The 288,358-nt window shown below is 43.6% G+C and overlaps 2 protein-coding genes and 1 long non-coding RNA gene across 4 annotated transcripts; 2 read left to right on the forward strand and 1 right to left on the reverse strand.

The window, feature by feature from the left end:
- Positions 1-55,630: 55,630 nt before the first annotated feature.
- On the reverse strand, positions 55,631-97,467 carry SLC16A1 (solute carrier family 16 member 1). Of its 2 annotated transcripts, none has more exons than XM_028734514.2 (5): positions 97,337-97,467; positions 72,593-72,850; positions 62,247-62,390; positions 60,305-61,171; positions 55,631-59,663 (listed from the first exon to the last, which is right to left on the reverse strand). In XM_028734514.2, the coding sequence occupies exons 2-5, from the start codon at positions 72,807-72,809 to the stop codon at positions 59,386-59,388; spliced, it is 1,506 nt and encodes a 501-aa protein (XP_028590347.1). In that variant the 5' UTR covers positions 72,810-72,850; positions 97,337-97,467; the 3' UTR covers positions 55,631-59,385. The 2 variants fall into 2 exon arrangements, with proteins under 2 accessions (XP_028590347.1, XP_028590348.1); XM_028734515.2 differs by having other exon boundaries at positions 97,314-97,446.
- Positions 97,468-97,649: 182 nt separating this feature from the next.
- LOC114599379 (uncharacterized) lies at positions 97,650-135,722 on the forward strand. Its single transcript, XR_003707296.2, has 3 exons — positions 97,650-98,027; positions 100,453-100,555; positions 135,660-135,722. It is a non-coding gene; the product is annotated as an uncharacterized LOC114599379 (long non-coding RNA).
- Positions 135,723-158,080: 22,358 nt separating this feature from the next.
- LRIG2 (leucine rich repeats and immunoglobulin like domains 2) lies at positions 158,081-205,926 on the forward strand. The gene is made up of 18 exons (XM_028734516.2): positions 158,081-158,366; positions 177,488-177,553; positions 178,946-179,020; positions 179,648-179,782; positions 181,149-181,292; positions 182,004-182,147; positions 182,975-183,118; positions 183,331-183,474; positions 186,027-186,107; positions 187,468-187,539; positions 187,658-187,726; positions 190,207-190,370; positions 195,506-195,826; positions 197,137-197,418; positions 198,923-199,375; positions 200,037-200,186; positions 200,944-201,228; positions 201,698-205,926. Exons 1-18 carry the CDS (start codon positions 158,119-158,121, stop codon positions 201,925-201,927), a joined length of 3,207 nt encoding a protein of 1,068 aa, XP_028590349.2. The 5' UTR covers positions 158,081-158,118; the 3' UTR covers positions 201,928-205,926.
- The last annotated feature ends 82,432 nt before the right edge of the window (positions 205,927-288,358 follow it).

Here is a 288,358-nt window from a genome sequence, read left to right on the forward strand (position 1 = left end):
GAAGATCAATATAATAGTTAATGGACACTGAAGGGCAATTAAATGGGTGTTGTTTGATAAATTATTAGTGGGGTTAAGCTCACACTGAAAGCATCACAGGCCTGCCTGCTCTGCAGCTAAATGAGTTAGCCAACACAAATTGAGCCCCCAATGATTAATGTTTATGGGCTTCATTGTTTACTCAGTTGATGAGTTGTAGGGAGGAAAGACCCAAATTGGAACTTCTTCTTTTTTTAATTGGGTTATATATGTTTTGACATCAAAGTTGGTTAGAAGAGGAGCTTCTATTGTATAGGGCTGACTACAGGACAATTACAGAAAGCCATTGCAACATGGAGGATCCCACTCCTCCTGGCTACTGCAGCACCAGCGTGGAGCTGCCATCACCAGCAGAAGTTGGCAAGGAGACCGCAAGAAGCTGATCAACAAGGAATGGGACAGAGGGTAAAGCCAGAGTTGCCTGGGCAAATCAAAAGGGAGGTAGGAAGTCAACAGCGTTGGAAGTACAACAGCAGAAAGCATTCCATTATGTTAATATTAAAGTCAACTAACCAAGAGGGGGATGTGTGGAGGTCTTGCTTACCAACCAGGGAGAATAGCATGATGTTTGCCGAGGTAGCACACCCTCTTATTGGCTGTGTAGTTTTGCAGGAACTCTGTATGTTTGGTTGAATATCTCCCTGCTACATTCAAGGAATGAACTCTGTTCCTTTATCCTCAAATTATACACTTCTCTTCTGGGTTGCATATGGGTGCTTCCAGTGTGATTTCCCAAGGCTGGCATGCTCTGGACATTGTGGGGCTAAGATGTCAACCCCTCTCCCCAGGAATGGCCCATGCCTCACTGAAATAACCAGTCCTCTGCAGTCCTATTATATGTATAGAAAGCTCAGTTGCCTTTCAGCTGGTGAGATGTGAGGTGAGGGACAGAAAGATACAATCCAAGCATCACCAGAAATCTGGCTGAGAGGCCATTGGAAGTGGTGTAAGTGCCCCACCAGAAGGACAGCACATACACTGAACAGAAGTACTTGTGCACAGCAGGAAAAAGCTCCAGCAGGGTGGGAGGGAAACAGAGTGAGGTCAAGGCATATTTCTCAAGTATGCCCACAGAACTGGTGCAACCCAGTGCCTGCTTGGGGGCTGCCACAGTTCATTCCCTTCTATGAAAGAGAAGCAGAAAAGGTTCCCTTGCTTGCCCCAATGACTGAAGTGGCAGGGCAGTGCATGTGGCAATTGTTCGGCAAGCGCATTTGCCACCACCACCCTGCCACAAATATATGCTGAGATTGCTCTGCCTATTAACTAGAAGCAACCTTATCCCTTTGGCCCTGCAAAGCAATTGACCATTAAACACCTACGTTGTGTTTTTCTAGAGCTTCTAGATGTTGTAAAAGATGGATCAAAGTAACCCTAGTCCTCTTCAGGCACCAAATACTCACATTAATAGAACACATGGGAAGGTACAATAAAGACAAGAGCACTAAGTTCTGCCCCCTTCCCCACCTTCCCTTCCAATAGCCCTCCACAAGTTGGAGGGTGATTTTCTGAAGTGAGAAAACTCCTGGCCTCATAGAGGTTCCCCAGGGCAGAAACCCAAAAATGTGCAGGGAGCCTCCAGAAATTCAGAAGAACCTCTGCATCAGACAACCACTCTCCAACTTCAGAACAGCAACAAGCATGGGGACAGGGGACTGAGTTACCATGCTCATCCCCACTGCTCCCTCATACATATACTTAAGACAATACATGAAGCTCCTGTCTTTACTACTGGGATAGACGACTTTTCGTGATGTGTGAAAGGCGTGTCGTTGCAATATGGTCCTATTGTAGGTGTGATGGATGTGTTGGATGCCCTGGGGAATGAGATATAATAGGGAAGGATGGTTCTGGCTTTGAGCATCTCTTCTGTCCATTCATGTCCCTGCCAGCCAGCTCATACAATGAGTAATTCTGCAAATAATTTGTTTACCTGTTATTACATTTATCATACACTTGCAGTTTTATTATGTAGGCAATTAATTCATTACATTCAGTTTCCTTTTATTTACTACGGTAAATTATACAATCGGGAAAGTCACTGCATGTTGAGGGTGAGCACTCCACTGGTTGCAGTTCTATTAGTGCATAACTTATAAAAACATCGATTTACACTCCGAATTAGCTTTGAGAAAATACAACAGGCAATTGATTGCTTGGAAGAAAGTAGCAGCGCTTTGGTCTCACATTTAAGCCTGTAAAAATGTTGCAATATATTACTCAGCGTACAGCCACCATGGGAATTGAAGCCAAACGTAAGCCAATTAAAATTTTACACTCTCCCCTTTTCCTTCTAGTTTCCCCTATCATTAAAAATGACACCTCTTCTTTTCAACCCTTGACTGGCGTTGAGAATGTTGCTACAGAGGCAGAAGCTGGTTTATGGAACCAATTACGAAGGTCAGACTCACACTCTACGGTGGAGGGAGGGCTACGTAGCTTTTTTGGAGAGGGTTGCATTTGGCCTCTGGTCTCCTGTGCTGTTAAAATTCCCACTCTCTATTTCTGAAGAATGAAGAGGCAGAAATGGGTTCTCATATACCATGTCATAGGAGAAGAGAGCTAGATATCAGGACAGAGTAAAACCAGGGGTTTGGACTGAGGGCTGAGGGCACTTATTACAGGATAGAATATGTGGGTAAGAGGGGATGTTCAACCTTTCTCCCATCCACCAAGTCTCCATGTTACCCATCTGTCTTTAAATTGATTACTACTCAAACAGGCTCCAAACTGCAAGTGAGTCCAACTGGGAAGGCAGTATATTGGCAGGAAGGGACCTTGGTAGGACAGAATTGGCAAGTATGTGTCTCCTTGCTGCCTCTTGACCCACATCTGCAAATTTAGCCACGAATTTGCAGGTGCAAAGTGCCACAGCTACTCTGCTCATAGCACTCATTCTCACAACTCTGCTACCACTACCTACTGCAGTGGTGGCTGGTGCCCATTGGGACTGGACAGGCAGAGTCACCTGCTTGCTTGTTGTAAATAAGGAGACAAACAGATGGGTGGTGGCTGACAGCAGATGGAGGCTGGAGGGCCACTGCTCCATTTGCCCCAGTGGACCACCATCTACTGAGGGATGGACACAAGAAACATGGGAGGAGGGACAGAGCGTTAAAGCAGTAGATATATATTTAAGAAGGAAACAACCATCAGAACAAGTACAGAAGAGTAAATAAGAGTTATAATATAACCTAACCTCACTGCATCTTCTTTACAGCTATCCTAATGTTTTCACATGTGTTTTTGTTCTCTCTCATGTCATGGGCTCCTAGCCCCTTCTTCTGGCCTGCTGCTAGAATAGTTATCTGCATCCACTCCTTTATCTTCTAAATCTCAATGCAGTCAGAATGCATTCCTGCTTCTTTGCCAGCTCCCTTTGACTTGGGTGCTTTCTTGCAAGGCATGATCTAATCTACCACCTCTCTCTTCAAACCAAAATAAACAACACAACAAATATTTGACTGTACTTCTTCTGTATCCTTTTCCTTTTAAGGTCTGTTCACCAAATTTCTGGGAGATTCAAGGCTTCACTAATTTTATTCCACTATTTCTAATTCCTACCAATTTGTATCTAGCAAGTTCAAATCCCATAAATGAACTTCCCACAACTTTGTATTCCACCATGCTACTAGCACATTGTGATGTTCTAGGGCCTATGCAGTAGGGCTACCAGCCAAAGTTGGTAGAAGACATTACATGCAACAAAGGCTACTTGTGCCTCTGAGACCGGTGTTGGATCTATGAATACCCCCAGACTACCAACTTGCTCCTTCAAGGGTAGCTGGCTTGAGCTTCAATTTGTTGACTCTCATCCAGTCCTTTCCCATGACCAGGCACTGTTTCAGCATATCTACCACCATCTCTGTTGGGGATGTAAAGGAGAAGTAAAGACGCATGTCATCAGCATACTGGTGACAATGTGCTCCAAAGCTCAGGATAACTCAGAAGTTTCATGTAGATTTTGAACTGCATGGGGATAAAGTCAAACTCTGCAGAACCCCACACTGGAGTCTCCAGAGGCCCATACAGCATCTCCCATGCACGACCTTCTGGAGCCAACCATCCAAGTAGGAGAGGAACCACAACAAGACAGTGTTCTTTACTCCCAACTCATAGTATCCTCCAAAGGATCACTTGCTGGATGATATCAAAAGCTGCCAGCAGATCAAGGAGAATCAAAAGAGGCACACTTCCCATCTCTTTCTGGATATTGGTTATCATACAAGGTGACCTTAGAAGTGCCTAAGAACCCTGATTGAAATGGATCTAGAAAATCAGTCTCATCCAAAAAGTGCCTTAGCATTCTGGCTGCACCCCAGTTTTGGAAACCCCTTCCAAAAGTCCATTTCACACATGCAGAGAGCCATGTGATTCCCAGAGATGACATTTTCATGTGTCTATGTTCATTATGAGACACATATAAGAAGGGGGAAATATATCCATGAGGCTCCCAAATGGTTATATTAATGTCAATCCTTTCTGCAAACTTCCCATGGAGCTCCAGTCATCTTTACTCATACACTCCAATAGTGTATTTGTTCTGAAGGTTTTTTTTAATACACTCCAATTGTATAATTGCTGTTTATTAAGATGATATTTTTCCTCCTGCAGACCAAACAATATATTCCTTTCATTATGTGGCAAATGCTATTGAACTGCTACATAAAGAGGGCTGTAAATGCTTTTCAAGAATTCATACTGTAAAATTATTCCAAATGGTGTGCAAAATGTCATTCTAGCCAACAGACCCATCACATGCCATAAAGCAATATCCATCTGGAATATTAAGCAGTGCAACCTCCTAGGCCATTTTCACAAGCGAGGCTTAAGTCAGTTCTAATAGTTTGCAAATGTGAAGCCTATGTTGACTAAAATGTACATTTGATTTAAAATTGGCCATCTTCCACTTTCTATCCCATATTGCCAATGTTTGCAAGTGTCACATTCCAGATTCAGCAACAGTCCTAAAGGCACATAGGAAAGTGACCTAAGGAAGCTGATGAAAAGTCACTTACACTGCAAAGAACCTTCATCTTCTGAGCTGTCTGAGTGCCATGCACAATACAGATATATGGTGTTGCAGGGTCCAGCCTTGCACTTGGGGAAAGACAGCATAAGCTACCTACGACATTTTCTTCTATCAAGCATAACTGTAATGAAAGTCTTACCATTCCTGTTTTAATAGTGTATAACATATATTTTTTAAGCACTCTACAGTGTCCGTGTGTGAAAGTGAAGTTGGAAGAAGATGAAGATGGAAGAGACAGGTAGCTACCCATCTCACAAGAAAATATCAAAATATTCACATCTTTTCCACCTTACAGGGACTGCCAAGAATAAAATACAAACAGATGCCTCAATTGTAGCTTTCTGGTGTGCTGTGAGTGACCTTGGGGCAGGGAGCAGGGATGTGCACTAAGTTTGTCACCATCCTCCTCTACAAGCTGGAGGGCAAACATCTAAGATGACATTGTGAAGACTCTCCACACATGCAGTCAGAAGTGCTCCTCACTGCAGAAGTTCACCAACTCATAGAGGGCAAGGGGTTTGGGGACAGGGTTTCAGCCTATTCTAGGGGTGACTGAAGCCAGCACATGACATGCAGTGTTGACAAACCTACCGAATGGGCTTGGAGAGAATAGTGTCAAGGGTGCCTAGAATGAGGATGCCTAGAACTTAAGTGGCCTGTGGCCAGACACCACAACAAGTCTCACACAAGATTAAGGATGCAATCCTTCCATAATTGTTGAGCCTCAGAATGCAATGGATGAATCACATATATGAATGATTTCTGTCCAAAACTGGAAACCAGGAGCTGATGTGGAAACTCTATGTCAGAATAATTTACTCTGGCATGCAGGATTGTTGCCTACTTAGCAACTGGCCTTTGTAGCTGTGCCTTGAATTTCAGCTTGGTGCTTAGTCATGAGCAACATCTGCTGGTAATCGCCTTTCTGATTATCAGCCTGCTGTTAAAAGGCACAAGCGCAGATTCAGCCACTTTTTTTTCAGTCAGTTGGCAAGACTACTGACATGTTAGCAGTCAGTGGCAGGGAGGTTTTGACAATCCAATATGTGATCTCTCACCTGTGTCCTCTTTTGCCCTCTTTTTCGGAAAAAGCATAAAAGACCACCCTAGTGTCATCACACAGGTGTCCTGGGGGGCAGTTCAAGCCATCAGACACAGCAAGGGAGAAAAAGTAGGCTCTTTTGATGGAACAGGAGACCTTCAAAAATGTATTTTCAGTATATCTAAAAGCCAGGCCATGTTTAGAGGTGCCTGTGTACATCAGAAACCTCCTGCCTTTAGGCTTCCTACCTTTGAAAATATCATCTCCAGAACAATGGTGAGCTGGAACAGTGATTTGTGCTGCTGAACTCTCTGCCTGTTCATTGACATTTGAATTCATTTCATTCTGTTTAGCGCATCTCCGGCTCCTAATTCATTTACAAAATATTACTCTTGTGCCTGGACATTTTTTAATCTGATTGACCTTTATGTGCTGATCACAAATATCCTTTTCATATTGGGTTGATATCTGAATGATGAAACATTTGTAAATGTTATTCTCACCCCCACCCCCAATGATTTTGGACAATAATAACGTTAGGGCTGGTTTCAGTCATAGATTTAAAAATTACAGCAGGTGCTTTCAAACAAAAGGACTAGATAATAGAATAAAGGTGATGGCGTCCTCTGTTGGAATTACTGGAGCCCCCAGGGCAGAACACAATATCGGAATGAGCTTGCAGACAACAATGGTGTCAAAAGCTTTTGCAGAGTTCTTCTGGCTCCTAATTTATATTTTTAATTGGCAAATGTCAGTGGTACTGTATGTTCAAGGAGTACAAGCCATTTATATGTCTCAAATGAATGTAAACTGTATTAACCTAGCACTTGAGTATCCTTATAATGTTTTAGGACTGCAAGAACATGCAGAGTAGCATTCTTTCCACTGTGAAATACCTTTGACTCAGATGTTTTAAATATATACCGGTAGATGTTGTATAATGTCCTACTTATATAATGATATCAGAGGAAGTGCAGACACAACTGCATCAGGCACACACAACTCTGCTATGGAAGTGTTCTATCAGCATGGACAGAACAGCTGGTCCTCCTGATGTGAGGTGGGGCTTTTTTTAACATCTTCCCAAGGCCAGGCTGAAACGCTAATCTCTTGCTCAAAAGCAGGTCACTGTTAACAGAACACCTGCAGAGAACACCACGGAAAGTATTAATTCTCACAGAGCACTTGAGTGAATGTGAACTACTTTCTCTGGCTGAAGCTTAACATAATCCCATGGGACACATTTATCTACCACCAGCCTTTTTGTCATTATCAGGACAGCACTTTTGTTTGTTTGCGTGCTTGCTTGCTTGCTTGGTTCGGTGTTCCTTTGCAATAGACGTTGCTGCTCCCATGTTCTGACATTGCTCTGCACCAACCTGCACTTTGTGATGGAGGGTGTGAGCCAGGTTCGAGTGAGTGATATTTGTGTCAGGCTGGTGTCAACTCTTTGACTAATAGGACATGGACAGTTCACTGGTGCTGTGCTGAGCCAAACCTGGCGAGGGCCCATTCATTTCAAGAAATACTTATAGGGAATTCACAGCCAAGGATTGAGCTTTAATTGAGTCCTCTCCAGCCCACAGACATTTATATGGCCAGTGTTCTTATGCCATCATCAGAAAAGTTACCAGTCTGAAGATGCTTTCCCCCAGAAAAATAAGTTGTGGAACTATCCAGGTAACAGTGATAAATTATCCCCCCACTTATATGAGGCTAGTAATAATTCTCGTGGCATCAGGTACTCATCAGCAAAATAAACCCTAATGTTGTCATCCAAAACCCTAATTCTGCTGCAGGGATGTAGAAGCAGGGCTTCCCCCCCCCCCCAGCTGGAACTCAACAGAACTATTGTCATTATAAGAGAACAAGCAAGGTGTTCGCGGTGAGTCCCAGTACCTCTTTTTTGAGGAAAATAGCACTGTGTAAAAGTGTGTGTTTGCATAAACTGACTTAATTTATGTTTAGTATTTTTTGCATTTTGATCGCTGTGTGAGGAACTAGGGATGGGAGAGAAATCCCTAGCCGCTCTTAACAAACTACAGTACCCAGAATTCTTTGAGGGAAAGAATGTGCTTTGAAGGTATAGTGTGCACACAGCCTGAAAGGTACATGGCCACATTTTGCATCTATGCATATAAATTAACATATTCAATTTTATGGCTTTGTGTCCTGAGTCTTTTAAGGACCCAGCACTGCCCCTGGACTACCCATACTAGGCTGAGCAGATGAGAACAAGAGGCAAAATTTATAGCAGACTATAGCTTTGAGCTACACACAGATATGGGAGTCCAGAAATGACTTCATTGCCTTGAAAAGCAATCTCATCATCTCTCCTCCTCTGTGCTGGACACACACACACATAATGCTATCTCTATTCATCTTCATAGAGCAGAAGTTTAATAGCAAGCTCTGATGCAGAAAAGCTCCTGTTTCCAAGATGGAAACAGATGATAAAAATGATAAATCATTTCCAAAGAGTTATGATAATGGATTATTGATTAATAGGAGAGGGCAAAGGAAACATGGAACATGATGGAGGTCATAAATCCTGTAAATTAGTTAACCCTTACGGCCCCTAAGAACTCTGTGACTGTTGTGTTCAGAGCAATGCAAGGGAGACGCAGGATTCCCAGGTATTAATCTTTGGGATCAAGAGGTGATAACGGACAGGGATCAAAATTTATGCCTGTCCTTCTTCACCTTAGCTCTTGAACTGCTTATCCTATGCACCTTTTGGAATAAACCCCATGAAAATATACTGCTTAGGCAAATTCATATTAGACACAGGATCATGTCAAAAGGTACTCCTGACAAGTTTACTGCATTTCTTTTAGTCCCTTTAGTCCTACACTGTACTGGTACTTATCTTCAGACTACATTTCCCATATTACATACTTGCCTCTTTCTCCCAGAATTCCAGATTGGCAGCTTGCTTTTGTTTTGTTTTTACATCGCAATAACTGTCGGCTTTGCATCATTGTCTTGGTGCAGAAACCCTGATGAATTTGCATCGGCTTTGCCAAATAATAAAAATAAAGAATAGCAGAATCATACAACAGAATACAAAGATAGCTAGGTCCTGGGATTCTGGAACAGGCAGGCTTGTCTGCTGCTTAAAGAAATTCAGCTCATCAAATGAACAAAGGATTGAGGTAAAGGGTTGCAATGGCACTAATGCCTAGCGTTTAAAGGTTCGGGAGGAACTGGTGCTCCTGTAATAAAAGGGAAAGGGTGGCATGCACAATGGCCAAGACATAGAGTTGGGTCCTAAGAAGTTACGGTAACTTAAGGAAGTTCATAGAAGGAAAGTTTCCCATCTCCTTTTTCCTCTGCAGTCCCCTGTAACCCCCAAAAGGGTTCTCTGGAGAGTCAGGGACCGTGCTAAACAATGAGGCACACGGGTTTGGTAGGAGAAAAGGGGTTGGGAAACTTTCCTTCAGTGAACTTCCCTTAATTACCTTAGACTCTAAGCTGAGGTTGGGGTGATTCTTCCTCCCCAATCGACAACCCATCTGACCTTGATCAGATGTGGGTCCAGATCCTCCAAAGAGGCTGGAGGGGTGGCACAAGTTGCTGCAGTAGGGAGGAATAGATGAGAAACTTTTCTACTAGGAACCCTCTTAACTTATTTTAGCGTCCAATCCACAGAGTATATATCTCTAAAGAGGCAACAGCTTTTTATTTTTATTTTTTTAAAGAGGAACACTGTTTATGGTATTGTCACGACTCATGACAGACTCTAAAATGCAGTGTGGACTCCTCATACAGATGTCAGCAGCAGACTGGGCAAAATATATATATATACCCTATGAAAAGCTAATTCAAAAAACCATGATTGATCCTCAGTTTTTCTCAGTCCTGCCTTTCTTCCTTGCCTTCTCACCTCTTCTGCTGTTAGAGACACACATTTTTTTGGCCCCTTCCTCTCACTCCATTTCTCTTCCTCCACTTTGTGACAAACCTTTGCAAATCATTTACCAAATGCAACGCTGTAGGCTGGAATTCAAAGTTACCTCCTGTTCCAATTAACTTGAAGGACAGTGTATGTTAGAGTGTGTCATTGCACACACAACATTCCGTGTGGTGCCAGGCTACCTAACAGTAGCCACTGATTCCTGCTTAGAAAAAATCTTCTCTCTTGCTGTAAACTACAGTGCATAATTTTTACAGCCCTTCAACTCACATTTTATATGCTGTTGGGATTATTTCCAGGTGTTTTAGCTTTACAAACTTGTAACTGTTGCTCTAATTTTTGTTTCCACACATACTCATATTTCCTCAGTTTGCATATTATTACATGCACCCAACTTCTCCAAATACTGGGAAGTTCCAAGGATGTGACACTTACCCAGGCTTCATTTCTTTTGGAAGGAAGTCACTGGAGGCTTATTGGCATTCTGTAACATTTATGTCCATTTACAAATCTATAGGTTGAACATAGGTGGAGGACAGCTAAAAATACTCCAAAAGACAGACAGAGTCTATGCTCTCACATCAGATATCCAGTGGGACAGTAATCATCCCAAAGTGTGACATAGACAGCTGAATATTTGGACTCTGTAAACTATGTCTCTTCATCTCTGTTGTTACAGCATGGGCACTAGCCAATAAGTGCTCATGATACTTTCATAACTGGAGGCCATACTGCCCAGCTATTTGAATAGGAGCTTCCTCTCCAGAAAAAACTCATTTTCCCAGCAACAAAATAGCATGCTTTGAAACTTTAAACCAGGAATTCCCAACCCAGTGCCTTAGCTACTGTGGAGGGGGGTGGGGGCTAACCAGGTTTTTGGTCCCAGGTGAAGCCCCCAGAGAGGTGCCATTGAGGCTCCGTGTGTGTGTGCGTGTGCGTGTGTGTGTGTGTGTGTGTGTAGGTGCCAAACTGAGTCTTTGACCCAGGTGAAATTAAGCCCAGTTTCGTCCCTGCTCAACCCTCTAGACATTTTGGACTACAGTTCCCAACAGCACCAGCAAGCATGGCCAGTGGTTAGGGATGATGGGAGATGAAGTCCTAAATATATTGAGGGCACCAAAATTGATAAGACTTCTTTAGACCAGGAGTTTCTACTAGTGATCTGTGAGCTTCATTCAGGTGATCTGCAGCCTGCCTGCGAAGAACACTTTGTACAATAAAATGCAATGTAATAACTAAAAAGAGTGATACAGTTTAAAACGTGCAGCATCTAGCACAGCATGTTATAATTGCTAGAACAAGCAGAAAAATCTTTCAGTGGTCTGTCAAGCCTCTCAGCAAGTTTCAAGTGGTCCATGGGGAGGGGGGAAGGTTGGGAACACTGCTTTATATAATGTGGTTTCTTCTCACCATAAGCCCTAAGGAACATGTTGCAGTTGTTTGAGTGTCACACCAGAATTGGGAAGAGCCAGTGGCAGAGGAACCCTCGCTGGCACCTGGGGCGGCGCAGCCTGTACAGACTCCGCATGTACAGTGGTGCCCCGCAAGACGAATGCCTCGCAAGATGAAAAACTCGCTAGACGAAAGGGTTTTCCATTTTTTGAGTCGTTCCGCAAGATGAATTTCCCTATGGGCTTGCTTCGCAAGACGAAATGTCTTGCGAGTTCTTGCGAGTTTGTTTCCTTTTTCTTAAAGCCGCTAAGCCGCTAAGCCGTTAATAGCCGCTAAGCCGCTAAGCCGCTAATAGCCGTGCTTCGCAAGAAGAAAAAACCACAAGACGAAGAGACTCGCAGAATGGATTAATTTCATCTTGCGAGGCACCACTGTACAGCATCCCATACAGACTACGGCCGCTGCACACAAGAGCAGCACCCCGTACAAACGGCACACAAGCGGCGCCCATACAGACTGCAGGCACCCTCGGCCGCTCTACAGCTGGGGGGAGGCAGGGGCCATCTTGTCACCCCTCCCAGAGTGGCACCCAGGGCAACCCTTCCCCTCTGCGCCCCCTTCCTACGCCACTGGGAAGACCAAGGTTCAATTCCCACTTAACCATGAAACTCACTGAGTGGCCTCGAGCCAATCACATACCCTCCAACATTTCTCCAATGAAAATAGGGACGTCCCATTCCATAATGATAATTTTACTATTTATACCCCACACATCTTACTGGGTTGCCCCAGCCACGCTGGGCAGCTTCCAACGTATATAAAAACATAAATGAAGCATTAAACATTTTTTTAAAGTAACTTCCCTATACAGGATTGCCTTCAGACAACTCGGGACTTGAATACATAACTCCATACCTTCCCAACATTTCTCCAATGGAAAATAGGGACATCCTAAGGAAAAGCGTGACATTCTGGGATCAAATCAGAAGCCAGGATGGCTTCTCTAAATCAGGGATGTCCCTGGAAAATAGGGACACTTGGAGGTCCTGTAATCACCATCTCTCAGTCTAATCTGCTTCACAGGATTGTTGTGATAATGAAATAGTGGGAAGATGATGGACACCACCCTGAGTTTCTAAGAGTAATGGTGGGATTGATCTGCGGAAGAGAATGTGGTTCAGATATGTACCGGTATTCCTTCTTTTTCTTTTAATCTAAACTCAGCTGTCTACAAATCTCACATCTGGCAACAGTGCTTCTGAAATTACAGCTTCTCAGCAATGAATGTGAATGACATCTTTTGCCAGTGATTCTTATCAGTCCATTCCTACTGTAAATGTTCATAGCTAGTGATACTGGAAAGAAGGGAGGGGAAATCACTGCTTCGCTTTTGCTAGAATTAATCCCCCTGAGTGGTACCTTCCCACTTTCTCCCCAGCACAGCTATTTTTTGCCAATATAATTTTCTAACCTGCTGACATTAGACAATGAAATCAATGCAACAATCAGTCTGGAGATGTTTGGGACTGTCTTAATCACACTTTAAAGAAGTATATTAGCATTGCAAATGTTAGATAGTGAGCATCCTTCCCCCCCCTCCCCTTTCCCTTGGGTAGATCGTTCTGGCACTACACTGCCCTCTTGTGACTTCCTGGCAAAAGGATTGCAATAAAGGACCTGACAGTCAGCAAGGAGAGGTGTTAATGTTTCCTTGACCCTGTGACCTGCTGGAATGAGCTATTTTTCCTCCCATGCGACCTGCTGGATGTTGAGCCCAGCCCAGCTCAGAAAACAGAACAAGCTATGTAAGAACAAACAGCAAAGAGAATTTTCAAGAAGAAAAGAAGCCTTCAATGAGATGTGAAGCAAGCATGAATCTGATGGATTTGAAATTCAAAGCCTAGTCTATGGAGCCATTTTGTGTTTCTTCACCCCAGTATCCTAGACATAGTAAGATAGTGTAGGGTAGGCGACCTCTTTGCATCTTAAAGACTGGTATTCATGCAGATTATATTACGTTAACACCAAGCCTGCATTGTCCTCCTCCCCTGTCCCCAATTTGCTTATCATCCAGCCTGATTAAGAGTTCTGTAGAACCCGAAAGCTCGCTCGCTATTTTGTAACATTTTGGAACACTGTGGATTTTGATATTATTTATTTATTTGTAAAGCAGAGACATCACCTTGCCAACAAAGGTCCGTATAGTTAAAGCTATGGTTTTCCCAGTAGTGATGTATGGAAGTGAGAGCTGGACCATAAAGAAGGCTGATAGCTGAAGAATTGATGCTTTTGAATTATGGTGCTGAAGGAGGCTCTTGAGAGTCCCATAGACTGAAAGATCAAACCTATCCATTCTTAAGGAAATCAGCCCTGAGCGCTCACTGGAAGGACAGATTGTGAAGCTGAGGTTCCAATACTTTGGCCACCTCATGAGAAGAGAAGACTCCCTGGAAAAGACCATGATGTTGGGACCATGAAGATGGAAGGCACAAGGAGAAGGGGACAACAGAGGACGAGATGGTTGGACAGTGTTCTTGAAGCTACCAGCATGAGTTTGACCAAACTGCGGGAGGCAGTGGAAGACAGGAGTGCCTGGCGTGCTCTGGTCCACGGGGTCACGAAGAGTCAGACATGACTAAACGACTAAACAACAACATTTATTTGTAATGCCTTCCAAAGGAGAAACAACCTTGCGTATGGGAAATCTATAATGTACTCTCCTGACATCCTTTTCTTTCTCAAAGAGCAGTCACACACACACCATTCCCCCATGGCCAGGGGAATACATAGGCATTTCCCCTTTGCGCTAGGTCTGAGCTAAAGCACACATGCGCACCCCATGGCTGCTTTTAGGAAAATAGATAGTTTGCATGGCAAGGAGGAAAGAGTCAGCCATTGCTGTTAAGGGACAGGCAGTGGCCTCTTTCACACATCACACTAACCATAAGCATAACTATTGTGTTCAGTCTGCTGTGCAAGTAGCTCAATGGTGGTGGGCAATTTCAAGACCTCTGCTCTCCCTTCTGATGGTTCTATATCATTAAAATGGGTTGGACTGATACAACCTTTCATATAGAGTACAATGGTACCTTGGTTCTCAAATGCCGAAAACCTGGAAGTAAGTGTTCCAGTTTTCTAATGTTTTTCAGCTGTTGACTATTGTTACCAGGGCATCTGCAGCAATCAGAAGCTTTGGTTTTCAAACATTTTGAAAGTCAAACGGACTTCCAGAATGGATTAAGTTTGGCGCTTTTGTTTTTGCTATTTATTTTGCGTTTTTGTTTTTGAGGCTTTTTTGGTTAATTTGTTTTTGTGACTATGTGGAACCCAGTTCAGCTACTGATTGATTGATTGATTGATTGATTGATTGATTGATTGAGTGACTGTGGAAATGGATAAAAGCCCCCCATCCAAACAATGACTATCATCAGTGCAGGTAAGAAAACATTTAAATTTAATTTTTTATCATCTACAATACTGTCTTATTTATTTTATAGTACAGTGCATTGATTATTGCTTTCATTTTATGGATCAATGGTCTTGTTAGATAGTAAAATTCATGTTAAGTTGCTGTTTTAGGGGTTGTCTGGAATGGATTAATCCATTTTGCATTACTTCCTATGGGAAAGCGCACCTTGGTTTTGGAACGCTTTGGTTTTGGTTTTGGAATGGACTTCCGGAACAGATTAAGTTTGAGAACCAAGGTACCACTGTATCATGTTTTGTAAAATAGGACAGTTGGCCACCATAATATCCCCATCCAAATGTAGCTATTAATGCTTGGGTACATTTAGAAGTCTAACCCTTGCCGGTTATTTCAGGCCTCTTCCTGAATATTCAGTTGCTATTCTTTTAAGTAGCCCCTGTGTGAATATAAGGAAAACAGAGTGGGTCGTATTTTATCCAATTGCTCACAAGGAAGTAAACTCCTCCTAGCTGTCTTTGATCTGCCCAATGAATGGGAAGGCACTGGGATGATTGATAAGCACTACTGATTAGATGCTCTTTTGGTTTTAAACATGCAAAATGTCTAAATGTCTGTTTGTTATTCACATAATTATACTTATGTACTAACATCACCATTTGTGATTTCATATCTCTTTTCTGTTATTCCAAAGATTTTCAAATAGTTCCTGCCTCCCCACCATTAATCATACACAATTTGTAAGTTTGGACATTATAGTAATATGCCATACTATATGAAATCACTCTCATTCTGTAGGCATTTTAAGTGTATCCCATTTAGCAGTTGATTGGGTTTTTTATGCAGTTAATACGTTTCCCACCAAAATAGAGTGTTCTGGGGTACATCATTTTTTTCAAATAAGCCAAAATAGTACAAAATAATCTTACTAACTTTAATGGTATAGGACAGCAATGTCCAACCGGTTCACCGCAATTGACAGGTCGATCCCCTGATGTTTGTGGTCAACTTGATCTGCGGCAGTGAAAAGTAATACTGTACAGTGAAAGTCCCTGGCCCCCTTCTCCTTCGCTTTTTTGCATCAAATGGGTGGTCTTTAATCGTAGTTTGCCAACGAGTCCGGAAACGAAAGTAGTCGTTTCCGCTGCATTGTTGTTAAAGGTGAGCGGTTCCCCCCCCAATAGAACTTCAATAGCTTTTAGTCCACCCCCCACCCACCACCCCACCACCCCGCTTTTAAAAAGTTAACAACTTAGGCTTCCCACTCCCTAAAAATGGGTAGATCACTGCCAGTTTTTTGTACTGGGAATAGATCGCAGTCTCTTGGGAGTTGGACGTCCCTGGTATAGGATAACCAATCATATCTACTACTGTATATTCTTTATAATTTTCTCCCAGTAATTTTATCACGTCATCACAACCCCACAAAGCAGGCAAATTTTCCTCACATAGATTCCAACATAGATTAATAAGATTAGGATGAAATAAATACCAATAGTAAAGCATTTTTTGACATGTCTGTGGATTTTTATGCTGCCTTTTGATGTATCTTAATATATTTTGATGTTTTGTGTAGGATTTGTTTTTGATGGTTGTTTTACTTATGTACACTGCATAGAGATCTTAATTATTTGACTTAAAATGTGACATGATGGTTAGTAACTATAGGACTGTGCTTGGTTTTGAACATGCAATCTGTACTGTACAATATTTCTTATATTGTCTCCTTTTTGTTGGGATCTGTAAACTTCATTGACATATGAAGTTGTACATGAATTAAATAAATATCATAAGGAGTTCTATTATGCTTATGCATCGTGATAAAGTCATGGGGAATACATTGCTCCACACCTCCTCCACAATATTCATCTGTAATACTCCTTCCTATTTTGAGAGACTACATTTTATCATTTGATAAGAAGGTCTCATATATATTTTATATCCTTTTTTGTATTTTTCTTCTTTGACTACTTGTTTTTTTTTAAAATGATACTTCCAACGGATCACTCCACTTTTGATGATTTCAACTACTTGTTCTTTTTAAACTCAGCTCTAGAAATGGAGGTCAGACAGACCTCCTCACTCTAGCTTCCACCAAATGAGCTTGCCCAAGGGGAAGCCCCCTCAAGCACAATTTATAATTATCCCTCTTGCCTTGGTATGCCATGGAAATCCACACACGCGGAAATGCTCTCTGACTGCTGTTCTGCTAGGTTTTCCTCAAGGTTGGTCACGCAGCCACAGCTGGGAGAAGACTGCAGACTGTCCAGGGAAGTGGAGATTTGCAGAAATTTCTTTGGAGCCTATCTCCACTGCTCCCTGCATCTCCACCTAGATTTTCATCAAATTAAATGTGAATTAATACACTTAAATAACTTTAAACATCATGGGTGAGTTATATTTATGAAAAACAAAAAAATTCCTTCCAGTAGCACCTTAAGGACCAACTAAGTTAGTTCTTGGTATGAGCTTTCGTGTGCATGCACACTTCTTCAGATACACTGAAACAGAAGTTGCCAGATCCTTCTATATAGTGAGAAGGTGGGGAGGGGTATTACTCAGAAGGGTGGTGGGAATGGGTGATTGGCAGATAGCTGTGATGAGCCTGTTATTTTCTTTTTTGGGTCTGTCTTGCAGCAAGTTCTCTCTGGGTATCAATCTGGTAACAGAACACCTCTAGTCATCACATACAGCTCCCAAGTTAAAACAGTACAACACATCATCAGAGATCTACAGCCTCTCCTGGACAATGACAGTTCTCTTTCTCAAGCTCTGGGAGGAAGACCTTTCATTGCCTACAGATAGCAACCCAATCTTAAACAACTCCTAACCCACAATAATACTACAACCAGACTTAACACGGACACTGGCACCAGAGCCTGCAATAAACCCAGATGCCAACTTTGCTGCCACATACACCCGGACAACACCATTACTGGCCCCAACAACATCACACATACCATCTCGGGACTATTTAATTGCTCATCGTCTAACATTGTGTATGCCATCAAATGCCAACAGTGTCCTTCAGCTCTCTATATTGGACAAACAGGCCAAACCTTACGCCAAAGAATAAACGGACATAAATCTGACATCAAGAATCACAAGACAGAGAAACCAGTAGGAGAACACTTCAATCTCCCAGGACATTCTATACAAGATCTCAAAGTAGCTGTTTTACTACAAAGGAATTTCAGAAATAGACTGGAAAGAGAAGCTGCTGAATTGCAACTCATTACCAAACTTAAAACCATGGAGAGACCTGGTCTGAACAAAGACATTGGATTCTTATCTCATTATACATGACAAAGCCATTTTTCACCTTCTCAGCCCTTGCTTTTTCCTGTAAGACCTATTGCAGTCGTTAAGAGTCGTCAACAGGCTCATCACAGCTATCTGCCAATCACCCATTCCCACCACCCTTCTGAGTAATACCCCTCCCCACCTTCTCACTATATAGAAGGATCTGGCAACTTCTGTTTCAGTGTATCTGAAGAAGTGTGCATGCACACGAAAGCTCATACCAAGAACTAACTTAGTTGGTCCTTAAGGTGCTACTGGAAGGAATTTATTTGTTTTGACTATGGCAGACCAACACGGCTACCTATTTGTAACTTATATTTATGAATCTAAGTTCCCAGTGTTCTGCAAATATTGCCTACCTCCTTACATTGACCTACAAGTACTGGGTAGGGGACCAATATATAAAGGAACCCGGCCTCCCTGGAGCAAGGTGAGGAACCTGTGGCCTTCTGGATATTACAAGGCTTAATCTCCCAGCAGGCTCAGCAACCATGGCCAGTGATCAGGGATGAGGGGAGTTGGAGTCCAATGATATATGGAGAACCATGGGTTCTCCATCCCTTTCCTAGGAGGTTTCAGACAATTCCCCAGCTGACTGAAACTGGAAGAGGCAACTAACTTCACTCTAAGGAGAAAGGATACCATGAAAGTTGCAAATGACATCCCAACAAGCTGTAACCCACTGCTAAGTGTTTCTGAAAGCTAATTATATGACACAAAGCAAGCGTAGTCGTCTACAAAACAATCTATGAGATGTACTTCCCTTTGTTCCTTTGGTGCCTGAATGGATACGTTCAAGAAAATTAACAGGAACTTCAAAGAGACTTGTAAAAGCCACCAGGACAATGAAAAACAGAGCATTGACAGCTTTCAGATGTAACCAGGAGGGAGCTGGGAGGACTTTATTTCCACAGATGTCTGCGCCTACTTATGCCAGGAAATGGCAAGTGGAACAAGGATTTGTTATTAATGATGGTGGTGATTTACCACCCTACTTGAAGGGAATCCTAACTAATCAGCAAGATAATGGATATTTTCCATTATCATTTTCAAGTTTTACATGCAGTTCCAGCTAAGAATTTGATTCTGCTTGAATCAGATTTCAGATCCAAAATCCTCAATGCTGCTGGCTAGGCAGATTTGGGTTGTTTCCTATGTTAACAAGTGTTTAGCAAGTATTATCATTTCACTGCCAAGCTGAGTATCGTGCTTAGCCCTGCTGAGCCAAATGCTTGGGAGTTATAACTCTTTTGTTTGCTATGGACCACAAGTGGGGCTGGTGGCTCTCCAGATTTTGCTAGACTACAACTCTCATCATCTCTGACCATCGGCCATGCTGAGTGATGGAACTGAAGTCCAGTAACATCTGGATGACTACATGTTTCCCATCACTGGAAGCTATCTAAAAGTTTTCTCTGTTGAATACTGTTTTAACTCTCATGGCTTCCCACAAGGAATTGTCACTCCCTGAAGATGCTGAGAATTCTCCATTAGAGATTCCTCCTCGGGGGGGGGGGGAGAGAGAGGAAGGCACCCCGCAGGGGCTCGCAACAGTGCAAGCAGCCATCGCGCCACTGCAGCCTCAAGTGGAGGATCCTCCGTTCGCGGCTACAGCCACAAGGAGAGGCTCCTGGCGCTGGCGGCAAACCGCTATGTACAGCACATGTGCAGCATCGCACACATGCTCTGTATGTTACGACGCCACACATGCGCTGTACATAGCAGTTTGCCACTGGCGCCACACGAGCGCCATACGGACGGTGGTGAGATCCCTCTGTCGATGGTATAGCTGCATGTAGAGGATCCTCTGTTCGCGGCCGCAGGATCCCGGCACCGTCTGTAAGGCACTGGAGGCTGCCGGCAAACCGCTATGTACAGCACATGTGTGGTGTTGCTACATACAGCACATGCGTCGTACGTAGCAACGCCCCGCCCCAGGTGTCATGACGCCGTCGTTCACCCCTGTCTAGTCCAACCCCCTGCAATGCAGGAATCACAAGTAAAGCATCCCTGACAGATGACTATCCAACCTCTGTTTAAATGCCCCCAATGAAGGAAAGTCCACCATCTTCCATGGGAGTCCATTCTACTATTGAACAGCTCTCACTTATGGAGTAATAAGGCTATCAATAGTTACTAGCCACTGGAGGGAATGGCAGTTTTTCAGGTTACCTGGTCCAGAGTTGTTTGGGGCCCTAAAGTAGCAGGATCTTAAAATTGGTTTGGTGGCAACCAATCTCGATCCCTTAGCACTGGTGTGATATGTGCCTGACAAGGAGCACCACTCAAAATCATCATCATCATCACTGGAACTGATTGCCCCTAAATCTGGCCCTGACTGTAGCGTCATAAGAAAAGCAAGTGACGCCTGTGACCTCCCCTGCAAAGCAAAGTCTGCTCAGAGGAAGCTCACCACCCTAGTTCTTTTTCCCCCTCAAAGGGGAACTTCCACAATTGGCTTCAGCTGCCTGTGACAACGTTAACTACCTTGTCTCAGAGAGTGCAATGTGCACTCACAAATCATTACAAATAATTATTGAGGCTGATATTCCAGTCTGATATCCCATAATTAAGCATAATGATTTCATGGGGCTTTGGCTGACCAAGAACTAGGCATTTGGAGATAATGGCTTTCCTTGCCTTTTATTCAAAGTGTATTAACTTCCTTCGCTGCCTGAAAGGCAGTTATTAACACAAGTGCATTTTATAATTGGGTTTGTTCTGACTTGCATGCTATTCATTAAATACTTACAGTCAAACCTGATAAGATCCCATTTCTTGGACAGAGAAGAACTATGTTCTCCACTAATGGGCAATCTTATCCCTTTTGACATGACCTTTTATCACTGAACCACCACCACCATTTTAACATCTAGATAACGTTTGTAATTGGGTTACGAAATAGATATGCCACACCAAAAGAGGTCACCAATGAAGCAAGTGCATATAAAGGATAGGAGGGAAAAAAGAGATAAAGATTTAAGGCAGGGCCCCTGGGCCAACTTGGGCCCACGAAGAGTTCTAATTTGACCTGCCTGGCCATTCCTGGCAAACCACATCCATCTGTCCCACACCTGATGTCATATGTGACATCAGGTGTGGGAAAGGGGCAGGTGTGGGTTTAAAGGAGCAATCAGGTGATTTAAGTAAGCTCCTGGGTGTTTCTTTGCTGGAGCAAGGCATGTTCCCACCACCCTTCAGCTCAGGGGATGGGTGGTAGGACACGCCTTCCTCCAGGATTAGGAAGAGGTTTGCATTAAAACTCCTGCTAAAATGGAAGAAAAATCTGCAGGCCCCCTAGTAATGTTAAGTACAAACCCCATGTTTGACGTATAAATTACTCAGTTTGTGGGGCACAGCAAAACGTGGGGTTTTCCCTGCAAAACGCTGCAAAAAGATCAGCAAAACTGTGGCACAGGTTTGCAGAGGATCCCAAATTTTGGGGTTCGTAGTTAATGGGCCCACCTGAGGAGAGTCCTAGGGTATAAATAAGGAGGCTTGGAAGGCTGTATTTAGCCTGTGAAGCTGAGGTCTCCCACCGCTGCTCTACCAGGAATGGGACCCCTCCTTCCTTGAGAGCAAGCTTGCAAGCACAAGAGTACAAATAGAAAACTGCAGGTGGGGAAAAGGCTACCAACATTTCTGCAAATGATGCTGGGATTTTTTGAGCAACGCTGCAGGCATTCAAGTGTAAAAACAAAAAAAGTTTTAAGGTGCAGCAGGAGTGGTTTGTCCTATGGGCTGGGGCTGCAGGAACAGCCTCTTGGCCGGAGCATCACTGCCACTTCCTGTGAGGTGGAGGGGCAAGGGGTTGGCAAAATGGGAGTTGTGTGGGTGCACTGGTGGGAGTGCCAGATACAGTCTGTACAGTCCCCCCCCCCCTCACCCTTCATAAGTAGCAGTGCCATCACTCCTGGAAGATTATTGCTGAGGCTCTGCCTTGCTGGGTAAGCAGCAGAGGCCGCAAGCTTTATCTGCATTAGTCTTCATTGAAAGGGACATGAGAACATGAGAAATGCCTGCTGGAGCATCTCAATGGCTCCTTTAGTCCAGCATCCTAGTCTCACAGTGGCCAACCAGATTCCCACGGGAAGCCTGAAAGCAGGACTTGAGCTCAAGAACCCTACGCCCAGCAACTTCCGTCCTACAGCAGACGCAAATCTTTGCAGTGACATCAAGTGTCATAAAAGCTGCTGGGGCAGAAAACGGCAGCAGCTAAATCTCATAGATGACAAGCTTCCTCATGTTGACTTTGGCTCAGAAATAAGCCAAACAACTCCTCCCAAAACTGGGAAGATGCTCTGCTTATTTTCAAGGCAAAGCCAATTTCTATAGCACCCTACAAATCCAATACATTATCCCATCCAGCAATACTGCAATGTCAATAGTCCTTGGGGAAACTACATTTCCCAAGAGCCACTGCAGTATTTTGACCTGGCATGCCGAAACGTAGCATGCTAGGGACTAGAGAGGGAAGGGAACAGATTGCATGAATTGTTCAGTTGCTTCTGATCTAGCAATCTTTATTTTTAAAAATGTCTATTGCAAGGGTAGCAAACAAGATGGTGTCCTGCAGGGGGCATTAGACTCCTGTCAGCCCCAGCCAGCAGGATCCACAGTTAGGGAAAGTGTGAGTTGTACTCCAAAAATACCTTGAGGGCACCACATTGGCCACTGGTGGTTTTATTGCCTCATTTCTTTCTCAGAATATCTCACACTCTGAGCATCTTTCCTCTGCCTTTTTTCAAATGAGCAGTCGCAGAAATATTGTTGACTTTTCAGCTCAACTAAGCAGTGTGGGGAGGGAATAGTGCTGTACCACCTTGTAGGTCATATCTAAGTAAAACTGAATTATTTGGGAAGGCCGTGTTCATTTCACAGTAATACCAGCTTTATTAGCTTTCTGAATTATTTAGCATAAGCCCCCCTTTTAAAATATTGAACCATTAAAAATGCTCATTGTTAAGTTCCTAGAGATATAAGAAACCAGCAATCCTGTGACCTCTTACACCCGTTATGTTCTTTCCAACCCTGTGTGACGTATCTTCCGAAACATAATCTTGGGCCGGTATGGTTCGGGGACTTTCTTCATCCATTTTTAAAGTTGATTTCAAAGGCCCATTTGCAGAGCGACGGCAACCGAGTTAAGTCTGTGCTGCAGCTTCTCATCACAGAATGTCTCTGAGAAATTGCACCACTTACTGACCTTTGTGCAGCGTGCCTTTGCTTTGAGCTGCAACAAGCTCAATAAAGAACTTCCTAAATATTTTATAAAGCCTTGCAATTGTTTCATTAGATCCTGTGTACAATTTGGCCGGGACATAATGTTCAAAAGGATATGCTGCTGCCTGCTGGGAAACTCCGCGGAGATTTTTATTTTATTTTTTAACTTATTGTTTGATGCTTTGCCATTGTCTCTGGTGCATTAATGCTCAACAACAAAACAAAATCCTGTTTGCTTAAGCAGCCCATTCTAGTGCTGATCTACCCGCGTTAATTGCCTGTCTTCGGAGTTGTGGGGCGGACATGACTTGCCAATACTTTTTCAAACAAAGATGCTGTACCTTCGACAGGTGCGTGGCAAGCCGAAACAACTGCTGTAGATTTTCTTGAAATGGAAATGCAATGTTGAAGAAGCTACTGAATTGATTTCTGACATCATTGAGTTGTTAAAGATGCATACCTTCTTGGGTGGGAGCAGAGGCGCTGACTTGAGCCTCAACCCATCGGTGCCAGCGCTGCATGTGAAATGTGACGTCATGACACCACCTTGAGCTACTTGCCTCAGGTGTCAAAATGCTCTTGGACCAGCTTTGGGTATAAGTAAACACAGGTGATTGGCAGCGCAATCTCGTACATGTGTACTCAGAAGGAAGTCCCAGTGCTTTCAACTTTCACTCCCTGGTTTGTAATTGTTATTTAACAAGGAGATAGAGAGAGCCAGTGTGGTGTAGTGGTTAAGAGTGGCAGACTCGTAATCTGGTGAACCGGGTTCGCGTCTCCGCTCCTCCACATGCAGCTGCTGGGTGACCTTGGGCCAGTCACACTTCTCTGAAGTCTCTCATCCTCACTCACCTTACAGAGTGTTTGTTGTGGGGGAGGAAGGGAAAGGAGAATGTTAGCCGCTTTGAGTAGTGATAAAGCGGGATATCAAATCCGAACTCTTCTCTACTCTTCTTAGTGCATACAGGATTGTAGCCTGAGTCTTGGATTCTTTAGGCAGACCACAGAATCAGGGCAGAGTCTCTTCAAGCACCTAGTGTGCTCCAACACATGGCTGTCATATTTCATACAGCCTGGGGCCACCCTTTGTACAGGCCTCCCAAACGCAGGTCGATTTCAAAAGTGTGGTTTGTTATTTTGACATGAATTGAGCATTAATGAACTCTCAGATCAGCTGCACCCATAAATTTTCAAGGAAATCTTTCACATCTTCCACCCTATCCATTTTTCTTTCCCAATCTCATAAATATCAGCACTCAGGGCAGAGAGCATTCATAAACAAGCAAGAAACCCCTTGGGATCATTCTCATCATTCTCACCTCCAACTTCTACGCCGTACAATTAGCCGAGATCCAGCCTTTTACTCAAGGCCAGGAGGCAAATGAAAGAATCTGTCCATTCGGACGTTTTTTCCATAGTTGGGTATGGGGAAAGAAATACTACTGGTGAAGAAGGACCTCATGTACTCCATCTGCCCACAATTAAATCACTGTCCAAGTTTTTGTTTTGCCTTTGAGATATGCCTTTTCTAACATTGTCCTAGCATGAGGGGGAGGGACAAGCTAGAGGTGTTTTTAATTCCATCGCTATCAGGCATTCTCCCCCCCAGGGGTGGAGGAAGGGGGGTGCGGTGGGTGCGGACCGCCCTGGGTGTCACCACTGGGGGGGGTGACAAAATGCTGGGCGGCACTCACCGTGGGACCTGCAGCGTGCCCAAGCCACGCATCTCTCCAGCTCCGTGCTGCCCAAACAGTCCGCCCGCTGCCTCCCCCCAGCTGTAGGGCGGCTGAGTGGGAGGAAGCAGGCAGGCAGGCAGACTTCGGAGGCCCTGCAGTGTGCCACAGCCCTATGGGTGGCTCGCCCCACCCAAGTGGCTTCCTCCACCACTGCCCCCCCTTTAGTTTCAAATGCTGGTGTGTGTGTGTACCTACGGGACTGCCTCTCCTGGTATGCCCCACGGAGGACCTTAAGGTCCATAAATAGCAACACTCTAGAGGTCCCTGGCCCTAAGAAAGTCTGATTAGCCTCAACCAGGGCCAGGGCCTTTTCAACACTGGCTCCAGCCTGGTGAAACACTCTGTCTTATGAGACCAGGGCCCTGCAGGATCTGATTTCTTTCTGCAGGGCCTGGAAGACAGAGTTGTTCCACCTGGCTTGGAATCAACTTGATCCCCTTCCCCTCTTTTCTTTCTCCTTCTGTGATGGAACTCCTATTTGGGGACTTCCCTGGCTTTTTTCTGGCCCACGTAGGACCAGTCTGGATAGTTGACCTTGGTGAAGATTTGACGTTTTCATCCCCCAAAAGTTTTTGATTTGAGTTTCTACTGAAATGAGGCTGCATTTTAATGTTGTATTTCAATCTTGTTTTTAAGTTGTATTTTAATCAATTGTTTTTATACCTGGTGTTAGTCACCCTGAGCCCAGTCTTGGCTGGCTAGGGTGGGGTATAAATAAAACTATTATTATTATTATTATTATTATTATTATTATTATTATTATTAGGAAATGCAGAATGCAAGGAGAAGAGGCTTATTCCTGCCTTCACTAAATGCAGTGCTGATGAAGACTGTCCATTTGCACTGCAATGAGTCTTAGGATAATAAAACCCCTTGGTGCCTGTGTAGGGAGGCTGCCTAAGGTTAACTAGCTGGGTGGGGCACTTCGTTGGGTCTGTGACTAAGGACAGAAGCATTAAATCCCCCCTCTCTAGGTGCTGCCGTTCTGATGCAAATGGAGGGGGCTGTTCTCCACCTGTAATTAAAGAAGACAAAAGAAAAACCATGCTTCCCCGTTGTGCATTTAGCATAACAGTGTCGTTTGACCCTGAGATGCTACAGTTGCCCCTTGATATGGATCTGCCTCCTCCCTGCTCAAGCTGAGAATTAATCCATCCATAGCAGAGGCCTTCCATTTCCTCGCAGTGTCTAATGGTGCCATTTCCAGCAGCATTACAGGGCAATTTCTGCAAATCCCTGCGAGAGAATTTGCAGGAATCGGCAAATAACATCTGTCACCGCTCACTGCACAGCATCCAGCAGAATCACAGGTATTTTTTAATATCTCTATCACTCAGGACCCCACGCTTTGCAAATAAAACAAATGAGAGCAAACCCCAGCAGCTGGAATCCCTCCTGCTGCCAGATACACTTTAAATAAAGAGATTTGGAGCCACTTGATCCTGGCTTATCTCCTCCTGAAAGAAGGGATTTAACAGCCGGCTTCCTCGCTGACATCTTCTTCTCCATTTTTCAATTGAAAGCTACTTCTCTACACAAAAGTCTCATCCCAGCAGAAGCCCCCTCCTCCCCTGCTAGGCAGTCAACAGCTGGCCCAGGGTCATCTCCAGCTCTTGTTTATTAAATGTCTACCTCCCGGGTACAAGAAAACTCAGGGCGGCTTATAACAGAGTGGTAAACTATTCCATAATATATAACATAATTCCAAGGCTCTCTGCTATGTAGTTTGGCTATGTGAAAAAGCATACAGGACTTCAGCTGAAATCACAACTATTTTAAAATGTATGTATGTATTCATTCGTAAGATTTCTACTCCTTTCTAGGGGTTTAACCTCTGCTCAAGGTGGCTTACATAAAGTAAAAGTCACAACCATAACAAAACATATTAATAAAGTACAATTTAATATAAAAAGACTGGCATGAGTGACAGATAAAAGAGAAGAGAGTTCTCAAACTTTTATCTAATGTGGCATAGCAAAAGCCTGCCAGTATAGAAAACTCTTCACTGACCAATGAAAAATGGCAAGAGAGAGAGAATCATCTGAGCCTGAAAGGACAAGGTGTTCCATTATCGGCTTTGTGAATTTTTTCCTGCCCAGTATACAGTGGTACCTCAGGTTAAGTACTTAATTCGTTCCAGAGGTCCGTACTTAACCTGAAACTGTTCTTAACCTGAAGCACCACTTTAGCTAATGGGGCTTCCTGCTGCCGCCGTGCCGCCAGAGCACGATTTCTGTTCTCATCCTGAAGCAAAGTTCTTAACCTGAAGCACTATTTCTGGGTGAGCGGAATCTGTAACCTGAAGCGTATGTAACCCGAGGTACCACTGTACAAGGTAAATGTACAGCCAGAAAACTATCTGGATGAAATGGTGGACTTGGGTGTGAATCCTGAAGCTTGGCAAGATTCTGTGGGTGTTTGGTCTGCAGGTCTGGGTCTGGGAAGTCAGTCAGTGTGTGGTTTCTAACGCACCATGATCCAGTGTAAATATAGTCTCACCCACTTCTCTTGTGGTCATCCAATGAAGCTGGATTCATGACAAGTAAAAGAAAGTACTTCTTCACATAGTTAAACTATGGAACTTGCTCCCACAGGAGGAGTGATGGCCACCAACTTGGGTGGCTTTCAAAGAGGATTAGACGAATCCATGGAGGATAAGGTGACGAGTGGCTTGATACAATATGCTTCTGAATCCCAGTTGCTGAAAACCACAGGAGGGGAGAGTGCTGTTGCATTCAGGTCCTGCTCAGGGGCTTCCCATAGGCAACTGATGGCCACTTTGAAAACAGGATGCTGGACTACATGCCTGATCCAGCAGGCTCTTTTTATGTTCTTAGGTGTAATATTTGCCTGTTGAGTTCAGCAAAAGGTTTGTCAATTATAGTTTCCAGCTCAGTTCCTCCCTCCAAAAAAAGTAACTAACACGGACAAGTCCATCAATAATTGAATACAAGCAGCACACACACCTACGTGTGTGTGTGTGTGTGTGTGTGTGTGTGTGTGTGTGTGTAAGCGGCCTCCATATATCACTAGAAACAGAAGGCACTTCTAGACCATTTTGCAGGTGAGATTTAATTGCATACCAGCAAATTTAGGTCACAGAATTAAAGTGGATTTTGCTCCCTTGAGGAGCATACCTGCTTTCAAAACAAATCACACTTTCAAACAACTCAAAGTCTTTGGAGTAAGAAAAGTGTCAGGAAAATGAGAAGTTGTGAGATAGCAATTGCTTGGCATAACTTTACGTAACCTCCCTCAGCCTGAGGGCTGGATTCAAACATGGCTGACCGTCCAACGGCCACATTCCAATGCAGTTGGGGCCAAAGATGAAAGGCGACAGGGCCAAAGACTAAAAGGAAATAAGAAATGATTTCCCCCCCAGTAGAATAAATTAAAATAAAGAAAAACAATGCTCTCTAGGGAAACCATACCTTCTCCAATCCCCTCTGAACATTTCCCTTTCCCCTCCATTTTGCCTCACTCCCTGCTGCTGTGATTAAAAGCCGATCACTTTTTCCCACACAGCAAGCTCACCCGATTCATTGGTGATCCTCAGCACCTGCTGTGAACTTTGTGCAAGCTAATCGAGATGAAAGCTCGATAAAAAAGGTCATTTGGAAGTGACCAGAATCATTAGTTGAATGACCAGCCACAGTCACTGGTGCATCTGAATGTACTCATCTAGCTGCCAATCCAGAGCTCTGAAGGCTATGCTTCTCTGGGCGCCTCTACCAAGTGCCATGTGACAGGGAAAGGGAATTTCAGCGATGACATCTGGTTACAGAATGCCCTCTCCTTCTCAAGCTCACCTAGGGCCCAACCTTAAACTTTGAATGTGGACGTGTGTTTTAATCTGCTTTTAGTTTATCACTGATTTTATATATATATCATAGAATCATAGAATCATAGAGTTGGAAGAGACCACAAGGGCCATCGAGTCCAACCCCCTGCCAAGCAGGAAACACCATCAGAGCACTCCTGACATATGGCTGTCAAGCCTCTGCTTAAAGACCTCCAAAGAAGGAGACTCCACCACACTCCTTGGCAGCAAATTCCACTGTCGAACAGCTCTTACTGTCAGGAAGTTCTTCCTAATGTTTAGGTGGAATCTTCTTTCTTGTAGTTTGGATCCATTGCTCCGTGTCCGCTTCTGTGGAGCAGCAGAAAACCTTTCTCCCTCCTCTATATGACATCCTTTTATATATTTGAACATGGCTATCATATCACCCCTTATATATATTAATGTTTGTCTTTAACTGGTTTTACTGATAGTATTGCTATGAGGCTTTTTTTGTGGGGGGAGGGAGTAAGCTATATGCAGAAACCTTCCTAACCCCTGGATCCAGCAAATCAAAATGGTTAGGAAAAGGTATGCTGCACATGCCCAGAGGCACTGGAGCATTTAGCCTTTTAATTATACTGTCTCAAATTAAGGTCTACCTGAGCATTAAATGGAGAGATGGAAAACCCATTGCCCCCCATATGTTGCTGTCATTGCTGAGCATGGGCCATCTTGGCTATGGCCAAGATCTGGAGGACCTCAAGTCCTGTATCCTTGTTTTAATGCATTAAAATGAAGTGAAATATTCATATGCATTCCAGTCACAAATCCACCATCAGTGGTTACACACACACACACACACACACACACACACACACACACACGCGCGCACAAGGAGAAACTTCTAAAAAGCCAGCTCCAAAAATCGGTGCCCTTTCTCTCCTATCCACTTCTTCAGCATCTCTGGGATGTTGCTTAAGTTCTAAGATTCTTCATTCACCCTTCCCAGAATGCACTGTTGTTCTTGTTAAATAAACAGCATGAGAGTCGCTCATCCATATGCTGCCAGTGCTAATCCTAACTCTCCAAGGAATCACGCTGGATTACATTCGGAGAAGGTCAAGACCTGCACTACTCCTCTGCCTGCAGCAGGAAATCCTGTCCAAGCTGCAGGTCACATTTAGTGCTGGGAAACTGGAAGAGCGATAAACAGGTAAGTGTGGCACACCTTGCCAAATATGTTTCTGCGGTACTGTTTTTGGTTTTTCAACCAACTGCAATCAGCTTGGTTTCAAACCTGATGCAGCAAGAATTATCAGCAACAAAACAAAACATAATATCTAGGTGGCTAGGTGGTTCTCCAAAGGAACTGAAACCAATATGACCATTATTGAGGAAGAAGGAAATGTACCTGGATTGTTTGCAGGGCATTTTACATGATACATTTTAGTAGCAAGCTGGCCACAATGCTGTATTATCTCTCATTATATTCTCAGGTATCTCAATTACAACATGGTGCAAATGTAGCGTTTGAAATCACATTAAGCTTGCCTGAGATTTTACACACACTTTGCCAAGAGTATACAGGCACCTTCTATACTAGTAGCAAAGTGGTCTTAGGTGGACCAAGGGGTTAGTTCTAGAGCAGAGGTAGGCAACCTAAGGCCCGTGGGCCGGATGCGGCCCAATCGCCTTCTCAATCCAGCCTGCGGGCGGTCCAGGAATCGGCGTGTTTTTACATGAGTAGAATGTGTCCTTTTCTTTAAAATGCATCTCTGGGTTATTTGTGGGGCATAGGAATTTGTTCATATATTTTTTTCAAAATATAGTCCGGCCCACCGCATAGTCTGAGGGATGGTGGACCGGCCCACAGCTGAAAAAGGTTGCTGACCCCTGTTCTAGAGTCTCATTTTATTCTCATGGGTTCAACATTGGGGAAGGCCCACACCTGCTGGCCCTGGCCCTGCCATCACATTCCCACAAGCCCCTCTCACTGAGAGACACTGGGATGGGAGGTCTGAAAGGAGAAGGTTTCTCTATGTGCATATGTCCATTCTTCCTCCCAGGGGATTCAGAACCCTGATCATGCAGGAGAACCTGTAGGGAGAACCTGTCCTAGATGAATTGAGCAGAATCTCCGCTCCAAACCTTCTCCCAAAGTGTAGATGGGGTCAGGGCGGCACAGTAGTGTTATGGAGGCGGTAGGCATGGCCTCACTCTGCCCTTCATGCAGCAAATTTTGTGAGGGGATAACATTCCAAAAGAAGGGCTGGCACCATTATGAAGCATGCACAGGCAGGTGTCAGGGCTCCAGTGCCCTGGGAGGACTCCCCTGCCCCTGGCTGCCCCCTTGCTTATTAAAGAAAAAAATGAAATAATTTTGTATTTTTGAAAAAGAAATCAGCACTCTGGTATCAAGATTTGCCCCCAATGTCCTGGAAGTTGCATTATTTGAAGCTACGGTTGGGTAAAAGATGTCTGCAAGCACAAACACATGACAGCCACCATACTTCTGCAAAGGCAACCTTCTCTCTGCCACTCCTCCCCCACCCCCACCCCAAAAAAACCCCACACAAATGCTCCAGAAAAACCATTTCTGTGGCATTGGGAGCAAGGCCAAGCTAGTGGCCAGAGGTCACTTGTTAATGGTGTGGGCAAACATAGAATCATAGAATCATAGAGTTGGAAGAGACCACAAGGGCCATCGAGTCCAACCCCCTGCCAAGCAGGAAACACCATCAGAGCACTCCTGACATATGGTTGTCAAGCCTCTGCTTAAAGACCTCCAAAGACGGAGACTCCACCACACTCCTTGGCAGCAAATTCCACTGTCGAACAGCTCTTACTGTCAGGAAGTTCTTCCTAATGTTTAGGTGGAATCTTCTTTCTTGTAGTTTGGATCCATTGCTCCGTGTCCGCTTCTCTGGAGCAGCAGAAAACAACCTTTCTCCCTCCTCTATATGACATCCTTTTATATATTTGAACAAGGCTATCATATCACCCCTTAACCTCCTCTTCTCCAGGCTAAACATGCCCAGCTCCCTTAGCCGTTCCTCATAAGTTATCGTTTCCAGGCCTTTGACCATTTTGGTTGCCCTCCTCTAGACACGTTCCAGATGGTCAGTGTCCTTCTTGAACTGTGGTGCCCAGAACTGGACACAGTACTCCAGGTGAGGTCTGACCAGAGCAGAATACAGTGGCACTATTACTTCCCTTGATCTAGATGCTATACTCCTATTGATGCAGCCCAGAATTGCATTGGCTTGTTAATTTCTCTTATCAAACGTTACTTGGGAGATATGTGAGAAGCAAGGGGAAATGAGCAGGGGCACCACATCCCCTGTGATGTATAGTAAAGTTGAAAGCATTGGATCTGTAACTAACTCCTCTGTTGCCATTCTGCCTAACAGTAGGGCAGGCCCTGCTCCATCCCCATCACAGAGAACACTGTCTCAGGTGGGACTTACATGGCATCTTCTGCCAGCCATCTTCACATGAGTGAGTTTAACATCCTTAAACCTCCTCCAAATTCCAGCACCAGCGTCAAAAATCATTCATATTCCTGGGGGAAGGCATACACATCCCTTTTCTCTCCTCTGAAAGATTAGAGAAATTTCTCTCAGCTAGCAATTGAGGCAGCAGCGTTTTTCAGAGTATCTTGTGGGGCTTATTATTAGTGAATTCTGCTCAAATATTAACTAATAACTCTCTTCAGAGAGACAGTAACTTTCCCAAATGCTGCTTGGGGCAATATTCATTTTCCCCGCAGACAAGGAGAAGAAGAGCCACGATCACACCTAGGCAGACAGGCAGTAGGAAAAATCTGGCATTTCAAAGAAATGGACTCATCATACTATAGATATAAAAGAGATGAAAATGTCCATTCTGTTTTGGTCCATTTGGGAGCCGTGTGCATATTTTACAGGAATGGGGTTAATGACATTTAAGGGATGGCAATAATCCAGAAAATGAGCTAGAGAAGAGGCTGTATTATTTAGAAACTTCTTTTTTTTTTTTTACACTTGATCAGACTGTCTAATTACCCCAGGTTTCAACCTCCCCTATTTGAGACTGTGCATGACAAAGAAACAGATTCTGTACAGGTCTAGGAAATGCAGAGAATATTTACAGGAAGGGTCGATATCAGGGACCCTCCAAATGCGGTTGGACTCTGACTCCTATGGCCAGTGGTCTGGGCTTATGGGAGTTGTACCTGAATAACATATGAAAGACCACAGATTGCCACAGGATTTATTGCTTTGCCTCTGACAGGATATTCGTTGGAAAGTACCCAAAGGAATGCTGTTCCTAAATAGTGCTTTAGAAACCTCACACCAGTCTACGGGCCGGAATGCATCTGCAGCCGAACCTGAGATTTGATATCTGAGCTGACAGAACTAAGGATGTGCCAATCCATTCCAGTGCTGCCCTGTGTTAGGAGGATGTAAATAGTACCTGGTGTTGTTGAGAATAACACATTCCGCCTCCAGTTTGGCCGTTTTAACATGATGTGCTACAGGCTTTAATGCATTCATCCTCACAACCTCCCTGCTGCTTGGATGTGTTGAGGCAAATAAAGGGCTTAGCCTTTAGGACTCCTGTGGGAAGGGAATAATAAGCAGTCCATTTGCTGTGGCCTCAGCAGCTCCGCTACCTCCTCCTGCCATGCAGATGAAGACAATGAAGACATCAGAAAGGTGACACTCAGTGGTGTGAGACTTGACTCTTCATTACTGACTCATCAAGCTGTGGGATCGATTCCATTTTCCCACAGTTTATTGTAAGTTCAAAGCTTGGTTAGCTTTAGCATTTCATTTTCTAAAGGTTCCCTGCACTCCTAAGACAGACATCAAAGAGAGAGGGGTATTAGAGAGGTCAATGAAGCACTCGGAAATGGCAAGAGCACCTGTGGAAGTGGATCGCTCTGTTCATTAAGATGTATCACCATAAGCCTTTGCTCAAAGAAGCCTTGCAAAGAAAAACAGCTGAGGAAGAAAGCGCAGGGGGATAGTTTGTGAAATAACCTGAGAACTGCCGTAATCAGACATACTTATATGGCTGTCTTCTGAGGCCTGGCCTGGAAAGCAAGAGAATGCTATCAACTTCCCTGTACCTCGGGTTAAGAATTAATTCGTTCTGGAGGTCTGTTCTTAACCTGAAACTGTTCTTAACCTGAGGTACCACTTTAGCTAATGGGACCCCCTGCTGCCGCCGTGCCACCACCGTGTAATTTCTGTTCTCATCCTGAAGCAAAGTTCTTAACCTGAGGTACTTTTTCTGGGTTAGAGGAGTCTGTAACCTGAAGCGTCTGTAACCTGAAGCATCTGTAACCCGAGGTACAACTGTATATCATGGGTGGGGGACTCCTTTGCAGACTGAGGGGCACATTTCCATCTGGGCAACCCCCTGGTGGGCCAGGGTGAAAGCAGGTAAAGCAACAAATTAAAATTCACCTTAGTACAGGAGACTAGTTTCTACAGTCTCCCAGTCTCCCAGCAGCCAAGAGGCATTATTAGACAATGACACTTTCCTGCCTGTCAAAAATGCTCAATGAAGCAGGGCTGCTAAGAGTGTGTGGCTGAGGAGGGGTTGTAGCCTTGGAGAAGCCCAATGGCCAGATAGAGAGCCCTAGTGGCCACATTTGGACCCCAAGCCTGAGGTTACCCACCTCTGCTTTAAACTGCAGTCCAGCAAATGATGGAACTGGAAGCTTCTCCATATGTTATTAATTGTGTATTGCAGAAAGTGGCTTTGGCTATCAGCACAGTACTTTTCAAACTCAACGTTTTTCAAACTGTAGAGCCAGTGCAATATAAGCAGTTAGAGCGTGAGACTCGTACCTGGGAGACCAGGGTTCAAATCTCCACTTGGCCAAGAAGCTTACTAGGTGACCACATCACAGCATACCCTATCTGACAGGGTTGCTGTGCAGATAAAATTAGAGGTGCCATATGTCCGGAATTTCCTGGACATGTCCAGGATTTAACCAGCGAAAATAGCATCCAGGTCTGGGATTTTGAGGTTGATTGCTTAAACAACTTTTGTGTCCTGAGGAGAGGGAGAACCATGTACAGCACTTTGAGCTCCTCAGCGAAACAGGTGATATATAAATTCAATAAATAAATGTAGCTGGGGACCATAGGCAGAGAATGGCCTGAAGAGTCCTGGGGTTGTTGTGTTTCTGAAGCTAAGCAGGCCTGGGCCTGACCAGAACTCACATGCCACTCTGAGCACCAACCACACATTATGTTAAATGCATAGCATGCACTTACATCTGTTTTAGAACCAATACAAAATTTCTTACTAGCTTAGCCCAAAACAGCTACAACTTGCATCCCTTTCTGAAAGTGAGTAAGGAGGTAGAGCTTTCCACCTCAGAGGTCATCACTGTAAAGGTCTAGATACCAGCAACTACAGTTCTAATTTTCCACAGTACTGGAATGTGAAGCAGTGGGTTTCAATCTCTAGGTGTAAAAATATCTGGGCGGCTTGTGGATCTCACCCTAAGTGACATTGAGAACAACCTACTATGAACTACAGTCCAAATGATGTTAAAGGAACACTGGCAAGGATGCTGTTGTGCTCATGCCCTGGGCATCTGGTTGTCTACTCTTAGGGGAGAATCTTCTTGTGTTCTTCTAAGTCTGGTATATGTCCATTTTATACACAAACACAAACAGTGGTACATCAGGTTAAGTACTTAATTCGTTCCGGAGGTCCGTACTTAACCTGAAACTGTTCTTAACCTGAAGCACCACTTTAGCTAATGGGGCCTCCTAATGCTGCATGATTTCTGTTCTCATCCTGAAGCAAAGTTCTTAACCCAAGGTACTATTTCTGGGTTAGTGGAGTTTGTAACCTGAAGCGTCTGTAACCTGAAGCGTATGTAACCTGAGGTACCACTGTAGATAATATGTAAAAATAATATCTGCTCCTGCTGATTGCTGTAAGTGATCATGAGTGGCTAAGAAGTTTCACCTTCCCTTGTAACGTGTAGTTTCTATATATCGATTTTGGTTGCTTGCTTCCTTTAGCAGCTACATAGCTGACAAGGAAAGGTCTTCTGCCACTCTTAAAGGTAAAGGAGCCCAGAGGGGAAGGTAGCAATCTTAGACATTGCTGCATTTTAAATCGTTTTTTGTGGGCTGCCTGTCTGTTCAAAGCCTATCACAACAGGATGCACTGAGAATGATATGGATCACTACTTCCTCATGCATATTCTTTCAGTACTGTGGGACATTAAGCCCATTCCTGCTATCAGTCACTGACTCTTGATTTCACATCTGGAACAAGCCTCATCATCGGCTGAAATCTGCCTCTCTGCTCAACTTCCGTAGGTGCGTCTTCTCAGAACAAGGTCAGCTGTTCCTTGGCTGCAGAATCCCTGTCTAAATGTTCAGAGTCAGGGCACAGCTGGGGGAAATGGCACATTAGCATAGAACTCATTTTATTTCTCTGGCTCCCTGTTGTGCTCTTGTCTGCAGCCATTAAGGATGAAGCAATCTCCTTGTTGCAGAGGCCTGCCACAGGAAAAAGGCTGCTGGTGCAAAGTTAGGCTCAGCATTTGACAGGTACAAGCTTCCAAAACCAGAGTTCTAGTGAAGGAATCACTCTTTGAAATGGGAGCACTGCTTTGGATATCAGTAAGAGACGCAAAGGGATGCAGGTGGCGCTGTGGGTTAAACCACAGAGCCTAGGACTTGCCGATCAGAAGGTTGGCGGTTCGAATCCCCGCAACGGGGTGAGCTCCCGTTGCTCGGTCCCAGCTCCTGCCAACCTAGCAGTTCGAAAGAACATCAAAGTGCAAGTAGATAAATAGGTACCGCTCTGGTGGGAAGGTAAACGGCATTTCTGTGCGCTGCTCTGGTTCGCCAGAAGCAGCTTAGTCATACTGGCCACATGACCCGGAAACTGTACGCCGGCTCCCTAGCCAGTAAAGCGAGATGAGCACCACAACCCCAGAGTCATCCGTGACTGGACCTAATGGTCAGGGGTCCCTTTACCTTTAAGAGACACAAAGCTGTTCACACTGCATTTATTCATGTCCTAATTTGAGGTCCCCAAACTGCAAGGAAAAGTAGGTTTGGGGGTTCAGAAATCAGACAGGGTCGCTGGAGGACTATATGGATAACCTGTCAGGAGTATAAGGCTAATTTGAGCCAACAACCCCAACCCCATCACACACACAAACAAAACTCACTGCAACCAACCAAATGCAACCAACCATTCCCTCCCCCCTCTCCCCTCCCAATATTACAATGCCTATGATAGCAGTATCTCACACCAAATGTAACTGACCTGTAGAAAAGACTCTGTAAACTGAGAACAGAGACACTATTTGGACCTTTGTTATCCATGAAAACCTTTCAATAAAAATAAATCATACAAATAAATCAGACAGAGTGTGTGGGGGCAGGTTAGTGGGGAACCACATAATCTCACGTTCCTTTGTTCTCACAAACTCTGCTCTCAGCTTTGAAGCTTGCACACCACCCTATTAAGGCAAGCTGATTGGGAGCTGTGATTGCCACCTTCTTCCTAACAAAGCCCCTCTGCCATGAGCAGTCAGTAATTCAGCAGGTGCAGCTGCTTCTCGCTAAACATTTGTCACCTTCTTCTGGCATGGTTCCTGTACCTTTAACAGCTGCATGCTAGCAGGAAGTCCAACTGATGAAGCTTTCCCTATCACTGCATCTGAAGCTTCTGTTCTGTTCATACATACATTATTTTGTTTGTATGCCACCTTGCCAGCTTACGTGAAAAATACACAAGTGCAAGCACAACAAAAGCAGACGTAAACAATAAATAACACATCAATAAGTACACAGTCAAACTGAAAGAATTTCCACATCAATCATAATAAGATCTAAAATAAAGATAGAAAAAAATAATATCAATACTAGCAGCAAACCCTCCCCTCTCAAAGAAACCCTAAACAATAGCCCAGCCCAAGAGTCTGTTCAGCAGCCTTAGCACCCTACCTTCCAAGGCCATGTAGAAAAACCTAAGGCACAGAAGCCAAGCCAGGACAAAAAATAAACAGACAATACTATTTCATGGTAAAATCTGAGGTATCCAAGGCAGATAAAAAGGAATCTCATTAACATGTGGAATATGTGGGTCATTTCTTGGATTTAACACATGGAACCGATTCCACTTTTTCTGGCAAGGTTCGTGCCAAAATTCATCACATGCAACATTGCATAAGGATGGTGTGCTTTCCCGACTCAATTTTTAACTCAGATGCAGTAGGTAAGGGCTTGGGACTCTAGCCAGGAGGGGGTGAGAAATAGGACCACAGAATGCTTAGGCGGTATTAATTAAGGGCGCTTCCACGTGGCAATTAATTGTGGACTCAGCCAAGTTAACGATGGCCTCATCAAAATGCCATCTCATCTTATTTTCTCCTTTAATCCAGATGTTTCCCCTTCAATCCAAATCTATGCTCAGCTTCATTTGCGAAATATAGTTTTGTTTTCAATCTCATTTTTATCAAGCTTTTAGGAAGTTTTATGGAATTGGTTTTATATGAACTACTTAGAGATTTTCCACATTATGTAAGCATTATAAACATGTGATAAATAAATGCACCATTTCCATGGAAAAATCTGATAAGGAAAAAATAAACTCTGGGGAAAATCCGGATTTAAACGTGAGGGGATGGCACAGGCCAAGGGGTGAGAGGTGGACTTGCATGCCTGTGCAGCACAAAGTCCATAACAAATTGCCTTCTGTCTTGGAATGGTACACACCCTCAGCACGTTACCAGGAGAGGAATATGTCGCATTCCAATCCAAAATGCGACGTGCAAAACTCTTAACATGGAAATAACCTGCACCTGCTGAACTTTGCTGATACTTTGTAGTTTTGGCATGTTTCTGACCTGCTGCACTAAGCCTTTTTGTGCAATGACATTAAAATCCTAGTAACATTTGTTAAACAGGGCACCTGGGGAGGGTTGGCAGCTTTCCTCTTCACCTGGCTCAGTGGCACGATACCCGCCGAGCTGCACCGCTTGCCAGAAGGTGAATGGATGCGCTGAGCCAAGTGGTACTAGAGAAGGGAAATGGCTAATTGCCTGACAGGGACGAGATGAATATGAGATGCTGATCTTTAATTGCAAACAATTACATTTGCAAGAAACAAGCTCGCCCACATGCATGACGTGCAGCTTCTAATTAAACGTTAAACACATTCATTTCCCCCCTTCCCTTCTTCCGTTCCACCCCTCCCTTGATTTTCTGTAGAAAGTAATTAACTATCTTGTCTACAGGTAAACCATTAATTAATACTTTGCTCATTATGATCAAGATCAGATTGTTTTGATTTATTCGGTGCTACTTTTTTTCTTAATGCAATTACTCCCCGATTCTCAGGAAGGTACAGTGGCAGCTGATCTTTTATGCAAGGGAAGCATCAACTTGGAAGTGCGCAGAGTTGGAAGCAGCGTTCCAAAGGCTCATCTTTGGACTGAAAATGCATCACTCTACAGCACAACATTCATATAGTAAACAGTGAGGTGATAAGGGAATAAAATGAAGCTCAGAAAATTACAAACATTCATAAGTATGTAATTAACGGGGTAAATCACAAAACAGCTCTTGATAACATAAGTGTGTGTGTGTAAAAGTGTGTGTGTGTGTGTGTGTGTGTGTGTGTGTGTGTGTGTGTGTTTGCCTCTAGCTTTGCATGCAGAAGGTCCCTGGTTCAGTCTGTGGCATCTCCAGGTAGGGCTGTCAGAGACCCCTCCATGAAACGATGGGAAGCCTCTGCCAATGCACTGTCTCAGTATAAAATAGTTTCCTATGCCTCCTCTCTTAGAAAATCTCCCACTGTCTGACACAGGGAGGTTGAGGAAGTGAAATGGCTCAGGAGCCCAGTACCTCAGGACCCCAATACCTCTCCAGGACCCTGCAATCATTATCTGAGGCTCTTCTTCATGAGTTTCCTCCACAATAGGTCCAGTAGGTGGCAACACAAGAACAGGCCTTTTCTACAGTGGCTCCCTAAGGAGACTCACCTGGTGCCTTTGTTACATAGCTTTAGGCTCCAGGCAAAAGCATTCCTTTTTCATCAGGCCTTTGGCTTTTAATTAGTTATAGCTTTGTTGTGCGGATGAGATGTTTTAATCTAGGTTTTTTTTAAATTCTTATCTTTTGGGTTTTTTTAAATGCTGATTTTAATGTAAGCATGTTTGTTTTTTGCTTACAATATTGTAAGGCACTCTGACTTCCCAAGCAAAAAAGTGATGAATACATTATTATTATTATTATTATTATTATTATTATCATCATCATCATCACTATTACTATTACTACTACTACTAAACGATTTAGAAAAAGGCATAGGAGCTGGTCCAGTCAAAAGATGACAACCATTTCTGTCTTCCAAACTCCTAAGTGCCTATCTTAGAAATAAACTCTCTTGTGAGATCTGCATATTCCCACCATATTAAAGCACATTGTTTGCAACTCATCTCTGCTGCAGAGAATTGTTCAAGCACCAGCAATAATGTGGTAGTTTGTGGGAAGCACTGCAGTACAAGCTAAATAAGAATAAGCACACTACTAAGGCACTGTTAATGTGTCAAGAGTGTGTTGCGGAATACACCTGCAATAAAGCATCATTCTGGAGGGGCCCTATGACCATCTGAACCTTTATTTGACCTTTAGGTTGCTGAGAGATGTAATCAGACAAATTGCCACTAGAGGCTGCCCTAAACTGCAAAATCAAGCCAGGCCTCAGGCGAAACAAAAAGAATACCCTCTGTACAACAATTGTCAGAAATATGAGTCTTGCAGTTCCTTCCATCTCAGTTCCTAGAAGTGTGCAGCCCAGGTTCTTTGCTAATGCTGCCTAAACAATGCAAGGCATTCCAGAAATGCATTTCTAGCTATATATATATTCTAGTGGGAGCAAACATTTGTTCCAAGTTAAAAAATGTCTAATTTGCACGTCCTCTCTCTCACACACACTCCTGGTCAGCACAACATGTCACTGTTTGTGATATGCAGAGAAAGGGCCTCAAGCTTTTCTCACCTTCCACCCATCATTCCTGGGCAGAGAGGGAGGATATGGCAGCCAGATAACTGAAACCTGGATTCTTCACATATTTATTGAGAACTTTCCCTTAGCTTAGAGGCAAAGAAACTCCAGCTATTGATCATCCTGAAAGTTAGAGTTGCCCTGTTAGTCTGAATCCATTGAAACTGGATTTTCAACTGTGGCTAATCGTCAAATGTTGAGGGACACGGGTGGCGCTGTGGGTAAAACCTCAGCGCCTAGGACTTGCCGATCGCATGGTCGGCAGTTCAAATCCCGTCATTCGGTCCCAGCTCCTGCCCACCTAGCAGTTCGAAAGCACCCTTAAGTGCAAGTAGATAAATAGGTACCGCTTTATAGCAGGAAGGTAAATGGCGTTCCGTGTGCTGCTCTGGTGCCGGTCGCCGGAGCAGCTTCGTCACGCTGGCCACGTGACCCGGAAGTGTCTGCGGACAGCGCTGGCTCCCGGCCTCTAGAGTGAGATGAGCGCACAACCCTAGAGTCTGTCAAGACTGGCCTGTACGGGCAGGGGTACCTTTACCTTTACCTTTAATCGTCAAATGTGGGACTGAGACACCCACTTCTAAATTAGAAGCCTTAATAAATAATCATTTTCTCCCTGTTGCATGAAAACACAAATATGCAAAAAAGAAAAAAGAAAAAACTTTCAAATTATTTGGACTAAAAAAACCCAAGGATTTCAGCATGGAATAAAATATCCTCTATTGGTAATAAGTTGGCATCCTGAGTGCCAGCCCTACATTAAGGGAAGGGTGTAAAATACAGGTTGTAGGAATGTCATTTAGGATCCTTCAGGCAAGATGGCCCCCATAGACCCATCCCTTTCATGGCAATCCCTCACATTCTTCAAGCCATTTAGTTTAGGATTGTTCTTCGAAAAATATTCAATCATCATTTGGGGCACAGTGCACCTTGCTTTCTTGTGTTTCATTTGGCACACGCTGTAGCCTATATATTATACACAAATTTGGTCAAACAGCTGTTTCTCCATGTAGGTGATTGGATTATATGACTTTCAGTTCTTCTCTGGCCATGCAGCAAAATCCTATGCATTTTTACATAGAAGCAAGCCCCTCTGAGTTCAGTAGGGTTTGCTCCCAGGTAAGTGTGGATAGGGTCGCCACCTTAAAAATCTGTGATTGAAGTAAAGCCATTAAAAAAGCAAAGCTAAACACATATATTAGGAAATAAGCCCCACTGAACTCGGTGAGTGGAAGTCAACATTGCGTGATGTTGAATGTTCCATCTGTGCAAGCATATAAGCTTTGCCAGAGGGAACAACCCCCCTCTCCCCTTCCCCTGCTCCCTGTTCTTGGTGTTCTCTTGATGGCCCCAGAGCTAATTCTATGAGACATGGGGTGGGGGGAGTGAGGGGAAAGCCCCATTGCACAAGTGGAAACCTCTGTACAGGGCTTCTGCTGATGAGGCTCATTAGGTGAATCCCAACCAGTAAGACTTGCTTCTAAGTAAATATCCATCGGATTGTGTAATATACTCCCTGCGTGAAGATGGGAGTGGTGCAACATGACCAAGTCTGAGGTGATTTAGTCTGAGGTCATTCCCTGTCTATAACAACCGAGAATTCAGGGGTTCTCTTTATGTGGTAGCATATAATATAAACCCACAGCAAAGACTCTTGATATTGGGGGTTGCTGTAACAACTTATTCCCTCCTAGGCTTGCTGATCAGAAGATTGGTAGTTTGAATCCCAGCGACGGGGTGAGCTCCCATTGCTCTGTCCCAGCGCCTGCCAACCTAGCACACCAGTGCGAGTAGATAAATAGGTACCGCTGCGGCAGGAAGGTAAACGGCGTTTCCGTGCGCTCTGGTTTCCGTCACAGTGTTCTGTTGCGCCAGAAGCAGTTTTGTCATGCTGGCCACATGACCCGGAAAGCTGTCTGTGGACAAACGGCGGCTCCCTTGGCCTGAAAGCAAGATGAGCGCCGCAACCCCATAGTTGCCTTTGACTGGACTTAACCGTCCAGGGGTCCTTTACCTTTTTTAACTTTTTATTCCCTGAACTAGGTATCAATTAAAGCTGAGGCAAGATGGAAACAAACACTCAGAGGTATAAAGATTGACAGATTCACTATTAAAGGCACAGTACTTATTTTCTGTCAGAAACGCTGTTTCAGGTTTAACCAAGAACTTATAAGAAAATAGAACTGTTTCTATTAAAACTGTCTGCTTCTAGGCTGGCTATCTGCCTTTACTGTTCATGTAATAGCATCTCTAGCCTCTTTCTAGGTCCTTTTCCTCCATCTGAGGCAAGTAAACAGGTTCATCTTGCCTGACAAACCCCTAAGCGCACTTATCTACTTCCATAGCCAGGCCCTATCTCTCGGTCTGTGACAGATTGTACTGCATGGTTTTTTTTCCAGGCCTTTGCAGGGATGAGTTATAATCCAGCCCTGCCCTTCAGGTTTTACTCATTCACCTCTTAACACCTCTTTCTTCCTAACTAACTCCTTCAACTAACCATTTTTGAAACACAAATTTCAGGTCCAGATTTTTGTTGGAGTTTACAAAGCACCTAACAGCCTATGAGGGAAAAAATGGTGATCTTTCTGCTATTGGGAATAGCAGATCCCAAATGAACTTAAGATATTTTTGCTGAGGGTGAAGAAACCCCTTTTGATATGTAGCTTGCTGAATCCACTCTCTCCTTGTGGTTTGTGTGGATGGGCAAGCAGATATTAACATCTTCTAGACTGTTATGTTTGGGTACTTACCTGCAAGCCAGTAGCCCATTAATGAATACTAGATGTTTTCCTCACAAAGATTTGCTCCTATTAGCAAAATGTTGTGTTGTGGTGGGGGGTTGCGTGCGCAGAACACCTCCACTGCAACAACACACAAAATCTGGTACAAGATGTGGTGACAGCAGAAACAGGGGGAGCCTCACCAGCTTGGCTGATCCCTGCAATAACTGAGAAAACGCCTGAGCTTTCCAGTGCAAGGGGAATGAATGGTTTGCAATCTGCTGGTACCGCAAGCCTCAATGCCTGTCTGTGCCTTAAAAGTCTCAAGATGGAGACAGCCAATATTGCCAAAAGCTCTTCCTTTAAGGAATCACAGAGGCCACATTCATGAGACAAAGCCTGCTGGCATTGGACCAGACCCAGAAACATCAATGAACTGTCTGAAACAGCATTTGTTCTATAATGGGACTGCTCCCAGTGGCCGGGTGGAAAAATAAGAAAATCATGTATCCTTTCACATAACTCAACTATCCAGGCTGATTTAGGTAATTCCTTGCATCTCATATTCCTACTTCAATAGTAGAATATCTGCCAAACTACTCAGCTGTTCCAATGTGTGGCACTGTATACATACCGTCCAAGTGCCCTGGGAAAAAATGGGACATCCAATTTTTTCACGAGAGATCTTGGCAGCCATTTTGGGTGCTGCGATCTCGTGCCCCCCCCCCCCAAAGTGAGGGGTTTTTCAGGGCCGCAATCTCACATGGCACAACAAAACACACGTTTTGGGGCACTGTGTGAGATCTCACCCCAGGGTGAGGAGGAGACACAGGCCATGTGACCCACCCGGGAACACATCCCAGTTTTGCATCGGATAAAGTTAGACGGTATGCAGCCTACTGTGTATAAAAAGTTTAAAAGATATTGACTACAATCATCAGTCTGCGTATTGCTCAATTGGTGAGGAAATGTTTGTATTATTTCCCTCCACAAGCACTTGTTTTATGTAGGCAAGCCCCAGAGCCAGGGATATAGTTTCTTCCCACCCACAAACACATCTGGGGCCAGATGTGTTTCACTTTCAACATGTCACATCGAAGATGGATGGGACAATACTTGAGTAGGCAGAAATATAGGCATGGAAGATGTCAAGGCCCACCCCTAACCTGGGGTGCAAGACCTGATCTACTGTAGTTTTCATGAGAGAAATATCCCATTTATCCAACCAGTATTAGCATTTTAACATAGCAAGAGAGCTCTCATTAATATAGAGCAATCTGCAGGAAGAATAATGGATGATTAATTTGTTTTAGATTGATTATCTTCACCCTTTTAGTGATGCTTGGTTGATATATTAAGAGAGGGCTTGTTTGTTTTGTCCTTGCTCCGAACCAATTGGAGCAAGCACCCACTGCTTCTACAGCCCTCACCCACTAGCCTGCTTCAGGAACAGAAAGTACACAGTGTATGACTGCTGACTAAACTACGATCCTTGACAGGGAGGCTTACAGCCTAAGGGTTGCCTCTACAGGGTTCAGTAAACCTTCTGGAAAGCAGAGTAAGTTGTAAGCCCTGCAGCTCTGATGACACCTGAACTTTCCCCTTGAGCGACAGCCTTATGACTGTGTAAACTGACTACAGAAAGAGGCCGTGCTGCTCCCAGCTTTAGGAGATAGATTTCCTGCTTGTGGAAATAATGGCAATTCAGTTATGTATATAGAATGTAAATCCAGTTCAGTCATAATTATATAGTATGTAAGCAGAACACCGACAAAACAGCCTATGCTTTGTTTAAGGCTGATAACACCACCATGACTTCTGTGCCATTGCTTTAAGATGGCACCACCAACCTGGCTGCCATGGGTGCCATGGTACCTTTAGGGGTTTCGAGGGGTGCCCTTGGGCAAGAGCCCCAGACTCTGATCTTTCACGTTTGTTTTCAAAGTACCATAAGTCACTTTGGGGTGTTGTGGGTGGTAGTACCTCTGGTAGAAGACGTGCTTTTTCTAGGGTAGTTTGTTCACCTTTGGTCCCCACCCTGCACTCAGCTGTCATTTGTGGCTCCTAGAAGCTGTCAGTATGTGACAGCAGCCACACCTGGGAAGCAGCTTCAACTGGCTGGCTAAAGCAGGTGAGGGTAGCCAATGGGTTGGTGAGTTAGGGGCTTCCCCTGCATGTGAAGACAGGTTCCAGTATATTGAGCGCATGAGACCAATAGTAGGTGCAATGGTCAATAAGCCAGTTTCTGCATGTCCTGTAGAGGGAAAGTGAGGGGCAGATGACACTCATCAACTTGGGAAGGTAGCCAACTAGAAGAAGGAAAGCTCTGATCCTAAAACCCAGCTGCCTTGCAGCTATACACATTTGTGAGAAAGGGTTTGGGAGTAAACCCCGAGGAAAAATCCATACCCACTGCCTTGCGGGACATATTCTGGAGAAGAAATGGCTAAGGAATAAACCTTATACAAATCCAGAGTGTGGTTCTTAAGATGGCATTGGATGGTGTCTTGTATGCCTCCCTCCATCAACTCCTTCAATCAAGCTGGTGCCTAATGTATTGCTCTGCTTTCCTTTGAATCACATCAGCAAGGCTGAGGGGTGGGTGGGTCTTGTTGTCTGGGCAGCCCAGGTCCTCCATACACACTGCCCAGGCTTGCATCCCAGAGAGGTCACATTGGCTCTGCTAATGCACCAAAAACAATGCAGGATGCAACAGTCAAGAGTCACTGCTCTCTGCAGCCACAGAAGGCGCTTGATTCTCCAGTGGTTTGACTTCAACCCCAGAGGCGCATGCCATTGTCTCTCCAAACAGATGGATGCATGCCAGCAAAAAAGTAAGCCATTAGCTTTCCTAGAAAGACAGTTATGGGACAAAATGTGCAAGTACCTTCTAAGCAATTTATGTGAAATGAGAGTGGTATGCCAACCTTGTGTACTGTATTTTTTAGTGGCACTGAGACAGCAAAAGCATTCATGTGTGTTATCTCCATAATCAGGACCAGCAAGACATAGCTGACTTCCCATGGTATACATTAGCTTATCTGAAGTGATTGTCTCTCTAATCTTGTGTTCTAGTATGACAGACATTTTCCTGTTATTCCATTCCCTGTCCACGGCAGCCATTTTGCAACCAGGACCCACAGCACTCTCAAGGTTCAAAATATGCCCACTAATCCAAAAAGGTTGGTGACTTCTGTTTTAAGAGACAATCTCTCTGCCTCCCTCTATTGCATGCTCAAACTCTGTTCAAAAGCATGCTGCTGATATATACTTATATTAACATTAAAAATAGATTATAGTGTTAACTATTGCTGTGATATCATAGAACCAGTTGTAGAGTTGGAAGGGACATCTAGTCAAACCCCCTGCAATGCAGAACATATTTTTGCATGTTCTGTTGAAGATGGGGAAAATGGGGCCTGAAAAGGTGGCACCTCGAAAGGTAATGCTTACGAAATGGATGAGAATCGCTGGTCTATGGGAACTATAGGATACATACTCCAATCAACACATTTATGGATATATGCCTTTTAAGTTACTTGTCCTTCAGTGACTGTAACCTGAGCGGCCATAACTACCAAGCCTGCTAGTCTGAACCCCTTTGTTGTACTTTTTGTGGTACAAGCACTGGTACACCTCCACTAGTTCCAAAGAACTGAAGCCCTGATGGCCTATTTGAGTGCTTGCTTGCACTAGTGCTAGCTCACAGGCTACTGTTAGAACAGCTATTTGCTCTATGGCTTCTTTCGGGTGTGCAAGATTTGATCCCGCTCACAAGCTGCCCTTGCAACTGTTTTTTTAAAACAAACAAACAAACAAATAAAATGCATCATTTGCATTTCCAGAAAATCGTCCCCAAGCCAACATATAATTTAATAATAATAAACACAGAACAAATTAACAATATACTGAAGGAACAGGTGCTCTACAGCAGGAAAGCATATTAAGCTTGTTGACATGGGAGCTTAGTGACTATTTGTCCTGTGGCTTTCCTGCAGCTCCCTCTAGACCTAATTTTCCCAAGACATAGAGCTTTGGATAAGCGGCTTTCTCATCCTTCATTTTCTCTGGGGTCAGTTGGGTCTCATTCGCCTAAAACCTCGCAACACCTTCACAAGAAGCAATTCGGATGCAGAAGGAGCCCCTGACTCAGCAGAGCTCAAATCTTCTGGCAAATCTAAATAAAGGGTCCCTGGGCTCAAGGCGGACATGCAAGAATGCCAATCCCCTTCTCATGGCCATCACATGAATGCGCTCAGCAGAGTTCCTGTCTTGGAAGGGGATTGAAGTGCATTATGGTAATGATTAAGCTGCTTTACCCTTTTTCTTTTCTTTTTTAAATGCCTGCCTGTGTGTGTCAGGGGATTGGGGGAAGATCACAAGGACAGGCCTCTTCCATGCCAGAAAGAGGAGTGAGGGGGAAAGCGATGCCATCTTCAAACCAAGTGTTTGCAGTCAACAGAATGCATGAAAGAAGTTCTTGCAGCAGCAGTTGCTGCTGCTGCAAAACCAACAGGACAGGCTAGCAAGAAGTTGGCGTCAAGAGTCAGATGCCGGGATGGAGATAACAGGCAGTTGTGGTTACAGCCGCTCTAGTAATGTTGGCGTGCTATCGTGTTAAGTGAGAAGCAGTTCAAGCACATGTTACAGGGAGAGCTACAATTTCAATACACAGAAAGGCAGGCCAAGCTGTGTGTGCCTCATGACCCAGCAAGAGGAGGAGGAGGCTCCCATTGCTAAAGTGGTCAGGTTTTCAATAGAATTGTAGAGCTGGAAGGGACCAATCCCCTGCTTTGCTGCAGGAAAGCAAATGAAGACAAGACAGTGAAATTTAAAAAACACATCCCACCCAATGTATATGTCACGAAAGAAAAAGATTTAGGGTGTTTCCAACACCACATTCAGCAACTGGACCCCATTTATTGGCTTCTGAAGGAAGGAAGCTTCAAACAGCATGAACTCACAGGCTGCTCAGCTGCTTGCTTAGTCTCCATGCAAAAAAGGAAGGGGGGAAGGGGCCCAAAATCTATTGTAAGCTACTTGCAGCAATGTGAAGATACTCCATGCATCTAAAGCTAAACCACAGGGCAAGCTGGTACAAGCCAATGGCTCACTTCAGAGAGCAGAACATGTTCAAATCACTGTTATGTAGCCGTATTATGAAAAGATGCTCAAAGTTTATGGATGTTAACAAGACATAAAGGCAGTGTTGCTATGCCACAAGCAAGACACAGCATAAACTGCTCTACATTTTGCAGCAATTGAAAGTCAGGAGGGACCTTTGATCTCTAACAGTGTTAGAGGTCTCTGTGCGTTAAGAAAATGTTATTACATAAGGAATTCAAAGTGCTGCTTTTGACTGATAGAGTCTTAAATGGTTCAGGACTACAATACTTCAAGGATCGCCCCTCCCTGTATGAACCAATGTGGACTTCATGAACACCATCTGAGGCCCCTTTTCACGTGCCTCCCCCATGATAAGTGCAGAAGGTGGCAACATCTGTGGAATGCTCTCCCCAGGGAGGCTCACCTGGCACCTTCATGACATATCTTTAGGCGCCAGGTGAAAAATTATCTCTTCAACCAGACGTTTGGCTGATTAACATTCTATGGCCTTTTAAATGTGTCTATGCAAACAGGGCTATTGGTTTGTTTTGCTTTTGTTTCATTATGCATTTTGTGTTTCAGTTTTGTATTTTTATGCTGTGAGCAGCCCCGTGATATTCAGATGAAGGGTGGTATACAAATTCAATAATATTTTGTAAACTTTTTATTTGCAACTGGTACGACAGTCCACAGCAGAAAATGGATCTCTGCCTGAGATAACTTTGACCTAGGAGCAGATGAGTGGGAGAAGAGGGTTCTCTACAGTCACAAAAGGGTGATGCACATGAGAGTCAGTGGAAAAACATGCCCTTGCTTGTACTCAGATAAGGCTAAATAATATGCCCAGGCTAAAGTGTGCCCTGGCCATCAGCTGAAGTTCCATGCCACTTTGTGCCTTAGCTCTATATTTAGTTAGGAAGCTATTTTAACGATGCAACATTTCTTGAATGCCTAGAAATAAAAGGCAATGAAGATAAGTCTTTCTGCAGTAGACCAAAGTTTAGCACAGGGGAAATCATCAGCCTTAATGTAGGCTGGTTTGAAAACTTAGCTACATGTGTCAAGAGAGGGTCCTGTTCTGTTCTGTGGGTATGTCACAGATTGGGGTGTGTGGTTTCCATTAATCTGTTGCATCTTTATGTCTGAAAATCCTCTCCACAAGACCACTGTAGAAAGGGCTGATCACTACTTTCTGTTCAGTCCCAGCAAAGATATCTTTACCCGCGTAGTCTACTACACAGACCAGACCAGGATCAATCTAATCTGGAAGCAAAGAAAGACAACTGGAGAAACAGCATGCTCATACTTAAGCCTCCAAACCAGTTTCATGCCAGCCAGGGATTTGTTTGCTTTTTCTAAGTTCCAGCCAAGCAGAGGAAATAGCTGATGTTATTTCCATCAGGGTGGAAGAAGAATAAATCATTGGTTGCCTACGGGGTCTTGACCTAGTGATGGCTGTACCAATCTTTCACTAAGATGCCATTCCCTATCCACACAAGACAGCATGCAAAACTAAGTATTGGAACAAGTGAATTTGCTTTCTTAATCTAGTTTGTTCCAATAAAAGATTTGGGGATTTGTAGATATAAAGGGAGCATGTGTGCACTTGGCTGTTTGAAAATGCTATTTAAAAATAGGTGGGCTTCTGCAATTTGGCAGTAAGACCCCATTTTTTTTTCCTGACTCACTTCCCTCCCCAAAAAGCTACAGGATTCACAGGTCAGTATCTTCGTTCTCCAAATTATAAAAAGCTTGTTCGTGTTCCAATATCAGACCACTGTAAATTGTTTTACGACATCAACATGTTTGGGTTTTAATTTGCTGGAAGCCACCCAGAGTGGTTTGGGTAACCCAGTCAAATAGGCAGCATACAAATTTACTGATTCTTTCTTCCAAATTGGTCTACAACCCCAGTTCTACTGGTGCTCACTCACTCAGTATCCAGCCACCACTCCTCAGTGCGGTGCAAATTTTTATCCAAACAGTTGTGGGAGGATAGGGAATATTTAACCCTCATACCTCTTTCCGCCTGCTGTCATTGCCTTAAAAAATTAATATAAAAATCCAGAGGGAGATTCAGTCACAGATCTCTTGTGCAACGTGCAGGTGTGTGTTGTTCCAAAAACACTAGGAAAAAAGAAACTTGAAACCAGAAAATTCTCTATATTGCATAAGCCTTTCACCTAACCACCTTAAGATGGAACATTCATGACCGACATTCAGCACTCATAGTGGATACCGACCCAGAACTGGCCGAAAGAGCAATCCTGAAAAAAAGAAAAAAGGTATTAGTTTCTCTACAAGTAGAGCATAAATATCCTGGGCAACTGAGAAAGATGGGGGGAAATAGATGAGGGATAGTGAACTGGCCTCAAGTTTAAGAATAGCCTAGAAATAAACGGGCCAGGCTGGTGAAGAGGAATGTTTATGATAGCTGCCTATGATGGAATTTGGTCGGGAGATGAACGAGAGTCATTTCACATTGCTATTAAAAGACATCCTTGACCTATGCAAGATTCACATTGGAATTCTTCCTTTTAGTAGAAACTTGCCCTAAAGGCATGAACACTTAATCCAGGATGCTCTGCTGTTCTCAGCTATCCTAGTACTAGTTGCAGAGAGCAAGCTCAGCACTCTCCTCTGTCTCCCTCCCTCCCCTTGAATACTTTTTCCTTTTTGTTCTGGTGCTGCAGAATCAAGGAATGCCACAGAAGCAGTCCCTTGGCATCTCCACAGTGACAACCTATATGGGAGAGGGGAAGGAAAGAAAATAGCCAGAATCTGGTCCTCACAGCGATTAGCCAGATGCCCAAGGAAAGCCTGCAAAAACAGGACCTAAGCACAATAGCACTCTCCCCATCTGTGATAGCAAGCAATGGGTACCGTATTTTTTGCTGTATAAGACTCACTTTTTCCCTCCTAAAAAGTAAGGGGAAATGTGTGTGCGTCTTATGGAGTGAATGCAGGCTGTGCAGCTATCCCAGAAGCCAGAACAGCAAGAGGGATCGCTGGTTTCGCTGTGCAGCGATCCCTCTTGCTGTTCTGGCTTCTGAGATTCAGAATATTTTTTTTCTTGTTTTCCTCCTCCAAAAACTAGGTGCATCTTGTGGTCTGGTGCATCTTATAGAGCGAAAAATACGGTAATATAGAGGCCTGCTGCCCCCAATACTGGAGGGGCTAGCTCAGTTGGTAGAGCACATGACTTCAAATCTCAGGGTTGTAGGTTTGAGCCATATGTTGGGCAGATTCCTGTATTTGCAAGGGGTTGGACTAGATTACCCTTGAGGTCCCTTCCAACTCTACAATTCTAGTACACGACAATGATGACTAGTAGCCATTGATAGTCTTTTGTTTAGTCGTTTAGTCGTGTCCGACTCTTCGTGACCCCATGGACCAGAGCACGCCAGGCACCTCTGTCCTCCACTACCTCCCGCAGTTTGGTCAAACTCATGCTGGTAACCTCGAAAACAGTCTTATTATGATAGTCTTATCCTTCATTAATTTGCCTAGCTTCCTTTTACATATTTTTGGGGGGTGGGTGAGAAGCAGCCACATTTGAAATGATTTAACGGAACAAGCTGCAAGTAAATCCTTTTCATTGGTTTCATTTGTGCAGTTGCAGCAGCTACAGAAGGAAGCTTGGCAATATCTCTTTCCCAACCTCCTTGCCTCTGTAAGCAGTAAAGCTATTAAACAAAATTACGGGGAGATTTCTGACCTCTAGATGCTCTGGTTTCCTTTTTAAGACAATTGCTTGAGCTATCTAGTTTACTCTGAGGCACTTATGTTTGGAGCCAAGGCAGCAAACAAGTTGGGATTTTATTTTTATTTTTAACATGACCTGGTAGAATGGAGCAGTTTCTTCTTCTCTCCTGCATGCCCACAACCTAGAATTCTATTTTATAAAATCTGATAGATTTATCTGTCCAGTATTTGAAAATTTTTAAAACATATTTTCCCACTTGCTTATTGCTGTTTGATTTTTTAGGTTGGATCTTCTCCCCGCCTTTTTTCCCTTTGCTAAAGAGAGCAATTCTGCTTAACAATGGACTGTTATCAGCACTTCTTAGCTTTGTACCAGTTAGACTATCACTCAGTGGTGAGGCTGTAACCACAGGAATGTGACAAGAAGCAAACCTGTCGCTCAAGAATGGAGATACAAGCATTGCACATTGCTAAATACTAGCAGTACACAAAGGCCCCATATCTGTCTTACTTGTGTTACTTCTAAATCTACAGGTTACAGAGAAGGCAAAATAAGGACTGGTCTTAATCAAAATAACTTTTCCGAATGCTATAAAAAGAAAACATTTCATATATCAGTTTCTGTTAGTCAAAACAATTTGCTTGTTTCAAAATTAGCAGTGCATACAATGTAATGGTTCAGATGCCAAGACAGAAAAGGTAGTTTGTTTGGCAATAGAGAGGCTGTTGGCTTTTGAATGTTACATTACTCCCTTTCTATGTTTCAGGCTAGATCTGCAGAACTGGATTCGTGCCCAGCAACCTGGCCTACAGAAGCAAAAGAGGACAGATGTACTCAGTTACTAACCTTCCCAGGCGCAACCTATCACAGACATCAAGATAAAGGTGTGCTATTTCCACACCTTTGAGCTGCTCACTTCAGTACATTTGTTAGCTGAATCTTATCTGTTGGGACAGTCTGTCATTAGAGTCAATACAGAAGTGTTTGAGTTTGAAGACTCATCTGCCTATTACGTGTGTGTGTGTGTGTGTGTGTGTGTGTGTAAATAATAATAGTAGTAGTAGTAATAATAATAATAATAATAATAATAATAATAATAATAATAATTTATTTGTACCCCACCCACTCTGGGCGGCTTCCAAAAAAAATATTAAAACACTCTAATACATCAAACATTAAAAGCTTCCCTGAACAGGGCTGCCTTCAGATGTCTTCTAAAAGTCTGGTAGTTGTTGTTCTCTTTGACACCTGGTGGGAGGGCGTTCCACAGGGAGGGCGCCACTACCGAGAATGCCCTCTGCCTGGTTCCCTGTAACTTGGCTTCTCGCAGTGAGGGAACCGCCAGAAGGCCCTCAGAAGGTAGAACGATGGGGGTGGAGATGCTCCTTCAGGTGTACAGGACCGAGGCCGTTTAGGGCTTTAAAGGTCAGCACCAATACTTTGAATTGTGCTCGGAAACGTACTGGGAGCCAATGTAGGTCTTTTATGTGGTCTCAGCAGCCGCTCCCAGTCACCAGTCTAGCTGCCGCGTTCTGGATTAGTTGTAGTTTCCGGGTCACCTTCAAAGGTAGCCCCACGTAGAGCGCATTGCAGTAGTCCAAGCATATATATATGGTATGCATTTACATACCGTATTTTTTGCCCCATAGGACGCACCGGCCCATAGGACGCATCAAGTTTTTTGGGGGGGAAATAAAGAAGAAAAAATTTATTCCCCCCCCCCCGGCGTTTGTGGGGCCGGCAGCGGGGAGAAGCGCTCTTCTCCCCGCAGTCCGCCTTCAGACCAGGTCCGGGGACAGCGGGAAGACGCGCTGCGGGGCCCATAGGATGCATCAAGTTTTTTGGGGGGGAAATAAAGGAAAAAAATTATTTCCCCCCCCCCAGGCGCTTGCGGGGCAGGCAGCGGGGAGAAGCGCTCTTCTCCCCGCCGCCCGCCTTCAGATCAGGTCCTGTGGCAGAAGGGGTGTTCCGTGTCACTGAAGGTACCTGGGCTTCTAGTGACAAAGATGGAGATAGGAGCATTGCTAAGCTACATATCTGATGCCTCTGGGGAGGACACCCCCATTCAGAAAAGGCTACTGCCCTATCTTCAGAACCCGGAACCACTCATCTAGATGTCCTCTATATCGGCAAGATTCACCTGTTCTATTCTGTTGTGCTCACCCTGAAGAACACAGGATCAGGCTCTGAGATAGATGTACAATGTGCTTTACAATAATCCTTGCTGTTCCTTATATATGTTTTGCAGTCCAAACCATTCTTAACTCAGTTATTACTAAAACGGGTATTGGTTTGTTCAGGAGGATTGGCAAAATTGGCAACTGCTAAGCTTCCCTCCAAATCATTGCTTAGCTCAAAAACCAGTGTTCCCAACTGGTCTATGTTTGCTCTCACAAAGCTGGCCTGGTGCTTTGGTGTTGAATGGCTATATAATTACCTCCAGGATCAGAGGCCTCTTAATAGCATGCATTGGAGAACAACAGGAAGTAGCTTGTGTTCTGCTGGAGGGCTTCCCATAGGCTGTTGTGGGAAAGAGGATGCCTATGGAGTGACCCTGCAGGATTCTTTATGTTCCCAAAGAGCTTCACCTACAAAGTAGACATCTACCTCCACCCTTCCTAATTAAAATACAGTTTCATGAATGAAGAGTGGAAGCCATTCTAAATGCCAAAAGAAACAGTAGCAACACAAATTAGCTGGGGATGCCAGCGTGTTCCTTACACTAAAACAGAGAATTCATTTTATCTTTTCATTTTATTACAGGCATTTTTACCCCACTCTCCAATCATGTTCCCAGGATGGCTATAGTTGCAATGGTTTGTAGCCGCTGGCGCATGTATGTGAGTGCAACAGACATCCACTTGTGCACCAGGACTTCCACTTCATAATGCTACTCCCTCCTTCAGCTCAGTGCATGTTCCCACTAAGAATCTGCTGCAGAGTGTTGGAAGACCCTCTGGAGCAGATTTGGGGGTATGTGCACGGCTGTGGGAGAAAAAGAGGAGGAGGAAGAGGGGAAATCATTGCATGAAAGTCCAGTAAACATAATAATTGAGAACAAATACCGTATTTTTTGCTCTATAAGACTCACTTTTTCCCTCCTAAAGGTACATCTATACTGCTGTAGTCGTGACTCCTTGTACTAAAGAACACTGATCACACCTGAAATTTTTCATTGTTAGTTTATTGCAATGTGAACCAGTTATTATGAATTCTTGACACATGGAACTTCTGAACATATAACTTGGTTTTATGTCGCAGCTCAATACAGTACAATAAAATCTGTTTATACAAAATACTCTATTGGCTTTATAAACAAACATATTCTAAAGTATGAAAATACCCTGACCTGTTCCTTTTTTGTACAATTTTAGAGCAGAATGCAATTACAAAAAAATAAAATAAAAATCCAAAACCTAAGCAAACAAGACAACAGAAAAGGATTTCACAGTGCATTGTGTAATACTGGCAAGAGAGTTCCAGAAACCTTTTTTAAAAAACAAAAAACCCAACAAGGTTACTTGTCAGAATCTACATATTTGGGGTGAGCAAATGAAAAACACAAAATCAATTTGTTCAGCTTTATTTGCATAATCGAAAAGTGTGGGCCAGTTATTAGTACTATTTGCGTAACATTCTAAGAAAGCAGACTTGGGTTTCTACAAAATGGTAAGAATTCTCTCTTCAGTATGAGCTTTGACAAGGCAAGAGTTTCACAGAGAAGTAATTTACCTTCGATTAAAAAAAAATGTAGGATACACAGTGAAGGAGAATCAAAGGTTTAAAACTTGTTAATCTATTTCCTACCCTTTAATGAAAAACGCTGGCATTAGTAAGTGGAGGGAAACTAATAGAAATGGGGTGCCTATTCTATGCCCCCCCCAGATGTTATTGGACAACAACTCCCATTATCCCTCACCATTCACCATGCTGGGAGACACTGAAGGGAGCTGGAGTCCATCAACATCTGGGGAGCCACTGATTAGCCACCCCTGCCAGAGCATCGTGTTATATTTAGCCTCTAAGGATGTGTATGCATGGACTTTTTGTGGGGACTGACAAATTATTGCTAAGTGTTACTAATCATAATTCATTTCACCACTCATATTAGCAAACTTTCTGGTGCTGAAAGCTTGAAGTTGCATATTTTCCTACAATCTGACTACCTGTCAAAGGACAAACTCATGACATCACATATTACACATTACAGGGATAGTTGCTGTTATTAACTCTTCACAAAACAAGCCACACAAATGTGTGCTATTCAGCCAAAAGGATCTGAAGGGTCCTCCTTGTTATAACTTGAGGCCAATCACAAGATAAAAGCTCTACGTACAAAGTCTGCAGCTGTAAGTGGAAATGTGGGAAGGAGAAACTGACGTGCCACACAGCAAACCTGCTTTTAGGTCGCACAAAGCAGTCCCTGCAGAGGAACCTCCTGTGCTTATGGCTTATTACGAAACTGCTAAATCAAAGGCACAGGAAGTTCCTGTGCAGATGATCATCAAAATACACTACCCTAGAAGGGAAAAACCCAACAGAATTTCAATTTATCAGGCCAAAAATTTGAGAACACTAAGAACACCCATTAATACTTAAACACCAGCTGTTTGGAATGGAACACTATTTTGCAGGGGGAAAAGAAGCAACCACTGCACAAATTCACAGAATCACAGAATTGTAGAGCTGGAATTTGGTTCATATTAAGCTGGGTTCAGATTCCCAGAACACGCTTAAAAATCTATTTCTTTTCCATATCCTAAAAAGACAAATGCAGTACCACAATATTATGAACTTTATACATTGAGGCTAGAACAAGACATTAGAATATTTGCGTCTCCCACCAAAAACAAAGAGCATCTTCTCTTCCTCCCTAATAGTACAAAACATACAACAAGGTCATTATGCTAAGGGCTTCCTGGCCATTGCAAGCAGCAACCAATGAAACTGTGTAGTGTGGGACTCGCAAGGAGCCCAATGGCACATACAATGCATTTTGTATTACTAGACATTACCAGAGGAGACATTGTTGTTTTCAGTGTTCCCCACATATCTTTCTGGCCTGAACATCAAGCAAGGTGCTACTGTTTGCTTCGGCAGTCACACACTGAAACACACACTGTTCACACACACAAGCATCAGGTACATTCCAAGAAAATTGTGCTTCTGTTACTTATACTCCTCTACAGGTTTTCACAAGACTGGGTGACTCACAACAGTATGTCTTAGACTGAAATTCTATATATACACTAATCTGTAAGTCCCATTGAACCATGTGGGCTCAGTTATTGGAACTTAACTTTACAACCCACAGAGATCATTTGCCTCTATCTTCTAACTAGATGACTCACAAGATATATGTCAATATACTTGTGCACTTTGGAATGTGGCTATGAAAAGTTGTTGAAAGTAGCATGAAAAACTACCAGCATTTGATGGGTGAATGAGATGATGCAAGTTTATTTGAAAAAGTAAATGTCTTACAGGATTATTTATTAACTTTTAGTAGGATTTATGACTAGCAAGAGGCTCTGCTATCCTCCCAAGTGTGGTTTTCACTCTCACTAACAAAAATGAATAAATATATACAAAGGATTCTCCCATCTTTTACCAAATAAAGCGTCTTGCAGCTGAGCAGCTACATCTCATTTCGAATTCTTAGCCCATTTGGAGTAAGTTGCCACATCAGAAAGCACAAGGAACTGAGAAAAACTAATGTCTCTGTTCAGCTTTTCCACCAATCTATCCTTAGCACAGGTTAGAAAGAAGTATCTACTCAACAGTTTAGCTAGTGCCGAGACACTGTTTTCTGAGCATTACTCTCCACAAAATGGGGTACCAGATTTCATCGCCACCCAGTCAGATCACTACTTAAAGAGGAACATGAGAATGAAAATGCATCCCTTTGGAAGTGGTGGGGTTAGTAAGCAAGCAGCTGTGCTTAGGGTGACACCCTTAGTCTTTCCTATTCCAAAGCTAGCTCAGACACTGAATGAGTCGAACGGGTATAGAAAAACTGTATAAATGAGGGTTCTCTTGATGCACAAGGCATACGCAAAGTAACCAACTCAACTACTTGCACAGATACCCGTTTTCATTTTGAAATGTTTTCTCAAGGCAGACATTCTAGGCTGATGACAACCAGTAAGTAAAGTAATGGTGACTAGAAAGTAGGCTTGACTCCATAATAAGTCAAGTGAAAGACAGTGGAAATGTCTCTTTGCATATTTTATTCAAATAGTGAGAACTCACATTTAACCAAGAAGGGACTTTAACAAAACAAAACAACTCACAACAATGAGAAAAGTTTTCAAAAACTGTTAGAAACACAATCAAGCTGGCATGTACCTGGAATCTAGAAACAGCAGGACTGCAATAATATTGATTAAAACTCCACCAACCTTTTCATCACCTATGCTCCAAAGCTATTTGTACTTCTACCAAGTCTGGCCGTAACAGAATTTAGAAGCTTGTGAAGTAGTGTTTATTTAACACCCAACCTTGAAACCTACTGCATAAAAAGTAGTCAAGATATCCTTTACAGATAGAGCCTACGCAGACTACAAAATTCTAAGTGGAACAGTTTGTAGAACTAAGGTAAGGCTTTTCCAGCAGAACAGCCTAAATGTGGAAGCTCTAAGGCACATATTAGTACATTCACATTACTGTTAAAAAAGCCAGAGTATAAAAATTTCCCTCCCTCCCCACCCAATACCCAATAAAAAGATGGCACTGCCCATTGAGCTCTGCTACTGTCAAATGCTGATAAAAAGACAATTTGCAGCTTTTTTTAAAAAATCACCTGATTTATAAACGTCTCCCCACTGTTCACTACCAACAGTGCTCCCCGCACCCAAGCACAACATATCATATTGATAATCTTTCGTCATGCCCTCCTGGATTTAAGATACCAGTCTCTCTCACATGTGGCTATCCTCCTCTTTCACACTATCTTCTGTGCTTTTCTGAGGCAGACTGGCCACATCATTACTGGGTTCTTTTTGTTTTTCAGCCTCGTCAATGTTGGTTTCTTCTTCTTTCGCTTCAGCCCTCTGCTTGTCCTCAGCCTTCTGCTCTTTTGCCAGCATCCGGTAATTGATGCCCATTCCAATAAACAGGAAGATCCCAGAGACAATCAAGATGATGCCACACGCCCAGTAGGTATATTTGTAGTCACCATAGATATCATTGAGTTTACCTAATAGGACAAGAAGGGGGGAAAGCACATTAAAAGATCATTAGAGTTTTACTTCATGGCTAGACGAGAAAGTCTCTGCCTTAATACCAAGGAGTGTGGGAACGTCCTCCTCTCCCTTTTTAGGTTATTTTCTACACAGGTAAAAAAATCCATGTTCTAAGCTGGATCAGCTCCACCATAAATATGTAATACAGGGATATGGGAATTGTACCACAGGCTGATGAGATCACTGTTCTGGCATTTGCAAAGTGCCAGAAGCAACATAATTCTGACTCTGGAGGAGAAGGAAATCTTTTTCAGAATGAAGGCCCTATTCCCATGTGGACCACCTTCTGAGTACAACTTGCCTTTGGTAGGTGAGACCAGATACAAAAGTGGGCAAGGCAACAAATGCAAATATTACCTTCGTAGCATAGGCCAGTTTCACCACACACCCCTCTATCGAGGCATCCATGAGGACACATTCCAGCCAGGCAAAAACACTCAAGGAGGGACTGGCTGGGGACAGTTCAGCAGGACAGATAGAGAGGTTTGGAGGGGCAGCAATTGGCCCCCAGAACTAAGCTTCCTCGCCCCTGACTAACCTTCTTGCCCCCTTTTCTCTCACCAAAAGGCAAATGAAATACAGAAAATACTCTTACCTAGGAGAGGGGGTCCCAAAAGAACAGGGCAGCATTCCACAATAGTCACCAGACCAACAGCACTGGAGAACCGTTGCGCTCCAACTAGATCCATCAGTGTTTCGAACAAGACGGAGCTGAGCCAGCCAAAGGCAAATCCGAAAAACCCAGCATAGATGCAAAAGCCGGCATAGGTGGTGGATATAGGGGCCAAGAGGTGGCACACTCCATTATAAACTACAGACACAGCAAAGAAGTACTGGATCCTGGGCCTCACCCACTTGGTGTTTGCTACCAAGCCCATGGATGGCCTGGCAACCATATCTACAAAGGCTAGAATGGAGAGCAAAAAGGCAGCCGATTCTTTAGAGAAATGCATACTCTTCCCATAATTACTGAGAAAGACTAATGGAGTAAAGAGTCCAAAAAACATGACCACGTTGCCAAACAGGTAGAGCAAGAAGCCACGGTGCGTGAAGAGAGACAAATCCAAAAACTTGTTAACAGTCCCCAGAACTGTGCTCTTCTGCTTTTTAGACTTCCCGGCAATAAGGTCTGCGCTGACATCTCCTGCACCATCTTCTTTTGCCCCTGCTTTGCCAGCCTCCTGCAACACTTCCTTAACTTCTTTCTTTGGCGGCTCCGGCTTGGGACCTATCGGTCTCATCAGAGACCCAGCAACACAACAGTTCAGCAAGAGGCCCCCGAGGATTAAGAAGCTTCCTCTCCATCCAAAAATGCTATAGAAATACTGGTTGAGGGGAGCCAGCGTAGACAAGAACACAGGACTGCCTGCCATAGCCAGTCCATTAGCCAATGGGCGCTTCTTGTAGAAGTACTTGCCAATCATGGTCAGGGCTGGGTTTAAATTAAATGCAAGTCCAAGGCCTGGGAACAGGAAAAAAAGTTGAATTAAGGGTATGAGAATGGCAGCTCTGCAAATCCACTGCTTTAGAGAACATATTTACTGAAGTAGGCTGAGTGAGAGAAACTGGGTCTATGTACTCTTATTTGCTGTTTTGAGCTACTAAGAAGGTGGGGGTGTGATTTTCTGACTCAGCTTCTACACTGTTGACGTATGTATGAAACGGAGATTCAAAGGATTTATGGTATAGGCGATTGAGGTTATTTAAAACAAACAAAAAAGAAGCACACGCTGAAAGAGCCAAGACACTAAATAGTGTAGGGATAGACTGTGAGTTAGGGGTTCTTACTTGACAAGTGCCCCATTTGTTTCCCAGGAGGGGCACCTGCAAGGTAAGAAGCAGTGCTGTGCTTTGCAGTCAAACTCCAAGGTTGGAAGAGGTAGTTGTTATATGCTGCATGTGGAGCTTCAAAATGAGACGTCACCACAGAAGTCTCTGTGGTGAAACCTGGTTCCCCGAAGAGGGGTAACTGCTGGGTTGAGGGCAATGCACCCTCCTTCCCTTTCGGCCCACTGCCTCTCTTCAAAGCACAGTGGACTCTGGGCACCCTCTTGCTTCCTGCTGAGAGAGGTGCATACAAAGAAGAAGCCATGCAACTCTCTCCTGGACCGCTCTGTATCTTTCAGCAAGCTTATCTAATTTTGAGCTATTTATATCACACCTTTCAGGGCACTTAAGGCAGACAACAATTAAAAACCATAAATTTAAACAGTCTTAAATATTACATTATAAAAAGAGCAGAACATTAAAAATGAAAGTATTAGAACCACAGAAAACCCAAAGGAGGATTGAAAAAACACAACAGCTAAAAAGTCTGAGCAAATAAAAAGGTCTTCACTTGAAACAAAGGGGAAAACAAAAAAAGGCATAGGTTTAGCCTTTCTAAAAGGCTGGGCAATTACTTGCTATAATCCTTTCAGTTCTGTTTCGTAGGCTACACTAGTTTCTTTGCATCCTTCTCAGATCTGGAATCATCACTTCAAAGAAAGAGCAGAGTTCCATGTAAGTAGTAGATGTTTTGCAGCTGTGCCACTCACCTCCTACAACCCCAACACAAAAGTAAAGCTCTTCCACTGTGTTACAGAAAGAGGCAGCAATCAAGCCACACCCTGAAAGGCAGCCACCTGCCATCATGACTGGCCGGCTGCCATACTTGTTCACCAGGATACTGCTGATGGGACCTAGGAGAAAATCGAAAGGACAATAGTTATCTAGATGTGAAAAAGGGTTTTACATTTCTGTTCATTTCCTACACTTTGGAACAGGTGCCTGCCAAGCAAAGCATGAACTTTTGAAGGCTGTGGATATTATACATGAATCACCATGTTAAAGATTAGCTTGCTTGTCCTAGGCTGATCCATATTTGGATCGAAGAACTGCAACTGGAGCTCTGCTTGTGGAAAAGCGCATTCCCACTCCAACACCATGAGAAGCTGTTCCTACAAGTTGGGTGACTTTTGTAAATGCCCCCCCCCCTCTCTCTCTGTGTGTGTGTGTAGAAATTCCAACTTCCTCCTTCCACTCTATGTACCTTTCAAGGAAGAAAAAGGTAATCATTATCACACCTCATGACGAAGGGGGCAGTGAAGGAAGTGGTTAGATGATCCAAGGGCGTCAGGAGTAGACTACTGCACCCACAGGAGTCATGCTGATGACCCGTGGGTTAGGGGTGTGTACAGTGGTACCTCCTGTTATGAACTTAATTCATTCCAGAGGTCCGTTCTTAACCTGAAACAGTTCTTAACCTGAGGTACCACTTTAGCTAATGGGGCCTCCCGCTGCTGCCACGCCGCAAGCATGCGAATTCTGTTCTCATCCTGAGGTAAAGTTCTTAACCCAAGGTACTACTTCCAGGTTAGTGGCGTCTGTAACCCGAAGTGTTTGTAACCCGAGGCACCACTGTATTATGGACATGTCCACATAGCTGAACACTCTACTTTAGAACTAGTTGAATTAGCATTTCATGAACAACTTACAAAATGAAGAATGGGTAGCAGAATGGGCATACATAAGAACAATTTGCTACAGGCTAATACAGGACGCGGGTGGTGCTGTGGGTAAAAGCCTCAGTGCCTAGGGCTTGCCGATCGAAAGGTCGGCGGTTCGAATCCCCGCAGCAGGGTGTGCTCCCGTTGCTCAGTCCCAGCGCCTGCCAACCTAGCAGTTCGAAAGCACCCCCGGGTGCAAGTAGATAAATAGGGACCGCTTACTGGCGGGAAGGTAAACGGCGTTTCCGTGTGCTGCGCTGGCTCGCCAGATGCAGCTTTGTCACGCTGGCCACGTGACCCGGAAGTGTCTCCGGACAGCGCTGGCCCCCGGCCTCTTGAGTGAGATGGGCGCACAACCCTAGAGTCTGTCAAGACTGGCCCGTACGGGCAGGGGGTACCTTTAATACAGGTGACAACAGGATTTTTCCTATGACAACCACACACTGAAGTGGTTGTGAGGGTAGGCAGTCTGTAGTAAACTCATTTTTTTACCAAATATGTAAATGTATGATTTAGCTCCAAGGCTAAAGTGGTAAAAAGTAGTTTGACGATTGGCATAACAGATGACTTGAACAGTTTCAACCAGATATAAAACATAACAAAAAAGAGGGTATTTTAGTATTACTTGTGTATCAAATTCCAAGCTAGTCAGTAGCTGAAATCCTCTCTAGTCAATATCTTCTATGTATATACTATATTCTTTTAATTACCAACAAAAAAGTATGAGTCTGATAAAGCTACACGACAGTATTTAAAGTACTTTCCTAAATCCAAAGCAAACAGTGACTAAGGACTTATAATAAAGCCCATTTAAATAAACCCAAATGTGCACGCCCTGAATATTAACTGATCTGGTTTCTCCATTAACAGATAACAAGGTACTCAGCCCCATGGTGACCCTGGATAACTAAACAGAAGTTTGCTGGCCTTGATAACAGCATCCTAGTTTTTTTTTTAAAAAAAACAACAACCCAAGGCATTCAGAAATCCCAACAAGTTCCAGCTGGGTCACATCTTGTCCCACTTGGTACTGTTCCAATTGTTTTTAGAGAAGTACACAAAGTACAGCAGTCTCCTTTCTGTGTGTCAGTTATTATTTTCCTAATAAAGCTTTTTTCAAAATCATGGTGAAGTGATTAGTGCATTTTAAAGCTGTGTAGCCGATTCATAAGAAATCTCAAGAATTAAATATGGGGCTCCCAAATTCCAGGCCTGTGAAGTTGCCCTGTCCAGCCAACCAAAATCCAAGGTCTCGGGCATAGGTCTATGCAGTGCTTTTCCCCCCCAGAAGGGTGGGAGAAGCTTGAAGAGCTACAGTTTGATGTTCCTGGGGAGGGTCCCAGTGGATTAGGATGAGCCCCATCTGGTCCCCAGAAGGTCTCAAGAGTCAGCTGGGAAGGAGGTTGTAGGTAGAGTTATCGATTCTGAGGAGGAACCAAGCAGATTGCCAATCCAAAGATGACTCTCACCTTCAGTGCTGAAGTCGTACCTGCTCTACTCTTCACAAGCTTGTTGGATCCTAGTTTGCTTAACCATGCATACAATCTACTGTGCCCTTTAACCAAAATCATACTGATTTTGGCAGAAAGACAATATGGGACTCTTCATATGCACAGCATATGTTCTGCCACTGCACCATGGCACTTTGCCCATCATTTTCTTTTTACATGGCAAATGCTACCCAAATAAATCGCTGAAATTTTCTCCCTTGAAATTTTGCCTGTAGCAGGGGCGGGTAGGCATTGTTTCCCTCAAGAAGTACGTTCTATCAAGGACAGTATACTGGGGGCCGCATGCAAGGAATGACCAAGAACGGATGGAGCTAGAAACAAAGGTGTTATGGATTAACTAATCTGAAAGGAGACTGCTTCAATTTTCACTGTAGCTACCCTTGGATGAGAATGTCCAATCCTATGGAGGTCTACTCAGAACTTAAGACCTGCTGGGTTTGACAGTATCACTCAAATAATTAGGTAAGAGGATTTTTTAGTACAACAAACCAAAATAACTACCATTCTGGAAAACAAAATAAAATTAATTCCTTTCAAACTTAAACATGCCACACACACACACACAGAGCAAATAAGTACAAAAGGTAATTTAAAACAACCCCCCATTTATTTTCATCAAATAAAATAACATCCTTTCAACTTCTACTGAAACTACATAAAAGTGGGTCACTGTTAAAAGCCAGGAAAACTGAGAGGGCATGCAGGAAGGAAGGAATTCTGATCAGATGGAGGAACAGGACAGCTTTAGGAGGTGTTCAGAAGGAGCATAAAATTAGGTTGGAGCCACATGTGGCCCCCAGACCACAGTTCACCCACTTGTTTTATATAGGAATGACACTAGGCATGCAGCATTCTGCAGCTACTGCTTTTGTGCAGCAGTCTTTTCTTATATCACTGCAACATCCATATGCTTCAGCAGCTGCAGAACACCTACACAAAGCACACAATAGGTTCAGAGTGTCACATGGATATTAAACACTAAAGTTCTGTGTTTGTTAAGAGGACACTACTGAATTGTACCATGTTATAAAAGGGAGAATTGGCAGAATTCAAGTCCAGTTGACAGAGTGAGCACACAGCCAAATTACATTTCACTTCATGGAGTAAAATCTCATCTATCAATGGAGCGGCTTATGTAAAGTTTTGCAGAACATGAACTTTGACATGTGGTTATATGAAACGCCTAAACAGCAGAGCTTCCACCAGGTTTTTAGTCACTACCTTGAAAAAGAGCACTGTCCTTTTCTGGGCAAATATGCAATTTTAATAAAAAAAGGTTCAGTTTACTGGGAAATGGTTCAAAGGACAACAGTGCAAACAAGCATATAGACTAAGTTAGCCACACGCTTAGCAAGGTCAGCCACAAATAAGCAAAATAAAAAATAAAAAATTCACAACACTTATAGCCAAGTGAGACCAGAAAATATTGCTCTTTGGAGCCTGGATATTTCGGAAGTATACCAACAGCTAATGAAATAATTATGTCCCATCTTAGAAACAAACATCTCATTTTCTCTTATTATTCCAAACAAAGGACAAGCCAATCTTCACCCACCCACAGCTTACATGCATTTAACTTGTGTGCATTCAGCTTTATGCACAACAACAACAAAAATTAAAAGCAGGAGGAAAGGGGACAGGCATCCAAGGGGAAAAAAAAACTTTGGCAATCAGAGGTTAAACTAGGGGGTTGGCAAAACTTACCCCTGCTGGGGGCACAGAAATCACCTCAGAAATCTGTGTGTGCTACTTCTCTGTGCCTTAGTTCCCCTTGTGTTTACACAGCCCACCTTCTCTCCCTTACAGGGACGTGTTTGTTTAGCACCTCCTGAGGGAAGGAGCTGCAAGGGATTCCCATTTCCCACCCTCCTCCATTTGCTGTTTGGGCTCCAGAGTTCAGCCCACCCACCCTCCTGCAGCTCTGTTTGCCCTCCCTCAAGCAAACTCATGTGCTGGGCAGGAGCAGCCCCGAGAGAGCTTAGGAAGGCTGGCCGGGGAGCTCCAGGCTGAGCCCAGAAGACGCTGGGCGCCTCTCCCCTCTGCATCCCCAGCCCATGAAGAAAGAAGAGAAAGGGCTGGAGGAGCACTGATTAGAAATAGGGTGTTTAGAAAACGGATTATCTAAACCTTTAAAGCAAATAATCACAGACGGCTCATTAAGTCAGTTTACGTGCTTGTTGTAACACTGAAGCAGGGAAGTCTGCTGGTTGCCTCACCAACTGAATAAGGACAAAGCAGAGACTGTTCCCTTCCAAGGAAGTCTCATGCAAGAACGTCACTTGCTTTCTGAGGCAAAATGCAAAACAGAAGTCTGGCCCACCAACACTGTAGCAGCATTGAAGCCACAAATACCCAGCTCTGCTTCCAAAGGAGGAACTTATGCCGTGTCAGCCCAAAAGGGAAACATCAGGTTAGAAAGTGAAGAGAATTGGAATTCAGTACACATAGACGTGTGTGTGTATGTGTGCTATTCAGTATGTCCTGCTTTACAAACTTTTACACTGCTTTTTTTTTACTTTACCTTTATGTTAGCTTCACCAGTACTTGAAGGTATCTCATTTTGAAATGAACTAAGTTTAAGCCCTGATCCCCAATTAAGACAACTCAGGGTGTCCAATTAAGAGAAAGCAAAAGCTTCCAGACTTCTCGCAGCTATGCTGAGCAGGGAAAGGGGAGCCATGGGGCAGACTAGGCTTGCTCAAATAGCACTCCTTCTATTTAGCACATGGGTAGGCAAACTAAGGTCCGGGGGCCAGATCCAGCCCAATCGCCTTCTAAATCCGGCCTGCGGACAGTCCGGGAATCAGCGTGTTTTTACATGAGTAAAATGCATCTCTGGGTTTTTATTTAAAATGCATCTCTGGATTATTTGTAGGGCATAGGAATTCATTTATTATTATTTTTTCAAAATATAGTCCGGCCCCCCACAAGGTCTGAGGGACAGTAGACCGGCCCCCTGCTGAAAAAGTTTGCTGACCCTGATTTAGCATCTCATCCAAATGTAGCCAATAGGTTGATTTTAATCAGTGGTTTTAGGGTTTTTAAAGAGATGTTTGCTTAAGTATCAGTAGCAAATGGGATATATATATATATGTTTTCTATCTGCCCTGAGAAAATCTCCTGACTCAGCATAGCCTGGGCCCCTTTTTCCATGGCATGCATCAGTTTTGCTGCAATTGCCATGGCTGAGATTCCTATTCGGCAGTAGCTTGGGAGGGGGGTGTCTCTACCTTCTCCAATTACAGGACAATATCCAAGGTCTGGCAACATACTGCACCAAGACAGCCAAAACTCAGTCTTGTAAGTTAGTAAAGGGTACAGTTTACATAACATTCTGTTTGCACTGTCTGGAGTTTTGTTGGATACAGAGAAATGAGTTGGCATGGCTGAGTGAGAGGAATACTGAGAATATGAGCGTTGAGAAAGAACACGAGAGTGAGGGGGGCAAGATACAGAGTACTATTCACTAACCAGGACCACTTCCCTGCACAAGAAGGGGGGAAATTGTTTTAAAAAAGTAAACTGGACACTGCACTCCATAATTGCCCCAAGCCTTTCAGATCCTGTGTTTCAAATGCTTATGGCAAAAGAATGGGATCTTTGTCCTGTAGCTTGAAAGCAGACTGGAAATAATTCAGTTCAAATAAAATTTAAATCAGATGTATCTTGTCAGCTTCTCTATACACAGACCATTCTAATGAAAGACCTCCAGCCACAGCCATTGAAATGCTGGTGAACAGGTAATTCTGGTTCAAATGCCATTTCCCCAATCAAATATGATTTGTTGAATCGGGGGGGGGGGGGGGAGGGCGGACCCAGCCAGCTAATTTCAGCACTCCCTCCTCCTGCCTTCATGTGCCCAGCATCATAGAATACACCTTGAGGGTTTTAAGCCAGAGGGTTTTTGTTTTGTTTTTTCAATCTTCATAGCAGTGGTTTTAAGTGCACCTTACACACCAGGAAGTGGGGGAAATGCTTGACCTCACTGGTCACTCCCAATCAACAAATCCTACTTTGTTGGAACTAGGCATGTGAAGTTCAAACCAGGCTACCATTGCCTTAATGTTAGTATATAATGCATGTGCTTTCGTGCAAGGTTTATACACCTTGCATGGTAGCACATAAATCATACGCTAACATTAAGGCAATGGTGGCCTGGTTCAGATTTCTTTTGCATAAAAGCATATAATTTTTTTCCACACACTCACATTCTTCATTGTCAAGATCCTGCTTTATCAGGTCAAAAACTCTGAAAATAGTTAACCATGTATCACACATGTTGCACAGTGCAGATGCCAGTAAGAAACATCAATGGCTTCTAACGAGAGATGAGCATGAACATTTATACTTCACTATTTGGAAAGTGTAGGGTCATACCTCATGTTGCGTTCTGCTCTAGTTACGGACTTTCAACTGCTAGGTTGGCAGGAGCAGGGACTGAGCAACGGGAGCTCACCCCATTGCGGGGATTCGAACCGCCGACCTTCTGATCGGCAAATCCTAGGCACTGTGGTTTAACCCACAGCGCCACCTGCATCCCGATATACATATAGTCAATGCTTTATTTGCTCCTACAATGTATCTTCCTGTGACTTGCAGTGCTGAGCATCCACTGTCTTTCCTTAACCAGGCTAACTCAGAAAAGCAGTGCACTTGCCCTGTATGATGGCCTCTGACAGGAGAAACCCAAGGAAAATATGTCCCTGTTGATTCTCCTCAACTTCTCCTTGGATTTCAATACCATTAACCATGGTATTCTTCTGGAGTATCTGTCCAAGTTGGGGGTGGTGGCACTGCTTTGCAGTACTAGTCCTGTGTGAATGGTCATTTTCAGAGGGTGATGCTTGGGGAGTGCTCTTTTCTCCATGGAGCTTTCAATGTGGGGTTCCTCTGGGTTCCATTTTATCCCTTATGCTGTTTAAAATCTATATGACACCACTGAGTTATCTGGAGCTTTGGAGTGTGTTGTCAGCAATCTGCTGGTTGATGTCACACAGCTCTACTTCTCCTTTACATCTGTGGGTGATGTTGTAGACCAATGTCTTGCCTCGGTAAAGGTTGAGAGCCAACAAACTAAAGCTCTATCCGAATAAGACAGAGGCACTGTTAGCGGCATGGTCCCCTAGACCAGATGGCTTGAAGGTTGCCTGCTCTTGATAGGGTTTCATTCCCTCTGAAGGAGTGAACATGTAGCTTGAGGGTACTGATGGATCCTTTGCTATCGCTTGACGCTCAGATGGCCTTGGTGGCATGGAATGCCTTTCATTAGCTTCAGCTGGTGGCCCTATCTGGACAGAGAGCACCTAACTCCAGTTGTCTATGCTCTGGTAACCCTTAGGTTAGATTACTGCAATGTGCGCTGCCTCTGAAGATGGTTCGGAAAATTCAGCTGGTACAGAATTCAGCAGCCAGGCTGCTGACCAGGGCAAGATAGTTTGAGTATATTACAATTATCCTGGCCCGACTGCACTGGCTGCCGATTAGTTTCTGGGCCCAACTCAAAGTGCTGGTTTTGACCTATAAAGCCTTAAAGGTTCAGGACCACAGTGCCTCAGGGAGCATCTCTTCCCATATGAACTGACCCGGACTCTGCAGTTATCATCTAAGGCCCATCTTAGATGCCTCCTCCACAAGAGGTACCAGATGGTGGCAACATGAGAACAGTTGCCGAATGCTCTCCCCTGGGAAGCTCACCTGGTGTCTTCATTAGTATCTTTAGGCACCATGCATTTCTTTATAACCAGGCCGCCTTTGTCTGATTGAGCATTCTATGGTTTTTTAAAATGTATGGAGGGGGCTATTGGTTTTTTGGGGGGGTTGTTTTATTATGCATTTTGTGTTCTCATTTTGTATTCTTATGTTGTGAACCACCCTGTGATTTTTGGACAAAGGGTAAAATACAAATATAATAAATAATAATACTTAGCTAACTTAGAGCAGCCTCCTTACAAATGATGTCAGAGAGGCACACCAGAAAGGCTGCCAGGTCAGAAATAGTACCCCGGAAATATTTTATTTTCAGCTTTGTAAAGGAGGATGAAAAGTTAGCTTTGGAGTTGGGTTTTCTCCACCCCACCCGCATCCAATTTGGGTTTCAAGAATTCATTCTACCACATGGGAGACGAAGGGTCACATCCACACCATTTATTTAAAGTGCTCCTATATCATTTTAACAGTCACTGCTTTCCCTCCCCCCAAAAAATAATAATCCTAGGAACTGTAGTTTAAGGGACCTGAGAACTATAATTCTGTGAGGGATTTCCTAGCAACGCCATATATCCTTAACCTACAGTTAATTAGTTTCCAGGATTCTTGAAACCCAAATAATTACCGCCCAGTCAGTCTGACATCAATACCAGGGAAGATTCTGGAGCAGATCATTAAGCAAACAGTCTGTGAGCACCTAGAAAGGAATGCTGTGATCACCAATAGTCAGCATGGATTACTGAAAAATAAGTCATGTCAGACTAACCTGATCTCGTTTTTTGACAGAATTACAACCCTGGTAGATGAAGGGAACGCAGTGGATGTAGCCTACCTTGATTTCAGCAAGGCATTTGACAAGGTGCCCCATGATATTCTTGTAAAGAAACTGGTAAAATGCGGACTTGACTATGCTACCACTCAGTGGATTTGTAACTGGCTGACTGACCGAACCCAAAGGGTGCTCATCAATGGTTCCTCTTCATCCTGGAGAAGAGTGACTAGTGGGGTGCCACAGGGTTCTGTCTTGGGCCCAGTCTTATTCAACATCTTTATCAACGACTTGGATGATGGACTCAAGGGCATCCTGATCAAATTTGCAGATGACACCAAACTGGGAGGGGTGGCTAACACCCCAGAGGACAGGATCACACTTCAAAACGACCTTGACAGATTAGAGAACTGGGCCAAAACAAACAAGATGAACTTTAACAGGGAGAAATGTAAAGTATTGCACTTGGGCAAAAAAAATGAAAGGCACAAATACAAGATGGGGGACACCTGGCTTGAGAGCAGTACATGTGAAAAGGATCTAGGAGTCTTGGTTGACCACAAACTTGACATGAGCCAACAGTGTGACGCGGCAGCTAAAAAAGCCAATGCAATTCTGGGCTGCATCAATAGGAGTATAGCATCTAGATCAAGGGAAGTAATAGTGCCACTGTATTCTGCTCTGGTCAGACCTCACCTGGAGTACTGTGTCCAGTTCTGGGCACCACAGTTCAAGAAGGACACTGACAAACTGGAACGTGTCCAGAGGAGGGCAACCAAAATGGTCAAAGGCCTGGAAACGATGCCTTATGAGGAACGGCTAAGGGAGCTGGGCATGTTTAGCCTGGAGAAGAGGAGGTTAAGGGGTGATATGATAGCCATGTTCAAATATATAAAAGGATGTCACATAGAGGAGGGAGAAAGGTTGTTTTCTGCTGCTCCAGAGAAGCGGACACGGAGCAATGGATCCAAACTACAAGAAAGAAGATTCCGCCTAAACATTAGGAAGAACTTCCTGACAGTAAGAGCTGTTCGACAGTGGAATTTGCTGCCAAGGAGTGTGGTGGAGTCTCCGTCTTTGGAGGTCTTTAAGCAGAGGCTTGACAACCATATGTCAGGAGTGCTCTGATGGTGTTTCCTGCTTGGCAGGGGGTTGGACTCGATGGCCCTTGTGGTCTCTTCCAACTCTATGATTCTATGATTCTTTGAGGAAGCCATAACAGTTAAAGGTGGTATAAGACTGCTTTAAATATACAGTGTGGGTGTAAACAAAATAAAGTACCCACAACAAATCTATTAATGAATCTTTTGACTCTAATTAAAACAGATTAAATTAGAGTCACAATTATAATTAAGCCTCCACATATGACACAGTAAAGGTATGGAGCTTTATTTTGCTTGCAAACTTACCTCCTGCATACATAACTGCCAGCATAATGGAAGAGATCCAGGACACTTTGCTGCTAGATGCGTCGAAGATGATTTCTATCTCTTTAAAGAATACCGTGATGGATTTTGGGAATGCATAGGAAAAGCCTATAGAGATAAAGGCACCAACAACTACGGCCCAGCCCCACCCTCCTTCTGGTGGCGTGTATCCCACGGGGCCTCCAATTGCTGGTGGCATCTTGATTGAAGTGGTAGCAAATTCAACTAGAAATCAAAGATCTGTGAAGAAAACAGAGTAAGATCATTAGGGTTGCGGAAGCATTCCATTTAATTTTTTTCTAAGTCTCTTGAAATGAGCCACATTCTACAAGCTGAAACTTCCCTCTACTCCTACACAGAAGCTTCTGAGAGGAACACTCCATCTGAATGAAATCCAACATTTGAATTTTGACTCACAGGGCTGTTTTTTAAACAGCTAAAGAGTACAAAAACCCATAGAAATTAACACTAGCTTTAGGTTGCATTTGGATGCAATGCTTCCACATGGTTTAGTGCTGTAAGAAAAAGCCTTGCCTCCCATTGGACTCCCCCTGCCTCCTCCAGTGCAGTCCTAAAAAGTTGTTTGGAAGGTCTATGGGAGGCTATGGCCTCCAAACCCAGGCAAACTGTGGTTATTTATGATTAATGAAAACAAAGAAATCAGTTTCTTAACTGTACTTTGAAGCTGGCTTCTTTTTCACTGGCCATTGTGATTAAACATAGCTTGTACAGTGGTACCTCGGGTTAAGAACTTAATTCGTTCTGGAGGTCCGTTCTTAACCTGAAACTGTTCTTAACCTGAGGTACCACTTTAGCTAATGGGGCCTCCTGCTGCCGCCCTGCCACCGCCACACGATTTCTGTTCTCATCCTGAAGCAAAGTTCTTAACCCGAGGTACTATTTCTGGGTTAGAGGAGTCTGTAACCTGAAGCGTCTGTAACCTGAAGCGTCTGTGACCCGAGATACCACTGTATGGGTTTGATGCTATGGCAAGCTGTAGTTAATTTAAGACAAAAAACAAAACTGTCCAAACTCCTCTTTGTGGCCACACTGGAGGGAAAGTGTGCGATCCCAGGGGGAAACAAGTTCATTCTCATTATGTAAAACAATGTTACAGCATTAAGTTCAAATCAGCATTTATTCTTTCTGGCAATTAGGTTTCTGAATTCCAGAACCAAATCGTATCAAAAGCTTCTTGTTTATGGGCATTTGCAATGCCAAGGCTGGATTTGAACAGCTCAAGGTTATGCCACCCTGAAACCCATGTCCATTTAAAGGCCAGAGACCACTACTGGCATTTGTTTCTTCTGAAGTTATTTACCTATTATAGGAAAAACTAGTTTATAAAATTTGCAAGCTTAAAAATATAAGGTTCACTTTTTAGGATACATGGTCTGAGCAACTAGAAATAAAACAGAATAGATTAATTGTTGGTAATCTGGGATTTTCAAGTACAGTGGTACCTCGGGTTACATACGTTTCAGGTTACAGACGCTTCAGGTTACAGACTCCGCTAACCCAGAAATAGTACCTCGGGTTAAGAACTTTGCTTCAGCATGAGAACAGAAATTGTGCTCCGGCGGCGCGGCGGCAGCAGGAGGCCCCATTAGCTAAAGTGGTGCTTAAGGTTAAGAACAGTTTCAGGTTAAGAACATACCTCCAGAACAAATAAAGTTCTTAACCCGAGGTACCACTGTAAAATGAGTTAGTAATAACTAGAAATCTCTGGTGAGTCTCTTTGTTCAGCATTTTCAGAAATACTCTACCATAAATTATGCTGTGAACCACCTTTTTTTTAGGATATATGGTTTTTTCCCCACATATATACAGCCTTAAGAAAGGATGCAGGGGCTCAGAGCACAAACACTGCTGTGAACCACCTTGAGATCTTTGCATGAAGGGCTGATACAAATTTAAACTTAAAAATATGAAAAATATAGATACTGTTCATGCTGGATAGCTAGGTCCTGAAGTCAGAGATAGTTACACAAAACTTCGGCAATAAAACAGATGCATGAAGTACAAATTACAAGCAAGGACAAGGACCTAGAAGTTGCATAATAGTTGCAAAAGTTTCTCCCACAAGACATATCAATTACAAAGCATTTGGCTGCTGAAATGGTTAGGAAATAATTGCATTTCCAGTCAACAGCATTAGTTCCAATGAACATGACTTTCACAGAGGTTTATTTAGGCTACATCTTCTTAAAAGGGTCAACAATCAGCACATACCATCAGTCAAAATTATGGGAACCAAATCTCAAAGAATAGTTGAGTTCAAGAGTGTTGGAGTGCATCCTGGGTTCACTACAAACATAGTGACACACCAGTTCAAACCATGCTGTCCCACTTGACCACCATAACACTATCAAGTCAGCCTGGTTTATAAGAAACCACCCCAACCTCAACCACAACAAAAGTTTGCATGAATCATACTTTGGACTGGTGGTGTTCAGCAGAGAGAATATCCTCTGGGGCTATTCCAATATAAAGAAGAACATGTTTTGAATTTTAATGTCTACATATTCACTATCCCTTAGTATCACAGCAGAAAAAGCCACAAGTCCATATTCCTAAAAGGAGTACAAGGAGGCAGTATGGGAAACTAACCCAGCACTTCAGTATTTTTTATCGCTTCTGCACAGCTATGACCACTTAATAAATAAAATTGTTTTTTAAAAAAAGATAGAAGGAAATAGCACACACCTTTTCTTTAACTCTGCCTAAAACATTCCACACCCTATTGTCACTGTGCACCTTCTCCTATGACCCTTTTTCAATTATTTCGACTCCTATTGTTCTACATTAGTCCACTTAACTTTAGTTCTAGAACCACACTTTTCCATTTGGTGCTTTGAGGGACCCATTCTTAGCCACTTTGCCAGAAGCTTTCAGAATCCCTAATGGTCACTGCTCTCCATGGTAACATTGCCCAAGATTTTCTGAACCGACACCAGATACCCATCTATTGCCAAATGCTCTGCAATGCTGCTGTTGCTCACTATTTCCTGCTACGCCTTTTGGGGTCAGAGGAATCACATTACACTGGGCTCCTGCTGCTCTGTATCTGTATAGAGCTGTATACAGAAAGACTTCTCCAGCTACATTTCAGAAGTGGCAGACTCTCTCAGGGTACTCCTATTCAACCAAGAACTGCTGTTGTGCTTAACAACGATCATTCAAGTGTTTAAATCGAAGACTTTTAACATGTCCGGAGAGCACACTAATTAGCTAAAACATTTTCTGAAAAGGTAAGAAGTCCTGTATTAGTATCAAATTAGTATCATCATCCTTGATGTCAAAGGACTGCTTTCTAAACTAGATGGTAGATGGGTCTTAGAAGGTATCAAGACTCCAGAAAGAAAGGGTCTGAAAGGGCAAACCTGAAAGAAAGAGAGACCAGAAGCTGAGACTGGGAGTGGACAGGATTTTAAAGAACACATTTTCTGGTGTAGAAAGGTCCAAGAGCCCTAATACCAAACCCTTTACACTCTTGAAAAGAGCCCTGAAGGTCAGTAGACAAGTCTAAATTTAGCCATGGTAGATAACAACAGAAAGTTCTGATAGGTGCTTATGTGCTTTGTATAGGCTTCTTGAGTTCTGAATTCCTGACTGTTTTGGAATGTACGTACTGTAGCTCATGCTGCAGATTTCCCACTATCATAGTGCCATTCTTGCCACTTTGGGGTATGCTGAAGCCTTAATGGGTGCTGCAGCACACTATTTGTCAACATAACCCAATAACAATATTTGGCATCTTAACAGCATAAAAATTACTCCAAATATTATAAGCACTTAGGGAAGAGGAGATCCATCAGAAGCACAGCATTCTGAGCTCCCCCTCCCATTTTGGAGTCATTCCAGAGCAATTAATCAAAATGAGGAAGCAACAGTTATTTATTTTAACTGGGGGAGGGATACTAATTCTGTAGCAAACTTTGTACCTCTGGTTTTCTGGGTGGAAAGGGGGAGGTTCCCAGATTTACTGAGCCTGCACAAACTAACAGGCCTGCACAAACTTCAGTCTCAAGATAGTTATTGGTTTTTTAAATAAGCTCTACCAAAAGCTGTATCAAAAATCCTCACCATACTAGTACTCAAGGAGCCAAATCTCATGAGGCAATGCAGTCCTCAAAAGAAAGAAAAGTTTGCCCACCCCTGCTTTATCAGATGGCTGCAGAAAAAGGATCTTTATCTCAGAATTTAATTGCTGCTTAAGATCAGCCACATATATTATTTATTGCACATACTATTCCTAGCTAGGAAACTATTGCAACACTCAATGCTGTTTGTGAATTTAGTTTTAAGCATGCTTCATGTTTTTTACATTTTTCATTAGGTTAGTTGAACATTAAACTATAGGCTTTTGTTTTGATAGCTTTATCTTAAGATCTGGACCATAAAGAAGGCTGATCGCCGAAGAATTGATGCTTTTGAATTATGGTGCTGGAGGAGACGCTTGAGAGTCCCATGGACTGCAAGGAGATCAAACCTATCCATACTTAGGGGTCACGAAAAGTCGGGCATTATTCTAACCACTATCTCCTGATAAAAATGATGCTTTTGTTCTTATATTTAACTTACTTTTGTATCAAAACAATGAAGAACCAGAATTTACAATGAAGGCCCTCCCTTCATATAGCCATATTGGTTATACTGTTTTTAATCAAGACTACCACAACACACAATGACAATGCATACAGCCAAGTCACATTTGAACCTTAACAAAGCATTCACAAGATGCACACTAACACAAAACCCTATTAACTTAACTATTCTCTCCAGCCCTCTTCCCATTGTGTATTAGATGATTGTTGTTGTTGTTTAGTCGTGTCCGACTCTTCATGACCCCATGGACCAGAGCACGCCAGGCACTCCTGTCTTCCACTGCCTCCCGCAGTTTGGTCAAACTCATGCTGGTAGCTTCGAGAACACTGACCAACCATCTTGTCCTCTGTCGTCCCCTACTCCTTGTGCCCTCAATCTTTCCCAACATCAGGGTCTTTTCCAGGGAGTCTTCTCTTCTCATGAGGTGGCCAAAGTATTAGAGCCTCAGCTTCACGATCTGTCCTTCCAGTGAGCACTCAGGCCTGATTTCCTTAAGAATGGATACATTTGATCTTCTTGCAGTCCATGGGACTCTCAAGAGTCTCCTCCAGCACCATAATTCAAAAGCATCAATTCTTCGGCGATCAGCCATTAGATGATAGCAGTTGTTTTTACCTTCATTCACCAGTTAAGAAATCACAAGCAGAAGTCTTAATGGCAGCTAAGGTCAGTGTTCAAAAATCCCATTGTTCTAGGCACATTTTGCGACTGGGAATTTCATTGAGCTCTGGGCACAGTACTGAGCCTAAGATTTCAGATTAAAACTGCAGAGTGGAAGGAGAAAGGAGGACCTTTTTCTGCCTCCCCACTTCCAGCTACACTCTGAAGACTGGAGAAGAGACCCTCTTAAGAATATTAAGGGGGTGGGCAGGGGAAGGACTAGACCGTGTGAAAAATGAACATAATATTTTAGCTGCAGTTCATTCATTTTCAGCTTTGTATTCTTGTTATTAAAAAGTGTGCCTAGACATTCCATTGTTGCGCCCACAACCTAGGTTTAAGGTGCCATCTAGCTCCTAGCTTTCATATCTCGGTTTCTAACACTATCTAAGGGACACAGTAGTCTGGAATACAGCTCAGATTTTTGATACAGATACCCAGAAGTATAATATGCAACAGACATCCTTGATCATTCCCAAGTTCTATTAAAAAAAACAACATGCATGGCAGTATGATGTACGCAAGATGCTTTATGAAGTGATGAGATGCTCTTCATATAGAAGAGATAGCCCTATTTTGCACATAGTTATGTACTGTACACAGTCATGTTCAAAGTGAGCTACAGATCAAAGTCAAGAGCATTTAACACAAGGACTTTCCTGCGCTACAGCTTGCTATAGATAGTCTGCTTTACTTTCAATGCCCCTCTATCATGGCCTAATATCAAAAGGGCTGATATGTGAGGCAGTTGTCTTATTTAGGGGGAAACAGCCCAAAGGCAAACTTTGAAAATCTCATTACTATACACATTTGAGGATCACAGCCCTCTTAAGTTGAGCTCATGCTGCTTTATACTCATACCAAGACATCCTGAATTCCACTTTCGGTCAGTTCCATATATAGACTCATAGTAAGTGGACATCATTATACGTTCCAGTAGTTGCACAGCTTTATATCTCCTTTGGCTGAAACAGACCCTCCCATGAAGAGCTACTCTTTTTCTCCCAATACAGAGATAATTTGTGTATGGGAAGAATGTCTTTCATGAAGTAAGTCTCTTTAATAACCACAGTTCTGTCAGCCATGCCAGTGCATCCATTCTCTGCTTCAGGGTGGGAGATGAATAGTGCAGGCTCTTGGAAACTAACGAATAAACAGTTTTAGCAATGTTGCAGAGAGGCAGGGATATCTTCAACAACAGAGGGAAAACGTTTGCTGACCAACGGTAACAATTTAGGAAACTGACTTCTATGTTTACAAAAGAAATAAAGAGCTGTTGTCAGTCAGCTCAGCAATGCCCAACCACTTTTTGTACTTCCACTGAATCAGACACATTATTGCAAAATTGCAGTGAAGAAAAAAAGCGCTTTATTAGGTGAGGTGTTGACCCACAGTTGTTAATACTTGCTTATGGCTTAATGTGCCAAAGCATTGTCTCAGTAGCACTAAAAGGCAGGGAGCACCCATAAGGAGTACCTCGGTTTTAAACCCTCTTTTGCTGTGCAAATACTGACACACTGAATGTATTAGAAGTTTTCCTGAGCTGGTCAGAGTTCCAGTAAATTCAGCTCAAGTAACACTGTGCTAGTTTATTGCTTTTAGCCCCTAAGGCAAATTTGTTGTATACACTGTTTTGCAGGCTTACTTCCATGAGTGTGGGGCTCATTTCCTTCTCCATCCTAATATGAAAGAGAAAAGGCAATAGCCAGTTCAGACAGCAACTTCTACATGCAAAAGTTTCCTCAAAGCAGAGCTTGTAAAGTCTCCAGCTTTGTTTGGAAAACACTGCTACGTGTCAGGCGTGCTTGGAAGTGGAATTCAGAGATACTAGCCAAGGATACGGTAGTTATTTTAAAAGCCACACTTACAGTAAATAAGATGGTTGAGTCAAATGTGATGCTGTAAATGAATAAAAAGCATTTTTCCAGGCTCTATGAATAGGGACAAACCCAGACTAAATGTTGGTACAAAGAGAAGAAAATTGAATTAATTCTTATTTAGGCAAGGAGAAGTATGGGTCATTCACCAAGTTTCTACTTCAATTAGGGTGTTGAAGCAAAACAGAAATTCCCAAGATGTTGCACAACAGGTTTTTAACTGTGCCACTTTATGAAGAAGCAAACTTTATAATTGTAGAATTACACAGCACTTTCAAAGTACTGTAAATTCAGCAACATAATTATCTGACATAGGAGTCTCTTTACAATTTTTTATGGAGGACACAGTAACAATTTTCTCATATCTAAGTCCAGGAAGGAACATTCAGCTCCACATCTTGGAAACACGCAGTTGTGTTTCCCACTCGCTAACTTACAGGACAGCGCCACCACAGAATATGGTATTCAAGAAAGCTGCTACCATCCATCCATTTATTTATTTTACATTAGATTTATATACCACCCTTCATCATAAGATCTCAGGGCGGTTCACAAGATAAAAGTCCTACCTCACAAGGTTGTTGTGAGGATAAAATGGGGAGAAGAACTACACATGCTCCCTTGAGCTCCTTGGAGGGCAGGGTGCGTTATAAATGTAATCAATAGTAAGATTTCTACCATCCCAGTGAGAATCATGATCACCATATGAGCAGTTAAGTCTCGTGTTCCTATGAGTTTTTCCATGAGATAGAATAATCTTGTTTATGAGAAGGAGTTAGTGCTGTCACCCAGTAATAGAGATAGTGTAGCACAAACCTACACTGGTTTATTCAGAAATTGGCCCCCACTGTGCTTGGTGGGGCTTGGGGTTAGGAAAATATGCACAGGATTACAATGCTGAGAAAACACATGCAATTCTTAAGGCTGGGGATAACTAAATGCAGTCTTCTACCCTGCCAGCAGGAGCCCTACCAGGTCATTAGAGGAGCAAACAATGCACTTCCTCTGTTCATTTGCAGGGTTCCAACACACACACACACACACACACACACACACACACAGCAACAATTTCCCTCCCATGTACAACAATGAGAAGGAAACAAACACCAACAGCTCCTAGGCTAGGATAATGCTCCCCTGGTTTAGGGGGTTTATTGTGGAGGGGGGCACTGGGAAGGAATTTGACCCAAGCCTCCCTGCTCCCCGCAGCTTGCCTCCAGCACACCACCTTTTTGCCTTGCCCTACTTACCTCTGAGTTCCATTGTCACTCTCCACCCTCAGAGAGATCCCACATGTCCTATCCCCACCCCCAACCCACCCTCCCAGGGACCTTGGAATTGCAGTGGCCACTGACTAAATCTGCATGCATCTCCATACAAAACAAAGCTGTTGGGAAATATATTCCTTGGTTTCCTTCTTACAGTGGTACCTCGGGTTACAGACGCTTCAGGTTACAGACTCCGCTAACACAGAAATAGTACCTCGGGTTAAGAACTTTGCTTCAGGATGAGAACAGAAATCAAGCGGCGGCGCGAGGCCCCATTAGCTAAAGTGGTACCTCAGGTTAAGAACAGTTTCAGGTTAAGAACGGACCTCCAGAACGAATTAAGTTCTTAACCTGAGGTACCACTGTATTCATAGGCAACCATATTAGACTAAGCACCCCCTCCTATGTGGAAAAGAAAAGTGAATTCCTCACCCTAGCTGGTGCCTACCACCCACTTTCTTAAATAGCTGTTTTCCCAGTTTTTCAGCAGAAGGCTCAACGGTTTAGTTGTAGGAAGTGCTCAGTTACCCGCATACCACCTGTTCTTGTTTCACTTTAGCCAGGTAACTAAAGCCAAATGTTTTGAAAAAGACTTGCTGATGAAAGACATTAATGAGAAGAACTGAGCCGGCACTTCTGCTCCCTTTTGGAAAGCAAAAGTTCAACAAAATACGAAGAATTTTCATTTCCAACAAGTCCTCTTCAGGTTAGCCCACTTCGCTTCAAATTATTCCAAGCTCTTCAAAACCAAAATATTAAAATAGTTGCATATTGTTTATAAATCTACTGTATATTTATCTGGTCAGAATTATTAAGATAGGCCTAAACACAATTTAGGGGACGCGGGGGGCACTGTGGGTTAAACCACAGATCCTAGGACTTGCCAATCAGAAGGTCGGTCACCCCGTGATGGGGTGAGCTCCTGTTGCTCGGTCCCTGCTCCTGCCAACCTAGCAGTTCGAAAGCACGTCAAAATGCAAGTAGATAAATAGGTACCGCTCCAGCATGAAGGTAAACGGTGTTTCCGTGCACTGCTCTGGTTCACCAGAAGCGGCTTAGTCATGCTGGCCACATGACTCGGAAAGCTGTATGCCGGCTCCCTCGGCCACAAGATGAGCGCCGCAACCCCAGAGTCGGTCACGACTGGACCTAATGGTCAGGGGTCCCTTTACCTTTACCTAAACACACTTTACTACTATTGTCGCTGGTTTCTCGCCCATTTTCAAGAGTCCATCTACATTCTACAATCATGAATGCCAGAAACTGATCTAACAAACATCACCACACAAATGCAAGGAAGCTAAGGAACACCAAAGCCTGTACCAGATGAACAACTGATGACCAGCATGCACATGACACACCTGTTCGGGCAACTGTAATGTTTTTTCAGCTCCTCTGTGGTGGGGAGGGAAAGAGGTGCAAGTATGAAGTACCTCTCTGTCACCAAATGTTTTAACAAAATCCAGCCAGCCAGAATCACTTGCTCCTTCATTAAAATCTTTGCAAATCACTACCGTATTTATTAACAGCTAGTAAACACCTGATCAGTGCAGGTACACAAACACACATGTAAGCAGCCTTCATCAGGGCCCAATAACATATTTAGTTGCATCATTTTCTCTAGAGAGATAGTGTTGTCCTGCATTTGTCAAGTATTTTGCTCCTGAAACTTAGCTTTGTTTGGACCAAAGTTTCCCAAAGCTCCAGTAGGTGTTAGCTGTATATAAGCCAGCTATTAACCATGGAGCATAACATGCCCATCTCCAGGAGCCCAGCTGTGCATGCCATTCACAGCCTTGATTTGCAGTAATGTTAGCTAGGCACTGCTCATAAAACATTGCTCCATAACTTAGCTGAGCAAGTGGAACAGTTGGAAATTTTAAGTCTCTGACCAGGCCTATATATTTTAAAAAACAAACGAGCATATAAGCTTGCAAACATTAAACCTAGAGGAAGATATTTCAGTAGTAATACCCAGGCCTCTGCTAAAAAAGGGAGAGGGTCTCCATGGAACCTCATACACTGGGAAGTTACAGAACAATGTCTAGCTTCTCCTTTCTAGTCAGAAGTCATTATAATAAGCTATGGCCAAACAGCTTCAGGAACTCATGGATGGAATGGATTTTGGCTGGACTTCAGGGCAGAAAGTGCCTTTGTCTTCCTGGTCAACACTCTGTGTTGGTAGATAGGGGAAACATGGACCAGTTATAAGTTGATTGTGCAGACGAAGTGCAGGGGTTCTGCAATGCTTCCGTTTCTATTTTTCAAGAAGGCTGATCTTGAAGGTGGTGCTGAGAGACTGATGAGGCTGTTCATTTTCATGGGAGAGATCCAGCGAAGTTCCACAGGGATCTTTTATGAGGCTAACTGTATCTGGGAACTGGAGACAAGTCTATTTGGTATGCTCCCTTCTTGTATTCTCATCAAAGACAGGTGAGTCAGTGGCTTCCCTGAACATCTTTCTAAAGTCTAGTAGCGGACTAGATGAGTGAGATACTCAATCCAGACTTATAACCGTTGGCGCACTGCCTAGGGTGGCAGTATATATGCTGATCCTGTTTGATGTCACAGTTGCTTAAAATTAAAGGTGCAGGCCAACAAATTTTAGTCCAGCTATGCATCTTCATATCACACACACACACAGAGAGAGAAACAGCTGGCATTGAGAGACAAGGCCCTTCTGTAGGTGTCACCAGATTTTGAAGCAGTTACTTCCTACCAGGAACAGGGCTTTTTCCAGTGCCTGCCCCTTGAGAAAGGCCTCTTGAAAAAGCTTAGCCAGATTTGCTCTACTGGTCCATTCAAGAAGGTCATAAGCATTTTCAGCTTTTTATATAAACGATTTGGCCACAATGTACATGATGCAAGTTGCTCCATTTGCTTTATTTCAAATTATGGTTATGAAGTCCAGCCTAATTAATTATTGTTGGGTTTGGGAGAGTCAATTTAATTGCAAGCATTAAACTAAAAGACATTGGAATCAATATTTACCAGACACTGGCAGTAGTATCAAAATAATTAAAACATGAAAACATATCTAAAGTTTTACTGGAGTGGGTAAATAACAAACTCTGTTCTATATGGCAAGCAAGGTCTTTCTCCTATCAGTTCATAAAGCAATTACCCTATACTGCCTCTGCTGCACAAGATTGGTTTACATAGTGCTTCTGAATAGGTTTAAATGCCTTTTATCTGGCTATGTGCACTTTTCAAATGGAGCTGTGTCACCACCCTATCTACAGAGGAAAAGCTCTCCCCAGTTAATTGGATAGGTTTAAAAAACTGTAAGACAGTTAAAAAGGGACAAACCTCTTGCTCAACAGGAAGAAAACGTCTGAACAGAACAAAATCTCAACAGTATTTATCTGAAGAGGCACAAGCTTAAATAAAACTCATCATAGTCACTTTCCCCTCTTGTTTAATCTGACAAAAATAATTTGCTTCAAGTGGAGTTTTGCTTAGTCCCCTTGGCTAGAAGAAAATCTGGCTCTGCCTGGTATACGTGACTATCTGGGGCTTGTAAGGGCTCAACACCACACAATAGACAATTGAGGGCCTCCTTGGTTGTTGCAAAGCTCACAGGGTGAACTAAGGTCAGCAACAGGCAGACAGAGAACTACTGAGGGTTTTTCAACTAGTGGAAACGATACAACATTCCTTTTCACATCCGCCACAGCATATCCCATAAGCAACCTGAAAATAGAGATGTTCTTTGTGTGGTCAGTCTCTGAACTTGGGTAAAGGAAAGGCAGAAGACTGATAGACTTCTACAAAAGTGGCAGCAGCGCCTCTCCTTCACAAGAACAATGCAATTTGCCAGCACTTTAGATTCATAGCAGGTAAATATGGTTTTTAGGCCATCCAATGTGACACATAACAGTGACCAAGCTTTCCGGTTTTCCTGCTGGACGTTAATCTAAGCAGGAGTGGGGAGGAAAAAGGTGGCTTGGTGTTAAAATTTGTCTGTCTTAAGATGAAGTGTCGGAAGAACAACCTTAATAGATTAGGCCAGTGGTTCTCAAACTTTTTAGTCCGGGCCACACTTTCAGAATAAAAATTTGCTCGTGCCAGACGCAATTTTTTTATTGATGAGAAATACCATACATTGGAAAAGGAAAAGAAGCAACTCCTAGCAGTGCTTGATTTATAACACAGAACACAACTACTTTATAATATGACCATGGGACATCCAGAAAGTATCCCGATTCATTGAAAAAAATATGGTAAACTTATTCTAGAACAGAGATGGGGAGCCTGTGACTATATCGATCATCATCTCAGAGTACTAGCCAATAACAGCTGGAGCGCCACAAGTCCCCCATCCCTCTATGAGAGATTAATTTGCACATATTTGTGCAGTGCTGGTTGTTGTTGCTGGTTGTTGTTAAAATGGCACTACTTTTAAGGAATTGCATATACTTCCTTCAAACAGCATCTGGAACAACTATTTACTCCTCAGCCAATTGAAACCAAAGAATTAGATCACAGTATAAGCCAGATTCTGTTAAAATATCAAACGATTTATTGAGAAGCAAATAAGGAGCTATTTATTTGTTAGTTGTTTTGGGCTTAATCTGTACTGCCAGAACATATAAACTATAACTGGTCCCTCAAAAACTTCTGCATAAAAAAAACCACCAAACTCTTTGAATTCTACACTTTTGTTTCTGAACAGCGTTGAGATACTTTATTTAAACAGTGCTCTAAGAATTCAGAATATATTGATTCTAATGGATTAGTATATTTTTAAAGATTATCTACATAGTATTTTATAAACGTCTTGAAATGTTGTTGTAGGTCCCCTCCCCCCCGGGATAATAAAATTGGATGTTTATGAGGGTGACAAGGAGTTCCTACATCTAGTACATGTAGTGCACTATAAAATGTATATTTTAAGGAGGGTGAGGAACAGGTTCACAAATGCATATTTAAAATGCTCTCCCCTGGCTTAAAAACAAAGAATGCAGAAATGGGGCGGAATGGGCTTACAGATGAACACAAAAGTGGCACAGACCAAAGGTTTCATTTAGCAGCCTTCCAAGCAAGGTAAAGGTAAAGGTAAAGATACCCCTGACTGTTAGGTCCAGTCGCGGACAACTCTGGGGTTGTGGCGCTCATCTCGCTCTATAGGCTGAGGGAACTGGCATTTGTCCGCAGACAGCTTCCGGGTCATGTGGCCAGCATGACTAAGCCGCTTCTGGCAAACCAGAGCAGCGCACGGAAACGCCGTTTACCTTCCCGCCAGAGCGGTACCTATTTATCTACTTGCACTTTGACATGCTTTCAAACTGCTAGGTTGGCAGGAGCAGGGACAGAGCAATGGGAGCTCACCCCGATGCGGTGATTCGAACCGCCAACCTTCTGATTGGCAAGCCCTAGGCTCAGTGGTTTAGACTACAGCACCACACATGTCCCAGCCTTCCAAGTAGTTTCCTTCCAAAGTTATGCTTAAACATCCCTCTCAGGGACACCTCTAAATTCATACTTGTATGGTAAGTGTACAAATCTTGAGTTGAGAACACTAGTTTGATGGCAAGCAGCGTTAGAAACTGAGATGTGAAAGCTAGGAGCTGAATGCCACCTTAAATCTAGGATATGGGTGCAATAACGGAATGTCTAGGCACACTTTTTAATAACAAGAATACAAAGCTGAAAATGAATGAACTGCAGCTAAAATATTATGTTCATTTTTCACACAGTCTAGTCCTTCCCCTGCCCACCCCCTTAATATTCTTAAAAGGGTCTCTTCTCCAGCCTTTATATAGTAGCTGGAAGAGGTCCTCCTTGCCTTCCACTCTGCAGTTTTAATCCAAAATCTTAGGCACAGTAATGCGTCCGTTGCTCAGAAACTGCTTGCGGTAATGAAATTGCCTATCACAAAATGTGCCTAGAACAATGAGAGTTTCAAACACTGATGCTAGGTGATTTTAGTACTAAAATGCACAGAGGGGGGAAAACTCCACACAACTAAACTCACATCTAGGTGCCCAAGATATGCAAGTTAGTCAAATTTGTTCTACAGCAGCATTTCAGATAGTGGGCGTGGGGCTACTTTCAGGAATGTTTCTTACAGTGCCACAGCCCTGCTTCCTCATTTGCCTGTTCCCCTGATCTCCCAGACATGCCTTAGTCCTGTTACAGTGGTACCTCTGGTTACAAACTTAATTCGCTCCGGAGGTCCATTCTTAAGCTGAAACTGTTCTTATCCTGAGGCACGCTTTCGCTAATGGGGCCTGCCTCTGGTGCGTGATTTCAGTTCGCATTCTGGGGCAAAGTTCGCAACCAGGAGCAGCTACTTCCGGGTTAGCGGAGTTCGTAACACGAGGTACCACTGTGTTGGGTCAGCACCTCCTTGCATGCTCTGAGAGGAAAGGGCCAGAGAAAGCGTTCAACTTATAGCGAGTGATAAAAAGTTAATATATAACAACAGCAAACAGGAACAACAGACAGGGAATGGTTAAGGGGATGCGAGGGGAAAGAAGTTATACAAGAAAGAAGTGAATGTAAAATGACCAGGAAGGAAAGAAGCTGACACTGGGGGAGAGTGGGTTTTAAGGTACAAAATGAATGGGAAGAGAAGAAGCTTCATGCGGTGGGTGAAAATACTTTGAGAATCATGTGGGGGTAGAAAGGGAACAATAGAGCTTCTGGATTAGCAACTCTACCTAAAATGAGGAGGCTGCCACAAGAACTGCAGAACAAATGACTGTGCTTTTCATGAGTTGAGTAACTCCTTGCCAGAGGGAAAAGATGGAGCAGATATCAGTAGGAAATGATTATTATGCCAAACGCTTTTTCCATCTGCCACCACTGGCTGCCCCACTGACGGCGGCTTGATGCACCCCATCTCTATTCCCTACCATTTAATCCATGCAGTGGAGTTGACTCTGCTTCGTCTCCTCCCCCAACCCCCATCTGATCTGCACTCACCCCACCTGCAGGATCTCCGCAGCTGCTGCTTCCTACATCCCCAAGCCTGATCTACACACACCCCACCTGTCTGATCTCTTGTGTTTGCCCCTTCGCTCATCCCCATGCCTGATCTCCAATTTCAGACATTGTGATATATTGTGATACTTAGCTGCTGATATATCACAATGTTGAAAACCAGATATCGCTCAGCCCTAAGCTGTTATTATTTTGTATACCTAAGATTGTTGCTCATTATCCTTTGCTTATTATCCATTGTTTTTTGTTCAAAAAATTGCTCTGCAGAGGTACCTACCAGAGAGTTATCAAAATTTTCAAAAGTAGGGGGTCTGTGGCTTGGCTTTTGAAAAACAGAGGTCCTCAGTAATTAGCTAATTGGGAACCATTGACCTAGATAATAATGAGGTCCTAGAAGAGGAAGACTGTCACAGAAGCTAACCAAAGGAATGAGAGCAAGAGAAGGCAAACTGGAAAAACGGAATAATCAGAGGAAAGGTGCACACAGGTAGGAGCTGCAGGTGAGAGAGGCTGAGGCTCAGGTGAAGTTTTAAAAGCACGCAACAGAGGCTATCATTGGCTACTAGCCATGATGACTGTGCTCTTTCTTATTGGAGGCAATATGCTTCTTAATACCACTTGTTGGAAACTGCAGAGGAGGATAGTGCTCTCCTCTGCTCAGGCCCTGCTCGGGGGGTTCCCACAGGCATCTAGGTGACCACTGTGAGAACAGGATGTTGAACTAGGTGGGTCTGATCCAGCAGGCTCTTCTTATATTCTGCTATATTACCAATCCAGCACAATTGCTGGAAATCAAGTATGAAGTAACATTACTGTCTACCTCCTTCAAGCTGAAATCAAGTTTTAAGAATTTTAGGTTCTGAAAAATATTCCAAATCAGAAAATAAATCTCCATTGTATTAATGGGAAATCTCTCAGGTAGCAGTTTAAAGCACACTACTTGGAAGTAAATCACTGAGATCTTCCATTCTGACACACTACTCATAAATGTTCAGCCCCAACATGCCCTCCAGAGTTCACAAGTTCTTATCAAGACATACATGAATATTGTCCCCTCCCCAGTTCACCAGGCAGAAAGCCTATCTGTTTTGAAGTAACATAGGACTTAAACCTCAGATCTGAGAAAGCCAGTGTTTCATCAGTTTACAAAAGTTGATTCCTTCCCCTGGAAGTTCACAATGATTCCCAGTCACCCTCTCTCACATTTCTTCCCAACCATTTTCTTCCCAGTTGTTGCTCCAGTCTTTGAACTATGGACCATCTGCAGTCTGTCATGGAAATATGGACCAGCAAGGTCAGTGTTAAATCACTTATATGTGACAATGCTCAAGCTCAGCCCAAAATGAAATATCATAGAGAAAAATAAAATTGCAACCTGTCAGTTTCAAAATTGTCTTTTTCAGATACTAATCATGTTAACAATTATGACAAAAAGCACCCCATTACTTACTTACCAACACTAAAACAAAGTCAGATTGCAATGTCTTGTATCTTACAATGGGACTCATTAGATTGCATGCATACAAAGTTAGAGAACATTAAAACACAGTCTTGCCATATTAACTTTACCTGCTCTGAGAAGTCAGCACAAGATCAAAGTACAACAAAGTGTGCAAACAAATATATTTTCATCTCAAACACTAGGAACTGGCTCCAGATCAAGTGAATAAGGCTATGAATGTTAAAAAGATATTATTAGATTTTCCCCCAGTATTATATTATTGTTTAGTTAGGGTCCTATCCATATGTTAATTCTCACAATGATTACATCTAGTGCGCATCAGGCTAACGGTATCCAAAATGACCCAGAGAGAGACTCATTCAATACAAGCATAAGTCTAAATTACTCATGATTGTGACTAGGAACCGGTGCAGTTTTGCAAGCTACATGCTGTGGCACAGCATAGCTAGCCAAAAACAGAGCCAGCTTGAATTGAAGTCCCTTATCCTGCTGGTTTATAGCAGAAACAAGAGTGTAATTAGTATGAATAGTGCAATTTGTTTTTATAACTCAGTGTGTTCAAAGTTACAGGGAATGAAATAAGAGATTCAGATTTTCACTAAAGAAAAACTGACTTGGAATCAAGATACCCATAAGCAAAATTATATTTTTTCCCATCAGTTGTGAAGCATCTCAGGACAAGAGCTCAGGACTAGAAATCATCACCAAGATGGAAGCATTCACCCTGCTTCCAAGGTTATGGTACAATTCCAAAGTACATTCAGAATTCAAATGTATTAATAAAGATAATCTCAACACGGAATGTATTTATGTTCATGTTATCCCACAAATCTCAAGAGGAGCGTAGGACAATAAGTGGCAACCACACAGCTGGTAACAATTGAGGAAAGATGGCTGATGCCCTAGTATCATTCCCATGTAATGCCTGAAGAGGACTGTGATATGTTAAGATGGAATCCTGTTCCATGTAAGTAATGTTTCATTGGCTGGGGCTGAAAAGATTTGTAGTACAGACTATCTAGAAGGCACCAACATGGCAAAGCCCGCCACAGGTTGTACATGGGACCGTCTATCAGGTGCAAGAGAGAGAACGAGCTCTGTGCTCTGTCACTAATGTATAGAACCTTCATATTGCAGTTCTGTTTAATGAGATGCTCAATGCATCTCTTGTTTAAATTACTATAGATTTTTATTTGATCTTCCATGGTTCTCATTTCTAGATTTATTAGAGATTATGAGCCAATATTCATCTTTATGTGGATATACTGCAGTGTAGCTCTACGCCCTGACAGAATGTTTTTATCTCGTAGAGCCACTCAGTACAATTGTTCCCATCGGCAGCACTTGATTGAACAGTTTGGTTTTAATTAATATCGGCACATCTTAAATATTAGAAGTAAATGGAGTTAGCACAGATAAACAAAAAGGTAACCCATTCAGGCACCAGCTAGATAGATCTCCTATTCACAGAACAGCATCTCTGTAACCAGGCCTTTATTCCACACAAAAATTAGAAGTTTCTCTGCCTTATTAGGACTGACTTCTAGAACAGTGTTTTACACCAGTTCAGTTTACTCTGTGATCTTTACAATTCAGTTCAGTCTATTCCGATAGCTTAAAATGGGAAAACGTAGGTAACAGTTACCAATACCTTATATAACCCAGTTGCATCATGCAAAACATGCTGTCAGTTCAGGAATTTATTTGTGCTAGGACTCACTAGACTTTCCAAATTACTCATCTAAACAAACCCTGTTCATTTAAATAAAAGACTTGAAATACTTAGGCCTCCAGCTCCAGGAAAATTAAAAACAGTTTTGTAGATCCATTCCCCTACAACAGAGGAATACTTTTATGCAATGTTGAATAAAGTCAGTAAATTAACGGATACTGAGGTTTATCCTTAAATATTTTGCGTAGAAAATGATGCAAATCAGTATAAAAACAGTATATATCCAACAGTAAAAAGGTAAAGGGACCCCTGACCGTTAGGTCTAGTCGTGGACGACTCTGGGGTTGCGGCGCTCATCTCACTTTACTGGCCGAGGGAGCCGGCGTACAGCTTCCGGGTCATGTGGCCAGCATGACTAAGCCACTTCTGGCGAACCAGAGCAGCGCACGGAAACGCCGTTTACCTTCCCGCCGGAGCGGTACCTATTTATCTACTTGCACTTTGACGTGCTTTTGAACTGCTAGGTGGGTAGGAGCAGGGACCAAACAATGGGAGCTCACCCCATCGCGGGGATTCAAACTGCCGACCTTCTGATCGGCAAGCCCTAGGCTCAGTGGTTTAGACCACAGCGCCACCTGCGTCCCTCCAACAGTAAAAATCTTTAAAAAATGAAAAGAATGGGCATTAGGAGAACCTGCTATTCTGAATGCCAAAATATGTGTCAAGCAACAAATCCAACCACCGGAAATAAATAAATAAACCAAAGCAGGTGCCTGGCCACACAAAGCCTTGAAATCTTTTTCCTGCTTTACAGTGTGTGCTCCAAGGTTAGAAAGCAGCATGAATAATTTTCCACAGGGACGGTTTCTTACAGTATATTCTTGTGTACAAGTTATCTTGTTTGAACTGTCTTCCTGGTCCTAGTCATAACAGCCCTGCTTCAAATTCCTTCTGCAACACTATGCTTTGAACACAGATAGTTAAAGGGTACAGGCAGGTATTGCGGTGGGGGCACTCTTTATCTGTTATGACCCTACTCCTTTTATTTAATGTATGACGCCACTATACTGTGGTTTCTGCCACAGTTATGCGCAGGAGAACTATAGGATCGGGCTGCCAAAGTGTTATATAAACCCTCACTGCTGTGGGTTAGTATTCAGTTAAGTAGCTAAGATCAAAACAGCTCTGTTAAAGAAGTTAATCCACTGGCAGCTCTAGATTGCATGAGAAGCACAAGATTCATGGATAATGCTCCATAAGGAGCAGGAAGCTTTGCTTGGACAGTTCTCACTGTACAGCAAATCAGAGTTTCGTTTGAATTACATTTCAAGTTGATCTACTGTAAAATTGTGAGAGTGAAAAATGCTCAACTGCTTTTAAAACAATGCCAAATTATCCAAAGAATTGTTCCTACTGAAGTCAAGGAATTTCAAAATGTCGAACGTGGCAGGATTTGGAGGGGCTTTTATTATGTTTGAATGTAATCATACAAAGAAATAATGTGGTCTATATCTCCATGATCTTTCACTGAGAGCAAAAACGAGTGGATTGCATCTCTGCTTTCATTTAAACTTTCCAAAGGGTTGTTGAGAGGTCTGAATTTGGATCATAGCATAGGGGAGAGGCTTAAACCTTCCCCCTTGCATCAAACTCCTAATGAAAAATGGCAAAAGCTATTATTTTCCATATTATCCAAAAAATATATATAGCCATGGATTATTATTTTGTCAAGAAAATCTCATCAGTTATTTGCAAAAGTTTAAAAGGAGTAAAGATGTATGAACACCTGAGACCAAAGGTCCCCAAACTAAGACCTGAGGGACTCATTTATGCGGCCCACAGCAACCCCCACCGCCCACTCTTACCAGCACTGCGCTGCACAGCCGCCCACTTTTGGGTCGGAGGAGCACCAGAAATAGCTTGAGCGCATGCGCAAGCATTATTTGCGCATGTGCACGCGTTATTTCCAGTGCACATTGGGGTCGGAGGACGCCTGTGCACATGCGCACAAGCTATTTCCGGTGCTCCTCCGACCGGGAAGTGCGCCGGAAATAGTGTGTGCACACGCGGATGGGCACGCGCTCCCCCGTCCTCCGGCACTGACCCCTGCCTCAGACCATATCTAGCTTTACTGTCATTGTCCACAGTTTACCTTCTATAGAAAGAGCTGATATCATCCCATGATCAGCCAGATCTAACTATTTCATGGTATCTTTCCCAGCCAGTGCCCTTTCCCTCATTATGGAAACTTTCTCCAGAACAATTTTGCCAAAACATGCCTATTCACGATACACCTCACTAATGTTTTTTACTATTCACTAGGAGATGAAGGCTGGTTTAAAGTATAATTAATATGAATTAGAAGCTATAGAGTAGGAAAGAGATACTTGTTCTAGCCTTGCACAGGCTCAGACACATCCATTTCATCATAAAGTTTCCCCTGCCTTCCATTATTATGCTATTAACATGCATACAATTATGGAAATGCAGCTTTACTTTAGGAAATGTTTTCTAAAGGAAAAAAGCTGAAGCCACCAGTCTTAAAAGGAGGAAATACATATATAAAAGATAATGCGAAAAGATTAGTACCAGGGCAATGGGGGGGGGGGGAGAACTAGAATGAAAAGATAAGTTGCAAAGTTCACAGGTGCCAACACACCCTTATTTGTTCAGAACTCAACCAGCAACACCAAGGAAGGCAAGGAACTCAGAATGTCAGGATGCAAAAAGCTATATGGTACTATGGGCTATAAGAGAAATGAAAGAGAAATAGGGAAAGTGTTTGGTAAACTGAAATAACAAGGTTGGTGGAAAAATATAGGTGATGCTGACCAGGTATGCATGCCTAGAGCCAAGGTGGTAGACTCAAGGACACACAAAACATACTACACACTCAATGCTACCTTGATTGACACTTGGCCAGCTTATGATTGCAACATGATGCAACCAGAATGTATTTTAGAGAGTTATCTGCAACTATGAGAAACGAAATGCCTCTTGGCACAGGCATATCCACAGCCAAGCTGTAACAACAGGACTGGAAATATGGGCCAGAAGTTATAAAGAATGTCTGCCTAAACCAAGGCTGTTCCCTCTCCCTTCACTGGCTTGGCATGCATTCATCCCCAAAAGGCTGTACCTGAAATGGCAAAGTGCAAAGGAGTTGTTTTGTTCCTTCTTTAACAACAGCCAGCTGCAAAACCAGAAGGTGAGCAGCACTACTATATTCTACTGGGCAGTTCTTCTTAAAGCGACTGCAACATTTCTGAAATGTGCAGAAATAGGTGCTTAACCACCATCAACATGGCTTAATCAAATGCATGCAGAACTCAGACAGACACACATGCTGAGGCAAAGATACACTGAACAGATCACACAGCAAAACAATGAGCAATCATCCCATTGCCTTAAACATAAAAATGAAATGGGTCTCCAGTACTGCATGTACATTACAGGCCATTTGTTTTCTGTGGTATTATCATAGATATCATTTGTTGTTGTTGTTGTTTAGTCGTTTAGTTGTGTCCGACCAGAGCACGCCAGGCACTTCTGTCTTCCACTGCCTCCCGCAGCTTGGTCAAACTCATGCTGGTAGCTTTGAGAACACTGTCCAACCATCTCGTCCTCTGTCGTCCCCTTCTCCTTGTGCCCTCCATCTTTTCCAACATCAGGGTCTTTTCTTCTCATGAGGTGGCCCAAGTATTGGAGCCTCAGCTTCAGGATCTGTCCTTCCAGTGAGCACTCAGGGCTGATTTCCTTCAGAACGGATAGGTTTGATCTTCTTGCAGTCCATGGGACCCTCAAGAGTCTCCTCCAGCACCATAATTCAAAAGCATCAATTCTTCGGCGATCAGCCTTCTTTATCATAGATGCATCCATGTCTCTCCAGCTTTCTAACTGCAGTCATGTTTCCATGATTGGCTGCTGTGTAATTAGAAGGTTCTCATCATCAAATTTGTAGGAAAGCAGGTACAAGCAGAGGTGACAGAATATAATAAATGTATTTAAAGTCACCCAATCACTTTTGCTAGTATAAAATTTTAATAAAGTTTAATAAGTACTGAAGTTGTGAAGAAGCAAAAAAGTTTGGAAACACCTTTCTGTATCTGGAAATACAGTGGTACCTCGGGTTAAGTACTTAATTCATTCCAGAGGTCTGTTCTTAACCTGAAACTGTTCTTAACTTGAAGCACCACTTTAGCTCAAATGGGGCCTCCCTCTGCCGCCGCACCGCCGGAGCACGATTTCTGTTCTCATCCTGAAGCAAAGTTCTTAACCCGAGGTAATATTTCTGGGTTAGCGGAGTCTGTAACCTGAAGCGTATGTAATCTGATGTACCACTGTACAGTGTGCTGCATAGCAACCAATTAATATTTTACTTAAAACTGAAGACATTAACAGCTTGAAAATGAAAAATGCAAAAGAATATATCATAATCATAACCTGATCAGCTTTCTCAGACAGCAGGAACAATGATTCAGTCCTATTGATAACTGTGCCTCAAGCTATGTAACCATCTGTAGTACTTTTCAAAAGATATAGAGACCTGAGCAACTCCGTAACATAGTTTCCTGACATAGAACTGAGATTCCATATGACAATAGGTCCATACAACAAAACTCAGGTCATGCAAGAAATTGTTACCAAGGAAGGTGGTCAACAAATGCAAGAAATAACTAAAGTATGAAATAGGTGGGTAACTTTCTTTATTAAAAATTGTAAACAGAGAGGGACACAGAATTACTGGTTCCTTATTGGGAAGGTTTAACTGCTGAGCCTGAAGAAAACAACAGACAGTATGCCAGTTCAGCACAATTGCTTCTGTACCCAAGAATGCTTTAAGCTAACCTGATGTGTCAGCAGTCTTTAAGGTTCAAAATGTCACCAAAAGAAGGCACAGTAAACTAGGCAAATCACATTGTGAGAAAGTTGTCCTCCCCCAGTCCAAAGAGTGCCTATTTTGAAATGCTGATGAGCTCACACAAGAAACAGGCAAGGCTTTATTCCTAAAGGTTTGTCTCCTTTTCAAAAGATACAAGAGGTGATGCACTCAAGGAACAATGTTTGTTCATTTGCCACAACCAGAACTGCAAGCAGTCCCACATACCTGTTAGCATCATCTCACAAGGCAAGCTCACATCCTTGTATTTCACTGTAAGTAATCCACTGGTTCTAGACTTAAGAGTCGATTCACACATGGTTGCCATCACTTGGAGGTTGCAACATCTAGTGAAGACATCAGTGTGTGAAAGCCATCAAAGATAGAACTTTTAATTTACCACCTCACATTAAGTCCAACAAAAGTATTTGAAGTGGAGGCAGAGCACACATTGAACTACGACCAAGCGGTGAGAAATTGAGGATTGTCAAGTATAATAGGACATTTAAAGGAATATGGTAAGCCCTCTCGCACTTCTGCTGCAAATCATTTTGAGGTGAGTTGCTAGGGCTACCCAGTGAGGGCTAGATAGGCTTATCTATATTCAAAACCTGCATCTCAGCGCTGAGAGATGCACGCCTGTGCAGCAGGGAAGTCAGATATCCTCTGATCTCTCAAGACGAATGCAGGCATGCAAAGCAAGCAAGCCATGCGCGCAACTACTCATACCCAACTCGAACCCTTGGTTAGATACATAGCAGAAACATTAACGAACCCTTCTTCGCCATGCACCCCCAAACCACCACATGCTGAATTCAAACAAAGAAACTAGCCAACCAGTCCCCTCTCCTCCCCGCCAGCCCAGCAAATCCCCAGGAATCAGGAAACAGACGAATGCAATGGCCCCTGACCCAAGCAGTCCTCACTTAAAGATAAAGCGATAAACGATCAGTAACGGGACCCCCTTCGCCATGGCCAACGTGGCAGGGTGGCCGGCCACCTTGGGCCTCGGACCTCCTCGCTTTAGTGCATCCCCCGGGGCTTAAAACCCTCCCCACAGCTCTGTGCCAGCACCACCCCACCGTCGCCACGCGCCCCTTCCACCTCGTGCCCGGCTCCCCAGGCTCGGGTCGCCCGTCCGCGCGCCCCCCCTCCATTTCCCCGCGCTGGTGCTACTCCGGGGCTGGCGGGCAGACCGAAAAGCTGCCCCCAAGACGGCCGGCGCCCACCCCTTTCTGCCGCGCCACGTGGAGCGCCGCGGGCTCCAGGAGCCCCGAGAGAGGACTTTGCCTCCCGCCTCCCCAGCCGGGCAGCCGAAGCGCTCCCTACCCGTTGCACGCAGCGGCACTCACACGACGCGCTCCTGCCCTTTCCCCACGCCGCGTCTCTCGCGTCTCTCCTTCCAGACAGTCTCCCGAGCGCTACTCGCAGGCGCTCCCGCCCCCTCACGCACTATAACGGGCCGGGCGGGGAGCCTGCCTGCGGCGAGGAGGAGGAGCCGAGAGGCAAAGGGCGGGCTCTTGCGCTGGCGGGTCAGAGGGAGAGAGAGAGCGGCTTGACCAGCTGGCCTCCCCCACCCACCGCAAAGAGCCAGCGGCTTCTCCTTATAAGAGAGAGAGAGAGAGAGGCGCCTTTGTGTGAGAGAGGTTGCCTGAGGGGGAAGCCTTTGTAGCGGGGGCGCCGCTCGCGAGGGAGAGGCGGGGAAATATCCACCAGGGGCAAATGGAAAGTGGCGTTTCTGCACGTAGAAGCTGGCGGCGGCGTTGCCAGAAAGCAGCGGGGCTGCCTTGGGTCTCCCTGTGGCCGCCAGTGGGCTCCTCGGTCTCGCTCAGTAAGGGGTCGACAAAAGGGCCCCTTATTAACTAGTATTTAAAATATATATATATATATAAGTGGTTCTGGGGCTTCAGCAGCCCACCTAAATGTAACCTCTGTCTCCCTCCCGGGGTACTCTGTATATGCTCAGAGGCAATTCCCACACACACACACACGCCCTGCCCACTTCATATTATGCGGGGAATTGGAAACGGTGCCTGTGATACGGTAAGCCGTGACTTCAGTGACCGCCTCCCCCCCCTTCTTGGCAACTGAAACTCAGCCAGGTTCGCCTCAGCAAATGTGCTCCTTAGAAGTTAGCACACTGTTCCGTTTGCTGCAGAGGGGCAGGTGGATCCCTGCCCTGAGGGTGTCTGAGCCTAGCACTCCGAATTGCACAGAAATTGTGACACCCTCCAGACCGGTGCCGGATTTACTTACAAGCTATAGCTCAGGGCCCCGCTCTCTTGGGCCCCCCCCCCAAAAGTATACTTCTTCTTAATTGAATTTCACTATTAATATACTTATTAATTGTATTTCAGTTCAACAATTACTTTGATAAAATCCATATTCTGTTATGTGCAAATGGCTTTAGATACCTATTAGGCCCATAAATTACCATGTAGCATATATTCAACACAAAAAACAGCAGCAATTTGTTGTTGACAAAGGGCCCCATTACCTTCAGTAGCTTAGGGCCTCGTCAAACCTAAATCCGGCCCTGCACACACCCTCCAGACATCTGTGTTCCCTGCAATCGATGAACCTGCAGTCCTGAACTAGGGTCCCATTCAGGGCAGTGGGAGTTGCTTCTTGAACAAGCATGTTTATGGTTGGTTTTAGTCACTTACATTAAGGACGTAAAATCAGATCAAAGTCCACAGTGCCAAAGCTGGGGAAACCAGGTAAAGAATATCTACGAAAGGTGGCCTGAGAGCAGGAACAATCTCTCTGAGTGCTATTATTCCCTTTAGGGAAGCTTTTAATGTCTGATGTTTTATCGCTTTATTATTATTATTATTATTATTATTATTATTATTATCATCATTAATTCTGTTGTGAGCCGGCCAGAGTGGCTGGGAAAACCCAGCCAGATGGGCAGGGTATAAATAATAATAAATTATTATTATCTCTGAGGGAATGAAATGTTTGGAAATGATCTGTACAAGAGCAACAGCGTCTTTATTTATTTACACATTCATACCCTGCTCTTTAGCTAAAAAGTCTGCCAGGTAAACTTACAAAAATCAATAGTAAGAGAGCCCCTGCCCTCAGTCTCATAATCTAAAGGACATGACGTGAGGAAAGAGGGATGGGGAGGGTAGAAGAAGAAAGCAACCCCAGACATCAATTATTAGAGTTATTACAATGCAGTTATATAATTCTGTATTGGAGATTATCCCCTCTCCAAGAAAATTCTTCACCCACCCCAGGCAGATCTGGGAGCAAAGCAGGTCCAGGCAGAAAGAGCAGAACTGCTCCTGCCGCATAGGAGCGGACACTAGACTTGATAGCGGTTGGAATCCTTACAGGAAGGAAATGGATGGAGTTGTCCTCTTCCCTCACCAATGACAGTATTGGTTCTCTAAATGATACAATACACAACACCATAGGGGAAAGGGTAGGAACTCATATAATACATTAACATTTCATATAACATAACATTTGTGATAAATCAAAAACACTCCCTTTTTTCAAGCAGCCATGATGACTTAATTTGCATGCATTTTGCAGAACTGGCAAAGCTGACGGGGGAAATCCAAAACCGACGAGTAAATTTATACAATATTTGAAAGATCATTGTAAGCAATTAACAACACTAGTAGGGTTATCTGAAGATTTCTAATGAGATTTTTTTTTAACCTTTATTTATTTAAATTTTGAGGGATTTTGTGATAGTCTTATTAGAACTGGAAAATATATAAAATGCTGTGATATAAAGGTTAACTTTGAAAGCCAAGAGGTGGGAGGGAAGGAAGTTGATAGGCTCTAAAGAGCCAAAGAGGTAAAGTGGACAATAATGATGTGATTATATTTGTTTAAATGGGAAATTAATAAAAAAAAAATTAAAAAACAATTTACATGCATTTTTATAAAACATTTGCAAGGTCCATATGTCACTTAAGAGAAAACATCCAGTTAAATGAGCCATCATAGGCACTTCCCAGTACAGTGTATAAAGCCTGGAAAATCAGGTATTTGTAAACGTGACCTGCTATCAAAACTTAAGAGTAGCAAGATACTGTCACTATGTAAAGACCACTTGAAATACTAAACTTTTCCCGAGTAGTAAGCACACACACTGGCAATCAGGGTGGAATGTTGTTTGCCAGTACGTGATTTCCATGTGTGCACACACTGATCAAACAATTGTCCGTACAATTGCCATATAGTGATTGTGCTTTCTCCTAACCAAAAGAGTTTTCTGTCTATGAAACCTAGACAATTAAACAACTAAAGTATTGTGTACCAAGAAACCAAGGGTAAAACTTATTTTTGAGATGCATTACAATTCTTGTCAAAGTGCTGTTTGCCATGAGCTCTCTTAATTTGTGATTCACCTGTCATTGTACCCTGAAATTGACTAAGGCAGACCAATTTTGCCTTTCCCAAAGGATAAATGTTTAATATCTTGTCATTTGCTCCATATTAGAAAGAAATGGGGAACAAATCCAGTGACACTAAACAGATGGGAAACGGTTCTTCTGCCACATCAAAGGGGAAAGTCATCCTTCTACCAGGCATGATCACTCAAGGTACGCTTCATAAATGTTAAGGCACTTAATGATGCTGAGAAATAGAAACAGAACCTTGTACATTGGACAATAACACAATTATTCTTATCCAGGGATTATAACCATTCCACTCATCCACTTTTAAAATCATATTACATATAGACATAAAAACTGGTGGGTTGACCAAGGTTCTTTTAAACATTTTACTCCTTAGTACTGCATCTTGTGCAGAATTTTTAAAAGATATTAATCCCAAGGCTTTACTACACTTTCCCCCCAGACCTGAGAGACTGTACTGTACTTGAAAGAAAAGTTAATTGCCATTAGGTGCTGGCACAACCATTAGACATCTTTGAAAACTGTTGAGGCTGCTGCATCTTTGAGGAGGGGCAAGTAACACTCATCCCCATTTCGTCTCAACATTTTGCCCATACACTTTGGCCATTTTGCCTGCTCTAGAAAAGCTGTTTCAATTGCTTGGTAATCATAAGGGTGAACTTTGGACAGACCTAAAAATGCTGAGGACTGAAGCATGGTGGTGCCTCCTGGCCTGTGGGAAAGGAAGCTTGAGATCACTCTCATAGTTTCTATGTGTCATCAGGTGGCCAAACTCACTGCCTCAGGGTTCTTTCATTCTAGAAGGCCAGCACATGCAGTCAAGTATGCTGATAGAATCTCAGTGTGGGTCAGATACAGCTTGGCCAATTTTCGTCAAAGGGATTCTTTACAAAGAAATACTCCATTTTTATTGTATTATTATTGGGTGACATTCAACTAGGTTTTACTCAAAATAAACCTAATGGGAGGAGTTAACACTGAGCTCCTCTGATTGTTGCATCAGCGCAAGGATGTCTGCTTGCCAGACAGAATTATCCCCCTTCCCCTTCTAGGCATGTGAACTAAATGGTTAGGCACCTGCTGTTCACATTTTACTTGTATTAATATACTGGTGCAGCCATGATAAACACAATGTTAAACAGAAGGACATGCATCTTCAGATGGAAAGGTGCATTGAAAAGCTTTGGATGGAAAATGTTGTATAATTTTGCAAAAGTAAATAACTATGTTTTTATTGCAGCTGTTTATATACCACTTAATCACCAAAGTTGCCAAGCAAAGTTTCTCAGCTACTTCACACTTGTGAGAATAATATGGTGGGGTTGGGGGTTGGAGAACCATGTAAGCTGCTCTGAGTTTGTTGGAGGAAAGATGGGATTAAAATATTGCAATTAATAAAATATAAAGCATGTCTGAAGGAGACTAAAAACAGTGATCAGCCCTTTCCTCATGCCTAGAAAGTATTGAAGGAGTTAGTTAATAACAATTTCAAACTTTTAATGTCTAATGGAAATGCTGTCTCTCCTTTGTTTAAAAGCATTGACATTAAAAAGATGTAGACTAATAATTCCTTTGTCTGGAGACAGAACTTCCTTCTTCCTTTTCACTCAATGTCAGGTAGCCAAAGGAGACAGTGAAGACATGTAGGACTTCATTACGGCTTTAATTTGGCAGCAGCATCTCTTACTCCACTCCAAAAGTTTGCCCTCTTTCAAACTCAGGTCATTTTGTTTAGGGGGAAATTTGTTTATTTGTTTTTAAATTTATAAACTTACAAATTGCCCTACTAATGCTTTTGCAGCAGGAGCTGAGAAATAAAACTATACAATTTTGCTCCAAACCCATCTCTATTGCAGATGGGGATTAGGGTGAGATTGAGAGATTTTTTTCATAGTGTGAGGGTTGGAGGGAAGTGGTTTGAAATTAAGAGATACTAGTTGTCAACAACCTTGTTGTACAGGTTGGATTTATCTCCATATTGGTGATTGATGGGTGTAATGTAAACTCTGCATTATAATCTTCATATTTTGTATGGGAACTGTGATTCATAATGGCTTGCAATTATTTTCTAGTAAAGACTTGAAGAACAACCACCTGCTTGACATTTTTTGGCAAGATGTGCTATAGTACACCCCAGTTTTCTAATGCACAATCATGTTATTAAGTTTTATAAGATACAGATATAATTGTATCTTATCTAATTTCTGCTATATGCAGCATGTGCCTAAATCCTCTGATACCATCACAGTCATGTAGAGAACAAATAATGCATCCAAAGCTGGCCTATCGCTCACATAAAAATACCTCAGCTTTCAATAAAGCTTAAACTAATTTAATTACCTTCCACAACCCTAGCAATAATTAAATGCAGGTGCCTTGTGTCCTATTTGGATTCAGAGACATTGTGATTTTCTGCCCAGTGTTATCAAATGCAGATCCTAAACAAAACAGGATCCCAGGAGCACTCCTTACTCCTGGCTTTCCATCTCCACATTTGAAACTATATTACTATATGATTTAATTAGGCAGTTCTGGTGATACTTTGAGCTGATGTGTTTGTTTACTCACCAGATGATAAAGAGATGCTATTGTAAGATGCTAATTGCAGGGTAATAAACTTCCTTGATTGTTCAGAGAACTACCAATGGAAGAAAATCATCATTGCTGATTCAAAATATACAAACTTTTTGTTGGCCGATTGTTTGATGTTTTTATACCCTGCCCTCGTAAAATCATTATGTGAAAATCATTCATTACCTAAAAGGACCAAACATCTAATGTTGCCTCTCCCCAGTATTTCCTTAATTAAGCCAGATTAAAGCAAAGGCTTCAGGTTCTTTTTTCTATTGTGTTTTCTACCTACTATCAGCTTCACAAACATTTCCTCACTGAAGAGTAAGCCAATCCTTGCTGAGATCTTATCACAGAATTGCCCTTAAGTCTCTGTATTCACATACTGAGATGTCTCTGGTTTTTATTTATGCCACTGCCTGTCAGGTGGATGCAAAGCAGGCTTTCCCCCCATCCCTTCACGCTGATAAGATTTAATATCTGTTGAGCATTTACTTCATAATTCAAATTTTTTGCCACGTAGGTGAGGCAACTAAAATATAGAATGGAAAAGAAAATATCTGTGTGAGAAACAGCAAGTTCATCCAGTCCTAAGAAAATCTTCTCTCAGGTGGTCCTAATATCTGTGTTCCTGAGTAAAGAAAATCAATAATAAAAATATTGCAAGTATTGAGCTGAAACAAACATGTTTTGTGCATATGTTTTACCCCTTGCAAAAGGCTGCATGACTGGTGGAAAGGAAATGTATCCCTACTGCCAAGACAATTTGATCAGTGCATAAAGGTAGAACTCAGCTGAATGGTCCAGGTTTCAAGTCAAAAGCCAGACAAAAGCTACTTTCTGTTTTAAAAGGAACCTTCCACAGAGAAGTGTGCATGCACACGAAAGCTCATACCAAGAACTAACTTAGTTGGTCTTTAAGGTGCTACTGGAAGGAATTTTTTTTGCTTCCACAGAGAGTTAATACCCACACAATCACCATCCATTCCTCACGTAATCACCACTCCTTATCTACTCCCCTGATAAGATTAAAAAATCTGGACTGATTGGTGGCAGTTTATAACTGGGTACCTTAGCCTGGAAGAAAGGACCACATTTTTAGGATGCATCTGTATCACAGTATTGTATTTAACCGACGGCAACAAGAAATTTTACACAGACAAGTGCACAGAACATAGGAAGCTTCCTTATCCCAAGCCTTATCCCAAGTCAAACTACAGGTCCAACTAGCTCAGTACAGTGGTACCTCGGGTTAAGTACTTAATTCGTTCTGGAGGTCCGTACTTAACCTGAAACTGTTCTTAACCTGAAGCACCACTTTAGCTAATGGGGCCTCCCGCTGCTGCGTGCCGCCGCCGCACGATTTCTGTTCTCATCCTGAAGCAAAGTTCTTAACCTGAAGACTATTTCTGGGTTAGTGGAGTCTGTAACCTGAAGCGTATGTAACCCGAGGTACCACTGTATACGCCACACTGACAGGCAGTGCCTCTCCAGGAGATTCAGGCAGGGGATTCAAGGACTGAACCTGAGACATTCTGAACATTAACTACCTACGTCATGGAATGCAATGCAAGCAAGTGTGTGGATTGGCAAAAGAGGGACGGATCATTCTGCAGGCCTGCTATTTACTTGTTAGATGGGCCCGTTTTATGAGTAAATAGCAAAGTTAAAGAATAAAAATCTAGGTCAGTATCTTTAGGAGGCTTGCTGTATCATACATACTAAAAACAAAATGTGCAATGCTTACAAACACAAATTTAAAACAGCAGCTAACTCTCAACTTAGATACCTCATACAGGCACCCAAGCACATTTTTCTGCTGCCACCCTGCAACAGGCCAGCAAAAAAATAAAATAAATGAGTACACATGGCAGTGGCTTGATAAATCAGTCAATTCATTAGGATAAAGGCTGAGTGTCCTGTATGAGTGGGATACTGGTGGCCACACCCAGTTTTGATCACACCTTCTACTTGCATGTGGACCTAGAGCCAAAAAAAGGTCTCTCTGCTTTAGGGAATATAAAGTTGGATGCAGCTTCCTGAAGCAAGTGTCCTCAAGAGAAGATGTGTCTTTTGAACCAAATTTTGGGAAGAGGTGGATAGTGTCTTGTCAAAGTCTACCCAATCAAAGCTGACTCTTGAATTTCTATCTCTTGAACACAGCTTTTTCTGTTTCCCAGCTTTTAATATTCTGTATATAGTCATATTATTGCTGTATGTATAATGCTACTAAGAATGATTTCAAATACACTGGTGTTGTTTCTTGTGAAACTAAGCAAGTCTGGTCCTGGCCAGCAATACCAGGAGTCAACTCTTAGGAGCTGAGGTTCCTTCGCTCCCCCCAATAAAATATTTGAGTGGGCTGCCCCCCAAAAGTTGATGGGCATTGCCATTCAAATGGTGTATGTGTGCCTCATCTTGTGATCAATTATGTGGAGTGGGGCTTATCTGCCTCCCAAATATTTTATTCAAGATGACACCCCTGCCAGAATGGGAAAGTAGTTGGCAATTCTTTAACAGCACTTTCTCTATGGAAAGATAGTTAATGGTAGTCGTCACCACTGTAATAATGTCTTTCTCTAAATATCGGCAAAACACTAAATATCTGCAGATCTTCATCTATTGAACTCATGATTTTCAGTGATCCATGAGGGATCAGGCACTGTTTGAGCATCAAAGTATTATAAGCTGATCATTGTAAGCTGGCCATTATAAACAGCTTCTGTTGTTTCCAATGGGCAAATTTCCCTTAAAAATCAGAGTACCGTAAGTAAATGACAATTCACCCCATATGTGCCAATGGTGCAATTACTTTTTCCACCTCCTTTCCTGATGGCTTGCAAAGGAACTGGCACCCAGACTAAGACACAGTGATCTTGCCAGCTCCATCTTTTCCCCCCACAAAAATATATTGCTTGTATTCTTTTGCCTCATTTAAATGGTGGGCAGCACGTTTTGCTAGAATCTCTAATGCTGGCAGAGCTGGTGTGATAATTTCCTCCATAGGGATGCTACTGACAGTGTTCCCAAGAAGAAATACATGTGGAAAACGTGCCAGAACTGAAAATCAGTGTCCATGTTACAGCTTAAAGATCCTCAGGCAGAAGCCAATTGCAGGTATATGGTACCCCACTCCTGGACATTTCCTGGGAAGCCATGGATTTTTATTTCTGTCACAACGGTTTCCACAAGTATTCCTCCATGGGATTCATTCCAAGAACACTCTTATAGGGCAGAACATTACACTGGAATTGGGTCTCAGTGTAAACTCTGGCACAGGAGTTTTGTGACTGGCTTATAGCACTGGCAGTTGGGCATTGTGCCACATATATAGCTATTCCAGCCAAGGGGCATTCCAACTTTGTCTGTGAGTAGCGGCCATGCATGAGAACAAGCAGAGGATTTTCAACTGGGAAAATCAGATCTAGCAGCATGATTGACAGTCAGTAACTAGCTAAGCAAATAACCAATTACTATGTGTGAGTAAGAATCATGGCTTCACTTTGGGACATTATCAGTCAGGAGATGCATCACTAATGGGAATCACCAAAGCATAGATTTTAAGCAGGCTATTGGGGTGTTTTGTCAAAACGTAATTCTCTTTAGTGCTTCCAAGAAGAGAGCCAGATTACCTGTTTATTGAGCATTCACCCCGATTTACTTGCACAAAGTTTATGCTAACTAAGTTTGTTATTGGTACAGTATGAGCTTTCATGTGCATGCACACTTCACAGATCTGAAGAAGTGTGCATGCACACGAAAGCTCATACCAATAACAAACTTAGTTGGTCTCTAAGGTGCTAATGGAAGGATTTTTTTTATATTGTTTCGACTACGGCAGACCAACACGGCAACTTACCTTGGGAGAAGGGCAATGACAGGCCTAGACAGCATCTTGAGAAGTAGAGACGTCACCTTGCCAACAAAGGTCCGTATAGTTAAAGCCATGGTTTTCCCAGTAGTGATGTATGGAAGTGAGAGCTGGACCATCAAGAAGGCTGATCGCCGAAGAATTGATGCTTTTGAATTATGGTGCTGGAGAAGACTCTTGAGAGTCCCATGGACTGCAAGAAGATCAAACGCATCCATTCTTAAGGAAATCAGCCCTGAGTGCTCACTGGAAGGACAGATCGTGAAACTGAGGCTCCAGTACTTTGGCCACCTCATGAGAAGAGAAGACTCCCTGGAGAAGACACTGATGTTGGGAAAGATGGAGGGCACAAGGAGAAGGAGGCGACAGAGGACGAGATGGTTGGATAGTGTTTTCGAGGTTACCAGCATGAGTTTGACCAAACTGTGGGAGGTAGTGGAGGACAGAGGTGCCTGGCGTGCTCTTGTCCATGGGGTCACGAAGAGTCGGACACAACTAAACGACTAAACAACAACAGTTTATGTTGTGGTTACACTGTACCACTGGCCATCAGGACTGGCCCACCCATGAGGCAAGCTGAGGCAACTGCAACAGGTGGCAGAATTCACTGTGGCAGCAGAGTCTGATACCAATCTTTACTTCTTGTTCCTGATGTAGATCTTCCCTTACCAGTTCTTTCCTGGTGGGGAGGGAAGTACCATTTTGCCAAATGTATAGGGCTGGCCCTACCCAGTCTTCTTTGAACATTTGCTCTGAGATATTTCCAAGGAGGTTATGTGACAAAGAGCATTAATTCTGCATTCATTATCGTGTGCTGTTTATACATCTTTCCATACTTTTCAGTGCTTTTCCCTGTTCCTTTCCTAACCTCAAAGGTCCCTTAGAAATGGATTTCTTGCAACTAAACAATAGAGTGCTTTAATCCACTATAATTGTGCAAACTTGAATTCCCCAGCATGCGCTGGAACCTTTCCTGCAAAATGCTGACAGTCTGCAGACACTCTGAAAGTCTGGTTGGAGATGATAGATGTAAAATTGCATTATAACTTACCTCCCTGTAAGTTGGTATCAGGTGAGAGTGTTGCCTCTTGCGGAAAGTTAAGTGCTGTGCGGAAGAGTCCTCACACATCCTTACTTACTGTAGTTCACTTCTTCTTCAGGGAGAAAAGAACTTAGCATCTCAGTTTCTGAGGGAACTATTTCAGGCAAAGGAAATCAAACAGTAGCTGTACAAGACGGTGTGTGGGTATTAATTGCACAGATCTCAAATTGCAGTTATCTAAGGTGGGGGCTCATCTTTCTTTGACTATGCTGCGTAAACCAACTCAATCATATTTCAATTGGAATTTGAACAGTTCTTTAACAGAGCATGATAAGCCCATATAACACAACAGTGTTAGTCTAGCACTGGGGAGACCTGGGTTCAAATCCCCAGTCAGCCATTAACTTCACTGGGTACTTTGGAGCAATCACTCTCTCTCAACCTAACCTACTTCACAGGTCGTTGTGAGGAGAAACTGTCAGAGGTGAGCCACATATGCTGCCTATACTATACAGCACTTCTACAGGAAAAAGGGAAATCAAAAGCCTGCTGAATGCTTTCCTTGCTCCTCCTTTCCACTGCAGTTAGGCTGCGGGGTGAGGGGCAGCCTTCTACTGTAGGCAGTAGAAAGCTTTTTTCAAGCCTAATTGTTGTACAGAGGTACTTTGTGGGGAGGATTTCCAGCTGGGGAGCAAATGGTTAATTCTTGAATCTAATTAAAATACAGTAGTGTGTCTCTGTTCTTTACTCTGTCCCTTCTGTTGCTGGCCTCTCTTGCCAGATATCAGTGTATTTCATATTCTTTATCTGCTACTCTTCCTAAACAGCAGCAATGCATATCCCAAACTGGCTGTTACAGGGGCAGGGTGTGTGTGTGTGTGTGTGTGTGTGTGTGTGTGTGTGTGTGTCCTGTCTCCAAGGTTGTTGCCACTGAGCAAAGATGGGAGACCTCCAGTCCTCTTTATCTGTTAGGGACCAGGCGTCAGATTCCTCTTCATCAGCTAATAGAGGCAAGGACTCCAAACCAAAGTGCATGTAGAGACGCATGCCTCAGAGACGCAGCTACCAGAAGAAACAACAGCTACAGATGTGAGTTAGTTAGTACATGCAACACTACATGTTTGGATTTACTTGCCCTTTACTATCAATGGTGAGTTTATATGCTTGGACGTGAAGATTTCAAGCAACCTTACTCTCTCTTACAGGAGAGACATGGATTTTTGGTCAACAGACAAAAAGCCACCAAAGAGGCTTATGCACCAATCAGAATGATGTATTGATGACCAGAATTCCAGGTTCAGTTTAGGTTCTGATGATCCACCTAAGAAGCAATAAGGTAGTTTAAGTAGAAGAAATTATGACAGTGTTGTGGTAGCTAGGCGGGTGGCAAGATGAGGGCCTGAAGGTATTCTTATGCCAAAACAAAATGTCAAAAACCCATTGCTTTGCTCAAATAATCATAATCTGAGGATTATCACTTTTCTGATACCTCTAATACATCAGTCTTAAAGCACCAATACATCAACCAGATGGAACGTAGATGGTGAAATAGAAAAATCCTGATGCTGTAGACTCTAAAGTAGGCAATATTTCACAAATCTCCCAGTCTCCTGGCTTTGAGCCCAATGCAATTATAAGCAATTATTTCTGTTTTTGAAGCTCAGCATGAGATATCTTGGGCCTGCTTTTCCACTAGTCACAATAGGGCATTCCATTGATTTCAGCAGTAGGTAGCGAGGTATGTGATTTTCCACCCAAATCCGTAGTTATATTCATTGGCCTAAGAGGACCAATTGTACTACTATAGGTAAACTGTAGATTGCAGAGGAATGTCACTGAGCTTGACAGCTATCTTGTAAAGCAGAGGTTTTCAACCTTTTCTGGGTCCACAGCTTCCTTGACCAACTACATTCTTTCTGCGGCACCCCTGTGGGGCTCAGGAGCCCAGTTATGTCACCCCTTGCCTGCAGAGCCAGCAGCCCCTCACCCCTTTTCGAACACTCTCCCTTGTGGAGTGTTCCCTTAGCCTCCTCTCTTCTCCCCTCTCCTTGGGAGTTCTCAGAGCAGCTGCAGATGCTGCCCTTGGTCTCTGAGCTGCCCCCCCCCCCCGCTCCAAAGAGAGGTGCCTCCTCACACTGCCCCACAGGAGGCAGAGAGGAGGGAGATAGAAAGATGGAACCATTGGTGGGCTGGATGTGGGCCTGTAAACTGAAGCTGAATCCTGATAAGGCAGAGGTGTTATGTGCTCCATGTTCTTGACTCAAAAGGTCGGAGAGACAGGCCTGTTCTGTGTAGGGTTGCAGTGCCCAAGAAGGAGCAGATCCATAGCATTGGCAACAGAGGAGGAGGGAGGATGCTTCTCCCTTAATTCCAACCACCAAGTTTACTGTCTCCAAACAGATTGAAACAAACCCAGTTGATATTTTGGTTTAAAATAGGCACATTTCTTTATTTGACTGGAGGGAGTAGGACAGCTTTTTCAAAACACAAATATAGCTGCTATCTTGTGCAAGAGGGACTTGGGATTTCCTGAAATGAGTTAAGTGGCCCGCAGAAGCCAGGAGAAAGCTGCACTTTCTTGCTCATTTTGGGAAATCCTGACTCCCAGAGCCACTGCATGAATAAAGATGACATGTGTGGTGGGAATAGAGCCATCAGCTCAGCATCCTGCTCCACCAGTCCTTAGAGAGACCATGAACTTGGCAGGGCTGATGTTGCATAAAAACAGCAGAAAGAGACTTGTGAGGCTTTCTGCATCTCTGGGACACTTTCTACATGCAATATGAGAACCAATTAGCAATCCATCCAGGGCACCATCCAGACGAATAGTGAACCAAATCAGTTAGCAACTGCAGAACAGCAGAAGGAATACAATACATTTCCAGTTTTCAACAAGTTTGTAGAAGCCACTTCTTCCCTATAGCAATCTACACAATATACAAAAGCTCTCTTTTTACAAGACAGGCTAATTTTAAAAGTACCCTTTCAAATCAGCAAGCATTAGTGGCAGGTCACGCAACTTCTGTGCTGTCAAAATAAGGAAATATGAAATTCCTCAGTTGGCTATTTGGAAGGTAATTTTAGAATGTTTGGATGGATACTAATCCTGTGTGTCACTCTAGCATCACCCAGTGTCTCCTAACCTGATCACAAGACACTCAGAAGTGTAGCCTTTGTCCTCTTCATGCTGTCAGGAACTGACAATCCAAAACTTCTAGAGGCATGAGGTTGCCAGATACTGTTGGTTCTGTTTGTCAGCTCTCTGGGGCATAAGCACAGTCTTTGATCAATGCTCTTTGATCAGACATCTTAACATTGATAAATGCTTTCTCTCCTGTTGCCCACTGCTTTAGCTTCTCATATGCTGTTTAGATATCCTTCAGGGAGAAAGCTGTGTAGAGAGCCCAAATGTGTCAGTATAATTCCTAAGGCAAGGGTGCAGAAGGGGTTTAACAGAACCAGATAGAGCTTCCAGGAAGCGGGTGTTAGCATGCCAGTGGCAAGTACCTTTCAAAAATATAACATCACAGAGATGGAAGGCACTTCAAAGGCCATCTAGTCTGCTCCCCTATCAATGCAGGAAATTCACTGCCCGTTGATTCTTCAACCTCTACATGTGATACTGACATGCTACCACAGTACATGGTGGAGTGTAGTTCAAACATTAGGAACATAAGAAGCTGCGTAACACCCAAGTCTCAACATTCCTCCATCTTGCTGAGTACTGTCTCTGCACTGATGGGGAATGGGTTTCCTGGGTTTCAAACTGGGGCATCTCCCATATTTGAAGATGCAGCGGATGCAGCCTGGTACCTTCTGTATGGAAAGCATGTTTTCTACTTCTGAGCTGCAACCTTTCCCTGTTACATAGCAAACTGCCTTATACCAAGTCAGACCATAAGTCCATCTAGCTCAATATTTTCTACACTTTCTGTAAGTGGCTACCCAGGCATTTGGTCAGGCATTTTCCCCAGCCCTATCTGGAGAAATCAGGGATCCAGCCTAAGACCTTCTACATGCAGAGTGTGTGCTTGACCACTGAGCTATGGCCCTTGTCTATTATTCCTTGTGTTCTGTTCTGGTTTATTGATATACCATGTTTTGGCCAAAAGCCACCCCAAGCAGCAGATAGAGAGGGATAATGGAGACCTGGGTGCTAAAGAAGACACACACATGACCAAAGATGAGCACAAGTGGTTCCTAAACCTGATATTTGGTAAAGGTGCAGAGGACATTAGCAATTTAGCATCCCAAAGGTGGCTTGTCATATAGTTCTTTTTTCTTTTAAAAAAATCTTTTTATTGAAAGATTTTCATGGATAACAACAGTACATACAATGTCTCTGTTTTCAATTCATAGAATCCTTTCTACAGGTTGATTACATTCAGTGTGAGACATTGCTGTCATAGACATTGTGAGGTTATGGGGGAGAGAATGGAGGAGTAGGGGGGGAGAAAGAAGGGTGAGTAATGATCTTTCATACTTTTGCTTAGTGTATGTGTAGGGTCACGAGGATAGGTTCTTTATTTGTCTATTTGTTTGCTTTTGTTGGCGATGCAAGAGGTTGGAGAGCCCAGAGCATGGTTGGTTGCATTCAGTTGATTGCAATGAGTTTTCTTTGTGTGAGAGAGGGGGTGGGGGTTGTTGGGTCAAATTACGGTAGCTATATTGATTTGTATGCTGCTGGGGGTTTTATGTTGTTGCATTGTTGGGCTGTTGTGAGCCAGTGTGGTGTAGTGGTTAAGAGCGGTAGTCTCGTAATCTGGGGAACCGGGTTCACGTCTCCGCTCCTCCACAGGCAGCTGCTGGGTGACCTTGGGCCAGTCACACTTCTCTGAAGTCTCTCAGCCCCACTCACCTCACAGAGTGTTTGTTGTGGGGGAGGAAGGGAAAGGAGAACGTTAGCCGCTTTGAGACTCCTTCGGATAGTGATAAAGCGGGATATCAAATCCAAACTCTTATGTATACCTTGTCATATAGTTGTGAGCATGATCCTGAGAGAACAATCCTATGCACACTTAACTGTGGTCATGATCCATTAAACACAAAGGGGCTGGCATCTTCAAAGCTTTAATTATCTCTTACTACCACCTTTATAAGACACCCTGCCCCTGCCATTTCCATTCTTGTGAAATAATTTATCCACACTGCTATTTCATCTACTCGCGTCACACAGATTTAATAGGGCTAATTCATGGACCATTATGACTTTCTTGCAGCTCCAGGATTTAATCCAGTAACAAATTTATTAAATGTGTATCATCATAGCTAATCTATTACTCGTCTATCAAGGTCACAAGATGAGTTCACAGCAGAGATCAGACTAAAAAGAAAAGATTCATTATTGCACCACCCACCCAACCATTAGCGTTCCAACTTGTTACACAACGTTTTAAATCCAAATAGGGAATCTAGATTAAACCTTCTAATCTCTGTGACATGCCAAAATTCTGTTTTTCTTCCAATATCCAGCAAATACAGATATCAAGCAAATTCCATTAACAAAAAAGTATGCCAGCATCTGTCATCAGTCAACCACATTATGAATACTATGTTTCAAAAGGCACACTGGCTTCTGCCTCAAAACTAGCCAAAGAGAGACATTCTTCTGGCAGCGCTCTGGATCTGCACTGGCAGGATTGTCACCAGGCAGTTGGCAACTTATTTTACAGGCCCTGCCTGATTCTAGTGCTCTCCCTCCTCCCCACTACCCATGCGAAAACAAGCAGCCAGCCCAAGGCATTTTGCTGCCTGAGACAAAGAACAAGATGGTGACACACACAAACCAAATTCCAGGTACAGAAACTGGCAGCTGAATTTTCTTTCTATCCCGGGAACACCTATGAGCAACAGGTTAGTTTCTGCCACTTGAGCCTACTGCCTCACTTTGCCTAATGGTTGGGCTGGTCTCTGTAAGATGACAGTAAAGTGAGAGGAGTCTGCCAGAATGTACTTTTCTTCCAGCAGGAGGCACTGTACTATATAAATTATACTACTCTGTAGAGCCAGCCCCATCAGTGTCTCACTGATATTCCACTTTAATTTATTGTTCTGGACATCAAACTAAGTATTAAACTTAAATTAATCCACTGCAACATAATAACCTGCATACAAACAGTGCAAACACATCTTAATCCACATAATACTTCGATGCTTCTTGCAAACAATTCCTAAAGCAGCTTACTGTTGCCCACACCCTGAGCACCTTTCTAGTTAACAGGCTCCACACACCAAGCAGCTTTCTATTACACCATATGGTGCTAAATGGCTGATGACCTTCAGCAGCTGTCGAGAGAAAGCCACCTCTAGTTTCAACCTTAGTTTTACCGTCTGCTGCAAAGGAGAAGGAAACAAACACAACAGGAATTCAGTTCATCAGACTCTTGCAATCTGCCTGCCTGCCTGCCTTCATCTTCAACCTTGGTTTTCTAGAATCTTGCAAAGTTCCATCTTTCTCCCTTCAGGTGAAGAATGCAAGTAAATTAGGTACTCCATCTACGGCTTTCTTGCAGTTGCATCAGTGGGAAATCTGAGCCTGATCCAATGGCCACCAGAACTCTATGAGGATGTTTCTTTGCCTCAAAGGAGAAAGAGAAGGTACACTGGAAAGACCCCCACCAAGCGTGTCACCATTTCCCTCTTTACATCCCTCCATGAACTGAAGGATGATTGTGTGCAGCAGGGAGCTTCCTCTACTTGTAAAAGCTCCCTGCATTGGTTCTTGATCATATACAGAGGCTCCCTACAGAAGACAGCCCTGTAACACCTGGAGGAGTGCAAACAAGAGGTAAGTGGCACATGGAGGCAGGCAGGGTTTGGCAATGCACTCTTGGTCTCCCTAACAATTGCCTGAGAAGCAAAAACATCCACATAGTGTTTAAATCTAATAGGATTCTTGCTTTTGGGACTGAAATCAACTTCTCAGGCTGTGTGCCACACTGAATGGTAGAGGTGAGGTGAGGAGCCCAGCCAGAATTTCAAGACATATAATAAATCATAGAATCTTAGAGTTGGAAGGGACCCCAAGGGTCATCTAGTCCAAGCCCCTGCAACGCAGGAATCTCAGCTAAGAAGAAGAAGAGTTTGGATTTGATATCCCGCCTTTCACTCCCTTTAAGGAGTCTCAAAGCGGCTAACATTCTCCTTTCCCTTCCTCCCCCAAAACAAACTCTCTGTGAGGTGAGTGGGGCTGAGAGACTTCAAAGAAGTGTGACTGGCCCAAGGTCACCCAGCAGCTGCATGTGGAGGAGCGGAGACGCAAACCCGGTTCCCCAGATTACGAGACTACCGCTCTTAACCACTACACCACACTGGCCATCCAACCTCTGTTTAAAAACCTCCAAGGAAGGAGACTTCACCACCTCTCATGGGAGTCTGTTCCACTGCTGAACAGCTCTTACAGCCAGAAAGTTTTTCTGAAAGTTTAGTTGGAATCTCCCTTCTTGCAACTTGAAGCCATTGGTTTGAGTCCTACCCTCCGGAGCAGGAGAAAACAAGCATGCTTCCTAGTCCATGTGACACCCCTTAAGATATTTGAAGATGGATATCATATCTCCTATTAGTCTCTTCTTTTCCGGGCTAAACATACCCAGCTCCTTCAAGTGATCCTCATAAGGCTTAGTTTCCAGACCCTTGATCATCTTGTTTGCCTCCTCTGCACAAGTTCCAGCTTGTCAACATCCTCCTTAAATTGTGGTGCCCAGAATTGGACCAAGTGTGGTCTGACTAAGGCAAAAAAGAGTGATACTATTACTTCCCTTGATCTGGACACTAGACTTCTGTTGATGCAGCCAAGAATAGCATTTGCTTTTTTTTTGCTGCTGCATCATACTGTTGACTCATGTTACACTTGTGGTCCACCAAGACCCCTAGGTCCTTTTCACATGTACTGCTAGTAAGCCAGGTGTTGGGTCCCCCATCCTATATTTCTGCATTTGGTTCTTCCTGCCTAAGTGCAGAACCTTACATTTGTTCCTACTGAAATTCATTTTGTTAGCTTGCGCTAACAGTTCTCCATCTGTTAAGGTCATTTTGAATTCGGATTTTGTTTTCTGTGCCATTAACTACCCCTCCCAGTTTGGTGTCATCTGCAAATTTGATGAGCATCCCTCAATTCCTTCATCCAAGTCATTAAACAACACTGGGCTCAGGACAGAACCCTGAGGCACCCCACTTGTCACTTTCCCCCCAGGAAAATCAGGAACCATTAATGAGTACTCTTTGGATTCAGTCGGTCAACCAGCTACAAATCCACCTAACAGTTACCTTGTTCAATCCATATTTTACCAGCTTCCTCATGAGAATATCATGGGGGACTTTGTCAAAAGCCTTACTGAAATCAAGATACACTATGTCCACAGCGGGGACGCGGGTGGCGCTGTGGGTAAAAGCCTCAGCGCCTAGGGCTTGCTGATCGAAAGGTCGGCGGTTCGAATCCCCACAGCGGGGTGCGCTCCCGTTGTTCGGTCCCAGCGCCTGCCAACCTAGCAGTTCGAAAGCACCCCCAGGTGCAAGTAGATAAATAGGGACCGATTACTAGCGGGAAGGTAAACGGCGTTTCCGTGTGCGGCTCTGGCTCGCCAGAGCAGCGATGTCACGCTGGCCACGTGACCCGGAAGTGTCTCCGGACAGCGCTGGCCCCCGGCCTCTTGAGTGAGATGGGCGCACAACCCTAGAGTCTGTCAAGACTGGCCCGTACGGGCAGGGGTACCTTTACCTTTACCTTATGTCCACAGCATTTCCCTGATCCACCAAGTTTGTAATTCCATTTTTTAAAAAATCAGATTGGTCTGGCATGTCTTATTTTTGAGAAGCCCATGCTGGGTCTTAGTAATCACAGCATTCTTTTCTAAATGCTCAAAGACCGACTGTTGAATTATCTGTTCTAGGACCTTCCCTGGTATCGATGTCAAGCTCACCAGTTGGTAGTCACCTGGGTTTTCCTTTCCCCTTTTTTAAAGATGGGGACAACATTTGCCCGCCTCCAGTCTGTAGGGAGCTCAGGTGTTCACCAAGAATTTTCAAAGATAGACAAAGGCTCTAAAATTACATCTGCAAGCTCCTTTAGTACCCTTGGATGCAGCTCATCAGGTCTTGAAGATCTGAATTCAATTAAAGTAGCTAGGTGTTCCCTTGCTATATCTTTTCCTATCTTGGACTGTAGCTCCCTCCTTACATCATTTTGAGTAGTCTGCCTTTTCTCTGTCACCCAATAGCATTTCTCTATGTTCCCCACTCAAAGGACTTACCACTAGCTTGTTCTTCCTCTTACTTTGAGCATAGCCAAAGAAACCCTTTTTATTATTTTTAACCTCTCTTGCAAGCCTGAGCTCATTCTGAGCTTTAGCCAGCCTGACTTCCCCCCTGCAACTGTTGGTTACTCAGGTATACTCCTCCTTTGTTATTTCCCTTTCTTCCATTTCTTATACATGCCCTTCTTGACTCTCAGCTCATCTGTAAGCTCCTTATGCAGCCACACCAGTTTCCTTAGATGCCTCCCACTTTTCTTGTTGGTATTGCCTGCATTTAGGCCTTCAGTATTTCTCCTTTTAGAAACAACCATCCTTCTTGAACTCCCTTCTCATTGAATATTTCTGACCATGGGATCACACCCAGTAGCTCCTTCACCTTTTCAAAATATGTGATTGTGTCTTTAAGACACGATTGGTTAACCTCCTCTATCCATGGCATAGGTTTGGAGGGTTTGCCAAATTTTGGGGTTTGTAGTTAATTATCATCTGATCGATCAATTGATTGATCAATTGATGAATGTTGGGGGCTGATTGCAACCCCATCAGGGTGCTGGGCTGATTTATTTATTTTTGTTCTTTTTGCCATCAAACTCAATGGGGTCTTGCTGAGAGGCTAGAAAAATTTGCTTGGGGGTCTGATCAGGTCCCCTGGGACAAACTTTAGCCATCCCTGTTTTAAATTCTCACTAATCACCATGAGAAAGCGGAAAAGTCAATTGTAAGCCACATTATCTGCCATAAACAGCATGGTGTTTTATAGCACCACAACAATAAGAGAAACACTAAAGAATCTTGAAGCAACCATAAAACATGAATAAGTAGCCAGAAAGCAAATACAAGTTACTTGCCAAAGGAAGGTTAAAATCATCCAGTCAGCTTTCCAAAAAAGCTTTTTAAAAATGCCACATTTTGCCCTGATGGTGAGCATTCATTAGACTATGGACAACAAAGAAAAAAGTCAGATCATGTCTGTGCTTCAAAATGGATAGATTGCACAACAGTTTAACTGCGATGACAGCAGAGAAGCCCGATTTCATCTTTGCAAATTTTAGTCAAGAAAGGTCCATGCTCTGGCCTTGTTCCCAACAGACTTTGCTCAGGCCAGAGTATATATAAGGTGTGCCCATGCTCCTTGCAGTTTTTCCTGTGAAATGGAAACATCACACATTTTTTTTATCTCAGCCTTTGTTTTCCTTTGAGCTAAGTGTTCTCAAAATTCCCTTAATAGCTGGGCAACTCTGCCTATTTCCTCCTGATAGCCCAACCCTCAAAGCAGACATCCTGTATCCCAGAGGTGTGATGGAAACTCTTTAAACCCAGATAATCTAAATTACCTACCCCCCACCACAACAAATGGAAGGTAGAATTGCTTAGTTTATCAGAGTTCTGAAGAGGAAATTCACCTTTCATAGAATTCACTTTGTTCCTTGGGGGGGGGGGGAGGTGGCAGGAGACAAAGGACTCTGGGGACAACAAAGACCCCTTTGTTTGCTAAAGAAAAAAGACATGACCAGCATGCAGTTAAAAATGGCTTAAGAATTTGGAACCTTTGAAAGAATTTGAAACACCCAAAAATCAGAGTAGGTAGCAATACCTAGTGTTTTTCTGTCTTCCCCCTCTTTCATGCCTGCAAAATTACTTATTTCCTTAATAAATACACATATGCAGAGTTTTAAAGGGCTTAAGTCCAACCTACCTTGTTGCTGTTGTTGTTTAGTCGTTTAGTCATGTCTGACTCTTCGTGACCCCATGGACCAGAGCATGCCAGGCACTCCTGTCTTCCACTGCCTCCCGCAGTTTGGTCAGACTCATGTTTGTAGCTTCGAGAACACTGTCCAACCATCTCGTCCTCTGTCGTCCCCTTCTCCTTGTGCCCTCCATCTTTCCCAACATCAGGGTCTTTTCCAGGGAGTCTTCTCTTCTCATGAGGTGGCCAAAGTATTGGAGCCTCAGTTTCACGATCTGTCCTTCCAGTGAGCACTCAGGGCTGATTTCCTTAAGAATGGATACGTTTGATCTTCTTGCAGTCCATGGGACTCTCAAGAGTCTCCTCCAGCGCCATAATTCAAAAGCATCAATTCTTCGGCGATCAGCCTTCTTTATGGTCCAGCTCTCACTTCCATACATCACTACTGGGAAAACCATGGCTTTACTATACGGACCTTTGTTGGCAAGGTGATGTCTCTGCTTTTTAAGATGCTGTCTAGGTTTGCCATCGCCTTTCTCCCAAAGAGCAGGCGTCTTTTAATTTCGTGGCTGCTGTCACCATCTGCAGTGATCCCAACCTACCTAGCCTCACACAATCAGAGAATTTGGACTTTTCCCTAGAAACAGGATGGGTGGGTTCTGTGGATGCCCACGTGTGTTGGGATCCACTCTTGATTCTTTTTGTAGCTGTTGCTGTATTTTTGTGATGGTTACTATTCAGTGGTGACAGCTGGTCAATTAGTCTTCGGATTTAATGACCAATGCACCCAGCATGTCTCCTTGATGAGTTCTTCAGCGACTGTGAACTATAGTTTGCTGAAGGAGCTGAAAATTCTGTTAGACAGCTTCTCTCTCTCTCTCTGTCACACACACACATGCATTCAAACTACAATTATCATCACAAAGGGAATATCTATTAACCACCCACTGTAACTATGTCTCATAGCTATGCTCAGATTTCACTAAGGAGTAGTTAGGCTTGCTAGAGTTCCTAAGGAAAGTCATCAAAACTCAGCTGCTTCCCCAGATTTCAAAGAGGTTTTCATGCAGCCAGGGAACCCCAGAGAACAAACAGCTAAGACACAGTCAAACCAGCTGGCATCACACTCACCAATAAATATTTATTTGGAAGATACTTTGTTTTTATTTTATTCCAAGGCTATGGCCTACGATTTGGACCCTCTTCCTAAACTGTTCTAAAGTAAAGCAAAACATTTGCTGCTGAGTTTAAAGACGCCCTGGTTATAGATACTTACAGATAATTCAGTGGGACTGTCTGTATGAGTATAAAATGCTGTAGGAGAGTATTATTACCCTTTCCCCATCCCCTGTCAAGGCTGCAACATTATACCCTAAGTTCAAAAGCGCAAAGTCTTGGATCTGGAACTTTTCCTGCTATTGAGGACAAAAGCTGATCCAGCACTTCTTTAGAGAGCTCTTCTGCTAGTACCTCAATGAAGTCTTTTGTAAGTTGCCCTTTGATCACAGCAAAGAATTTTGAAAAGTTGCAAGTTTTGTTGAGATCTGTTTTCCACAAAGGTACTCTGTTTTTCTAGCAGAATGTAGGCGAGCAACAGAACGGATGTTACGCGAGTGGCTAAGAATGTGTGCTGTGAATGAAAACAGTCCCAGTTCTAAACCTAATCTCAGTCAGGAATTGACTTGGATGATCTGAGGTTGCCTACTTTACAGGGATGTTGTGCGGATTACACCTGAAATGAGTTAGATTAGAGCCGAATGTGATCATTGTGTGTGAACTAGAATGCAGGGCACTCTGTCAAAAGACACACACACAAAAGGATACCCAAATTCTACAGGTTCTTATCCATGCATTAAAAGTACTGAAGTTGCCCATTGCACACAGATAGCAAACCTGGCTGGGATGCTGAGAAATCAAACAAAGCTTGGCTTAAGCTAACTGTAGCCTTAAGATGGATCATGTGCAGGATTGCACAATTAATACATTTATCTGAGAATGTCCAGTTTAGGATGTATCTGCTCTGCAAAATAAATTCAAAACGTGTCGTGGATGCACCACTCATAAGTGGCTGGGACAGACTAATTCCAGTCCAGTGATGTCTAAGCACCAGTTTCCCACCAGTTTAAGCTGAGGAAAAGAGTAAGACCTAAATTAGCAATGCACATTTTATGCAAACTGGCATTCTCTTTTGTACTTTTTTTGTGATGGATAAAGAGGGAAATGTATGGATTAGAAGAAACAAAAAAGTGATATGGAAATTGGCTTTTGGAAATGGAATAAGTGAAATACAGATCAGTCTTGCTGTGTCCCAGCATGAGTTGGTTAGAATTAGATTGTAGATGAGAGGACTGAGGTTGGATCTTAAGAAGAGCTTGTCATTCACAGTGGGTGCTTTGTTCATTTTTTATTTGCCAGGAAATGACTGGCATCTATCTGTGTCAGAGGCAACAATTATGAGGCTCATGAGATGGGGAACTTGTGGCCCTCCAGATGTTGCAGGACTCCAGCTCCCATCAACCCTGACCTTTGACCCTGCTGTCTGGGGTTCTTGGGAGGTGGAATCCAACAATATCTGGAAGTTTCCCCACCCCTGATATAGAATCACTAAGATCCGATTAGAATTAAGAATTAATATAAGCATTGTTCCAGACTTCTGAGCAACTGTTTCCTAGGGAAAATTCCTGAACCAATCCTCCTTGCCTCATCTGCTCTGGAACCAAGATTCCCAGCTACCCCAGGCCTCAGCAGTCTGTTGGTGAGCTTGGCCAAGACATGACAAGGCTAAGGCAAAGCAGAAAACATGACAGACTTAGTCAAGCACGGCTAAGCAAAGGATAAGCAGCACTCATACTGGAACAAGGCAAGAACATGTCAGGAGGGCAACAGGTTTTTATTTTGCTGTTTTGAGATTTCCGTCTCATACCAGCTACTCCACAGGAGAGTCTCAATGCGTTAATACCACTGAGATGGTTGATATTGCAGGAGGCAATCTTTCAGTACTTGGGCCCCAGGCCATTTAGGAATTTGGGCCTAGTAACTCACTGGCAGCTAGTGTAGTGTTTTCAAGACTACTGTTCCCATAAAGCTGTTCCACTCACCAAGTTGGTAGCTGCGTTCTACACTAGCTGCAATTTCCAGACCATCTTCAAGGACTGCCCCACGTACAGCACACTGCAGTTGTCTAGATGGGAGAGCACTAGAGCAATGGCTAATGAGACCAGCTGCCCCAGTGCAGGAATGGTTGCCGATGGTGAACCAGCCTAAGCTTGGACATAAACAGAATCCACTTGGCATGCCAGTGGCAGAATGGAATCGAGGGGCTCTGCCAGACTACGAACCTGTTTCTCAACAGGGAGTGCAGTGCCTCACAGAGGTCATCCACCTAATGAGAACCACCTGGGGAGAAGCACCTCTGCCTTATCAGGATTCAGCCTCTGTTTATTGGCTCCCATCTCATGTATGTTCAGAAACCCAAACCTTTGTCAGCTAAAATCCAGCTTAAATTCCCCTTCTATCTATCAGAACATTCCTTTACTATTTGGTCAGCCAAATAGCAGAAAAGCAATAAGATAAATATGGTTAAGAAGCCAAAGAGGCTTGAGGCTAGTCTGATGCTCTTTCAATCTAACTTCTCATCCACCATGTGATCCAAGGATATGCTATCTTAAGAATTTTGTGCTGTAGAGTGTTAGAGAATTAGAGCTGTTCTCAAACTTTCCATAAGAACAGACCCTGCAACTTACTAATGGATCGCAGTGGTTTATTTTACTATAAAACACCACTTATCACTAATGCAAAGAATTACAGGGGTCCTTCTCAGGCTGCATCTGGAAGGTGGATGGCTTCTCCCATAATTATTAATTCTTCACTCCCCAATACGCCTTTTACCATATTTTGGACAATCAAATGTATGGTTGTTTTTAAGACAACAAGGATTTATTCTTGCTCAGAACAATAGCCCCAGAGAATCATTTCCCAATTTGTCAAAACTGGCAAAGAAACATTTTATCAGGGTTTTTTCTCTGGTTTCAAAAAATAATCTTTGTATGTATCACATCAGTCATGTTTCATTAATGATTATCTACTATGAGTCAATTAAGAAATTTCCTCTCCATGTATGTGCCAAATGCTGGTGGCAAGTCTGAAAAAACAAGACCCTCTTTTCCAGTGGCTCTAGCTTGGTGCAAGCAATTTAGCTGTAGCTCCTGATCCAAAAGACCAAAGACCAGGACACAATAAAATCCAAATACTCTCCAAACAAAATTATAGGCACGTGAGGTCATATATTTTACTAAGATGCTTTGTTAAAATGAAGAGGGTTTTCTGAGGTGTTGCCACAGCATGCTGCTGCTGACACAGGAAACTTCTTTAAAAGCAGGCATGTCCAACAGGTAGATGGTGATCTACCAGTAGATCACTGGATGTCTGTGGTAGATCACCAGTAGATCAGTGGCTCCCCCCAAAGAAGCTAAAAAACTTTGGCTCCCCTAAAAAAAGCTCAACATCTTTACCCTGCACCCCTAAAAAGGGAGTAGATCACTGCCAGTTTTTAACTCTGTGAGTAGATCGTAGTCTATTGGAAGTTGGCCACCCCTGTTTGAAAGCAGAGTAAAGTCTTTACAAAACTTTCATGCTGAGTCTGTACTGCTGTTACTCTCTGACACTGTCTCTTTGAGGTACAGATCTTCTTGCAGACTCTCTATCTGCAGTTGCAACCCTGATTTCTTTTATGCAGGCTCCCAGCACAGGTCCAGACCCCCCAGCTTAATTCTCACCCTTCTTGCATTCCACTTCCCCATGCTTACTCTTTCACACAAACCTGGCTTGATGGTGTTCAGCATCTCATGCCCCCTCCTTTTCCATTGCTCTTTGTCTCCCACCATCCTCCCAGAACGATTTTTGCAGGAGCGGTCCATATACTCTTCTGCTGCCATGGCAAGTCCTCTTAAGAAACTCTAGATAGCACCTCGAGCTCCAGTCTGAAAAAGGGGTTGTTCATCTGACCAGAACACAGATAATATATTTTCAGGGTGGCTCCAATACTCATTCTTAATATTTTATTTATTGGATACCGTGCCCTTCCTTTGCAAGTAGACCAGGGCAGCATATAGATATAAAATTTAAAGACCAAAAACATTCTAAAACAGATTAAAATGTTATAAGAACAATTATTATTATTTTTTAAATATTTTATTAAGGATTTTCATGTTTTACAGAAGTGTAGTGCCTCGTTTTTTGTTTGTTTTTTTCATGTAACATTTTTACAAATCCATTTCATTTGTTGAGGCATTAGGGGGAGAAGAAAAAAGAAAGAGAGAAGAAAAGGGGGGGTGGAGAGAGGGAAGATGGATGGGGGTGGGGTCGGGTGGCAGTGTTTCTATTATGTTTAATGTGTGTAGAGTTTGGTGTCAGCATTGTTTGTGTTGTTCACTTGTGTTCCTTTGGTGGTGAGAGAGGTTGGGGTTGGCCTAGGGTGTGATTGTTTGCTTGTGATTGGCTGTGGTGATCTTTGTTTTCGTGTGTGAGTGGGGTGGGTGGGTGTTTTGGATCAGGTTAGCCATATTGATTTGTATGCTGTTGGTGGATTATTGTCATTGTCCTGTTGGGCTGTGTGTGTGATAAAGGGGAGCCATACCGGGGTGAAGGTGTCTTCTTCTGTTTGTCCCCGTGTCAGTTTCAGTTTATTAGTTAATTTTTCTAGTAGGGCTGTTTCCCATACTATTTGGTACCATTGGTCCATGCTTACTCCTGACAGGTCTCTCCAGTGTCTGGTTATGGTATTTCTGGCTGCTGAGAGCAGGTGGGTTATGAGTTCTTTGTGGTGTAAATGGGCATTGTTGTCTTGGAAGATGTTTAGTAGGGCCAGTTCTGGGGTGATATCTATTACTTGCTTAGTTATTGTACATATTTCTTGTATGGCTGTCGTCCAGAATAGTTGGATTTTGGGACACTCCCACCACATGTGGAGGTATGTGCCTGTGGAGGTGCACCCTCTCCAGCATTTTGGTGAGGTTCCTGGGTGTATTAGCGCTAGTTTCCTTGGTGTTAGGTACCACCTGTAGGTGAGTTTCAGTGTGAGTTCTTTTCTTTTCGTTGATATGGATTTAAAGGGGGGTTTAGACCACATTCTGGTCCATTGAGTGGGGTTAATCTCATAGCCTATGTCATTCTCCCATTGTTTTTTGATTGCGTCTAGGGGATTTGCGGGATTTTGGAGTAGTATTTTGTATATTGCGGATACTGTCCCTTTACCGTTTCCCTTTGTTGTTAGGAGGAGGTTTTCGAAGGTTGTCAGGGGCCTAGTTGCTGCTGATTTTACTGCTGGGTTGTTTAAGAGGGAGTGTAGTTGGTGTTGTGCTAACCAGGGCATTTGGGTGTCTTCTAGTTTGTCTTGTATTTCTTGTGTTGACAGGGGTTTGTTATTTTTATAAAAGTCTATTAGGCGATATAAGCCTTTGGCTCGCCAGGTTTTTATCTGGAGGTTTTGTGCTGCATGGTGGAATAATGGGTGGTACGCCAGGGGGATTAGTGGGGATGGGGTTGGGGATAGTTTGCCTATTTGTGTTTTCCATGCTTTGAGCATGGTCTGTGTGTACCTGTTAAGTGTTGTGGGAATTTTCTTTAGTTTGTTTGGGAGGAGTGGGTATGTTGTGGTGCAGGTGTTTTCAATTGTGTCCCTCTCTAGGTGTACCCATTGTTTTGTCTCATCTTCTAGTATATATGGGATTATATGGCGTATTTGGTTGGCAGTGTAATATGCTTCTATGTTGGGGATTCCCCATCCTCCTTCTGAGGTGGGGAGGTGCAGGTATTTGGGGCTTATTCTTGGTTTTTTATGTGAGAAGATGAAAGAGTGTAGTTTTCTCTGCCAACTGCGAAGTTGGGTTGGGGGGATCCAGATTGGGAGGGTTTGGAATAGGTAGGTTAGTTTTGGGAGTGTGATCATTTTGATCGTGGCTATTTTGTCTGAGAGAGTGAAATTCATGTTATTCCATCTCTTTAGGTCTTTGTTAATTTGTCGCCACAGGGGCTTGTAGTTGTGGAGGTACAATTTATTGAGGTTTCTGGTTATTTGTACCCCTAGGTATCTGAACTTGGTGTGGCAAAGTTTTATTTTGGTGACCTTCGTGAGTTCTTTTTGGGTGTTTATAAAAACAATTATAAATAAAAACATCTAAACACAGTTATAGTAAAATACAATCTAAAAGCAATTACAAGTAAACATACTTTCATCCAATGATCTGTATTCTTCAGCCACCAAGTACATGAGTACGCAGGAATGTTTTTAAGTTCCTGCTGATGGAGACAGGCAAGCCACACTAGGGAGGGCATTCCACAATCAGCAAACCACCACTGAAAAGATCCTGTCATCGGAAAGCAACATGGGAATTTGTATCTCTCCTTCTTCTAGCCAGGCTTCAGGCTTTAAGGAAGGGACTAGCATGATAAGGAAGTGTAATCATTTTCAACGTTTTCTTTAATAACATATTTTGTGGTTCACTCTACTTTCCAATTTACACACATCTCTCTTGAATTTGTTAAAAACCCAGCTATTTCCTACACTAAGGCCAGAGATGGAAGGCTTCCACATCATTCCAACCTGCTATAATGTACATCTACTTTAAGAAAATAAAACATCACTTGTCCTGCTAAGAATGCAACTTCTCTGGGGAAGGGTATTTTCCCCCAGAGTCACCTCCTGGTCCTCAATTTAGTGTGGCAGGCAGCTTAGCTAGTAGCTTGGCAACAGGGTGACCTTGTGCTCTGTTGGGTTTCAAACCTTTTATTAGCCACACTGGACTCTCTCCATCTTTCTCTGCCCTGCTTCTTATTGCTGAGCCCCTCATTAGTGCAATTAATAAGCCGCTTCTGTCAGGGCAATCAAATGCAGGGCTCTACAGCAGCCAAAGGCTTTGGCAGATCAAGTAGGGGGGATTCCGGGTCGCACAGTGGAATTATAGGGAAGGCTTTCATCTCTCCCCACAGGCCCAAACAGGACTGGAATTGTAGGGCTGGGATTCTCTCAGGTCACGTTTATTTAATGCCACTTTTTTGGTAGAATAAATCAGTCCCCCTCCCCTCCGTCATTTTGGATAAAGTCACAGGTTCGTTGGAGAACTTGGCAGAACACCCTGATGTTATTAGTGATGGGTTGCACAAAGCCCTATGCAAGATAAAGTCTTGGACTCAGCTTCCCTTTGAGATCTCTCTCACACACACACATGCTCACATACACACTGAATGTGTGCACAACAGGCCCGCTTTGTTGTGGTTCATACCAGGGCAGGGACTGTAAGGTGTCATCAACTCACAGTGCCACACAAGCACATGGGGGTGGGCGGAGCACTGAGGAATGATGCACTCAGATGCTGACCTCAGATGCCTCTAGGCCAATAACCCAAATGTGTCCAACTAACTAACCTACCCCTGGGGAACTATGGGCATGCCCAACATTCTACCAGATCCTGGGAGCGTTGTGGCCTGAACTCATTGAGATTATTTGTTATCTCTTAATTCCAGTGATTCCCCAGAGGAATCCAAAAATAATACAAACTGAACAAACACACCCAAACACACAGAGAGAGCACTAATAAAACGTTTGGGCTGTTCCGGGTTTGTTCTTTCCCAGAGGCCTTGCAAACACCATTCAGAAGTTGTCTCCATGTGTTAATCAGGTAGCCAACAAATGTTGAACTATGACTGCCACCATCCCTGACCATTGGCCATACTGGCAGGGACTGATGGAATTGTAGTCCAACATATTTTGGATGACACCATGTTGGCTACTCTTGCATTAACTAAATGGAATAGGATGGAGCAGAGCTGAGCCCAGTTGGCCCTGCCTCTGTGCATTAGGTAAGGAGGTGGGGTCAGCAGGATGCAGTGACATCAGGGGTGGGGATAGCAGACATGCCTCCCTCCCTAGCCTAGCTTAGTTTAGCATAGAGCAGAAATTACTCAAGTAGCTACAGTCAAACCCATACAGTGGTACCTCTGGTTACGTACTTAATTCATTCCGGAGGTCTGTTCTTAACCTGAGGTACCACTTTAGCTAATGAGGCCTCCCACTGCTGCCGCGCTGCCACTGCACGATTTCTGTTCTCATCCTGAAGCAAAGTTCTTAACCCAAGGTACTATTTCTGGGTTAGCGGAGTCTGTAACCTGAAGCGTATGAAACCCGAGGTACCACTGTATTTGAAAGGTATACTAACCCCATTCCACCCAAATCAGCAAAGTGCTGGTCTCCCCATTCAAGTTGAGGACAATATCTATTTTAAATTGATCCACAAGGACCTATGTATTAAAGAGCATGATGACACAAATTGTACCTCAAATTTTTTGGATGTCACCACACTGGCTGCCTTAAGCAATTTGGTGAAAAATTAGGGAGCAAGAACTTTCTCTGCCCACCCTTTAGAAAAGAGACACAAGCAACAGTAACTACCTTTGTGGTATGTCACCAACAGTTTAGTTCCGTGGGCATATTTGGATTTTTGAGCAAGTGCCATAGGAAAACCCCTCTGGTTTCTGCTCACTCCAACCCCCGCAAGAGACAGAAAAAGAGAAAGTACATGCACGTATACAGACTTCGCTTTTCCATTGGACTATGTAAAAATCAGATCCAGTTGAATTGATCTTAGCCCTGAAAAGCACAGTGAGCTGAAAGTGGAAGTGGGAAAGAGCATCAGTCTTGAACTCCTTCCTTCTACTCAAGGGAGAAAAAGGTAATACCTTTACCACCTCATGCAGGGGGGGGGGGGTTAGTGGACCAGCAGGGGGCGGGGCTCAAAGCCTTCATGGGCACCAGGAGAAGACCTCAAGGATGGCAGGATTAAATAGCTCAGACATAGAAACAAAAGGAGAGATGGAGCAAAACCAGCAGAGATTAAACTAATGTAACAGCAGCATAACCAACTGGTGTGCCTCAATCACATCTAAAGCAGGTGCTACTTTAAATTGCACAAAAGAGTGCAATTTAAAGTATCTATTTAAAGGGGTGCATAGATAGGAGCTGAAGCTTCCCCATACCATTGATGCACCTAGTTTTTCTCCTGAGTGGAGATGGAAAGTGGCCCACATGCCACTTAAAATTGCAATGCAGGTGATGAGGAAGATGCTCATTTAAAAACACAGCTCTCCCTTCATTGTGTGTAAGTTGGTCCCAAGTCAACTAGAAAAAAGAAGGCAACAGGGAAATGCGCCTCTCATTGTGCTGAAAGCTCAGGGTCTCCTGTCACAAGTTATCACAAGTTATCTCCTCCCTAGGATTGATGCACAACAGGCTCTTTAAGACCCCATGCTGATTTAAACAGCCTTGTGCATTTCAAAGATTTTTTTTTTTTCCTTATGGAAATAGAGCAATAAAACATGTGAAGACGTCAAAGACAGGTCTTGGGATAAAGAATAAGTGGACACAACAAGAATTGCATTTAATTACTCCCTAAGAAAACAGTCAACAATCTGTGCTGAGATCCCCAAATACAACTAAAAGAACTTCAGGAAGTAATTTACAGTTCATTGAAGCAAGAGACTTTTGTCCCTTATTTCTGGATCCAAGTGCTTTTTTAAAAATGACAACTGAAAATATGAAGCCACAAGGCTCCATGGAAGATTGTGTTTTTATTGTAAACTGTGCTGTGATCATCAAATGAAGGATGGTGTAATGGTTGCAGTGTTGGACTATGACCTGCAAGACCAACTCAGCATGAAGCTCAGTGGGTGACCTTAGGCCAATCACCATCTCTTAGCCTAACCTACCTCACAGGGTTGTTGTGAGGATGAAATGGGGAGGAGGAGAACCTTGAGATCTCTGGAAGATAAAGGTGGCATATACATGTAATAAATGCAGTGCTTTATTCTTAAAAAAGTGTTTAGGGGTACTCTTGTTTTGACTCAAGAAAATCACTATTTTATAGTTCAAATCATGAAAAATAAATACAGTAAATAGACAAAAGTACAAAGGTTAACAAAATGTTTAGGGGTATGCGTACCCCTGCGAACCCCACAAGAAAAAATGCACTGAATAAATGTAATAAATAAACTAATAAAAGTTGAGATTGGCCAGTTGTGTGATTTGGTAATTTGAACCAGTACATCATGAAAGTTGAGCTTGAAAATATTGTATCAATGCCCTAATCAGTGTCTCAAGGCAACTGACCACAAAGTTTTAAACAGAACTTCAATTTTTTTAAAAAAAGATAGCAACTGTATCAAGTTACACACAAACACCCATAAAAACAAAGCAGTGAGTTTATATTATACAAATACACAAGTGCACATTATCTTATGTGCACATTCCTCTCTCTCTCTCTCCCTCTCTCTCTCTCTCTCTCTCTCTCTCTCTCTCTCTCTCACACACACACACACCCTTTACATTCACAAAGGGTAACTAGTCTAGAAAGAGACTAGGTGGAATTTACCACATTTTGCGGTTCCCTGTTCTTAGATTAATGCATGATCTTCCAGCCTTACTGTTAATACTTTTGTGAAAGAAATGCAAAGTTGTAAGCAGTGCACCTTGCAAACTGGTCTGAACTTGCTGGTGTCCAGGAGGGGAAATGTTAAAGCCCAAAGGCCAACTAGCTACTGCAACTTGTATAATGTTTAGCATTTGGGCAATGAGGAGCAAAGTTTGATCACACTTGGGTGCAGAGGGGAAAGGAGCATCCAGCAAAGGCAGAGAAAATGGAAGATGAGGCAACCCGCTTCTCTTGGGGTCAGTGCTGAGTACTTTGTAATGTTGCTGTCAGATGGTCGTCATCGGTACGAACAGACTCACAGCTTTTGCGTCCAGCTTGTGCCAAGTGTGTGTATCCTATGTTTGGCTGAACTTTGCTCTGGCTTTCAAGTTTGTAAAATAAAATGGCCTTTGAATCCTGTTGCAGCTTTAGGACATTTTTAAACCAAAGGGCCTGACCTTAGCTTAGTACATCCCTGCTGGCTTCCACAGGGATACCCTGTGCCCCAGTTGGAGTACAGCCTGTTACTCAGAGGCATATGCGGTTCATGTATGCAAAGAAACAACATATCCTTTGACTTTCTGGCATAGAACTTCCCAAACTAGAGTTAGCTTTTTGGCATGTCCAGACAATGTATCTGTTGATCTGTTATCCTGATCTGTTTTCAGGAAGATTAGATGATGGTGGCTATTTAATGAGCATTCACTCAGATTTGTTCATGTGGAGGCTACACAACATCGCATCAAAGCGGGTGCTATCCTAAGCTTTCCACTGCATTTTTCTATCACTTCCTTATCACAAAAATCTGATTTCTGGGGAGGTGGGTTTGTTGTGCAAGAGCTCTAAATCAACTTTAATTCCGCAGCCTAAATTTGTTAGTAGGCCATTGAATCCCATTGAATCTGAAGGCATTTTTGACTGAGTACATATTACCCTTTATTCCAGCTCCAATGCCTTCCTACCTTTTATAGTACAGTCGTACCTTGGATCCCAAACGCCTTGCGAGTCAAAGGTTTTGGTTCCCAAACGCCGCAAACCCGGAAGTGAGTGTTGCAGTTTGCAAATGTTCTTTGGAACCCGAATGTCCGACGCAACTTCCGTGGCTTCCGATTGGCTGGAGGAGCTTCCTGCAGCCAATCGGAAGCTGCGTCTTGGTTTCCGAATGTTTTGGAAGTCAAACGGACTTCTGGAATGGATTCTGTTTGACTTCTGAGGTACCACTGTACAGAACAAGCTGCTTTTGGGTACTGTATGTAGCGAATGTCTGTTCCACAACACTGAAAAGAACAAACTGTTAAAATCTATGGTGGCCACTGTAAGCATGAAAAGAGAATCAGCTAGGCATGGCAATTGTGGTTAATCTTGAATCGTTTTGTAAACAGATGAAAGAGGAGATTGGGAGACATTTAATGAATAGGAAAATTAGTCAAAGCTTTAATAGGGAAAGACACTCAAAAATATGTAATCACATGATGATGAGGGATGATCCAAAGAACCAAATTGTTTTGATTTGTTCAACATGATGACATTGGGTTGCAACTATAAAGATTGCTATGATCCTTTGACTAGTGAATAGAAATCACATATGTAATCTAGAAGTGTATAAAAATATTGTTTTGGCTGTGGTTCTTTGCAGTCCTGTCTATTTTTGAGGCTGTCCCTATGCACATTTGTATTTCAGTAAAGGCCTATATTTTCATTTGGTGCCTGCATTTTTTTTCTTTTGGGTTTTTGTGAGGGTAACCTCAAGTTTAGGAACCCTCTTTTAATTTATACAACATAGCATCTTCCACTGAGGGCAACAGGTAAGTTTAGGGGCTACCTGATGGACTGTGTGGCACACATAGCCGTGAACTAGAACAGAAAGGAATAGCAAGGGCTCAGAAGTAATGGCTATGGATGCTGCCAGAGCTGCCCTCCAGTATTTGCTGCCTGAGGCAACCCCATCTGCTAATGATGGGGTCAGCCGTAGATCTCAAGATATAAAGGGGATTTAGGGAACCACGTGCGCTAAAAATGTATACATTGTTCATGAACTATCAGAATGAGTGTATATTCTAATCTGGCAGTCAACATATTTTAATCTTGCTTCTGTTTTAGCCATTCTGTTCGGGCTTTTAATACTCTATTTTTAAGTGAATTGAGTTTTTATTGTTGTAAATTGCCTTGCTTATATAAATGCACAAATGTTTCAAAGCTCTCTCCCCACAAATGAAACTTCATGTACATGTCACTGGATCACTCTTCTTGTAATGCAACGGATTGATGTATAGCTTAGAAAATTATTTCTTTGTTCTAAACACCTAAATTGCCTCCGCTTCCTCTTGATGTAACATGATGTTGGAAACACAGAACATGCTGTTTTTAACCTTGTTTTTAAATATTAGTTTTCTTTCCTCATTGACCTACATATATCTGAAAAAAATAGAAATGAGCAATCATTTTTCATGATGAAGCTTATTGGATTGAAGAGGTTGCTCTATGAAATCACTTCCACCTCTAGAATAGGACTTCTCCTTCCCTTCTGCCACCCCAAATATGTTGTGGGGGTCCTCCAACCCTCTGGAGAAGAATTTGGGGCACGGGAGGCCACTGGGGAGAGAAGTAGCAGAAATCCTGTTGCACAGGCAAAAGGCCTTACACTAGTAGGATGATGTTGTTGTATATAACCCATGAATTCTGCTGGTTTTTAGAGGGAGGAAATGGTGGTGGTACATATGTTTAAATATGATAAAATGGGGGGGGGGTTATGACCCTTGGTCAATCCTTTGGTTGTTATATGTGTCTAAGAGGTGTTATTTGGCATTGTTACTTCAATTATATATTTATGTATTGTTTCAAGGAGTGATGCACGATTTTTGAATTATTTCACCTTATCTGTAGATTTTGAGAGTGCAGTTCTCATTTTAATTCAGTCAGGATTGTGGGTTATATTTGTTTACACAAAGTAGATACACTGAAATTTATGGCCATGACTACCTTAGGTCCATTAATTTCAATGGGTCTACTCTGCGTAAAGGTTAGCTGTTTGTGTTTCTGCTTTGTGGTTCCTTGAGGGGAGCCTTTTGATCTTGGTTTTCTGAAATTTACTTCAGCACTTGACCTGCACACTGGGCTAAATGTTAAATTGTACCTAATTTATTTCTTGTAAAATCCAATATGGGAAGATCATTATTTTTTCTTTATTTCATACTCCCTGAGAGGCATATTTCCCAAAAAAGATAACTACATTGCTCAAATTATTCTGTTTGCCAACCACTATTAATCTCTTTCACCAAACAACTCTTATTTCAGTTTGAAGAGGTGGAAGCCTACTAAATCTCTTGTTGTAATTAATAACAGCACAAGCACAGGTTTTGTACATGTAGCCAATTTCATTTTAGAAGATATTCTTCTAAAGATGCTCATCCTTTCTCACAGCTTCAGGGCACACAGCTGTGCTAGAATGGCTCAGAGATTAAGATCTAGAAGTCCCTGGATACACTGCGCACAATCCCATCAATTTGATAATAGTTTCTTCCTGAGCAATACTTGGCTACTTACACAACACTTGCCCTCTCTGTGCATTGCAGGTCACTTTTTCCATGGGGCCTCCACAAACTGTACGCCCTATACGTTTTGTGATGTACACATCTCATGGTTGAAGCCCATACACATTTGCAATGTATATTTGGGGCTCTATGTAAATGTGATGTTTTAACATGTGGACATTGTGGGGTGGAGTGGCTATCCCAGCAGAGAGCTGCCACAGAAGTTATGGGTTTAGGACTCCCTCCCTTCCCGCTGGAGCGGTACCTATTTATCTACTTGCACTTTGATGTGCTTTCGAACTGCTAGGTGAGCAGGAGCAGGGACCGAGCAACGGGAGCTCACCCCGTCATGGGGATTTGAACCGCCGACCTTCTGATCGGCAAGTCCTAGGCTCTGTGGTTTAACCCACAGCGCCACCCGCGTCCCAAGTTGTTTTGTCCTAAGGGTTTGACAAATATGCCTAGATGCCAGACCACAAGAGGTGTAGCCTGTTACAAAATGGTCTGGACTGAGGTAGGAAGAAGACTGCCCCAGACTGCAACTTGCTTTGGTCTGATTCATAGCAGGATATGGGTTAGTGGAGCCAGAAATTTTAAGTGGGCAGAGTGAAGCTCTGCAAAGCATGCTCTGAAGGCTTCTAATTTGGAGCTGCCAGTGCATGAGGTTGGCTGGTTTTCTTTTTTGTGTACCTCTTGGTTCAGCTCAGAATTGAGAAAAGCATTTTAAATCCTTTGCCCTAGAGGAGGTGACTTACCAAGGTGTGCTGGCTTGGTTACTGCATTTTTATGTGAATCTTCCTGCAGGCAGCTGCTTCTGCTGTCCTGGGGTCTGCTGGGACATAACAAGAACCAAAGAAGAGCCCTGTGGAATCAGACTAGAGGACTATCCAGTGCAGCATCCTTTCTCCCACCATGGCTCAACAGGTGCCTATGGGAACCCACAAGCAGGACATAAGCAAAGTAGAACCTCTGGCTGTTGTTTTCCGTGTGTGGCAAGAAACAATAGTGACTTATCTCAAAGAGCTGAGATTTCGGCTATCTCCAGGATCAGAGGCAGCTTGTCTCCGAATACCAGCTGATGAAGGAGATCTCAAATGAGTTGTGCCACTCAGGGGCAGGAAGATAAGACTTACAGCAAGGTTTAAATATGTGTTCTATTGTAAACACACACTCCACAAAACCTGTGCCTTTTAAAAGCATGTGCTGTGCCTACTTATTATTTCGCTTATAGCAACAGAATCAATACAAGTCAAAGCAGTTCAACAGCAAATACACACTGAAAGGGAGTGGAGGAAAATCTACCCCTCTTACCACCTTGATTGTGATTTGACTGGGTGTTCAATGAAGTTGTGAGATAATTAAGCTACGTTAATTAAGCGGTCTTGAACGTGTACACTAGTGTTTCTTTACTTTTTTATTACATTTATATCTCACTTTTCCTCCAAGGCTGCTCAAGGTGGCATACACAGTTCTCCCCCTGCACATGTTATCCTCATAACAGCCCTGTAAGGTAGTTTAGGCTGAGAGACAGTGCCTGGCCCAAAGTGAGCTTCATGGCTGAGTAGGGATTTGAACCCTGGTTTCCCCAGTTCTAGCCCAATGCTCTCAACAACTGCACTGCCACCGGCTGAATCAAAACATGCTTGATAAAAGTTGTTCTAGTTTTTTGCAGCAAGTAACCACTATTTTACAGAGACGTTGCTGTGTGGCAGTTTTCCAGATTCACTTTGTGCGTGGTGTTTGCTACAGGTGTTGGGGGTCGATTTTATCAGGGGGGGAAAGGGAGACAGCAGTCCCCTCCCTGTCAAGCAAGAGAAGCTTTGCAGGCATTTCAAATGAGCTGACATTCTTCTACCAATTCACTTTGACTTGTTAGCAGGTGCAACGGTGAGGAATGGACAAATCGCTTTGCTGAAGTGGGAAATGGAACAGCAGTACAGTGGTACCCCGCAAGACGAACGCCTCGCGAGACGAAAAACTCGCAAAACGAAAGGTTTTTTCGTTTTCGAGTTGCCTCGCAAGACGAATTTCCCTATGGGCTTGCTTCGCAAAACGAAGCTTGCCCAGGGGACAGCGGGTCTTCTCTTTTGAAGCAAGGGGCGGCGGGGAGAAGCGATCTTCTCCCCGCAGCCCCAGGTCCGGGGACAGCGGGAAGCGCTTCCCGCTGCCCCCGGACCTCTTTTGAAGCAAGGGGCTGCGGGGAGATCGCTTCTCCCCACCGCCCCTTGCTTCAAAAGAGGTCCAGGGACAGCGGGAAGCGCTTTGCGCTGCCCCCGGACCTCTTTTGAAGCAAGGGTTTGCGGGGAAAAGCGATCTCCCCGCAGCCCCTTGCTTCAAAAGAGGTCCGGGGGCAGCGGGAAGCGCAGCGCTTCTTCCCCGCTGCCCCCGGACCTCTTTTGAAGCAAGGGGCTGCGGGGAGATCGCTTCTCCCGGTGCTCCGAAGCCGGGCGGGGGGGAGGGAACACCTGCCCCCACCGCCCGGCTTCGGAACGCTGCTCCGAAGCGGGGTGGGGGGGCGGGAACACCTGCCCCAGCCGCCCCGCTTCGGAACGCTGCCCCGAAGCGGGGCGGGGGGGGCGGGAACACCTGCCCCAGCCGCCCCGCTTCGGAACGCTGCTCCGAAGCGGGGCGGGGGGGCGGGAACACCTGCCCCAGCCGCCCCGCTTCGGAACGCTGCTCCGAAGCGGGGCGGGGGGGCGGGAACCTCTCACCCCGCCGCCCCGCTTCGGAACGCTGCTCCGAAGCGGGGCGGGGGGGCAGGAACCTCTCACCCCGCCGCCGGGCATCGGAACGAGGTCCTGGACCTCTTCTGAAGGCAGGCGGGGGCAAAAGTCTTTGCTCCCCCCGCCTGCCTTCCCGGGACAGCGGAGACTTCTCCGCTGCCCCGGGCGATCTTAAAATGCTGGCGGGCGGGAGCGAAGCGTTCGCTGCCGACCCCCAGCATTTTAAAAGCTCCTTGGGGCAGCGGAGACTTCGCTCCCGCCCGCTTCTGAAGGCTGGCAGTGGGAAGAAAAGCCCTTGTCCCCCCCCCCCCCAGCCTTCAGAAGAGGTCGGGGGACAGACTGTCCCCGGACCTGGTCTGAAGGCGGTTTCCCTAGGAACGCATTAATTGATTTTCAATGCATTCCTATGGGAAACCGTGCATCGCAAGACGAAAAAACCGCAAGACGAAGAGACTTGCGGAACGAATTAATTTCGTCTTGCGAGGCACCACTGTACACCATTTAATCCCAGCTGTGTTGAAGGCAAGCTTTGTCAACATCTCCTGCATGATTCCAAGGTGGGAATCAAATCCAAGACCAAGTGGCAACTTTCTCTCTCACCAGCAAGAACCTAGGTGCACTGAATGAGCCCTGGAAGAGCAGTAGTGGGCTTTGGTGTCTCAAATTTCAATGGTGCCCTGTGCAACACCAAAATTTGGTGCCCCCACCTCTTGCCTTCCATTTTACATGACAGTTGTGACGCCCCTGAGGCCCTGTGCACAGTGCAGCTGAACTGGTCACGCTCCCCTAAATCTGCCTCTGGACAGAGGATCCTCAGTGATCCGTAGCAGATTGTGGATGGCTGCAGTTTCCGTGCCCTATCATGCCAACATGATTTGAGAAGAAGGTGGTTCAGAAAGAGCTGCTGCTTTGCCTTTAGGCTTTCTGAAGCGTTAAGAAGCATCTATGCCTTTTCTAATTCCAGGGCTGAGATTAATGTCCTCATCCTCAGGCCCTTGCACACAGCGGTAGGTTGTCTGCACAGAAGGGCACGCAAAGATCTCTGGGTTCTCACGCGTGGAACAAATTCATGCTGGGTTGGGTAGGCCCAGGAGGTACAGCCCATTTTGAAAGTTCAAAAAGACTCAGAAACCTGATTGTTTTCAGAACCTCTCCAGGTCATCAAGACCGCCAGGTTAAACCCTGTTGCTTAGCCTTCTAGTGCCATCTACTGGTGGTGCCTAGAGAAATCAAAGAAGTTCATTTCAGCAACTGCCATACATTCTCAAGGCCACTTTGCATGCTATATTTTTATGACTAATACCACATTGCAAAATATTGCAATGGAAGGTTTTATACACACTACTACTCAACAACAACATTATGGGAAGTGGTTCGGCTGTGGCCATGTCTGTCTCACAGAGTACAACACACTTTTTTTTTGTTTATTTCATTCATATACCACACTTGAGTCTGACCAAACTGCAGGAGGCAGTGGAAGACAGGAGTGCCTGGCGTGCTCTGGTCCATGGGGTCATGAAGAGTCGGACACGACTAAACGACTAAACAACAACAACAACAATACCACACTCACCTTCCAATGAATGTAAGTACTGGTAATCACAATAGTCCTATATCAGGAAAATGTGGTGTTGGGAGGAACATTCAAGTAAATGCTTCAGGAGCAAAGCTTGCTGTTATCCAGAATGTGTGTAATTCTGAAATGTCCCATGAACTGTAAGGGTTGGTTCACATAACACATTTTCTAGATACAGTACAGGCTTTCCCCTAGAAAAATAACCTTCCTTATGCATCCAGTGAGAAACTGCAGGTACATGTTGAGGTCTGTTGTTCTGAGTTCAAGATTCCAGCCATTCTGTTCTTGTAGGCTTACCATACATCAGGAAAATTCCTGACATCCTGGTTTTTGGGTGTAAAAATGGCGTCGGGGGAATTTTGCCGAATTTTTGTCAGGAATTTTACTTTTGAAATATGACAGCCCTAGAATCTTCCCTTGCAACAGGCTGCATTGAATATAATCAGTACTCACTGAACTATTTTAGAAGGCCCATCTTCCAAAGAGGATTTTTTAAATAAATGCTTTTTGTACTTCTGCAAAACCTTCGGTTTTTCCCAAGCCTGTTGATACTTCAACCTTGTTTATAGGTCATGCTGTTGCCATACTCAATGGCAATCACAGCCTAAAGGAAATGCAAATCTCCATATCCGATTTTGCAAGCCATGAGTTGGTTGGGAAGTGATTCATGTGCCCCTGTCTCAATAAAATCTAGAGAGATGTCATTGGAGTGAGTGAATGTGCATTCTGTACTTGACCTCCTTTGTAATGTTTTGCTTTAAAATCTTAAAGATAATATTTTAGTTTCCTGTTAGTTATGCTGCTTTGAATATATCCTTTATATTTGACTTTCTTCTTTAATGTTTTATTCTTGATTGCTTTAGAATAATATTTGAAAGGACCCCAAGGGTCATCTAGTCCAACTCCCAGAAATACAAGAATTCTGCCTTCTGTTTAATGTTGTAATGTAGCTTAGAAACTGCTTTGAGATTTTTTTTTCTTAAAAATATAAAGCAGTATAGAAATTTAATAAACAAACAAACAATTTATCAGAAAAGCTGGTATACCAGTAAGACACAAGGCATTAATCAATATGAAACATCTCTTCTGAATCTTTAATATTTTATGACTTGGTCGCCGTATGAACCCAAACTATAAATGACAAGGCATTCTTCCCCCTTGTCTTAGATCAAAGGAAAAAAAATATTTCATAACACCAGCTATTCCAAGTGTTCTGTTCTGCAGAATGGACCAAAACAAGGAAGACAGACAACAGGATCGTACAAACAACTCTGACTTCAAGGTTCCAGGGCTAAAGAGCTCAGGTGCAGACAGCATGCAAATCTGAAGGATGTTATCAGCATTCTGTCAGTCAGAAAGTAACTCATTTACCAGAGAAAGAACATGTCCAGAGTCACAGGAAAAAGATCTTCTAGCAGGTATAGATGATATATGCCGATTTATGACTGGGTTTGTGTTCATATTAGCAAACAGCTTTGCTGGAGCTGGACTATGGTGCTTCATTTTCTCTCGTGCCTTGCTACGGTGATAGTACACAACATCAAAAGACATGCCTTCCGAATAATCCAAGTCATTATTGCCTTAATATCATGAAAGGCTTCATGTTTTCTTTAATGGTAAATGTGTTTGAGGCTTTCAGGATAGGAGGCATATGGATATACAGGGAATCAAACAAGCTGAAATCCTAATAGGCACACTTAATTGGGAGCTAAATATGCAGAGGACCAAGTTTTGCATGGTTTTAAGTAACAGAGGCAGTTGAGTTCAGCAGCAATATAGGTGCACTTGCCCAAGTCCTGTGGCTCCTGGGTAGCAGCCAGTTATTGGCACCAGGAATAAAACCAGGCTCCACCAGGCTTTGAAACAGCCATGGTCTGTACCACAGCCTACAATGCTCCCCCAGTTATCTGAGGATGGTAGATATGTTTCTCATCATTACAATTTCCCACCATCAATAAAACATTACAATGAAAACTAAACATCAATTTCTCTCCACCCCCCCTTCCACGGTTTCCTTGTCTCAGGTTCATTCTCCAGCATCTCCAAAAATGGGATTGAAGCTGCTCTGTAGGCATGTACAGTGGTACCTCAGGTTAAGTACTTAACTCGTTCTGGAGGCCCATACTTAACCTGAAACTGTTCTTAACCTGAAGCACCACTTTAGCTAATGGGGCCTCCTGCCACCACGCCACCGGAGCACGATTTCTGTTCTCATCCTGAAGCACTATTTCTCGGTTAGCAGAGTCTGTAACCTGAAGCGTATGTAACCTGAGGTACCACTGTATGTGTATATAGATAGCTTGATGATCCAGGTTTTTAAAAAGCAGCTGCCAGGGGGATCAGAATCAGTACCAGTACAGTGGTACCTTGGGTTACATACGCTTCAGGTTACAGACTCCGCTAACCCAGAAATAGTGCTTCAGGTTAAGAACTTTGCTTCAGGATGAGAACAGAAATTGTGCTCTGGCGGTGCGGCGGCAGCAGGAGGCCCCATTAGCTAAAGTGGTGCTTCAAGTTAAGAACAGTTTCAAGAACGGACCTCCAGAACGAATTAAGTACTTAATCCGAGGTACCACTGTATGCAGAAGGTTAACCCTTTGCTCTCATACTGTAGTCCTAATGAACTTGCACCTCCCCTAGCTGTTTTTTATCCAGGAAGAAAGCTTCCCATTGGATCAATCTGGGGGCAAATAACAGGTGGGGGCAGGACATCAGCTTGGGAGGAAAGAGTTTTAAAACCCTCTCCATACAGCACAGTCACAATCCTGAACACTACAACCAGCCCACAGATAGTTGCTATTAAAAAACAACAACAACAACAACAACAACAACAACAACAACAACAACAACAACAAAACATATGAAATGCATTGTATACCTGTATTGTCTTTTAATGTAAACCATCTTGGCACAGCTATAGTTTTCAAAGGCAACTTAAAAAGATGCATAAATAAAATCTGCCAACTGAGGATAAAACTTTGTACACCTGATGAGGCAGGCTCTAGTCCACAAATGCTTATTCTGCAACAAGTCTGCTGGCTTTTAAGGAACCACAAGGCTCTTTTGCCGTCATTTCTGGAACAGGCTGACACAGCTATCCCTCCAGAAAGTTATACAGCATGTTGTTTGCCCCAGAGCTGGAGCAAAAAATGGAATGCTCATGCCATCTAGTGGAAATCTAACTAAAGAATTCCAAAAAGAAAGTGTGCTTCCATAAAACGATGGAAGCATATGCTGAGTTGTTCACTCATTGTGCATTAGTAATACTGGGTAGAATGGATTAACATTAAAAGCACAACAAGATTCCAGGATGAACTAGGCAGCTCAAAGCCTAATGCTGGAGTGGGTAAGATCGACCATTTTGGTAGTTAGCATTAAACTGAGAAAAATAAACCCCAAAACAGTATGGCACAGAAAGAGGGAAACTGTATTCTGGGTACGGTAATTCTCTGTTTTTGCCACGAGGGACTGCCATGCTGCCTGGGGCTGATGAAGCCAAACAGCTTTTGGAGGGACAAAGGTTCCTTTTCCTGATTTAAGTGAATAAATAGGTTGCACTTGCCTCTTGTCTTTCAATGCTCTGGGGTACTGAGACAGGATACAGTGGTACCTCGCAAGACGAAATTAATTCGTTCTGCGAGTTTTTTCTTCTTGCGAGTTTTTTGTCTTGCGAAGCACGGTTTCCCATAGGAATGCATTGAAAATCAATCAATGCATTCCTATGGAAACCGCCTTCAGACCAGGTCCGGGGACAGTCTGTTCCCCGACCTCTTCTGAAGGCTGGGGGGGGGGGGGGGACAAGGGCTTTTCTTCCCACCGCCAGCCTTCAGAAGGCTGTTCTGAGGGCTGGCGGTGGGAAGAAAGCCCTTCTCCCCACCTCCCTCCCCGCAAGCTCCGGGGACAGGAGGGCTTTGCTGCCAACCGCCAGCATTTTTAAAGCCCCGGGACAGCGGAGACTTCTTTGTTCCCCCCCGCCTGCCTTCAAAAGCCGTCGGGATAGGCAGGCGGTCGGGAGCAAAGACTTTTGCCCCCCGCAAATGTCCTGGACATCTTCTGAAGGCCGGCGGTGGGCGAAAACATTGCTCCCGACCGCCAGCATTTTAAAAGAGGTCCCCGGAGATTTCCCTATGGGCTTTCTTCTTGCGAAGCAAGCCCATAGGGAAATTCGTCTGGCGAAGCACCTCGAAAAACGGAAAACTCTTTCTTCTTGCGAGTTTTCCGTCTTGCGAGGCATTCGTCTTGCGAGGTACCACTGTATTACCATTGTGCCCCTCACTCCACCCTTTCACAAGTCCTTATGTTCATCCTCTTCTCTGCTGCCTCTGGGTATGGCCTGATGCCAGCTGTGAGGGGGACACAGCAAAATGTCTTCTGGTGGCATCCCTGGCATCAGTGAGACCCTCATGATGCAGCTACCGGTGATGGTGGCAGGCAGCAGCATTGCTATGATCTGTAGCAGGTAGCTGTGAATTGTCTGCCCTGGGTTGAGGGCAACCCAGGGCATTTGAAGTCTGATTTTCAAATGTGTTTGCCAACACCATTTGGGACAGAGCTCAGAAAAACATCAGGCATCTGTGAGTTTTCATGCAGACACTTGGTGGCAGTATAGGTACAGGTATCTGCCAGTGGTAGGCAACACCTAATTCTAATGGAATATTTCTCCATACAAAAAACCCTTCCTATAGAAAACTAGATGATAAGGAAAATAACGTGGGCTCAGTCTTTTCCAGGACATAAGAACTTCCTTTTTGCCCCTTTCAAGAAATCAGGTTTTATTTCTGGGGTAAAATATATAAAAGAATGGACAAGGAAATTCACTTTTAAAAATGGAAGAGTTAACTGGCTATAAAATGTCTCAGTTCTCTGTTAAGAACTGTGATGTATGCAAAATATCAGAGGGGAGATTGCTGGTGGCTGTTCAATTAACTGCCACTTTGTGTCAGAACAAAAATTGTTCTGAGATTGAGGTTTCAGTCTTAAGACACAGTGGATTGAAAACCAGTGAGTTCTAATTGATTAAGGCAGTGAACATACTGCTTGATCCCATCAGTTTTGGCCTGACTGGGGAGAGAGAGCGGGGTCTGAATTCCATCCAAATTTAAAACATTTGGCTGGAGAGACCCTGTTCGGGCATAAAAGGCAGGTCTCAGACCTCAGTGAATGTTGAACTTTGTGTGCTTTGACCAGTGCTTTGTTACGAGAAAAAATGATGCTGGTACTCTGGGCGGTTGCCCTGGGTGCAAAAATTCATCGGGGCCAGGAAAAACAATTACATGTAAAACAATTACATGCTTTACTGGAACTTCATTAAGATATTGGTATATAGTTATTACATGAGGCATGATAATTAAATGACTTGCTGCAACACCATACCTTTTTCTGTAGTCTCAGTACCTGACTGTGCGTGCCTATTTTCACTACAGGGTCATACCAGTGCCAAATTTACATATAAGCTAAACAAGCTATAGCTTAGGGCCCCACTCTCTTGGGAGGCCCAAATTTTTTTAAAGGAAATAAAAAACAGGATGTACATTTCCAAAATATAAGATAAAACGCAAATAAAATAAAACCTACATACAACAACAGTGTTTTGTGTTGTGTAGGCTCCTATTTGTTGTGTGCAAATGGCTTTGGATACCTGTTAGGTCTATAAATTACCATATAGCATATATTCAACACCAAAAAACAGTGACAATTTGTTGTTGACAAAGGACAGCTGGACATATAAAGGGCCCCATTACCTTCAGTAGCTTAGGGCCTCATCAAACCTAAATCTGGCCCTGGTCATACCATCCTACATTCTGCTGGGACGCAAACTCACGCCTCCTTCTCCAAGCCCGGGAAGCATTTGCCTAGCTTAGGGAAGGAGCGTGATGCTCTGAAGGGGTTCAGGAACCCTCCTGCTACCTCCTCCCCCCTGCCCCCAGTGATGGTACTGTGTACCATTGCAGACTGCCAGAAAAAAGCACCGCTTGAGGGTATGTGAGGAAGAGGATGGAAAATTCAACTGAAGAAAACATCTAGGCCTAGAGGCTTCAAACACCTGAGGGAAGACAAGAGCTGAAACCACTAGTTGGATTTGAGGAAGTCTGCACAGAAAAGTGTCTAAGAGACAGCCTTTGAGAGAGTTCTAAAGCCAAGATGCAGCAGCCTTGCTGAATACCTGAGCTAGCAACGAATGCTCAACCTAGAATGCAGCAGAAGTACTGAGAGATGCCTGAGAGACCTCAGAAGAAAGACGCCATGGACCTGAGTGAAGACTGCAAGTATAGTCTCCAGTGCCTGATTAATGAGAGAAAACAGAGTTGGAGTGATTTAGGGAAATTGGCAATAGGTTTAAATGGGGGGAGGGGGCTGGATCGCTCAGAGCTATCTTCTTAAGGAAACATTTACCTTATAGTGCAGTGATGGCGAACCTTTTAGAGACCAAGTGCTCAAACTGCAATCCAAAACCCACTTATTTATCACAAAGTGCCAACATGGCAATTTAACCTGTATATCTCATTTTTTCCGTGTGTTTCACGTTTCTTCTTTATGACTTCTATTGTAATAAATATCCTTCATAAAAATAATTGCATTACATTCTTCATTAAATTATCTTTCCATTGATATATAATTTTATGGTATAATTCAGTGCTTTTTTCTAAAAAATGTTTAGGGATACTCTCATTTTGATTCAAGAAAATCACCACGGGGGAGGGGCGGGATAAATACAGTTCAAATCGGGGGAAATAAATACAGTTCAAATCCTGAAAAATACAGTTCAAATCGGGGGAAATAAATACTGTGGTACCTCAGTTTTTGAACATCTTAGTTCTCAAACTACTTGGAACCCAAACACTTCAAACCTGGAAATGAGTGTTCAGTTTTGAAACTTTTTTCGGAAGCCGAACGTGCACTGCTCTGAGTACAGTGGTACCTCGGGTTAAGTACTTAATTTGTTCCGGAGGTCCGTACATAACCTGAAACTGTTCTTAACCTGAAGCACCACTTTAGCTAATGGGGCCTCCTGCTGCTGCTGCGCTGCCATTGCACAATTTCTGTTCTCATCCTGAAGCAAAGTTCTTAACCTGAGGTATTATTTCTGGGTTAGCAGAGTCTGTAACCTGAAGCGTCTGTAACCTGAAGCGTATGTAACCTGAGGTACCACTGTATAGCTTCCATTTTGAGTGCCACACTTCCATTTTCAGAGTGAGGGAAGGTGGGCCAGGCAGCAAGTGAGCAGGGACATACTGCCCTCCAGCGCCGGGTCCCTCCGCTGCCGCAGCCACAACAGCAACCACCCAATCCTCCAGCTCCAGAGGCGCTGAGTGAGGGAAGGCTGGGCTGGGCTGGCAAGAGAGCAGGCAACGGATGTCGCACACACACACCCAGCCTGCTCCTGCTTGCAGTCAAGTAGGAGTGGGATTGGGCTGCTCCGCTAGGCAGCATTGTTGCTTGCATGGGAACAGGAGCTGGATTAGGGCTGCTCAGCTGGAGTTGGGGAAGGTGGAGGCAGCCCAGAAGCTGCATCTAAGAGCCCCTACACCACCTGAAGGCAGCCAGGTGCTCCTCAGCTGAGCTGCCCAATCCCGCTCCTACTTGTGTGCAAGCAGGAGTGGAGACGGGGATCTCTCAGAAGTGAAGTGGAGACATTGCGCTGAGATTTTATGGCTCGGAAACACAGATGCCGCTGGAAATACAGTTAGACTATGTTGAGTTCAATCTGGTAGCACATTCTCAGAGGGAGGTTGTATGACTGCTGCTAGCACAAGCTGAGCTCAGCAGGCACTGAGCAGGTTGTGTGACTGAAGCTGGCTGAATAAACGTTTTGCTTTGTCCTCACTGGAAAGATAGTTTCTAACTAGATGATAAATGTGCTTGTTTGTTCAAAGAATTTATGAACCACCAACCATTCAAAAATATTGTGGTGATATAAAAACAAAAGCCAAAACCAAGCCCAGTAACATGGAAACATGTAAAATACATTTAATTTATATGTAAAACCAACAGGAACCATATCCAACAATGCTACTCTGAAAATGCCTTTATTTAACAAGAAAATCTTAAGGAGGCACCTAAAAGAACAAATTGTTGGTGCCATCCTAATTTCCAAGGGGAGTGTGTTCCAAAGTGTGGGTGTCATTAAATGCAGGAGACAGGAGTATGAACAGATAGAGGAAGCTCCTGTCCTCCTCCTCCTCCATCTCCCCTTCATTTATGATGACTTTCAGAGAAACAAGGGTTACTTCTAAATGACCTGTTCATGGAGCAATCATCCTGATTTTATTGAGAGGAGGCAATGGTGCTTTCAAATGCACAAAATGATAGTTGCCTATACAGCAAAAATGAATTTTTCACCAACACAGACACTATGGATTCAGTACCTAGCCAGCTTTATCCGTTCAACTTCTTCCCATCTTGCTTAACATCTACCTGATTATGAGTTCTAGGAAACTCAAAAGCTTGACATTTTGGTTGGACTTTGGAATTTTTCAAAATACTAGTAGCCTTGCATGTTAGTGTAACAAACCTCTTCTGCTGCTTAGCTTATTTAGAAGAGCTTATTTACTGGGCATGTGGAAGATTGGCAAATAGCACCCGCAGAGATAACATAATTGCCCCTGCTTTGAAATAAGAGGTGCTACTTCATCTCTGCTGTGATAAGACAAAAAGTACAAGCTTATCAGAGTCAGTAAACATACCAAGTCCATACATACAACCCTCAAATCAACGTTCCACTTCATAATAGCCACTTAAACTGATGGAGCATCAGTTTTTTTCTGAGGGGGGTGGGAATTGCTGAAGTCCCCATGATTCAGCAGACACACTGAATACCCAGAAGCTCCTTGAACCAGGAGACATAAACTGTCCATTTTCAGAAAGAAATACAGCAGGAATTCATATTTTTCTTTGGTAATTCAGGAAATACAAGGTTTTTGTAGACGTCTTTATCTTCGAAAGCTTGGAAGATGCCTCACTAGGAGAGAGGGGCGGTAATGATGGAAAAGTGAGCTTGACCCAGAAAAGAGAGAGAGAAATCAGCTAGCAGAAATGAATCTGTACTGTACAGAAAGGCAAGCATGATCACAATAATACTGGAAGCAGGGGATCAAACAGAGGGTGTTGTCACTTCCTGGGTGGCTTTCCCCCACACCTGGCAAGCACCCGAGGCGGGGGGGGGGTATGTTTTTCTTGCATTTTGGCAACACCTGTCTAACTGGTCCTGCCAATAAACACTTGTAGAGAACTGAATGGAATGTTGCCTGGGAGGTTCTCAGCAGGGCTTGCACAACAGGAAGTAGGCTGTAATGACTAACTCTTCCATCCTACCTGTGGGTAGTAGGGAGTACACACCAACAAATCTCATTCATAGAGGATACTTAATAAGAACAGACTTTCATTTTGGGTTTGGTTTTCTGTCTTGCAAACCCTAAGAAAAACCCCCCATACCTTAAAAGATAAAGGTACCCCTGACCATTGGGTCCAGTCGCGGACGACTCTGGGGTTGCGACGCTCATCTCGCTTTATAGGCCGAGGGAGCTGGCATTTGTCCGCAGACAGCTTCCAGGTCATGTGGCCAGCATGACTAAGCCGCTTCTGGCAAACCAGAGCCGTGCACGGAAACGCTGTTTACCTTCCCACCGGAGCGGTACCTATTTATCTACTTGCACTTGAAAGTGCTTTCGAAATGCTAGGTGGGCAGGAGCAGGGACCGAACAATGGGAGCTCACCCCGTCATGGGGATTCGAACTGCTGACCTACTGATTGGCAAGCCCTAGGCTCCGTGGTTTAGACCACAGCGCCACCTGCGTCCCATACCATACCTTAGCATGCCCCTAAACATTCACTTTCAGCAGACTACCACTGGCTCCTGTCACAAATCAGCATAGCAAACAGTGTGGCTAGGTACTTCCTTTACAGCTATTCTTCTAACATCAGAGGATGTGAAGGTCTACATGGGTGATTTTTTTTTAAAAAAAGGAAGAGTTATACTGCATATGAAAGAATCTTAACACCTGGAAGAGAAGTGTTGTAGCAAGCTCAGTCTTTGACATCACATTTCCAAGTATTATTTTTTTTTGTTAAAAAAAATAAGTATAGGATTATATTTGGAAATGTGATAACTCCTTTTTGCTATCTACTATGGGTAGGCAAACTATGGCCCGGGGGCCGGATCCAGCCCAATCGCCTTCTAAATCCGGCCCTTGGATAGTCCAGGAATCGGCGTGTTTTTATATGAGTAGAATGTGTCCTTTTATTTAAAATGCATCTCTGGGTTATTTGTGGGGCATAGGAATTTGTTCATATTTTTTTTTAATATAGTCTGGCCCCCCACAAGATCTGAGGGACAATGGACTGGCCCCCTGCTGAAAAAGTTTGCTGACCACTATTACACTATAGTGTATTGAACCCAAGTTGCAAATGCATGGCTGAGACCAAGAGACAGGGATTTGAGGTCTCCAAGTAAATTCATGCCAAGGCAAGATTTGAACTAAGGGTTTTGTAGCTAACAACTTATAATTTCATGCACAACAGTTTCTTAGTTGGTGGCATAAACCTGTCCAAAAAGTGGCTTATACACTTTTGTGTTTTCTCATTCCTTGAGCAAATGTTCAGCTTTTACAGTCTGGCCTCTCTGTAGCCTTACACTGAAGTAACTCCCAGTGAGTTCAATGGGATTTACTCCCTAAAGTGAGAATAGGGCTGCAACCCCAAGCAACTAAATTTCAGTGGGATATTCTCCCACATCATAGGCTCACAATCAGGTCAGTTGTTCCTGTAGCTTTAGTAAGAAAGCACTTAAAAATAAATGATTTCAGTTGAGTTTTAAGAGGACCACTTTCCATATTATATTTTAATCATATGTGGTAGCTCACATTAAGTTGTTCCTCTGTATATAATGGAAAGAAGGAACATAGGTAATTGTGTCAGTGAATTACAGGAAACAGGTACTTAAACAGTGCCACAACAGTGTATTTCTCTACCTAGTTATATGCATTCATTCTAGGGAGGGGCCTTAGCTCAGTAGTCTGGCTGTATCCCTTCTCTTCATTTTGCTTTTCAGATCTAGGGATTTGGAAAAGTGCTATGAGGTGAATAAGGAAATGGTTGCAAAAGGTAATACCACAAATATCTATGCTCAATTGTTTTTGCAGGTTGTTTGTTTTGACAGTGAGGTTCAATACAGTAAGGTTCAATAAAGACATGGTGTTTTCCAAACCATGGCAACCTCACGTGCGCATTCTCCTCTCTGTCCTCATTGTTCCATGATTTGTTATATATATACAGTGAAAAATATTTTCTCTTTAATGTAAATTGACAGCAAACACTCAGATTCAGGGCAAACAGCAGACTTCCTTTAAAAAAAAAGCTACAGTGTCTATTATAATCCTTTGTTAGTAAGCAAACCTCTTGGATATTTAACACAAGAAATCACAATAGGCCCACTTTGTAATTAACCTCTAATACAGTTAAGGGGAGAGCGAGAGAAACAGAAACTTGACAAATTTGTCATATGAGGTGGGAAAGAGCTGATATAGTTACAATGTAAGTGTGACTGGGTTGAACCTGCTAGAAAAGACTTCCTCTCAAAATTAACAGATGTGTACCAGCTAACAACAATTACAATACAGGAGTACAATGGAATGTGCTGCTACTTAATGGAAATTTCAAACTAAGAGCAGCTTCTGCTAAGAAGAAACAAAAATGTGAATACAGTATAGGAAGAATTTGTATTATTGCAAAAAGAGCACAGTTTGAAACTAGACCACTGATGAAATGACAGTGACCAAAGAGCTTTGAAGATTCACCTAGAGTCTTCCTATATTAAGTACATAGGGCATGATCTACCCAAAGTTGAACACTTTCATATTTCGGTTTTGAGTGAGAAGAATGTGTTTAATTTTCTCCCATTCAATATGATCTAGAAGTACTCAATACTGAATGGATTGTTATTTGGTACTGCTCTGTTTTGCCTGACCAGAGGCACTGTACACAATATCTTCTCTGACAGGTATTCTGTGCCTTCAACAAGTGCACATCAGACATAAATTCAACAGGCAAAGTCTTTTCAAGTAGCATGGAGATGCTGTGATTGGAACAGAATGTTAGATTTGCAGTTGTGTTGCAAATACTAAAAGGTACATGAGTCCTAAGAGTAACCCAAATAAGCACTGGTTTGTTTGTTTTCTGCTTTTGGAAAATCGAAAGACGGTAACCTTATTATACCAATATTTACTTTAGGGTATATTCTGTTTCCAGAAGGGTAGTTGCATTACTCTGTTGCAGCAAACACAATAAAGACTCTTGTGGTTCCTTAAAACACACACTCTCCCCACCCCCATACAGTGCTTTCTTGGTGAAAAATGAGGTACCAGTGCAAACATATAGACCAATAGTGTTGAGGGTGCTAGCATAAAATGGCTGCCATGGGCAGCAAAAAAAGAGGTGGTGGTACTCCGTAATGGTGAATAGTGTTATTTTTAAAAAGCTGTGTGGGTGTGTGGGCTTATACAGCATTAACTCTTATGGAATACAGTTTACAGCCCTCCACTGTGTATGTATTATATAGTCCATGAAAGCTTATACTACAATAAACTTGTTAGTCTTTATAGTGCCACAGACTCTTTACTTTATCCTGTGACCTATGTATTCTCTGTATTATACTGGATCAAACCAAGGCCAAACATTTATCAGTTGTTCCAAGTTTCTTAGTTCCTTTTATCACACTTTATTATTGGAGAAAACTACGTATGTGCCACTGAATACACCATTTTTCAACAGCAGGTTGAAACCCATCACAGTTTGTATCACACTTTATGTCTGAGGCCAACCCACCATGGGCACTTGGCATCTTTCTCTTTTTCTAATTCAGTGCCAAATAAGTTAAGTTGTCTTATAGTTCTGCCCTTTCAGTTTCTAGGACTAGCTATCAGTTTCTAGGACACTTCTCCAAGTCATCCTCTCAAACTTCATAGCATTATAAAATGTTGCTGCAGGTTTAATGAACTTCACAGCCAAGATGAAAGGCATCAGCCATCTGTAAAAAGAAAAGGGAAAGTGTACGGTAAGTTGGTTGGAGTCTAATAAAACACACGGAGCACAACCCCTGCTTAGAATCCCATCTCACTTGACACAAGAGGTGGCAACTGAGATGGCCCATAACACTTGGAGCCAGAGGCAGAAAGTATAAATGGCGCCTTCACATTGTGAAAATATTATAATAAGCTAAATAATTGGCAGTTTGATGCCCTTTAGTGGCATCTCAACCTCTGTTGCCTGAGGCAAATAACCTCACCCTGCCTAATGGTAGCACCCATTCTGACTGGCAAGAGTATGGAGAAAATACTGATTTTTTCCCAAGAAGATAAGGCCCTAATCAGGTCATTTAACAGCAGCTAGACCAGAAAGGGCTACAGATAGAATTTTTGGATGCTCTGTTATGAGAAGAAATGACAGCCTCCTCTGCAGACTCCAGGATGGATTGTGTAGTAGTGGCATCAGAAAGTGATGTGTGTGAGATATTTTTTGTGGTACAATCCATGGACACTGATACCTGCACTTTGATAGTGGTATTCGGGGGAGGGGGTTCCTGAAGAAATCGAAAAGATCCATAGCACTGTTCAGGCCTAATGCAAGCTTGAGCAAGGAGCATATGGGTTCTACACACCAGCCCTGCTCTCAGCATTCTGTGCTTGCCGGCCTTGCATGCTCCAGCCCTCACGTTGAATGGTCTGAAGGGAGATAGGTGCATTTGTTTGGGATCACAGATAACACTGAGATAATGGGGAGTGACAGCTTAGCGTGCTCAACCAAACACACTGAGGGACACCCTTCATAGAGAGCCGTCCTTGGGGAGGGGTTTGAGTTCTACTTTGATGGTGGATTTGAAGAAATCTATGTAAGAAAAGCAGAGACATCACCTTGCCAACAAAGGTCCGTATAGTTAAAGCTATGGTTTTCCCAGTAGTGATGTATGGAAGTGAGAGCTGGACCATAAAGAAGGCTGATCGCTGAAGAATTATGGTGTTGGAGGAGACTCTTGAGAGTCCCATGGACTGCAAGAAGATCAAACCTCTCCATTCTTAAGGAAATCAGCCCTGAGTGCTCACTGGAAGGACAGATCCTGAAGCTGAGGCTCCAATACTTTGGCTGTTATGTAGTGTAGTTTCACCCTGGGCCAACAGGGGGATACTGTATATAGTTTTCACTCAGGTCTGTAGATAGTTTTCACTCAGGTCCGCGCCAGTTATTTTAGGCGGGAACTCTGGGCTGTTGTGGTTACATTGTTGACAGCCGGCTGCCTATAAATACAGGCCGGCTGAGCTGTTCGCAGGCAGTTCTATTCCAGCTTACCACAATAAAGAGCTACTTGAAGAAATCGCTGTGCCGGCTGCTATGTCAACCCACGACTTAACACTGGCGACGAAGATGGGATCGGATGGACATCAGAGCACAGCCAGATGCGGCCAGCCTCTGAACTGAGCTGAATCACTGAGCTGAATCACAGAGCGAAATCACTGAGCGAAATCACTGGGCAGAACCAATTCAGAGCTGACTGTTCTGGCTAGAGCACTGTGTTCCATCCATCGCCCTTCACGCCGGCATCGGAATCATGGCTTCACTTGTGCCTCTACCGCCTTTTGCGCCAGCCTCTGAATCATGGGACTCCTACCTCGCTCGGTTCGAGCTGACAGCAGTATCACAGGAGCGGAAGCGGGGCCTATTCCTCAGCCTCTGTGGGCCTGAGGTGTTTGAGACGGCCCGAGCGTTGGTTGCGCCTGAAGCAGTCCAGGCAACACCATGGGACACGATCCAAGAGAAGCTCCGCAACCACTACGCACCAAAGCCGTCCAAGATTGCTGCCCGCCATGCGTTCTACCACCGGAACCAGGCAGAGGGGGAGTCAATCAACAACTACACCACCGCCCTGCGACAGGCTGCCATGCACTGTGAGTTCCGAGACTTAGACGATGCCCTGATGGATCGAATCGTCTGCGGGGTCCGGGACATCCATCTGCAACGGCGCCTCCTAGCCAAGACAGACCTCACGCTACAGAAAGCCATTGAGGAGGCTGTGGCCTCAGAAGCTGCTGAACGCTCCGCCCAGGAGATCCGCAAGTCCAGCAGCCCGCGTCTTGCTAGGGAGCCAGTTCCGGTGCATCATGAAGAGGCCAGCAGTGAGGAGGCATCCTCCAGTGAAGACGATGACGTGCACCAGACAAAGCGGGAGCGCAGGAAGTTCCAACAGAAGTCCAAGGGCCAACCGGAATGTGCTGGCTGCGGAGGCAACCATTCCCGTGCCAAGTGTCGATTCAGAGACGCCATCTGTAGGAAGTGTTCCAGAAGGGGCCACATCGCTAAGGTCTGCCGATCGGCTCCGTCTGACACCCCCCCTTCATCGACTCGCAAGTCCAAGTCTTCACTCCAGTCTGCCAAGGAAAGTTGTTTCGCTCTCACCAACTGCCGCTGCCCGTCTGGAACCACGATTGGCCAAACCGACTCGCCTACGCGACGCAAGCTGAACGTCACGGTGCTCATTGAAGGAGCTCCATGTGACATGGAGATCGACACCGGGTCTGCCCTGTCCATCGTGTCATGGAGCACCATCAAAAGACTGGTACCCAGAGTGTCCAAAAGGCAACTCGACTCTCACCGCGTACACCTGAGAGACTACCAGGGAAACGACATTCCCGTGGTAGGCGTTGGCCGGTTCCGGATCGCCTTCAAGGATTTTTCGGGCCTGCTCCGGTTGGTGGTGGTCGAAGGTCAGCGGCCAAGCCTCCTAGGGCTAGACTGGTTTGATGCCCTCGGCCTGGAAGTCACCGGCATCAACTGCATCTCTAACGCTGAGACTGAGGGTCTGGTCAAAGACTTTGCCGAGGTTTTTGACGGCACTTTGGGCCAATATACAGGTACGCCCATCTCCTTTAGCCTTGATCCACAAGTCGCCCCCATCAAGCTAAAGCCACGCCGGGTTCCCTTTGCTCTCAAGGCTAAGGTGGACGAACAACTGGACAAACTGATCGCCCAAGGAGTTTTGGAGCCGGTTGACCACGCAAAGTGGGAAACCCCCATCGTCACGCCTGTCAAGCCAGATGGGTCGGTGAGAATCTGCGCTGACTACAAGTGCACGATCAACAAGGCACTTCAGCAGCACGCTTACCCGGTTCCTGTTGTCCAACACCTGCTGCATTCCCTGGGTGAGGGTAAGGTCTTCGCTAAGCTGGACCTTGCCCAAGCCTATCAACAACTGCCAGTCGATGATGCCACTGCTGAAGCCCAGACGATCGTCACCCACCGGGGGGCATTCCGTTGCCGCCGGTTGCAGTTCGGGGTGAGTGTGGCTCCTGGCATCTTCCAAAGCCTTATGGAGCGTCTCCTGCAAGGGCTTCCGGGCGTGGTACCATATTTTGATGACGTCTTGGTGTCTGCAGACTCACACCAGCAGCTGTTCGAGCGCCTCCGTGCCGTGCTGACCAGGTTCCAGGAGGCCGGGCTCAAGGTAAAGAGGGACAAGTGCCAGATCGCCGTTCCACAGGTAGAGTTCCTGGGCTATCTTATCGATGCCTCCGGTCTTCATCCAACCACATCCAAGATCCGCGCTATCCAGCAGGCCCCCACCCCAAAGAACAAAACGGAGTTGCAGGCGTTCCTGGGGCTGCTGAACTTTTATAACATGTTCCTGCCCCACAAAGCCACAGTGGCTGAGCCTCTTCACCGACTCCTTAGCACTAAGACGCCTTGGGCCTGGGGTCATCGGGAGACGGCGGCCTTCAACGCGGTCAAGGCTCTCCTTTCTTCAGACAGTGTGCTGGTACAGTACAGTGAATCCAGGCCGCTGCTCCTTGCCTGCGACGCCTCACCTTTTGGCATCGGTGCTGTCCTTAGTCACCGTTTTCCAGATGGAAGAGAAGCACCGCTCGCCTACTTTTCCAGGACACTATCTCCGACGGAACGGAATTACAGCCAGCTCGACAAGGAGGCATTGGCACTTGTGGCTGGAGTGAAGAGGTTCCATGAATACCTCTATGGCAGGACTTTTGACCTCATCACTGACCACAAGCCACTCCTGGGCCTCCTCGCCGGTGATCGTCCAACTCCACCGGTCCTCTCACCACGCATGCTGCGATGGACTGTTTTCCTGGCTGCCTACCACTACCGGCTCATCCACCGCCCGGGGAAATCGATGGGCCATGCCGACGCCCTCAGCCGTTGCCCTCTTCCAGCATTTGTGGAAGACCCGGCTCCAGCTTCATCGCTCCTTCTGATTGAGGATCTTCCGGCAGCGCCTGTATCGGCTGCCACTGTGGCCTCCGCATCTGCCCAGGATCGCACCATCAGCCGGGTGCTCAACTGGGTGTGGAGGGGGTGGCCACAAGGGCCCTTTGCATCGGAGTTCCAGCCCTTCGCAACCAGACAACATGAACTCTCAGCTCATCGCGGCTGTCTGCTGTGGGGAGACCGCGTCGTGATTCCCCAGGGACTCCGTCAGCGCGTCCTGGAGGCTCTGCACGTTGGCCACCCGGGAATTGTCAAAATGAAGGCGTTGGCTCGGTGTTACGTCTGGTGGCCTAATATGGACGATGCCATCACTGCCTGGGTGTCCGCCTGTCAAGCGTGCCAGGAGTCGAGGCCTGCACCACCGGCAGCTAAGGGACACACCTGGGAGACGCCAAAGACACCCTGGTCGAGGGTGCACATCGATCTGGCTGGCCCCTTTCACGGCCGGACCTTTATGGTAGTGGTGGACGCCTATTCCAAATGGCTGGAGGTCGCCCTGATGCCCTCCACCACTACCGAAGCTGTCATCCGGGTGCTGCGAGGCCTGTTTGCAACGCATGGGTGTCCTGATGTCCTTGTCTCTGACAACGGACCGCAGTTCACGTCAGGCACGTTTGAGCGGTATCTTTTGGGACTGGGCATCCGCCATGCCCTAACGGCACCCTTTCATCCATCCAGCAACGGGCAAGCGGAAAGAATGGTGCGCTCGACAAAAGAGGCACTGGCGCGCCTGGACCGGGGAGACTGGCATGAGCGGGTCGCCGAATACTTGTTCGCGCAACACATCACCCCTCATGCGGCCACAGGGAGGAGTCCTGCGGAACTGCTTATGGGCCGCCGCCTCAGGTCACCGCTCGACCGGCTACACCCAGACTTTGCCGTGGCTGAACCCCCAGGCTGTGCCAACGCACCACGGTCATTTGTCCCAGGAAACCAGGTCTTTGCCCGGAACTATGTGGGGGACATCCCTTGGGTGCCAGCCACAGTAGTGGGAGTCACTGGACCTCGCTCGTACCAGGTGGCACTCGAAGACGGACGCTTGTGGCGACGGCACATCGACCAGCTTAGGCGCAGGGTTGGGGACTTGGACACTACTGAGGTGCCCCCAACTGCGCTTGCGGCTCCAGAAGAGACACGTACAGATGGCGAGGCCCCACCTACACCTCCCTCGCAAACTGCCAGCGTGGAGCCGAACCAAGCCGTTTCAGAACAGACTCAGACCACTCCACTTGCGGAGGCTCCACTCACAGCAGCGGATCCAGGGGAGTTGGTTCCAACGCCACCTAGGGTCGCACCACAGCCTCAGCGAGAACTGTGTGGCCCTCCGGACTTGGCTACCAGTCCCCGGCGGTCTGGCAGAGTTTCCAGGCGCCCAACTCATTTAAAGGACTATGTTGTTGGACAGGTATCACTGTTGGTCTAAGTATGGGAAATGTAACCGATATGCTTTTGTGCCTAATTGAACCATTACGCGTAGTGCTGTATATAAGGAAACCATTACGATTGTAACTAACGCCTTATCTCGGTGGGGAGGGGTGTTATGTAGTGTAGTTTCACCCTGGGCCAACAGGGGGATACTGTATATAGTTTTCACTCAGGTCTGTAGATAGTTTTCACTCAGGTCCGCGCCAGTTATTTTAGGCGGGAACTCTGGGCTGTTGTGGTTACATTGTTGACAGCCGGCTGCCTATAAATACAGGCCGGCTGAGCTGTTCGCAGGCAGTTCTATTCCAGCTTACCACAATAAAGAGCTACTTGAAGAAATCGCTGTGCCGGCTGCTATGTCAACCCACGACTTAACACTGGCCACCTCATGAGAAGAGAAGACTCCCTGGAAAAGACCCTGATGTTGGAGGGCACAAGGAGAAGGGGACGACAGAGGACGAGATGGTTGGACAGTGTTCTCGAAGCTACCAGGATGAGTTTGACCAAACTGCAGGAGGCAGTGGAAGACAGGGGTGCCTGGCATGCTCTGGTCCATGGGGTCACGAAGAGTCAGACACGACTAAACAACAACAAAATGTAAGCTCAGCAGGATCAATGCCTTAGATTCACGGCACAATGGTGACGCTGGGAAGTGCCAGGTCCCTGATTTTCATGGTTCTGTTCATAGACATGGATATAATATGGAATTTGATGGGTAGATGTGTAGGGATTAAATATAAAAAAAAACCCCACTGGACTCCTGTATTTATGAGGAGACGGTGAGGGTCGCACAGCTTTAGGGCTGACCACATCCCTTTTATCCCGCAAGCACGGAGCGGGAGGGCGGACGAAGGTGGATAGATAAGCCCCGCAGCCCCGCTCCCATTTACTCATGAGTAAGGCCCGCTGAAAACAGTGGACTTTACTTCTGGGTAAACACACCTAGGACCGGGCTGCTGAAGGCGCTCGAGTCAACCTTGCCGCCGCCGGCGAAGGTGAGCGTAGGGGGCGGAGTTTCACCCCCCGCGGTGCAATTGCCCCGCCCCGCCCTTTCCTCCGCCGACGCTCAAAGCGCCTCCCTCCCGCGGCCCGAGGCGCCTCCGCGGCCCCGGCCCCTCCTCCTCCGAACGTTCTCCCAAGGCTCAGCGCGCGTGCGCAGAGCTCGGCCAGGCCCAGGCCGGATCCTCCCCTGTGGGCTCAGCTCTGCGCACGGGCAGGCCGAGGGGAGCAGGCAGGGGGCGGGGCGTGCGTGAGGCCGAGCTCGTAGCGACGAGGCCTGGCTTGGCAGGGCCTTCGCGGGGGCGGGGAAGGGGGGGGGGGGAGAAAGAGAAAGAGAGGGACGGAGGATGCGGTGGAGCTCCGGGCCTGGCCGGGGGGCGCCGCCAATGGCGCTGTTCCCGCCGCCGGCGCTGCTGCTGCTGCTGCTGCTCCCCCTCCCGCCTCTTTTCCAAGGGGCGTCCGGGGACCCTTGCGCCGCCTCGCCTTGCTCTTGCCGGCGAGGTGTGTTGGACTGCAGCCGCCTCCGCTTGTCCGGCCGGAGCCTGGAGCAGGGCCTGCTCTCGCCTTTGCCTCGCAGCGGTGGCCCCTCCGTCAGGTGAGTCTCCTCTTTTCTGCGTCTCCCTCCTCACGTTCCCCAGCGGGGCTTTTCCACCAGGGCAGGAGGGTCTCCGCCCCGCAGACACGGCAGGTGCTTCCACCTCCCCCCTCAGTCGTCACGGGCAAAGCGGTATCCTGAGTGGGGTTTCAGAAGTTGTCCTTTTCAGATCCTAAAGGGCAACTCTCGCCTCCCGTCTCGCTTTTTCACCTTGACGCGGGGCAAAGCTGAGTGGGGGTGGTTGTATGCGTGGATGCTGAAGGATGGGCAGGTAAGAGGATATTGTGGATCCCCTCGCTTGCAGGTGCCAAGTTCGTGTCTCAAAACAATGGGAACTGCTTATGAGTCTTCTCTCTCGCCCTCCTAACTGGGGATTTGTGTTTGTTCGCCAAATGGTGGGACGCTCACGCGCAACTCGTTTGTGTGAAGGGGTCCGTTTTGGGTTCTGCTGCTGTTACAACAGCATAGTTCGCCTGCCGGTTTCTGTTGTGTCGTATTATCGCTTATTGGAACTTTTTTCAGACAGCGTTACTACTTGGTCTTGATAAAAGTTGGCAGGAGTTGCTATTGATAGTCTGAACCTGGCCTTGGTGAATCTGTGGTATGGTCTGTTAACTTTTGCTGAACCCACAAAGAAGACCAAAACACCAGTTGTGGAGTTTTGCTGTACTGGCTAAGTGTCCACAATCAGGGAAATCCGACAGTGTTGTTATTTTAAGGCAGGGGTGGAGAACCTCTGGCCTTCCAGATGTTGATGGACTCCCAACTCTCATCAGCCTAGCCAGCATGGTCAGTAGTTATTATCAAAACTGGGGTCTGACAAAATCAGGAGAGGACACCAGTTGCTCAGCCCTGTTATCAGATTATGTTTACTTCAAGGCAGGCAGATAGGAGACTGTTTTCAATGTCATTAAGGAGCTTGTGACAGTGTTCCAAGAAGTGTCGAAGTATGTTCACTAGAAGATAAAGGACTAGGTAGTTACTGTGCTATTCTCCCATGAGTGGACCCTTTTATCATGTTACACAGATGTTACACTTGCCTGTCAGTTATCTCACTGAACAATTTGTACAGATAGCACTTAGTGGTATATTAGATATGGGTTATTGTGGAGCAATATATAAAGCTATATAGTATGACTCTTGTTTCCTTTAAAAATGGTTATTAAAGTTTGAACATCAGTTACCATCGTTATTTCTCTTATTGTTTCTGTTTCTGTAGTTCTGATTCCAACCTTTTCAAGAGTGTCCCTTTTCTGATTGGCAAATTTGGGGCTGTCTTCATGAAAATAAGTTGCCCCAGTATTCCTTTGCTTAGTGTCTATCCACTCAAATATGCATGCTGGTAGTTTTTATGTCAGTGTAGTTGTCATGAAACATGTATACCATGTTGAGCTCATTGAAAGAAAAGATGGTATATAAATGTACCAAATAGACCAATTCGACTTCTAGCAACTAATTTTGGTAATTGTAGTAGGTTGCAGGTTCTCTGTGAGAAGTTCACGAGACCCCTTGATGGAATCACAGTACTTGGGAGAGGGACAACTGCTACACTTAGTAGTCTTGCCTGGCTTAGGGAAGATCCTGGGATGTGTCTTTGTGTTATTCAGTGAGACACTGAAGCATCATTGATGGTTAAGGTAACCCTATGCTAAATATTATCCTGTGTAGTCAGCTAGTGTCTATAAATAGCATACCAAAGGCAAGTGAAAAAGGTAAGGTAGTGCACATTTATGTATTTGTATTGTTTTTACTTGTAAAAATGGAATCTGTCAGCAATTCATATTGTGAAAGACAGAACTGGGATTTTTTTTTGCAGTGTGGTTGCTGTTTTTGTTCCTGATGAGACTCTTCTAGTCATTGGTCATGAGCCCAGGGCTGTTTCTGACCTCTCATAGTTGGCCTTAATGCCAAGTTGTTTAATTATGAGAGTACTGCTTCCTAATAATGGTATTGCTACTGGATGTGGAAGGCAGTTGCTAGTTAGGTGACTATGAATATCTTGGGGATATTACAGTCAAGCCAGAGGAGTGTGATTTGTTTATTTTTTTGTCACACGTCTAAATCTGCACAATAAAGCAGAGGATGGCTAAACTTGCCATGTACACAAGAAAAAGTATTGTGGCACTTAAAATCCAGAACTTGGATCCTATTGACATCAGTATGAAAAACTTACCATGACTCAGTTAGGTCCTGTTGGAATGAAATGCAGCTAATTTACATAGCAATCTTAACCTTATTTAACCTGGGAGTAGGCCCAGTTGAATTCAGTGGGCTTTTGAGTAGATTGCAGCCTTTAATTTAGGGACCAACAGATGTATTCCAGCATAAGATTTTGTAGACTTGAGCTCACTTTGTCAAGATTCATGAAGTCTTAGCCTCAGTTGGCAGATTATATATACACATGTGGGTACAGAGTGAAAAAATGATAAAAAATTATAAACAATGGGGTCTGTAACATTTCTGTGCAAAGCCCGAATGTATACAGGCTCCTTGCTTAGAAATGTCACAGACCTTTTGCATTTTATGTCCTGTTGGCCCCACAGTTCAGAATTTCCATTAGTTTTGTATGCACGGATGTATATGTGCATACAAGACTAATGTGTTTTCCTTCACAACATGTCTTTCTAAATAAAGGAGCTGTAGCATCATTTTTTTTTAAAAAAATTGATCTTTGGAAGAAATGGGTTGTAAGTGTGTAAAAACCCCGTTTGAAATCTGATTACTTTTCTGCATAGATGTTTATGAAGTGTATGTAATCCTTTAGTGCAGTCTAATCTTAAATCTAAGATTCATTTTTTGATACTTCTGAATATTATGCCTAAATTATTTATCCAAATTTATAGACCATCACACATAGTGATTTCTAGGGTGCCATGAAATAAACAGCTGTTACACAAAGAATGTATGTTAGTTAAAATGGCCACTATAAGTATTTTTTTAATAAAGCAGAAGAGCCTGGAAGTACTTAAACACAAAAGTGGGCTCACTACTTTACCTCACATGCCTGGAGAATAAGAATGCTTTAGTGGCAGAAACCTGTCAGGGTCTCTGTCTTCTCAGCTTCAGGCAATAGCATATTTGACAGTCAGACCACAACAGAGAAAGCCCTCATATACCTACCTCACTGCCTAGTGCAACAAGCCTACCAACCGCAGGGTCCAGGATGAATTGTATGAGAGAAGGAGCTTTACCAGTCTTGCAGTCTGATCCTGTGCATATCGACTTGTAAGTAAATTCCACTGAATTCAGTGGGAAATGTTCCTGTGTAAGAGTTTGGGATTGCAGGCAGAAGTACATGAGATGCTTTCTGCTACTTTGCTTGATGAAGTAAATCTGGTGAACAGCTGCTAGCTGCTCTCTAAGTTTAATTGAAAAAATGTTTTTTGCTTTTAAAGGTTTAGAAAAGTGCTATCATTGCTTGTGGTTCCTCCTCTTAGAAAATGCTCTGCTACTGAGCGTGGGCTTTATTTAATCAAGATAAGAGAGCCACGTCATATGGCATTTAGCTTTCCATATTGTGTAATAAATGTGTGACTTAGTTCTGTTGTGCAAGACTTATACCAAACAGCATATAGATGGTAACACATGGAGCCCTAAAACAAAACATTACAGTGTGAAAATCCTTTGTTCAGGGTTCTAGTCTCTTCATTCCATTCCGCCCCTCCAAACCTCAACAGTTAGTCAGCATCCCATTTTCACTGGGCATGCTGAGTCCTAGTGCTTCATCCAAGCTGCAGGAAAATCTTTTATTCATTTTTTCAACCACTTATATATTGCTTAACACTATAGTTTCTAAGTGGTGTACAAAAGGGATATAGTGGGAATAAAATGGTTTAAAGTTAACTGTAAAATCAGAAACAATTATTTAAAATATCTGCTGTAATTTTAAAAAGTCTTCATCAAGCTCCAAGAGCATACTGATGACACTTTGTTCCAAATCCTGAAGTGATTGCTCCTTATGTCTTCACATGGACATTTAATAGCACCGAGGACAAAATAGTGCCTGGTGGCACCTCATAATACAAATGCCAGGTGGGTCAAGAACATGCCTGCCACATTGCTCTCTGGAACCAGCCTTGCAAGTAAGACCAGAAGCACCTTAAAGCAGTGTTCCTGACACTCATCCTGCAAAATGTATGCATCTAGAATTTTGTTTGATCTAATTTTGAATACATCATTGAAACTTGCTTTTTATTTTTTACATGAATGCTTTATGATTTCTAATCCTCGTTCCCTTTTTAAAACTGTTTAATGTTGTTGTTGTTCAGTCGTTTAGTCGTGTCCGACTCTTCGTGACCCCATGGACCAGAGCATGCCAGGCACTCCTGTCTTCCACTGCCTCCTGCAGTTTAACAGTTACTGTTTAATAGTTACTGTTAAACTAAACATTTTTCTTTTAGTTAATTCTGTTTTTACTTTATCACTTGATAGCCAGAGGATGATCACCATTTTCTTTTGCAATAACAGTCAACTTAAAAAAGAAATCAGTAATTTTAGCTTAGCATGGTGATAGAGACAAGAACATGCCCCTCTCCCAAACTGAGGCAGCTGGTTCATGATGACAAACCTTCACTTGCAGTCAATACCAGCCAAGAGTTGTTGACCCTGTGCATGCTGTACAGCAGCTAATGGAGTCCACAGACTATGGTGATATTAAAAATATTTATAGCCCACCCTTCTACAGAATTGTTAGTGCTCAGGGACCTAACATTTTAAATAACAATGGAATTCAAGAGGCGTCCAACATCAGAAAAAAGGCAAGTGCAGAAGATGCAACCAGTCTTTAAAATAAGATTGCAAAAGTATCCTGAAGAACTCAGCATGTCAAATGCCTGTTGGACTAATACTAAAACGTCTTAAAGTGGCAAAAAGCAAGGAGAGAGAAGGCCAAACTGGCACCCAAGATAGGGAGTTTCACAATCTAGGCTCAGTTCTGTGATCTAACCAGCTGTGCCTTGTTCACAATCAAAACATGAAGAAGAGCTTCCCTAATGGATCTTAGGGTGGAGGCAAGTTGATACGGGAGGAGACAAACCCTCAGGGATCCTGAGCACATGCTGTTTATGAGTTCAATGATAATCACCAACAGTTTGAATTGTGAATAGGCAACTAGTGCAGCTGTTGTAAAACAGGTATAATATGCTCATGTAGACAAACATCAACTAGTTTTGTTGCTGATACATTCTGGATCAACTGACGTTTCTGTAGGCTCTTCAAAGGAAGTCCCACATAGAGTGCATTGCAAAAATTAAGTCTAGTTGCAGTTGGTGCACCACCCTAAGCCCGGCAAAAGTGATAGATCCATTCACAATCTGTCAAAGTGATAGTTAAATAAAACCTCCAAGTTCAGAGGCATTATATAATTTACAGTATTCAGTGCTGGTGACAAACTATGGAAGAGCATTTTGCTTTTGTGCCCTGGCCATTCCCTGAAATGTGTTGCTGGTCTGGATAGGCCTTTGATCTTGCTCATTGGGGCTGCTGTTCTTTTTCCAAAGTATGTAAGGATATGTTACTTTTTTCTAACCTTTTTTTGGTCTGACTTGCTATATATAAGATTTCATCTTGCGTTATTTCACTCACCATGTTGAAGGCACACCATCAGTTCATCCATTCTTTTCCTCCTTGCCTCTCTGTCTTTTAAATAAACATATTTTTTTCCATTCAAAATCTCCACTTGAACTTCCAATCCATGCATTTTAACATGGTGTCCATGTGGAGAATGGATGATGGTATTGTCTTATGGATTGACTGCTTTAACTGTGACTGGTTTAACTGTGATCTGTATATAGCCCAGGTGTCTTTCTGGGAAAGGATTCTTCATTAACAAACAATGTCTGAGCATCATATTCCCCACCCCAAAAAAAGCATTTGCAGAGAGTGTCAAGTACTCAATTAAAGCCCATAAATTAGAAGATGTACCCTATGATGAGCTATACACACCTGTCATGTATGATCTAGTTGAGATTCCTGCATTGCAGGGGGTTGGACTAGATGACCCTCAGGGTCCCTTCCAACTCTACAATTCTATGATTCTGTATATTTGCTAGCTCTCTGGATTGTAGGTGTAGTGGTCATTGGATTAATGCAAAGCACTCAAATCCTGAGTCTTGTACAGAAGTTTAGTTGCTTTGAGTTTTCTTATAACAAAAAGTATGGGTGGTTTTTTGTGCTAGTGCAGTGTGCTTTCCTGTCTCTCCTCCCCTTGTGTGTGCCTTCAGATCTGCTCTGGAGGGTTGGGGACAGAATCAGGAGATGCGGGGGAGGAAAGTGGGGATCATTCAATTGCTCCATAAGGCATCCTTGTGGTGATGAAATGTTATTAGGAACATAGGAAGCACCCATATACCAAATCAAACCATAGCTCAGTATTGTCTATGCTGACAGGCAACAGTTCTCAAGGGTTTCAGGCAGAGTATCTCTCATCCCTACCTGGAGAGACTAGGGACTGCGCCTAGGATCTTCTGCATGCCCTTAGAGCCACCTTGAAATAAAATAAATGTTGAACGTCTTTGAGCACAATGATACGTACTTCAAAGTAAACATGTAAGATTTGGAATGCATATGTGTTAATTTCCTCAAATTCACTAAATTGAAGGGGTGGAGATGAGCAAGAACTCACAACCTATAAGTGGTTTGGGATTAAATCAGTTCACACCTTGAAAATAAATAGTTATTGTATCATAGCCAAGTATTTATCTTAATTAAATTTTAAATGTTCTTAATGCCAGTCCTAGCCAAGACAGTTTATGATTTTACAATTACTTAATCTGAAACAAAGGAAGTTCTCTTCTGTGTCCCCTCCCAACCCAACCCCCCCCCCTTTTAACTCAGTATTTGGTTTCCAACAAAAAGAAGGGGGGGAGGAGCTACAACACACTTCCCCCTTTTCTTGCTTGTTACATTATAAAAAATTTAGCTTAAGGCTGCTGAGCCATCTAACTCCATATTGTCGAGTCTGGTGTCAGCTCCCCAGGGTCTCAAACAGGGTCTTTCTCACCTCTGGAGATGCCAGGAATTGAACCAAGGACCTTCTGCAAAGTGTGTGCCCTGTCACTGAGCAACAGCATTTCCCCATTACTATAACATGCAGTGAATGAAACAAAACAATGATTTATCTCTTTTAAAACTATAAAGTCTGTAATTTTAAAAGTACTTGTTTTGGCAAGTGTATCGTAGCCATTCTTAAGAACATATGAAGAGCCTGCTGGATCAGGCCAGTGGCCCATCTCATCCAGCATCCTGTTCTCTCTAGTAGCCATTGATTGCCTTTACACTCATTAATTTGTTTAATTCTCTTTCAAAGTTGGTGGCCATCACTGTGCACTGTGTGAAGAGTTATTTTGTCAGTCCTGACTTCTCCGATGTTCAGCTTCATTGGGTGTTCATGAGTTTATCATTATGGGAGAGGGAGAAAAGCTTTTCCTCTATCAACTTTCTCCATGCCATGCATAATTTTCTGCACTTCTATCACTTCTCCTCTTACTCACCTTTTATCTAAACTAAAAGGCTACAAATTTGACATCGTTTCCTCATAGGGGAGTTTCTCCATTCCCTTGACCATCCAACTCCACTCTTTGCAATCCCTTTTTGTTTTAACAACTGAACAACTTAGTATCATTAGCATCTTGGCCATCTCGCTGCTCACCTCTTAACCCCAGATGGTTTATGAACAAGTTAAAAAGCACAGGTCCCAGTATTGATCCTTAAGGGATTGCACTGTCTACCTCCCTCCATCAGGAACGTTGTCCATTTATTCCTGCTCTTTGCTTCCTGTTGAGCTCCTCTTGGGGAATAGGAACTACTTATTTATTATTTCATGATTGCCAAAGAATTGATGCTTTTGAATTCTGGTGCTGGAGGAGACTCTTGAGAGTCCCATGGACTGCAAGAAGATGAAAGCTATCCATTCTGAAGGAAATCAGCCCTGAGTGCTCACTGGAAGGACAGATCCTGAAGCTGAGGCTCCAATACTTTGGCCACCTCATGAGAAGAGAAGACTCCCTGGGAAAGACCCTGATGTTGGGAAAGATGGAGGGCACAAGGAGAAGGGGACGACAGAGGACGAGATGGTTGGACAGTGTTCTCGAAGCTATGAACATGAGTTTGACCAAACTGTGGGAGGCAGTGGAAGACAGGAGTGCCTGGTGTGCTCTGGTCCATGGGGTCACGAAGAATTGGACACAGCTAAACGACTAAACAACAACAACAACAAACTTACTTGGGGGTCTGTTGAAAGCTTTTTTTAAAGTCCACATACATAATATCAAGTAGATCACTTCTTCCTATTATGCTTGTTGATACTGTAAAAGAACTCTAATAGGTTAGTGAGGCAGGGCTTACCCTTGTGGAAGCCATGCTGGCTGTGTTTCAGCAAGGCTTATTCTTCTGTATACAGTATTTGGTGATTTTGTCTTTAACAGTGCATTTTGTCAGACGTTAAGCTATGTGGCCTGTGATTGGCAGGAAAGGCCCTCCCCCCACCTGATTCCTTTTTTAAAAAATGGTGTTACATTGGCTGTTTCCAGTCCCTGGGTATGGAGGCTGAACTGCGGAAGGGTTGTTTTCCACGTGGCGTATTGAATCATGTGAAAACCTTGCTTTCATTCTAAAGTGGTACAAATAGGCCAGAGTTACATTTTGGTTCATTAACACTTTATGATAATTCAGAAAATAAGTGTAGTTCCTGATGGCATTCAAGTGAAACAGTAGGCTTTATTAAACGAGATACTCTTGTTTTAACTCTACAAAGCAGACTGGGTAGACCAGTCCCAGTACTGAAATCATCTTATTTGTGTTGTAACTGCCTATCAACACAATCATCAGTATACAATTGTGGTATATATATAACAGTTCTCTGACACTGACATGGGTTTCTATCATCATTCATTTCTAAGAAGCTGAAAAACTATTTTGCATCAGCTGCTAGACATTTGATCATTCAGAATCATCCTCACTGCAAAACATGCTAGCTAGGAAATGCTCTGCCTGTGGTACCTATGAAGTTGAGCTTAATATTACTTAAGTGCACTAATAATGTCCCACCATTTAGGAATTTATTACATTTAACAAGCCTTTCAAGTCTCTTTCAAGTCTCTTCCAGGTTACATGTAAGCCTTTGCCAAGAAAAATGGTTTCCTCATCAAGAATAAGTGAGGTGTTTCGTTAGGAAAACAAAAGAAAATCTTTCCTTGACATTTGTAATGAGAGCAGATTTTTAGCTTTTCCAAAAAAAAACCCCCATATGTCCAAGCAGGCAAAGGATTGTGTATACAGAACAGCTTAGCAGCAAATACAGTGAGAAGGTGGGGTTCTCGTGTTATGCAATCTTCGAAGTGCTATAAATAACAGCATGGGTACATTCATTGTGATTATGGAGTATTTTGACAAATAGCAAGTTAATAGTGTGTAAAATTATTACTTTTCACTTGAACTGTCTATAATAGGTTTTCAAAGACAAAAATCAGTTGCCAGATGTCATACTTTATTGTGATGTAGGGCACGAGGGCTTTGTTTGCCTTTGGCACATCTGCCCATTAGTTCATAACTTGCAGAACAGAACCTCAGGGGATTTTGTTGGCAGTTTCTGTTGGCATAGTGGTGAAAGATACCATAGGCTGTTTTTCTAGGGCTGAATTATGAATCATTCATGGCAAAGGAAAATAGCAAGTTGGATACCCCCATGGGGGTAGCTTTGTGCTAATAGCTGATGCAGTCAAACAGGCTCTGTGGTGGGGTATTCAATATAATCAAAGTGATTACTATTTTCTCTTCCATTTCTAACCAATCTGTGACCCTTTAGAGTGTTGCTTACAAGTGCCAAGTGAAGCCTTGCAGTGTCAAAATAAAAATGTGTTCAGTGTAGAACAAATGTCTAGAAATGTTTAACATAGCAAACCTCTAAAACTTCATAGGAATAATAATTTTAAAAATATTAATGGTAATTGAGTGGTGCTAGATGCATTGCTGGTAGTGATTCTGAGGAGTTTTCCATAAAGCTTACATGGCTAGCTGCATTTCTGCAGTCACACGCAGATTCCTAGGTGGATGAAAATGATACCACTCCAAGTTCCAAGGTTGCCACTCATCCCTTTCACAAGCCCAAGAAAGCACAGCTAGCCAGAGGAAGAATTTTATGCAAGCATCTTCTAAATGATATGGGCATGATAATGAATGCTGTGTAGCAGACTTTCTCAACCTGTACATAGTGCAAACTGCTGCTTAATAATATTATCTGAAAGTTCTACCCTATTTGCAGTTAACTAATAACTATAGCAACTGCTCACTTGGAGCAGTATTATTAGAAAGTCATTTCTATTGACTGTGGAAATGATGATCTAATACCATACATCAAGCAGGATACTTTGCTGACACTGACTTAATGTTAGAAACCTATGGTGTCAGTTTGACCTTCTTGAAAGAGGAGACTTTTGACATCAGGCAGCTGTACCATTAATCTGGGTCTAGAAGCTGCAGACAGAAGGAAATTGGCAATGCAGTTTGAATTTCTGTGCAGCTAAGACAATCCCTGATCCCTTTTTGCCCTGGTATAGGTTGTGGTTTTTGGATGGGCCTTGATTAAGCATGAAAGGTTGCTAAAACCTTTTTCTTTTTACCATAAGTGATGATGGTGGGACAAAGATGTGATTAGCTTCTGTGAGGGTGCCTCAAGTCCGCTGGAGTCTGTTCTAGGTCTTAATGTTGCGAAGCTGTATTTATAAAGTCACTGTGAGTATTTGTGTGAGTCTCTTATTTGCTGCTTCCCTCTGAAACATCTGCATTTTCACTAACATCACTTCTGGCACCAAGGAGCTGATGTTCTTCCCTCATTCATTGCCTCAGGGACCCATTCTAGTGTGAACAAGTCCCTAGTCAGCAATGCTCTTTTTTCCTACTGTGAAGCATGAGCCTGAAGGAAGGTACAGTTTCTCTGGCAATTTCATACTGTGGAAGAAATACAAAAACAAAGGTCCCACTTGCAGTTTACAAATATAGCACAGTTATAGATTGCAGCACAGTTTTGTGGATGTTTTTGCCAAAGTCTGTAATAGCACCATTAATGTGTAATTGGTGTTCTAAGTGTTCCAAGCTAATATTTGAAGAGTAATGGTTTTTTAAAAAAAAACAAAAACCCTGCTGCCCTTGTTTTGATTGCTGAGGAAGGAAAGATCACCCACACTTCTCTGCTCCTTTGTAAAATTCAGACCTAACTGCTTCAAAAACGTGCTGTGATTCTTCATACCTTCCCTGAATTATTTACAGCTTCATGGTACCGAACAGCTACATTAACAGCACCTCTGACTACATGATACTGGTATTTTAATAATTCATTGCTTACTACAGCTGAATCCCTGTAGACTAGAATATGTAGATGCTTGGTTTATAACAGCAGTAAAAACCGCTTTCCCTGCTGAGACCAGCGTTAGTGTATTTTTCCTGTTGATAGTCTCATAGTATGTATAGTATTGAAAAACTGAAGAGAAGACAGTTTTAACGGGCTTTATCCATAAAATTTCATGCTAGTATCCTATCTTCTTCTTAACCCCTCCAGCCTCTTGTTTATTTCAGGAGTCCCTCCTGAACAATGTTTGATAGGAGGGTATTGGATGATTCTCATCCCAGCAGCAACCCATCCCATACAGTGGTGCCTCGCAAGACGAAATTAATTCGTTCCGCAAGTTTATTCTTCTTGCGAGTTTTTCGTCTTGCGAAGCACGGTTTCCCATAGGAATGCATTGAAAATCAATTAATGCGTTCCTAGGGAAACCGCTTGCCAGGCTGGCGGTGCGGAGAAGGGCTTTTCTCCCCACCGCAAGCCTTCAGGACAGGTACGGGAACAGAGGGGAAGGCGCGCAGCGCTTTCCCTCTGTTCCCGGGGCTTGCGTGGGAGGAGGGTTTTTCCTCCCCACCGCCAACATTCAGAACAGCATTCTGAATGTTGGCGGTGGGAAGGAAAACCCTCCTCCCACCCCAAGTCTTCAGGAAAGCCATCCGAAGCCGGGCGGCGGGAGGAGGTGTCCCCGCCCCCCCGCCCGGCATCGGAGCTTCGTTCCGATGGCGGGCGGCGGGAGGAGGTGTCCCCGCCCGGCATTGGAGCTTCGTTCCGATGGCGGGCGGCGGGAGAACGCGTTCCCGCCCCCCGCCCGGCATCGGAGCTTTGTTCCGATGGCGGGCGGCGGGAGGAGGTGTCCCCGCCCCCCCGCCCGGCATCGGAGCTTCGTTCCGATGGCGGGCGGCGGGAGGAGGCGTTCCCGCCCCCCCCCCCGCCCGGCATCGGAGCTTCGGGCGGCGGGAGGAGGTCCGAGGACAGTGGGGAAGACACGCTGCGCTTCCCCGCTGTCCCGGAGATTTCCCTATGGGCTTTCGTCTTGCGAAGCAAGCCCATAGGGAAAATCGTCTTGCGAAGCAACTCGCAAACGGAAAACCCTTTCGTCTAGCGGGTTTTCCGTCTTGCGAGGCGTTCGTCTTGCGGGGTACCACTGTATTGTCCACGAGAGCCCTCTATTCTCTACCTCCTACAGAGGCTTTTTAGAAAACAAATGAGAGAACGGGAAAGTTTACTGATGTAAATTTCCTTATGTTTACTTACCTTCAGGATTCAGGCTCTATATTGGAATGCTAGATATTAGAATCCAGCTAGGCTGGATCTAAGCATTTCCAGAACCTTAAAGATACTATGTTACCTTTTTGTATGTAAAGCAGGGTGGATAAAATCAATGATTAAAAAAATTCAGATTTTAAAAATTGGGTTTTTTAAAAATTGGATTTTTAAAATAAAATGCTTTTGGAGGAAAAATCTTTAGAAAGATAGTTTTCTCTTTAAGTCACATTGTAGTCCAAAGGCTATTCATCAGGAAATAAGGATTAGTTTTAAGTTTTTCATGTGTAGATGTAGAGACTCAGTCTCTTAAAAAAAAATTGTTTAATCACATCAGTTAACAAACATGGATGCATATGCTATAATGTTATTGTCTTAGTTAAATAAATTGTTTAAATTGTTATTAAGGAAATGATTATTTTTCTCCTTCCAATAAAGTACAGCAGAAAAGTTGTCCAAATATAAAGAGTTAACCTATTAAACCTGACAATAATTTCATAATTAACTGTCTTTGTATTTCTAATAGTATAACCAAATCAGTAATTTTTGATATAGCTATAAAAACTCCTCTGAAAATTTATTATTCCAAAAATGAAACCTTTCTGTGATTGTAAATATTAAGATGATACCAGGAAGAATAAGTCTTTCTGTAAAAAAAATGATTTAAATCAAGTCTTACTGACTAGTGATTAAAATCGTGATTAAAATTGATTGGATTTAAATCAAATCCACCCTGGTGTAAAGTACTTTAATGACTTAAAAAACCTGACATGAGCAATTTTCCATTTCCATTATACAGTAACAAAAATTGTTTCACTTCTGTGGTTTGTTTTCTATACAGTTAAACTTTGTGACAGGGGAAGGCTTTCTCTTTAGAGATTTCTTAATTGCCTTTTGTTTGTTTGTTTTGCAACTCTCCATGAAATCCCTATTGTAGACAGGTGTAACTAGATTTTATTAAGGCAGCTGTACCCTCCTATACAGGTTTAAGTTATACTTATTTTAGCAAAGATCTATTTGCTTGATCTTGTAGTCAGCCCTTCAAAATCCACCAGCTAATGTCCTTGCCAAAGCAAAAACAGAAACCTACAACCAGCCGTGTAGCAATGAATCTGACTTATTTGCCAGATTCGTGTCATAAAATTATAACTGGTTGTGACCTAATGACAAAATAGATTGCTTGATTAAGGACACTAGAACAGCCTGCTGGATCAGAAAAATGGCCCAACTGGCATCCTAGTGTCAGAGTGGCCAACCGGATGCCCCAAAGTAACAACTCTCTCCTCACTTGCGATTCCCAGCACCTGTCATTCAGAAGCACTCTGCCTCTAACAGTAGAGGTAGAACAGATTCAGGTAGGTAGCCGTGTTGGTCTGACACAGTCGAAGCAAATACAAAAATTGTCCAGTAGCACCTTAGAGACCAGCTAAGTTTGTTCTGGGTACAGTGCTACCTCAGGTTAAGTACTTAATTCGTTCCGGAGGTCCGTACTTAACCTGAAACTGTTCTTAACCTGAAGCACCACTTTAGCTAATGGAGCCTCCTGCTGCCGCTGCGCTGCCAGAACACAATTTCTGTTCTCATCCTGAAGCAAAGTTCTTAACCTGAAGCACTATTTCTGGGTTAGCGGAGTCTGTAACCTGAAGCTTATGTAACCTGAGGTACCACTGTATAAGCTTTCCTGTGCATAAACACTTCTTCAGATACCTTCTTCAGATACCCAGTAGAGGTAGAACAGTTAAGCAGCAAAACTCGAGTCAGCTTTTTGTTTCCATTTAAGGTTATTATGAATTTCTTACTTGCCTTAGCATGACTTTTGTATGCTCTGACATGTTTGGAAAGGGGAGGGGGAAAACCATCTGCTTGAATATGATTATCACTTTGTTCCTAACCAGTTATTGATTGCTTCATAGAACAAAGTGCAGTTATTTTTGCCTAATATGCATGTTGTTTTTGCAACACAAGCAGCAGAGCTGCCTTTGGAAAACCTGTTTGTTGTTACTGTTTAAAACATTACTAGCTAAATATTGCAACGTCATGATGGTGTGGCAGGTTACTGGATTACAGTAGGATTCAAAATATGAAGCTGGTCATTGCAAGATTTGGTAGAAAGAATAACAGGGCAAGTTATTTTGAGGAAATCTTCCACATATTTCATTACTAACCTGACAGTGGTGTGTGAATTGGCTCCTAATTGTCCACTGAGTTGCTTTGTAGTAAAGGTATGTATCAGACTAACTAAGCCATATTTAAGAGTAGTGAGAACTTATGACTCATGACTAACTTAAGTCCATTATTTCAATTGGTCTACTCTAAGTATGACATAATCTGACATAACTCAAAGGTTGAAAGTTCAAAGCAGCAAATGTGTATCCTCTTGAGTCTGCTCAAACCAGAATTTTTTTTTATAAAAAAAATCACAATTAATGAGAATTTATTTTTGATCTTCTGTCTCCTGTTTTGGTGTAGCACTTCCATTATAGCAATAATAATAGTGCATCTTAAAAAGAGAGGTGCTATAAAATGTAAATAGCAGGTGCTGTTATCAGCTAGCATTGGGGACAAAGCTTTTAGAAAAATCAGGGGAGCAATAGCTACTACTTCGTCGATAGATAGGTATGGCTGACTAGCTGGGCCGGAACTTTCTGTTTTAATGGAGATATTGTTCAAACATGCCAGCGTCTGTCAACAGTTCGCTCATTCTGACAAGATAAACTGCTTGCCATCTTTGTTATCTGGACTGTTTCATAAACTTGCTCTAGGTGCCAACCCTGCTCTCTCACATACTGTGCTTGAGCTGTCAGCACAAGCAACCTGGGTCTCATCTCCTTTCTGGAAGAGAGCCAAAATGCATTAACAAGGTAAAAATAGAAGTCTGCTTTGATTATTGTATGTTTGTAGTTGTTTTAGGAGCGCCAGTTTTAGGCCCAAGGTCTCCCTCTTAAGAATCAGCAGGGAAATTGTTCTTGCAATAAGAAACAGCAACTTAGTCCCCCTCTGAAAGTTCAGGTTAGAACCTTCCATAAAATGCATACAATCATGTTGACAGAATAAGTTTCTTTTTCATTCAACTTTCAGAGCATTATTATTATTATTAATTTCAGTTCTATACTGTTTTATATTTTAAAGGAAAAAAATCTCAAGAATGGTTTGCAACACATTAAAACGTCAAATAAAACAATCCAGAATAAAACATTAATGAAGAAAGTAAAATATAAAATTACATTCAGAGCAACATATTAGCAGGAAATGAAAATATTATCTTAAACAGCAAAGTTAACCAAAAAAAATCTTAAAACATTTCAAAAGAAAACATTACTTAAAGGAAGCCAGTTAGAAAATGCACATTTAAAACAACATAATTAACAAGGGAATAAAATATTAGCATAACCATTGAGCATATCTGCTGCTGTTACTGCTAAACCTGCCATGGCAGGTGGCAGCTGAGGCTCAATGACTTGGGTCTGCACCAAGATGGTATCTGTCTTCTTCAGCAGTCTCAGCTTTTGTAGCTGGAGTCAGTCAGGGTCTTGCCCTCCTAGGCCAGGTGGGAAAAGGCCTGCAAGGCAGGGAGCAGGTCTCCCAGGACTCACAGCCAATAGGTTTCCCAAATATATTATCACGGGGATAGTTAACATGGTGTCTACCACACATTTACTGGACTACAATTCCCATCGTCTCTGACCATTGGCCATACTAGCAGGGGCACCACCTTGGCTACATATGTATTTACCATAATATTCCATGTTACAGTTCTGTCTTTTGTGAATATTGTAAACTCTAGGCAAATCTTGTAAATGTTCAAAAACTTACATGCATCTACCTAATCATGACTCTAAGCATTTATAATGTAAAGTGAATAAAACATGTAACAATTTTTTAACAGTTAAAAATTCATCTTGCCGTGGTTGGCATTCATGTGTAAATGTAAACATTCACCGGATTTTTAAATACTTGCTGTAACACTCAAATAATATTGACTACATAAGATTTAGTAGAAAGGTGTGCACGTTTTCTGAAAGCTTTCAGTTAGGTTATAAGCCTTGCTATAATGAAGTCGCTGTGTCAGTGTTGAATATTTTGATTGGATATGTATGGTTCCCAACCCGTCAACTCTGGTATGGTTTGGATGTTTAAGTTCCTCTTGATTTCTTACAGATGATTCCTTGCATAAAGCTTACCTACCTCAAAATGGTTTGCCAGAGTGGTGGTGGAATATATATAGAAAGGAGAATTCCCTGGATTCTAAGATCCAGTTTGGGGGCAAGTATGTTTTGGTGAAAGAACCCCAGCAGAGATTTAAAATCATAAAATACGCAGCAAAATAAAGTGTGGAAATATAGGCTGTTTGACCTTTAAAACATGCTCTTCCATGTTCCTTCCAAAGTTTCCCACTTCCCCTAGCACAGAAAAACACCACACGTTTGGTAAATTCATGTGTTACTTAGACTTAAGCATGTTGTTTGTATGAGGCTGGTAATCCTACATAAATTATGTCTCATAGGAAAAGTACACATCAGAAATAATTTATATATCTGATATAATCTTTTGACATGTGGTGTGATATAAAACAAATGGCCAGCCATATGAAGTATCAAAGTACAGGCCCACAACAACTTTATCATGTAAGGAACTGCATGCTTGAATTGACTCTGGTATTGGGTTATTTTAATTTATATTTTGTTAATTAAATAAAAATAGTCTAGTGTGCCTTCAACGGTTTCTGCCCACAAATATTTAAATAATCAGTTGAGACTATTGTTCATAGTAAGTAACTTGAAGATGTAGCTTACTACTTTTGATACATAGTATCAGTCAGTTTGTCAATTCCTGCTATTTCCTAAACTTTGATTAGTCACTTTCTATTGTTGAGCCCATTCACCTCTTCAAGCAATACATTCTGGAGTAATATCATAATTATAAGTAGTATCTCTGATTTATCTCAGGTTCTTCTTTAACCAGGTCTTTGACAGATTGATATTCTACAGCCTTTTAAATGTGCTTGTGGGAGGGGTTATTATTTTGTTGTTTTTGTTTTAACTATTTATTTGTGCCTTTGCATTGTATTTTTATCTTATGAACTGCCCTATGACCTTCTAATGACAGCTCCATCAAATGTGTTTCTGTACTTAAAAATTTCTACCTGTGTTCACTTCAGTTATACTGTAATAGTATTTTATTTTATTGCTTCTTTCATAGAAGCTGATATGAAAAATGTGAGAGATTATATCCCTATAGTCAAATCTGAAATATTTTGTTGTGAATCCTGATTCTACTGTAAGTCAGGTGACTTATTTTTAAAAACATTGTATATAATTGAGACTATATTCTTTACATTCCTCCCACACTTATGTCTTGCAGTATGTTAAAAGGTCTTAGTTAATTCAGAATTTCTAGTATGTTGACTGCTTAATAGTATTTGATAATATAATATAATATAATATAATATAATATAATATTGCTAATTTAAACCTTTTCTAAATAATACATGTGTTATCTTGGCAAATCTTGAGAAATTAGGCTTTTTCTCAATAGGTTTGTTTAATTATTCCCCCAAGCAAAAGTTGATATATTTTGGCTTATTTTGTATTTATCTCAAAACTTTAGCAGTTGATTTGGAGCTGGCATTTGTCTCAAATACATTTTACATTTAATTTCTTCAATCCATTTTAAAGCTGACATAGGGAGTGCAGTAGATGCTTGTTCAAACTAATAGCAAACATTGGTTTTCTATTCAGTAATTGGTAATTTATCCAGGTGCTACCTGTCCAATTGGGATATCACAAGCAAACTGGGTTCGTTTCTAAAACATCTAGAACATCTAAAACACACTAGGGGAAAACCATGTTCTATCTAAGCAGTCTATTCAGTCAGTTGTCTAAAAGAACCAAGAGTGCCATGATCCATGTTTTCAGTGTAGATTACTTTGCCCAATTTGATATCTTTTAACCAAACTATCATACTTTTAGTCAGAATATTTAAAGCACATTCTGCCCCCTGTCCCCCTTTTAATGAGCATTTCCAGTATATTAGGACTTTGCACTACTAGTTTGAAGTACAGATTGGCATGTGGTAGTTGCTCAGGACTAGATAACTTGGATGAATTTTTGAATGAATGAATTAAAAGCTGCAGGTGCAAGATGCAAAGATTCTCTGTCTCTTTGATGTAACATTAGATTGTATGTAATCAATTTGCAAATACAGTGGTATCTCAGATTACAGATGCTTCAAGTTACAGACGCTTCAGGTTACAGACTCCGCTAACCCAGAAATAGTACCTCGGGTTAAGAACTTTACTTCAGGATGAGAACAGAAATCGTGCAGTGGCGGCAATGGGAGGCTGCATTAGCTAAAGTGGTACCTCAGGTTAAGAACAGTTTCAGGTTAAGAATGGACCTCCGGAACGAATTAAGTTCTTAACCCAAGGTACCACTATACCTCTAGCATCATTGAAGTTTTATAAATTTAGTTTTATACTGTCTGAACTATTTATAATCTTGCAATTTTCTTTTTCCATCCTCAGGGATTTGAGTCATTTATTATCTTCTAACTGGAGCATTGATTCATCGGGTCAAACACTACAAGAAGTGTAAGTTCTTCTAGCTATATTGTAATACGCCATGGGTTTGTTTTGGTGGTAGGCATAGTAATGTAATTTCCATCAGCAAACAGCTGAGCTGCCGTAATATTTCAGGGGGACAGAACAGGCAGAGGTTTAGGAAAGAAGAAATAGAAAAAATGGGCTAAGCAGAGAGGGATGGCCAGCCTGGTGCCCTCAGTTGTTGCTAGACTCCCAACTCCCATCAGCCCCAGCCAGTAGGTCCAGTTGTCAGTGCCGATGAGAGTTGTAGTCCTGACAATATCTTGAGGGCACCAGTTGCCTGTCTTTTTGACAGTAAGGTTGGCTCAGGGAACAGCCCAGAGGGAGGGTCCCAGGAAGGGAAGCTGATTAGAAGATGTAAATGTGGCAGGAACTATAGAAGGTTGTCATTTGAATACTGATATTAATCGACCAGCATAATCTATGGCTGTATACCTCTAGTCATTATAAATGCTTTAGACCAGTGTTTCCCAACCTTGGGCCTCCAGCTGTTTTTGGACTACAAATCCCATCATCCCTAGCTAGCAAGACCAGTGGTCAGGGATGATGGGAATTGTAGTTCAAAAACAGCTGGAGGACCAAGGTTGGGAAACACTGCTTTAGACTGAAGTTGAATAGTGTAGATTTCAACACATTACATGTATTTTTTCATAAGCAAGTTCCATTGCCTTCAGTGGGTTTACTTCCAGGTCAGCATATGTAGATTTGCAGCCTGGAGTGCAGTGGTGAATTTTTAAAATCTTTAATCCTAAATGTTGTGACTTACTTCTGTGAACTTGGCAGGCTACAGTTAGTTGGGAGTGTGCACTATTTGTTGCAGTTCCATTGCTTAATTTCTGATTATTAAGATAGAAGTAGTAGTGCTGTGTTGCTGGGAATTTTGTTAATTTTGACTTCAAGATTTAGCAATGATTTCGACTCCCAAATATTTGCATGCTCAAGCCTCTTCAGATACTATATTTATGAACATCAGGAGATTTTAGGTGTCAACAGCTCCTGGGATGCCCATCAGGGAAGGCAAATCTATAATCTAAATTCAAATAGTCATATTTTAATCTTCAGAATCTTTTATATGAACATCATATCTTTACTTTTCATTGATAAGGTATATCAGGGTCAGTTTTCTTCGCCTAGCCATGATGATTGAAATTCTTGGTTTTGCTAATTTAAGTAAAACAGTTATGTGCTCTGAATTGCTTAGCTTTCCAGACTTGTAATTATGTTCATAGTTGAGGAATATGCTAGCTTTGTGTTTTGCAGGTGTCAAACCAGCGTGAAAGGGTTGTGATGATATTTAAATACATACAGTGTTTAGGTTACCCTTTGTCTTTATTGACCATCTATATATTCAAAGTGCCAGTAAAGGAATCTCTCTTTCAGAAAAATGAATTACAATGAGCTAACTGACATTCCGTACTTTGGTGAATTGACTTCTAATATCACACAACTCTCGCTGTAAGTAAATATTTATGGGTTTTTTAAATCTGCAGTTGAGCATGAACAGTGCACAAACATTGACTGGTGGGAACATTGTTAAAGGAAATTGAAGCATGCACTTGAGGGTTTTTTAATGTTTGGTGTTTTGTTCATGTTTTTATATATACTGTAAGTTGCCCAGATTGGCTGGGTATGGGCAGGGTATTATTATTATTATTATTATTATTATTATTATTATTATTATTATTCAGTGTAAATCTATGTTTGAAGTATTGTATGTCTTTACATTACAAAACACCAGTTAATAGCAGAATAGTGTCCATAATCTTTCTAACTTGCCCATCTGATTACTCTGACTTTTGTTACATTGTGCCCCTGGACAGTGGGCTGTTCAGTTAAGTTGTTCTGGAATCATAATTCCCAAATAGAAATGTTCTATCCCTTGATACTTTGCTGTAAACCCAACCTTACACTCATACTAAGAGAATGAGGTTCAGTTTTCAACTGGCTGCTTAAACCAGATTCCTACAGGCATCAAAATAACTTCTGCGTGTTGCATTAGAGACACATTGCATTAGCCTAAAATATTTTAAATTTTGCTGCTGAACTTCAGGAACGGTCTAGCACTTTTCTTTCTATTTTTAGAGTGCATAATACAATCTCAGAGATTGTCCCTGATCAGCTACAGCATTACATTTCCTTGGAGAACCTTGACCTCAGCTCTAACCTAATCTCTGAAATCAAAGCCTCTTCATTCCCACGGATGCAGCTGAAGTATCTGTAAGTAGGAGGAGGTTGCTAACCTGCTATGTTGAAAGCACATACTTTAACATCTGTATATCCATCTTCAACACCTTTCCCAAAGGATTCAAGAACTAGCATGGAATGCTGTGCAACAGAATTCTTTTCTGTTTCATCTTCACATAACTTCTCAGCAGCAGAATGATTTCTGAAACAAAGTTATAAATCTGTTCTGATTACTAATGTGGTCAGGAAATGCTATAGTTTCATAATTCAAGGTCTTGTAACCGAGTCCCTCTGGATTTCAGGAACATGCAGTTCAGTTTGTTGGAGGGGGCAAGGAGGATGAACATGATAAATGTTTATATAATTATTCATGGTGTGGATTACTCAACTGAAATTGATTTACACTTGATCAGGGGTTGCCAATGTTTTCTGATGAGTGGACTCATTTTGAATTTTGAGAGAGGGCACCAGTTACAAAATGGCTGCCATGGAGGCAGCATGGCATAACACAAAATGGCTGCTGCGTGGAGTGTGGCATGACACAAAATTAGAGACGACCAACCTCAATAACCTCATTCTTACCCTGGGAAGTCAGCTATGTCCTGCTGGTGCTGATTATGGAGATCACACACAAACACAGATGCTATTTCTGTCTAATAACAACAGGGAACATTCCTCAGCACCAGGGAAAATATACAGCGTAGCCATACCACTCCAATTTCATGGAAATCACTTGTAAGGTGCCTGCACATTTTGCTCCAAAACTACTTTATAGGAGGACTGGAGACTTACTTTTTTTTTTTTAAATGAAAGCTGAGGCATCTGCTCAGGGGCACCACTGGAAGCTTTCATGGGTGGCATGACACCCACAGGTGCTGGGTTGGTAACTCCACACTAGATTCAAATAGACATAAAGAAGTGGAAATTAGTTCTCCCCAGGAGGCATTGATGACCACCAACTTGAATGGCCTTAAAATAGTATTAGACACATTCATGGAGAAGAGGGCTATCAGTGGCTCCCTCCACAGTTGGAGGCAGCAGTGTTCCCAGATACCAGTTGCTGGAAACCAAGGGAGGGGAGAGTGCTCATCTGCTCATCTGCTCACTGGTTTCTTACAGGAATTAAGTTGGCTACTGTGATAACAGGATGCTAGAATAGATGGGCCCTTGGCCTGATCCAGCAGGCTGCTCTTATATTCTTATGTACATAATTGTCCTTGATTAGCTCTTGACTGTAGCCACTCAGGATCAGTGAAATAGCCTACAATAAACGTTCTCCTTTTTGAAACTGGGCTTCCTCGAGGGAAGGAATAGCAGCTCCTTTGAAATTATTGTGTAGTTTGTCAAGCAGGATTCAATGATATGAAGCTGTGTGTTCCTTTTGACTGTGCTTTAACAGGAATCTGAGCAACAACAGAATCACTACTCTGGATGCAGGCTGTTTCGATAACTTAACCAGCTTCTTAATCGTTTTGAAACTAAACAGAAACAGAATAAGCATGATTCCACTGAAGACCTTCAGGTTGCCTCATGTACAGTTATTGTAAGTGATTATACCCTATAATCAGTTCTGAACCTTCATGCTGAATATGCCAAGCATTGCTACCAACAGCACTTAGAGTGTGGGTACGGCTGTGCTTCACTCACTGGATTGCAACAGGGTCAGGAGGAGTGCTAGGTCACCAATGGTGTCCACCTTGCAGGTGCAGGCGCATCTGCAGGGTTGCCACGGCTGCTGCCAACCAGAGTTGGCAGGATGGGAACAATTCATTCTGCCCCACCCTGCCAACTGGCTGGGAGGGCACTGCTACCACGCCACCCTCCTCATTTGCTACTGCTAATCGCTATCAAAAAGATGTGAGATTAAATATATCTTTGCATTTTATGTGCACATTTTTTAAAGAATGAAAGTGGGATAATCATCACTGCAGGAGGTGGGGAGGGCAAGTTCAAGCAATTCCTTCCGTGCTGTGGTCCGGATGTGTATTGCTCCTCCAAAACTGCAGAGAATTGGTAGGGAAATTCATACTGTTAATCAGTGAATCCATGTTGCATGATTTTGCAACTAAGTTCTTGCTCACTTGCATTTGATTTTTTTGCAGTTGTGCTACTTCCCTTTTGAATGGCTAAATGATATCCTCATAGATCAGAATCTTAATAGTACTACTAGTGTTTTTGTGAGACAAGAAGCATAGAGCAAATAAAGATTATACTTTGATTTCAACCAACTAACATTTATAATACTATTATTTAGGGAACTTAAAAGAAACCGAATTAAAACAATAGAGAGCCTTACCTTCCAAGGCTTGGACTCCTTAAAATCATTAAAAATGCAGCGGAATGGAATTAACAAGCTAATGGATGGTGCCTTCTTTGGACTGGATAACATGGAAGAATTGTAAGTACACATTGTTATGGTCTCTTCATAAGAAGGCTGGAGGATTGTACTTGATAATCAACAAACCTAGGACTGGATTTAACTGGATGTCCTTGCATGGGTCCTGCTAGCAGAAGCCCATGCAAGGACATCCACTTGCACAATGGGTCTCTTCCCCGCTCTCCTTCCTCCTCATTGTTTTAGGATGAATGTGTGGGAGAACTTCCAGAACTGGGAGGCCACAGAGAAGGAAGATCATTCTATCAGACAAGCCATCTCCTGAGCACTATGCTGAATTACTGGCATGTCTTCTGATTGGGTTGATTACTTCTCAGTTATGTTCCTTCATAGGACAAAACACATTGTTACGATGTCTTCGTAGTGTTAAAGTGTTCACCACTTTTTTAACTTTAGAAGAAGCAAAGCAGAACGATAAGTGGATGCCTCTAGAGATTTGAACAGTCTCCCAGGGTTGAGTAGTTTGGACCAAGCTGGCTAACTGGTTTTGGTAGAGAGTGTAATCATCACATTTAACAGTTTGTTCCCTATTGTGTAACTTCTAGGTTTCCATAGAATGGTGGCAGGTCATGTTCTCCCAAATAATAGAATCGTAAACGGTATTGAGTTACTGAATTCATCAGCTAACCCTGTTTCTGCCTCACTAGGCCACTTTCCCCATGTCTCTTGCTTCCTAGTTAACCATTTTATTTCACTGCGCTCTCGGATTTTTACTTGTGTGTTGAGGACTATTATGAAGCTTAGTATTTGTAAATCACTCTGCATGTGTCCCCAGTAAAGTGGTAGAAAAGTATAGTGCTCATATATAACATTTGCTTTTGCTTCTACAGAGAACTGGAACAGAATAACCTGACCGACATAAACAAGGGTTGGCTCTATGGTTTGAAAGCATTACAGCAGCTCTATATCAGCCAGAATGCCATTAACAGGATCAGTCCTGATGCGTGGGAGTTCTGCCAAAGGCTTTCTGAACTGTAAGAACTATGATTTGATTCCTTGGGGCTTTTTTCTGATGTTAACTGGAGTAAAATCAGTAACAAAAATGATCTTCCTTTAGTTTCTGCAGGGAAAGTTGCTTAATTTCTCCAACAAAAAGGTCTCATTCTTCTTAAATAGTTTCGTGATGTCATTGCACTTCTACTTTTTTATCTATTTAAATTTTTCTCTCCATTGTGTTACATTTCAGCGATCTATCTTACAACCAGCTGACCCGCCTAGATGAATCTGCTTTTGTTGGACTGAGTTTATTGGAGAGATTAAATCTGAGTGACAACAGAGTCAGTCATATCGCAGATGGTGTCTTTAAAGGACTTTCAAATCTGCAGTCTTTGTAAGTGCGTAAAACAGATAAAGTAGACATTTATTATGAAGAGTATAGCTATTCACTGTGATAAGTAAAAACCCAATGAAAAGCAGATTTTAAATTAAAAAATGAATGCAAATGTTAAATGTTGGTTCATTTAGCACATGCCTAAATAGTCACAGTCTTCAGAAAAGCTTATGTAAGCAGTTATAGTCTCTTAATCTTAATACAAACTTTAAATGATCCAGTTAAAACTAATCTTTTAGACTTACAATAGCATGAAAAAGAGCAGCAGTTTAATTAGTGGATTTTGTTAGAATCTAAGGAGGTGTCAGGCAGCTGACCCACAGGCTTTTTGGTTCAGGGTCGCTGGCTCTTTAGACAATGGGGTGAAAATGTTTAACAGGGCTCCAAGCATTCATGCCTAACCAGGCATGAACAGCAAACTCAGCTGGCCCACACAATAAGGGCCTGCTTTGAGTTTCTTAGGTTCTTCAAAAGAACTTGCCATGCTTCAAAGTGGGGTGGAAATGTGGGAATTTTAACAGCCAGGAAAATTCTCATAAAATTGAATATATTCTATTTTATTACTTTACCACTTCAAGGACCTAGTTCCAGGCAGAAAAGTGGGCTATAGAAGATTTTTTATGCAGTACAGTCATACCTCGGGATGAATACGCTTCAGGTTGAGCATTTTCGGGTTGCGCTCTGCGGCAACCTGGAAGTAATGGAACGTGTTACTTCCCAGTTTCACCACTCGCACATGCGCAGACGCTCAAAATGATGTCACGCACAGAAGCGGCAAAACGCAACATGCGCAGTCGTGTGTTACGTTCGCTTCAGGATGCAAACAGGGCTCCGGAACGGATCCCGTTCGCATCCAGAGGTACCACTGTACAAGCTTCTCTTTGCATTTGTAAGGTGTAAGTTAATGCTAGCGGACCTATTGGCTGTGTTAATACATCACTCTAAATCAGCTTAGTGCAGAGACAGCCAATGTGGTGCCCTCTAGATGTTGTGGACTGCAACCCCCATCATCTCTGACCATTGGTCATGCTGGCGGAAAGTATCACATTGGCTACCCCTGGTTAAGCACAATTTCATTAAGTAGAATCAGCCATAGTGAGCCTCAGGCTCACATGATGTCCCCCTCCCATCTCCTCTTCCCGCAGGGTCAGCAAGAGGCTTTCTGAAGCTTCTGAACCAACAAACTGTGATTTAACTTGGCTTGTTTCAAACATACTAGTGTTAACCACAGCCTCACTACAATTTGATGATTTGGACAGAACAAAAAACCACAGGGAAGCAGAAACCACACAGAAAAAGAAGAGCTATTATGCATAAGCCCATAGCTTGCTGCAACTTCTTTTGGCCTATACATATTTTGCTAAGCTATGGTTTAGCCACTTAATTTTAGTGTGACCCTTGGACTCAGCCATTGAGAGAAATCTTTTTAGTTATGGAACCAGCCAGTAGGCAAGGCATTGGACTACAGACATTTATGCAGTTATGTATAAAGCATTGCAGATCTTCTTAAGTGTATTCTCACTTTATAATATTAATGAAACAAATGAAACAACATATTTAATGTTGTGATGTATACCAATAGATTGTATCAAACAGCATAATCCTCCTATTTAAAAATGCAGTATTGATTGGGTCTTATATGCCTTGTCACTGATAAACTGCTAGCTAAGCTCTAAATTCCTCTGTTCACTGAGCTGTAAACAAAATGAGAATTGTTGCTGTGATATATTTATGACCTGCCTTGTAAAGGAAATGCACTGCTGAATCTATTAGACCTTAATGAAGCATCTTCCCCTGCCCAAGAGGACCTTGCTGAATTGGTTTTAAACAAGAGCCTTCTCTTCTGTGCTGGGGGTAGAAGTGCAGTGTAAGGGTCAGACAGAAATCCCATTAGCCTGTAACAGGATTTGTGAGCAGAACCACCCACACTTCTCTCTGAAACTCTACTCTTTTATGCCTAGCCGTTCTTCACCTGACCTGTATATAATCTCTTAATATGCTAACGTTATTACAAGCTTCTCACTCCAGAAGATTAAGCAATGTACAGGCAGCATTAATTCAATTCATAAGTCTCTTATGAAGGCTCCCCCAGTTCATGGTCAATGGCATATTGTGTTTACTAGATTAACAGATGTTACTCTGCTGAGAAAACAGTGCTGCAGGGCATGCGAGTCCCAAGCATGCTGGTAACTTTAGTTGACTGAGCAGTTGTCTTTCACTTTGTATTGGTTCCATAGGGACATTTTCATATATTAAAAGTGCCCAAAATTGCTTTCATGCAAAGATGTCTGATCATAATGGGTTAGGGTAGGGTATGTACTATGCACTAATGTTACTGTCTCTGCAAAGAGTGCTGCCGTTTTGAAGCCAGCAGATTTCTCATTATGAGGATTTATAGTCCCAGTCTAGTAAAACAGGCGGACAATCTCTTTGCATAGATGAGATCTTGCGTTTCAAAAATCACAAGCCAGCAAAGGGAACGGAGGGGAGCTGGTGTTGGAGTTGTGGCTAAAGTTCTCATGTGTTGCTCTTTGGTGCATTTGTTTCTTTAGAGACTTGCGAAATAATGAGATCTCCTGGGCCATAGAAGACTCAAATGAAGCATTTGTTGGACTTGACAGGCTCAGTAAATTGTAAGTCTTACTCGTTATAGAATTGACATACCAGAATGGAAGTGAAGACCCAAGTATTTGTATTTAGTAAAAACTTCAAAAACTTATGCAACAGTAGCCCCACTCAGGCATGTGATTGTGCTGGAAAGCCTCCCCCCCCCCCCCCCGGTTACCCTATCCATCTTTACAACCACCATGAATTAAGGCATTCTTTTGAACTGGGGAGCCTCTTCTATTATTAGAAGCTCCCTGCTACACAATTTAGAGCTTTGATTACACTCATACAAATGATCACCTGAAGAGTTTTACTCTGAATTGAAAAATCTATTTAGTAACACTTATGATCAAGGGAGCCGATCAGAAGGTCAGTAGTTCGAATCCCCGCCATGGGGTGAGCTCCCATTGCTTGGTCCCTGCTCCTGCCAACCTAGCAGTTCGAAAGCACGTCAAAGTGCAAGTAGATAAATAGGTACTGCTTCGGCGGGAAGGTAAAACGGTGTTCTGGTTCGCCAGTCATGCTGGCCACATGGCCCGGAAGCTGTACACCGGCTCCCTCAGCCAATAAAGTGAGATGAGTGCCACAACCCCAGAGTTGGCCACGACTGGACCTAATGGTCAGGGGCCCCTTTACCTTTACTTTATGATCACTAGTACATCAGGAAAAAAATTGGCTTGGACATCCCAAATTTGAGCTAGGATTTTTCAGGTAATTTGTCTCTTACAGTATATTCTTACAGACATGGTTCAAAGTCATGCCCATTTTCATCCCATATGGAAGGGAAGTCAGGAAAGGGGTAATTTTTAACCTTTTGATTTCAGGGTCCAAGGGCTTTTGTAGCCTTGTAGATAGCACAGTTCAGCTTGTGTTCTTCCTCTCCCTTCCACCGATCACACTAAAGGTTTCTTACCCTCACAATTTATGAAGGAAAAGCCCCTGCACCACCATGTGGTGGGACACAAATTACTTTTCACCTCTTGTATGTTTATTGGAAAACAAATAGCTATGGGGAAACTTCTAGCCACTGTCAGGAACCCCTAACCTGTAATCTTTATATCTTTTCCCAATTCTGCCCATGCAATTTGCGACGTGCCTACCACTTGACTGCCTGTCTCTGCAAGTTGCCTTTCCCTCCTGCTGGTTATTTTCTGACCCTTAATTCTGTGCTTTGGAAATGTGTATACTCTCCTCTTCCTCCCCTTTTACAATCTTAAGGCCAGAGAAGTAGGAGGGGCGCTTGAAGCCATTATAGTAGCAACACATTCTGCACCAGAGTTGGCGGGGGTGGTGGTCCTAAACACTTATTTACCAGGCTCCCCGATTCTGATGTCGTAACAAATGTTGGTTAATTTACTTAAGATTTTCCTTTGGGCTATATTTTAGGATTCTGCAAGGAAACCAGATTAAGTCAATCACAAAGAGAGCATTTTCTAGCCTTCAGGTTCTTGAATATCTGTAAGTATATGTTGCAACCTTTTCTCTGTCAACCAAGTTTTCTCTTCAAATTTGCATGCATTCAGAGGTGCAGAACACAATTCACTCATGCAGGCATGATTCTTACTTAATTTTGCAGAGATTTGAACAACAATGCAATAATGTCTATTCAAGAAAGTGCTTTTTCCCAGCCTCTTCTTAAAGAACTGTAAGTATCTAGTCCTACATATTTTACTTCAATAGAAATGTTACAACTGGTATAAATATTTTACTTGCAAGGCACTTGTGATCAATAAAAGTATATTGGAACTCAGTTTCATTTCTTCATGGTCTTTAGTAATACATTCTCAAATGCTCCATTGGTTCTCCTCCCTTGTTCCTGCTGTTGCACCACAGATAAAACAAGCCAAAGTCTTACTTGTCCTGTCTGATCCTACGCTTATGGTTAGTTTCCGTGGCTTGTTCTTGGCTTACTCCTCATTGTCTGAGAGAAGCAAACCACTTCTTTCAGGGTTTGGATGACATGACAAGACAGACTCTTGTTTCATCTGCAGCATGGCAGGCGTTGGGAATGAATGCCCTGGGAATATTTGAGCAGGGTGCACCAGCACACTGCTTTTTCACATTGAACCATAGTTTGTTTTAGACTATGGCTTGATATAACATGCAAACTGGGCTAACAATATAAATGGCTTTAGAAATTTCCTGACAGTTTCAGTTAATGACATAGTACTGGTCTGAAGTACACCACAATCTGTATACGAGTTCATTTTTGCTGTAGAGTATATGCAATACTCTAAAAACAGCCTTAAGTCATACATAAACATTTAAGCTGATAATAGAAGTTCAAGATGGGGGGAGGGGCTGGTAAAGCTAGTCCTGAAAATATTTGTGGTGTTTCATCTGAGAGGCCAGTGGTTAGATGACTCTTGTAAGAATGAATATGGAATACCAACTCTTTTCTTACAAAAGAAATGGTGGGATACATATACAGTAAGCCTGATGTCTGAAGCAAAATGTTAATATGGTTTGACATCAGAAAACAGAACAGTCCCCCCTCTCAAGGTGCTAGAGTCAAACAACTCAGTTCCACACAAGGTAATTTTCAGGCAGCAACCATCTATTGAAGCTCTGCATGAAACGCAGATACGCAAACAGATTCATGACATGCCCAGCAAGTCATATTTTTTGGTGGCGTGGAGCATGTGGTGGTTGGCTAGTCAGGTATCTGGTACACCATTCACAGGACTGAGCTCCAAAAATTGGCATGAAATGAGTACCTGAAAGTAATACTGATGAGAAAATGGACAGTGAGGCTTAGGAGAGAAAAATAAGAAAACATCTAGCCTTGCAAGGTAATGAGACAGCTTTGTGTACTTTGAAAGGGCCAAGGTCACAGTGCTTTCTCTGTAATTGGAAAAAGATGGAGAATGCTGTTCCACATTATTTTCTTGTGGAAATTAGTATTTTTCTCTGCCTTGTGAGTAGCTGTTGTCCTCTAAGCATCAGGCTTGTTTTTTCAGAACCCTGCTCTTTCCTTTACAAGCAATATCATATAAGCACTCTCTAAAATGAAGAATATGAAGACTGTTTGTTAAAACTGCTTCTCAGCTAATTCTTACCAGGTGGACTGTAAAATGCAGTCTTGCTGAAGGTTCTTCCCTGCACAGGGTATAGAGGTCAAAATTGGCTCTGCACTTGAGCAATTTAGGACCATTTCCTGTATGTGTTCAGGAAAAGAATTCTCAAATGGACTGATACATTACTCTGGGTTTTCACCAGTTACTTTCATACCTGCTGTCAAGAATAGGAGGCATTTTCAGAATTACAGTGTTTGCGAAAGGCATTATTATGAAATCAGTTATATAACCAATAAGATACATGTGTATAATGCAATGCTAGAAATTGATTTAGTCCCAGAGGTATTCTGCTCAGCATCATCTAAACAGTCAAATTACAGTGTCATGTTTTATTTCTCATAGACTGGTCATTGTTTTGATGGAAATCTTAGGTTTATCCTTGAGGCATGATTGTGGGTGTGGATATAGTTTTTAAGGGTATAGATTGGGATTTATATTCTTTTGCCACATATTTACACTACAGTATATTTTAAAGGGCTGTGATCCCCTGAACTGTCTAAAACAGAGATAGGAAACCTGTGGTCCCCTGGAAGCCAGTGACCTTCAACTCCCACAATTTATGGCCATGTGGGGCCATTGGAGTTAGGAGTTCAACATCACCTATAGGGCCAGATGTTCCCTATTGCTGTCTAAAACATAAAGAGCATCTCTTAATGTCTTTTTACCCTCTTGACTTGGTGCATAGTGTGTGTGGGGGGGGGGTTCTTCTTACTTGTCCTTTATGTGATTGTACTGCTACTGTCCTGCGAAGGATGCTTTAAAAAAACTGTTTTGTAGGAAGGTGACCTTTTTGTGGAACAGCCTTTCATTTAGAATAACACATTATATGTGAAGATGGAGAAATGTGAATTTGTTTACCGCAACAAGAGACGCTGAAGCTACTCAGAATACAGTTAGGACTCATTACCAGGCAGTTCACGTATATAGTGTTACAAATACTTTAGCAGATGTATGGGGGGGGAGGGATCTGCTTGGTGACTGCAGATGAAGTGTCATTTGCTTACTTACAAAAACTTAAGACATTTTCCTTTTGCCTTTACATTTTCAGGGTATTGAACACTAGCAGCTTACTGTGTGACTGCCAGTTGAAATGGTTGCCCCAGTGGCTTAACCACAACCATTTGCAGGATGCTGTCGGTGTCATTTGTGCCCACCCCGAATGGCTGTCTGGCCAGAGCATCCTCAGTGTGAACCCTGAAGACTTCATCTGTGGTTTGTGCTCTTAACGGCTTTATTTATTTACTGCATTTGTATCATAGCTTCCCAGGGCACATTGCCCTTATGACATCTGCCTTGGAAAATAATCATGTGTGAGAGTTGGGGAGAGGGGAGATGGCTTCGCTGACTTGTTCAGTCAATATATTACAGTCCTATGCATGTCTAGTCAGACATAAGCCCCATTGAGTTTTGTGTGGCTTCCTTTCTGTAAGCGTGTTTTGGATTGCAACCTGAATTGGATTTTCATGGATTGTGATGCCCTGCAGTGTTACAAGACAACATTTATGCTTCCTGTTTATGTATATTGGGCACACTTGTATCCAGATTCCAAAGATTAACAGGAACACTGGTTCATTTAAAAATACTTCTAGATCATCATCTGTAGGAGTTTCCCCACAGTGGAACCATTCTAGGAAGTCACTGTAAATCAGGGTTGAAGAACTTGTGGGCCTCTAGAAGTTGTTGGACTTTGATCTCTCATCAGCCCCAGCCAGCATGACAGAATGTGGGGATTATGGGAGTCATAGCTTAGCAATAACTGAAGGGCCTATGGGAAATCTGTTGTGGAAGGAGATAGTTAGGGGCAGAGAGTGTGAAAGAAGCCTTTGTTTTGAAGCCAGTGAAATTATGTCATGGTGAAATGTAAAAGCTCTTCCTCTCCCAGGATCTAAGCCAGGGGGTGCCTGTGGCAAATTGGTTTATTGATCCTCGCCAATTGACTTATTGGCCCTCAATTAGCTATGCATGGCCGCCCGGCACACTTCCCTGCGAGACTCTGGTCCGTCTCCAGCAGCTCTTCATTCACGCCAGTAGCAGAGATAAACACAGCGGTGAAACTGTCACGTCCTTTCACTTAGCATCAAGACAAACACACAGAGTCCAGGTTTGTCCATTTCAGCTCTTTATTCCGACATTCCCCCAGGGATCTCCCCTGGGCTCCTTTCCGCCATTACAGGCTACGTCTTTCTCCCTCAACGACCAGAGGAGAAGAGAACAGAAACTCCTCCCAGACTCCTCCCAGCTTCTAGAAGCTGACGTCAGAATTGAGGCATCATGGGAACTTCTTAACCAGTTAAGTTCCAACCCTAACACCCCCTCTATGCCTCGCATTCTGACAAGACCCTTTTGAGTTCAACACCTTCCCCTTTGCCTTGTGCCACTTCCCGGCATCTTTCCCAGGCACCTGTTGAACCCCTTCACATTCCCAGAATCACACTGTGCGACACTTTTCCACGCACCTGTGATCTGATACCCTACTGACCCTTTAGGGCCAGCAGTTGTGTCTTCTCCGTCAGACTTTCCCCCCTCTGACTTGACACCCTGTTTGTGAGCTTTCTCCATTACCGGAGATGAAGCCTCACACCTGGACACTCCTTTCACAACCCTTGGAGATGCCCAAACCTGCCCTGAACCCTGACCCTGGACTTGGTCCCCATCACCGGGTTTTGAACCCTGATTCTGGACCTGATCCCCGTCACCGGGCTCAGCCACAGCCTCCCTTCTCCCTTGAGAAGACTTTGCACCCGTCACCTGGTGACGTATTCCCTTTTCCTTGAAAAGCTTCTCCAGAGCAGACCCAGTAAACTGTGACCCTCGGTCGCTCTTGAACCCTTGCACCTTGGTGGAAAACTTTAGTTCCACCTCCGCAACCCAATCCTTGATCAGTTGCGCCGCCTCCCCCTGTGATTTGAGAGAGAGACACCAGCCAACCTGGCTGTGGCCATCTGTCAGCAATGGCACATACCTGGCCCCACCCAGACTCTCACACCTCATGGGTCCTGACAGATCTGTGTGTGAACAAGCTCAAAAGCTTCCTTGGCTACCCTCCCAAACCCGGGAAAACCAAGTACCTTTGCATGCCCTGCACCCTTGGGACCTCCCACATTTCCGGAGTTTGTACCCTTTTGTGCACCTGTGCAACTTTTGCACATCTTTGGGAACCTTAGCACACTGCGCCTGTGCTTTTTTCAGCATTCCCACCACCCACCAGAGGTGACTCCAGAACAAAGAAATTGTTCTTGCTCTTCGCCATGTTGATCCGTTGTCGCCCCCCTCTGAAAATGGAACAGGTGTCATTTTCAAAGCATTTTTGAACCCCTGCTTCGTTAGAGCAGATACAGATAACCGACAACTATCCAGTCCCGGCACAACGTAGATCTCTGGCTCCTCCTGTAATGGAGAGAAAACACGTTAGCCACACCACAGACTGATTTTTCATTCCGTCTGCGAACAAAACAATTGTTCCTGTCGAAACAGCCCTGCAGTTCCGCAGCCTATCAGGTGCTGCCTGATAGCAGAAACCAAAACACCCAGCGTGTCACTGTGTCCTGGCTGAAGTTGTTCTGCACAGTTGCCATAGAAGCAGTGATGAGAAAACAACCCTCCCCAGCGTCCGAGACACGTCTTTCCCTTGCGTTCCCACGCTGGCCTTCTTCTCCCAGACTGGTTCCCTTGGAAACCCAGCTGGCTGACCTTGGCAACATCCTGTCTTGCCCCTCTGCTCCGGTGGGGGCAACAGCGTCGCAAGCGTCCCGTCAAATTGTACACGTAGCAAAGACGAACTCCAGTGGAAAATCACTGCTTGGGCTCCCAGCTGGCCTTCTTCTCCTTCTTCCGGAAAAGCACTCCTTGCCAGCTCCGCCCCCTCTGAACCTCCACTTCATACCAGCACGTACAGTGGAAACTTTTCGAACGTGCCTTTGGAAAAGTCCGCCCCCCCCCCACCTGCTCAGCAGCACTCCTTGTGGCTAAAGCATCAGGGACAGGGGCTTCAGCCGTCTCTAGGCTTTTGTATTCCTTCTCCAGGGCTCTGGCCTTTTGCTGAAGCTTCCCAGCAAATGCAGCACAATCCCAGATAGCCCTTTCGCCCCCCCCTCTGGGGCCCACAGCCCTTCCCAGCTGTGCACCGGCTCTCACGAAGGTGGTCAGCGCCATCTTGCCTTCTGCTCTGAAGCAGCCATCTCCCAGCACTTGCTGTTGCCTCCAGCCTCATAAAACTCCCTGGAGCACTAGCCAAGTGGCCTCTGGCTTCCTGGCACCCAGAACAGTAGACTTCAGGTCAGCAGCCAGGTTGCCCAACTTCTTAAAGTGAGCATGGAATGTCCTCCAAGACCTGGCAGCCTGCCATCCTCTTCCGTTCTCCCAAGGGGCCCCAAGCTCACTCACCAGCTATATCCGGCTCCCATCCGTGGAGAAACGATTCCTTGCTGCTCTCAGCTCTCAGATCCAGAGCTCCAGCTGGTCCCAGCACTCAGCAACACAGGCAGCCACTTTGTGTCCTTTTGCCAGCCGCTTTTAAACTCCGCAGCTCTCCTTGCCTTTTAACACCAGGCAAAAAACTCCGCCAAACTCCTGCCGTATTTCTCTGCCTTCGACCGCAGACTTCCGACGCATTCCGGCAGCCTCTTGTGACAGTTTTACAAGCGGTGATTAGTACCCATAACCTGTGGCAAATTGGTTTATTGATCCTCGCCAATTGACTTATTGGCCCTCAATTAGCTATGCATGGCCGCCCGGCACACTTCCCTGCGAGACTCTGGTCCGTCTCCAGCAGCTCTTCATTCACGCCAGTAGCAGAGATAAACACAGCGGTGAAACTGTCACGTCCTTTCACTTAGCATCAAGACAAACACACAGAGTCCAGGTTTGTCCATTTCAGCTCTTTATTCCGACATTCCCCCAGGGATCTCCCCTGGGCTCCTTTCCGCCATTACAGGCTACGTCTTTCTCCCTCAACGACCAGAGGAGAAGAGAACAGAAACTCCTCCCAGACTCCTCCCAGCTTCTAGAAGCTGACGTCAGAATTGAGGCATCATGGGAACTTCTTAACCAGTTAAGTTCCAACCCTAACAGTGCCAACCTTCATTTGGCCCATTTGCACATCTCAGAACATAAGAAACTGTTGAGGGGACAACCCACCCCACACTACAACCCCAGCCCCAGCAATTAGACTTGCAAAAAAATAATTGTTTGTTTGTTTGTTTTGTTTCAAGCCTAAAGACATTGCTACAATTAGGCTTGCAAGAATCTAATTTTCAAATCTAATTGCAGAGTGGGCTACATTTTCTGGGGTTAACTCTTCCTTTCCCCAGCTGTGGCAGTCCTGAAATTTTTCGTCCTCTGCTGCAGAGACTGTAGCCAATAGAAAATTTCTTTCAAGGCTAATTGACAGGTGGGGGTGGGCGGGTGTCACAGTGGTGTCCACACCCAAATTCAGCCCAAGCTGTAATTAGCCTTCAAAAAAAGCCTTCTATTTGCCACAATAAATGGCATTTTTTCAAGCCTAATTGCAGCAGGGAGAGGAGGGTCCTCTCAGGGCTTCTAGGAAAGACCTTGACAGATGCATGTTGAGTACCCCTTAATCCAAAAATCTATTAAGAAGAGACTGCAGTATTGCTGCTTAGTACTACTGTTGAATTTTTGCACCTAACTGCAAAGACTTTTAACTGGGAGTTTTTTTAAAGCAATTGTAGATATTAACATTATAGTCTGGATCTTCTTGAAGTCAGTGAATCTCCTTTAGGCAGGCAGAATCTGAGAGCTTGAGTATCAGGGGCTTTATCTCTCTTCCTTCCAGCAACAATTGGCTGCACACAATACGTATGCATTGCCAAAATACTCAGGAAAATGATGAGTGTGTGTTAACAACTAAATTGTAATTAGGGAAGGAAATTAATATTGCCCAGTGCAGAATAGCTTAATTCCTGAAAGTAGGTAGCATTCAGATTGTTAGTTAGCAAACATTGTGACAAGGAAGTGGTAATATCACTTTTGGTGAATGCATAAAGTGATTCTTTTCCCCTCCAATTGAGGTCTACAATTGGTTTTTAGAGACCTTGCAACTGTCGTTCTGCAGATTTATTCATGTTCATATTCCTTAATGGTGAGTTCTAAGGACTCATGACAAAATCCCTTCATCTTTGCAGTGTACCTCTTGCTTATGCTCGTAACACTGACACCCTGCTTCATTCCCACATAGCCAGTTCTAGTGTGAACACAGAAAATAGATGTCTCTTAGTTTGAGGAATTAAGGGGAAGTGTCATCTCCAGCACAAGCTCAACTGTTACAGGCTGCATCAGTATTTGTTAGCTTAGTTACATGCTGAAGAAACGTGATCTGTGTTTCACAGATAACTTTCCCAAGCCACAGATCAGAGCACATCCTGAGACTGCCATTGCGCTAAGAGGCACCAACGTTACCCTGACTTGCAAGGCGGTGAGCAGCAGTGATTCGCCTATGTCCACCACCTGGAGAAAGGACAGTGAAATACTGTATGATGCAGACATTGAGAATTTTGTCAGGTACCAGCAGCAAGATGGCGAAGTACTGGAGTACACTACTCTCCTGCACCTTTTCAATGTGAACTTCACGGACGAAGGAAAATACCAGTGTATCATCTCCAATCACTTTGGATCTAATTATTCCAACAAGGCCAAGTTGACTGTCAATGGTATGCAGTAGTTTTTGTTTTTCCTTTCTACACACACACACACACACACACACAATCACTAAAACGGTTTGGAAACTTTGGATAGTTCACTCAGAAGCCTAAAGGAAAGGCACCCCCAGAGGTCTTCTCTTTTGTTAATCCACTAGAGCAGGGGTCAGCAAACTTTTTCAGCAGGGAGCCGGTCCACCGTCCCTCAGACCTTGTGGGGGGGCCAGACTATATTTTGAAAAACATAATAATGAACGAATTCCTATGCCCCACAAATAACCCAGAGATGCATTATAAATTAAAGCACACATTCTACTCATGTAAAAACACCAGGCAGGCCCCACAAATAACCCAGAGATGCATTTTAAATAAAAGGACACATTCTACTCATGTAAAAACATGCTGATATGCTGATTCCCAGACTGTTCACGGGCCGGATTTAGAAGGCGATTGGGCCGGATCCGGCCCCCAGGCCTTAGTTTGCCTACCCATGCACTAGGGAAGCTGAAGACATTGGAATAGTTTTAGATGTAAAAAAACTTGGATTGCACAAGTCCCCAGAGTCTCCTTCTGACCAGACGTAGAGAGCTGCCCAAACAGCAGCATTTCCTCCAAGCATTTTCTAGTTTGGAAATGAGCAGTGTTTGTACCAGCTGTAATCTCTTTGTGCACAGATTCATCAATCCAAAACTGCCTCTTTAGAACTAGTCCATGCCTAAGAAGCAGCTTCAGCTGCTTATTATGCTAGGCAAATAAAGATTCTCTCTTGCCTTGCTAAAGGTGCAGCCAGTTTCAAATTATTCCCTTGTGTACTACCCTTTACTAAATGAAAGCAGCCTAATGGGGTTGTCTTTGCCAGGGCAGGTTTTTACTTACCTTTGGCTGAATTAAAATAACTCACATCCGTTGTAATCAGTATTAATGGGTGTAAGAGGGACAGAAAGAGAGCTCTCGAGGGGGTGGCATATTCGAAAAAGACAAAAAATCATTTGTCTTTCCTGTGAAAAATTGTTAAAACTTCTGCAAGCAACCTCATTCAAGAAAAAAGCTCAAACATGATGAGGACTCACAAGCTTGCTGTGTGCTAATTTATTTATTTCTTTTAAAGAAAGGTTAGGTGTAACATCCTCCTTTCTCATGAGATCTGAATTGCTGTTTAGGGTGGTTTTTAAGAGCAGTATGCTAGAATTCTTACAGATCTAAATTAAAGAGCTTGAAGAACTTAACAAGGGTTGTGCCCATTCTTAACAAAGTGAGTTAGGGATGCTGTGATTAGTATTAGGAAACCTTACTTGGTTATTTTAATGTGTGTCTTCATTCAGAGCTGCCTTCTTTTGTGAAAACTCCAATGGATCTAACAATCCGGACTAGAGCTGTAGCTAAATTGGAATGTGCTGCAGAAGGCCATCCACCACCGCAGATTTCCTGGCAGAAAGATGGAGGCACAGACTTCCCTGCAGCTCGTGAAAGGCGCATGCATGTGATGCCAGAAGACGATGTCTTTTTCATCGCAAATGTGAAAATAGAAGATATGGGCATCTACAGCTGCATGGCACAAAATGTGGCTGGGAGTCTATCGGCAAATGCCACATTGACAGTGTTAGGTAAGCAAATTATTGAAGCCTGCATGAGTTATTTGATTACTGTATATTTTCATGCTTGTAATTGGTGGTATTTGTGGGCTGCCTGAATGCTCTGACTGCAGGTGGAGTAAGGTTCACGCACTTCATCCTCATCTCCATTCACCATGTGGAGAAGGTAACCCCCAATCTTGAAAGCCCATGCTTATCTGAACATGGCATTACTTTAGTACCCAAGTTACTCAATTTACTAAAGGATAGTTTCAATATTTGGGATTATACTAGGTCAGATGTTCAGATAAGTATGGGATCTCACAGTTTAGATGTTTCCTTTTCTGATGAGAAGATAATTGAATTGTAGAATTGTAGATCTGGAAGGGACCGTGAGAGTTATCTAGTCCAACCCCTTGCAATGCAGATACAGTGGTACCTCGGGTTACATACGCTTCAGGTTACAGACTCCGCTAACCCAGAAATAGTACCTCGGGTTAAGAACTTTGCTTCAGGATGAGAACAGAAATTGTTCTCCAGCGGCGCGGCAGCAGCCGGAACGAATTAAGTACTTAACCCGAGGTACCACTGTATCTTTTTCCCAATATAAGACTCAAACCCATGACCCTGAGATTAAGAGTCTCATGCTCTACCGACTGAGCTATCCCACAGGCAAATGAAGGAAGCATACAAGGAGGAGGAGGAAGCCTACAAGTCTGAGATCTGCTCTAAGTCTCACCTTATTTGGAGGGTAGGAACAAACTTGGGAGATAAGTTAATTGAATCAGCTTCACCTACTGGTTTGGATTTGCTAAAGTTATGTGGTATTTTTCAAAAGTAGTTTTGAGCTCATTCCAGTGGATGCAATTGCAGCATTGAAAAGGGACACCACAATTTTCTCCTTCCTTTTTTGTTTGATTTACAATCTGGGAAGAAGCTGGTCTGGTATTTCCCATAAAAAAAAATTTCCTAACACAAATAATTCAAGAGCATCTGTTTTTAGTATGGTTGCCTGCTGCTGACCCACTTAATTTTGGATAATTTGAAAGAGATCTGGTTTAATATGCTGTCACTGCTGTGCTCTCCTGTGCTAAGTTTTTAGAGACAGACTCTGTATAGGGCATGCATGTGCAGTAAGAATTTAATTAAACAAATGATACATCCCCTTAAAACTACTTTGTCTTTAGAAAACCAAGAACTCTTTTAAAGGTGGCTGTTCTCATACTCCCATGAGCTTTGGCTCATGAACTGGACAAAGTGTGTAATTAAGCAGAACACCCCCAGACACTTTCAGCAGAGGTAGTTAAACAGTGACTGACTGGAGTTGTAATTCCACAACAATTTGAAGGCCACAGGTTAGCCACACCAGGCCTAAAACACACACATTCCCCTTTTATTTTGTCCATGAGCTACATTGCTGTCAGATCAGTCTTCAAAATCACAATCTGCATATATGTAGCAGTGTATCTTTGGTTTCATGCAGTTGTCATTGTAATTCTGTAGCATTAAATTTAATCTGCTCCTTTTTTGTGTTCAGAAACACCTTCGTTTGTCAGGCCCCTGGAAGACAGGACTGTGGCCCAAGGTGAAACAGCAGTGTTGCAGTGCATTGCTAGTGGCAGTCCTGCCCCTCGCCTTAACTGGACCAAAGATGATGGGCCTCTCACAGTAACAGAACGACATTTTTTTGCTGCCGCCAATCAACTCCTCATCATTGTAGATGCTGGATTAGAGGATGCTGGAAAATACACTTGCATAATGTCCAATACACTTGGCACAGTGCGTGGCCATATTTACCTGAATGTCATATCCTCACCAAACTGCGACTCTTCCCAAACTTCTCAAAGTGGCATGGAAGAGGATGGTTGGACGACAGTTGGCATTGTGATAATTGTTGTAGTCTGCTGCGTTGTGGGCACCTCCTTGATATGGGTTATTGTTATCTACCATATGAGAAGGAAGAGTGAAGACTACAGCATCACTAGCACAGGTGAGGAGCACTCGGCATAAGTATGTGTGTTTTGATAAGGAATTGGAGTCATTCAGCTCAGCATGACCAGAAGAAAATCCTGTGCTATGGTTAGGAGTTTTGGTATGTGGTCCCTTTGCCAAGGTGGTTCTTCATTTGGAAAACAGCCTGACATCTGATGGAGAGGGTAATGGATATTATATGCACATAGGTATGGACAGTCTCTGATACCATGTAACAGTCAAATGAGCAAAGGAACAAAGTAGGGGTTGTATAGGAGAGTATTGCAAAGCAGTAAATGAGCATAGGCAGGATTTAGTCTGGCTGCTTGTGATGATCTTGTAGCTTTTTCAACGAAGCCACAGAATTTGAGAGAGAAATTGCCATCATAAATGGCAGATGTTCAGAATATTGGTTCATTATGCTTTGACAAAGGGGTGTTGTATCGCAGTGGGGAAATTTCATTTTTGCGGTTGTGAAAGATTGCCATAAATCAGCATTAGAAAAGGATAAAAGGAAAATATTCCTAGGAACTGCATTCTATCCTCACAAGGTGATCTTTATTTACTTGTATACTGTGAGGTCTATGTGAGCACCATCATTTTTACAGACATCTGCTGGATGATTTTGTTGCCTTAGCAAAAATGCAGTATCATATTGCTGTTGTTTTTTTCTCTTTCAGAGGAGGTAAATTTACCTACTGACATTCCCAGTTACTTATCCTCCCAAGGGACTCTGTCAGAGCCACAGGAAGGCTATAGTAATTCTGAAGCAGGAAGCAACCAGCAACTTATGCCTCCCTCCAACGGATATGTGCACAAAGGCACAGATGGTAAGCCCTGATTCTCTTGATCAGAAAATAGATCAGGGTCCACTGGCCAATTTCTAGCGGCTCACCAAGTGCCTGCTAGTTGCTGCAAAGTTATTGCAAAGAATGCTGGACTTTGTGGTGCTTGATGTGATCGAGCAAAACACTTTTTGCATTCTTAAGCAAAAGTGCATGCTCAAAGCATAACTTATGTGTTAAGTGATCCCACCATGAGACTTGCTACATCGCTGAAAGTCCCCTCTGCCTTCCTTTCTCCTTCTGTTGGCTTATCACAGTTAGCCTCAAGGGTGCAGATATCTTCTCAAATAACCAGGTACTTGTACCAAATACATGCTCACAGCTTCTATCCTGTGTAGGCAAATTGTCAAATACTGGAATCAACACACACCCACGCTCTCTGTTTTTTGTGTTCCTGTGCTTCTTTTAAAAAAAGCCTAAGTGCTACTATGTTAACTGTGATGGGGGAAATAGTCCTTTCCCTTTCGGCAAATGTGTATAAGTGACTCACTCATTGACTTTTATTTTGAAGCTTTCTTCTTGGGGCTGTGACACTTGCTGATAGGACTGTTCTATGCTTTCAAAGTTGTTTCCTAATATGCACAGAATTTAATATATGCACAGCTGCCAATTCCAGCCAGTTGGCTCAAACGACTGCCATCTCTGCAAGCTAGGCTTTATGCTTCTGCCACCTTGTAAGGGTCTATAGTGATGACCCATGCCAGAATATTCTCCTAACTACCCACTATTCTGCTTCCACTAGGTGGCACAGGGCCGTTGGTAATCTGCTCAGATTGCTATGACAATGCCAACATCTACTCCAGAACCAGAGAATATTGTCCTTACACATACATCACCGAAGAGGACCCACTTGATCAAACGCTTTCCAGCCTAATGGTGCAGATGTCTAAAGAGCCCTATCCGGTATGCCCCCAGCATGAAGCCATCACTCTGGATAGTCTCTCAGGTGACAGAGACATGTCTGTTTTCCTTAACAATCAAGACAGACTACATGAGAGGAAGCCATGCTCTCAACCATGCAGCAGTGGTAAGTGGTGTATTTTAATGCTATTGTATCTTGATTTTAAAAGTATTCCATTTTCAGCTGAATAAGAGCAAGGCAGTCTGTCACAGAACAGATAGTTAAAGTACTAAGTGGCTGCATTACAAAATAAAATCAAACATTCTGCTTTCAATATGATATGATATGGTATGTGATATGATACGAGTATTCCTTAATTCTTAACACTTGCTTCAGATCACTTAGAAATCCGTTCTGGTTTTTGCAGGTTCAACAGTCAGCCATTCTTGTGGTTGTGTTTTTCTAGGGAGCCTCTTGTTTCTTAGGCTTGTGTTTGTTGGTTGTAGCAATAATTTTGCAATATTAGGAAGAGCAAAACCAGTTTGACTTAATAACGTGCCTCTCGCTGCCAGAATTTCAAAGACAATGGAGAACAGTTGTGCTGGGAGCTTTCTTCATAAATTAAGTCTTTCTTTTTTTCATTTTCCTTCCACAGATCCTTTTCAGCTGCCTTTATGGGGCATCAATAAAGATATGGGATCATTGCATCCTCACTTCTCAACTCAACCAAAGACCCACGAGGTGCCTCGAGTTCTGCAAAGTGAATGCATCACAGAGACTGAACGTGAGCAAGCTATTTCCCCCAAACCTTGCCACAGGTTACATGAACATAACTTTGACTTTAACAGGACTCGGAACATACAGGAACATCATGAAGCTACATAAAATGCATCAAAAGTAAGAAGCCTTAGCAGCAGGCTTGGAGTTAACAGTATCTTTACTACCTCAGGTTTGGCCTCATGGTCAAAGATGTTCCATGCTTGCACCAGAGGCTTACAGAACAATCTTAGGCATCTCTACCCAGAAGTAAGTCTCTTTCAAGTTAAATGGGTCCTACTCCCAGGTGTATGTGTGTAGCATTGCAGCATCAGTGGACAAAATCAGTGACTACAAGCTACAAGTAAAGAGGGAGAAAGGAATGACAGAGTCCTTTCCTTCTGTTCTGCATAAGATGTGCACAAGGCTCAACAGTCTAATGAACTGAATGGTGGGCAGAAAAGAATAAAGGATACACAGCAATGGACATGATAAATGAGAGGTTTTTGTTTGCCTGGGAGCAATCCCCTGAAAGCTTCACAGATGTTGTTTCCTGCTGAAGAAATAAACTTGTAAGAGCCCATTTTCAAGATCACTCAGTAATCGTAAGCATGAAGCACTTGATTGACTTATATTCTCCTCCTGATGACTAGCAGGGACTCATATCATTGTGCCCAATCACAAACTTACTCTACCCTTTCTGTGAATAAATACTTCAGTTGTAAATACATTTGCATAATATAAATATTTTGTATACACTACTAAACACATTCAGGCTGAAATGTTAAAAAAACACTATGCCAAAAACTACATATTGTCCTGTCATTTGGACATTTGCTGACCAGATACTATAAATGGCTTGTTTCCTAGGATTGAAGGCTTGAGGGCCAGTTTATACAATCATGTTTTGCACACGATGGTTATAATTACCATATGATACTTGGTTTGTAGAAGTTTTCATTATGTGATGGCTCTTCACACATTTTTTGTCTTAGGTGTGGGTAGTAGCTGTCTTGCATGGGGCTTTCATGTGAACTGGTCCATACCAGGGCAAGCCCAAGTCATTTTGCTACCTGAGGTGGAAGGAAAACATGGTGCCCCTGCCCCTTTTCTGTACAGAAGCCAAATGGATTGATGGTTGAACACTGGCAGTGGGCAACATCCCTGTCACATCTGAGGGCAACAGACTAGCTAAGAAGTGCAGGGTAAGCCATGGGGGCACTCAGATGTGTGTATTCCAACACTTCACTGCTGCTACCCTTTCCCCAGCTTCTGCTGCCTGAGGCAGCCATCTCATTCTACCTAATGGTAGGGCTGGCCTTGCAGAGGAGCAGAAACAAGGTGAGATTTATGTAATTTGGGCACCAAACTTAACTCAAGTGTTTTCCTGTGTCAGTTACTGTTGAAAGTCTCAGGTAAATGAGCTGTCAAGTTGGGTCATTTTCTAAAATTCACGACTGCTGTGAAAGATTAACACCATGGCAGCACTGTGTCCTAGAGCAGTGTTTCCCAACCTTGTGCCTCCAGCTGTTTTTGAACTACAACTCCCATCATCCCTGACTAGCAAGACCAGTGGCAAGGGATGATGGGAATTGTAGTCCAAAAACAGCTGGAGGCACAAGGTTGGGAAACACTGTCCTAGAGATTAGAAAGATGGAAGTGATAATGTCTATATGTGGATGAGACGTCAAAGGTTAGGTAGAACTTTTATATCTCAAGTAATGCTTTCCGGTGAGATCTGAGAGAAATCAAGTGTCGGACATACATGGGTCTTCAGATTTAATGAGGCAAACTCCTGTAGCTAGCCATAGAAGAAATCTTGGTTATTCCAGCTGTCACAGCAGGAATGGAAAGGAATTTCTCACCCTTCAAACATGCTGTTGTACCCCAAATTGTCTCCTATAGCACATGATCAAAAGTAAGGGGATTTGGGGAGAAATTGCAAGCAAAGAAATGTTAACTCAGGGTAAAGAAGGTCACACTATTAGTTCTTACTAATCTTAACATGCTGTGACATTTTGGGGTTCTAGAGTGCAGCTTGAAGACGTCCTGCAAGCTGTAAACATGGACTTAGATATAATTATATTATCTATGGCCTGGCATGTTCTTAAGTCAGAACAAAACACATGAAAAACAATATGTGCAGATTAGCCACAACCCAAGTTCCATGCAGCAATCTTTCCATACAGCCCAGTAAAAGGTGTTACCTGGACTGTTTGGGTGTCATTTTATATTAAGATGATGTGGGTAAGAAAGTCCTGCCAGGACAATCGAGAACCTAGTTAATTTAAGTTATTTGCATACAGCTCATTATGAATCAGACTGGGCCAGGTTGATTGCAGGCTTCCTTTTAGTAGTTAGAATTCTGGGATTCTCTTATGGCTGTGTATCCTCTTACATGAAGCCGGAGTTCTAGCTGAGAACAACTGTACTTTCTTCTTCCTTTGTACTTAAGAATCCCCAGAGGGCTTGTCCCAGTTACAGCAAGAGCCCAGCCAGGCACCTAAGCTATACAAGTGCAAACTCATTTCATGGCAGTTCCTTGCCTTTATTTTATTGGCAGTAGTGGATAGTGCCAACTCTCATGCTGCTTATTCCTGCTTTATATTACGCCCAAAAGTCTTACAGGGTTCTAAAGCAGGGGCCTTCAAAAGTGTCTTAAAACATCTAAAGCCAAGTCAGCTTGTGGTCCACAAGAAGCCTAAATCCGCTCTTTCTCGGAGCAGAGAGATGTAGCCATCTATCTTTGTCTCTGCCAGGTGTTTGCTTCACAGTACTGAATGTATATGATCAGCATTAGAGTATCACTGCTAACTGCCGCCTCCTTCACTGCTTGATGCCTTATTGTCTGTGATAGCCCATATCTGATCTATAGCAGCAAAAGTGAAAATACTGGATATGCAATATTTGGGTGGGGAGTGGGAGGAGGAGAGCCATTCCATCATTCACAGAACAAAGGCACTTTAGTCTCAGATGTCAGGGGATTTGGTCTTAGGCCAAGAGTTGTGCAAGAGAAGTCTCTTTCATTTAGACAGCCCCTTGTGAAGTACTACGTGCTTTTAAGGGTAAGAGTAATGCAGTAGCTAAAGCTGATCTGGTCTGCTTCACATCTTTTGAAGAAAGGGCAACTGGCATGAATTGCTCTTTTGTAATCCAAGTCAAAAGTGTGTCATGATGTCACACTGTGGTTAAAATCATTCATTAATGGAAGACTGTACTGCAGTGGTATCATGTTGCTGATTCTGCATGTACAGCAGCACATGCCTCCAGTTAAAGCTTTCCTCTCCTGCCTGATGTAAAGCTGTTCCAGTAAATGAGCACTTGCAGCTCTCTTCCCACCCCCAAAAAGTTAGGACAGCTTGACTTTCCCATAGAAAATGCGGTATGCCTTATTCAGGTTTTAGGAAAGAGGCTGGCAAAGTGTACAGTGACAAGGTCTCACCCTGTATCAACATGCATTACTGGAGTGAGATATGCCAGGATTCAAATGAACCATGGCATAAATGGTGCTGAGTGTTCACGCGAGAAACTTAAAAGCATAAATACAGAGAGAAATTTACCAGTCCAAGCCTTTTCGTCAGTCACTCAACTTCAGTGCTTTACCATCGTGGCAAGATTGTTGTGTAAAGTAATTCACACAGGTTTAGAGGAGTGATGGGATTTAGCAGTAGAGCTGGATCTTTGAGCTGAGAATATTCCTGCACGCAGAGGAAAGAATCTTAGAATTGTGAAGTGCCTCATTCTATGTGTGGTATAAATTGTGGGGGGCGGGGGGACTCCTTGGGTGATTTTTTTTCTCTCATTCTAAAATAAGAGGCACTGTAAGGGATATTGTTTGGGACTGAAGCAAGGGCACTTAATTTTGAAACATGCTTCACCCATCTCTTCTCTGTGTTTAAATTGATGGGAGGAAAGTTCCACTGACTAATACTTCAGTTTTTGCCAATGCCAAAGTAATTGTAGCTGGACATTTCTAAGGCAGCACAAACCAATGCCTCCTTGCTTGCAGCTGTCATTTCCTTGTATCTATTTATATTTTCTCACTTATCAGAATGTATATTTTGTATAGCATGTGTAATATGTTTGTCTATTGTAATATACCTTCATCCAATAAAGAGACACAGTGAACTCCTTGCTTTTTCATGGTAAATATAGAGGAAGAGGAAAGTCTTACAAAGAACTAAGTGTGTAGTCCATTTCTTGTGTCCAGTATGAATATATTTTACACTTGTACTGAAGGAAGGAGTTCCTGTTGAATGTTATTTCCGTTCCTTGGAATGCTAGTAACTTGTAAGTGGCTGTCCTGAGCATGCTGAATAACTAGAGTGAGTCTGAACTTTATTTTTATCCACCCCTGAGCCTTGATTTCCAATGACATGATAATAAGCTACCACCATGAAAAAAGAGACTTTAGGTAGCTGCTACAGCCTTGAAATTCCATTGGGAAGACTTGGGTATTTCACTTATCTGTTAAAGCCACTGGCATATGTTGAAAAGAATTGTCTGCAAACGATATGAACATATTGCAATGCTATGAGTACTAGGCTGTCAATGCTGCTATAAATAAGTTGCTACCCCATAATTACTTTCAGGGCTTCTCATAAGCATAATGAAGAAAGGAGGCAGGCATGAAACTTCAATATGCACCCAACATCTGAGTATCAGTGAAAGTGTATACCAAAGTTTCTATTTGCTGTAATGTTGGCATGTGGACCCCAACAAATGAGAGTCCTAAAGAATTTGCTGGCTTATAGCACCCAGATACTTGGATGCTATGAAGCTGTGCAGCTCCTCACCTTCAGCTTGGATCAAGAAAGCAATTCACACTATAGATTTAATTGGGTAAGGTAGCGTTGTATGCAGAATTAGACATTCAATTTGAAATATATGTGGAGGGAGAAGCAGTTCAGTATGTAACTAAAATTGGCCTTTAGTGTGGGTTGAGTTGTGCTTCGCTAACAGACTTTGCTCTGTGTTCCCTTTGACATCTGGTATCAAAGATCTCATTTAAAGAAACACATTTACCACGTTTACCCAAGGATGGGTTACATGTTTTAACATATCAGAATGCTGGTCTAGAAGCGGGATTGTGTGAATTCACTACTTTCCCCACCATATTAATCTTAAAAATGTATTAAATTAAGCCACTGTTATCTGAGGAAAGCAAAATACTGAATCTGAATATTCTCTGTGAGAGGTCTGAAGTGGTTGAGAAAGGATTTCAGAAGGGTGTATTACATACAACCTTCCCCAATTTGGTGTTTTTCAGATACTTTGGACTATGGCTGTCATCAACCTGGGCCAACCAGCTGTGCTGGCTGGGGCTGATGGGAGTTGAACTCCAAAGCATTGCATAGTCTTTAACGGCCTGCCTTCCTTCTATCATTCTCAGTATCAGAGCTGCACATGGGGGAACAAATCTCATAAAAGAGAATTCAATAAAACCTAAATTTTAAAAAGACTGCCAGCTGGCATTTGGATGTTTCAAAACTGGCCATCCCATATCTGAGAATTGGCACTTAACTGCTTGCATGTGCTGTGGCAGCCATTCACAATTTTGTAATTAAGTACTGTGTTATCTATCACGGCTTTGTTCCAGTATTCTGCTTTCCAGCTGAACAGCAAATTATTTTCTGTTGAATTCAAGCTATACACCTTTTGCGTCACTTAGTTCCTGAATGTGTGTATGCCAAGGGAAAGATAATGTTTTGTTCCTCTTCAGCTGACACCAAATGCATTTATCTGCACATGGAGTTAAAAGTCCCTAGGCTAACAAATGTAGGGCACACAGCTATGGCCTTCATGGCTTAACCATTACTCAATCCCCTGAGTAAAAGATACTTTTGAGCAGAGCTTTCTGAGGCAACTGTGAATGAAATATGTGACAGACCTGCCCAACTGCTTCTTCGGCTGAGCTTCAAGTACCAATTTAGGGACTTCTACTTCCAACGACCACTTCAGGGATCCCTTCAATCTAGATGGAAGATTACTTCCAGATTGTAACCCCCATTGTATTGGCCCAGGGCCATTTTGGTAACTCTCAAGAGGGTTAATCTATTAGACTTAGCATACTACCAGTCTTGGTGGTGTTGGTTGATAAAGGTAAGAACCATAGATACATTCAATTATATGTGTCAAAACTTGTGTTTTGTTAATTGTTCAGAGATTATCCACCATACCTCATACTAGATAATGTGATTGCCACCTCTCATACAGACACTCTCGAGTTTTAATAGCAGAGAGGCTGCCTTGGCAGTTCTAGCACCGTTAGAAGGGGGGTGGGGGAGCCAAGATGTGGTATTCCCCCCCCCCCACACACACAGAAGTGTATCTGGCACCTTCATTGTATAGTTTTTGTCATAATTTGAGGATGCACATTTTTACCCTGGCCTTTGCTATGTTTTTAGAATCCACCTTATTAAATTGATTGTAAATTGTTTTAGCTAATGTTAATACTGCGCTTTTGCACAGGGACCTTATGGCGAAGGGCAGAGAAGAAATCAAACAATCCACATTCACAACATGCGATGAGTTCTGGCAAGACTGTTTTTAAAAAGTAAATATCAAAATGCTAACTTCTGCAGATATTACATGTGCTTTTAATAAGATACTGTCCTGAGCTTTTTTAAACCAAATGTAAAAATTACAAATGCCAAAGTCAAGGGACACAAATGCTTTTAAAATTGCATTTTAAGGTGACATATCAAAGCGGTTTAGAGGCTAAGGGTGTGTGGTTTTGTGACTCAGAGAATTCCTGGTTCAGATTTCATCTCAACCATATTGTTGAGGGGACATTGCACATGCTGCTGTTCTCTCACTCTCAGGTTCCCTTCTGCAATACAGAGGTTGACTTTCCTTTCAGAATTAAGGCTGAATACAACGCACTTTTAAAGACTATGAAATGGCAACTACAGTGGTACCTTGGTTCCTGAACTCAATCCATTCTGGGACTCCGTTCAACTTCCAAAACGTTTGCAAACCAAGGCATGGCTTCTGATTGGCTGATTGGACCTTGAAACAATGCCGATAGCCGAAATGGACATTCGGCTTCCAAATAACGTTCGCAAACCGGAACACCCCCGGGTTTGTGACATTCGGGAGCAGATTTGTTTGGAAGCCAAGCTGTTCGGGAACCAAGGTACCACTGTATTAGTATTAAATACAGTTTCCAGTACATTTCTACCATTTTCTATTAGCTTGCAGGAATGCACTGGTTTAGAATTCATTATGATAGTCTTTTTCTGATGAACATGTTTGTGCTTCCATCATGGGTGTAGCCAGGATGGATGCAGGGAGGGCAGCTGCCCCCCCATCAAGTATATAAATAAAATGCATAACTAACTGACCAGTTACATTGCGTATAACTCAGTTCTGCCCCCCTAACATAAAGCCTTCCGCCCAAAAAACAAATCCTGGCTTCCCATTCTCCTTTGCCGTGTTGCTTGCTTGATGCTCCAAGCCTTTGACTTGCTCCACCCTTTTCTGCCCTTTCTTGGTAGTAAAATCCTATCTTAGCTACCTGCTTAACCAGCAGGCTACACCTGTATGAGCCCTGGAAAAACGTGCACTGGGCACCCCGGCTGCAGGGAGTGATGGTTGACTCACGTTTGATATTCAAGTCACACACTTGGCCTGATGCCACTTCTAGTAGGAGGGAAAACTTTTGCCCTACTTTTCACTTAGCTGTTCCTGCTGCTGCAGAGCTAAATACCGTCACCCACAGGACAGTTTCTCAGCTGCAGCAAATTTCAGACTGCCTTGGCCAGAACTGTGCTTTTCCAGAAGGGCACAGGCTCCAGCTTTGCTGCCAGCTGTCGAAACAGCCTCTATTCACAAAGAGTTGGCTGCTGCCCTGCTTACTCAGAGCTTTTGCCAGAAGGGGGGGTAGTATTTGCCTTTTTCACAGGCATCCTTGCAATCTGAGTATGTCTTGTCCAGGCAAGGAGCTTAGTTCCAAACTGCTATTTGTTTGTGAATCAGAACCATACTTGCCAGTATAGTTGAATCCCACTGAACAAAGATCCATGCTGGGGTTTTAAATCAGTATTTTGAAACTGAAAATCAATGGGCCGTATCCAGTCAGTGCAACAGAGCTTCCTTTTCCTCTCCTGCCCCATATGCACCCTCAAGATTGGCTCCAGAAGGTTGCGGGGGGCCCTCTGGAGCAGATTTAGGGGGTGCATGTGGGGAGGAGAGGAAAACAAGTCCTCTTGTGTGACTGAAACCCTGTTGGCGCAACATCAGATGCAAACCAAAATGTCTTAATTATAAACTAATGATTACAGAGTCTTGCAACAAGACCACCTGGGGTTGCTGTTAGAAATGCCTGCTTTCCTATGAAATAAGAATAAAATTAAAATCCATCCGTTCTACCTGCAAATATGTCCTGGCAAAAGCACTCTTGGCAGTACCAACATGAAATCTGGCATTCTAACTTCATTGGTATCCTTTATTAATAGAGGATCCTGTAAACCTGAGACCTGCAGGTATAGGGCAGTATACAAATTTAATTAATAAATAATAATAAATAATTAGCATGGCATGATTACAAAATTACAGGCATTCATGCTACATGGGAACTAGGGAGTGGGGGTCCAAAATCATGTGTGAATAGGAATTATGTAATCAGCTCCTTCCGCTTTTAAGTACAGCAGACAGCTTGTAATCACAAATAAAATATACAGCTAAACTACTTTTGGTGAAGGGGGAAGAACCCAAACTTATTGAAGATAAAACCATGAATATTTAATAGCCTCAGTTCACCAAGCATATTTAAAAATTAACTCTGCAGGCTGGTGCAGCCAAGATTAAAGATCTGGGCCTTTGGAGAGGGGGGAGAGCGCGCAATGGAAAACAATCGCTTCCTCCCTGGGGTTTCCTTAATAACATTCCTTATTCTAGTAGTTTTGTGTTTATCTGATTCTTGCCTTAATCCTTTGGTGGCTTAAAGATAATTGGATGCTGCATTAGAGCCATTTTTCTCGTCCTTAATTTCTGGCTTCTGGAGTTTAATGTTGTCTCCCTAAACAGTGTGTGGCCTCTGTGCAAACCTCACTGAACGGCGAGGCTCAAGTATTAATGAGCCATGAGCCTCTACAGGTGGAGAGGGGTTTGTCTTCCAGCAACAGGCTCCTTTTCCCCCCTCTTGAGGGAGTTGATTGTAAAAACCAAATTGTAAAGGTCTTGGAGAATACCCCTTCCTGCTGAAGGTTATGTGTGCAGTGTAGCCCCTAGATGGCACACTAACACCGTGGATATCACTGTCAAAGGGCTGGAAGAATTCTGATGGGCGTACTTATGTAACAGCTTGCATCCATCTTTGGCAAGTGCAGCCTGGTGGTAAAACAACAGGAGAACAAAAACACATTTAACACCCAGTAGGCCACTTCCAGAGGATAGGGATGATTGCCAGTGGTGACGAAACCTTGGTTTAGGTCACCATTACTCACTTTGAGTCTGCAACAGTCTGCAACTCACTTTGAGTGTCTGTGCAGTAAGCGTAGGGCTGGTTTAATTGACCCAATTCAGCTAATTCAAGAGTGACTGTCCTGTGCTCACTCCAATGTTGCTGGAATTGGCCTTGCTGGCTGGGGCAGATGGGAGCTGGAGTCCATCAATACCTGGAAGGCCACATGTTAGCCACCCCTGAGATAATGAGTACAAATATCACCTATCTGAAAAATTTAGCACTTTCATCTTTCCTTAGGTCTGCAAGGCTTTTCAATCAATGGCTTTTTTGGTATAGTAAGTATGCAGTTACTCTTGCAGGGGGACCTAGATATCTTGCCCTTAAGGCAGTACATCTGTTGGAAAGAGATTGTGGTTGCCAGCCAAATGCAATTGGTGCAATATAATGCCATGAGAAATTTATTTCTGGCTCAGGCACCTATTGGATACAGCCAGAGACAAGCATCACACACATTCTCTAACCTATTCTCTCCCAACTATTGTGTGGCCTTTAAAAAAGTGTGTGGAGTAGTTGAGGTTGTTATAAAAGTAGAACACTCTGATATTATGCCGTTATATAGATGTTTTCAGAAACCCGTCGAAGTAGTAGAGCTAAAATGAAGTTTTTGAACTGTTCCAAAACCTGCGTTCTGAGAATCAAAACTTAATCCCATAATTCAGACTGGAAAGTCATTCATCTAAGGTGATTTAAACAAATGACTGGAACAAATAGAGAACTTCCTAAATCCTATTTCAAATTGTTCATCATGTACTGTTAAAATGAACTGCAGTTGAAAACCATTGATGTCAAAATGCTGCATATCAAAATAAAAAAAAAACATCCACAGAGAATCTTTGCCATTAAAATACAAATAAGGGTCTTGACAATAATTATTTGCAGCAAATTAGGCTCATCTCTACAAAAAGGCTACCTCCAGCCCTCTCCCCATCAGCTGTGTTCTCCTCTTTTATGAACCTTGAGTCTATGTGTGTGTCCCTTTTGTAAATACAAAAGTAAGACAACTATTATTTTCCTGTCCTTAGAACCAGGGGTGGTGGTTGCCTGTGGAAACTAGTAGAGTAGATGGCAGAGAGGCCAACTGTAGGTGGAACCAGAACCAATGGCAGGCGGAACCAACTAATTTGCCCCTAACTTCCTCCCTCCTGAATTTTATAGTGCCAATATTAGACTATGGAAGAGGAAGCCGACAGCCAGTGTCACTCCCTGGATTGGATGTAGGGCAAGCAGCCAGGGCTGGGTAAGGCCAGATTGAAGTCGATGGGGAAGCCACCAGAGAAGCTGGTGGGATTTGTAGTGCAAAACAGCTCAAGTGCACCAAGTTGAGAAGGCTGGCCTACCCATATAAATCCATACTACCCGAATTACACTGCATCACAAATCCAGAGCAAGGATTAGTAGTAATTCTAAGGTAAATTTAGTAAAGCGTTTCAGGCACCTCTACCACCACCTTGGTTGTTTTCGTTCAGTGCTTACTTGATTGTGCAATACTAGGGTGCCCTGAGTTAGAGCACTGAACAGGTGACCTCTGGGCTCTAAACTGTGTTCTGCCATTATAAAACAATCCTGTCATCTTAACATTATGCTACGCTAAGACAGCCGGTACAGTGGTACCTCAGGTTAAGTACTTAGTTCGTTCTGGAAGTCCGTACTTAACCTGAAACTGTTCTTAACCTGAAGCACCACTTTAGCTAATGGGGCCTCCTGCTGCTGCCGCACTGCTGGAGCACGATTTCTGTTCTCATCCTGAAGCAAGGTTCTTAACCTGAAGCACTATTTCTGGGTTAGCGGAGTCTGTAACCTGAAGTGTATGTAACCCGAGGTACCACTGCACTTAACACCATTGCTGTGAAGTCAATGCATTGTACAAAAGGACGAATCCACTTCCTTTCCTCAGTTTGCTCTTTATCCTGCAACTTTCTAGCCCGCAGGTGGAGAACCTTTAACAGACCGATGGCCACTTTACTCCGGTGCTGTTGAGGCTTGTGTTTCAGAAGTTGGCAAAGCCAAACCATCAAATAGTAAGACCCACAAAGCTATTTCCCAAAGAAATAGATGCACATGTTTTCATTCTTAGTAACTCCTCTCAAGCTTTATCTAGCATTTTCTTCAATGGAAGAAAACTGTTTTTGTTTTTAAGAAGAAGCAGCAGCTCACCAATACCCTTTATGTGTAGGGTACTTTCTCTTTGGGAGAGGGACATAGGTCAAGGATAGAGCACGTTTTCCCTGCAAAAAGTTCTAGGTTTAATCCCAAACATCTACAGGTAGGACTGGGAGGAGCCAATGCTAGTCCATGTAGACAATATAGAGATTGACAGGTAGTGTGACTCAGCATAGGGCAGCGTCCTCCAAGTTTTGACCCTATAAAAGGCAAAGAGACTTGGCAATCCCAGCAGAAGAATGCCAGTGAGGTCGGTGCACAGCTAAACTGCAAGTCCTGAGTTACAGCTATTCGATCAAAGGCAGGAACTATAATGCAGTTGCCTTCTGAAAATTGCATACATGCAGTTGCAGAAGTTTACAACTTCTTGCATGTTTCCAAGAAACAGAAGTCTGCTGAGAAATTTCCCCTTCCATCCCCCCCCCAGCAGATCTTTTTTGCAGAGTAAGGTGCCACAATGTGCACACTTTGCACAACATCAGAGCCCTTTCCCCACTCTCTGCTGAAGAGCAATTGGGGGTTGGGAGCCAGAAGGCTTAATGAAATCTGGCTGCAGGCCTAGACTGAGAGTTGCTCACCCTGCCCTAGTCCTTGTTCCCCAAACCCAGAGTCAATTTTGAAAGCATCATCCAAGCCTCACTTTATGAATGGAAGTCAGTGCTACTTTTAGGTACTCTTCCTATTGAAGAAAACCTATTTGGAAGACAGAAGAGCAGGTGCTGAGAGATGCAACTCTCATCATTGCATTGTGCTGTAGTTCCATTTATCACAATGTGAATAAGCCACAGTCAACCCCTTAGGGCCATCTGTAAGTCAGAATAGATGAGGCTTGTACAAAGCTGTGTAGCTGAAATTCAAAGGATTCATGTTTTAGTTTGCATTTTCCAACAACTTTCTTTTATAAAATAATCCCCAAAATGTGTTTCAAGTTTATTCTTATTCACCTTAGTACATACTTGTAAACCAGTTAACTTAAGCTATGTACATATATATTTAGGTGTGTGTGTGTATCATTCTTTCCCTGCAGCACAGTCCAATTAAAACTATGGGTTTGTGAGTGTTTTGGACTTCCAGCCACCCCCTTCAAAGCTCTTTGCCCACAACAAAGAGATAATGAGGAAATCCCATATCAGAAACAAGAAATAAAAAAGAGAGAACACACCCACCAGATGATTCTTAATGAATCACTGCTTTGCTTGGGTGATTCTCACTCAGCCATGAAGCTTATACCAGTCTCTGAGCTGGTTGTCATGAACTAGCAGGATGACAGAGAGGAGGACAGGGGATGAGGAAGGAAGTACTCACAGGGTGACAGGGGATAGCGAGTGGATGGGGTTCAGTGCAAGGAACCAGAACAACAAGACCTATCACCAGAGATAGAGGGGGCCCTGTCTCCATGAACATGGTAGGCTCTGTGGCGTAGGGAACAGTGGGTGGGGTGCTCCAGGAGGCTAAGACAGGCAAGGGCCCACAGCCCAGCTCCCTAGCTGGCCAGGTGGGGCTCGCTAGTTCTATGAGGAGGTGTGTGATTCCTCAGGTGGAGTAGGCTTGGAACAGGTGAAGGTCACCTGCCTCATCAAGCCCAGATGCTGCAATCAGCATGCAGAGTACACAAAGGAAGCAGAGCTGAGGTCCTGGGTCTGCCCTTGTTGATACACCTTGGCTCCTGAACCTCCATGGGACTGTGCTTTGGGCTTGACTCCGGATTGTATCCTGACTGCTGGACTTCAGGTTTGGCTTACTTGCACTGACCCTGGGCTGTGTTTCCTGGCCTTTCGACTTTGGATTTTGGACTTCGCTTGCATGGATTGTCCCCTGGATTTTAAACTTAGGACTTGACTTACTGACTTGTCACCAGGTAGACCAGGACACTGGTTCACAAATCATAGTAAATCAAGCTATGGTTTAGTGCGACTATGACCTAGCTCCCAGAGAGGAGCTGGCAACAATTTTGCTCCTGCTTAGTCCTTTTTACTGCTGTGCTGAGCCAAGGTTTGGCTTAGTGTGCCCTCTAAAGTGAGACTCATGGTTAAGATAATAATAATGATGATAATAATATTATTAGCTTTCCCCACCCATCTTGGCTAGGCCTCCCCAGCAACTCTGGGTGGCTCCCCACAGAGGACTAAAAACAGGATAAAACTTCAAACATTAAAAACTTCCCTAAACAGGGCTCCTCACTAGGCATGAAGCTGTAATCAAGGCAGCTGCAAGTTCCTTCATGGGAGCCTGCACATTCTCACAGTGGCACTAAACCAGAGTCTGGCTTACTGTGTTGTGCAGACCAGCTTTCTGTTTCTCAGGCTACCCTATCTCATTGGGTCATTGCGGGAAGGAACCACAAATACCACCTTCAGCTCCTCAGGAAAGTCTACTAACCGGGGCTGGGCTAATATATTTTGCTGCCTGAGGAGAAAGGCGAAATGGTGACCCCACCCTCACCCCATTCCACATACAAAAGCTGACTGGACTCTTGCATTTGACTCTTACTTCAGTACTACTGACAGGAAATCATCCTCTGCCACACCTGAGGGCAACAAGCTAACTTAGGGAGTGCTGGGCAGGTTATGTGGCACGTGAAACTTTGTTGACTGTGCTTCACCATCATTCCCCATTGCCTCTCCTGAGCAGACGGCCTCATTCTGCCATGTGGCACTAACTATACACCAGAGAAGTGCCTGGTTTGGTTTTGTCATTCCATTTTTGCAGTGCCTGACTTTTCGCAACCAATGCTGCTCTTTTGGCTCAGATCAAAAATGAAAATGTATATATATATATAACTTTTCAACAGCCTCTTTTCACCCACCCAAAAGTAGAGCTTGCTACCAATCTGGCTGAAAACAGCTTGAAAATGTGAAGCTTGGAAAAATATCAGTTTTTAAGTACATTTCCTAAAAAGGCAACAGAGATTTTGATGAAACTGAACCCAAACTTTATACTTTAAAAAAGAGGAAGAGTACAATCATCCTATCCTATAGGCCAGGAGACTCATGTGACTGATATAGGCTGGCTTGTGCAACCACAACTTTGACAGCATCCTAGATGAGGGAACTTTAAAAAAGCCTGTCAGTTGAAACCACAGCAAATACAATTTCTGACTCCTTGGTGGATGAAGAAGTATAAGCCCATTTCTATGACCGTATTTCAGGTGACAGAATCTCCTCAAGGTAACATTTCCTCTCAATCGTTATATGATATATGGCCATCTTGTGATTCTACCATATCCTTTGTTTTCATCTCAAAAATTGTTTGACACAGCCCCGCCCATGCTACACACTTTCTCTACCATATACAAATATGGGTTGAAAAAGAGTGTAGCATGCCTCTGCTTTGAATTAGACTATTAGAGACTCGCTGAAATCTGAAAGGGTAGGCTGAAAATTCAGAGGATAGGGCAGGCCTCATTAGGCTAATATCATTAGCGCAGTTTGCTGAATGGTATCGACCCATCCTTCTCTGAAACTCATTTTTACAAAACTCATTTTAACTGCATCTTTTCCCAGTCTCTGTCACTGCAGTTCTTGCCTTTTCTCTGGTGTGAAATGTTTGCAATGTTCAGCAAATTTTATTTATTTGATTTGGGGTAGTGGGGATTTAAACATTTGATTCCCCACCTGCAGTCTGGAATGGTATAGCCCAGCAACAGACCTCTGTGTCTCTGTGTGTGTTTTCAGCTAAGCAAACTTGCTGCTTATCTCTAAAGTCATTATAACAGTAGTTTAGAGTAATACGTATCATTGAACTGAACAGAAAAGTGTAATTACGAACCGTACACACCAAAAAACACAAACTCTCTCCTGAAAGCCCACTTTCTCCACAAAATCTTTGGTTTCATCCTTCAGCTGTTCTCCTCTTGACTAAGCATGTGACATTTTGTAGCAGATACTCTACTTCACCCATTTTCTAGCACTGAATAACTCAGCTATCTAAACTTTTTATCCCTGTCCCTCGACTCATTAAGATCAATGGTGATTATATAAAGAACGTTATTTTTTTTAAAACCAGGCAAATGTCGGAGGCCTGAGTTCCTGAAATTATAGCATGTTTCACTGCATCCATCCCGGCGGCCCTGTTGCTCTGCTCCAATTCTGGAATTTGTAACCATGGGGGGGAAGGCAATGCTATTAGAGCTGCTGTTTATCTCATTTTCTTTCTGACGAGTCGCTATTGATTTGCTCCGTTAAAGGGACATATGTTGATTAAACCGTAAATGTATATTGATGGGTGCTGTTAAAGGGCAGTGCAGGCAACTCTGCGCTCGTGCTCATCTCCATTCCCCACCATGCTCTCGCTACCACAGGGATCCCGAATCACAGCTGCTGGAAGGCTGTTCCTCCTCTCTGCCAATAACATTTCACACTGCGCTTTATCTCACTGGCTGACAGCCACTTTGTCCTGCATTGGGGAGAGGGAAAGGGGGGGGGGGAATGCAATCCCTCTGATGATATGCACAGCAGGGTCAGAGCCACGGGCTCTGCTTGCTTTTCCCATATGGAAGCTATTGTGCTGGTGGGGTGGATCCCTCTATATCCAAACGAGGAGAGCTTTCAGATAGCCTTATTCATTAGTGTGCCTGAGCATTTGTCTCCTCTGTGCCATAGGCTCCTTCTCCAGCCACACAGCCAACATTCATATAGAGGCGGAGCATGTAGCAGGAATGCTAGAATTTTGTAGGCATAGCCAACATGGGTGAGAGCCAAGAGCAGTCAGCACTGCAGAAGTTTTTCTTCCTGCCTCCTCCTTTGCCTGGAGAGGATCACCACAGCTGTTGGGCTGAAGTAGTCTCTACAGCAATTTATTCCACCACCCCTAGCCATGCACGACATCCTGGCATCAGGCTTAATAATCTGAGATGGGTAAAAGAGCACCTGGCATGAAAACTTTTTTTTTTTTTTTTGGTAGCAATTACTTTCATGTAGGCAAAGCTACCTTTTAATTAAACAAGCAAAAATAACAGGCTCCTGAAAATAAACAGAGCCAGGGCTTTTTTTTAAAAAAAGGCTGCCAGCTGCCAATGTATCCCAAGATGACTCAACATGGGACTCAATTTGTGTGTATTTGCCAACATATTATTGCAATGGGCATAATGCACTCATACTGTGGGCACAATATCTGTGCTTGGAGAAACCAAGGTTCGACAGCCGTGTTTTCTGCCCTCCCCACTAGATTTAGGTAAAATGTGCCTATACCTTTAAAAGGCATCTCCCATATTTAGTTTAGGAGGTTAGGCCCAAGCAGGAGACAGAGCTAGAAGCTAGTGAGAAAGTAGCTAAAGGAGAGAAAAACATGTTGTACATAGTTCTTTAATAAAACTATTTTTTTTGCTAACCTGCTCCCCTTTAAACAGAGAACCTTATGACAGACACCTATGGGTAAGCACATGCAAAAGTAGCATATGGGATAAGCAGGCTGTATGCCTATCCATATCCTAATTCAGCCCTGTATATCCTCATTTGCACTGCATCCACTTCAAGTGTATTGAGTCCAATGTTCTAGTGCCAAAAGGTCAGCTACAAGGCAACTGACTTACACTGGGAGCCCCAGGCGCCATTCAGAGTGGGCTTATGTATTTTAGCACAAATACATTTAGAGAGCAGTGGCAGGAGTAGCCCCTCACTTCGTTTTTCAAAAGGCTGTCCCAACTCCAAAGCATCAACAATATCACATATATTTTAAAATATGGCTCAGCACTGCACTGCTATCAAAGCTTTTCCCTTTATCTCTGGTTATTCTGAAGTATTAAAAAGTATTTCCATCAAATTCTTTTGAAATGCATGGTATCTTGGCAATTTAATATTTAATATATGCACAAGCTTGTATTTAAACCTTGCTCTGAATTTTCATCCCTCCTAAAAACCTTGAAGTTAACAAGAGCTAGTTACCTGGGCAGCAGACTGAGGAATAAGCAGTTTACCTGGTCACAGTCTTTCCTGCTATGGTGAGATGCCTATTTAATCTATTTAAATAGATTTCTGTTTAAATTACAGTTAATAATTTATACATATAGAATGTCACATGCACATTCTAATGCAAATTTGTATCCGCTTTCCTTCCTTTTCTTTGATAATTTATTATCTTATAATTGGCAATATATAAGTGGTACACCTCAATCTACATCTAAATTACTGCACATCATGTGTAGTATAACCAAAAACTCTGAAAACTGGCCAGCAGAACTATACAAAGACTTGCTCAAGCTACCAATTCAATTGCACCATCCTATGCATGTCTACACAGAGGTAAACCACACTGAGTTCAGTGAGACTGTGTAAGATTGCAGGATTGTCCTCATAAATTTCCTTAGTGAAGCAAAAGGAGCAAAAAGCACAAGGCCAGCCATGGCACAGAACATTTTTCGTTTGCTGTTCCTAAACTACTGGGAGTCAGAAATCCTTGCTGATCTACTACTGCCCATAGTTCCAACAAAAGATCCCAGTCGACATTTTGTCATGTGTTTCTCAGCAGCCCATCTAACTGGCATCTGTGTGTCTTGTCTGTTGTGACCCAGACCCTCCCAGGTTGTACAGAACCTCAGAGTGTCCATCTTGCTGCTTCTACCTCAGCCTTTCCCCTCTTATTTTGGGGGCGGGGTGTTTCTGTGCCAGAAACAATTGCACATGAAATTCAGCAACTGAAGGGCTGCTGGGGAAGTTTCACTGGCTGAATAATGTCAGCTCACTTTGTCAGATCATCGATAAATGAGGTTATTATAGAGGAGAGCTTAGTACTGTCTAAATTGGGACGATGTGCTGGAGTGGGCACTTAACTCCTTTAAAAAGTGTGACATAATTTCAGGATGGTTTCTGTTAAAAGGTCCAGCACCATATATTATTGCAGGCAAGACTCAGGAATATTAGTTGTCACTTCAAAACCCAAAATGTGTGTGTGTGTGTGTGTGTGTGTGTGTGTGTGTGTGTGTGTGTGTGTTTATCTATCTGCCTATCTCACAGTGAGGACTATAGACAGTGAGAAGACATTTGCTCAGCAGGTCTCTTAAATGTCTGCTTTTTTTATCAAAAGCTTTGCATGTTGCTCTGATGCTCTTTTACTTCCTTAGAGACACTTTTGGGATTTAGAGCAACCCTTGGTTTAAGGCGGTGATTCCGAAGTCATGTGCCAGGGCATGCTGCTGTGACTTGAATGTAATGTGAGAAATAAATTGTATAAGAACATAAACGCTTGCCTGGGTGATCAGACCAAAAGGCCTATATAGTTCAGCATCCTGTTGCTCACAGTGGCTAATTAGACACTTTTGGGAAGCCCACAAGCAAGTCATGAGGGTGATAACCATTGGCAATCCAAAGCATTCATCCATCCCTCTTTAGAGGGCCCACTCGCAGACTTCTAGCATTTTTAAGCTTCTAGCTGCTGCCAAAAGAAGAACAATCTGTTCAATATTCTTTTTCTTTGGCAATCACTCATAGCTGAGTAAGATTGTCTTCCATGAACACACCTTTGGTAAAGGCTGTTCTCCAATTGGAGCGCTTGCAGGCCAATGTTTCCCAGTTGTCAGTGTTTATACTACATTTTTTAAGATTTGCCTTGAGAGAGTCTTTAAACCTCTTTTGTTGATCACCAGCATTACACTTTCTATTTTAAAGTTTGGAGTACAGACGCTTCAGGTTACAGACTCCACTTACCCAGAAATAGTACCTTGGGTTAAGAACTTTGAGAGCCAGTGTGGTGTAGTGGTTAAGAGCGGTAGTCTTGTAATCTGGGGAACCGGGTTCGTGTCTCCGCTCCTCCACATGCAGCTGCTGGGTGACCTTGGGCCAGTCACACTTCTTTGAAGTCTCTCAGCCCCACTCACCTCACAGAGTGTTTGTTGTGGGGGAGGAAGGGAAAGGAGAATGTTAGCCGCTTTGAGACTCCTTAAAGGGAGTGAAAGGCGGGATATCAAATCCAAACTCTTCTTCTTCTTCTTCTGGATGAGAACAGAAATAGCGCGGTGGTGGCACAGCAGCAGTGGGAGGCCCCATTAGCTAAAGTGGTACCTCAGGTTAAGAACAGTTTCAGGTTAAGAATGGACCTCCAGAACGAATTAAGTTCTTAACCTGAGGTACCACTGTAATTGCTTTGGAAGACAATAATCAGGCATCCGAACAACATGACCAGTCAAACAAAGTTTATGTTGAAGAATCATTGCTTCGAAACTCGTGATCTTGCTTCTTCCAGTACACTGGCATTAGTTCGCTTGTCTTCCCAAGTGATATGTAAACTTTTATGGAGACACCATTGATGGAATCTTTGGAGGAGCTGGAGATGGCATTTATAAGTGGTCCAAGTTTCACAAGCATACAGTAAGGTTGGTAATACAATAGCTTTGTAAACAAGCATTTTGGTTTCCATGCTAATGTCCCGGTCCTCGTATACTCTGCCCTTCAATCAGGAGAAAGCTGCACTCGCCAAGCTCAGGCAATGCTGGATTTTGGCATCAGCGTCGGCCCTTGTGGAAAGAGAACTGCTCAGCAAGGAGAAGTGATCACCACTTTCCAATGTTAGACTATTGAGTTGGATTTGTGGTACTACAGAGGTGTTTTTTGTGCTTATTGGTGCAGCACTTTGGTTTTTTGGATGTTGAACGATAGGCCAAGCTTTTCGTAGCTCTTCGCCCTTGACCCTACCATCTATATCAGTGAGAGAAGGACTGGAGTCAGTCCCAAGAGATAATAATGTTGGGACTTGGGTTACAGGAAGGAATTTGCAGTGCTTACAGTTTTCTAAGAATATACATTTCTTAATTAATTTATGGCCCCAGGAAAATAACAATGGACTTCAGTATTTGGTTGCATGAGGCACTCTGTAATATAAACATAAAACACTGAGAATGAGTTCTTTTGTCACCTAGGCAGTCTTTCCTTGTGAAGTAGGGCAGCTTTTATATTGTTCCCTGTGCATGTAATTACAGGAATGGTTGCACTGGCTGCTTTTTCCAGAAGCTGTTAAAGGCTTCTGTCCATACTGTCACTATAACCCCACACAGCTAATTCTTGCTTGTCACACATTTTTCTTAAAGTTTTTGTTCGTAATCTATTCATGCTGCTTCCACACTGGGCATATATGTGGAATATGTGGAACTCACATTTTCAGAGCATCTGCAGGATGTTGTGATGAAAACGTATTATTCCTAATGTTTCTTTGTTTCCTCCCAGCTCACAATATCCATTAAAAAAAAAAAAAGCACCATAGAACAGCTGCACAATTTCTCCAAGTGTAAATGACCCATCACACAACTGTTAGTGGGTTGTTTCGTTAGTTATGGCTTGTATAGATTGCTCTAGCCATTTCTTTCTCAGCGGTATGTCTCTCCTCTATGAATCAGTTCTATCACTTTAACGCTTCCCTTTCCAAATAACTTCAACCTTATATCAGTTTGAGGAGGAAGACCAAACATGGCTCAGTAGTTGAGTCCATTCTTTGCATGCAAAAGAGCCCAGGTTCAGTTCCAAGCATTTTCAGGTGGGAATGCCCCCTGTCTGAAACTCCAGAGACCCACAGCCAGTCGGTGTAGACAAGACAGAGTCAGATAGACCAATTGTGTTACTCAGTATAAAACAGCTTACTGTCCCTTAAATCCCCCTTAAATAGGACGTCTCCCCTCCTGAAATGTATGAGTGCTGGCTCACTTTCAGGAAAAGAAAAGGTGGATATTTCAAGCTGTCCTTTTATACTTCAAGAGCATTTCAAGGCCCCATCCATCAATGTGTATATTACAGCTGTCTGCTTTATGAATGAGACCCAAATATACTCCTTCCAGCTCTGAGGTCACAGAAGCACTGGGAACACAGTGATGATTTGGCTGAAGAAGCATGCTCCAGAGCAGAATCAAGGCAGCGTGCTCTCTCTACCATCAGGTTAATTGTTCAGATGCATTGCCCCATCAGCAATAGCCCCTGACAGTAGCACAGGTGAAGTGAAATTACCATAATGTCCTTTGGAGCTCAGTTCATATTGCAGCACTAATGCAATCTCTGGCAAAAGGCTCAAGAACTGTAAGCAAAGGCTAGCTGATGAGTCAGCTCTCTGCCAACTGTTCTGTAAATATGCTAAGTATGAAGCAGCCTTCCCTAAGGAGGCTGCAAGCAACTCCCTCCCCTTGCCCTTAGTATTTGATCTGTAAAGTGAGAGATTCTGGGTCTCCAGCAGAGCCTGAGGATGCAGATACAGTAGCACTGGGATGATTAATTTTTCCTCTATACGGTATAAGGAAACTTAACGACAATTGTAGAAATTGCCCTGCTTGCTTTGAGCCTGAATAGCCATTTTTAACTTTACTCTGTTCAGTAGCAGGTCCTGTGGCAATGTGGATTCAAATTTAGTGGCAGTTTTATTTTTGCTTTTGATATCACCTGTTTGGGAATGTTGATATATGTTTGTCAAATGCAAATCTGGACTGTAGTCCATGAAAGCTGCACTATGCCAGCCTGTATTTCTTAGGACGACATCCTAACTTTCCCTTGCCAGCCCAGCAGGGCTTTAAGGTGCACTATGACTACCACTGCATTCACAACCCTGCCATGGACAGTGGCCAGCATGGAAGGTGGGGGCAGGTAAATCACTGTACCAGCTTGAAGCTGGTGCAGCAGTCACATCTGTTGCTGTCATGTGATGGCAGTGGGACCAGTTCAGGATCCAGTGGGAGGGACATCTCTGCCCAAAGGGGTTTTGGATTGCTCTGCCTAGTCTTTAAGGTGCAACAAGATTGTTTTTGTCTTGATTGCTCAGCCATTTAGTTGATGCTTTATTTGTTGGGAGTAAAGCAACAATGCTTGCAATTTGTTACCAGAACCAGGGTTGGGGGTGATGGACAGAAAGGCAACCTGCTCTCCCTCTTCGCTGATGCCAAGCGAAGTTAACTATTTGTTGGCATTTCTAGTTAACAAATAGTTAACTTTTAGTTAACTATTTGTTGGCATTTCTTTCCAGGCTTTACTTCCTTTCTCCTCCTTCTCCAAGCTCAGACAGCTCATGCCTCCAAATTGCCCACATGTAAAGCTTGTACTCAGAATGGCTTTGTTCGCCATGAGTAATAAACCCTTTATCCCTTCAACCAGTAGTGTTCTCAGACTGTTTCTTTCTGCACACTGCTGAAATATATTTACAAAACTCCAGCACATGGACTTCCAAGTTAATTTGCTTAGAACCATGCTGTTTTCTAATCTCTAGGTCAGGGGTCAGCAAACTTTTTCAGCCGTGGGCCGGTCCACTGTCCCTCAGACCTTGTGGGGGGCCGGACTACATTTTGGGGAAAAAAGAAAGAACGAATTCCTATGCCCCACAAATAGCCCAGGGATACATTTTTAATAAAAGGACAGATTCTACTCAGGTAAAAACACTCTGATTCCCGGACCATCCGTGGGCCGGATTTAGAAGGCGATTGGGCCGGATTAGGCCCCCAGGCCTTAGTTTGCCTACATATGCTCCAGGTGGTCCTCAGAAAATAAGGATTGAGATGTGAGACTTGGTGGTAGGAAGTTAAGAAAAAAAGCATATGACTAAAGTTTAGTTTTAGTGACTGAAGCAAAGAAACAAAAGGTGCGTGGAACAAATGGGGGGAGGTGGAGAGGCTGTCTGGTGCAAGAGCAGGTAAGGCAGAGCTTTTCAAACTTTTCATGTTGGTGACATCCTTTTTAGGCATGCATCATTTCATGACACAGTAATTCAGTTTTACTAGCAAACCAGAAGTTAAACTATCACCTTTACAGCCCCAAGAGGAGCATTTGCATGACATACCTACACACTGCAGCTGACACATTAACCTGTCGTGACCAGTGGCGTAGCGTGGGGGGTGCAGGGGGGGCCGGCCGCACCGGGCGCAACTTCTGGGGGTTAGGGTTAGGGGGCACAAATCCACGGGTTAGGGGGCACAAATTAGTTGCCTTGCCCCGGGTGCTGACAACCCACGCTATGCCACTGGTCGTGACACACAGTTTGGAAAGTTCTGGTGTAAGGATTTGGAAACAAAATGAAGGTTTGAAATGAGGGCAAGAAGGGAAGCCAGTGGAGGAAAAATAGCAATACATAGTTGTGAGGAAAAGCAACAAGCAGAAACACACGATGGATAGCAGAATTCAAAACAGGAAAAAATATGAGAAATGAGCTAGCCAGTAAGAACAGCATTACAGTGATCAGATAGAGAAAAGGGAGAGAGCCAATATTTTAGCTGCATTGATGGAAAGAAATGATCAATTTTTAAAAGAGCAAGAAGGCGCTGAAATCAGCAATACTGAAATGAATGAAGAAAATAGTAAAACACAAGCCCCAAGTTATAAACCATGGGAAAAGAAGAAATAAGAATTTTGTTGAGGGACAAAGAAAAGAAACCAGAAACAAAGAAGACTTGTGGTGGGTGGGGGAATGGGGCACCAAAATATAGGGTGAGTTCCAATGCTAGTCAGGTTAAGAGTAAACACATTGAAACCGATGGACCATTGATTCTAGTGGATCTGCTTTGATTTTGACTAACTCATTATTAGAAATAATAAGCTTTAAACAGTGAGGAAACATCCAGGATGTAACAGCCTAGAGACAGTAAGAAAGTTTAGCAAAATAAGAGATTTAAGACTGAAATCTAGGAAGGACATACTTACGAACACTTAAACCACTGAAATACATGGGAATAAATGAAATTACTGGCAATAAATAATCAAATAAAAGGACAGAAAGGTAAACACAAAACATAGCTAATAGAAGACCACAAGTATGTGGGGTTAGGATCCAGATATTTGTGAGGGAATGGAGGTGTGGAAATGCTCCTTTACATGTGTCTCCCCACTTATGTAAGTTCCTAGGTACTGTGTGTATAAGTGAAATTGTATATTGTGGGGAACAACATCTAAAAAGCCTGTAAAGTCCCTCTAATCCACCAAACTCCACCAAAGTCGCTCTCTCCAAGTCTCCTTTCTCAAACTCCAACTCTCCAAAGGCCTCAAAGGTTAGTGCAAAGGCTCCAGGGATTGCTAGCCATTTTCCTGATATTTTTGTGCCGTTTTTGAAGTTTTCCCACTCTTGGGGGGCTGTTTTTGCCCTTACCACACCTATTTGCTGTTTAAACTGATTTAATTATTTCCTGGCACCCCACCTGGAGGGGGACGGGACGCCTGCAATATTGTGCATTGGTGCTAAACTGCTTAAGTTCAGGAGTGGGTGAGAAGCTTATTGCAAACCCAAACAGGGTCTCCCTCTCCCTCCCAGTGTGTTGTATCAGTTCTTACTTGACATACGGGTGGAGGGATATGAGGCCATATACCTTGACCCGAATTTTCCTCCTCCAGAATCTTTTAAGCTCATAGGGGGTCTGCCTCTTTTACAATTTCAGTTGTCCTTTGAGGATTAATAGGGATCAGAGTAAGCAATTTCCCTCCAATCCTAATTAATCCCCCTCCTCCAAAGACTCATTTAAGCTGCCGAGGCGCCAGACCCTCTGACAGGTCAGAAGTTTCTGGACGGGATTCCCCTGGGTAGGCAGAAAGTTCCCTCTTGTTTGTGGCTGGCCCAGTATTTCTGTCTTACTGATCGGCACAGGGCCACCCACTTTGCTATTAGAAGGAATGGCTAGCTAGTGACAGAATGAAATGAATCCACACCAGACTGATAGGAATCAAGCAAACAATCAGAAAAAGAAATAAAAGACAATTTGTCAGCATTAGACATTCAAGAAGCTTAAAAGTGAAAGGAAAGAGAGAAATATAGGATGATAATTAGAAAGACAAGATAGAATCAAAGCAGGCCCTTTCAAAATAGGAGAAACGAGAGCCGGTTTGAAATGAGTAGGGGTGAAAGCCTGATGAATGGGGGGAAAGCATTGTTTCCTCTATTATTCTATTATTATAGTATTCAATGATGGGAAAATGGATAACACAATGTTTATTTCAAAAGAGGGGGAAGGAGCAAATGTTTCCTGTGAGTTACAACTTTTATCTGGGATTTGCAGTCCTTTATATTTATGGGATAGTGGAGGAAACCATATTTTCCCCATCTTCTGGCTTCCCCACTAATGTTTTCAAAATCTGTGTGAACATCTTGTGACAACAACACCTCCAAACCAGATTGCTGGATTTCTGATTTGCTTTCAGCATGGGAAAATTGGTGCAAACAAGACCTGCTTCTATCATCCTGGATCGCTGAAAACAAAACACTTAGTTGTGCTCAGGTGAGGGGGAAATGAAAGTAGAGGTGTGGTAAGAGAGAACATCTGCAGGAAAAAAAACACCATGCATGTGACAAACTACTCACTGTGGGCTAATAAACTGCATGCATTATGTGTTATTTATACTTATTGGATGTTCTGTGGTAAGGGGGCATTTGGATTAAATGTAAAAGTATGGGCTTCCATTTTGATGATGATGATGATGATGTGGACCATGTGAAAAATATATGTGCATGAGCAACACTGATTCTACACCCCATCTGGAACCACTCTATTCTTCCTAGTTTGACCTCGCTCTTGAAACATATCACAGTGGACAGCAGTGGAGATGTCATCAAAACTCATATTTATGGACTCATAAATGAGAGTTTCTGGAGATTGTGTAATTCCCCTCTCATCGGAGAAGATTTGGAACTTGACATCTTTTCTAAGCCCCCTCCCACTGATTCAGTCCTTTGAATTTTATCCTTCCTTTCATCCTAAAGTAGGATGAACACTGCAGTAGTGAAGGCACAAAGCAAGAAAGAGTTAAGGTGTCATTTGGGTGGCTAACAGCCCTGCTACATCTCTAAAGGACAAACCCATTCCAACTTGTCATTCCCTGGTGCAATGTATTTTTCTTATATTTAACAATGGGGATATGAACAAAAGACATTTCATTAACTTGACTCCCACTTGCGTGCAGTCTAAGCTGCTAAACTGGCTTGTTCATCAGTTTTAAGGAGCGGCTTCACATTCTGGTTAATGTCTCTTTCGGAGGCGTAAATGTAATTCATCCTGGTATTTAGAGAGAGAGAAACCACTCTGAATCCTGCTGAGATTCATTGTCCGTAATGCCTGGCTCAGAACAGTGCAGGGCCCCAAACGTATACTGAACACAAGGGAATGATTGACAATGCTGCATCAATTCCTTAAAGAAATTTGCTTTTAACTGAGAAGTACTGAAGGAAGGTGTGGTGGAGGTTGGAAAAGAAGGCTAAAGGGAGGGCGAAGCAAGCCAGGTCCCTCCGTTATAAAGTTTTAATTAATTTAAAAATAATGCCTGGGAAGGAGAAGCCCAGTTGCAACACCCTCTCCAATTATATGCTTTGTTGGCACGAATGACCTGCTGATAACTCAGCACACACCTCCATTTGCATTTAAATTAAAAAGGATATTTTAGAAATAAAGACCTGTTTGTTTGTCTCAGAAGATGCCTGAACCATTAACCCGTACATTCTGTTTGAAACAGGGGAGGCTAGTCCATTAGGGAGAATGAGGCACTGCCCTCCCAACTTCAGTGTCCCCTCAGCCAGACCTCCATCTGCCTGCCTTCTTACTTACAACTGGTCCTGGGTGGGGTGGCACTTGCTGTCACCTTCTGCCTCAGTTTTGCCTTTGTAGAACTAAGTAGGGAGGATGAACTAAATGGGAAAATGGAGACCAGCTCAGTCAGTAGAGCATGAGACTCTTAATGTTGGGTTACGGGTTCAAGTCCCACGTTGGGCAAAAGATTCCTACATTGCAAGGGGTTGTACTAGTTGATCCTCTTGGTCCCTTCCAACTTTATGATTCTATGAAAACTAGAATTAATTGGCTCTGCCTGCCATTGGCTCTGGCTCCACCCAGGGCTGTCTTTAGCAGATGTGGTGCCGGGGTGCAAATATCCGCCCAGCACCCCCAAATTACCATGGATAGTGTTGAGGTGGCCGTAGCTGCACACTGCCAGCCATTCGGGGGGGGGGCAACTCTCCCCTATGCCACTGCGGGAGAGCAATCCTCGCAGAGGCTTGGGAGTGAAGTTGCGCCCCTCCCAAGCCTCCGTGGGAGGAGAGCGCAGCTTCTTTTCCAAGCCTCCTCGAGAGGAGAGCGATCCCTGCAGAGGCTTGGGAGGGAAGCTGCATACCTGTCAGCCATATGGTTCGGGAGGCGCAGCTTCCATACTAAGCCTCTGTGGGGATCACTCTCCTCCCGAGGAGGCTTGGGAGGGAAGCTGCAGACCTCCAGCCTTATGGTTGGTGGGGCACAGCTGGCAGGGGTGCAGGGAAAGGGGAGGCTGCCGGCAAAGCCGTGCAGCTCCCCCACTTGCTGGGGCACCCCTGAGAGGCCGGCGCCCTGGCGCGATGCACCACTAAGCCCTATGGGAAAGACGGCTCTGGCGCCACCTACTGAAAGGCTTCCTGCTGTCTACCCTACCAGTTGCAATGGCTACAAGCCACTACTGGTTTTAAAGAGTATTTTCAGACTTGGGGTGAAGTCACAGTAAATATAGGGCTTTCCCATCCTCTTTATTCTTTGGGAACCCTTTTGGAATGGCAGAAAGAGCTCATGTATACAGTGGTACCTCTGGTTAAGAACTTAATTCATTCTGGAGGTCCATTCTTAACCTGAAACTGTTCTTAACCTGAAGCACCACTTTAGCTAATAGGGCCTCCTGCTGCCGCCGCGCTGCCAGAGCACGATTTCTGTTCTCATCCTGAAGCAGAGTTCTTAATCCGAGGTACTATTTCTGGGTTAGCGGAGTCTGTAACTGAAGCGTCTGTAACCTGAGGTACCACTGTACTTGTGTTTGAGTGCTAAATAGGGCTTGGATTCAAGCACAGTGGCATTCAAGATTACTAACCCTCATGGGGATAAATGTTATGGTTTGTAATGTGCATTATTCAGTTTTAATATAATTATGCAATAGTTGAAACCACTCATAATCCACTACTGAACCAGGACTTTAAAGCAAAGCAAAACAAGAACACCTCTACAACCAGAAGGTAACATTGCTGCCTTAGCAGACAAAAAACACAGGCACTGCCCAGGCATCAGGATCAAGGGCTTGTCTTTAAAAAGAAAGGGCCTTGTTTAGGGAGTTTCCTGATATATACTGTATTTCACTTCATAATGGTTGCCACTGCGTAATAGTCACACATCCCTTTTTCAGACCCTTAAATCGGTCCCCACAGTGTTCCCTGCATAATAGTCACAGGGGTGAAAATGCCTTGCCAGTGGGATGTTTTGTTTTGCTCTGAAGTGTTTTGTTTTGCTCAGTAGCATTTCCCCACTTTTGTAAATTAAATGTGTTAAGTTGTGGGTGAACATAGCAGACGACACAGCGATTTCTCCAGAGCAACTCTTTATTTGGAAGCTGGACAGAACTGAACAGCAAACAGCTCAGCCGACCTGCTTTTATAGGCAGCCAGCTGTCAACATTGTAGCAACAACAACCCAGGGTTTCCCGCCTAAAATAACTGACGTGGACCTGAGTGAAAACTATCTACAGTATCCCCCTGCTGGCCCAGGGTGAGAACTTCAGTACATAACAAAATGGCTCTTGGTGCAGCTGTTTCCCAGCCTCTTCCCAGGCCTGTCTGTGGGACTTGCCTGTTGGCTAAGTCGGCCCTTAGCCTGTGGAGGATGAGGCAACCCTGTGCAGGGAACAAAGGCAGTGGAGGCTGAGGAGGCCTGGCTCAAAAGCTGGCAATGGAGGAGAAATGCAGTGGCGGCAAGGTCCGGCCTGGAGGCAGGCAGCTGGGGCCCATGGATGTGCCCAGTGCCCAGTAACTGCTTGCGTTGGGGAGCAAGGAGCAGAGGGGCTCGTGCCTGAGGCAGGAGGGCATGTGCAGTGGGCCTCCTGCTTCTCTCAGTGGGGCGTGGGGCAGGGTTAGACACCTAGGTTAAGCTGTGCATTTACTGTAATGGTCGCCACTGCGCACTCCCCTTTAAAAGAAAAAAGAAAAATCAGCATTAAAAAATGAGACCATTATGTGGTGAAATACAATAGGAGCCATCAGAAAGCAACAACTTTAAAGATAGGTGAGGACTTCTGTTTCATTAATGTTATTTTTCTGGGTTCAAAGCCAGTGCTGAACGAGTGTTGAACTGGGAGACTAGAGTTCAGATCCCCAATTAGCCATGAAGCTCCTTGGGTTGGAGGCAGTATGCTTTTGAATACCAGCATACTGGAAGGGGAGGGTTTCTGCTACTGGCTCCTATTTGTGAGCTTCCTAAAGGCCTCTGGTTGGCCACTGTGAGAACAGGATGCTGGACTAGATGGGATATTGGCCTGATTGAGCAGACTTTTCTTATGTTCTTGGAGGTGACCTTGGGCTAGGCACTGACATGCCACACAAGAAGATAAAATGGAGGGGGTAAGACCCATGTATGTCACTACGTGGTCCTTGAAGAAAATGTGGGATATAAAACGAACAAGCAAAAAATAAATATCTACCTACTTTGAGGCAGGAAGCTAAATACGCAAATATCTTTTGAACCGGCTTATAGCATTTCTCTACCTGCACTGGAGAAGAAACAACTGGATTTTAACAGGAACAAAATAGTAGCCAAGGACTGTAGCAAGCCCACTTTCCCCTACTGCTATCCCCTGTATAATTTCCCCCTAGTAATGATTGAACTGGGCTTGCTTGCGGCGGATAATGCTCTTCAGCAGGAATTCCTGCCTGGAATTTTCCACTCTGGCCCCATCTGCCATCTAAAGATGTGCCATACCACTTCAAACAGCAATGGCTTCCCTCAAAAAATTCTGGGAACGGTAGTTTGTTAAGTCATTAGGAAACCTTTTCCCACTCAAAAAGCTACGATTCTCAGAGTAGTTTAACAGTGAAGTCCTTTTTCCAGGGAGCTTTGGGAACTGTAGCTCAGTGAGGGAAATAGGGGTCTCCTCCACGCCCTTCACAAGCTACATATAGATGGGAGATGTTTCTGAGTTCATTTTTAGGTCTGGAGATGGCATAGAAACCTCATCAGATATTGATCTAACTAACCAGAGCTTTTTTTCAGCTGGAGCTCACTGAAGCTCATCTCCAGCACCTCTGAGGTGGGTGCCATTGCCATTCTAAGAGGGAGAAGTTCATAGTGAGCTCTGGCACCTCTTTTTCTGGAAAAATAGCACTGGATCTAACCAACTCTGTGTATTAACTCAGAGAAACACATGCCCTCTGGCCTACGCTGCAAGTCACCTGACTTCTTTTCTGCTAATCCTAAAATGCCCTCCTCAATTCATTTTATGAAATCCTGGAAAGATGCTTTAGATGCCTTTCACTGCCACAAAAGGAGCAGAGGGTTCCTCCCCCTCCTCTATACTTCATGCTGAGACTCCTAGAAGAAAAATGGACCTGGTTTGTGATGATGCTTTCCAGGAGACATAAAGGATGTTTGTTTTTACAAGGAGCAAGCTGCTTTCATGTTTGTGTGTGGTTATATACGCCTCCAGGCATGCAATATTAAGTCTATTTTGGATTCCCGACTGCCAGGTGTAAAAACTCTTGCCGCTTCTGCTGTTAGTTGGCTGGAGGGTTCCATAGGGACACAAGGTTGTCAGCCACAGTAATAATGCTGCTGCAAGGCTACACTCCCTTGCATGCTAATGCAGAAGCAATTGCAAAACTCCCAATCATTTCCTCTCTTGGGGCTTAGGTCTGCCAAGACCAAGGAAATGTGACTATTTGCAATGTAGACTATTAGTACATAGCTTTACAGCAACACAGAATGAATAAGTTGCATGATCACAAAAAGTTGGCATCGTAAAGCTTGAAATCAATCTGAGAAGCATTCCATTTTTGAGTAATAAAATTATATATATATATATATATATATATATATATATGCGCACATTTGCACTCTGGCAAAATGTGGAGTAAATTGATTTAAACAGATAAAATGAATTTTTAAATGATGTGGTCATTCTTTCTCTCTGCTTCCCTAGTTTCTCTGTCTCTCCTGAGAACTAGCATTTCTGCATTTTTGTGCTTTTCAGTCCATCTCTCCTCTCCCTTTAAGGCATTGAATCCAGTCTCCACCCTGTTTGAGTTGGCAGAAGATGAGTGCCGCACCCCATAGTCAGGTCTGACTGGACTTAAACGCTCAGGGGTCCTTTACCTTTTTACCTTTTGTTTTCCCTGGAAAGGGGAGTGTAACTCTAGGCTCTATAGTAGCATTGCTCAAGCCGCTGGTGACAACATTGTTCACTGAGCAGGTCTCGCCAACTGGGAACGAACAATCTAGAGACTCGTGAAATGTTAATCAAGTTACATAACTCATGTTGAGGTGATGGAGTGACTCATGTCAAATTCAACACGGTGTAGGGTAATCAGAGGTGACAGGCTGCAATGCAACCTTACATGGGTAGTAAATATCCAAGTTCAACATGCATAAACATTTTATTTGGATGACTCTTGCACTGAGCACTTTAGACTATATGACCAGCGAGCTATGGAAGTGAGTCCTAGTTTTCTTATCTGTACTCTTCAAAGAAAAAGAAAGAGTTGGAATGATGCCTGCTAGGGTATAAGAAGAGCCCAGGCAGCTAGGCAGAAAAATTATCCTGCCGGCAGTTCAGTCTACATCAGAGGTTTTCAACCTTTTTGAGTCCATAGCTTCCATTGACCAACTATGTTCTTTCTGTGGCACACCTGTGGGGCTCAGGAGCCCAGTTATGTCACCCCTTGCCTGCAGAGCTGGCAGCCTCTCACCCGTTTTTGAACACGTATGCTTCACTCAGTGCAAGAATCCCTGCATGCCCCCCCCCCGGTGCTCTGAGTAAAAAGATCCAATTAATTGCTAGAATGGTTGCATTTCTGCTAGGAACACCCACAATACGGGCTTCCTAATTTCAAATCAAGCAGAATTTCATAACCTTAGGTTGGATATAATCTCCAAGGGCTCAGAATCTGGTCTCTCTACCACTGGAAAAGCAGCTAATAAAATTGCAAAGCAATATATCCTTCAAAAAAATCTCTCCTTGTTGGAGCCTTAGAGAATTGCCTTTATTTTTTCTTAATTATAAATATTGGAACACAATCAGATCTTAATAAGATCCTGCCTGCCCAGTTGCATGTAGTGCTTTGTGCAGCTGCTGTCTGCTATCTAATCTGCATTCCAGTGCAAGAGGGTAAGGCAGATCCATTTCCTTTGGACGATAAGAGCTCTCAGGCTTGATTATGCATAATGGGCTTCTCCCAAGTAGCGTTATTAGTGTGATTTCAAAAGTTTCAGAGAGAGAAAAAAAACCCTGAATAAAATAAAATAACGAGATGATTGAAAAAAGTTCTAATGATGGATAGGGAATTTACAAACACTTATAGATCAAGTGATATTATAGGGGCAAATATTCTGCCAGGCTTGGCTGGCCATTTCTAACTGGCAGAAGCACTCCCTGCCTTACTGAAGAACACTACCCTCTCCTACAATTGAAATATGAGTTCAAGGATCACTTTCAGGCCTCTGTTTCCCAGTGGAGTGCGGGAGGATCCTTGGATCTTCACTTCAATAGTTTGGTGTCCTGTTCTGAATGCATTGAAACAAGGGGAGGGGAAGGGCCATAGCTCAGTGCCAGAGCATCTACTTTGCATACAGAAGGTCCTGGCATCTCCAGGAAGGTCATGGGAGAGGCCCTAAACCCTGGAAAACCACTGCCAGTCGATATAGACCAGGAGTCTCCAGCCTTTGGGGGGGGCCTGCGGGCACATTTGCAAGCAGAAGAAACTCTTGTGGGCACCATACCCACACCCACACCCCACCCCAACCCAACCCAACCTATTCTACTGGCTACAATAGGATGCTTCTCTGAAGCCTGATTTAAGTAAGGAAACCCTGTGGATGTCAGGGTAGGTTTTTGTAGGTACATTTGCACCCATGATCACTTTGTTGGTGAACTCTGGTGTAGACAACACTGGCCAGGATGGATCAATGGGCTGACTAATATAAAGCAGCAGCCTACATTCCTTTGAGGTGGTACAAACTAGCATTGCTGCTGACTTCTGGGATTCAGTCCACTCGCTTTTTAAACACAAGGCCTTCTGTTCTCCTAGCTTGGTCTCACCGCATAGGCTAACTTTAGGGTGCAATTCAACCCCCACCCCATGCACCAGCAGTGAGCCCATGAATCCTAGGCTGACTGAGCCCCACTTTCCAGAATACCCCATTCCAGGGCCTTCTGCTGGCTACCAGTGTCAAGCATCCTGCTGATGGCACTCTCAGTCACCCACACATTCAGTGAGCAGAAGATGGAAGTGCGATACTGAGAAAGTTATGCTTGGATCACTCTGTGGTTGCTTGTGGGGAGCCAGCTTAGTTGGGTATCTCTCTAACACACACAAATCCCTTCCAGTCACCTGCAGTGGGGCTTTGGATTGTTATGCTTTCATGACCACCAGGACTCCTCCTTAACAAACCCCAGTTTGTGGATTAATGGAGAAGAACTCCATGAGATAAATCACACACCATGCATTTAAAATATTCCCAGGCACATCCAGAGCCTATCGGGCCCCCTGCTGCTGGCTGAGCCCTCCGAGGCCTAGGGCAGGTGTACCCAACTGCCCACTCCCTCTGCACAGGCCTGTTGATACTACTTTAGCAGCCATGGCTCCCCCCCCCCAAAGAATCCTGGGAACACGTATATTAAGGGTGGTGAGAGTTCTTAGGTGATATGCCCCAGGGCTACAATTCCCATCACCCCTAACAATCCTCAGGATTCTTCAGAGGAAGCCATGATGACTGTTAAAGCAGTGTAAATGTATGGTGTGGATGTTTTAAGAATATTTCCTACTGCTCTTTACTTCCCCTACTAGTATATAGGCTTCTGGAAGTGTCCCTTCTTAATGCTGAAATGTTGGAAGAAGAGCACTGTCACATTTTCGCAGTATTGTTCTTCATGTTCTATGCTAAGTACTTCATGGCACTTTCTCTTCTTAATCTGCTTTGAGAAATGAATTTCAGGTAAGGCTGCCTGGCTCCTTTGCTAAAAAACATTTCCCACGCTTCCATTTGCTCCTGTGGCTCTTTGCACATTGAGATGGTGTCCTTATCAAGCTGTCTGTAGTAACATTCTGGCCTCTTCTGGTGAGAAGCTGTGGGTGATTTAGAACTCAAAAGTGTGTGTAATTCTCCTTACTTTATTCTCCACACCCCCTTTTCAATTCTACTGCTTGCTGAGCTCTTCACAAGATTCATTAATGTGTTCACACCTCTAGACTTTGCCTTGCTAAAAAAACCTGAAGCCACAAAAATTGAGATTATTAGAAAAAAAAGGTAATATTACATGTATTAATTTCATTGGTGAGATTAATACTATATTTCTGTTTGTTGTTGCTGTGTGAATAGTTCATCAGCTGCTGATTTCTGCAGCTTGCTTATTAAGGCACAAGCAGAACAGGCAAGATTTTGTAGCTGTTTTCTGGTCAGCTGGCAACCCAGAAGAGATTTCAGAATAAAGAACAGCCATCTATACCCAAAGGTTTTCCATGAAAAGAGCAGGGATATAGAAGGAGGCTGGCTTCATGTGTAGTGATGACTCCATTTAGTACTGCTGCAAAAAATGCTTGGCCATAGGCACACTTCAAAAGAGTTGATACCACCATTGCCACTCCCCAAGGGAAACGAAGCATTGAAAATGTTCATGAGGTTTAAGTATTGGAGCTACACATAGAGAACAATTCCTAGCTGACTCACGCAAGCCTGCCAGCCATCTGTACTGTAGGAACGTGCCAAATGTATCCATAAGAACAGCAGGCAGATGTCTATAGTGGCATGCCATTCACGGCCTGCTGAATTGGCCACTAGAGAAGTCCCATGCCAGCTCCTCGTATTAACTTACCACAGTCTCCTTTTCTTGCGTCTTGCATTGCTTTATCACAGGCTTGATTATAGCTTTAAAATTGATATATTGCTCTCTGGCACAGCCTGGCTGACAGGTTGCAATGAAGAATAGGGCTCCTGTACCTTCAATGGTTACGTGTTCCTTTTCTTGCATCTGTTTGTATGTGCATGTGTTTCCAGATTGTCTGGGGATGACAAGCTGCATCTGCCAAAATCCCGTCTTCCACACAAGGCAGGAGACCCCATGTTCTCCATCTGATGCATAGGGAATAGGGAAGCCTGTATCTTAAAGGGCCCATCTCATAGTCACGGTGTGGTGTTGGTTTGCAGAAAGAAAAGATGCTCATGAAAATTGGGGGGGGGGGGGGTTGTGTGTGGTCTGTGGTGAACCCACCCAAGAACACATTGGGACCTGTCTGTGGAATCTGAGTCACAGTTTGAGAAGCACTGTTCTCTGGGATGGAGTAAAAAGATAATGGAAAGACTGAAAACAAATAGACAGAACTTTGCCTGTAGGAACTTCAAGCCGATTGAGTAAGCCAGACACCACTTCCAGCAGTCTGCATTTCTAATAGGACTGCCTACCTCCTTCCTATGTACACATATCTGTAATTTGCAAAAAAAAAGGGGACCCATTTGATTCAACAGAACCTCTTTTAATGCAAACAGCATGGGGTATGTGTCTGGTTGCACTGCACATCACATAACTTGTGTGAGGGAGATTTCAGTACAGGGTGGGCAATTTAAAACCATATTTATAGCACATTGTTCGTAACTCTCAGCAGTTGACTTTTAATAATCTATAGATTTCTCATAAAGAAAGAACATCGGCTCCGAAACATGCTGAGCTACAATAGATGTTCTTAACAGGCGGCACTTTTGAGAAAAGATTTGTCCTTTTTGCATTCTTTATGGAAGAGAACTCCCATACTCCCCAACCAGTTGCTCATGATGGCTGGGGCTGATGGGAGTCGGAGTCCACCAACATCTGGAGAGCCACAGATTCCTTACCCCTGCTCTACACACTTACCTGGGAATAAGGTCTATTGATTTCAGTGACTTTTACCTCTTAAGTGTGAAATAATAATCAGGGAAGCATAGCCCAATATGTACATTCAGAATCTGTAGCCCAATATGTACATTCAAGATATAACATATGAGACTTGTTTCCTCCTAATTCTTCCTTCAAGGATTGAGGCAGCAGGAACCTTAAATTTGCTCCGTCTCCATGAAGTCCCTGTAATTTCACTCTTCTCCCCACCAGTAAGCCTTCCTTTCCTTCTTTGTTCACTTTACTACCTAAGCCTGACAGCCTTGATTCCGCCCCCCCCCCCGTGCTAGTTACAGAACACGACATTTTTGACAGCTGCCTCTGCCATTATTATTATTATTATTTTCTTAATGTTGTTGTTTTGTGTTACTGTCAACTCAAATCTCCAGAAAGTGCATGCCCAGCCTGTCAGCAGAGGAAGAGAGGAGGCAGTGCAGGTTTTCCTCTCCCTGTCTAGCTGAACTCTGCGGTAAATGCTTGATATGGGGATGCTGGTAAGGGCCAGGAGAGGGAAGGTCTCTCCTGATGATAAATGTCATGAGGCAGGATGTCTCAGAGGACCCCTTTGGTTTAGTTCTTGAAAGCCACACAGTGAAGGCATTCTGCCATATGCACATCAATGCTGTGTGTAAAAGGGGTCAGGAGAATGTGCTCATGTACGTCCATGACCCATGCTCCAAGTATACTGGTGGGAGATCCCAAAGAAATCCCTACTGTGCCTGTACTGTGCTTTAGTGGAGATTTAGATCAGGGCAACTGCGCGCAAGGAAAACAAAGGCTATGCACACACCATACCTTTAAAGCATGTTCGAAGCATCTTTAAAAAATTCCCAGCAACCCTTAACAAGCCACGGTGCCCAGAATTCCTTTGATGCACAGTGTATAATGTGCCTTGAATGTCCATGGCAGCTTTTAGAACTGTCTAACTGTAACATGTGGGGACGCGGGTGGTGCTGTGGGTTAAACTACTGAGCCTAGGGCTTGCCGATTGGAAGGTCGGCGGTTCGAATCCCCGCGACGGGGTGAGCTCCCGTTGCTTGGTCCCTGCTGCTGCCAACCTAGCAGTTCAAAAGCACGAAGTGCAAGTAGATAAATAGGTACCGCTCCAGTGGGAAGGTAAATGGTATTTCCGTGCGCTGCTCTGGTTCGCCAGAAGCGGCTTAGTCATGCTGGCCACATGACCCAGAAGCTGTAATCCGGCTCCTTCGGCCAATAAAGCGAGATGAGCGCCGCAACCCCAGAGTCGTCCGCGACTGGACCTAACGGTGAGGGGTCCCTTTACCTTTAACTGTAGCATGTGCTTTGGCTCTTAACATGTGCGTTGGCAAGTGCTGTCTGGGATCACCACCTGTCTGTTTTTCATCCTGACAGTAATGGAATTTGAGATCTATGTCTAGACCCCAATGCTCAAAATTCAGGAAATGGCTTGGAAAGGAAGCAGCTTAGGTGGGTGGGTTCTCCTCCATTCCCAGCCCTTGTCTGCTATCATGTTAGTCATTTATGAGATCTGTGCTTTCCCTTCTGCTCAGGGGTCTGGGGGAGGAAATAGAAAGGTTGTGGGGGGGGGGAGCAAACAATTATTTAGATCTTGGGTGGCCATACGTCCTGCTTGACAGAAGTCAGCTCTCTGTTTGAAGGGCTGTCAGACCTGGAGGACAATCCTCTACTTGAAGGAGTCCTCTGCTTGAAGGGCAGTCTGGCTCAAGTCCAGTTTAAGGATAAAGAACCCTCAGAAGGGGAAGCAGAAGCCTTGAAGTTGCCCATTCTCAGCCAGCACCTGGACAGCAGACTAAGCGGGCATCTAGGCCACAGTCTTCTCCTCTGTGGTGAGGTGCATTATATTTCTATTTAAACTATGGTAATACATACAATTGCATCTATGCATATAAATTACCTTGTGAAAATGTTCTGCAAATCTGCACCCTCTTATGGGATGATGGATTTCATCTGTCTTTCTTTGGTTCCCTCTTTGCTCATGTTATGCTCATGATGCTCTGCTTTAGAGCCTCAGTCTGGGGGCAAAGAGAAAAAGATGAGCCCTGCCAGCAAGAGCTTTGCATAAGTCAAGTGAGAACAGAGGAAGGCTGAATGGGTAAGATAAATATTGATCTAGTTAGTTTACTTTCCCAGCCACACTTTTCTCCAAGGCCTGTTGCCCATCTCGTCCAACATTTTGTTGTCCTTGGAAACTTCTAAGCAAGGCCTGAAGGCAAAACAGTTTGTCCCTCCACACCTGGTATACTATCTTTGCACTTGGAGGTTCCACTTAGTTGTTGTGACTAACAGCCATTTTGATATGATATGCTACTATGAAATTTTCTAATAATTTTTCAAAGACATCTAAGACTCCATCATACTATGCATTTGAAGTAGTATCATACCAGTTTAAACAGCCATGGCACCCCCCAGAGAATCCTGGGAAATGCAGTTCGTTAAGGGTGCTGAGAGTTGTTAGGATACACATATTTCCCTCAGAGTCAGTTTCCAAAATAGTTTAGCAATCAATCTCCCTTCTCAGGAAACACTGGGAATAGTAGCTCTGTAAGGGGAATATGAGGTCTCCTAGCAACTTTGAGCATCCTTAACAAACTGTAGTTATAGGATTCTTTGAGGAAAGCCATGATTACTTAAAGTGATATAATGACAATTTTCAGTGATTTTGTTTTTATTGCTTCAGTGTCTGTTCTTCTGCAGGAGGAGGGAGGGGAAGAGGGTTATGGTTTCTTATGTTTATCTCCTGTAGGAAAAATAATTTAAAAGGTTCCCTTTAAATGTATAGTGTAGGTGGGCTTTTATAGACCCCGGAACATTGCCCTCCAACTCCAAAGAAAGCACACCAGAACTCGTTCTCCCATCAACTGATCACCCACCACATTGGAATTTGTCTCTGATCTCACCAGCCATTCCATGACAGGGATGAAAATGAAACAGGAACTGTTGTGTTCTGTCAAAATTTTTTCCAGAAAATTAATACCACAATAGGCAGCAAAGGTTACTGCTATAAAAAAATTGTGAATCTCACTTTTCAGCCATCTCTGTGTGGAACTTTTCTCCCAAAAACCAGGTAGCTGTAAGGAACCTTTATCCCCCAAACCACCCTTTGTGTACCCATTGTAATGTGTGAAAAGGGCTCATATGCCCAGTGAAAGAGGATCACAAAGCACCACTTACAATAATGATGGACTATAGTGATTTGTGTCAGCAGCACATCATTGAAGTAAACACAAGTGGTACTTCTTGATCCCATTTCACTAAGTATATGAGCATGTTACAATAGACACATGCAGAGAAAACAGATGCAAACAGCATTTGAATAGATTATCAAAATGCTGTTCTTGTCACAGTTCACATTAGAAAGAGTTTTGAAGTATTTATTGTTTTTTTAAAAGGTTGGAAATCTTAACAGTTTGCACGTATGCACATCATATATGCCCATTGTTGTCACTGTTAAGTCAGGCCTTTTCATAAAGGAAAGTGAGATTCTCCTTGGTTGCTGTGGTGTTGATGTTTCTCTGACTGATAAATAGCCTCCTGTCACCACTGTAGAAGCAGAAAAGAAGATTGAAATGCCAGGAGAAAAACTCTCAGTGGTTTTCTGCCCCAACCAGCGAGGCATCAGCTACTTCAGCAAGGAAACTGTATATTTCCAATTTTGCTTTGTAAATTTGAGGAAGTTTCAAGAAACAGATGAAAGAACCCCTCTCGTGTGTGTTTATGATCCATATGTGCCCCACAAGGCCAGTGAAACTCTAGATGTACTAGGTAAGATATAAAAATCTGATGAGCTGCAAGGGAGCTGTTAGTTCCTTTTCCTCATATGGGGGAACACAGGCAGAAGTACTAAACCTGAAGGAGTTCAGAGGGTGATGTTTGAATTGTTTTCCTAGGAACAGAGAATGAGAAGAAATGAGATTAGTAGAGCGTGGTTCAATCTGCACATTGCTATCAATGTTATAGCCTTGGCACATAGAATGAGAATAAGGGAGAGATTATTTGTGGGCTGGTCTTTGGCATTTTTATTTGGAAACCCCATTGTGACCAGCTGAGATTACTCCTGTAAGGCTGTAATCCTATATACGTTTGTAGGAGTAAACCCCACTGAACACAAATGTGGCTCACTTCTGATTAAATGTGTTTAGGACTGGTACATCAGTGTGCATAGCATTGCAGCATTGATCTTACAGGATTGTATGATCAATTTGCCAACAGTAGCAAAAAGCTATTATATACAATTTAAACATTTTTCTCCTTTTGTAAATAAAAGGGCTCCCGCAGTGGGTTACATGAGATCAGTAGCAAGCAAGATAGCCTAGAAGCAGCATTAAAAGGTGAGGTTCATGATTCGATACACTGTCTTGAGCTCCTGAATCTTAGCGTGAATGCAAATTCTGACATACCTTGGCAGGATATTGTTATCACACCCTCATCAACCATTTATTCAGTGGTGAGTAATCGGAGGCAGTATGCCTCCAAATACAAGTTGCTGGAATAACAAGTGGGGAGAGTGCTGTTGCACTTGTGTGTCATGGACTGGCTGGATGCAGAGGAATGGTGGGAGGCACCAGCTGGAGAACCCGAGGAGAAGAAGGCTCAGAGGCTGGGGATTGGTGGTGGGACAATAATGGGTGGACAGACAGAGAAGAGGGAGAAGCCTGGGAGGAAAGGGTGTTGGAAGCTGAGCAGGTAACAGGGTTTAGTGAGCAGGGAGAGTCTGTGGCAGGGGCAGTCCAGAAGCTGAAGCAAGAGAGGAGGGAGGCCAAGAGGCAGAGATGAGTCAGGCTGGTGAAGAAGCCAGGGTGTCCTCCTGCTGCTGCGACAAGCTCCCATCCCCACTAACATCCTTAGCTTTACTACTGGGACTTGCAACATCCAAGATTCTGCACGCTTGAAGACTTATCACCAGCATCCTTATCTATTTCTTTCTCTCACACACACACACCCATTCCATATGGTACTACGAGGCTCAAATGATTATCTCTGGGATTTTTGTGACCAAGAAGGACTTTTACCTTAGCTGTTCCTAATTCCTCCTAGAAGTCTAGCCATTGGATCATTCTCTCCCTCTTGTCAAGCTGGGCATTTGTCTGCTTTTTTAAAGCTCTTCCTGCCTTTAGCAAAAGCTTTAATTTGCTGCAAGCTGATGCCCTGGCCTTGCACAGGCTCATCAATCTACCTCATTGCTGTCTCTCCTTGTTTGCCTGCCACTTCTTTTCCAGACTAAAAAACATATTAGCATGCTGTCAGGGAACTGCCATCGGAAGGACAGGAGGTGCAAAGGCTCCCTCAGGTTGAAAGAGACGGAGCAGCTGAAGAGGGAACCAGTAGGGGGCGAGCAGGAACTTCCAGGGAAAGTGAGTCGGAGGGGTGGCTCAGAGACGTTTCCAGCGAAAACAGTGGAGAGGTCTCAGGACCTCCTATAGGGACACCCACGCCTCGCCGGAAACTGTCACGCAGAGAGTCCAGAAGACGTGTTTCCGTGAAAGAGCTTTTATGTTGGAAACGTTTCCGAAAGCAACCACTTTCGGATTCTACTAGCGATTGACGCAGCCATGCCGGAGGGGCTCCGTCACAGGCAGAGGTTTGAAAACCTGATCAAACTCTGAGGGACTTGCATTTTACGCACAAGCAGCTCATCATCCCACCACAGCAATCCGAAAGTCACTGAAAGCCAGCTTGTGCAAGCAGCGGCATCATGAGCGACCCAGCCGGAACCGGAGGAGCAGGAGCAGCTGGAGGAGGTCCAAGCCTGGAAGAAAGGTACAGGGCGTTGGAGATCCAGCTGGCCATGCAAACGGCGAGGCTTGAGGAGAGGAGGGCTCAGGATGCAGAAAAGGGAAAGGAGAAAACCACCTCGATAGCCAGAAAGGTGCCAGGATTGGTGCAGAAATTCGGGGGAGATCCCAGAAACTATCATGCCTTTAGAACTGAGATGCAATACGCTCTCAACCTGCAGTATGATGACTTCCCCGACGAGGAATCGCGAGTGGCTTTTGTAATTGGCCATCTCGAAGGGGGGGCGAAGGATTGGGTTCGACCCCTGATGGCAGTGAATAATGAGATACTAAAGGACACGAGGAAGTTTTTTCGTGCCATGGACCTGATGTTTTCCAGTGACATTGAGCAGGGGGTGGTACGAAGGCAGTTAATGGCTTGCAAACAGGGGAGCCGATCTGTCCGTGAGTACTGGACTGAGTTTACTATGCTGATTCATAAATTGGGGTGGGACCTATCGGCGGAACCCATCCAAATGCTTTTTGAAGAGGGGCTTTCTTCGGCCGTTAAAGATGAACTTTCCCGGGGGCCAAGGGCGGAGTCTATGGACCAGCTGACCAAATCCGCGCTGGCCATAGGAGCGCGCCAGGAAGCGAGAGCTTTGGAAAGGCGGGAAGGGAAAGGAGAACGTTGGAGGGAACTGCGCATTCCGGACATTCCAGAGCCACCTTTCCCGCCGGCAGAGCCGATGGAAGTTGGAACAGCGCGGGCGCGCGCAGTTTCAAATCCCAGTGAAGGGCGGAAGAAGGAGGGAAAGAGCGCCAAGAAATGTTATCTCTGCCAACAGCCAGGGCACTTTGCCAGAGTCTGCCCACAAAGAAAGGAATGGCAAGGGATGGCAGGAGCTGTGGGGGAAAGGGAGGAGGAAAACAAGGAGCAAGTAAAAGCCAACGCCTGGCTGCCACCGTCGGGGCACAGCAGCCAGGCCAAAGAGCAGTGAAAGTGCCCACGCCAGAACCACCCAGACCTGCTTTAGTGATAGAAGTGTCACTAGAGCTGCCAAATGGACACCCCCTACAGGTCAAGGCGCTTTTGGATTCAGGCAGCTCCTGTAATTTTATGAGTAAGGAGTTTGCAGCTGAGCACCAGATACAGACCATCCCTTTAAGTAATCCCTTGCAGGTGACCACGATTGATGGCAGAGAGCTGTTGGGAGGAGAAGTTAGCCAACAGACTGTCCCGATGATAATGAGGGTGGCAAGGCACACCGAACGGATAGCGTTTAATGTGGCCACCTTGGGAGGAGCTCCCATCATCTTGGGGATGAGCTGGCTGGCGCTACACGATCCGCTAGTGGGCTGGCATCAGAGGGTGGTCTCCTTTGGGTCAGCGCATTGCCTAGAACACTGCAAGCAGGGGAAGGTTCAGGGCGGAGACAGAGTCACCCTAGCCGGGATGGAAGTAATGGGCAGAGGGAAGGTGCCCCCGCAATACGCAGATCTGAGCAACGTATTCAGCGAAAGGGAAGCAGACAAACTGCCGCCGCATAGACCCTTTGACTGTCAAATCAACCTACTCCCTGGGGCCCAACTCCCAGTGGGCAAGCTGTACGCCATGTCCGACAGGGAGATGCAGGAGCTGAGGGAGTTCATTGACAAAAACCTGAAGCGAGGTTTCATCAGAGAGTCCCGAGCGGTGGGGGGCAGCCCAGTGTTTTTTGTGGACAAAAAAAACACAGATAAGCCGAGACTTGTGTGTGACTTCAGGGCCTTGAATGCAGTGTCGGAACCCCTGGCTTTCCCTATGCCCCGAATTGATGACATTTTGACCAGGGTAAGGAAGGGAAAGATTTTTACAAAGCTGGACCTGCGGGGGGCGTACAATCTGATACGCATAAGGAAGGGAGATGAATGGAAGACCACCATGTTCACCCCTTTGGGAGCCTTTGAATACCTCGTTATGCCCTTCGGTCTACAAGGAGGCTCCGCGTGCTTTCAAGCGTTTATTAACCACGTTCTGGGGCCTTTGCTCTACAAGAACTGTGTGGCCTTTTTAGACGACGTGTTGGTGTATTCGGAGGATGAGGAGCAGCATGTGAGGGACGTTCGAGAAGTGTTGGGCAGGCTGCAAGCCAACCAGCTGTGGGTGAAACTGGAGAAGTGCCAGTTTCATACCAAGGAGGTGGAATTCCTGGGGTACCGCTTGTCAGACAAGGGATTGGCCATGGATCCAGGCAAGGTCCAAGCGGTACTGGAATGGAAGACACCGAAGACCAAGAAGGATGTGCAAAGATTCTTGGGGTTTGGGAACTTTTATCGGAAGTTCATCAAGAACTTTGCCCACTTGACGGCGCCCATCACCGACTGCCTCAGCAGCAAGAAGAAATTTGTTTGGACGGCGGAGGCGGAGCGAGCATTTGAAGAACTGAAAAGGGCTTTCGCCTCGGAAGAACAACTTCTGCATGTGGATTTACGAAAACCCATGAGAGTGGAAACCGATGCGTCCGACCGGGCGGTAGGGGCGGTACTTCTTCAACCGGGGAGGAGTATGTCAGAGTGGAGACCGTGTGCCTTCTTCTCGCGGAAGCTGAATAAATCCGAGAGGAACTACACGGTGTATGACAGGGAACTACTTGCCATTCACGAAGCGTTCCGGAGGTGGAGACATTTATTAATTGGGGCACAACACAAGGTGCAAGTGTGCACCGACCACAAGAATTTAGAGTATTGGAGAACAGCTCGAGTGCTCAACCAACGACAAGTGAGATGGGCACAGGAATTCTCTAAATTCAACTTTGAAATTTGTTATGTGCCAGGTCCAGAAAACGTCAGGGCGGACGCTCTCTCACGCAAACCAGAGTATTGGGAGGGGGAGGGGGCGATTGAAGAGAGACATGTCATCCCTGAGGACCGCTGGGTGTGTGGGGCGGCGCTGGTGGGGCAACGAGAACTGGTAGAGGAAACGGAAAATGATGAATATGCCCAGGATAAGCTCAGAGGACTCAGGGGGGAGGGCGAGAGCCCCGAAGGTTTTGAGGAAAGAAATGGGGCATTGTATTACAAAGGGGCACTGTATATACCCGAAGGTGAATTGAGGGGGAGAGTACTCAAGCAGTTGCACGATAGCCCCACGGCGGGACATTTTGGGCAACACAAGACCATGTGGTTGGTTACCAGGGAATTCTGGTGGCCCAAGGTGAGGGAAGATGTAAGGGAGTATGTAAGAGGGTGTGACCAATGTCAGCGAGCCAAAGGGGAAAGACGGGCGCCGGCAGGGTTATTAGAACCATTACCCACACCAGAACGGCCTTGGGAAGCGGTATCAATAGATTTTATGACGGATCTGCCGAAGTCCAAGGGGAAGACAGCCATCATGGTAGTAGTAGACCTGTTAACAAAGATGTGCCACTTTGTAGCATGCTCACATGCAGTCACAGCGGAAGAAACAGCGAAGTTGTTTGTAGAACACATCTTTAGGTTGCACGGGGCTCCCTTGAGGGTGATCTCAGACCGCGGCAAACAATTTACTTCCAGGTTCTGGAGGAAGCTCATGAGCTTGCTGCACGTGGAAGTCAATTTTTCAACGGCCCGGCACCCTGAAACCAACGGGCAGGCGGAAAGAGCAAATGGCATTCTTCAACAATATCTGAGGTGTTATGTCAATGACAGAGAGAACGATTGGGTCGAAAAGTTGGCGCTGGCAGAATTTGCCTACAATAATGCGGAGAATGTGTCCACAGGGATGAGCCCCTTTTTGGCTAATTACGGGTGTCACCCCAGGGCATTTCCAGGGGAGGGAGGGGAGAGATGGAGCGTTCCAGCGGCTGAACATTTTGTAGAAGAGATGGAAGCGATCCATCATCAGCTCCAGCTCAACTTAGAAAGGGCCAAGGCACAATATAAGAAGCAGGCAGACAAGAACAGAAGGGAAGGTGAAACCATAAGGGTGGGGGATCAAGTGTGGCTGTCAACCCAAGGGTTGCCGTTCAAAGGGGGTTGTAAGAAATTGAGGCCCAGAAGATTGGGACCCTTTGAGGTCATTCAGCAGGTCAACCCGGTGGCTTTCAAACTCCGGTTACCCAACCACATGAAATTGCACCCAGTGTTCCACAGGTCGTTACTGTCACCATACAGGGGGGGACGTGAAGGGGAGCACGTCAGGGGACCAGCCTTGGAAGAGAGGGAACGCAGCAACCATGTAGCGGAAATCCTCGATTCCAGGTGGAAGGGAAATCAGGTAGAGTATTTGGTGGCGTGGGAAGGGGAACCGGAGTCAGAAAACACCTGGGTGACTGCAGGGGAGGTCAATGACGAGGTTTTAACAGAAACGTTCCACCAAAGATTCCCTAGGAAACCACAGCCGGTAGAAAGGTTTAGGAGGGAGTACTTCGGCACCACCGACGAGGAACAGGAAATGGAAGGATTCACGGAGTCGGAGTTGGAAGAGGGAATAGACTCCGAAGACGAGGAGTATCGAGAGACGAGGGACAGTAGCAGGTGGAGGGAAGTGTTCGAAACTTCGGACGATGAGGAAGGTTCTTTCAGGGGTTTTACTTCCTCCCAGCCCGGAGGGGAGGAGACGGGAGGGGGTGAAGGGGGCCCTGGAGGGGAGGTGGATGTCAGGGAACTGCCATCGGAAGGACAGGAGGTGCAAAGGCTCCCTCAGGTTGAAAGAGACGGAGCAGCTGAAGAGGGAACCAGTAGGGGGCGAGCAGGAACTTCCAGGGAAAGTGAGTCGGAGGGGTGGCTCAGAGACGTTTCCAGCGAAAACAGTGGAGAGGTCTCAGGACCTCCTATAGGGACACCCACGCCTCGCCGGAAACTGTCACGCAGAGAGTCCAGAAGACGTGTTTCCGTGAAAGAGCTTTTATGTTGGAAACGTTTCCGAAAGCAACCACTTTCGGATTCTACTAGCGATTGACGCAGCCATGCCGGAGGGGCTCCGTCACAGGCAGAGGTTTGAAAACCTGATCAAACTCTGAGGGACTTGCATTTTACGCACAAGCAGCTCATCATCCCACCACACATGCTAACTAGTTTTTTTTTTTAAAAAAAGAAAAAAATCAGTCACATTATATATTTTACGCTCCTGATCAGCGTTCTGTGAAATTTCCAGCTGGTGACGAAGAGGCTCTGGAATCATGAATCATGTAACCCTCACACTGCCTCCAATTATAAAAGAATCGATGGAGACTCTAGAATGCTGAAGAAAAAATATAGCTTACTTTGTGCTTTGTATCCTACACGCACACAAAGAACAGCACAAGATGGAGAATAGGATCCAACACTTCTTCCACACCTGTTAAATTTGTCCCTTTGCAGTACTAATACGATGGTTGGTTGGCGGTTGTTGTTACAAGTTACAGGTTCAATGAGATTTTAACCAACCTTGCTACTCTCCTTTCTTTAAATGTACTATCCAATCCTAACAGCATGCAGGCCATTTACAAGAGCAATTTGGTATGTGGCTTTAAGAGAAAATGTGTGCTCCAGGTGCTATGTGAAAAGCGGGGGCTCTCATGAACCTTTCAATTTTCTGCTTTCCTGAAATGTAATTCTGAGCAAATGGCTAAGAGTGTTTTAATACAGTATTTCTTTGGAGATGGTGTCTCACTTAAAAATACTTTTGTTCATGTCCACGTGTCCATATGCATCACTGCATAGTATTTTTAGTAGTATTTGATGCTTGTAAAATGCTGCATGTAGAAAAGTTTGTAATTCCATTTGTCCCTGTTGCTCTGTTACTTGTCTTAGAGTTGCTTTAATGAAATGCATCTACCTTCATAAAATGCATCTGTGAATCTAAATGCCTTTTAAAGTTTCCAAATGTGATTGCAATTCATTGTTTTCTTGACGCAGCAGGGATGGTCCCAAATCCTGGCATTGTGAATTTGATGTCATCTAACCTGGTGTCTCATGCAGCTTTTGGTTACGGATGTTAGTAGATCAAATAGTATTTATAAAATTGTTTTTAGAATGGACTTGTTAAATCTAGCTTTCTGGAATGCAGAATTCTTTTTCTTTCCTATTTGCAGTATATTAGATTGTGGTCTCTGACAGATAAGTTGTACTTTCCATGGCGTCTTGAAGTGTGCTTTGTCTTAATCAGCCCATTGAATGCACAACTTAAGTATTGCAAGGCACTCCTAGATAGGGGTGGTCTACATATCATTGGCAAACAAATGACTTACATACTTGTCTTTTTAAAGGCAAGAGAATCCATAGTAGGCAGCTGCATTTGGCAACCTCACTTACAAGCAATTGTTTCCGTGGCTACATTTGCAGAGAGTAGTCTCTTACATCTGGAAGGAAATAATGATGCTGAGCTGTCTTTTTGGATGCTGAGATAGATGGGCTGGCCAAGAGAACCACAGGCTAATAGTTTAAATTGGACTTGGCAATTGAATCTGCAGTTTGATTCAACAAAATTAGTGGCATCTGAGTGACCTTGAGAGTCTGAATCATGCAGCCTCCCCAAGTTATATGGTTTTTGGATATGATGACACAGGCTTCCTTCAGCCAGGAAAGTAATAGAAATTAATTGTCTGGCTCAGCTTTTGCTCTCATACAGGAGTCCACCAGCCTGCAGCTCAGAAACTAGAATAGGAGTTGGAGGAATATGTATAGCTGACAAAGACAACTTACGTTATCAGCAACAGTAATCAGATAGAACAGTGTGGTCTATAAAGCCCAGTTTAGGTGAAACTACTTGGGTGTTATTTCAGCATGCGAATAGGAAGTGGGGCCATGCTCATTAGCACCTCCCCTGATGTCACACACTCCAGTTAGTCCAGCCCCCTGACATTTGTGCACACAGCACAGACATCTGCAGGGATGTGCATACAGCCGGGTTCCCCCACCGGCAATGTGTATACTGTACACACAGACATTAGTAGTGAAGGTTATTTAGAGTGCATAGCATCTGGGGGCAGGGCTCACCAGCACCACCCTACTAACACACTGATAGAATACACAAGACATTTGCCTGGAGAGGGCTATATAGTCAACTGTTGCTGCATCAATTGCCCCCTGCTCCATTTTCTGGTGAGAAGTCTTTCACCTGATACAATAAGACAGCAATGGCAGGCATAAAAATGTGACTGCATTCTGCCGAATTTGACATGCTATCTTTGTGGCTAATATGGAAGTGGAGGGAGGGGATTACGAAGAACATAAATGAGCCTCCTGGATGAGGCCAGTGCATAGCTGTCAACTTTTCCCTTTTCTTGTGAGGAATCCTATTCGGAATAAGGGAATTTCCCTTTAAAAAAGGGAAACGTTGACAGCTATGGGCCAGTTGCCAATATACTCCAGCATCCTGTTCTTACTAAGGCTGACCAGATGCCTGCAGGAAGCCTGCGAGCTGGACAATTGCACTCTCCCCACCTGCAATTCCCAACAGCTGGCATTTAGAGGCATGGTGCTTCTGACAGTGGAGCTAGAACATGCCTAGTAGCCTTAGACAAAGCCTCACTAATAGCTTTGTCTAATGCTCTTTTAAAGCCATCTGTGTTGCTGGCCATCACTTCCTCTTGTGGGAGTGAGATTCATAGTTTAACTATGTGCTCTGCAAAGAAGTAATAAAAGGTGGGATTAGAGGGTAAGCAATCCCTACTCCACTAATCTATGTTTCACACTGTCAGCTATGAAACAGTTTAGAACTAAATAAATAGGGATATAAGAAATGACCAAGCAAGAAAGTTAGTTAGTTAGTTAGTTAGTTAGTTAGTTAGTTAGTTAGTTAGTTAGTTAGTTTGCTAACTAAGGTACCTGCTCTTGATCCCAGATATTTTTGCACCAATGCCATTTAAAATACATGGATGTAAAGAGGATATTTATTTCCCCTGATCTGGATTACCTGTTTCATCAGGGATAATTGAGGACACAATATGCTTCAGTTCGTTGCTCAATTTATTTTATAAAAGCTATAGTTGGAGGGGAGGTGTTTTTGTTGCATGTCCCTAGGTAACCTAACATGCTGTCATTCTCAGCATTTCTCTGAGATCACTTTTAACACTTGCCCAAACAAAACAAAGCTAATCTGATGTCAGCCTATTGCCTAACCTAGATGGCTGCCTGCCACTACTCCTCCACTTTATGTCCAAGCAAGTATACTATTACATAACATCATAACGTCAGTGCAAGTTTGATCCCAGGCAGGGCTAAGTCTGGCATCTTAAATAATAATTTATTTCTTGGAGGATGTAGTCCTAATTTGCATACCCTGAATCCCTCCTTGAAGTGTTAAGATGTTGGAGGGGGCTCATCTCTTCATCAATACATACCTGCTCCTGAATTAAGGAGGTGCTTGGAATAATAATAATAATAATAATAATAATAATAATAATAATAATAACTTACTTACGTACTTATTTACTTATACTCCCAGCCACTCTGGGCAGCTTCCAACATAACATAAAAACACAGCTAAACATCAAGCATTAAAAACTTCCCGATACAGGGCTGCCTTCAGATGTCTTCAGAAAATCATGTAATTGGTTATCTCTTTGACATCTGATGAGAGGGCGTTCCACAGGGAGGACACCACTGCCCAGAATGCCTTCTGCCTGGTTCCCTGCAACCCTCACTTCTCACAATGAGGGAACTTCCAGAAGGCCCTTGGAACTGGACCTCAGTGCCCAGGGTGAATGATGCGCGTGGAGACGCTCCTTCAGGTGTACAGGGCCAAGGTTGTTTAGGGCTTTAAGGGTCAGCACCAACGCTTTGAATTGTGCTCGGAAATGTATTGGGAGCCACTGTAGATCTTTTAGGACCAGTGCAGAGCAAGAAATTCCACAGAGCGGGGTATGTAGTTTGCCTTTCTTTGTTTCCTCAGGCAGGGAAATTACTGCCCTTTAGTCTTAGAACCTACTCCAGTAGAAGCAGTCATTTATGAATCTGGAACAGGGGTGTGTGTGGTTGCTGCTGCTTTAATCCTCCTTCTGTTTGAATGTCTCATTTCACACATTCATTGCACGTTGTAAGAAGACCATGTGAAATGACCTTTCTTCCGGTACTTTTGCAGAGAGATGAGCAAGGATGAAGGCATTTCTTAACACACAAATCCAGCCAATCTGTGTTCCGTTTATTCATTTAGCTGGATTGGGGCCTTTTGCTTTGCCACTTTCCCATTTGTGGCACATAATCAGTATTGATTTTTTAAATAAAGGCTTGGAGATTATCAGGTGCCAGATGTTCATGGGGGCTTCCCCCCCCCCCATTTGCCCACTTCATTTTTCTTTCTTGAGTATTAAGTACATCTTCCTGGTCTGTACCAGATGGCATCATAAAATGAAACATGTTTGACAAATCTTCAGGGGCAGGAAGGATAGAGAAATGACAGTAGCAAAGACTGCTACTGCTCCAGTCTGATGAGGCCGAGTTCTTATTCCTGAGCCAGAAAGATAGGAACGCTTAAGGATTCATGAGGAAGGGAGCTGTGTAGAGAGCAGGAGGGGGCACAGGAAAATTAACTGAATGGATTTGGGTACCTCTTAATAAACAATGTTTCCCCCCTGCTTTATTCAGTGACCAAAATACACGGTTTTACCAGCAGACTTTGGCTGTCTGCCGCGTGATTTTAAAATCTCTTGGCAAAAGTACATAGGAAGCTGCTTTGTACTCAGTCAGACCATTGGTCCATCTAGGTCAGTATTGTCTACACCAGCCTTTCTCAACATTGGGTCCCCAGGTGTTGTTGGACTACAACTCCCATCATCCCTAGCTAGCAGGAACAGTGATCAAGGATTAGAAAGTTGAGAAAGGCTGGTATGTAGTGACTGACTGTGGCTCTTCTGAGTTTCAGACAGCGGTCTCTCCAAGCCCTACATTGAGATGCCAAGGATTGAACCAAGGACAACTTCTGCATGCAAAGCAGATGCTCTACCAATGAGCTGCATTCCTTTCCCACAACAAGAGCAGTTTGGCCCAACAGTGGCACGTGGGATGTCCAGTTACGCAGGGGTTATGTTCCAGGCCCCCACACACATAAATGAAATTGCATAAAGTCTCCAAATGCCTCTAAATGCCTATTCCCCCCTCCTCACCAGCGCTCTCTCCCAGCTGGAGATCCAAGTTTGGGAAACCCTGGTCAGTGCTAATGGGCAGGAGCTCTCCAGCGTTTCAGACATGGGACATTCTCAGCCCTACATGAAGCACTGAATGTGGCCCTCCAGACTCCTCCATCTGACCCTCAGGACTTTCCCCAGTCACATCCCTTCTCACCAGGCCACAACCCGCACTCTCCTTGGGTGTGTTTGCCTGGCTGGAACATGTCCTTGAACATGTCCTTGAACTGTGGTCAAGCTTGCTTGGGTGGTAGAGTATCTGCCCCATTTCACCACCTGAGGAAAAACAGGAACATACTGCCACCCTTACCTGGGAAGCCAAAGAGGCAGTGCCCCACCTTCCCCACTGCCAGCACTGCTTCTCCACCAGTGGCAGAAGTAACAGGGTGGGTGGGGCACCCACAGCAGCACCTCTTCTTTTGCTTCCACTGGCCAAGACAGCTGCTTCACCCCCAATGCATGGGTGGGCATGCAGAAGGTCCCAGGTTCAGTCCCTGACATCTACACCTGAGGCTGGAAAACACTCCCTGTTGGAAAATCTGGAGGGCCTCTGCCAATCAGTGTATTGGTCTGACTCAGTATGAAGCCACTCCCTGTGTTTCTAGACATTTCAGTCCACTTGGATGGACTTGGAAGACCAGCAGTAAGAGAATGGCAAATTTCCATACTTGACAGCACTTCTAGCAAAGCCATCTGGTTGCAGCTTGCCTCAAGACCTCAAATATTTTTGTCTGTCTAGTAGCAGAGTTAACCTAATTATAAGGCATTATTTATGACTTGTTTGCATAGCTATACTTTAATCTTCCTCTAAGAATACACCTCACAAGGAGGTAGGATAAGCTGAGATACAGCAAAGTCCATGGACACCAAGGGCACATAAGATTATAAGAAGAGCCTGCTGGATCAGGCCAGTGACCATCTAGTCCAGCATCTTTTTCTCCCACTGGCCAAGCAGATGCCTTTGGGAAGCCTGCAAGCAGGACCTGAGTGCAACAGCCCTTTCCAGCAACTGGCATTCAGAAGCATTATTGCCTCTGGCAAAGGAGCTTCACAACCGAATAGAAATTACTGCATGCAAGCCATGATGTACCAAATTGTCCCCTCATTAAAAAAACAAAAATGCATGCACACAAAGTGAAGGCCAAGCCAGGGGTGGGGGAGCCGATTGGCTTCCCTGAGCAGCCACACTTACCGTAGCTTGGATCTATATTTATCCTGGCAGGAAACCTGAAAGACAAAGTTGTGGTTTTCAGTGTGCTCAGTCAGCACTGGTATTGTGGCAGGAGTGCCTCGACTGAGTGTGTCGCTTTCCATTGTGGCAGCAGGAGAGTGGTGTTCTTTGCTGATAAATCTTATTTTTAAATTAGCTGCATGTCAAAGTGTTAAATAATGCATCTCATAAATAAAGATGCCCATGTATATGTGAGCTCTCTCTTCACTAAACTCATAACTGCATGGCTTCTTCTGCAGCCAGATAAGCACTGGTGGATAGATGATTACCCTCGAGATTGCCTTCAAGGGGAAATTGCCTTTTTTGTATTTAGGTCCTGCAGCAAAGTTTCTTAGCATTTTGAATACAAATTTGAGTGGTAGTGGTGTGTTTTTTAAGGCATCAATATTTTCTGTATACAAACAGAAAAGAGCATACGCTATAGCAGCTTTGACCAAGCTGGTGCCCTCCAGATGTTTTGGACTACAACTCCTATCCTCCCTAGTCAGTACAGTGAAAGAGGAATCCCTTCTATAGATGCCAAAATGACAATATAGATGGTGCCTGTATGATATCTAATGGGAAGGAATTCCTAAGTTTAGGTGTCACCATACTAAAGACCCAGTTCCAAGATTGTGGAATAGACCTCCTTATAAGATGATATCTGCAGGATACCCTCTCAGCAGCACAGTGATCAGTTGGGTATAGAAGGGATGAGATTATTTTTTAGGTATCCTTATCCCAAGTTGTACAGAGCTTTGTACACAAGCCCAAGCCCAGTAGCTAATTGGCAACCAGTGCAGTTATTTCACAGAGGCATAATATGATGCTGATATTCTGGTCCAGTGAGCAGTCAAGCTGCTTCATTCTGTACTAGCTACAGCTTTCGGGTCAACATCAAAGGTAGTTCCATCTGCAATACATTGCAGTAATCTAGTCTGGAAGTTATGGAACAACAATGGTCAGGCTGTAGCTGTCTTACCAGCCAAAGCTGGCAAAAGCCCAGAGATAGGATCAAAACCATTGTAAAACAGTGTCGTCCTCCCCCTGCAATGTCCACCTCACAGCACCAGTTCAGGAGGAAACTATGGTCAATGGTATCCAAAGCTGGCTGAGAGATCGTGTAAAAAGTGTCCTTCTGCTAATAAAGGTCATCCATCAGGATAACTAAGGCTGATTCATTTCCATAACCAGACCTGAACTGGGATTGGGTCAAGATAATTGGTTTCAATTTCATACTATTTGCAACGGTTCATGGTGGGCTTTTTCAGCTGTGGTTGGATCACCACCTCTTTCAAGGTGCCCAGGATCACTCTCTTCCGAAAGGATGTATTGACCATGTCCTGGTCATACCCCCTCAGCAATCTTTAATAAGTCAAGGAGAGAAGGAGGGTGGGGAGGAAGTTGCATTGCACAGCTAAAAGACCTTGCACTTGGGGAACTGTTCAATTGGATATCATCAGTTGTTTTTATGATGTTATGTTAGCCACTCAAGGGGGTAAAACTCTTTTAAAGAATGACCTACTATTCCTATAAATGAATATCTGAAAATGTCCTGAGACACTATTTTCATTAAAAAGAAAGAAACCCACCTGGATGCAGGATTATTAGACTAATTAGACCAAATTTAGAAGCAGTCGTTTCTTTTCCAGGCTGGTACTTGGAGTCAGAACCCCAGTTAGAGCCAAGTCTCTGCATGGAAAGGCTGGAGGAAGAGACCAACCTCACACTCAGCCTTGTGTTCCCTACTCAGTCCCTTTATCAAGCAGATGCTTCCAGCCAGGTATTGAAAATGGTCCTGGCACAAACCTTGCCCTAAACCCCATTCATCTGACCCTAGCAGCTTTTTATAGGCAATTCAAACAGAGCAGATTGTTAATTACCCTCGTAAATCCCAGGAAACTGTGCCATATGACTGAAACATTATGCTTTCCTGGGAAATGGTGCTGTCAAATGTTGTAATAAGCTCAGAGTAGCAGCAGCTTGAATTAAATCTTGGTTGTTCTGTCGCTGGCTAATGCAATGGCACAGCATGACAGACTGGTTCCAAAGCCAGACTTCTAGAGAAGCCTTGGTTTTAAGTAGAGGGGAGGATGGAGCTAAAGCCTTTCACAATCTCATACAAGTAAATGCACTCTTTTCAATGCCATAATTGTATTAGCAGTGTCCTGAAAGAAGACAGAGAGATTTCTGGCATTGAAATAGGAAGGGTGGGGAACGATTTCAAAGTTAAAATTGGTCATAATCTGTATATTATTCTTTTCCAGCATTTGTATACTGCTTTACACCACTGCGCTTACAAAGCAGTTTCCAATAACATTCAATAAAACAAACCATCAGTCAAAGTAGAAGAAGAAGAGTTTGGATTTCATATCCCTAAGGAATCTCAAAGTGGCTAACAATCTCCTTTCCCTTCCTCCCCCACAACAAACACTCTGTGAGGTGAGTGAGGCTGAGAGACTTCAGAGAAGTGTGACTAGCCCAAGGTCACCCAGCAGCTGCAACTGGAGGAGCGGGAAAGCGAACCCGGTTCACCAGATTACGAGTCCACCGCTCTTACCACGCTGGTGTAGTGTGTGGTGTTTAATATTTTAAACTGTACATCACAGGTAAATTGCCATATACTTGAGCTTCAGGGCAGCAGCTGAAGAAGGAACAAAAAGGGTTTTCTTGTGTGAGCTTCTTGTGGCTGATTAGCTGCTCTCTCTGGGCAAAGGTCAGAGGGGGCAGGGCTTCTGTTGAGGTAGGTGATTAGCTGTGGGAGGAGCTTATCAGAGCTTCAGGGCAGCAGCTGAAGAAGGAACAAAAAGGGTTTTCTTGTGTGAGTTTCTTGTGGCTGATTAGCTGCTCTCTCTGGGCAAAGGTCAGAGGGGGCAGGGCTTCTGTTGAGGTAGGTGATTAGCTGTGGGAGGAGCTTATCAGAGCTTCAGGGCAGCAGCTGAAGAAGGAACAAAAAGGGTTTTCTTGTGTGAGCTTCTTGTGGCTGATTAGCTGCTCTCTCTGGGCAAAGGTCAGAGGGGGCAGGGCTTCTGTTGAGGTAGGTGATTAGCTGTGGGAGGAGCTTATCAGAGCTTCAGGGCAGCAGCTGAAGAAGGAACAAAAAGGGTTTTCTTGTGTGAGTTTCTTGTGGCTGATTAGCTGCTCTCTCTGGGCAAAGGTCAGAGGGGGCAGGGCTTCTGTTGAGGTAGGTGATTAGCTGTGGGAGGAGCTTATCAGAGCTTGCAGGGCAGCGGCGCGCGCAGTTTGATCCATATTTTAGATTTAGGGGAGCTAGTCTCAAACATTTGTTGGGGGAGACCTAGGTTTTTTGGGAGGGATTTATTTGTCCTGTCTCCACACTTTTTATGATAGAGGACCACTGTAGTCACCCCCAACGACACGTTCCCAAGATGGAGGGTGAGGGAACAGCTGCAGTCGCCTGTGGTTCCTGCGCAATGTTTGCCATCTTGCCAAAGGTTGCAGGCAGCTTTACCTGCAGCAATTGCATGTTGATTGCCCTCTTAAAAGACAAAGTCCAGCAACTGGAGGAACGTGTAGCTACGCTCCAAAGAATTAGAGAACTGGAACTCTTCTTGGAAGCAACAGAGCACACCGTCTCCACCAAGGAAGAGACAGGGGACTCCCCTGAGAAGGTGGCTAGTTCACCAACACAGGAGCCAGATATATGGAGAAACGTGACTCAAAGAAGTAGGAGGCCCAGGGTTCGCTCTGATTGTTTAGAAATACGCAATCGCTTTGAGGTCCTTTCCCCTAGCATGGAAGACGAAGAGCAGACTCCATTTGAGGATCTCTCCCTCATTACAGTCGATCAGGTATATGAAGACGAGGAGCAAAGGCAGTCCTCTGGGAATGTCCAGGCGACCTTGGAACCGACAGCTCACAGAAGAACCCCGACCAGACCTAAGAGGAGGCGTGTAGTGGTGATAGGGGATTCCCTACTGAGGGGAACAGAAGCAGTGATCTGTGGGCCTGACAAGATGTCTCGGGAAGTGTGCTGTCTCCCCGGGGCTAAGATCCAAGATGTAACTGAACGACTGCAAGGAATCATAAAACCCACTGACAAATACCCCTTCCTCTTGGTTCATGTGGGAACCAATGACACTGCAAGCAATAGCCTCCAGAAGATCAAAAGAGATTACGAGGCTCTGGGCAGGAAATTGAAGCAATTAAATGCACAAATTGTCATCTCATCTGTCCTCCCAGTTGAACGACGTGGCCCAGGGAGAGAGGGAAAAATAGTGGAAGTGAACAACTGGCTTCGCAAATGGTGCAAACAGGAACGGTTTGGATTCTTAGATCACGGAATGCAGTTTCTTGAAGATGGACTTCTGGCAAGCGATGGGCTGCACCTCACAACGGTTGGGAGGAATGTTTTTGCAAAAAATCTCAGAAACCTCATCAGGAGGGCTTTAAACTGACTAATGTGGGGGAGGGAGACAGTGCTCCTGAAGGTAGGAGTCTATCAATTGATGAAGATGATCATCCAAATGTCATAGACCGAATGGAGCAAAGAGCATGCAGACCTAGTGGTGGGAGGAGAAAATCCTTAAATAAGAGACATGGGGGAATGATTAATGGACTTCAATGTCTGTACACTAATGCGCAAAGCATGGGAAATAAACAAGATGAGCTTGAGCTCCTGGTACAGCAAACTAAATATGACATAATAGGAATCACTGAAACCTGGTGGGATAAATCCCACGATTGGAATGTAATAATGGAGGGATACAATCTATTTCAAAGAAACAGACCAGACAAGAAAGGAGGAGGAGTGGCGTTATATGTCAGGGATGTGTATACCTGTGAAGAGATCCAAGATTTAGAACCTCAAAGCCAAAGTGAGAGCATTTGGGTCAAAATTAAGGGAGAGAAGAATAACAGTGACCTCATTGTGGGAGTTTACTATAGATCCCCAAGCCAAACGGAGGACATAGATGATGCCTTCCTGGAACAGATGGCCAAGCATGCAAAAGGAAGGGAGATAGTAGTAATGGGGGACTTCAATTACCCGGATATTTGTTGGATGTCAAACTCAGCCAAGAGCATAAGGTCAAACAGATTCCTCACTGCCCTTGCAGACAACTTCATTGTCCAGAAAGTGGGAGAAGCAACAAGAGGAACAGCCATTTTAGATCTGGTCCTAACCAATGTTGATGACCTGGTTAGTGGGGTAGAAGTGGAAGGATCATTAGGCGCGAGTGATCATGCTCTTCTGAAGTTTACTATACAGCGGAAAGGAGCAGCCAAGCATACTAGGACTCAATTTCTCGACTTTAAGAAAGCCGACTTCATAAAGCTTAGGGAAGTGCTGGGTGAGATCCCATGGACAGTAATACTAAAAGGAAAGGGAGTTCAAGATGGCTGGGAGTTTGTTAAGAGGGAGATAGTAAAAGCACAACTTCAGGCAATACCAATGAGACGGAAACATGGAAGGTGCCTAAAGAAGCCAGGGTGGCTATCTAAAGAACTTTTAACTGAGTTAAGATTAAAAAAGGATGTGTACAAAAAATGGAAAAGGGGGGAAACCACCAAAGAGGAATTCAAACAAATAGCCAGCACGTGTAGACACAAAGTCAGAAAAGCTAAAGCACAAAATGAACTCAGGCTTGCTAGAGAGGATAAAAGCAACAAAAAAGGCTTTTATGGGTATGTTCGTAGCAAAAGGAAGAACAAAGAAACCGTGGGGTCACTCAGAGGAGAAGATGGTGAAATGCAAACAGGGGACACAGAAAGGGCTGAACTCCTCAATGCCTTCTTTGCCTCAGTCTTCTCCGATAAAGAAAACAATGCCCGACCTGAAGAATTTGGAGCAAATGATTCAGCAGAGGAAACACAGCCCAGAATAACTAAGGAGATAGTACAAGAATACTTGGCTAGTCTAGATGTATTCAAGTCTCCAGGGCCAGATGAACTGCATCCAAGAGTATTAAAAGAACTGGCAGATGTGATTTCAGAACCACTGGCAGTCATCTTTGAGAATTCCTGGAGAACAGGCGAAGTCCCGGCAGACTGGAGGAGGGCAAATGTTGTCCCTATTTTCAAAAAGGGGAAAAGAGAGGACCCAAATAATTACCGCCCAGTCAGTCTGACATCAATACCAGGGAAGATTCTGGAGCAGATCATTAAGCAAACAGTCTGTGAGCACCTAGAAAGGAATGCTGTGATCACCAATAGTCAGCATGGATTTCTGAAAAATAAGTCATGTCAGACTAACCTGATCTCGTTTTTTGACAGAATTACAAGCCTGGTAGATGAAGGGAACGCAGTGGATGTAGTCTACCTTGATTTCAGCAAGGCATTTGACAAGGTGCCCCATGATATTCTTGTAAAGAAGCTGGTAAAATGCGGTCTTGACTATGCTACCACTCAGTGGATTTGTAACTGGCTGACTGACCGAACCCAAAGGGTGCTCATCAATGGTTCCTCTTCATCCTGGAGAAGAGTGACTAGTGGGGTGCCACAGGGTTCTGTCTTGGGCCCGGTCTTATTCAACATCTTTATCAACGACTTGGATGATGGACTCAAGGGCATCCTGATCAAATTTGCAGATGACACCAAACTGGGAGGGGTGACTAACACCCCAGAGGACAGGATCACACTTCAAAACGACCTTGACAGATTAGAGAACTGGGCCAAAACAAACAAGATGAATTTTAACAGGGAGAAATGTAAAGTATTGCACTTGGGCAAAAAAAATGAGAGGCACAAATACAAGATGGGGGACACCTGGCTTGAGAGCAGTACATGTGAAAAGGATCTAGGAGTCTTGGTTGACCACAAACTTGACATGAGCCAACAGTGTGACGCGGCAGCTAAAAAAGCCAATGCAATTCTGGGCTGCATCAATAGGAGTATAGCATCTAGATCAAGGGAAGTAATAGTGCCACTGTATTCTGCTCTGGTCAGACCTCACCTGGAGTACTGTGTCCAGTTCTGGGCACCACAGTTCAAGAAGGACACTGACAAACTGGAACGTGTCCAGAGGAGGGCAACCAAAATGGTCAAAGGCCTGGAAATGATGCCTTATGAGGAACGGCTAAGGGAGCTGGGCATGTTTAGCCTGGAGAAGAGGAGGTTAAGGGGTGATATGATAGCCATGTTCAAATATATAAAAGGATGTCACATAGAGGAGGGAGAAAGGTTGTTTTCTGCTGCTCCAGAGAAGCGGACACGGAGCAATGGATCCAAACTACAAGAAAGAAGATTCCACCTAAACATTAGGAAGAACTTCCTGACAGTAAGAGCTGTTCGACAGTGGAATTTGCTGCCAAGGAGTGTGGTGGAGTCTCCTTCTTTGGAGGTCTTTAAGCAGAGGCTTGACAACCATATGTCAGGAGTGCTCTGATGGTGTTTCCTGCTTGGCAGGGGGTTGGACTCGATGGCCCTTGTGGTCTCTTCCAACTCTATGATTCTATGATTCTATGATTCTATGACAAATAGTTATAACACTACAGCGTAGCAAATGCTCCTCTTGGAGAGAGACAAGAAAGTTCACATCTATCTTCTTGATGTGGTGACCTCTAAACTCTCCATGACATCATCTCATCTGACCCCTGGCAGTTGATGCCATAGTTCCAGGCTCTTCCATCCAAAGGGAAGGAGCTGCAGATGGAGTGTGGAGCTGGCTGATAATGGATGCCAACAAAAAATCAGTCCCCTCCATCAATCTTCAGAGTTGCCTGGTCCCTTGCTATTGATGACATACTCTAGCTTCCAGGTTCTTTTCTCCAGAAGTAGACTTCATATCAGGAGGTGTGTTTTCAGCCTGGATATTCAAGTGATAAGGCTTCTTTGCCATATATAGTTCATCACCGTTACTTGATTCTCGGTATGGTACATACAGGAACTTTCACTGCAGTCATGCTGTCATTCTGATATGCCCAAGTCTGGTTTTGCATAAACCAGCTGCTTACAGATGCACTTTGGTGTCTGTTTCAGAGAACTTCAGAGCTGGAGAAATCCATCATTCAGAGTGACACTTGTGAAGAGAAAAGTCTGTCAGTAGCCTAGGAAGCAAGGCTAAAGCCATCCTTCCTTTCTAGATGGGGCTGCCACATTTCCAGGTGAAACATCAAACAGGAACATAGGAAGCAACTTCGTATTGAATCAGGCAGGCTACTGGTCTACCTAGCTCACTATTGTCTACTGTGACTGACAACAGCTCTCAAGAGTTTCAGAAAGCAGTAGTCTTTCCAGATGTGCCAGGGACTGGACTTGGGACCTTCTTAATGCAAAGCAGCTGCTCTACTACTGAGCTACATTCCTTACCCAAGTTAAGTTTAATAACGGTTGTGCCATTTGTGCAGTTGACTACCTAGGTGAAAGCAGCTAGTGGCTACTTTGGGCTTGTCCACAGAGGAGCAAAGAGTAAATGTACCAGACCTTTCCCCGTTATTAATGCAGGACCTTTAAAAATCTTGGCCACTTTGGACTTTGCAAGGATAAAAACAACAACCCCCTCTGCATTCATGGGGATACAGAGCAGTGCAAATCTAGTCACACTTCTCTGAAGTCTCCCAGCCTCACTCACCTCCCAGAGTGTTTGTTGTGGGGAAGGAAGGGGAAGGAGATTGTTAGCCGCTTTGAGACTCCTTAGGGTAGTGATAAAGCGGGATATCAAATCCAAACTCCTCTTCTGGTTAGGAAAAAAAATGGCAAGTGAAATTCACACTCATGTTGATGTATTTATTTATTTATTCAAAAGACTTCTTAACCACATTTCATCTAAAGATTCCAGAATAGTTTATGAACGGATAGATAAAATTCAGTGATATAGAAAAATGCAATATTAAACCAAAAAATAAACTTAACCAAATAAATTTAAAATTCAAACAAACCCATAGCTTAAAACAATAAAGCACAATGCAAAAACTGTAGATTTCAAATGCATTTTTCATAGCCAAGCATATATGTATTAGATCTATGCACAACAACTATTTCTCCCCTTTTAGTGTTTTCCAAGCACATTTATTTAAGAGGGTAGATTTCTTTGGAGATATTTTTAACATGAGTAATATTTTCCCTGAAGCATCAGTTGCTGGCTATTATTATGGACAAGACATTGGCAAAAAGGACCATCCATATGACATGACATAGTCTGGCAGTTCTCAGGTTCTTGTGACTTTCTTTTCTCTCTCTCCTCATGTCAGGATGAAAATAACTGTTGAAATCTCAGAATTTCCAGCAGGTCAGATATTCTATTTTCCACGCAGCATGGGTTCTAGTGGCACTGGCAGCTCCAACTGTGTCTATCTCAGCAGAAGAGTGCCAGAAAAATAAGACACCAGGTTGATTTCCTGTTCCATAGTCTAGAGGAGAAGGAATCAGACTCTGCTTATGTATCATTTAGAAAATATTGTGGCTAGAGAGACAGCATAGCATCTAGGTCATTTCAGATGGATGTTTATTGTGGAGTGAGTGCTCCTCGTGCATTCACATGCTGGTGGCATCAAAATGACAGTCTATATTCTCCCCTCCCCAATTCAATCCAGATTTTCTCTTTCCATGGAAGATTCATTAACTAAAAGATAAACAAATCACTACCCGTTTTTGAGATCTCAGAGGCCTGTTTGCAATTAAGCCCCCTTGTGGAAGCACCCTGTGCTTTTGATTTCTGCCTGTAGTTACCAGCTAAAATTTCACCTGAAGTTAAATCCAAAGTGAGTGTTGATGGTTTAAGACAGTGGTGTCCTAAACTTTTTTCAAAGAGGGCCAGATTAGATGAATTGAAGGGCCGTGAGGGCCGACCAAAGGGCCGACCAAAGTTGTTTACCTTTTTTAAGAATTGAAGTCGTTCTTTAGGATTTTACCCCAGGAAATCAGCTGCCACAGGAGCTGGATTAAACCGACATGCAGACCAGATTAGGCCCCCGAAACAGACTTTGGACATGCCTGGTTTAAGAGAATTACTGAAGGGAAGCTAAATGGTTTTTAGTAAGTCTAGCAAAATCTCTTAGGTAAGTTTCAGCCAGAGATGAGAAACCTGTGGCTTTAGAGATGTTGTTGGACTGCATTTCCCATTATCCCTAACTATTGGGGCTTACTGGGGTTGATGTAGTCCAACGGCTTCCAAAATGTTACATGCCCCCCATGCCTGATTTAAAGCATCTCTATATTGCCACTGGATCTGCCTCGAGCAGCATTCAAAGCTAATTTGGTGGTTCCTCTTCAGGTAGTTGGTTTTTTTTAAAGGGATGTCAAGGTAAAACAAAGATTTTTGGTATGACTAGCAGAATGTATTATTAAAAGGGAGGGTGGGTGAGGATTTGCGTATTCCTAAAACAACTTTCTGGCCCAGGTTTATATAGTGAAAAATACACAGATATAAAAAGAGCCCTGCTAGCTTAGACCAAAGTTCCATCTCATCAAGAACTTGGGATTGTGTGACCCATGAATTTGTCCAACCAGCCATCTAAGTTCATGATTATTACTCAGTTTTGTAGCAGTACAATATTTATTAATTATGGGTTATGTGAATACGCATTTTATTTTATCTGTGCTGAACTAATTTCCAGTCAGTTTCACTGTGTTCTACTATTATGGGTAAGGGTGGAAGAAATGTGCTCCACCCACTTACTTCATATGCATAATTTTATTATCTATATTATCTCCCACTTTGTTATTTTCCCCCTAAACTATAAAGCCCCAAATGTGCTACCCTTTCCTCATAAGAAATATGGAGTGATAATCTTGTAGCTGCCATTTTGTCTTAGTATTGACATGCTCCTTCTCCTTGACCTTGATGAACCTTCTCTCAACTTGAGACCTTGTCTCTCCAGGTATATCACAGCCAATAATTGTTACATAAGCAGTGCAATCCTATGCTACACGCTTACTTAGAAGTAAGTCTCAGTGAGTTTAATTGGCTTATTCACAAGTAGGTTGGTCTCGGATTGCAACCTAAAAAAATGTTTGGTGGGATAGCTCAGTTGGTAGAGCACGAGACTCTTAATTTCAAGGTTGTGGGTTTGGGCCCCCCACTGGGCAAAAGATTCCTGCATTGCAGGGCGTTAGATTAGATTACCTTCATGGTCCTTTCCAACTCTACAGTTATATGATTCTAAGTACATACATTTTCCCAGTGGAACTATATTGTTATGAAGAACATGGTTTCATTCTGTAGGACTTCTGTGTAACAGAAAATGTCCAGTAGAAAACATTTGAAACACATAGAAGGCAGTCAGGCATCAAAGTATTTCTATATGCAGTGATTTGGTGCTATAAAATGCCAATGTAACTTGTTTTTACCCACGTCTGTTCTGGTCTGATGCCAGATCCTACAGCAAAGGCAGGCAGGCAGGCAGGCCAGGCAGGAGTTACAGAACCACAGATAGCTCTGAGTGAGCAACTTGCTTTTTCATGTTTTAAAAGTTTTTTTTTTGTGTGTGTGTGTGTTTTTTTTGCAAAGGATGTTTAGGTCTAAGCAGTACATGAATTCAACAACTTGTGTATTGAGGTATGGCAGCTGTGGTGTAGTGGTTAAGAGTGGTGGATTTGTAATCTGGTGAACCGGGTTCGTGTCTCCGCTCCTCCACATGCAGCTGCTGGGTGACCTTGGGTTAGTCACACTTCTCTGAAGTCTCTCAGCCTCACTCACCTCACAGAGTGTTTGTTGTGGGGGAGGAAGGGAAAGGAGATTGTTAGCTGCTTTGAGACTCCTTAGGGTAGTGAAAGGCGGGATATCAAGTCCAAACTCTTCTTCTTCTTAAAAATTGCAGCCCTATCAAGTCAAAGTGTAACCAGCTGCCACACAGCCACTTGCATGTGGCGCAAAGATGATTGACCAGAAGATTATGTGACCCTTGGGCTGAAAAGGTTCCTCATCCTGATCGATTATATCAGTAAGTCACAAGATGCTGCTTTTCTGAGATACTTGCTACTGGCTTCTCTCTTCAGTTAGCTATTGCCTTCTCTGAATGGCCCTTAATCACAGGATTTCTGCCTGTGATTAATTAGCTGCCTTACTGCAAGCAATTATCAATCAGGAAGGTGCTAAGAGCTAATACCAGGAAGCTAGCTGGGATGATGTGAAAATAGCATGTTGGTAACCTTGTATATTGCTAAATGGGTACCAAATGCTTAGGGGCAATTAGAATCCTGGAAGGATTCCATGAATATTCCAAAGGGGACACTCAAGCAATTTGCAAACTGTTGAAAAAGCAAGAAGAATTCCGCTCCTGGGGTTAAAATTCAAAGTTCTATGAACACACACACACACACACACACACACACACACACACTTACTTAAATAACACACTTAAATATGAGTTGGTTGCCATAAGGATGCTTGTAGGACTTCCTTATAAAATCATTTCAAATTTCCTCTCCCTCCCCTCAAGTCTTTACAAGTTTAACGCAATGTAGTTTCCATGTGGAGGGAAATAATTTGTTTCTCCACAGACACACAAACACACACCCGCCACTGCCCCGAAGAGCTAACTTAGTGAAGTAACAATCCCCAGTCTGCCTGGGACAATGACTTCTGTATGGCATTCAATTCCATTTCAGGAGATAAGCATCAGCCCATCTAGAGATAGGCCTAACTTAAATGTAAAAATAGAAGCTAATTCCACAAGTGTCCAAAAAGCCTGGGTGTTTCTCCTCTGCTAGCTACAAAATGCAGCTACCTTGTCAAGCTGTTGTCATAGTGGCCCAGCTCTGCAATAAAGTGCTTATGCCAGTGATAAAAGTACCAGTTTGCAAAACTCATCAGTGCCTTTGCTGTGCCGTGTAGCCAAAGGGACCCTTTAAGATCAAATCCCACACCAAGCTGTAGTCTGAGGCCTATATAATCCCTCTTTTTATTAGAACACTAGACAAGTAATGTCTCCAGCATCTCATCGCCTAAGGCAGAGCTTTCCAAACTTTTCATGCTGGTGACACAATTTTTAGGCATGTAGCATTTTGCAACACAGGAATTCAGTTTTATTAGCAAACCAGAGGTTAAACTAACCCCTTTCCAGCTCCGGGGGCAGTGCGAAGAGCGTTCACGTGACACACTTACGCGCTGCAGCCAACGCACTAAATATGTGACACACAGTTTGGAAAGCTCTTGGCCTAAGGATTCTCATGAACACGGGTGCTATTTCAGTAATTCTGAGACACCACACTAAAGCCTATCTAGGTTATCAGAATCTGTCATGCCGGGTGGGTTGTTAATAATGAGACCATTTCCTTCATTTGATGCAGGTATTTTATTTTCAGTATAAACAGGACTCCATTTTTGCACCTACCCCCCCCCCCACTTTTAATTGTTCTCTAAGACCTGGAGGGGAGAAAAAAGGACAACCAGGACATTCCAGGATCAAATCAGAAACTGGGATGCTTTTGTAATTCTGGGACTGTTCCTGGAATTATACCCCTGTCCCTGGACATACCCTGACACTGGTATGGTTTACCAGTATATGTTCTCAGTATATGCGTATGTCATCAACACACCAGCACTATTTATACTGTACTGGCCTAAATATAAGCCTCACTCCCCCCCCCCCCAATTCCAACCATGAAAAGTTAAAGTGAGGCTTATATGGCTTATATTCACAACCTTGTGGTATGCAGCCAGGAGCACGACAAAGCGGTGGCCGCCCCATGCGTAGTCCCCCGCCCTCTCCCCCAAGGCCAGGAAGGGAGAGCGCAAGGAAGGGAAAAGGCTGCCAGCAACACAGCACGGCTCCCCCTGCCCCCGGCCACCCAGTATGTAGCCAGGAATAGGGAGGAATGGAGCGGCTTATATTTGGGTATTTTTTCTTTTTGTCTTTCTCCCTGTCCAATTTTAAAGGTGCAGCTTATATTCGGATGCAGCTTATATTCGAGCCAATATGGTAATACTTTCACGCTCTAGTCCAACAGAGACACACTCTTAGCTTTACTGGCAATCAGTTGTTTGAGGCAGGGTTGAATTGAGCCCCCTGCTCATCTTTTTCTCCCAAACAGCTGATTGGCAAGATTTCAGCTTTTAAAAAAGGAGTGGGCATACGTAGCCTCAGCTGGCATGTGCAGTAGTTCCGTAACTAAAAGGTGCACAAGATGACTCGTCGTTGTTTTTAAAAAAATGGTTTAAAAATGTGTTTCAGTAAAACAAATTGAAAGATCCCTGAACTATTAATGACTAAATGGTGATGGTCATTCTCCTTCCACTATTAAATCATGTAAGCTAATGTGATGCCAGAAGGAGAACAAATGCAACACACCCACCCACACATATCCTGAATACTTGACCTGCGCTCTATTAATTTCTGGGGCCCTTTACTTGGCTACTTCCCCTTTACTTGCTCACAGGTGAATTTTTAGGTGAATACTACCTCCATCCTAGGGACGCGGGTGGCGCTGTGGGTAAAACCTCAGCGCCTAGGACTTGCCGATCACATGGTCGGCGGTTCGAATCCCCGCGGTGGGGTGCGCTCCTGTCGTTCAGTCCCAGCGCCTGCCAACCTAGCAGTTCAAAAGCACCCCCAGGTGCAAGTAGATAAATAGGGGCCGCTTACCAGCGGGAAGGTAAACGGCGTTTCCGTGTGCTGCGCTGGCTCGCCAGATGCAGCTTGTCACGCTGGCCACATGACCCGGAAGTGTCTGTGGACAGCGCTGGCTCCCGGCCTCTAGAGTGAGAGTCTACAACCCTAGAGTCTGTCAAGACTGGCCCATACGGGCAGGGGTACCTTTACCTTTACCTTACCTCCATCCTGCTCACAATGTGTGGCAATGTTCTACAAATCCACCTGTCATCACCAGGACTGATCTTGTGATTGCAGTATGTATGGGTTCTGTATGTTTCGGGGGTCTACAGTAAATGTACTCAGTTGGTATACCCAGGCTTTAGAGAAAGCCAAGGTCCAAAGAGGATTTCTGGCAGCTACTTAGTGTTATCTCACAAATAACACTGGGATAGGAAAGGTAGCTTGATGATAGTTCTTAGGCTGTAGGATAGGCAGTCTCTGATTTCAGAAGAGATGTTTGTCTTTCAATGAACAGGCTAGCAATGATTCTCAAACTATACTACCCAGATGGGATTGTCTTTCCTTTACATTTCAATTTATCCCAGTTTTTCCTAAGCCACACTGTTTAGGGTCCATGATGATTTTCACTGCATTTTTCCCCCTTTAACAATAATCACATTTTCCTTTAAAAATATGAAGAAGAAAATGTTGCCCTAAAAATTTGGCTCTTTCAACACTATTGAACCAAGGAAAGTATGCTCAATCAGTGGATTATTCTGATTTATTTACAGTTTTCAGGGAGGGAAAAACAAGAAATAAATGCACTGCTTCAGAATTAATTTTCTAACTCTTTCTACCTGCTGTGTTCTCAAATTCAGCCACCAGCTTTGCTGTGTAACTCTCATGATTAAATGTGCAATGATTCAGCTGCCCTATACAACATCTAGACACGGTCTTGTTTATTGGCTTCTTATGTACAGGGCAAGCCACATATTCTACATTCATTAACTATCAACAGCTGCTTATACAGAATAGAATTTGGTAAGTCATTTGTCATGGACAGTGCTCTTTTTTCTAAAAAAAAAAAATGTTTAGGGGTACTCTCATTTTCCTACTTGTATTGAAATACTGCCCTTCAATGAGGCAAAACTTACCGTAGATCAGGGGCAGTCAACCTTTTTATACCTACCGCCCACTAATGCATCTTTCTTGATGGTAAAATTTCCTTACCGCCCACCAGTCCTCGATGGAAGGAGGATTCAGCTTGTGCCGTAGAACCCCCTACTGCCCACCTAGAATCCTGAAACGCCCACTAGTGGGTGGTAGGGATCAGGTTGACAACCCCTCTTAGATTCACAAAGTGTTTAGGGGTATGCATACCACTGTGTACTCCCAGAAAGAAGCACTGGTCATGGATGATAACAAATGAGGCTGCTTAAATTCTCAACTATTGCCAGGCAAAATGAATTTGCATCAACATGTCCACTAGAAAAAGTATGCATTCTATACCTTTTAGCAGCCTGATCCTATGAACATTTACCTGCAAGTAACTGCAGTGGAGTTTAATGGGTCATACTCAGAAGTAATATGAAAAATTCAGCTTTCAGTTCAGCTTAAACCCAACTAAAAACTACAGTCATACCTCAGGTTAAATATGCTTTGGGATGAATATTTTTGGGTTGTGCTCCACGGCGACCCGGAAGTAACAGAGTGCATGGATGACGTCATGCACATGCGCGGAAGTGGTGAATCGCGACCTGCGCACACACAGACACAGGTTGCGTTCACTTCAGGTTGCGAATGGGGCTCCGGAACGGATCCTGTTCGCATCCAGAGGTACCACTGTAGTCTAGTTCATCAAAGCTAGATTGCAAGCTACAACTTAAAACTACGGGGTAACTTGCCCTTTAAATAGTGTGTTTAAGGGGGGGAAATCAGGTAGAAGCTAGTTAGCTTTAAAAACAAACTATTAAAAGCTTTTAAAAATAGGATTCTCTCTCAGGAAGGAAGACATCTTCCTTAAGGAGTTAATCCCCAGTGAACTCACCAGCTCACACTTAATCAACACCGCTTGCTCCCCATTCCCAGTGAATTCACTGACATCACTCCACACACACACACACACACACACACACACACCCTTTGTAATTCTTATTTTCAGGAATTTGAGCCACACACCCTGACCTCATTAGTTGCAATAGTAACTGGGGGAAACTATCCAGGCATATAAATTTAGAACAATTTAGCAAGGGGAGCCTTCTACATGAGCTGCAGGGACCCCAAACGGCAAAGCATTAAACAAAGTTAAGCAACCAAGCAAGTTGGGCAGCAGGGCAAGGAGCCCAGGGTACACTACTCTGCCTCTCCTTGATCTAAACAAAACCTAAGCTTCTAATAATAATAAACTACAAAAACAGTTATGAAGGTAGAAAACCAGCAGGGGTATGGGGGCTTTCCAGTGTTTTGCACTGCCCGTTCCATATACCTGTTGGATAGAAGTTCTGGGTGTGTCTTCAGTGCAGTGAGCTCTTGGCTTTCCAGGAAAGTTTGTTCCCTTGAGGCCAAGGGGGTTGATCTGGAAAAGCTGAGAGAGACAGAGAGGTTGATGGATGATGCCTTTGGGGACATTATATATGTGCCCCACTCCCAAGATGATAGCCCCCCTACTGTCAGGGAGAATGAGGGTCCTGGGGACAGAAGTCTTCACTCTGAAGAAGTGGGAAATGATCATTTAAAAGGGACTCATTCCTGGGATTAGGGATGCGGGTGGCGCTGTGGGTTAAACCACAGAGCCTAGGACTTGCCGATCAGAAGGTCAGCGGTTCGAATCCCCACGACAGGGTGAGCTCCCGTTGCTCAGTCCCTGCTCCTGGGAAACCTAGCAGTTCGAAAGCACGTCAAAGTGCAAGTAGATAAATAGGTACCACTCTGGCGGGAAGGTAAACGGCGTTTCCGTGCACTGCTCTGGTTCGCCAGAAGCGGCTTAGTCATGCTGGCCACATGACCTGGAAGCTGTATACCGGCTCCCTTGGCCAATAAAGCGAGATGAGCGCCACAACCCCAGAGTCGGTCATGACTGGACCTAATGGTCAGGGGTCTCTTTACCTTTTACCTTTACCATTCCTTGGGATGACCAGCTATCCACTTGTGCCAAGAATACATCTCTGCAGGGTGGGGGTGATGGCATTCTGGTGATGTGTGATTCGAGCACTAGGAACACAGATAGTTGGGTGTGTGCTGGGCATGCAGACTGCAGGGTGAATTACCTGCCTGGCACAAAGGTTGTGGGTGTTGTCCGTCATCCAAATAGCCTGGTAGATACTGCTGGGGAAGAGTCAGTGGTTGTGGTACAAGTCCATATCAAAGACTTGGGGAAATGCAGTTGTGAGGTCCTGGAAGCAAAGTTTACATTGCTAGGTAGGTTGCTGAAAACAGGTCCTCCAAGGTAGCTTTCTCTGAAATTCTACTAGTATTACGGAAAAAGTAATATGGAAAGAGGGACAGGGGTCACCAGGCTAAGCAAAGAGTGAATTTTATGGTTCTGTAGATACCCTGGCACTGCCAGGCAGAGTACTAAGATACTTTAAGGAATCATCCTTGGTATGAAAACCAAAGAGCTAAAGAGGGGGGAAGCTTTCCATATACTTGTTCTCAGCCACCAGCTGGAAGTTAGCCAGTAGACACTTCAAAGTGAAAGGCCTGATGGCTTTATAGATCCAAACACTGAGTACATTAAAGGATGAAATGCCAATCTGAGTGGGGTTTAGCTTTGGTTTCTAGTCGCCTGGCAAACACTCTAGGGAAAATCACATTAAAATACTAGCTAGTGTACAGCTAATGACACAGCTAATTAAAAGAGCCTTCTGTCCATAACATCAAATATGGCATTCTCCGATTTTCCTCTGCGCTGTTGTATTCAGAAGGGGACATGGGCTAAGGAGATTCCTTCTTCCAACTGCTATCGGTCTGCTCACATACTCTGAATTAATTAATCTGGAAAATTACCAGCTCTGTCCTCAGAATTATCAGTGTAGTAGGATATGAAATGTTTGTATGTTATAAATCTAGGTACAGAATGTTTTAAAAATTGGTTCCAGGGATTCACCTGCTAATGTGAGCCATTTAAGGACGTATTTGTGTCCAAGTCCACCTTTACTAGTAACCCAGTGGGATATATTTTGTCTATAAACCTGTTGTCCTGATTACTTGAAGGGCTTGTCCATTCCAAAGCCAAAGGGCTATAGCTCAGTGATAGAGCAACTGCCGGCTGGGAGAGAACCCTGTTTGGAACCCAGGAGAGCCACTGCCAATCAGCATAGGCAACACTGAGGCAGATGGGCCAATGGTTGAACTCACTGTAAGGCAGCTTCCTGTGTATTCCTATGTGTACTAGGTGCCAGGAATCTCTAGAGCCACCCCCTACTCCAATATGAGCCTGCTAGCCCGCTAAGAGTTTCATCTGAGCCCCCACATAGTGTTTCTTGATGTCTGTGCTAAGTTGAGACCAGGAAAGAGGGCCTTTTCAGTAGCTGTGCCCACTCTCTGAACCTCCATCTTGAGGGAAGTCTGTCTTGCTCCCTTTTTGAATGGCCTTCCAAGAGGTGGTCAAAAGAATTGCTTAGGAAGACTTTCAGGTTGAGGACGAATTTAAGCCCCCTGCTCTATTTGTGTGCTGTGCCCTGCTGAGTTGTTTTATCACCAAAATTTATAATTTATTTTAATGGTTGCTTCTCTCTTTTTTAAAAACTCTGCCTTTTCTTTTAGTAATTTAGCAAAGTTGATTTTTTGTTTTTGTTTTAATTACCGTAATTTTTGCTCTATAAGACGCACCAGACCATAAGACGCACCTAGTTTTTGGAGGAGGAAAACAAGAAGAAAAAAAATTTCTGAATCTCAGAAGCCAGAACAGCAAGAGGGATCGCTGCGCAGTGAAAGCAGCAATCCCTCTTGCTGTTCTGGCTTCTGGGATAGCTGCGCAGCCTGCATTCGCTCCATAAGACGCACACACATTTCCCCTTACTTTTTAGGAGGGAAAAAGTGAGTCTTATAGAGCAAAAAATACGGTAGTTTTTAGCTGATTAATAACAAGTTTATTAAAGGAAAGCTGGTTTTTTTTAAAGGTTTTTTTAAAGTGATAAGCGTGGAGACCTTAGCAGCCCAATCCTATGCAGGGTTAGGAGCAGTCCGTTCATTTCAAAGGCTGGGGGCACAACAAAATCCCCAAACACACCATTATACCCTTCCCTAACTGGAAATATTGTATTTTGTAATTAATGTTTGTTCAGGTATCCCCCTGAGTTATGTGCAAAGTTGGACCTTCTGTTGGCCATAAATCTAGCATAAGGAGTTGGGATGTGGGGGGAGATGTTTGTTTGCATCTTTTGTCTGAATTATAGATGAGGGGAGGCATGCAAATAGAAAGGAGTCAGAAAATATATTTCTATTTCAAAGCCAAGAGAAACTATTTATGTGGTCCTTGCTTGCTGCAAAGCAGTATGTGGGAAAGACAGTCCTGCTAGTTGCAGCTTTCTCTGAGAAAGCTTTAGAGAGAGAACTTTACATATAGATGGAACCTGGCTTCTTAAAAAAACACCTCTGTAGATAAGGATAAATGGGCCTTAATCTTGTCTATTAACTCCAGAACCAGAGGGGAGTGTATAGAGAGCATATACCTTTATTTATATGCTAAAACATTTCTTTTTCCTGGAATTAAGTAAAGAGTCTACAACTGCACTCCTTAACTTGACACTATCCCAAACAGTCACTTACACATTCCTGAGAAAAGAGGAAATCCATCACCCCAAAAGAAGTTCACATAAGCTATGCATACACTAATTTATATGTATTGATGCAAATATAAAAATATTTAGCATAATGTAAAGAGAAACACAGTACATCTCAGTGTAGCGGGGAAGACTGAGACCAGGTGACTTGTGTGACTGCTCAGTCAACTAATCTGGTGCTTGCTGTTGATGGGTGACTACAGGGCCCCTGCTCTCCCTGCTTATGGTTCTTTCTCTTTAAACTGCACACCCCTTGCCCTCTGTAAAGCAGGACATATGGCTACTGTAACCCCCAAACTGATCTAATTGTGTGGGGCAAGAAATGTATCCTTGATGCACTTTTTGTTACGTAATTCACACACAACTGCAACTATGGGGTAGTTGTTTGCATACATTGTCACCTGAAAAACACCCCCCAATTTTCATCCACTTAAGTTTTCCTTCTGAAAACAAACAAAACAAACTTAACCAGAAATGCATTGAATGCAACCAGTGTTAGCTGACTGGGATAGTAAAACACCCAAAAAAATTTCATAGACAAATGATCAGGGAAAGGTAAAAAAAAAAGTGTTGGGGTATCAATAGGTTGACTATATATTGTTGTTTGGAGACATTTCTGTAACTAAGGTCAGGTTTCTTAGTGAAGTTAGAAAAATATTCCATTAAGACGATTTCTACCAAAATATAGGAAACCTCCCTCAAGCTTTTACTACATTGGTATTTGATTCATTAGGCTGTCACATATTCTTAAAAATGCATCACAGCTATGCTGCAGAGCCTCTGGTTGCAAGTGCACCTTCCTTCATATCTGGTGGAAGTGTGAAAAAGTAACAGCTTATTGGCAGGCTATGTTCACAGATCTTTCAGCAATAACAAACCCTTGTCTAATCGCAGACCCAGTATTAGCTCTCCTGACTGTTGAAAGTGACTAAAACTCCACCCTTACTGACATGGAACTGCTAGCTTTGCTTTTGACTGCAGTCAGACTTGAAATCACCATACATTGGAGCTCTGCTTTGAGTTGCTCTAGGGATAGCTGGTTTGAAAGGGTGTGTGACATTGCCTTTTCTGAACATTTAACCCATCATAGGAGGGTTTTAAGAAGGGTTATGAAATGAGACCATTTTGATGTTGTATGATGTCTTTTTCCGTATTTTTCCGTCTGTAAGAGGCCCCCATGTATAAGATGCCCCCTATTTTGGGGGACTCAGATTTAAGAAAATGGGGGAAGATGGCCCTGTGTATAAGATGCTCCCTAATTTTTGACATTATTTTTTAGGGGGAAAACCTAGTCTTATACACGGAAATATAGGGTATATGCTTTATAAATAAAAATAACACACTGCATAGGTCCCCAAGAACACATGCCTCTATGTGGCAAGGCCATGTTATTGTTATGTCACTCTTACTTCCAAAATGTTCCTTTGTGGAATCTATTATATTATGATGTCTGCAAGGGTGCACTGAACCTTCTGTTTGTTTTATTCTAACTGCAGTAATGTGCTGCACATAGTCACTGTTCTTTGTTTCTTTATTGTGTGTCTTGTTTCCAAGTTGTTGTTTTGAAAACTCAGTAAACACATCTTTAAAAAGAAAAAGAAAAACACTCCACAAATCTGTTAACATTAGTTAATTTTAATTCTCAGTCATAGCAAGGGTTTTTTTTTCTAGACAATTTACAATATATTTTATCACTTTCCACTTTAAAAGATAGTTTCTGTTGTTTGTGTTTGTTGACTCAATATGCAGGGACAAATGTTTATTGCACAGAAGAAAATCTGCTTCCTCTGTGTGTTTTCTGGCTTTGGGTGTTTAGGTATTGTCATGCACATGTCATCTGACACCACATGCACAAATTTTATTTTAGGTAAGAATACCCAACAATACATTGGAAATCTCATGAGGGCAGAAAATACACCCCCAAAACTGATAGCGTGATTTCCTCCCAGACATTGAATGAAGGTTAAAGAGCCCTTATGCTCAAGGTTGGTGGCCTAGTGACTGAATGGCCCATAGGCTTCATAAAATATATAGTCATCTGAATATAGAAGAAGAAGAAGTTCTGATACTGGCTCTATAACCTTCAACTAGATTAACAGATGGTTTGGTTTTGCAGAGCTGGCAAAAACCATTAGGCAAAATGAGGAAGTCACCTTGGGCAAGAGGCAATTTCAGTTTCTCTCTGATTTTCATTTTTCCATTCATTAGATCAGTTCTCCACATTTCCACATCAGTTTCCGTTTGCCTTTTTTTAAGTGCTCCTGAAAATTCATTAGCATTTACTTCCAACATGCAAAGCTTCTGTGCAATTTTGCCTGACATACACACATTTGCAAAGCAGAGTTCTGAAGATGAGGCATTTTTGAATGCTATTGTCACAACTTTATGAACCTTTTTATGCACACTGCACCACAGTGTATGCATTTTGGTACACATTACTTACAATATTCAAAGAACTGCGAATTTCAAAGGCTGGCTATGTCCTACTGTTTTGAATTAGTTACATTTGTCTTTAAATGCAAAGTGAATCAAATTTATTCCTCATCCCTATCTGTATTTCGTGGCACTGTATTAAAATGTGTGCCACTCTCTTCTTGTTGTGGTTAAACTGAGAAATCACAGTTAGTTCTGTTCATTCCCCAAAGCTACTGTAGCAGAGGTGGGATTAAAGCTCCAGTTTCTCATCTGTGCCCTGAGCTTTGCCCAGCACAGCCTATTCCCAATTGTTGACAGCTTCTGAAACCAGCTCATTTTCTATCTGTTCCATCAAAATGTCAATATTGGTTTTGCTTTTCAGCCAGCTGAGCCATTTAATTTCCAGCAGCAAAGGGCTATTTTTGCAAGAAGAGGGCCAAGAAGAATGGCTAATATTGCATGTTTGGGGGAAAGGACAAGTCTGCTCATATCCCAGGTCAATGCCAAAATCATTTATGGGCTGACATCAGTTGAATGCCTGTGACTCTGCTTGCAATGGTACCCTGTATCTTCTGGAGCTCAAATAAAAATTAAGTGAGTTTTAGATATCAGCTTTCCCTATGCTCCACATTTTTGTAATGTTTGAAAGTGTTTTATGTATCATGACTTTACCCCAAGTAACTTTGAATATCATGGATGTTGGTGATTTGTTTATGTCCCTAACTATTTGCTATTGATCTGAAGGCCTGCAGCCCAATCTTAAAACAATTTTATAGGGGAACAAATCCCACGAAGAGCAATAGTATGTATTTTCTTGTTACAAAACTTTTGTTCACATGCCATATCACCAATCTTGTGCATGTTTGCTGTAAGTGAATCAAGCTGAGTTTAGTGGAGTTGCTCCTAAGCATGTGTGCGGCATTAATATGAAACTGTTTTCTAGTGTCAAGGCCATAAGTCCCTTTGAGATCAATGGAAATACAAGTCAATAGGAGTGCTTTCTTGGATGGGTATCAAAAGCCAAAGTCAGCAATATTCAACTTATCTTATAACTGGCATTCACTGTTTCACCTAACCATCCATTAGAGAGCAATGGCAATAACTTGTTCCTCTTGCCAGTCCCAATTTGTGCAGCAACTTTTCCATAGGGGCAATACGCCATACTCTTTTATACCAACTGTTTAAGATCACACCTTTTATGACCTTCCAGAATGTGGCTATAACCATATATGCTGCCACTAAGAGAAATCCAACCGTAACATATATATTTTTACTGGAAATGCATTTTAAAATGTTGGCTGCATTCATATGATATATTTAAAGCATAGCTTGTTAAGGTTTGTAGACTCTGTGACAGGTAAACTACAGTTCACAGGATTCTTTGGGGAAGCCGTGTGCTTTAAATGTATGGTGCAGGGCAGCCACTATAGGAGCCCCATACAGTTGTTGTTGTTTTTTGTTGTTACTATTTTTTATTAAAAAAGGAGAGGGCATATGTAGCCTCAGCTGGCATGTGCAGTAGTTCCGTAACTAAAAGGTGCACATAGATGACTCGTCGTTGTTTTCAAAAAATGGTTTAAAAATGTGTTTCAGTAAAACAAATTGAAAGATCCCTGAACTATTAATGACTAAATGGTGATGGTCATTCTCCTTGTTGTTGTTGTTTTGTTGTTACTATTTTTTATTAAAGATTTTCTTGGTTTACAAAAGTATGTGAAATGTCTCTCCCCCCTTTTTCCCCAAGTAACATTTTTTACAGATCAGTTTCATTTGTTGAAACATTAGGAAGCAAAGGGGGAAAGAGGTGGAGGGGGGAAAGTGAGTGGGGGTGGGTGACGATTTTTCTATTTTACTTAATATATGTGGGGTTTTGTATCAGTGTTGCTTGTGCAGGTTCTCTGCTATTCACTTGTGTTTCTTTGGTGGTGAGAGAGGTTGGGGTTGGCCTAGGGTGTGGTTGTCTGTTTGTGATTGGCTGTGCTGATCTTTGTTTTCATGTGTGAGTGGGGTGGGTGGGTGTTTTGGATCAGGTTACCCATATTGATTTGTATGTTGTTGGTGGATTTTTGTCATTGTCTTGTTGAGCTGTGTATGTGATAAAGGGGAGCCAAACTGGGGTGAAGGCGTCTTCTTCTGTTTGTCTCCATGTCAGTTTCAGTTTATTGGTTAATTTTTCTAGTAAGGCTGTTTCCCATACTATTTGGTACCATTGGTCCATGCTTACTCCTCACAGGTCTCTACAATGTCTGGTTATGATGTTTATGGCTGCTGAAAGTAGGTGGGTTATGAGTTCTTTGTGGTGTAAATGGGCGTTATTGTCTTGGAAGATGTTTAGTAGGGCCAATTCTGGGGTGATTTCTAATACTTGCTTAGTTATTTTACATATTTCTCGTATGGCTGTTGTCCAGAATAGTTAGATTTTGGGATACTCCCACCACATGTGGAGGTATGTGCCTGTGGAGGTGCACCCTCTCCAGCATTTTGGTGAGGTTTCTGGGCGTATTAGCGCTAGTTTTCTTGGTGTTAGGTACCACCTGTAGGTGAGTTTCAGAGTGAGTTCTTTTCTTTTCATTGATATGGATTTAAAGGGGGGTTTAGACCACATTCTGGGGTTAATCTCATAGCCTAAGTCATCCTCCCATTGTTTTTTTATTGCGTCTAGAGGATTGGAGCCCCATACAGTTGCCATTATTAACAATCATGGATGTGTAGTTTCAAGGTTATCTTTTAATGTGTATGTGCTCCTCTGGTGCAATCCCTTTCCTCATCGGTTTCAGCCCACATTCTGGTAAACTGGGAAATCTGGACTCTGACAAAAGCAGGCAGCACACTTAAGAGATCTCTCTGTGATTAGGATCTCTCTAGCTCCACTAGTCACTTTTCACAGCCAGTATGTGCTGGTAATAAGCACTGCCATGATGCAGACAGCTGCAGCCTGAGACAGCTGCAAGATGGAAACTGTGTTCTAGCTGTGGCTCAAGCTCAGGTCCTGCCTGCTGCATCCGAGTAAGATTATAGCTTATGGGAAGGAAGTTAGAGCTCAGCGGCGGCAGCTCCAGTTTAAACTATTAAGCAGATTTCCCACAAAGGTAATTTTCTGCTTCCCTGACTCAATTCTATTCATCTTTTAGAAGGTAATTAGTATCCCTTCAGTGTGCCTTTATGCCCAACTAATTGCACCTTGGTTCGCAAGTTAAAGTTAATGCCTACCCATTTAAGCTAGAGCAGTAATATCCAATTAGGAATGAGCCCAGGCAGAAATGTATACTGGGGCACCAGGCTCTGCCTTGCTGGTTTGATATGCTTTTCTGGTTCGCACCAGTAAAAACATTATAGATAGTTTGATGTCTATGTTGTGCCTGAGCTTTCACACCTCTTTCTAATGAGGCTCTTTGCAATGCACAGGTCATTCTGCCCTTCCCTGCTCAACATTAATGTCATCTCAGGGCCTTGCTGGAAAGGAAGAGCATTCTGCTCCAGCACTCATGTGAGCTAAAAACGCATAGGGACTGTTTGTTTCGGGCTGTGCTGCGGTATGATGTTCTTTGGATGTAATATTAGGATAGATTGCAACATATTTTGTACATTGCAAAAGTGCTCTCCAGTCCCCAGGCAGGATTTAAATTCCAAAAGCTGGATCACTTGTGTTAGAGCATACTAGATGGCCAGGGCTGGATTTAGAGGCATGCAGCCAAAGCAAACGCCTGGTGTAGCAAACTGGGAGTCCCTTCTCACAGGCTGCCGGCTCAACAGCTGAAACAAATAGTACATAGGAAGCAGCCTTATTTTGAGTCAGTAACCATTTATTCATCTAGCTCATTATTATCTACACTGACAGCGGCTCTGGAGATACTAGAGATTGAACCCAGGACCTTCTGCATGCAATGCAGATGCCCTATCACTAAGCTATAGTCTTCCCCATGTTGGACATTTTCCATATCTGCTATTGGGTCCCCGGAGCACAGATTCACATGAAGTGGCAACCAACCTTGCAGGATTCAACAGGATTTATTTGAAATGCATATGCAGGACAAAGGCACAGCATGATAAGCTTGCAATCTGCACACCCCAGTCAGGGTGCGGCCACTTTTTATACATTTGCAGAATACAATACCACCTGATTTCTTGTAAAACCACCTGATTTCTGGGAAATCGAAAGTTATAGCAACTTCCTATGTCCTTACATGGGCTTGCCCCTCCCTCCTTCCTGCAGTGGTCCCACCAGCCCCACCACGCCACGGCAGTGTGCATTCCTGAGTCTGCTTATCTCTTTACAACCTTGAATAATAAACATTTGAGCCTGTTCCATCAATGCCAGCCTTGTTCTCCTGATGGACCTCTCCTTTCTCAGAAAGGCCGTTTGGGGGGGCGGGGTTCTAATGGCCCTACACCCATAGTTAGTACAAAGAGTTAATCATCTCCTGCAAATCTCGCAATACTGTACTAACCTGCATCACAAGCAATGTATTAATATTGAGTTGGTGGGTGTTTTTGCAAGAAAAATGTACAGCAGGTGCCATTCAACAAATGCTGCAACATGAGCAATTGTGATCGGATCATCCATGTGTGTAAATATATCATCATGGGATAAATCATGTAAATAAATCATGGTATATCATAGTAATGAAGGGAGATAGGAATAAAGTGTTCAAAAGTTGAATAAATGGAGGGGGTGCAGAGTTTCTCCACTCATTGGTCCCAGTCAGTCTTGGAAGCCTGGGAGTTGCCCAGATCACTGCTATATAGCTTGTTCTGTTTGCTCAGGACAAATCCTGAGGAATTCCAGGAACACATATTATGTGCATTCTGATTCACTGCACAGTACCAGGGCTTCTACGGTAATCTTTTGTGAACAGCTTAACCTGCAGAAATGCATACATTTTAAATTTTTTGTCCTTTGCTTCTGCTTTTTGCAGCAATAGCATGGAACAAAGGTATGAAAAGACAGCCTAGCTGAAAAGGAAATAGAACGATAATATCTGAGAAACATAAATGGCCTTAAACTCCTGGCACTATGGAGAAATGGTACTTCACAGAGGCATGACAGTTGTTACGATGGCACAAATTGCCAGCTTTTGTATAGACCCTGGACCATTTCAAAGCACACTGAAAACACAGACATTACCTACTGTAGTAAAGAGGAAAGTGTCAGGAAAAGTTTCAGTTGCTAAATGTGTGTTTTTGTCAGAATACTGATAAAAGCACAGGAGCAGGGCCAGTAAAAAGGTGGCAACACCCAGGAGAACAGATACCAAAGTAATAGAATTTATTAACTATTATCCTTTTCTAAAGAAATAATAATAATCTGCGCGTTGTGGAACTCTGAAAAAGGAGTTGCCGAGGGTAAAAAGATCTTCCTATCCTGAGAACTTCAATATTTACCTCCATAAACTTTCTGAAGGATCAGCCCTGTCATCTAGAGGAAACGGTAGAAATAGCCTTTTTGAAAGGAGAAAATCCATTTGGCATCAGCAGGTGCAGCCAAATGAGTCACAGCTGCACACCTGGGAATTATTGTGCCTCATTTGACTAAATGATTCACTCTCAGTCCCTTGGGACTTTCCTTCCCCAAAGAAGCATGTTTCTCCTTGGAGAGGTCTTTGAACTTTACTTACCGAGTATAATTGCTCCATCTGTGATGGAAAAGACTAGCCATCGTTAAGTGGAGGCTTGAGTAAGTGTATTTAACTGTACCTCTAAAAACAAACCAGAGTAACGCTTTGTAACTCATTTCCATGTTCAAACATCTCTTGGGGATCTTTGATTTCATTCCCAGGAGAAGTGCTGGAACGCACTTCTCCTGGGAATGTAGTTTGCTGTCATCATTTCCCAAAGGTATAGTATGCCGGGGTGTTTTTCTCACCGCTCTTGGTCAAGTAATTTCAAGCAATATGTCATCCCCCTGACACTTCTCTTTTTATGGTACCAGATTGAGCTAATTCATAGTAGTGGTATATTGCTTGTCTCATCTTAAGGCTGTAGTCCTGTGCATGCTTGCTTCTGAAGTAAATCCTCAAGGGCAGTGTCCAGCATTGTACCAAGGGAACACACTGGGACTTCCCTTCCTCTCCTCCTACTCTAGCCGCATTTCCATAAGTGGAAGTCCATTGCATGAACAGACTGGGATTGTTTGATGTCACCCAAGGAAATCAGCGCATCTTACAATAAACATGCATAGATTCATGCTGTAATATGCAAGTAAATATCCAGGCAGTCTTTTTCTTGACAGTTCAATCTATTCATATATGATAGTTTCATATCCACATCCGTAAATAATAAAAGCTTCACCAGTTTCCGACCCCTGTACATATGACACAACAGAGAGCCAGACTAGATGTGATAGCAGGGGCTGCATTTGTCTGCCCCATTTAAGTATGAAATGGAATAGATGGAGGATATGTTTAACACCCTCAACCATTTTGTCCCACCCTGTCTAACTTCTGACTTTAGAGCTGGGCTGAAGGAGAAACAGTTTTGGCAATAGAGTGCAGTGAGGAAAGGAGTGGTTAATCATTATTTTTATTTTTTTAAATTACAACCATGAAAAAGAAATAGCACCCCCCAAAAAAACAAAAAACAAAAACAAAAACCAACACACCCCATGCAGTACATCCTTGCTGTTTTCATTCATTTTGTTCTACAACCATGGAATGAATAGTAGATGGATCTCTGGTCTAGTTGAATTCTTCCTTTTTGTTCCCACCCCCTTTATACATGCATACATGTATATTGTAAACCACCTGGTACAGATATTTAATAAATGAGGAGGATGATATAATACAGGGGAGACACTTGAATAGCAAAAATGGCTGCCACTACATGTCTCGTTTGGCCTTGAGTTTTTGCAAATTTAAATGTTGCATGGGTGTATTTGCCAAGGAGCCAAGATTAGCTGTGTCCTCTTGTCAGTGAAAATCCAAGTTTGCTGTGGTGTAATGTGTCAAATGTCCCTTAGAAGGCCATTTGTTATCATGCAATGCTACCTATTGCTGCTACGCCTTTTATTTTATAGAATTAAGTTCCTTTCCTGTTGTCTCATGTCCCTCAGGCCCTTGAGACTTCCTTTCCTCAAAGGTGCCTGTTTTTCCTCTGAGAGGTCGCTGAACTTTGCTTACTGAGCACAATTGCTTTACCAGTGATGGAAAAACCCAGCAGTTCAGAGTGGAGGGTTGGGTAGGTCTATGAATATGTGGACTTATATTCCCTGTGTTTCCCACAGTAGTACTTAACATGAGTTCATCTATCATTTATGTTTGGCGTTTTCAAGATGGAATATCTCTTTCTTTGCTGGAATGAAATGGGGCTTTTCTTCAGAATAAAAAAACACCATTATGCTGGAGCAGTTATTGGTTCTTTCAGATGTTTGTCTTACTTATTCCTTTTCCTCTTTCGGCTCAGCTGTGCACAGTTTCTGATGTCAGCACTGCTGTTTGCCTGCTGCTGCTTTTTTTATGAATGACACTTTATAAGATGCAATTTATTGTATTAATACTGTTTTGCTGGCCTGGCATCCCTTAGGTTGCTGCAGCCGATTAAGCATGGACCATAATGTAGCCTGATTATGGGTATATAAATAAATAAATGGATGACGTATAAATCTTCGACTTCTCATTTTATTAAGTCAGAAATGAATTGTTTCCCTCTGCACAGGATGCAACTAGCTGTAATTACGTCCTATTACTTCTAAGTAATGTGTCAGTGTTTCTTCGTTTCATCCTTCTCAAGAAGCTGCATATTAACTTATTTTTCATTAGCAGGGAGAGGCAAATTAGACAATGGGCCCTGGCGCTCAGTAATTTTAAAGCAAGCCCAGTGGGGTGGAGAAACAAGATTATTGTGTAAATGTTTCGAAGAGGGTAGGAGTAAAGTGCTAGAGGACTTGACTAAAATGCAAGTGACCTTTTGAAATATAATGGGAGATTCCCTTAGCTTGGTTGGGTGGCTGTCTGGCTTTATATAAAAGCAAATATCAATTTAGATTCTTAATTGACTTTGTGTTTGGTTAGTGTATCCCTTTTTCTCTTAATGTCCCTGTAATGAAGAAAGCTATTAGCAACACCAAATGTCACTCTGCTTAGCACTGCACATACTCCAAATGAGTTAACGGGCTAAGGCATACTTATATTTACTTAATACCAGTCTGGAGAGATGCTGCTGGAGATACCAGTGGAAACGATGTTCAGCCTCTGGTAGGGAGTTTTTAAAATAGAATAACAAAATGGCAGAAAAATGGCACGCACACCAGCAGCTTCCCTAGGAACACTGACAAAGCTTGCCAGTCAGGAAATGTGCAGGCAATTATACCCACATTCCATGTAGTGACAGCAGCAAGCCCATGAGTGTATGATGATTAGGGCACACTCCCAGCATCACTACAGACACAATACTAGAGTGTGCCCACTCCACAGAGCACAGAATTGGGAAATGGGCAAAAGGAGTTCAAATGTCACCAAGGGAAGCAGCCAACATGTGCCCACTTACCTTTTGCATACCTGGGGAAAATGTATTGTCAGGGACAAAACAGAGGATGCTCCTAGGATTCAGGCCTACACTGCAAGCTCCGCAGAGTTGTTCCCTAACTACTTAGCCACAGCAATTGGACACATCCAGACCCAATGGGTCCCAGAGCACAGTTGCTGCAGACAGAAATCTTGTGTATCACATGACGGAGGCTCCTTGTTTTAACCAGGGGTCAGCAAACTTTTTCAGCAGCGGGCCGGTCCACTGTCATTCAGTCCTATATAGTCCCTCAGACTATATATTTTTTTTTGGGGGGGGGGGGAATGAATGAATTCCTATGCCCCACAAATACCCAGAGATGCATTTTAAATAAAAGGACACATTCTACTCATGCAAAACATGCTGATTCCTGGACCGTTCGTGGGCCAGATTTAGAAGACGATTGGGCCAGATCCAGCCCCCAGGCCTTAGTTTGCCTACCCATGTATGCATACGAGAAAAGGGGAAGACTCCTTCCCCGACACACTCAAGGGCACACCTGAGCCAATTGGGGTGCTGCATAGGCCAATAGCCCAGGCCACTCAGCCCTTTTGGCCCAGTCCGGTCCCTCTCCTTGGCAATCCACCCTGCACCCTTGCCAGCCACTTTGTCTGCCAGGTGACATCACAACAGGACTCATTGCTCCACCCCTCCTTATACCTGTCACTCCCACCCTCAGCCAACGCCCTCATTCACTGTGACAGCCACATCCATCTGCCTATGGTAACTAAGGAATTATAATGCAGTGCATGTTGGCTCACTAACTGAACTTCTGATATCTCTGAACTTGGACTTTTTATTCCTGGGGTTTGTTGTTTTGTTTTTACAAGTTTTTACAATTCAATAAGCTTTCTCCCACTAGTTCACACAGTCAGAGAGGTCGCCTTAGCGGCAGATTTTTTTTTAAAGTCAGTACCGGTTACAGTTCTGTCTTACTAGCTCCTGGGAATTAAAATAACAGGCAGCCTTGTAGAGGAGCCACTGTAGTGTGAAATGCACAAGGCCAACCCATAATAAAACAGTGCTTTCCTCCAGCAACTGTGAACAAGAATAAGCAGACCCTTGCAACTCTTCAGAGCAATCACATGACAAGGCAGAGCAGCTTTTTGAATGAGGATGAAACCAGCCAGCTTCCCCCATGGAAGGATGACCTTTAAAGGTTCAGCGTGAATGGCAACAGTATAGAATGGCTTCTGACTCCAAGGAACTGACGGGGCGAGGCATTCGTCAGGGGTTAGTTGCCAGCAGCCACTCCATTACAGAAAAGTCATAATGCAATGCAGCATTCTGACTTCAGCTGCTCCAGGGAAGGCAATTTCTCGACATTTCAGGGCAGCAAGAAAGCAGTCTTCATCGTTGCAGACTTTGCCAGCATTGCTTTCATCTCCGTTTTCCCAGCTTCACAAAGGCAGTGCTTAATTTCTGAAATAAAAGGAGGCAGTGCTTGAGGCTGCCTGGAAGGAAGGTGGTCATCCATCATCTATAAAAAGCACACACTTTCCCCACAATGTGATGGCACAGGTATAATGCCAAACCATATTTTGGTGCTAGGCAGATCAGCCTGGCAGATTGCCAGCCTGCCTCTCCTTCATGTGTGTCAGTTGCCCTCTTCTTTCCTTTCCTAGTTTGAGGGAGACCACAATTTACCATATCATCTGAGCTGGCAAAATATTGTTCACAAACCATGATCAAACCTTGGTTTACAGGGCCGGTGCAAACCAGTTTGCCAGCTAGATTAAATGACAAATTGTGGCTAGATTCAAAACAGAAAGGGAGGGAGGGGATTGCTGGAGGACAGATGAAGTGGAGAGTGTGCAAGCTTAAGACTTAGGTATGTAATGTCTAACCATGGTTTGTTGTTACATCAGAACCATCCCCCAGAATGTTCAGCAGCAATATGCTTCATTCAGCCTTTCAACTTCAATGCATGCAAGTTTAACAGCAAGTTAGGATTCTTTTCTTTTACAATGCTGTCTTACAACAGCTAAATTGTGTGCATATTTGAAGAGCCTTCATTTAAGCATGAAGTCAC

The sequence above is a fragment of the Podarcis muralis genome, chromosome 5, assembly GCF_964188315.1.
Source record: "Podarcis muralis chromosome 5, rPodMur119.hap1.1, whole genome shotgun sequence".
Lineage (NCBI taxonomy): Eukaryota > Metazoa > Chordata > Lepidosauria > Squamata > Lacertidae > Podarcis > Podarcis muralis.

Excerpts from the sequence above, each read along its gene's own strand:
- SLC16A1 (XM_028734514.2), bottom strand. The coding sequence starts at position 72,809 with ATGCCACCAGCAATTGGAGGCCCCGTGGGATACACGCCACCAGAAGGA. Across the intron at positions 61,172-62,246 it reads TTGTGTTGGGGTTGTAGGAG|GCCTTGGACTTGCATTTAAT; the intron begins GTGAGTGGCACA and ends TCCTGTTCCCAG. Across the intron at positions 59,664-60,304 it reads TTTGGGACCCCCTCTCCTAG|GTAAACTCAATGATATCTAT; the intron begins GTAAGAGTATTT and ends TTGTCCTATTAG.
- LRIG2 (XM_028734516.2), top strand. The coding sequence starts at position 158,119 with ATGCGGTGGAGCTCCGGGCCTGGCCGGGGGGCGCCGCCAATGGCGCTG. Across the intron at positions 182,148-182,974 it reads CTGGATAACATGGAAGAATT|AGAACTGGAACAGAATAACC; the intron begins GTAAGTACACAT and ends TTGCTTCTACAG. Across the intron at positions 201,229-201,697 it reads CTCTCAACCATGCAGCAGTG|ATCCTTTTCAGCTGCCTTTA; the intron begins GTAAGTGGTGTA and ends TTCCTTCCACAG.